Source organism: Rhinichthys klamathensis, unplaced genomic scaffold, assembly GCF_029890125.1.
Source record: "Rhinichthys klamathensis goyatoka isolate OS25496 unplaced genomic scaffold, OSU_Roscu_1.1 h1tg000072l_1, whole genome shotgun sequence".
Taxonomy (NCBI): domain Eukaryota; kingdom Metazoa; phylum Chordata; class Actinopteri; order Cypriniformes; family Leuciscidae; genus Rhinichthys; species Rhinichthys klamathensis.
In genome coordinates, this window is record NW_026606615.1 from 606,366 (window position 1) to 857,500 (window position 251,135).

Here is a 251,135-nt window from a genome sequence, read left to right on the forward strand (position 1 = left end):
GGGGGTTAAGAAGAGACAATTCATTTGCCAAACCTTGGATTATCTGCAGATTACACAAACTGTGCTATTGTTTGATGGGATTGAATGCAGCAATCATGGGTTATTTCTGAAATTGGTGGGCGGTTAAGAACGATCAAATACATGACTTATTAAACCTGGCCGGAATTCAGTATCACGTTGGTCAGACCAAGGAAGGCATGCACAAGTATCCAAATGCATGCGATTCAACTTTCTCCTGGAAAGCCAGGCTGTTCACATATGGAAGCTGGTTTATAGTTCTTCAACCATCTTGTACCACTACTAAATCCAGCTAGCAGCAGGTCATTGCACTTTAGGCTGGTCAAACTGATTTTTTGGAACATGGTAGCCAGCTAATGGCCATATTAAAATACATTTTACAACAGAATTGTTGTTAGATGGTTGTTAAGAAAACTTCATGACTGCTTATGAAGGTATTTGTTTGATTTGAACATCGAATGAAGCATTTAATATCTAATAACATAGCAACAGCATGCTACTCAGAACTTTCCGGATAGGATCACCGACTAAAATAAATACTTCCATTATTTAGTACTTTTTAGACGTAGCTATATAACACACATATTTCACAAAATTACTGAATCTCAACAAAAAATCTTCACAGACATCCTTTAAAACAGTTATTAATACACTAAAATACTGCACTATTCACTAAGTATGAGCAAGTAGGCCTCAACTTGAGTACACACTGGCATAAACGACATACACTACACAACCTAATCTGTAGTAAAACATCTTAAAGATATCTGCGATATCCCAGAAAAAAAAAGGGGGTTTTGAATTTAGTATTTTTTTTTTATGTCTTTACATTGTTTAGAGAATAAGAAACTAATTAAAAACTTTTTTTAAGATATTTTATTCATATGTTATGCTATGTCCATTGTAGTGGACATCAGGACTAAAAAACGTGTAAATAAAAAAACGTGAAATGACATGTATAGGCAAAAACAATGGTATTTTTTTTTTTCATTCACCCATCAAGTTTTAGGCTTCAGGATTTTTTTAACCAAACTTTGTATGAAATATATAATGGGATGGATTGATATAACATTTTACTTTATGCAATATGTGGGTAAATTGGCCATAAATGGGTAGTCCCATTCAATGCATCTAATTTGCATATTAATGTGTTCTTGGGGCCACATGTAATGGAAAAAAGAAGTGTAATAATTGGAGAAATAATTGGCAACATTTTCATAATAATATCTAATAATTATTGATATTTTCATTAGAAACCCCATAACATTTTCCTGAGCTGTTGTGATATGACAAACAAATTGAAAATCATATTTCCATGAGAGTGCTACATTTGATTATTCAGTCATTTTTAAAGAACATGGAGAAGTTGTTGTCATTGTGAAACCTCCAAACATTGGGTATCTCTGAAAAGCCCTGAATGTGCTCTTTACAGGACATCCAGACTTAAAACTGACATGTAGGGTGTTCACTCAAATATAATGTCCACTATAGTGGACAAAAGTCTATTCCTGGGTCCCAGGAGGATATGCCAGATGATTAAAGCAGGGCTACTGCTGTTTTGTCCATCTACAGTCCCATACTTATCCTAAAAGGAGCATACTGTTGCTATAGTAACAACCCCCCGACACACACACACACACACACACACACATACACGCTTCACAAGCATCTATGAACTACTAACTTGTAAGTCTTGCAGTGTGGTCATTAACGTGCTTTTAAGATGATGTTCTTGTATGATTTTAAGACCCCCAAACATCTGATTTCTTTTCAAGACAGCCAAGGCTTATGAGGAAAGGTCAAACACCAAGATGTCGGAGCTTTTCCGGTAGGAGTAAACCTGAGACAGTGAAATCACTATGGAATAAAGCGCCAGCTCAATGACAGATTAGTACAATAATTAAAGCTACAGCAAAGGAGTCTGGAACAAGGCAACTGTGAGATTCATGGCAGGATTTCTCCACAGTCTGAAGTTTAAATTCATGAACACTCGGTCACGGCCCATTTGAAATACATCTGAACAGGTTGCGTTTCATTGCAGCGTGCAGGATTAAAGGGATAGTTCACTCAAAAATCTTATCATTTACTCAACCTCATGTTGTCCCAAACCTGTATGAGTCTTGAACAAGAAGATATTTTGAGGAATGTTGGTAACCAGACAGTTGATGGACCCCATTGACTTCCATAGAAGGAAATAATATAATACCAGTTTTATCATCTCTACACTGGTTCCCCATTAAGTTCCGTATCAATTACAAAGTATAGCTAAGGCCCAAAATGGTTAAGCTCGTGTGAATTTAACTGATCTTCTATTGCCCAATAATCCATCATGCTCTTTAATATCACAAACCTCAGGGCTTCTGGTAGTACAGGATATCTAAGTCCACTAAAGGAGGGAGAGCGTTTTCACATTTGGCTTCTAAACTCTGGAATAGCCTTCCTGATAATGTCCGGGGCTCAGACTCACTCTCCCAGTAAAAATCTAGATTAAAGACACATCTCTTTAGCCAAGCATACACATAATGCATCTCATAACCTTGCACTCCAGTTATATCAGACCAAATGCACATCTTAATAACTTAGCTTAATGTTATGAACAGCAGCTACGCTAATTATTTTCCATTTGCTTTTCTGTTTTATCTCTCGGGATTTTCTCAGCTCCAGTTTGGATCCGTCTTGCGAAGACTTCAGATGACCAACACCCGAATAGATGACTCCAACTCCTGCGAGGACTTCAGATGAAGCTCTGAATACACATGCACCAACATTTTCTATATATCCTAAGCATTTGTTAACAACATGTATGCATTACTTCAATGAGCTCATTGTTTTTGCCTTAAATTAATACATTGTTTAAATACATTGTTAGCTAACTGCGTGATTTGTATATATACATTTCTGAAAACAGATCACTCTCATTTTCTGTAAAGCTGCTTTGAAACGGTATATAATGTGAAAAGCGCTATAGAAATAAATGTGAATTGAAATGAAATGGAAAAAAAATATGGAAATCACTGGGGTCCATCAACTGTCTGGTTACTGACATTCTTCAAAATATCTTCTTTTGTGTTCGACAGACGAAAGAAACTCATACAGGTTTGGAACAACATGAGGGTGAGTAAATGAACATTTTCATTTTCGGATGAACTATCCCTTTAAAATCTCACACACAAACACACACACACACATTAGTAAGAAAAGAAAAAAAAGTTCTCTCTTGTCTGTATACGCACTATAAAAAGTGAGAATGTGCAGCTACTTCCTAATTCCTAAACCGTAAAAATGACTTTCATTGGTGTAACTTGTGTTTTTTTTTTTTTTTTTTTTGAATAAACTGTTAACATCTAAATTAGATGTTACCACATAAAGCGCATTTTAGAATACCTCTCAAAACATTTCTACTGTAGCCTATGCAAAATCGGGTGTGGACATCGAGCGTTCACGAGCACGCACATTTAGACAGTTTCAAGCACTCTTTTAAGAATAAGATATAAAGTACCGCTTACCTTTCTCTGTGCGTGTTCAGCCTGTAGATCAATTCCTTTCGAAATAATTCCCTTAGAAAAGAACGACTTTCTTTCAGCAGAGCACTGGAGTTCCAGGTGTTTAGTTTGTTGCGTGTTCAGCTGGAGCCCAACGATGTCTCTCCGTCCAGAAAATAAAGACAAAATTCCAACACATTCTTTCCAGGCAACTTCAACTGATGTGAAACTCTGGAAGCCAGCGCGCATCCACACATCCGAGGGCGTCTTCGTGGACAGCAGCAGTCCGATGCGATCTCTCAGAGTGACTGACTGAAACTCTTGTCCTGTGATGTTCTCCTATCAGATGTGTGCTCCTCGATGGCTCTCTCAAGAGTGAGGCGGATGGAGAGGTTGCGCGTCAGTGTGGAGATGCGCGCACAGATCTCTGAGTGATGCGCGTCTGGTATCTGAACTGGCTTCTGGAGAGTCTCTGGGTGAAGCTGGTCCAGCTCTGGTCTCGGTAATGAGTGGTTTTATGAGAAGGGACCGGGATCTAAACTGTATAAACTCTCGGCTTTTTCCAATAGTATTTTGGTGGAATCTCCAGCCAATTAAAGCTGCGCAGATGCGAACGGAGGACTCGCCCCGGATCCCGGAGGACCAATTAAATAAGAAAGAGTTGAGGAAAAAAAATCACAATGTCTCTGCCACCCCTCCTCTTTATTCCCCTCTCTCCTCCTCCCGCTTTCTACTCCATCTCCCCTTCCATCAGTTTCTCCGTGTCTGTCGTCACTGATGGTGCGGACACTTTTTGAACTGAAGCGCGCTGCCGCCGGTGACCGATAGGTGGCGTGTTTGAGCTAATTATAATTCCAGAGAGCGCTCACGATCACCCTTGCCCTTATTCATGATGAAAAAACAAATCGTGCGTTAGGTCATGAATCGAAAGTCCAAGTAACACATCTATATTATTTCAAGACATCGCATGGAGTCTTTTGGTTTTGTTTAGATGCTATTCTAACTAATACATGTCTCGGTCATTTATTTGATGGGATAATAGAAGATAAATAAGAAAATTGTTGAATGCATCTTGTACTACGAGGCCTTAATTTAATTTATTTGTTTTGTTTTTTGTGTATGTATTATACATATACATACACATGCATATGGGTGTGCATATGTAGGCCACACACACACACACACACACACACCTTTTATATATATATATATATATATATATATATATATATATAATGTGTGTTTGTGTGTGTGTGTGTGTATTCCTTTCTTTTCTGTTGATTAATGGTATGTGAATGTTTGTGAGTGTTCATGTCATGTTATATCATGTTGTCTTTATGCAATCTAAAAAGCAATAAATATATATTTTTAAAGATGTCTTGGTTGCATTTCATCCCAGTATCAAACGTAAAAATAGAATTATAAATACTATATTTATAAATATATTTTAGATCAAAATTGCCCTTCAAAACATTCACATTTTATAAATTATTTCATGGCATTTTTGTATTTTTTCTTACTTTACTACTATTATGTTTTATTTAAATCATCATAAATTAAAGATGGTAAAATAACATGGCCATAATTCATAAATGCTTTACAATTAAAATTATTTATTTATTTACTTATTTGCAGAATTTCAGGGTCAAACATGCATTATTGTCATGAAAATAGTGTCACAGAGCGACATCATTTACTCTCCCTCATATTATACAAACCTGCATGAGTTTCTTTCTTCTGTTGAACACAAAAGAAGATATTTTGAAGATTGTTGGTATTTCCAATAGTAGGGAAAAAAAAAACCTACCATCTATGGCTAATGACTGCTACAGTCAACTGTCTGGTTACCGAAATTCTTCAAAATATCTTCTTTTGTGTTCAACAGAAGAAAGAAACTCATGCAAGGTTTGTAACAACATGAGGTGACAACATTTAACAATCATTAAACTATGAAACTATGAACATGAACTATTCCTTTAATCCAATAATTTGTTGAATTACGTAAAGCTTAATTATATTGCATGCATTTTTTAGTATGAATCATAGCGTCTGGATGTTTTAAAACAGAGATTTCGAGTAAAAAAGAGTGCTTATATTTCTAATCAACTCACATTTCTGATCTCATGTAATATCAAATGGTGTAACTGTGAGCAGATAAACAGATCCTCCTTAGAATGGAGAATGTGCGCAGCATGAACACACATCATCATCAAACACCGTAACCGTGGAATAAATTGCACCACTGACTGACTGAGCAAACATGTTTTGACAGGTAACCTAAAAATGCTTCAACATTTAAATGAACTTTTACTCCAGTCAAAATATATTACTTAATATGAATGAAACAACCTGACTACATAAAATAACAGCAAAGAAAGTGATTATAGGTTAGTTTTTGCGTGCTGATATGCACTTTATGGCGTGCAATACGCACGCACTCCACACCCCTAATCTACCCATGAGATTTACAGTGCCTATGCACGCAAAAAAACACAACATTTTTGGCGTATAAATGGCACGAGAACTTAAATTCGTGGTATAGATATGTGATCATGCTGGGGAAATCACACCCATCTCTGTGACAGTATAAACAGCAAAAGAGCGACATTAAGTGTGCTTTTATAGCCTATCAGAAACAATCTGCCAGTCAATCATTTGAGTTTGCTGAGCTGTCTTTGAAGGGGTGGGGTTTTCACTATAAAAAGTGATCAGTTAACTTAAAAACATTAAGGAAACCCGTTGCCTTAAAATTATTAAGTAAATAAACCATGCTTAATTGAAAAAATTAAGTAATGTGGAATTGTCAAGTTCACATATCTGAATTTTTTCAATTAAGCATTACGTTTATTTACTTAATAATTTGAAGGCAAAGAGTTTACAAAAAGATTTTAAGTAAGTGACCTCAACACTTTTTGCAGTGGGAAAATATACTGCATTTTCACTTTTTACAGTAAGGGATGCATACGGAACCAATGAGATTCTCAAATCCACAGGGAAGATCTCCTGCCTGAGACAGAGAAAAATTAAACATCAAGTTTGATGCACAGACTAATCTAGAGGCAGAAAATATGCTGAAATTAAAAAATCAGTTCCACGGTGCACTGTAGAAGAAACCGGCAGCCTGTCTAAACCCTCATCCCTGTCCCCGTCTCCGGTTTTGGGAGACAGCCAGGAGCCTTGGCAAGGATTGCGAAGTGAACATCATGGTTTAGTTCATCACAGTAAATGTGTGTGAGAGGCTGGCAGAGTCGGCCTGGCGCGCCCCAGGTGTGTCCTCTCCTGCCCAGGGCTAGCGCATGGCACATGAAAGCAGGACGAGGGCTCTCTGGACCGAGTGGAACACAGAGAAATACACTCTGGCCAAATGAATGTGTGTGAGCCAGGGGAATGCTGTCAGCAAGCATGTGTCAATGTGTGGGAGTATGTCAGCTTTCCCAGATTCCTCATGTGGTTGCCACAATGGAGTACACTTCTCTTATTTCAAATTGAAAATATCCTTAACAGACATTAATTAATTGGATGCTCTCCATATGCTTTGCTGCACCACGAATCCCTCAGCATTCTTGTTTTATACATATTTAATATTTAAAGGGAAAGTTCACGCAAAAAATAAAATTCTGTCATCGTTTATTCACCCTGCATGACTTACTTTCGTCCGTGGGACAGAAAATGAGAAAGCTGCTGTTTTCATAATGAAAATGGATTATAATGGATTATACTGCATGTCCTCCATCTATAAAAGTTGCTGATTTTTCTCCTGAATAGCCATCTGATAAATACAGACCCACATTTTAAAATAGTTCTTTACTTAAATCCTTGCCTTTAGTCATAGCTCTCAAATGCCATTCACACTTTCACTTATGTGTGTGAGATTGAGAGGTGAAGCAATAATGAATAATGAATATGTGTTGGCTTCAGAAGACTCTGAATAAATATTCTGCAAAATGATACTCAAGCAGATACTCGTTTTTGTAATTATTTTAATTTGATTTGAATTGGAATGATTAAAAAAAATCTTAACTTTATTTTTGACATCTGTTGGGGACATTGGACATGAAGAAATATATTTAGAAATATATATTGTCATATATTGGAGAAACAAAACAGCATATAACAGGGTAAAACTGAACATATACAATGAGAAATCCCTATAAAACTATTTCCAACTTAATTATTACATTATTAATTTTGATGTTAATTTAACATTATTTTGTATATAAGTTGCTCCAAAAAAAACAAGTAGGCTATATATAAATATATATATATATATATATATATCAAATAAATAAAGTAAGAAAGAAAGAAAGAAAGAAAGAAAGAAAGTTTCTGTTTTTCATTCAAATAAACGCATCCTTTGTGAGCATAAGACACTTCTTTCAGAAACATTAAAATCGTACCAATTAACAACAAACTTTTGAACGGCAATAAATTAACTATCCCAGAAATTCTACTAAGGATATACAATACAATATGAATGAAAAAGTCAGTTAGGAAAAAAGTTAGGAAAACTGATCAGTGTAATGTTATAGCAGATGCTGCACATAAGCGCTGGAAGCGTGTGCTGGCACTTCAAGCGATAGATGGGCTGATCAGTTGTGAAATTGAGCCTAAATCACAAACCCTACAGCAAGAGCCACTAATGCTGGACTGATCTAATAGCAGGAGCATACACAGAGTCTGCCAGATGTTCACACTTACAGAAAAATCAACAGACTTCTGAAAGTCTAGTTACTCTGCTGCTCACATGGGCCTGAGCGACATACAAAACCAACCACGATATAAATTAAAGCGAGAATAAACCCGAAAAATAAAATCTGTAATATCAAATCAACAGAAAAGCATGGATGCAAAAAAAAAGTGGCAGCTTACTAAAATAAGGCTGTAATAATACTGGTCTGAGGGCAAGTAAATTACTTTAAAGGTGACATATTATGCCCCTTTTGCACAAGATGTAATATAAATCTATGGTGTCCCCAGAATGTGTATGTGAAATTTCAGCTCAATATACCCCCCAGATCATTTATTATAGCTTGTCAAATTTGCCACTTTTTGAATGTGAGGAAAAACGCGCCGTTTTTGTGTGTGTCCCTTTAAATGCAAATGAGCTGCTGCTCCCCGCCTCCGTTCAGAAGAGGCCGATCCTTTACACGAGCTTCGGATACAACAACAAAACACGCGAATCTCACTCATCCAGAATCTCAGAAATAACCGAGTCCAGGAGAGACTCAGGAAGAGTTGCAACTTTTAGACGCACCTGGACGTTTCTGAATGGTTAGTGGATACATTTACTCTGTATGTAGGCTAGTTGATGTAGAGTTACATTGATTCATCTCATCGACTTGCATGTATAGTCATGTTTAACTTTTAGTTAAAAAGTTGACACAGTTCCCTGAGGTCTTTATAAGACAGATGTGACACTTTTTTTGGTCAAATAGTGTTCTGTGCTCGTCTGTGCAGCAACGACAGAACAGTTTGCTGCTTTGCTCGAACTTTTGTCATTGTGTTAGAACTGGTTACACTGTTGTCACTTGCGAAAACCAAATGGCGGTGGAAACGTGCAGATTAAGGGGCGGTAATATTATAATAAGATCCCCTTCCTACCTCAGAAGGTGAGCAAAATCTGATGGGCTTATTTTTGGACATGCTTGCAGAGAAAGCCTTACGAAAACAAAGTCACTTTTCACGTTTTCTGGGTTGGTAGATGCACCGGGGATCCATTTATAGCACTTAAACACGTAAAAGTCAGATTTTCATGATATGTCCCCTTTAAACAAAAGTAAAAAAATTCCTTCAAGATTCCAATGATGTCTTTATCAGATCTGATTGGGTCACATTTCCGGTCAGAGTTCTGGTCATCCTCTCTGGTATGTATGTATCAGACTCCAGCTGAGGCGCGTCAGGCTCCTCCACGGGGGCCATTATTCAGAGGTGTAATTGGCAGAGCGGTGCACAGAGATGCCCTTGGGAGCCAACAATTCATAACCCCCTCAAAGCCAATATCCGATACCAGAAAATACGCTGAGACAAGAGACGGGTGTGTGAGAAGAGAGAGAGAGAGATGGACTGCTTCATCACAGAGAGAAGTAATGGCTGTGTATTGATTGCTCTCAGCCGAGACTCCAATTTCATGTTTAAAACAACACTGATCCTCATTAGGCCGGGGAGGGAGTGCGGAGAGACAAACACTTAGCTATCAGTTCCAAGGACACGCACAAGTGCACAGAGAAAGAGGCGAAACAAGGAGAGGGGAAACACAAGTATAGAGAGGAGCAAATGAGGACAGGAACGGACAGGAGCTTTGCTTCTTAAAGAGGACATGATCTGAGGAAACTCGTTTTCATCTTTTGAGGTGAAGAGTTCAATGAAAACACACTAACATTTTCATAACCCCAAACATCCTTCACAGTAGAATGAAAAGAGCATTTATTGAAACTCATTTGAAATTACGCAAACTTTCTGACACATAGCAGATGAAGACTCTGAACATGACCATCACTCGCATTTACACGGCAACAAAATTCCCTATTGGGAATTCAGAAACTTGTGGAAGTAATTTGGAAGAAAAATAGGATTGCTATCATTATTATTATTATTATAAACAACAGTATAATGAATAGAGTAATGATAAGAATACAACTCAAACAAATGAATGCACCTCTCTGTAAAAAATTATATGATAAAAAAGTTATGACAACATGTTTTTACATTGCTTTAACTCCTCAAAATAAGTAAAGCAATTTTCAACTTTTTTCTTATAAGTTATACAAGATTCAACTCATTTTTCAAGTCAGTTTAATGTCATTTAAGTTGAAACGACTTAAACATAGTTGATTGTACTTAAAAATTTAAGGCAGCAAGTTATTTTTACAGTATATGGTCTATTTTTTTAATGTGTGTGTATATCTATAGAGAGAGTATACTCTAAAATGTAGCTCTTTGGCTGAACATGATTCGATCAAGGACAGTGGTTCCACACGATTGAAACAAGTAAAATCCAATAGAATCAACCATGTACAACTAACTAGAATCCATGGTGTTCATTTAACTTGAATTAATGGTTTTAGTTTAACTTAAATAAATGGTTTTCATTTAAATTCAATTATCCAAATAATCATACAATTAATGCTTCTTGTTTAGTCCTGTGATATACTTAACAACAAACTAAACAGGACTTTTCTTTACACATGTGATGTTGGGTAATGGCAGTCCAGAAGTGATACTGGTTTCATCCAGTTAATCAACACTTCACCACACTGGTAACCCCCAAAACACTCAAACTTTTAAATACCAACATATATGAACATTAAACGTTTACAAGTCTCTCCATTTTCTCATCGTGCTAAAAAATGCAAAGATTAACACTTTATTTCAACATTTATCCCAATTCGGCCCCATTCAAAGCATTATGGAAAGTCCTGTTTGATTGGAATACTTGATTGAAACATCAAATTAAGTCAAAGAGTAACATGAAGCAATCACATTTGAACCAGATACCTGAAACAATGGTTTTAAACCAAAATTAATTGTTTAAATAAAGTGAACAGCATCAAAAAATCTCTTTTTGAATTTTTAAAAAAAAAAAAGGGGGGGGGGGGGGGGGGGATACATAATAAAACCATTATATGCGACTCTCTTAAAAAGATTCAAAACAGCTCATCTAATCTTTTATCAAGCTGAACTAAAATTAGATTTCCATACAGACAGACATCAGGCAGATGAATCATCTGAACACAACCACCCGCTTTCATAGCAACAAGACCTATTGGAAATTCAGAAACTTATGGAATAATTATTATTAAAAATCAGAAAAACTAATGAATTGACTAAAATTGTTAAAAAAAGAAAAAGAAAATTATATATGACTCTTTAAAAAAAATCACAACTGTTCACCTAATTCTTGATCACGCTGTCCTAAAAAAAAAAAAAAAGGAAAAATGGTCACAGAGAGTGACAGAGGGAGGCGGAGGGCGAGTGTGAAAGTCCTCCGCTTTGGAAATCCATAAGTGCTGCAGCAGACACAGACTAATTCCTGTTTTTTCCCTCTCATTAAGAAGTCTTCATTTGGTAGCTGCATGCTCATTGATCCACCAGGCCTTGAAAGAGTCTAAAAACAGAACTCAACAGTGTTACTCAGATACTTAAATACACTAAGATAAGATTAAACACGCACACACACACTTAAAGGTACACTATAAGTGTTTCTATAGGGTCTTAACTTCAACTTCAAAGCCCTGCTCTCCAAAGAAGTGAGCAAATCCAAGCTCAACAAAGCCTTATCATTTATTTTTTATTTTGATCACTCTAATGCTTAGTTGGATACTATTAAGCACGCCTCATGTATTTAAAAGTGAAAGCGCGTTCTGTGTGATCACCCCCTTACACCCGTCACTCAGAAGTAAAAAATAATTTATCAAATTGAGCAGATAAGGTGCGTCCCAATTTGTGTGCTTATGCACTACTATTCTGACGTTTTGTAGTATAAATAGTGAGTACTAGTGTTTTCACACTGAAAATTCCATGAAGAAAAATGGCACTTTAAATATCCGCATGATGCACTTATTAGCTAACCGTAAAGACGAAAGCTGCATCCCAATTCAGAGGCTGCATCCTTTGAAGGCTGACACACAATCACAGCAGAGTGAGGAAGACTGTCCCAATTCCAAGGCATTTAACAATGCTCGGTTTGACCTTCGTGGACTTCGAAGGCGTGGACTTTGTCTGTGTACTTTCGAAGGATCCAGCCTCTGAATTGGGACACAGAAGGGCTATCAGACTCCGACGTAAAGTTTATACACTAAATGGTTGAGATTGAGAACATAGTGCATAAGTACATATGTGCATAGAGCGTTATTTGGGACACAACTACAGTGACACTAATACCAGCGCTTCTCCTCATACCAGCAAATGAAGACAACAGAACAGCATTTAAAGCAACACTAAGTAAGATTTTTTACCTTAAAATAATGTTTCCAAAATCGTTTTGGAAGTAACTCATGCCTCCGCTTTGCGGTCCAATATCTGCTATAACCACGCTATGTAAGATTGCCAGATCGGGTCGCGTTTCTGTAGTTCTAATGAGACATAAGAAAACTACAAATTTGACTTGCTTTACGTCAAGCGTTACAATAGTCATTATTTTGTTTTTCTCCGTTTCTGATGTCGCAATACATCATACTTTCATGAAATCATGCAACATACTCTACCTTGTCTGTGGACATCGTTCATTCCAAAGCCGGTGCTGGATAAACCATGAGCGTGCGTGCGACAGTAGGCTGCGCTAGGCTAAATTATTTACAACAGCGGTAATGGACAATTCCGCTTCCAACCTGTAGGGCGACCGCAGAGGAAAAGTTACTTGGTGTTGCTTTAAAGATCATTTCCGATGATTGACATCACAGAAGGTATTACAGGTATTTTGGTGCTGATGTGTGAATGGTCTCTTAACAGTAAAAAGACAGGAAACCATTGCTTGTGTGAACACCATATTTGTGTATTAACTGGTAAAAGCTTTCTGGTAATTTCACGGTAATTTAGTGGGATAACTTTGTGAAAGGGTCTAATGTAATATAAGATAAAAAAAAGTAGCCACCTGCACAAAATGATCGACTCTGTTTAATATAATATAATATAATATAATACTATAATATAAATTTATATAATATAATATTAATATAATATAATATTTATCTTGCTTTAAGCATGTTTGGATATTGTTGCTGAAAAGTAATATACACATACAAAATTTGATTTTTTTTCCCTCATGCAAAAGCAGAAATGCATCAGTATTTTTCGCCTAATTTAAATGTGAAATGAAACCACTTTCACCTCCACGCACATACACACACAATCTTTCTTTGTGCCTGCTCTTGTCTGCCTCTCATGCATTCTGTGTTCTTGAAGGACCATGTCTCTGTGTGTATCTCTGATAAGAGACGGCCACTCTTCACCATCACTGATTATAGATCCGCCTTCAGAGATACTGTCAGCTATACTGTTCCCACACGACAGCACAGCAGACGCCCTCCCACTAGCCTCTATCTCCCTGATCTGAGAGCAGCTGGCGCTGAAGAAAAACTAACAAGATGATGGCTGAGGTTGAGGTCTTGTGAAGATGCTCAGAGTGGATAGACACACTTGTTTAAAGAGTTGAGTTTTTGAACCTTCAGGCTTCAGATGTCTCGAAAACGGCAGCAAACTTGGATCAGAAATGGGATAATCGCATCTCGCTCTGGCCTTTACGATATGGTTCTCACACTGTGGTTTTACCATATCAGAGCGTTTAACCTCACACATCTCAGAGTGAAGTCGGCCACGAGGTTAACATATACTTTAAAAAACACGATGCACCTGTACTAATTTTAGCAATATGCAAACACAAACATTTGGATACAGAGAGCGTTCAGTCCTAAATCTTCTAATGGGACAAAAACTACTTTTTTAATAAAGATCTTTGGCTAAAGTGTAAACACAGAGCCCTCCGAAAATTTTAAAACACCCTAGGCAAAGTGGGGACACAACTTTTGGGATAATATCAACACAAATCCTTCTTTTATGTTGATTTTGCATTTATAAGGGATGGAACCAATTATGAAAAATGTTATTAAATAAAAAAGATTTATTCATTTAGAAAATCATTAAATCTTTAAACCATCGATGCCAATGAAGAACCTTTACTTTTAAGAAAGTACAATGGGTGTAATTGTCATTTTTGCCTTGATGCCGTACCTAAAAGGAAAGCTGACAAATATTTCAAAATCGCTTTTTTAGCAAATAGTTATTAAAGACTCGGTCTCCTCCACTGACCAATTCATGAGATGTAAATAAACATATTTGTGAGAAGTAAAATGTATTTAAACAGAGATCTTATTACAAAAGGGCTCCGGTATACGCATTACAGCACTGTGCGTGTGCGCAAGGTATTTCTGAATCCGACTGAAAAGATAGATGTAATAAAGTGTTTACATGCTTCGTTTTTTCCTGTTGATCAGATTATTTCAGATCTACACTCCTTTCAATCCCATGTAAATTTTATTCGGATCGAGCTCAGTTGGATTGTTTGAGGCGTTTACATGGAGGCTTTTCAATCTGATTACTAACGGATTATTTAGGTGTATACGTAAACAGCTAACTGCAAGTTACTTTAACGTATTTATGCCAAGAAATTATAAAGATTTATGCTGATATTGTCCAAAACCTCACTTTGTTTCCAAACTGTATTTTACGGTTAAGATTATAGGGTTAAACAATCAGACTTACAATTTTCACTTGGAGGATAATAAAATGGGTGGGGGAAAAAGTACCAGGAGTTTGTTTACACCTGGTTTTAAAATCCATCTCGCAATTCAATCACAAGTTGACAGAGTTAAATACAGGTGTTAACGGGGTCCAAAATCTCATAGACTTTAGACTTTAACACGGCTCCCATCTAGATCTAGGAACCAAAACGCCATAAAGACTTAAATCTGGGCTCTTTTGACTAATAAACCATCGACCAACACAACAAGCACAGCATTCAAGAGGGAAAAAGCACCTGATCTCGTGCACAAAACCCATATCAGAAGCATTCAGGCCGACGTTAAAACCCACAAGAGTAAATTAGGGAGCACAACCTCTGGGAATTGCAATGGTATTGGTTTGGAGAGGGTGACCATACAGTGTTCTGATTAACAAGCCATCAAAGTGTGTAGACAAAGGGATTATTCACATGATCATACGGTCAAACATGGGCCAAACAGTGTTAAGAGCCTGTAAAGAGACTATTAGAGAGAGAGAGAGGGAGAGAGAAGGCAACTTGAGCTTAGCAGTGCATAGCATCCTTTAAATGTCAGACAATAACCTTTTTTCCTCAATAAACTAGAATTAGTGGTTAATTATCCCAGTTTTCAAACAAGAATAAGTGCATATCAGAGACGTGACCGCATCTCTCAGCGGCATATAGGAAACAGTTGAGAAGTAAAGTGGAGAGTAAGTGCACGTCTCAAAATTATGATTGGATAAGCCACAAGAAGCAAATAAATAGCACATAAAATAGAACATTTGACTTGTTTGGGACACATTCTGCTCTGTATTTTCACATTATTCCTTGTTTCTTTGTTGCATAAAGTTCTGCCCATGCAAATAGATATTGGTATACAATAAATTGTACAGCAAAATACAGAACACATCATACCATCCAGTCCTATAATCTGATTTATAGCAATGTTCTAAATTCCAGTTTCACATTTCCACATAATAGGGTGCAAGAAATAGTTATGTCATTCTCTCTGCACAGCGAAGCCAGCCAGATTGCTCGTTATATTTGAATGACGACTGTATAATTGACGACTTTTTATTGATGAATTGGCTGTGCAAAGGTTGTGCAGTTAATGGCATTTAACCGCAGACAGTCAATTAGCCTGCAGATGGTCTTAAAGACCAATCAACAGAGCAGAGCACAATGAACAGCACTCAGATTAGATCCTCATATCTTCCTGCACACAGAATACACTTCTGCGTGTTGTGTATAAGGACAATCTTTCTCGAATCTAAAAGAGAGCATATTAAAGCCTTCTTCAGCACCTCACCCCTCAAGGTTACCAGGGCAGCGAGGGTTACACCTCAAATCTTGTATTGACCTGAAGCTACAAGCATACTGTATGACAGGAATTAATACTTAATGCAAAAAAGATCTTTATAAGGGCTGAAGGAGCTCGGTTGAGGATTGAACAGTTGTCCTCAAGTCCACTTCTGATGCGAGTCAAACACGCACTCAGACTTAAAGATATACAAGTGTTAATCACACAGTCTTCTATGTTAAAATGGAGTGCATGCAGAGTGCAGACAGCTCAGCAGTGGGTTAGATAACAGCCGAGAGCTGTAGGATGCTGCGTTCTGATGTTAGCCATGGATACGGCAGATTGGAGAGCAGATGCATATGCAATGTGCAAAGTCATCAAATAACATATACAATATATATATACAGTAGTCAACATTTGAAGTGGATCAAAAAAGTTCATCAAAGTTGTCCTAAGAAAAGAACGGGTATTATTCAAATGTATAACTTTGATGAAAGGTTTTGATCCACTTCAAATGTCGACAACTGTATATCGTATAGTGCACAATATTTGAAAATGCACTAGGTTTTTATGCATTATAATCTTGCATCAGTGTATAACATATTGGGTTGCCTCATGTCAATCCCATATTCCTCCAAATCAATTCGCCCAAATGTTACATAACATACTTAATATTCATCTACCAAAGGAAGGAAGGAAGGAAGGAAGGAAGGAAGGAAGGAAGGATGGATGGATGGATGGATGGATGGATGGATGGATGGATGGATGGATGGATGGATGGATGGATGGATGGATGGATGGATGGAAGGATGGATGGATGGATGGATGGATGGATGGATGGATGGATGGATGGATGGATGGATGGATGGATGGATGGATGGATGGATGGAAGGATGGAAGGATGGATGGATGGATGGATGGATGGATGGATGGATGGAAGGAAGGAACGAAGGATGGATGGATGGATGGATGGATGGATGGATGGATGGATGGATGGATGGATGGATGGATGATGGATGGATGGATGATGGATGGATGATGGATGATGGATGGATGATGGGTGGGTGGATGGATGGATGGATGGATGGATGGATGGATGGATGGATGGATGGATGGATGGATGGATGGATGGATGGATGCTATTCAGTTCTATCATCACCTGAGCACAGATGCCACTTGATTTGATATTTTTTGTCTAATGCAATAAAATGTAGGCATTTATGTGTCCTAATGCTGAATTGTATATACAGCATTATCTACCTTTTAGTTTGGCGCCATATGTGGACGCTGAAAGTAATAGAAACCACCACAGTATACAGACTACAGATGTAAGAAAGATGACTCACGCAATTAAAACAAAAATCACTCACAAATAAATGGAAACACATTGCGAGCATCCAGCTTCCCGTTTGGCCGAGGCATTTGACAGGTGTTGTCTGAGCATCAGTGTAATGGTGGGAGGCAGAACTCATATCTGAATCTGGAAACGATACATCCCACAGCAGGAGTTTACACATGGCTAGTAGACCACCTCTTCCTGCCACACACTACACACATGCTCACGTCCTCTCTCTCTGTGTGTGTCTCTCCATCTGACAGTGGTGTGAGCGGCACTAATGATAAGATCACTCATGTCCCAGTTAAAATAAAAACAGAGGAAGCATCATTCTGCTATTCTTAGAGAGAAGCCACACTCATGGATCTCTCTGTCTGAGGTATTAGGAGCAAAACTTGGATTTATATCCTAAACAAAAGAACAATGTACAACTGCATAATCATCTCATTTGTTGCGCATAGATGTGACAGACAGAGACAGATAGATAGATAGATAGATAGATAGATAGATAGATAGATAGATAGATAGATAGATAGATAGATAGATAGATAGATAGATAGATAGATATGCATACGCCTGCTAGACAGACAGACAGACAGACAGACAGACAGATAGATAGATAGATAGATAGATAGATAGATAGATAGATAGATAGATAGATAGATAGATAGATATGCATACGCCTGCTAGACAGATAGACAGACAGACAGACAGACAGATAGATAGATAGATAGATAGATAGATAGATAGATAGATAGATAGATAGATAGATAGATAGATAGATAGATAGATAGATAGATAGATAGATAGATAGATAGATAGATAGTAGGGATGGGACGGTATGAAAATTTCATATCACGATTATAGTGACCAAAGTTATCACGATTATCACGGTTTTGTTAAAATGAGATGGAAATGTTCAAAAAGAACTGATGCTCACCCTGAAAACATTTGAAAATCCACAAACAAAAAATACAATTAGCAGTAATATGCACTTTTTTAAGCATCAACATTATATTAACATTAACATGGAGCCCTGAGAGTGAGAGGTATAAGTTTTCCTAGTGCAGGTTTTAATGAACCCGTCATTAAACCCTATCATTAATAATGATAATAACACTTATGGATGTGTGTGACTGAATATTATTATTATTAATAAATAATAAATCACTTTCTCTCTCTCTCACACACACACACGCACGCACGCACACACACTTTAAATGAACAAAATATGTTGGTTGGGTCAGGGTGACTAAACTACTGGCATACTTATATAATGACTGTTGTAAATAGCAACACACTACACAGCGCACATCCATGTCTCGGATCACCGCGGACGCAATCTCTGGTTTCATTCAAATGTGTATGTCTTGCGTCTCAGTTTTGATTATTGAAAATTAAATCAGAGTAATTTAGTATTAATACTACTACAATATTGTTGTAGTGATCACATTTACTTTACGATTGATTTGGACACTGTAACTTGTATAATGGTTTTATAAACCGGTAAGATTTAAAAACATTAAGTTAATCACAATTCAATATTTCATGTCCCTGAAATTATTTCTGTGGTAAAAAATAAAACTGTAATAAGTTTACTATGAATAAATACAATATCCCTTAAATGTCACCCTTAATAGTTTGAATATGTTCGTTCGTCTTGGCTCAAATCCACTTGCTGTAAAACTTTTCTCTTCGCGGAATCTTTGCAATAATTACAAGTGAGATAATGAAATAATTCATCTTCAATACATTTTTTGTCTAATTATTTGCCCAAGTTAGTTGTGGTATTAAGGTAAAAATTAACTCAGTGGGTGGTTGTCACGTAACGTTAGATGACTTAGCAGATTTGACGTGTTTCCCCCTTTTGCAGCGACTTTCCTCTTGCAAGATTTGCAGACAGGGTGCCCATCCTCGATTAAATTGCCCTCGGGACTCTTGTAATAGCCAAAATACGACCATACCTCCGATTTTGTCCTCTTGGATGGCTGAAAAATCTCCCGTGCGCTGTCACTGCCTTCAGCCATGTCTTCTCGCGCAAAAAAACAACATTGCATCTGCGCGCCTGCTCGCGCTTGCGTCAGACTGGATTTACCGCGAGTTTTCAAAATCACGATAATCAAACACGGTTTTTATGATAATTAAATTTTAAACGATAATACTAACCGCCAGGACATTTTATCGTGGTTTATCGTGAAACCGGTAATCGTCTGACTCCCATCCCTAATAGATAGATAGATAGATAGATAGATAGATAGATAGATAGATAGATAGATAGATAGATAGATAGATAGATAGATAGATAGATAGATAGATTTAGGTCACATCTGGTGCTGCAAGCAAGTTTTCAACACTTTTCTCCCAAAGAGAGGAAGTATCATCTGTTCATTATTCCCACCATCCCCCGTCCATTACTTCAGACCTGAACTGGGGTCCTGGGTGGCGTTTATTGAGAAGATCTGGTAGGATTTCACCCAGACTGGAAGTAGAGCTTTGGGAGACAACAAACAGTCCTAGAAAATACTGCTCTTTCTCACATTCAATCAAACAGAACTTTCCCTCAGAGAGAGAGAGAGAGAGAGAGAGAGAGAGAGAGAGAGAGAGAGAGAGAGAGAGAGAGAGAGAGAGAGAGAGAGAGAGAGAGAGAGAGAGAGACAGAAAAGGGCGGTGGGGGTGATTGACTGGTTTTCTCACTGCCATACTCCATCGCAACTCCACTTTGCATGCACACACACAAACACACACTTGTATATATAACAGGTGCATCGCATAATCCCCTAAATATTCCAATAAATCAATGGCCCTTAAGACCCCTGTTTTAAGAATGAAGTTACAAATCTTAGTTATTTCATGACTGTTCAGAAACTAAGTTGCCTGCATTATACTATAGTTATCTCAGTTGTTACATTTGTGCTACAGAGTGCTAGCATTCTGCCTTTTTAAACAGGCCTAGTAGGGCTAGGAAGCCAATAAATATTCTCATTTTAATCTTCCTCTGGACATCACTTTTGATCAATAAGGGTTGATTTTACATACAAAATGCAGGTTTGGTTCCGTCACAGTGGGTAATATAAATCAAATCAAATTATCTGACCCTTGCAGCAAAATAGTGTTGGGACCCCCGAGAGCCCTGACACTGATCAAACGTGCATATCTGGCTTTGAAATCTTCTCAGGTACTCGTCAGAGAAGAATTTCACATACAGCCTCGGTGTGATCCTTCCACACATAATCTGAAAGCATTTCCTGTGATCTGCCATAACACAGAGCCACGAGTCACGCTCCGGCCGCCCCAGCTGTTCACTTTCATTTCTGCCCCTCACTGTCCCGTTCCCTCCCGCATCTCTTCATCTGCTGCAACGCCGCTGACAAGCCTGAAATGAGAACTAAAATCAATTCACATGAAGGTTCAAATGAAAGCTGGATGTGTTACAACCATATTATCTCAGTGCTGCACCCTAAACACTATAGACGACTTCCCAGACACAGATTGAGCCAGTAATCCAATTACTAACATAATGTCCTTCAATGAAGCATATTTTATTTCACAATCATTCCCATTTAAGATGGAACAAAATGGTTGTTTACATAAAAACCCAATCAGCACTTGCGGGAAGTAAATCGGTGTCTCCCAGTTCATCTTTTCATTTTATTTTTGGCAGCGAGACAGGAAATGGTGGGGAGAAGAGGGGGGCCGGGATCTAGGACTGGCTTGAGCCAGACTCAAACTCAAATCACCCACATGAGCACCACAGCTCGACACATCAGTTCAACTCTAAATGTGCAAAAGAATGGCGCAAATAGAGTTGGTGTCAATATCAACAACTCAAATGGCGACATCCAGGGAGATGCACACAGTTAAAACTTAAGTTCAGGTGCTGCCTTAAATTTGTAAGTATAATCAAATTTGGCTGTGCAAGTCATTTCAACTTAAAAAATTTAACTGACTTAAAAAAAATTGTTGAATCTTGTATAACTTATACAAAAAAGTTGAGTTAAAGTACTGTAAAAACATGTTGCAATGACTTATCCCTATCCTATCCAATCCTATCGCTCCTATTTTTCATCACACTCTTTTAAACAAATAAGATGCATCAATAAAGAACACAGAAATGTAATCATCAAACATCCATCTTAACATGCTCGTATACTTACAAATTGCAAGAAAATTAAGTATTGCGAAAGAAGGTGAAAGTCAGAACTAATCTGTAATCTTAGTTTTCAGCAATTATGAATTATGAAAGCTTGTGTCCATGAAAGAGAAGGGAACAATTTATGCATGTGTCAGTGATGCAATGCCACTATGTTATTCAGCATTTTTATGTGTTTGATGGTAATGGAATCCAGGGAAAGGCAGAGAGATTATTCTGTCACTGCACTCTGACACACGAGTAAAGCTTTACTGTCTCACACAAGTACATGTAGACACAGAGGGGTGAGGTGACTGGTGATGGGGCAATGGCAGGAGGGAAGGGGACGTGTCAGGGGGTTCATTTTGGAGATTTCCAAAAGTACTAGGACCGTTGCTCAGAACTAGGACCGTTGCCTTTCACCCTGTACATGCTACGGGAGATATCATTATGCTGTTGATACTCAGCTCTATATTTCTTTCCGCCCTGACGAAACATTCCAATTCACAAAATTAACAGAATGCATAGCCAACGCATTCTCATCTCAAAGCGTCATATACTGAGGCTTTTGCCAAAGCGTCTACATCCGACGCACATGGCACCCTTTAGGGTCAACATAACACGCTTCGGTTATGGGTAGGTTTAGGTCTGGGGTAGTGTTAGGGTTAGACCACTAGGAGGCGCCATATATCTGCGTCTCATATTGACGCTAAAGGGTGCCATGTGCGTTGGATATAGACGCTTTGGCAAAAGCGTCAGTATATGACGCCTTGGGATGAGAACGGGCTGGCATAGCTGATATAAAAAATTGGATGACTATTAATTTCCTACTACTTAATTCTGAAAAAAAAGTTTCTAATTATTGGACAAATAAACTCTGCTCGTAGTAACCTAGAATACGGTCTAACACTTGATGGCAGTTTTGTGAAGTCTTCGTCGTCGGTTAGGAACCAGGGTGTGCTCTTTGATACCAATCTTTCATTTGAAAGCCACGTTTCTAGCATTCTGTAGAACCGCATTTTTCCATCTTAAAAATATATCTAAATTATGACATATGCTTTCGATGACAAATGAGGAACAGTTAGTTCATGCGTTCATGACCTCAAGGCTAGATTATTTTAATGCTCTACTGGGTGGTTGCCCTGCACGCTTAATAAACAAACTCTAGCTATTCAAAACGCAGCAGCTGGCTGCCTATTAAATGTCGTATACATTTTTTAATATTGCTGATTACTTACAAAGCACTAAATGGTTTAGCTCCCCAGTACTTGAGCAAGCTCTTAACACATTGTAGTCCTTCCTGTCTATTGCCATCTCAAAATTCTGGCTAATTGATAATACTTAGAATATCAAAATCAACTGCAGGCGGTAGATCCTTTCCCTATTTAGCAACTAAACTTTGGAATAGACTTACTAGCATTGTTTGAGAAGCAGACACACTCTGTCAGTTTAAATCTAGACTAAAAACATATCTCTTTAATCTGGCATACACACAGAACATTATACATTCCTATTATTCAAATCAGTTAAATTATTATTAGGCTGCATAAATTAGGTCAGCCGGAACCGGGAACTCTTCCTATAACACCCCATGTACTTGTTACATCATAAGAAGAATGGCATCTACGTTAATGTTAGTCTGTCTCATCCTCATCCCGAGGTTACCGTAGGCAGCCGGATCCGGGCCGTATCCAGATCAGATGGAGGACCTGTGCCTAGACACGACCACAAAACATCCTTGAAGTGTCAGCAGAGACCATGTCAACTACTCTCCCCTGTGAAGGCCTCATCGACACAACAGCCATCGACTCTAATCCTCAACAAACCCTTTTCCATACCGGAGTGATGACTCCGACCTTCAACCAGATGGAACTGGATAATATTCTGAATGTTCCAATCCAATCTGACTTCTGACCTGTAATGCTGCCTGAATCATAATCATACACTGTTCGCTCGTTGGCCGGAGGAGAACTGGCCCCCGAATGAGCCTGGTTTCTCACAAGGTTTTTTTCTCAATTCTGTCACCTGATGGAGTTGTGGTTCCTTGCCACTGTCACCTTTGGCTTTTGGCCTTTCTTAGTTGGGGACACTTAATACTCAACAATATTATGGATCTGCCTGCATTGACACCTTTATATGAGAACTGAACTGAGCTGAACGATGACATCACTGTTTTCTCCAGAGCGGCAGTATAGATAAATGAACTAAATTAATGACTTTTTTACAACAAAAATGAACCACCACTAAACTTACTTAAGATGGACTATGACACTATTTTCTTCTAGATCTGCTGTACAGACAAACTTTGTTGCATTATTTTCTATCTTAACTATCTGTATTGTAAAAAGCGCTATATAAATAAATGTGACTTGACTTGATCTCCAGCAGGCATCGTTCCATGGTGCAGCGTCAGAGATTGCATGTGTGAATGTGAACAGAACAGATACACACTCTTTCACAAAGATCAATAATGATTGGAGTTTTGCTGCAGGGTAATGGATGAGACAGACATGAATCTATTTCAGCCACATTTATGCTGACATTTACACTGTGACATAAAATATTTCATCAAGCCACTAACCTTAAGTATTAAACTTCCCCATGTAACTCATCCTGCATTGTTTATGCTGTGGACATGTTCAGGAGAGGTGTGCTGTTATTGTTATTCCATGCAATAAAACTTGCTATTTGTGCTTGGTGGATGATTAAATTGAAAAAAAATCTGTAAGGCAGAAACAGATGGGTTTTTGGACTTGGGACAGTAAAACCCATCCAGAATGCCCTAGCAACCATCCAGAACACCCAAGCAACCAAAAAGCAACACACTACTACTCAGAACACCATAGCATTTGCATAGCAATATCCTGGCAACCGCCCATACAGAAAAGGGACACATTTTTAAATAAAATTACCGTAAATCTGTCAAGGCAATTCTCAGAGAGAGTCTCAAGAGTCCCCATCGGTTGAAATTGCGGTAACGCTTCCTTTTACAGTACAGTACTTACGTGTACTTACAGTGTACTTACCTAGAAAGTACTGGCTAATATAAGGTAAGTACATGGGTTAGGGGTAGGTTCAGGGTTAGTACCTAGTTATTACCCAGTAATTGTAATTACTATAAAACGTACATAGTATGTACATGGGTAACAGGACTGTAAAAGGAAGCGTTACCGAAATTGCGAGTTTTTTTCCCCGGATGGGGCGGTCAGAGTACCAGCAACAGAAATGGCGGTACGCAAGAAAAAGTGAGGGTACACGACAGATTACAATATAGAAGTTCCAGTACTGCGTACCGGCCCACTTCCAGCACAATGTTGAAAATGAATCTGTATGACACTGTTGATATTTGGTGGAATAGATCTGCTACGCTGCTGCTGCAGCCGAGAAAGGTACAGGGATTGCCACTGCCAATACATATAACACGCGGCTGTGAGCAAGACATGCTTCTGCTGCTGTACAAGCATACATGAATCACCCCATAGCAGATCTATACAGGTGGAGCTGGGGAAGGTGGAGGGTTTCTGAAAGCGCGCTGCATCTGCTACAGCAAACAATAGAATTCAAAGAATTTGAATGTTGAGCAACAAGTTCATTGGCTACCAATACAGCTGGAACCAATCAGCTGTGCCCTATAGAGAACAATGTGATTGCAAGCAGATTGAGTTAAGGAATTATGAGACTGCGCAGCTGCGCCATCTAGAGCTTTGTGACATAACTTTGTTTTTAATTAATTAAATAAATAAATAGTTTCCATTTGTACTATAATTTTAAAGGTCATTTAAAATTCAAATAAATTAGTATAGGAAATAAATATTTATCACAGGCCGTTTCATTATGCATGACCATAGCAAAAAAAAGCAATTTTACAGAAGTGGAAATCTGAGTCGGTGCCCGTATTTGAGAGTTGGCTCAGAGACCTAAGTAATGTGTTACCCCTCGAAGAGCTGAGATATAAATTAGCAAATAGACCCAAGACATTTGTAAAAATGTGGAATCCAATAAAATCCTTACTTAATCTTGATTTATAACTTCTTAAGGGCTTCGTGGTCAAGGAAAGGTGTGCGCTCTGTGTGTTTCGACTAGTCTTAGATACTGCCTGTTATCTTAACAAGGAACTGTAGTACTTCCGACAATCAGGTTAATAAAGATGGTTACTACCTTTTGTTTGTTGTTTTAGTTCTTGTTAGTGTTAAATTTAATGGGAACAAGTATTATCCTTAGAGATAGAAGTTAAGTGTCATTTGCAATATTCTCCCATTCATATTTTCTTTTTACCCACTAGCTAACTCATTTTTCTTTGACGGGTATGAACATAGAGGTATGTGGGCTGTTACAGTATGTATGCATATGGTACGAGTATGCAAGTACGTGTGGCCATGCAGGTGTATAAGTATAAATGTGGTTGTGTGGGTATATGGGGTGTGTAATGTATGTAATGCACATAGATGTATAATTATGTAGGTATATATAGATTTCTTTAAATATAGGTGTATATACATGTTTGATATGTATATGTATATATTATTAGTATGCATTATCAAGTAATTTTATTCAGTTATTTTTGTTTATTTTATTTTTCCTCATATGTTTTTATATTCATATATCTACGCAGTCAGTCACACACCCATTTAGTTTCTTGGAGTACAATTTGTATGACTTGTACTTATAACATCTACGAATGAGGGCAGGGGGGAGAATTTGTTTCTGACACTTATTGTAGAACATATTGTGATGGTTATCAATGTTTCCCTGTTTACCTGTGTAAGCTAAATAATGAAAAAAATTAAAAAAATAAAAATTCTAATAAATTATATTAAATTGCAAATATAACCTAAATATAATAATTATTAAATTAAGTTAAGTTAAATTATTACTTGAAATATGTGAAAATATTACTTGAAATATGTATAAAAAAAAATACTTGTTTCTTCTTATTAATAATAATACTTTAAATATAATTTAATACTAAATGTAAAAATTAAAAGAAATTACAAATATAATCTATAATGATCAAATAAATTTAAGATAAGTAAAAAAACTTGAAATATGTAAAAAATATTACTTGAAAATGTAAAAAGTGTTATTTCTTAATACTATAATAATAATAGATTTAATTTGCACTATCATTTAATTTAATTAATATTAAATGTAAATGTAATAGTAAATGTTATTTAAAATAAATAACAATACAAATGTAATATATAGGCTTTCAAATATATAGATTTTGTTTTCATTACAGCCAACCTGCAAACAAATATAAATGTCTAATTTGTCATCATGCCAATAAAACCCACTAAACTGAAAAGTGAATTGACAGAGGGGGGATTAAAGAGAGATGTTAGAGAGTGTTGCTCACAGATATTTAAGCACTGCTGTGTGGTCGTAGGTGGGCACTGAACCACCTCTATCTCTCCACCAATCAGACGTGAGCTGTTGCAGGAGTCCCTCTGGGCCGAAGAGCTCTCTCTCTCTCTCTCTCTCTCTCTCTCTCTCTCTCTCTCTCTCTCTCTCTCTCTCTCTCTCTCTCTCTCTCTCTCTCTCTCTCTCTCTCTCTCTCTCTCTCTCTCTCTCTCTCTCTCTCTCTCTCCATCAGATGACTCTGTTAGTTTTCCTACTGGTTCACTCACAACGGCTGATTGATATTCCAAAGCCGTTCGCTCCGAACGCACCAAACACTAAAGCTCTCCATGACACCGGTGCCCTCCCAGCTCATGAACAACAGAAAGCAGATAGACACCGGAAAAGACCCCCTGTCAGAGAGAGAGAGAGAGAGAGAGAGAGAGAACCCTTCTAAAGAAAACAATCTCCTCCACTTGGTTTGTTTTAAGAGTCCAGGGGGCAGAAAAATCAATAACAGAAGCCACCGAGACACAGAGAGAAGGAGGAAGATGAGAAAAAAGGAGGAGGAGAGGGAGGGGAAGACAGAGGGGGCGAGACAGGAGAAATTAAAATGTTGAAATTCACTGCAAACCCTATTATCATGGACATCATGAGAACAGAAGCAACAGAGCCGTCTGCACACCATTACCAGGCGCCTTGGTCGACAGACGCCCGCTCTCACACGTCACAGAGATACTCCTGCCATTTTAGTTTCATCAGATAACTGAAATAAATAAGAAAAGTACAATTAACATTTAATACTATCCAAGGTTTTAACACAATTAATACTTTTATTTAGCAAGGATGCATTAAAGGGGTGGTTGATTATAATTTCACTTTTTTAACTTTATAGTTAGTGAGTGTGCAATGTTGCTGTTTGAGCATAAACAACATCTGCAAAGTTACAACGCTCAAAGTTCAAAGCAAAGGGAGATATTTGCTTTTAAAGAAATTGCTTTTTAAGGACTACAACAAACAGCTGGTAGGGACTACACGAGCTTCGTCCCGGGTTAGTGACATAAATCCATTTTACCAATCTTTCGTTTGAAAGCCACGTTTAGCATCTGTAAAACCGCCTTCTTCCATCTTAAAAATATATCTAAATTACGACATATGCTTTCAATGACAAATGAGGAACAGTTAGTTCATGCGTTCATGACCTCAAGGCTAGATTATTGTAATGCTCTACTGGTGGTTGCCCTGCACGCTTAATAAACAAACTCTAGCTGTTCAAAATTGCAGCTGGAGTTCTTACTAGAACCAGAATCACTAACCCTAAAATTTACATAAACCCCGCCCCCGAGAACGCGATTACTATCGCTATATAGTATGATACTATACTATAATATAGATTATCATGACAGAATATGCTAATCAATGACTAGAAGATAACTAATAACTACCTAAATTCATCAACTAACCATTCAGAAATGTCCTGTTGCATTCTACGTGTCACTTCCTCTTGAGTCTCTCCATCATTGTCTGACTCCGGTTTGAACATAAAAGGCTAAACGTTTTTGAAATTTTCAGTGCATGTCTAGCCGTTTTAACTTTTATTCATTTTCAGGATATGAATCCTTGATATCAACAATTCAATTTTCACTAGTTAAAATTATAATTATTGATATCAACAATTACATTTTTGATATCAAGAATACAGTTGTTGATATCAACAATTGCATTCTTGATATCAACAATTGCATTCTTGATATCAACAATTGAAATCTTGATATCAAAAATGTAATTGTTGATATCAACAATTGTATTTTCACTAGTGAAATGTCACCATAGGCTGCCATTCAAAATCAATTGTTGATATCAAGAATTACATTTTTGATATCAACAATTAAATTTTTGATATCAACAATTACATTTTTGATATCAACAATTACATTTTTGATATCAACAATTACATTTTTGATATCAACAATTACATTTTTGATATCAAGAATTCAATTGTTGATATCAAGAATTATATTCCTAATATCAAGAATTAGATTGTTACTAGTAAAAATGTGAATTCCTGATATCAACAATTGAAATGCTACTAGTAAAAATGTTTATTCTTGATATCTGAAAATGTATTATTGATATCAATATTATTTCAGATATCTAAAATGGCTTTCTTACTAGTAACAATCACATTCATGATATCAGAAATGAACATTGTCACTAGTGAAAATGTAATTATTGATATCAAAAATGAACATTCTTACTAGTAGCAATTCAATTGTTGATATCAAGAATAGACATTTCAACTAGTAACAATTTAATTATTGATATCAGGAATTCGCATTTTTACTAGTAACAATTGCATTCTTGATATCAAGTGACATTTCACTAGTGAAAATACAATTACAGATATCAAGAATTCAATTGTTGATATCAACAATTACATTTTTGATATCAAGAATTCAATTGTTTATATCAAGAATGCAATTGTTGATATCAAGAATTCAATTGTTGATATCAAGAATGCAATTGTTGATATCAAGAATACATATCCTGGAAATGAATAAAAGTTAAAACGGCTTGCCATAGTCTGTGTGAGGTAAAAGGACAAAAGCCATAGAAGCTCCGCCCTCTCTACCGGGAGCAGCAGCACATTTGCATTTAAAGGGACAGACACCCTTAAAAAGTAACAATTTTAGCATGCTTATATAAAAATATCTGTGGGGTATTTTGAGCTAAAACTTTACATACACACTGGGCATCAAAAGCCTTTTTTACATCTTGTGAAAAGGGCATAATACCACCCCTTTAAATTGATCAAAAGTGACAGTAAAAAAAAGATTTCTATTTCAAATAAATGCTGTTCTTTTGAACTTTCTGTTCATCACCGAATTATGATGTGTCATGATTTCCACAAAAATATTAAGCAGCACAACAGTTTTGCAACACTTATAATAATACAAAATGTTTCTTGAGCAGCAAATCAGCATTAGAATGATTTCTAAAGGATCATGTGACACTGAAGACTGGGGTAATGATGCTGAAAATTCAGCTTTGCATCACAGGAATAAATTACATTTGAAAATATATTCAAATAGAAAACAGTTATTTAAAATTGTAATAATATTTCACAATATTACTGTTTTTACTGTATTTTTAATCAAATCCATGTAGCCTTGGTGAGGATAAGAGACTTCTTTCAGAAAAATTGAAAGAAAATCCCATGGAGTGTTATTGTAGAATATTGTTCAGTAAACTGAAATAAGCCTCTGGCTGTAACTTCAAAACTATAGCTGTGGGCTACTAAATTAATTCATACATTTTTAACCACATGCAAAATGTTTGATATACATTGGATTTGCCAAAATCAAGGTTTTGAATCTTTAAAAGACTTTTGGTTGAAGCTATGTACAGTAGAAACAATAAAACATATTCTGTCAGTCTATGAAATAATCACTTATTACTTTCAGACAGACAGAAATTCGTATTGCAAATTCTTCACACATTTCCAGCACTTTCAGTTTTCTATGCAACCTTTAAAAATTGCTATGGCATATTTTGAAGGAGAGCTTTTCTCTAGCAGTCTGTTATTGTGATCTGATCTATTTCAGACTGACCCAGATGTGGTTGGCCGTTGTGCATTTCGGTCAAGCGTTCTCTTCCTGTTTCTGTTGAAAAGCTGAAAAGTGGATCAAACCAGACTTCTGGCTTGCAAAGCAAGAAGTTAACAATGAGACCATCAGAATATTTAAACTGTTCAATGCAACAATGAATGTAAGAATGGTTTACAGAAACATTTACAGAATAATTGGGCTCATTATATGAAAAAATGGTTTGCTACTGCTTTCCAATTTTATTATTGGGTATTTTTGCCATTACTTATTAACACTGACAAGCAAGAGTGGACAGGAAATGTATGAATTTACATTATTTATGAGATAAATATTGTATATTTTTAAAATATTTTAAATGTGAAGGAAAAACATAACACTAAAATGCATAGAAAAACAAAAAGTTCACAGGAAAAACCATACATTGACTACAACATAATCAGTTATTAATATTTTGTTGGTTCTCTCTTGTTTTTGCGAGTGTTGTTAATTTCTTTGCATGACAGCCTGGTCAAAAATTATGTCCGCACAATTTGCCATGTTTCCTTGCGTTATTATCACAAATAAAACAATTGACTCCAAGCACTGGGCAATATGCTTGCAAAATCTTTAACAAATGTTTAATAATATTTGAATAAAGGATGAAGATGTCTATTATCCTAGACTGGATAATGGCTACTTTTGGCTACTGTATATCAGCGTCATATTCATGTTTTATAACACCCCCTTTTTTACATGCAGTGTTCCCTTTTATTGTCCACTGGACATTCATCATCAACAGGACAGCATGTGCATATGATGTTGACAAAAGGATCACAAAGTCACATTGAATGAATACACCGATTTAAGGGTGTTGATGTGCCAGCCAGACAAACAGCTAAATACCTGTTCAACATATTGACCACGTGTAAGGAGGTTCGCAGAGCTGAAATAAGGAGGATCACAGCGTTTCACTGCATTCAATAAACAGAAATCTGTGTTAATGAAGAGCAAATGTCACTCTTCTTAACTGAGCAAAATTACCATCACACATAGAGCATATTAGCATTATGTATAGCATATGAAATTTTTTAACCAACATCATCTTTAAATAAACCACTTTAATGAGCATTTTGTTACAAAATACGCAAACAACACTTTTTACAGTATCCTTGTTACATATGTTACATGTACTTACCATAGTAATAACTGTAAATTATGCATAATTACATGCAACTAACCCTGAACCAAATCCTAATCCTATAGTAAGTACATCTAGTTGCTTAATATTTCTCAGTACTTAAATATATACACTGTAACAATGACATCACCTTAAAATAAAGTGTAACCAAAAATTGTATGTGAATCAGTATGCATTAAGCAACACTAAATGTTTAAACAGTTGTATACCATGTTTTCAAATTGGCATCTAGTTATCATTTTTGTCTATTTTTGTTAAACCAAGTTTAAAATGCCTTTACTTTAAAATACCTTTGCAAATCAACAGAATTTCCGAAACTTCCCGACTCATTTTTTTTTTCTGGTGAAATAAATACATGAATGAATAAAGCCAAAATATGAAATGTCACAGATGTAATCCACTCTTTTGTCGAGGGGGTCAAAATGACAATTTTCACTTGAGATTTGGAGTCAACTTACAGGGGGGTAAAATGGCTTTAGAAAGTTGGCAGAATCATTATTTTATTTTTACACAGAGATAAAAAAGTAGGTATTAGTAAAATCTGTTAACTTTATCGATATTTGATACATTAAATGCCAACGGTGATTATTCAAAAATGGGAATTTTGCCTGAAGTTTGCATGCCTGAACCTCAAGAAGTATTAAACATCTTTTAATATCCTTTTAGATTCTGGTTCTGAACTTTTCTTTTGGTATCTTTTGGGATTTCAATGTGGTTTCAGTGCTGAAAACCCAAATGTGGTTCACTTTGCATACTTATTTCTTTTAAAGAGGAATATCTGAAGAACAAATAATTGACACAGAATGACCCTGCCATCTGTGGCATATACAATTCTAGCCGTCTACTGCATACTGCACACTATACACTGAATACTGTAGGCTACTGTTATTTCAAAACAGTATTTGACCACAAGATGTAAGCATAATTCAATGCTAAGCATTTTAAAAGGGTCACCGTGACTTTGCCAAGACAGACATGTTCCTGGAGCAACATATTTTGTTATATCAACTCCAGGAACACGTCTTATATAAAGTCTATAGAACTGTTAAACTCATAGATCAAGTGTCAGGAATGGAAAGAAATGCATGCAAAGAGCAGAAGATTAAGAGAGGTCACTGTCGACACTAAAAGCTCAAGATTGATTGTTCATTTAAGACTCGGACTGAACAAAGTGTGCATTAACAAGAGATGTAATTTCAACTGGATTCTCAGATAATGAACGCAAATCACATTAGACACCCCTGCAGTCTTTCTTCTCTCATCCTCCACCAGATATCTGACTAATATAACAGTAAATAAGAACGTCCACTTCTGGCCATCTTAATTAGATTAGAATAAAATCCTCATACACACAGAAACGCACACACACACACACACACACACACACACACACTCACTCCATTAATCCAGTGGTAATTTGCTTTCACTTGCTATCAGCCTGAACAAATCGTTCTGTCTCAGGAAAACATTTGCAAGAAGTGCGAGAGAAACATGAGGCTAATTGGGGGAGAACAGCATTAGGACGCAGCGGGACGCCTGTTACCGGACGCTGTGGATAAATCTGTGGATTACACCCGCATGGCCCGTCAGAGGATCAGGGTTTGAGTGGATTACAACTGGACATCGCAGCCCTCAAATCCACTTCAGCACCACAATATCCCATCAAGATAAAGAGAAAAGAGGGTCTGTGATGGAGATTTAGGGGCAATCTGTGGCCTCATATATATATATATATATATATATATATATATATATATATATATATATATATATATATATATACACACATCATTTTAAAATGGTGTGTGTGTGTGTGCAAGACAAGTATACACTATTTTAAAAGGATGTATTTCTGGACAATGGCACCTCAAACATGTCATAAAACTGCTCTGGTCACGATTAAATGCTTGAACTTTATTAATTATAAGTTATAACTTGATTATTTACTTAAAGGCAAGAAAATGTACTGGAAAGCGCTAAAGTCATTGCTAAGGGATTGACCAATTCGTATGAATTTTACGAGGTGGCTAATTCGTAATTCAGACGACCTCACTCGTACAAATTCGTACGATTTTTGCTAATTCGTACATATTTTATGAGTTACCAAATTCGTATGAATTGTACGAATGACCTACCCCTGACCCCACCCCTAAACCTGCAACCTACCAATCCCGTGGGTTTAGACAAATCGTACGAATTCGTACGAGTGAGGTCGTATGAATTAGTACGAATTAGCCACCTTTTAATAACTCGTACGAATTGGTCGTGAGATTGACAGCTGTTTTACATGAGGTTGTCTTAAAATTTGAAATTAATTTATTTTTTGTTTTAATCATCTTGAAATGATGATCAAACTGACTTTTGTAATTTTATCCAACAGGATTTCAGACAAACCAACTTAACACCACAAAACACCACAGCGACGCCCCTCCAAAATGATGTCACTTCCTGGAGGATGATGTCATTAAGGAAGTGGCTATTGTTGGTCAGTTTTTTCTTTTAATGGCAAAAAAAAAAAAAAAAAACAGTATGGAAAGAAAATGTTTTGTTTTGAACATTTTGATTAAGGAAAGTAAAAATGACGAGACACCTGGAGTTTTACATTTTAAAAGTTAACAATCAGTATGAAGATTATGTATTAAACATTTTCATAAAAAAAAAAAAAAAAAAGGTTTTTAAATGTTAATAATCAGAACAAAAATGGCAATAACTGCTCACAGCAAAGAAGTGAAATTATATAAAATTCCCCCCATATAGTCCTACAATTTATTATGATAGAAAGAAAAACTACTAAGATTTCCATTTATACAAATTTTTATGTTCAATATTTTATTCAACATGCACATGTAAAATACTGTTTTGAAGAAAAAATCCTATTATACTGAGTACAACCCCTTTAATTATTTATTCTATGAATGCTTAGCTGCACAGTATGTATTGTCATTATTTTTTTAATGTTTCAGCACAATAAGCCACATATTTCTCAAAGATCTGTGTTTATGAGGAATAATTTGTCTCCATGTATTTGATGGATCTGCCCATCTGCCTTCAGAGCGGCTGCCAGTGTTGGATCAGTAACACACACACCGGCTGGCAGCACTGCATCTGAAGGTGTTATTTCATTAGAGATTCTCTCTTTGCTGACACAGATCTGCGAGACTGATGTCTGAGAACATTGAACACTCATCGTCCACTTACCTTACATTCATCAAAACACACAACTGACAACTGTTAGCTACTTTCCATGAATAGGGTACATACATACATATTTATATACACAAAGAAATGGCAACATATTGACTTGTTTTTTACAATGTGTGTGTATATACAGTGTGTATATATATATACACACACCCCACAATACACAATCTTGATGTTATTTTTATATAAAAATGAACATTTTGAATGAGAAAATGTATTTAAATAATGTTGCTTTTACCATCATATTATATCAACAGTGACATTGCATGTAATTATATTCAGAGCAAACAGACATTTAATGCATTTAAAAACAGATGCGTTTCATGCTATAGGTGTTTTATTTTCTTGTTAGATAACAGTTCTTTGAATATCTAATGTCTCACAATAAAAAACATCAGTGGACACTGAAATGTACCATATTCATGAAGAGTACACTTTTACATGCCATCATATTTAGCTAATGGCAATAAAATGTTGGCTTTGGTTTCAGACACGGCCATTATCAGTTGAGTTTACAGCTTGACATGAAGCGCCGAGACCACCGTCGGGATCCAGAAGCTTCTCAAGCCCAGGTTGACCTCAAGCACTGACCTCAAACACCAGCAGTTTATGAACGCCCGCCGTCAGACCCATATTCGTGGGGCTCGTGATGCAGGTTTTGTTGAAACTGGGTCACAGGTGTTCATTCCATCCAGGGGAATTCATGAAGCCATTCCTCTAGCCTGCTAATTTCTGTCAGTCCTGTGGTTGCGTTTCCAGCTAACCTATTTGTCTAAGGAATTTACATTTGGCTTATGCTGGTTGACAATTTTTCTTTTTAACCACATTAAAAATATGAGAATTAATGTCGGCTTTGCTCCAATTTAAGCTCTGTTTACTCTCTGGGCCTGCATGACCAAACTCTGTTATTTCATGTTTTAGTATCGCTTGCACATAAAATGTCTTCAGTACTGCACACATACAACTTAACTTATTTAATATGGCTAACATCTTTATTGAAGAAAGTTGGATTGCCCAGTGGCCATGTTCAAAAGTGTGGGGTCAGTATAAGATCTTAAAGAAATTAATACACATTAGATTGCTCAAAATGTACAATGTTACCACTAAAATATGAAGCAGCACTAAGAAATGTTTCTTAATCAGCATATTAGAATGATTTCTGAAGAACTATGTGACACTTGATGCTGAAAATTCAGTTTGATCAAAGGAAAAAATTACATTTTAAAATATATTACAATAGAAAACGATTATTTTACACGAATATTTCACATTACCGTTTTTACTGTATCAGATAAATTCAAACTTGACGAGAATAAAACACTTAATCTTTATAAAATCATACAAATCTTATTGATCCCAAACTTTTGAATGGTAGTATATTACTTTTTCTTATTCAATATATTCTATTTTTTTTACTTAGTAAATATATTACTTCTTTCACTGTTCAGCTGTTTGTAAACGTGTTTTTGCACAAACTCTGTATTTAAATGAGAATCACTCTTGATATAGTAAAAAAGAAAAGCATGCCACACATCCTCTAATCCAGTTTTATTCTTTTTCAGCAAAAGAGGAAAGGGAAAAAAAGGAAAACAAGAAAACAAAAGAAAGGCTACAGAATTTTATCTTATCCATATCTTCGCTTTTTGTATGCTTTTTTAAATGTTAACCTAAAAAGGGCAAAGTAATGCAGCTCTATGCTTAGAGTGAGAGTTAACCAGAAACACAAAGGAGGTTAAATAAGGATTTTTCTTAAGATACACAATATTCATCTCTTATCTTCAGTTGTCCATGTCGACATCAACAGAAAACCAGTCAAAGTAATAATACAAAAAAAAAATCAAATAAAACAAAAGCGCCAGTAAATTGAGACTCCGCCTTCCTCGTTCCCACCAGAGTTGAACACATCCCTCCATAATGCCATGTATGGGAGGGAAAGAAAGAAAGCAAAAAGAGAGAGAAAGTATCAAGAGAATACAGAAAGAAAGGTTAGCTTGAGCAGGCAGGAGAAAGAACAGGAAACTAGTGAGAATGATGGAGGAAAGAGAGAGAAAGCGAGAAACAAGGGCACAAAAAAAAAAAAAAAAAAGCCACCGAGATCTTCAGCTGCTTTTAAAGAGGCAGAGTGTATGATGCAAGGGCTGATGGGAGTTGTACGAGGTTACAGAGTGTGTTTATTCAGACCTGAACGAACTACAGTTCTCAGATGAGCTGTGGGCGGCCCTTTCCCAACTGAACCCAAACCGAAGGGTACCGTTTTGATTGCACCGAACGGTGTAAGTGCATATGTGAGTGTGAGTGTACGCGAGTAAAACAGGCACGGCTCTGACGCGGATCGGACGAGAGAATCGAGTCGAGTCGCGGCAGAGCCGGGCTTTTTTCCCGGGACGGAGTGACTCGTGTGATCCAGGTCACCCCCTGTTCCCTCGGTCAGCGTCTGTCCGTGTGATGGAGAAGAAGTTCCCAGAGGTCTCGATCGATCGATGCGTTTCCCCTGGAGTCGATCGCAGCCTCTGAGACAAGAGCAGTTCTCCAAAGTACAGGCCGCTTGGGAGCCCAAATTGGTCTGACCTACTGACCTGCATATGCACTGGGTGTGGAAGGGGACTGAAAACAGAACGTTAAGGCTGTGCGGGTCGCCTGTGTGTGATGAGCACAAGGCTACTGAGGGGTCAGAGGTCAAGCAGGGGTGAGGGGTCCTCTGAGATGTGTTGGAGGAAAAAAGATGCCACTAACAGGTGAGTGATCGTTGGATGCGTGTATGTGTGTGTGTGTGTGTGTGCGTGCGTGCGTGTGCGTTCAAGAGCACTCCTCTCCGATGCGCTGGCAGGTTCGGCCCACCTTGCGGTCCAGTTTAACCATCTTCAGCACAGCTTCCTCTCGGCCGCGGCCCAGATGGTCAAACATACAGTCGTGTTGCTCCGGCAACCGGTGCAACATGCAGAACACATAACCTGAGAACGAGAGAGAGAGAGAGAGAGAGAGAGAGAGAGAGAGAGAGAGAGAGAGAGAGAGAGAGAGAGAGAGAGAGAGAGAGAGCTCACAATGAGATGAATGTGTTGTATAACCTGCTCAAGGTCGGTTTTAAAAAGCGTTCTAACAGCACGTAACACTAATTTGACGGAGTTTAACAGCATGCTTGAGAGTGTATCTTGCCACACACACACACACACACACACACACATCACAAATGCGTAAGTTTCTGCTTTTTAAAATGAAAGCCCAAAGAGATTAAATTGATCTCAGATCATTTCTAAGTAAAAGGTTTTAGTGGTGCTTGCCCATGCAATACATCACTGGCATGAGGAGTATCGCTGGGGGTTGTTACTAACTAAAAAACAAGAATTTTTTTTTTTTTTTTAAGCCTACGAACAAGTCTCTACGAGGATCCTAAAGCTTGATATTGATTATTTCAATTTACCGTTTAATTGGCATGACAAAAATTGTGCATTGAGATTTGATTGAAGCTCAGCTGTGCTAAAAGGTAAATAATATGAAATAAAATAATAAAAAAAATGTAATAAACAGGGCAGACAAACAAATAAAAAATAAAGTAAAATAAAGCCAAAGATTACGCTCAATTCAGATTTATTGCTCAGAACTGATTTCTTTTTTAGGCTGTTCACATTAAGTTAAATGTGGCCAATATTAGATTTGAGTGTGAACTGGTTGCGGGCCTGAACTGACGATAAAAAGACGGCGCGCAGCACACTGTCATACGGAAGTAAGTTACTGAAGTCAACATTTAAGTGTTCTTTTATAAGGGGATGTGCCACGGCGGGAAGACAGCGAATTTGTGCACAGGCAATAAGGAGGATGCAGATGAGGATAAGAAAGTTTTCCTCGTAACAATGGAAACCGTAACCGCATAACAAATGGGGTGCATTCATATTTGTTTGCAGCTTAGCCAAAGACTTCAGATATAGAAAGACAGTGCACTCATATTACTAAGAATGGGAGAAAGTGCAACGTGCAATATGGCCTTCTAAATAAAAGAGCCAATGGTCGATTGGTAAAGTCATTGCGTCACTGCAGTCAGTGTTCTGAGATTTCACGTTTCACAATATGCGCATTGGTCCAGCCTAAAAATGCAGTTTTATGTCATGATTTAAGCATTTAAAAACAAAATTTTTGAGATAGTTGTCAGATTTCAGTGGTGATTTCAAATATGAAATGTAAGCTTGGTGAACAGCTTTGGAGAATTTGATGTTTCCCCATTCAAAGAGATAGGAGCAGCACTTGCATGACTGAAATACTGAAGCTGCCTGAAGATGGCCGCAGAGTGAAATGACTTAGCAGGGTTCTACGCTAAGGTTTTTCCCAAGGAGCACATGTGCTCCTAAATGAAAAAATGTAGGAGCACACAAAGAAATTTTGGAGCGCAGTGAAAAACAGTAACAAGTAATAAACTATTTATTATATATACACTACGTGTGTGCTCCTTCTCTTTTTGTTCAACTATAGTGTGAAACCGTCGATTTGATGCAGAAGTATAAATCACACTTTACAATCACTTTAGTAAAACAGAACAAGGGAAACGTGTTGCTCTCAGGAGGAGGCTAGGAGCACATTGGCACACCTGTGCAGTGGACATCTGCATCTTTCCACTGCAGAGGCTCTTTCCACAACATGGAGGAGAAACTAGTTTAGAGTGTATTAGTATTTACTAGTATTAGTATCTACTGTAGATTTAGTCGACTAAAATCTTATTGTATTTCGTCGACTAAAACTAACACAATTCAGATGACTAAAATATAATGGGTTTAGTTCAATTGTAATGCATTAATTTAGAATTTCTCTAAAATGTCCAAACCCATATACTCCCAGAGAAAACATCTATTAACCTGTTAATATGAATGATTGTAAAGTTTGAACATGCAATACAGATACAGATTTAACTACTGTGACTTAAAAAAATATCTTAAAATTAAATAAAACCACTTTTCCTAAAGTAGAATAGTCTTCTTTTCAATGAATGTTCAAGTAACGAGCAGTGAATGCTATTATTTTTTTCTTTTGTTGCTTGATGACACAGACCGCATTAGGTTTATTACCCACTGTCACTAAAAGACATCGGATCATGTCCAATGACTTGCGGATCCAATTGCACTGATGCACATCCGACACACTCAAAACTGTTTAAGACATAACCAACATAGTTTACGTGAATACTCTCCAAAATGGACATTACGACATAATGTTGTGTGTATTAGTCCATTCAGACACGAAAGAGAGCTCAGTTCAGTCCTCGCGCGCTGTGTGTGTGCATGGCTGCGCGCTTCGGGTCGGGTGTGTGCGCAGAAAACCGAACCAAATAGAACTTTTTTTTTGCGTCGTCACTCTTATTCAGATCTATGTGTCTGCTCTACTAATTCTCCCAGACATTTACATTTTTTAACGTTTGATGAGATGCAGCGCATGTCAACCCGTGTGCCGCTGTGTAGATCAGCACGTTACAGTACAAATATGCGCATCTACCACAAATGCAGGACATCAGTTCTTACTGGATCGTCACTATCTAACATTTTTGTCTAGTTTTTATTTGTTGATAAAAAATGTCAATAGATTTTCGTCATAGTTTTTGTCATTCAAAACTAGTTTTTATTTAGTTATCGTCTCGATTTCGATTATGGTTGGTAGTTACTCGCACATTGTGCTCGTAAATCTTTTTTCCGGTTCGCACGTATCGATTTTTAGGGGCATATGCGAGCAAAATGGTCGCACTGTAGAGCCCTGCTTAGTAGCTAAAGCAGAGAAAATAACAAAAAAAAAAATTATAATCATATAAAATAATACATATAATAATAATAAAAATAATAATATGAAATCTAAAATTAATAGTGCAAAACAATAAGGTCAAATAAAATACTTTGGTTAGTGGACGGCCGCCAAGGTGTTCTGCCGCATAATTTGAGGTATCATTCATAGCACACATGCAGAGTTCAAATCCATAATCCCAAGCCGAGCGATATCTACGCTAGCAAACAACACTAACTATGCATAGACCAAACGTAGTTTGACTTCTTAGAGAGTGTGATCTGAGATCATTTCCAAGTAAATAAAAACCAGCTCTGCACACAGAGGATCCATTCCGTCTTCAGAGCCTCATTAAGAAGAGTCTCGTTAAGGAGTTTAATATATTCATTAATACACATGGTGTTTTTAATGAGTCAGAGATGATTAAAAGCTTACAATGTTTCAATTACGACAGCCACAGAAGAGCTGCACGGCACTACACACACCAGTGCATCATGTAGCGCTATTCAGGGGCGACGCCGCTGAATATATATTCTAGATGAGTTGTCAGCTTCTGAATTGTTTGACGAAAAAGAAAAACAGGGTTGTTCTCACTGACTGCATGCAACCATAAACCCACAGCATAATGTGCTGCCCGATTCATGAAAGATTCGCTCAAATGAAGCGGTTCATTTTAATGAATCATTCGAGTAGATTAGCAAATCAGTCTGAATCGAACACAGGACTTGAACACTTAGATCGACTGGGATTACTCGCTTGTGCGTTACTGTACATTTTAAAACGCGTCCAAGCAGGTTTCCTAACCCTAGGAAGAAAATGCAGCAGAGTTTTTCAACTGCAGGAGTCCTGCCTGAGAAAAACATTATCCCGGCGGGATAAGGACTCAGATGCGAGCTGTCACAGGAACAGTCAGATCCATAAGTGTATTAGCAGAGCAGTGGGAATTGTCATTAGACTGATGACTTACAATACCATCTTCAGTTTAACAAAAACAAGACAAAAAAATAAGTAGCACAGCCAGGAGGACTGATGTTAGCTGCGCAATTATGTTTAAACGCTCACTTTATTTCCTTACCTACAGTTAGCATCTGAAATTTAAATGACCGAGGGGGGTTAAAGATACTTTAGTTCTGTAGGGATCTAAAAGTTCTCGCTGAAATTGCAAACAGTCAGGTGAGGAATGAACAGGCCCACACAGAATTGGAAAACCCATCATATACGTCGTCAGAACAAGTGACGTGATGTGACAAAACTAGAAAACTCTCGTTATCATAAACAAAGCTGTCGAGACTTGACGCATGCGAATCAGGAAGCGTTATAGTTTTGTCACATCGCCTCGCAGATGACACGGCGGCCATACTAACCACAGCGACAGGACCCCAGCTCCTGTTGTACGAGCTCCAGTTTGGTTTGGCAGCGATGGCACCGCCGACGGTTCTTCTGCTTGGGAACTCGTGGAGAATCTTCAGAACATGAGGCCTCTCCCACACGAACACGCTTCTCCGGGGACGACTCGCTCTCTGAACCTGAGGCTGAACACACAAACAAGAACTTTTAAATTGCAACTGCATCCCCACTGCAGAACTAGCTGGTGCGAGTTAAACAGTGCTATATAACACACTGGAGAGCACAAAGAGCTTCAGTTGGGAAGCAAGTGTTCGACTTACCATGCATCTCATTACTAAACGGGGGGAAAAGGTAGTTGGCATGCTTAATGATGGATTGAAGGTTAAACCATTCAAAACACCATAGTAACAACCTAGCAAGGGCGACATCCTTTAAACCTCAAATCTCTCTTCAGTGTGCATGTAGTTTGAGTGTTTGGGCAGTCTGAAGAAAGATTGGAGGTTTAAGGAATGTAGGCCTTGCTAGGTTAGTGAGTGATTTTCTCTTTCTTTTGTTGTTTGATTAGCATTAATGACAGACTTTAAGAACTAACGCATGGATCTAATATACTGACACGTCCGATTTCCAACTGTTTACATTCACTTAAGACATAACCAACTGTTTATATGAAGGCTGGCATTTTGACAATTTTATTTTGTGATCGCATGCTGTTCAAAGAGGCGGATTTCTCTGTGTCAGTCTGCGTGAGTACAGAGTTCTTTGTTTAGGCTTATTCCACTTAATAAATATTTTAATATCATACACTGTCTCATTCATGTATGTTTCTTTATTGCTCTAACGTGCCACAATAACTTTAGGCAGTCTGCATATATTTACATACTGCAATATAAACTATATACCAAAATCTCTATCAACAGGCACTTTAAATGGTCGCAACGGTTATATCATGGAGCCCCTAAGGAGGGACTTCAGAGTCGGCAGAAAGTTAGCAAGTACTCTAGACAGAACTATGGCTTGACCAAAGCTTGAACTCCATTGATTTAGCTCTCTCTGACCTTGGTTAGTCAGTCTAAACCAGAGCTTCCTGTGCTTTCAGAGCTTTGAAACTCTTCTTTTTTGTGGATAGAGAGGTGGAAATGAATGTGCAAGGTAGGTAACGACGGGTGGGAGAAAATACACATCGATTCAGAAAAAAATTATATTAATAATTGGATATTTAAATTAAGTTTACTAAAAAGATAAACGGAGATAAAGATAAGTTTTGTGCAATATGTAACAACTGATTACCTTCGAGCAGCTGCTTTGAGACTTTCAAACCACATTTGTACGCTGCTGTACATTTACAGCTCAGTTCCAAAGTGGTGTGATGTGCTAGACTATTAAAAGCTGCCAGACACACACAAGCACAAGAGCAGTGGTGAGGTGTACCTGAGTCGCAGGGTCGTTTTGTAGGAGTGGATAGCGTGCCGCGAGCTGTGTCTGTACTGGAGACTTCTGGGAGAGAGAGAGAGAATGATATAAGATTTAGATTTATGCATTTATCCGAAGTGACTTGCATTGCATTTATCGGTTCATGCATTCCCTAGAGATCAAACACATGACCTTGGCGTTGCTATTTAGGAGTGTTCTTCGCTGCAAACCCACCATTTGAGAACCACTAGTATAGATCTCTAAGGATTCAGACTTTCTGGTTGTCTTCAACTCAGATTTCACATTCCCAAAACAAACATTATAAATGTGTCCGTTAATCTTTTTCATCCACAATATTCAGCGGCCTATCATTCTCCATGACTGTGCTGTGGAATATTACAATGATTAAGGCCCACCCGAGACTAAATGCGATGAAATATCATCTAAGTTATTACAGGTAAGGCCGAAATCATTAGTGTGTCCTCACCGTCCTGTGCAGGAAGAGGCGTGGCTTCTGTCGAGGGCTCCTCAGAGCTGGCTGGCTTGGCGGACAGGGTTTGGCTACTGCTGCTGCTCGTCTCATTGCAGAAGACTGCTGATTGGCTATTGCTGGAGCTGGGGGCGGGCTCTGGAGTGCAGTCCTCGTCTGGCTGTTTCTTCTGTATGTCTGATGGAGAGAACAGAGAGAATGAGAGTCTCAAACACAGATTAGACATAATGATTATATAGACCCCGTACTTTAAGTAACTTACCAGCAAAACATTTGGAGCAAAGGTTCATGGTTTTGCTGGACCTGGAGAGAGAAAAGGACAAAGGAGATATTCTCTTAAATATCTGTATAGAGGAAGAGCACATCTCTGTGAAATGACCATCACAACACCAAAATTTCAGTAGTTGAAACCAAAACTAGCGAAATTTCACGATTCTTGATACAGATTTCAATACCACAGCAAAAACAAACATTCTTTATTGAAAACCTAAAAATATCCATTAATAAATTCAATTAAAAAAATGACGGGTTTTTTTGCTAAATTATTCAAGTAAATAAATGGATAAACAAATATAAATTAAAAAGGTTACCACACTTTTATTCAATGCATCTCCTGCGTGACCTTTCCAGGTGTTTATGATTACTGGGTAAAAATGTTTAGGAATTAATTTAATTCAGAAATATTCGCTAATGAATCACTGAGACTTTGTGAACAAGTTCATTTGACTCACTGAAAAGAACTCAAAAAGTATTAGAGCAATCGGCAACGGTTTACACTTGTGTGCGCATGCCCAGTGTGCATGAATGGTCACGTGACGTGTTTTCAGTTGTGTAGTGTGGACAGAGATCTTTTCTAATATGCAGTGGGCACGCCAGTATGGACGAAGACTGTTTTCATTTTAAAACACTGTGTTAAAACAAAAACGCACTAGTGTGGACATAGCCTCAGACACCTCTTCAGTGGAGAGCTCCTCGATGTTCTTTACCTGCAGGCTGAGGGCGGTGACATATCAAACACTTTATTTACACAAACACAACAAACATCCATCGCACTCCCTGCGTGCGACTCAAAACTCCCTCTTAGGATGGCAGAGGTTAGCAATGAAAACAACATCAACAGACCTTCGTCGGCACAATCAAGCGCAATCATAATCAGCAGCCAATCAAGGAGGCGGAAGGAAGCATGCGGAGAGAGCAGGGTATTGTGGGTAGGAATAATGCATATTAAGAAGATGAGCACATTTGAGTGTAGAAGAGCACATCACCACATGAACACCCAGATGGGGTAGCTGGCTGCGTGTGCGAGCAATAAAAAGGTCGGAAAGGTGTTACTGACAGTGCTGACTGAATAACGGATGACGGTTGTCATTGAGATAAGCTGAAACAGTTAAACCTGTTGATCCACAGGACAATGATAGGCCTCCTGAGCACTATGATAGGCTGCTCAACGCTATAGTGCCTGCCTATTATAATTGATCCGCAAATCGGCCTGAAGGGATCACACTGGTGGAAAAGAATCATCTACCGTAGTTGCAGACTAAAAAAAAAATGTACAGCACTAGGGATGAAACGGTTACCTACCAGTTTGATAAACCACGATAAAAATTCCAAACAGTTAGTAGCAGCTGCAGAATAGCAGATATATTACGCTAAGAACAAATACAATAACAGTCATATCCACCACCATTGCCAAACCTTCTGAGATTTGTCATGACTGAAATGCAATTGTATACTAATCAGTTGTTTTATTTTAACCTTTAATATTATAGTAATGTACCAGCGGACTGGATTCCCTGTTGAGTTCAGCAGTTGAGAGATTTTTTTCCCTGAGAAAAATTAACATGTACTCAACTAGAGTTGTTCCGATTCCGATACTAGTATCGGAAATGCCGCCGATACCAATAAAAATGCTGGCATCGGTATCGGCGAGTACTTCTATCCGCGTACCGATCCGATACCATTTTCTCAAACAATAACTAGTTATGCACGCTAGCTTTGCGTAACGCTGCAAATCGGAGCTCAATTCTTCTTCGCTGTTCTAAACAGTGGTTGCTTGTGGCAACACAGGAAGTCGTGCTGTTGCCACACAAGCAACCACTGTTTTGAGCAGCGAAGAAGAAAACGCGCGCGCGCCCTGCAGTATGTCAATATAAATAGTCTCTGAGTATGTCCGCAGTTTTTCAGACTGGACAACCAGCTAGTAAAACGGCGACTTGTCTCATATGCCATACTGCAATTTCGAGGGGTGGAACAAGTAACACAGAGTAACCCCGCAGAACACGATTACACAAAGGCAAGGCCAGAGAAGGATGAGCCGCGCCAGAATCAACAATCTCTGAAAGCTTCATTCAAACGAAGAGAAATGTTTTCAAAAAGACAGCCAACGAGCGATAAATATAACCGACAACATGTAAGTTAAGTTTATTATTCTGGATGACCAGCCGATGTCAAAACTGAAATGCCGTTTATTTAACAAATCTGTTTATGGACCTTAAATTATAAAGAGATAATTTTCTTATAGTATTCATATATCATTTTTTTAGATTCCTAGATTTATTTGTTGCACTTTTTTATACAGCTATATATTGTAAATCTAAAATACCTTTTTTCAGTTTACAGTATTAGATTTGTGGCTGCATTTTAAGTTATTTTTCACTTAAGAAAGATAAATAATATATTGCTGTGAAATGTATGTCAGATAATAAAAATAATCTAGTTCACTCTATGTATTTGTTCATGTTTAATTAAGGGATAAGTCTGAAGCACACCATAAAATAATTCTATCAATTCATACAGTGCTAGTATGAATTGCAGCTGTATAGATACTGTACAGACCCAGGTATCGGATCGGTACTCGGTATCGGCCGATACCCTGAGTCCAGGTATCGGAATGGGTATCGGGAAGGGAAAAAGGGTATCGGAACATCTCTATACTCAACCTGATATATATCCACAGGAATCGATATTGAATTGATATCGGAATCGAATCGCAAGCTTATGAGCAGAAATTTAATCGTGAAATTTATGTCATTGCCCAGCCCTAATAAAGACAGTACCAGTCATTGTAAAAGTTGGCCTATTGAAGACTTCTGAGGATGACAGAAAAGCTGAAGAAGATTGGTCTATTCAGTAGGCTCAAAGTTAAAGGGATACTCCACCGTTTTTTCATATTAAACTATGTTATTCTCTTATCTAAGACGAGTTGATACATACCTCTCTCGTCTCAGTGCGTGCACTGAATCGCTCTGTCGGGCGGAGAACTTTGAGAGCAGTTAGCTTAGCCCCATTCATTGTATATGGGCCATACAGAGATGAAGTTAGAAGCGACCAAACACATCCACGTTTTCTCTATTTAAATATAGTTACACGAGTAGTTACACGACCAAGTATGGTGACACTAAATAAAATGTGGCGCTTTTTATAAGCGGGTAAAATGGATAACTATAATGTATGGCGGAATAGCACTTATTGGGAGCACTTCGACTCGGCGCTGTAATATCTTCACTCGTGAAAAGTCCTCTCCCTGATACTTCGTCAACTCTGCACAAAAAACTACTACTACTGCAGGCGTGCAGGTCACGTTGGTTCTATTGACGGAGAGGGAGAGGGAGAGGACTTTTCACGAGTGAAGATCAGGGCTCCAGACTAACTTTTTTCACCTCCGTCCTGGAACCGTCCTGAAAACCAATTTGAACCGTCCTAAAGTGAATGTCAACCGTCCCAAAATAAAACTGTTGTTTCTGTACTTTGTTATTATGATCTATAGTTATAGTTGTTGGTCGTTTTTTTGTATTCATGCAGAATAAAAATGTTTTTTTTTTTTCTTCTTTTTTTTTCACATATAGGCTACGAAAATTAATAGAAAAATACATACAGCTCAAAACGTTTTTGAGTTGGTTGGATTAAACAATAACACAAATACTGGTGACTAAATATCTCAAAGTGGTAATGTGTCATAGCTGATCATCTGGAAACGTGTTAATAAGAGAAAGGGCTTTAAAAAGTGTAATATGACTTCCCTAGAACACAGAATTTGGGGGAAATTCTGTTTTCATCTCAGTCTTTGTACTGAGATCTTCGTGCCGGAGAAAACATCTATTAACCTGTTAATATGAATGATTTTAAAGTTTGAACATGCAATACAGATACAGATTTAACTGCTTAAAATATCTTAAAATTAAATAAAACCACTTTTCCTAAAATAGAACAGTCTTCTTTTCAATTAATGATATATGCATTCTTTATAACTACTTGCATACATAATTCTTTATTCTTTCAAGCAGCAGACAGTTATTTGTATGAACTAATTATATTAAATATAACATTAAAGCTATTAACGAGCAGTGAATGCTTTTCTCTTTTTCTTTTGTTGCTTGATCAATATTAAGGACACGGACCGCATTAGATTTATTACGCACTGTCACTTTAAGACGTCGGATCATGTCTAATGACATGCGGATACAATTGCACTGATGCACATCCGATTCTCTCACAACTGTTTAAGACATAACCAACATAGTTTACATGAATACTCTCCAAAACGGACATTTAGACATAATGTTGTGTGTATTTGTCCACTCAGACACGAAAGAGAGCTCAATCAGTCCTCGCGCGCTGTATAGGCGTCTATGTGCATGGCTGCACGCTTCGGTCGGGTGTGTGCGCACAGAAAACCGAATAGAGCTATTTTTTGCGTCGTCAATCTTATTCAGATATATATATATCTCTGCTCTGCTCATTCTCCCAGACGTTTACATATTTTAACGTTTTATGAAACATGCAGTGCATGTCAACCCGTGTCCCGCTGGGTAGATCAGCACGTTACCGTACAAATGTGCGCGTCTACACGCAGGACATCGGTTATGACTGGAACGCTTCCCAAATCGTCACTATCTAACATTTTTGTCTAGTTTTTATTCGTTGAATATCTGTTGTTTAACCAGCGCAACATATTTACGATGTCATTAAGCCATTTGATAGATGTACCGCGGAACAAGTCTCTGGGTGAGTAGCCGGTGATAGTAACGTTAGGCTATATAGCATGAGAAGACGCGCTCCGTTGTAGTCAGCACTTGGTCGGTTAATTTTGACATTTTCTAAGTAAGTTAGCCCATAGGCTAGAAATAAATGAACACACATACAAAAATATCTTTCGTCCTGTAGGCGTCCTGGAGAATATTTCTGTTCGTCCTAAACACGTTTTCTATCGTCCCCAGGACGATAGGACGCCGTTAGTCTCGAGCCCTGGTGAAGATATTACAGCGCCGAGTCGAAGTGTTCCCAATAAGTGCTATTCCGCCATACATTATAGTTATCCATTTTACCCGCTTATAAAAAGCGCCACATTTTATTTAGTGTCACCATACTTGGTCGTGTAACTACTTGTGTAACTATATTTAAATAGAGAAAACGTGGATGTGTTTGATCGCTTCTAACTTCATCTCTGTATGGCCCATATACAATGAATGGGGCTAAGCTAACTGCTCTCAAAGTTCTCCGCCCGACAGAGCGATTCAGTGCACGCACTGAGACGAGAGAGGTATGTATCAACTCGTCTTAGATAAGAGAATAACATAGTTTAATATGAAAAAAACGGTGGAGTATCCCTTTAACTAACAAGACATTTTCAAAACCAGTTTTCCTTGTTTTATTTATTAGTTAGAAAAGGTTTAACTCAGTATTGTAACTATTTGCAAAAGCTGAATAATCGATCGAAAAACAATCAACTATTAGTCAATTAATCTGTGAAACAATCGACGACCAGTCGATTAATCGTTCTAATAATCGTTAGATTAATCAATTATCAAAATAATCATTTGTTGCAGCCCTAGATGGAAAAAAATATATACAGCCTTTCCCTGTGCAGCAGATACACTTTTACATATTTTTAGAGAATGCAACGGTGAGTTTATGTTAGGGGTGTAACGATACACAAAATTGACGGTTCGGTTTTCCCACGGTTTTGACGTCTCGGTTCGGTTCGATTCGGTTCGGTTTAGAAAGCTAAAATTGCTTATTTTTTTTCCTTTTCTTTTTTAAACAGTGGTTTAACGAAAAAATTGTCTTTGTCTTTAAATTAATTCAATTACAATTAAACGTTTCACAAGGATTAAAAAGAAATCTGCTAAATCTGTAAACTATATAGGGAGCCGCACATTAACATTAAAGGTTGTAGCCTAGACTTTTAACCTAAATTCAGATGCTATTTATTTTTTAGATATAATAATCAACACACAACACATTGTATGAAAACATGTAAACTGAACATAAGGCAGTTTTTGCATTAACTTGTGTTTTACTCTAATTTGTTATTGAAATATAATACTTTACACAGTTGTCATTTTCATGAAAGATATTTTAAACATACATTAAATAATCAAGATATCATTAACAGGTTAAGTAAAATTAAAAAAAGTAAAAAAGGCTAACATGGTGCATTTATTTAGTGCAAGAGTTCATTTATAGGAACCATTTATAGGAAGTTGTGGACACTGAATCACTTGCCTGTTGAGGTAAATATAATGCTAGTGACAAGCTATGCTGTTTTATTGACGTTTCCGCTGCTGAAACACTGATTGAGCGATTACACGAGTTATGATGCCTTTCAGTAAGTATACTGCATCTTTCAACATACCTTCAGGTGTGCATTCCGTAACTGAGGAAGAGATGATCGCGTTTACCCGCGCGCCGCGTTGCCGTTTGAAATGAGGAGCTTAGTAGGCATAGAGCGATCTGTCACGCCACATCAAAGAGCGCCAAAACGCCATTTATTGTTTGAATTTCGTATCAAATAGACAAATTTGAAAGATTACACCTTGCTTATTATCGAAAGTAACAAAACACGGAGCTTGTTATTTGGTGTTAATGGTGGTTAGCTACAAAACTGAATTCGTTGTGTACTGTACACAAGACATGAGGTCCATTGAGCCGGGCTGGGCGGGGCCGGGGTAGCAGGGGGCGCGTTCGGTACGCAATGAGAGTATCGCGATTCGAATCGTGTGTTCTGTATCGCGGTTTTTCGGTTCGGTTCGAATATCGTTACACCCCTAGTTTATGTGTGTGCATGGTCTTCCTCGGTCACATGATTCAAAGCTAATCAAGCTGGCCTCTCTCTCTGGATTAATCTGACATCTCCTGTTAAATGTCATCCGCAATTACTGCTTATGAAAAGAGGCAACAGCCCAATCAAGACTCCAGCCCACACACACCTCAGCCCACCTTCTGAAGAGACACTGTGTGTGCGACACATTCAACAACCTGAGGAACACAAATCGCATCACACCATTAATCAAGCCATTTTACTAAATAACCACAATAACACTGAATCTAATTTGTAGATGTGATTGATGCAGCGCTTCCTACATAATGAACCCACCTGCCAATAAGTGGATCTAACTTAATTAAAATAAAACTGGTTTCAAAAGCAAGCAGCAAATGTGTATCTTTATAAGATTGTCATTTTCTGCAAACACTCAGCAAAATCTGAGTTTCTTCCAAAAGCAATTCAAACCAATAACTCTGGAGTCATTTGGACTGATTCACTAAAATCACTAACTTTATCGACTTTGTATTATTTTATCGTACCTAGTCTTCTCTCATCACATTCAACAAATAGTGTTTCAAGGGCAAGCATGAATTGGATTGCTCATATTTGGGGTTAGAAACTTAAAACCCCAAATGATAACCGATTAAATTGACTAAAAGCGGTGTTTGTGAAAGACCAATTGAAAACAAGAGTGTTTCTTATCTGTCTGACAAACAATTCCATTTGTATTTATGCAAAACACGTCAGAAACAGAGCTGCTCATCACCAACATGTGAAGTCCTACCTATAATAATAATAAAAATTTAATAGGCTACACACAGAAATAAACAAATCACTATGTGTGTAAAGTCAACATCTACCGCGGATTGGCAGGCAACAGGAATGTTGCAAAAGGTAGGTGATGTTGCAAAAGGTAGGTGATGTTCAAGGTTTCCTACACTATGGTCTGAAATTACTGCACCTACGTTAGGAAATAAAAGCAACATTGAAGTGGTGAAGGTTTTCTTTGGCGTATTCTGTGGGAAACGCAGGGGACGGTGCATCCAAACACAACAGATAATCTCACTATCCACACCTCATTCCCAACCCGCACCAGCACCCAAAAGATAATGTATGCTTGAAATTGAGAAGGCTGACATGCTAACAGGTGTTCAAATGTAAGATGCCAGATGGAAGTATGGAAATCGAATGAAAAATAAAATGCCACAGCTGCCCTTCACACTTCAGCCCCTCTGAACTGCAGCGCCCTCTATCTACACAAACAGAGAAATGTCTTTAGAAACAGACCAAACATCATACAATTAGGACGGTTTATAACGTGCAACAGTAGAAATGTGCCAGCTAGTAGCAATTTAGCTATATCTTTTAAACCACTTATTGTGAATAATCTGATCTTTTGGTTTGCATCCATAAAGCTAAAGAAATCAAGCGATATTACGTTTTTAATTCACTAGATTATCCAAAAATAGGCATAGTTATCTAATATACACATTTTTACATTGCATATACAGCGAAAAAATAACTATACTATGACATAAAATTACATCTTGATAGACTAGAATGTACTAGAGGATACTAGAATTTCTGAAACAAAAGATGAAGTTTTGATCACAAACAAAACATTACCAATCAACGTGGCACAAGCAAGCAACTGCTGCACCTGCATAACTCATAACTATTAACCTTGCTTGTACTCCGTATAGTAGTTAACCACATTTTCAGATAACCAACTGCACTACACACAGGCCGAGTTTACTCGCATGACTTTCCATCAGATACTTCCTAGCCGTTGGTCTAATCTTGACATGTTAGTGAAGATGTAGGTGTGCACAATTTTTCTTGACTGGTTATCAAAACAGAGCAGCGTTTGCCTGTCATTCAACACCAGTTAGGCAGGTTGAGGGAAGAACCACTCACGTTTTGATACTGCTTTTACACATGAAACAGGTTAGCCGAAACCTTTTCCTCGAGTATCGGTTTACTGGGATTTATGTTTTGCCCAATCAAAATAACTACCTTACAAGCATGCATAGTTTAATAATGCATGCTAGGTATAACAAACATATGCTTCACTTCGGATTTTGATAGAAAACAATCATGTGAGACCACTGTCTTTAGTGACATTACAAGCCATCAGTAACTATAATTTGGTCCACATTAATCCATTCAAACTACAATCAGAATCACACAAAAAGAAATTCAGTTTAACACTAAATAATCACAAGAATTCTGTTTATTGTCATTTATATTATGCTCCAATACAACAATAAAGAGTCAAGAATATCAGAATATAGATGGGCTGTGGCTTAAAGCTGTGGGATGTACAGTCTTCAAGAGTCGGTGACATTTTTGAATGAAGTTTATTGCCTTAAAGCCCAGATATGATGTGCTATGTTAACACCCAGTTTCATGTGTAATGTCAGCAACTGTACCACTTGAATAAAGAGTCCAAAATAAACCACGGCTACAATCTATTTATGAGTCTTTCAGCTGCACAAATATGACACATTAAAGGCAGAGAGAGAAATGACTAGAGTGATTATGATGATGAAAAGACCAATTTGTAGATAATTCACCACATGTTTATCCACCACAACACACTCACACAGACATTAAATTACACCCTGACTTCATTCCAGAACAGGGCTCGACAATAAAGACCGCCGGACAGCCCGGAGCCAGCGTACATTTAAATATTAAAACGCAAGATGACGTGAAAGAGAACTCAATTCTGTACTTGCTGTGTGAGTCTAAGGGTGTATTCACACCTGCCTTGTTTGGTTCGATTGAATCGAACTCTAGTTCGTTCCCCCCCTTGGTGCGGACCTTTTGGGCACGTGTGAATACAGCAATCGAACTCGGGTGTGGACCAAACAACCGAACCGAGACCCAGCTGAAGAGGTGGTCTCGGTACGGTTCCAAACGAACTCTGGTACGGTTCGTTTACGGTGTGAACATGAACCGACCCAATTGCAAGAAAGCACTGCGCCTTTGAGTTAACAGGCTTCCGTAGTCGGAGATTTTGGCATAATGGTTTGTGTTATTGTTGTTCAAGTGTGAAAGAGAATTCCATTCCGGCGCGCTGTCTGGCCACACGATACTGTTGCGCGTATTTCTGCGCGTCGTGTGTGCATCATTGGAATGGAATGAATGAAAGAGTGTGTGCATCAGGACATTCACATACAGCGCGTTCTCTTTAGTCTAATCGCGCATAGATGCAAAAAAAAAAGCTTTTCCAGTTCATATAATGTAACGATAGTTACAATACAAGGATGACGCTGCATTAAACTGGACAAACTTAAATCGCAAGCGTTAACATTGACAGCAATTGTTAGCAGTAGCCTATATACAATAAGAATCTCATTATTTGAATGTGTGAACATAGCCCCTCTCTATGAATCAAAACTTTATACCTTATCCGTCTTCTGCGCAGTTTCTTCATATTGCGTTTGTACAGAACAACACAAAATTAGTAAAATAACAAATATTGCAGTACGAAATATCTCCATGCTGAGCCTTTTTTGCACTTCCTGATTTCCCTACTTGAGAATCCTTGTCCAATGAATGGACGACCTTAGCACACGTGTGGTTTTGTTTACACATTTTGGTTCACTTGCAAAAAGAGCAGTGTGAAAGCAAACCGTACCAAAAAAAAAAAAATAATAATAATTTGGTCCGGACCAAAGCAAGTGAACTATCGGACTTTCCTGGTGTGAATACACCCTAAGAGGCGGCTTTCTGAGCGCATGCTTCGGATGTGTGCTACAAGACTAAACAGCATCTATCGCGTCACCAGGACAGTGGATTTGCGTTGGAGTCCATAGGTATGGATGCTGACGCGCATGTTGTCTGTGATTTCAGCAGGTCTCTAACTTTCTATTTCTTAGCTTTGCCCTTCGTCTCCAACCACTGACGTATTGGCAGCGCTCCCTTCGACCTCTACTCCCAGAATCTCTTTGATGAGTCCGGATTTTGTATCCTTGTCATTGATATGATCCCCCTATATCTAGGATCTTTAGGCCTTTGCCTAAAGTGTTTATGAGGCAGCTGGTTCATAAACACTGTTTCGAGGCAACGTGATTTCAGAGTCCAGTCCAAGCTCAGATAATTAACCGTTAGAATCATATTTTTGACACCTGACCACATATCAGTTGTGGCAGAGAAGTGGTCGACATTCATAAGCTCGCTTTTTTACTGTGTTGTACATTTTCGGCATAGCAGTCTCTGGAAATTAGGTTTTGCCCGGCAACTCGCACTACTTGTCAAATTATTTAAGCATTGTCTTGAATGCAGGTTTCTCCACTGTGTTGAATGGAACCATCTCAACTAGATACTGCTTAACAGCGGCTTGTTACCTGTTACTTTCACGGCTGTATTTGACAGATTTTGCAAAGGCTTCAGCTACTCTTAACTGTCGGCTGGTACCGGCCTCAGCTGTCCTTTCTGAGTTTGCTCCGTGACTTGATGCTTGTGGGGGCAGATGCACTTCGATGACAGTCAGCGAGATGAGACCTCAAATTCGATGTATTGCTGCGTGTCACACGGACCATTTGCCGCAAATTGTGCATATTGGCATTTCTAATTTTGCTGGCTCGGCCTTTTCATTCGGTTGAAAGCCGAAATGTTCCCAAACTGGCGACGTTATATTAGGTTTTGGGACGAGAGCGCATGCTATTGTTTTAGCCTTATTCAAAATCAACAAAACACCGGATACAAACAGTTGGCGGGGAAATGACACTCATAACACTCTTGTATTCATGATTTATTTATTTAACATTCAATTCACGGTGATGAATTGTAAAACAAGAAGGCCATAGCCTCGTGGGGAAAAAAATGTGAACACTGCGGTTGCCACGGTTGGCTTGTCAATAGTGCGGTATTACAATATTGCAGTTGTCACGACATCCCTACTTGATACAAACACCCACACAAGGATTTGGCTATCTTAAACCTTTGACAAGTAAGATCACAGCAGAACATGCACTGTTGCAGACAGAAGAAAGCCATTGTCATAGATATGAAACAGCTTCACAAAAAATTCTCAACATCACAGTATCATTATTTCTGTTACAATAATTCAAATGATCACAGAAGCACTGGGATATCATAGTTCGATGATATAACCAACGATATCCACAGTTGTGATCTAAATTGATTAAATCACCTTTCGAAAGTAACTTGACGATTCAAATAAAGATTGTATCAATTACATCTTTACACCATTAGGTGGCGACATAACCGACTGATTAAAAATGTTGTCATTGAATCATTCATTCAAGAGATTTGTTCAAAAATGCAGATTTATCCAGTAATGAAACAAGTGAAGTCTTTATAAGCGAGTCATTGAATCATTCATTCAAATTTGTATTCAAATTTATTGAATTGATCCCGAATCAGGCAGCTTTACTAATAAGTATCAGGAGGCTGTCCACGGTTGAACGGTCAAAAATAGGGATGGGCATTCGATTAAATTTTCTTAGTCGATCGTCGGGAGAATTAACGATCGACTATCGATTAATCATTAATATTTTTTATATATTAAAATTAATTATTTATTTAACTTTTTATAAATTAAAAATGCAATGAAAATACAAAAATACAGCGTGTTTTTCCTCGATGAGATCTTTATTACAAGATAATCAACTTGCGGCAGTTAAACTGGACATTCGGCTAAACTTGAAATATGCGCTGCGGTGCTCTAAAAAGCAACAAAACCTGCAGCTGCGAGTTGGCGTCCTCAAACAGAGACCCGATCGTTTGTTCCAAAATAATAATAAAAAAAATCATGTTAAACAATAACTTAACCAAAAACATAATAATACTCAATGTAACTCAAAACTATCCAAGGTACGAAGTCGAGAAAGAGTGTGAGAGAGATTAGCCTACCTAGCAACAAATTAGGCTACTTAACAAAGCCTCAAAAAAAATATCTATTAACTCACATAAAACTTCTGCACCAGTCTACTGATTTTTGTTGAGAAAGATAAGCATGTTGATGACATGGACTGGGCCTGGGGTCAGACGCGACCGCAACATGGTGACCGTCAAGCCTCGTTTATACTTTTGCCTGGCTCTGCAGCGCGATTCTCCGCAAACGGACGAGGCGTTTATACTCCACGCGCTCGCCTGTAAAACGCCGAATACCGCAATGACGTCATTTTTGCCTCGCGCACCTTTCCTCGTGCTTGTGCGGACGCGTCGAGGTCGAGTGTAAACAAACTCTTCAGTCCAGCCGCCGAAAACACCCGCTCTGAGGGGACTGACGTTGCCGGGATGCACAGGTACCTCTGCGCTAACTTGACCAGCCCGGGAAACAACTTATTCCGTTCACTTTCCACCCGTCTGCAGTGGTGCAATCCAGCGGTTCATTGCTTCAAGGCTCACATTACGCAACGCAACCATATTACATTTACATTTAGTCATTTAGCAGACGCTTTTATCCAAAGCGACTTACAACTGAGGACTAAACCAAGCGAGTCATCGTGAAGAGGCAAAAGCAACGCAAGAAGTGCTCAAAATACAAAGTTCAGACATAGCTCGGAGTAGCATAAGCCAGGCAAGCGAGGATTTAGAGGAAAGGATTTTTTTTTTTTTTTTTTAGTTTTAGTTTTATCGATAACAAATTAACATGATCGACGAAATTCTTAATGATCAATTATCGATCGTCGATTAATAATGCCCATCCCTAGTCAAAAACACACAAAAACGCCAAAATGCCAGTCTTGGCGAGTGCACTCATTCGGTAATGTCATATCTGAACGTAAACAGATGAGAAAGAAAATGCATGAACATTGAATCATTGCATTAGATATTTAAGTGACAGCAGCCTAATTTACCTGCTGCTATACATTTTGGTGTCATAACATTTATTACAATACAAGGTATATGGAAATAATAACTACTTTAATTTATCACTTTTTTGGGGTGGGGCCAGTGAAACCTTTGGCAAGGCAAGTTACAAATTGAAACCACTTAACATTAAGCCCTGGATTTACAGTCTAATTTACACAAAACAACAGATTGAGCCTATTTTATAACAGCTTAGTCAACGAGTAATATGAGAGGGGCTCTATGTGATTAAATCAACTGGTACACGAGCCATGAAACATGTAATTACTGGTGTATCATCAGCATTTGATCCAAACCATCACTTATTATTTTTACTTATCCAACTATTTATCCAACCTTTATTTTTTTTTATGTGTTTGTTTGTTTAATAGCTAACAAATAAAAGATAATCGAAAAATCACCAGTAAGAGGTCTCTCTTGGTCTTGCCCAGATCTTGTGCATTTGTTTGGAGAACAGACAACATGGAGTGTCAGATGACTGCACCTGTGAGCCTGACACATGCTTGAAGAGCCCTGATTGATGTGTCACTCAAGCAAAAGTCTATCTATCGTTATCCTTTGGTTCGGCTATATGAAGACATTTGCTGTGTCTCAATACCTAGGGAGGTGTCTACCTAGACAGAATTTCAAGACATCAGAGGTGTGTACCAAATGATCAACCAGCTGTCTAGGTAGGCTATCCACTAGGTTTTGACATAGGCCTACAGCACACAAATTATGCCCCCAATGATTCCAAAATCTGTTGTAAGCACCTACAATGCCCGCATCTACAAAACAAACCAGGTTTTACAAAGAAAAAAAAAGAAAAAAATGTTGTCTAGGACAGGGGTTTCGATAAAAACAAGATTAACTAACTAAATGTTTAAAACAAATAAATTGATTAAAAATACAAAAATGGATTAAATGTACGGTACTAAATCTAACAGTACAGCATTATTTTAGTGAGTTTCACCATATAAATTGGGACCTTTTACATGAAATATAGAGCTGCCTTTTAAATTTTAGGATGGGAGTCCCTCACACAACGATAATCACATTTAAGGGGCCGTAGCATCTAAAAGATTGCAAACCCCTGGTCTAGGAAAGCCAACACACAATGTTTAGAAATACAGCACAAACACAATGTCCCCTTGTGGTGTCCTAAAAAGCTGTCTAGGTAGGCTGCTTACTATGTTCTGAAATACAGTCCACAAAATTGTGCCACTTATAATGGCCAAAATGTTTTCTAGGTAAGCAGCACACTAGGTTCTGAATACAGCCAAATTAGTAATCATAATGCTGGCTATGTACGTTTTGAAATAGAACAAAAAATGATGTCCCCCTTTAATGACCCAAATATTCTGCAAACGTCTATGTTCACCAGGTTTTGAAATACAACAGCAACATTATACAATCTATAATGTCAAAATATGTTGTCCAGATAAGGTTTTCAAACACAGCCAATGATTGTGATAGAGGACAGTAAGATATAAGTGATCTGTCAGTCCAGCTCACACGGCTCGTTAAAAACCACTGGATCGCCCAAAACTGCTTTTGATTAGCCATACTGTTTATATGTAATACGTGTTTAGTGGAAGTGTATGTTTTATGCGTGTATTTGAGGAGAAACAGCAGCTGTAGATGTGAAAAACAGGAGTGGTTGTTCCCCACCCCCATCCATCGGCCTACAACAATGAACAACAAACACTCCACATTTCATTCACATTTATCGCCTTAATCCACATCAAATTCGCCGCACGGTTACACTCACGTGTAAAATGAATCATCTTACCCCCAAAATCCACAAGGGCAGCGGGGAGGAATACTAGGCGGCTTGCTGCGCTCGCTTCCTGTGTCCCCCATGGCGGCGATGTGAAGGCGGCAGGTTTCTGCAGGAAACACCGGGGATCCAATGGCGGCCTAGTGCTTGTACGGGAATTCCTCGGCTCGACGTTTGATCAAAAACGCTTTACAACGAAATCCCCGAGGTGAAAATGCAGCGTAAGAACTGAAAGATAAGGACACGAGCAGCCGCTACTATAAATTCGAAGTAATTTAGACAAAATTCAAGAAATTAACGGCCGCGTACAGTCCGACGGACCGCACCGGGAGTCGAGGCCGATCAGCTGGCGAGTGGAAGATACCAACTCCTAAATAGGGTTTTGTTAATCATGAGTAAAAATATTTAAACACTCAGATTCCGGTTGTACACACATTTATACAAAATATTGTTGTTAAAAAGTGAAATACATAATACGATGTTTAAATATTGTCGATATATCACTAATATCACGTGTTAATAACGTTTTATGGAAACAATGTTCCCTCAAAAGGACGTGGAACGGTCCAAGCTGTATTCCTTGTTTGTAAAGGGGATTTGAGCTTTAAAGCTGTTTAAGTACAAGACCTGCTGTAGACCCCAGTATAAGATGAGCTGCACATGATGGCCTTGACTACAACACATATTTAGGCAGGACGCAAAAAAAAGTTATTAGAAATATAAAATAACTCTACAAATACATGACATTGAATATCGCGTTGACAACACACTGGCTCGAGGACATAGAGTAGCCTATCATTGGAAAGGGGGATTCCAGTGATCGAATTTTATACACAAAGTAAATTATATTATATATTAGCCTTTTAGGATGTTTAACAAAAATTGCTTTGTGTTGAAAATATTCAGGGTTTACACGATTTATCATGAACTAAAACTAGAAAAGGAAAGTGCATCAATCTGTTGTTGCATGCCTGAATGTCTAAAGCTTTTGAGGTTGTTGTATGTGCTTAACGAACTTGAATACTTTATGAATGGGCCTACTTCAAGATCTAAAGATCCATCATAGATGAATGGATGGATAAATATGGATTCTGTTCACATAGGCTACTTAAAACCATTGTTAAAGAAATTAAAGCCAAATACAAATATAGGCCTACATATGATATGAGCTTGCAAACAACATGAATAACTATTATAACTAGAAAATGACATTTCTTCAAGAAAAACTTTAAATGAAACGAAGTGTATGTTTGAATGGTCTGACAGTTGGAGTTAAAAATCAAGAAGTCCAAACATACATTCAGTCATTGAAAGTCTATATATAATCTCTGGCTGTACAGGAAAATCTAAATCCAATCAATTAGAAAAATAAAGCACGTTGTGACAGAACATGCTAAAGGTCTGCTGATGTAATAGTTTGCTCAGATGTGGACAAAGTACACAACTTCCTTACTTGAGTAAAAGTACAGATACTACCGGTCAAATATTACTCCATTACAATAAAAAGTTGTAAAGACCTATAAGTAAAAGTACAGAAGTACTTGTTTTTAAAAGTACTTAAGTATCAAAAGTAAAAAGTAAATGTCAATGCATTGTTTTATTATTGTTGCATTGTTGTGTAATACATGTACCTTATGCCTCTGAATCTATGCCTGCCTATACCTACCCTCATATCAATATCAAAATTATTTCTAGAACACAGTTCCAGTAGTGGGATTGAATGTGAGATTGAAAAAGTGCACTCAATAACGTGGTTTCGGACACCCAAAGGGCTGTTCCCTCAAATAGTGCCCTAATTAAAGTTTTTTGGCTTTTAGTATGAATATGTTAGCCTTACTGTTATCTATAAACTAGTGTGCTCTAAAACAATGACAAAATTCGCATTTAGAAGACCAAACCCAACGTTGAAAATGAAAATCAGATTGATGTCAGAATCCAACATCAGATTGACATTATTCTCCAATGTTGGACAGACGTTGTAATGTGGTTGAAAATTAAAATCGAGTTGACGTCAGAAACCAACATAATTCGGGTTCTGACATCAACCTGACTTTCATTTCCAACCAAAATCCAACGTCTGTCCGACGTCGGATGTTGACATCAATCCGACATCGGGTTCTTACGTCAATCTGACGTCAAACCGACTTTCATTTCCAACCAAAATGCAACCCCTGCAACCAAAACCATCCACTGACTAACGTTACTGCTTTCTACTTAAGGACCTTGACAGAAATGTAGTGGAGTAAAAAGTATGATATTTGTCTTTCAAAATGTAGTGAAGTTAAAAGTAAAACGTTTCCAGAAAAATTAATACTCAAGGTAAGTACAGATACTCAAAAAGTATACTTAAGTACAGTACTCAAGTAAATGTACTTTGTTGTCCACCTCTGAGTTTGGTGGATGTAATAGAAAGTTGCAGAATGAGTCAGAGTCAAAAGAGATGTCATGTTCACATTGTTTTTATTATAATATTCTAGCAAAGTCAGAGTACATTTTAAAAGCACACTAATATATAGGGGAAACTGGAGCTATAGCGGTCACTTTTTACTACAGTGAATATTTCTCATAGTTAGTTTATTTTTCAAAATAAATTTCTTAATAAGCATATATTCTTGATGAGCACAATTGTAAAAAATTACATCTACATTCATTGCACGTGTTGATATTTTATGACAAAATGGCAGTAAGAACACAATTTGTGAAATGGCAAAAATATAAAAAGTAGCATGTAGTTATATCAAAGAATGTGGCTACAAGAAATTGTAATTAATGATTTCAATAATGAAATTACAACATATAAACGTGTTGGTTTTTTTGTGACAACAATATGCCCCAAATTAGTCAAATCACCTATATAGCGCTTTAATTTATATAGCAAGTTAATTTAGTCTGTACAGCAGCTCGAAAGGAAATAGTGTCATTGTTCAGCTGACGTTAGTTCTGTGTTGATTAATTTCCTTTGTAAAGATCATCAATTCCTAAATTAGTTGATTTAATCTAGTAGTTCTGCAGAAACCAGTGATGTCATCGTCCAACTCAGTTCAGTTCTCATCCAATAGTGTCAGTGCAGTCAGATCAATAATATTGTTGAATATTAAGTTCCCCAACTAAGCAAGCCAAGGGCTAGTGGCAAGAAACCCAAACTCCATCAAGTGACACGAAGAAGAAGAAAAACCTTGGGAGAAACCAGGCTTAGTAAGAGCGTAATTTATGAAACAACACAAATAAAAAGTAACATTAATGTATCTAATCATTGTGGCTAATAGAAATAGTCATTAGTAATTACAATAAAAGGTCCCACTTTATATTGGGTGTCTTTATGTACTAACATTTAAATTACAAATTTCTCGATACAATGCACTTATTATGTGCATACATTTTTACATTGTATTAATATTATTATAATTACCTGCATCTAATTACATCTGTAATTAGTTTCTGTAATTACAGCTATAATTACACTGTTGACCTTTCCCTTCCCTTTTAAACCTACACATACCACCAAACCTGGCCCTAAACTTAAATGTCAGTACATTGTTGTGCTAACCTGACTCCGCCAGATGGATTTGCTCCGCATATCCATCTGGAAACCTTCCGTTGAAGTAGTTTTGGTAAGGGGCGAAAATACTGGTTAGCTGATTGGCCTATGTTGGTGATAGACGGGCCAAATCAACCAATCAGATCAACGAAGCATATGACGTACTAACAGAGCGTATCTTTTCCTCTGAGAAAAGCCTCCAGAGCAGTGTTTTGCTCTTCTTTCAGTGAAGAAATACTCTGTAATTCCGATAAAACTTGCTCGATAGCCACGCTGATGCTAGTTTCATCCGCTGAAGCCGACATGTTCTTTAGACTGAACTGACGCGCTTCTCGTTGCGTCACACCTCAACCCGCCTCAAAGCCAACGCTGATTGGACGTTCGTTTGGTGAACTGCTCCCAAATTTTCTTTAACGGAAAGTATCCAGACTGATCTGCGAGTGAAACCTTGAAAGCTCGCGAGATCAGGATGGTCTCACGAGGCTATTGTTGTGCTGCAAATATACAGGGTCCGACAATTCTGTCTACAATATTTGTAAAGCAAGTGAGTGAATATTTGTTCAAGTGAGTAATACACTGTTTCATGACCTACCAAACATTGGAGTAAGTGATCTTTTCTGTATCAGCATATGCTCTGTGCAACCATGTGCTGAACATGAGCGGAGGGTGGAATGATTCCCTTTCAAAGCAACATCTCCCTCATCACTGGCTAAGTCCAGCCTGAGGCCTCCAGGTCTCCTGAGACACTCCACACAACTTCAAAGACAAATTTCCCCTCATTTCTACACACAGAACTTTAGGAATTAATGAGAAACTGTTTCAAAGATGACAGAACTATAATGTAGCTTGAGTGCTTCAAGAGTGACACAGATTCGCTTTATTCCACAACGTTTCACTCACCCGAGTCGCACATAAACACTGAACAGTCACTCAGGAAAATAACCATCTGATTGATACACATATTCATGAGGGTTTACAAGAGTTCATGTCAACTTTTCAACTTTTTACAGAGTTAGAAATCCCCCTGTACCCTCTGTGTTGTTTCCTGCCTGAAGTAAAACTACAAAGACTACACTCTCAAAGGAGGTTTGATTATTTAATGGGGAAAATCAGGAGGTGCGGTGCAGCGGGACCTTGAAGAAGCATTGATGTGCAAAAAAAGAGAAAGAAGCTCAAGGTGCCTGGAAGAGCGGGAAAACAACTGCGATAATTTTTGCAGTGAATTGATGAACACGGGTGAACTTTCATGTTTTTCAATAACACTGCAATGAGGCCTTTGGGTGAAATATACTCAAATGTCACTTATATATCAAGGTAGGTGCATTCAAAAGCTTCCTTTGAGTGCAATTGAAAGATGATAGTTTCAGAGTGATACACAGTGTCCAATGCCATTCAGTGGACCTACTGCATACTGTATCCACTTGAAGCAAACAGGCATGACTACAGACATAGTGTAGTGTCTACAGACAGATTTCTGCAATCCTGTAAGATCATTACAAATCTCACACTACGACATGGCTTTAATAACTTGGGTACGAGTCCGACAATCTATGTAGACTGTACGATGATGACACCTATTGAATCATAGGCTACGACTCAAGTTAGTATGGAAGAAAAAAGCAAAAATAGAGCAAGATAAATCGCACTTTGGAAATTGTGGTTTTTATGTGCGCTGAAAAAAGACGAGGAAGTGAAAGAGGAGAATATGGACGCGGTCATGGCTAGGGAAAAGAGGCCAACTTGGCATGCCAATTTTGCAAATGAAGCTTGAGGTAAGTAGTAGTTTTAAGTTTTAACGCCATGTCGCGTTGATCAATACGCCATTTCATGTTGCATTTGTATTGGCTAGTCAGTAGATGTAGGTCGTAGCAGCAAACACACTGTGAGATGATCATTGCTAAATTCCTGACACTTTCAGAAAATTATCGCAGACTATCTTTGGTCGCAAGACTGTGACAACGACCGTCTTTGAACCTTCATCACTGTATGACGAGGGACCACCGTTTAGGAGCCACGACCACAGAAATCACCATGACTGGTCATCTTTCGTCTGGGACCGCCCAAATGTGCAGCGGGCACTTTTGGACACAGTGGAAAGTTCCTGGTTCACAAACACACTCTTAAAAATAAAGGTTCCAAAGGGGGTTTCACAGCGATGCCATAAAATAACCATTTTTGGTTCCCCAAAAGAACCTTTCAGTGAACAGTTCTTCTTAGTGTGAAGAACATTTTAATAATCTAAAGAAAATTTTTCCACTATAAAGAACCGTTTGTGGAATGGAAAGATTCTGTGGATTTTTAAGGTTCTCCATGCAACCATTAGGTACTTTTCCACCGTCGGGCCGAACGGTTCCAGTTGTGTTTCCACTTGAGCCTGGTACGGATTACGGAACCGTTCTGGTAGAATCCGTAAAGTGACGTCGCCACTCAGGATTGGTCACTTGTCTGTTGCCTGGCTAGTTTCTCTGAAACTGGTTAAGCACGCTATTTGAGTGAAGTAAACAAAGTAATAATACAATTGAAAGCAAAAGCTGATCATTCTCCATAACGCGGTCGCTATTTACATCTCATATCCTCAGTAAACCGTTGCGTTACCAAGACAACGACTGACTCGTTTGTATTATATTCCAAGAGCGGCCGCTATCAGCACCACAGTGGAAAAAGAAACTGTAACCGTAACAGCTGGCCCGGATCGGCACGGTTACGCAATGAGAACTGTTCGGACCGACGGTGGAAAAACGGCCATTGATTCCAATAAAGAGCCTTTACTTTTTTCAAGTTTTCTCAGTCGCTTTGGTACATTTCTTAGATCACAACTGAAATTCTCAAAACTGCTCGTTCAACCCCCACATCCACATCATCTAGTCAAGTACATTTTCTATACATTTCTATTAGACTTTTTTTTCTGTAAATATGTCCTGAATTGATGAATTGCTCAGGTGAATCTTGAATTTCACTAATGAAGGGAAATTTAAAGGGCTAGATAAATCAATGATCAACCAGTTCTTCAAAATAGCTCAAAGATGCATGTCACGAATCTTCAATTGGAAGGAGCACAACACAGAGTTACAATTTCTTATAATGGAAGAACAACAAGGAAACAAACAGGGTCAACAGCCAGGAAGTAGAGGAGTAAGGATGTGTGGTGGAAGGGTAGGGAGGCAAAAGAGAGGAAGAGGTAGAAAAAGCAAAGGAAGTAGACGTTTCCATAAGGGCCACTATTGTGGACCATGTTCTCAATCATGAGTCATGACTTTACAAAGCCTGAGGCGGGTCGAAAGGTGCAGCCGAATGTTGGGAGAACAACTGGTTCCTCAGTCATCCAAGCATTTCGTAGACAGAACAGCTGTGTATTTCAACAATGTGCACTGTACTGCATAATTACTGTAATGCTTCATATTACACTTGCATTTTACAGAATATAGTAAATATACTTTATACAGATACATACTATACCACACAAACACACATACAACATGTATATAGTGTATAGTCTTGATTTTTTCTTTATATATCGCAATGACATTGTAAAGTAATTTGTTAACAGACCAACACTAAATCCTGTCCTGTCTCTTGCAAATTGCAATCAATATACCATAAACAGTAATGTGTCAATTTGTACTGTTAATATGCCACAGAAAAAGTGCAGTCTTGTGAAATTTCATTGGCATCAAAATCGTAGCCATAGTTTACATCTGAAAATACTGACAGAGTACACTGTTATATTGACAACGTGTCTTAACATTTTGACTATCTTGTTTGGGAACAATGACACAAATGCATCATTTTGCATTGATATAAAAAATACTTACTTTTGAGAGAAGGATTTTGAGCCGTTTACAGGCTTTTGCAGGTAGTCCATAGTGTGGTGCTGTTTGTACGAATTGTTTCGTGAAATGCACTTACTGGTTTGCAAATGCTAAAAACGATACGAGAAAAGTGACTGAGAAACCTGTAAGAGTAAAACTGTTTTTTTTTTTTTTTTTTTTTTAAACAAACATTAGTTTTAGAACGAACGAGATCTAAATAGATAGATAGATAGATAGATAGATAGATAGATAGATAGCATTAGTGACATGACAAAAATTAAAGAAAACAAAGTGCTGATCTAGAAACTAGTGTATCAATACAGCTGCTTGATTCATAAGGGCCAATTTCAGAGGAGAGATGTTTAGGATACAAACAGCCATGGATTTCATGGGAAATCTTTATGTGTGCATGTCTTTCCATAAACGAGTGCTTCTCTTATCCTTTAATTCCTTCCCAAGAAAGAGCGAGGGCTTTATTGACAGTGTGCTAGCAGTGTTTCTGTGTTTTAGGGTTGTGGATAGGATAACAGAAAGCCTCCATCTTATAAGAACATTAATCTGGTTATAACTGGATTGGACTCTTGTTGCAGTAATATAATGTCTACAGTAATGTTATGAAGCTGCGGTGTGTGTGGTTTAGCAATTTGCCCCTCTTACAGTGTTTATAATAGCTTAACTAGAATAAGTGTGCAAATAAGTACTTTTACTACATTAAATAAATCCTGAAAAAAAAAAATTAAGAGTGTAAGTCAACTGAAAATATGCTTAAAGATGAGTTAAAGATGCATATGTATACTGTGCAAAAGTTGGGGCCCAATAAGATTTTTGGTTTTGAAAGTAGTCTCTGTTTAAAAATATAACAATTTAAAACAACTGTTTTCTATTTTAATATATTTTCAAATGTAATTTAATGTGTTGCAAAGCTGAATTTTCAGCATCATTACTCTAGTCTTCAGTGTCACATGATCCTTCAGAAATCATTCTAACATGCTGATTTTAGGGCTGCCCCTTAAAGGGTTAGTTCACCCCAAAAATGAAAATTCGGTCAGTAATTACTCTCCCTCATGTTGTTCCAACCCCGTAAGACTTTCGTTCATCTTCGGAACACAAATTAAGATATTGTTGATTAAATCTGAGAGCTGGATCACTCCTCCATAGGCTTCTTAAGGGATCGAAACTGGCCGGCCCAAAAGTTATGAAAGACATCATTAAAATAGTCAGAGTGACTACAGTGGCTCAACCTTAAGTTTATTATACGACAAGAATACTTTTTTTGCGCAAAAAAACAAACAAAAATAACGACTTTATGCAACAATTCATTTCCTTCTCTGTGGGCCTCGAGATTTCACGAAGTGGAATTGCGCAATGGTTCTGTGTTGCACGTCACACGCAGGCTCACTATTGGCCGACGCTGGTCATGTGTGTGATGCGTGTGACGTACAACCTAGAAGCCTTGCGCAGTTTCACTACGTGAAATCTCGAGGCCCACAGAGAAGGAAATGAATAGTTGAATAAAGTCGTTATTTTTGTTTTTGTTTTTTTGCGCAAAAAAAGTATTCTCGTCGCTTGATAAACTTAAGATTGAGCCACTGTAGTCACTATTTTAGCGATGTCTTTAATAACTTTTGGGCCGGCCAGTTTCGATCCCTTAAGAAGCCTATGGAGGAGTGATCCAGCTCTCAGATTTAATCAAAAATATCTTAATTTGTGTTCCGAAGATGAACGAAAGTCTTACGGGGTTGGAACAACATGAGGGAGAGTAATTACTGACAGAATTTTAATTTTTGGGGTGAACTATCCCTTTAATAGTGAACGAGAAGAGGCTTAGTCGACTAAATTTTGATTAGTCGGGTAGTCGCAGAAAAAAAAATTCACGTAGAAACAGATTGTGCATGACTGGACCATGCAGGCAATATATCGGGTAGTAGAAAATCTTAAGTGTTGGAACATTTCGAGAGGGTAAAGAAAGCCCACAAAAAGGTGATGCACGACCTCAAGAATGACTTATTAAATGTATCGCTTATCGACAAATTTAATGTCAAAACATCTAAGCATTGCCTCATTTTCCATGTGGCATCCTTGCCATCAAATTCATTCAATGAAAATGTGTTAATGTATCAAACCTTCACTGCTTGTCCCCTAAATGACATATATTATGAATTGCTGGCACACTGAGTTGCTCTGCTCCATCGGTGCAAATAAACAGGCTTCAGCCTCCATGGTGTAGTGAACCAGCGAAGCGACCCAGCTACCGTCAGGGCGGCCCGCTTTACCATCCACTGATCAAAGCAGCTCGAAACTGCCAGAAACTACAGAAGGCAAACAAGACTGTTGCAGCAGCCACAGATGCTGGTTTTCTCATTCTGCAAACACCAAGAAGAGGAAAAAGCAAATGGAGATGGACAGAACACGTCCACGTCTGGTCACGTGAATTTGACTGTGGCTGAGTCCGGGTCATCCAGTCTTAGGAGTCTTACTAGAGCTTCTAAAGGGCATGGGAAGAGAAAGAAGAAAGATCAAAGGGAATAGGGAGAAAAAAACTTTGGCAAATGCAATGGAAAGAAATAGAGAGATTTTAAAACAGGAGGAGTGCAGGGATAATAATGAGCTAGATAGCAGTGAGAGCGCGAGACAGAGGTTAGGAAGGTCAAGTCCACTATGTATTCAAGAATAACCATTATGTCTTAGAAAGATCAACACGGTGTACGGATCAGGCTGCTGATGAGTGCAGGACTATACAAAATTACTGATTCTATTGCGCCATCTTGTGGAGAATTAACAATCATTCTAAACCCCAAAAAGTCCTTTAAATTAGTCTACAGACCTGTGAAAATCAAAATGTTTTTTTTCAAGACTGTAGAATGATTAGTTGAGAGAAGACAGAACAATTCAGGGTTGTAAAATAAACTTGTAGTTTCAAAACATTGTTTCCGCCCGGTTTCGAACCGGGGACCTTTCGCGTGTGAGGCGAACGTGATAACCACTACACTACGGAAACTGACATGCTAAACCATCCTGAATGTATAGTTTTTTCTTTGAATAAACACTTTAATTTCTCTTTTTTTTTGGTTCTATTAGTAAAAACTAATTTTTGAGGCTATTCATCTGCAGCTTAAAACTAATAGGAGTCCTTAGCACTTTTCACCATGGACGATTTTGTTCCCATCACTTCTCAAAAGGTTTTCTTCTGTTGAAAAATATAAAAAAGGCTCATGTTATTGTCTCCGATTTGTGAAAACAACATTCAGCAATATTTCTTTCATCAGTCCGAGGCAAGAAATAAAGAATCATTGTCTTTCCTTTATGATAACACTCATCGTCTTTACATTGATACAAACACAGTTTAATAGGCTGTTTGATAGATATAATAAAATTAAAATACACAATTTTTTAAAATTGTAAAATTAGTAACCAACTTTGTGTAGGCTAAGTCTGTAACAAAAATCTGATAAATGTAATAACAATAATTGTTTCCGCCCGGTTTCGAACCGGGGACCTTTCGCGTGTTAGGCGAACGTGATAACCACTACACTACGGAAACCTGCATGTGCCAACCCTGCCATGATGTCATAATGATGTAATCAGAAACCATATCATGTAGTGAAATAACAGGGTGGCTGTCTCATATATCAGTCGTTTTGCATGTGGCAGCGGCATTTAGCACAGTGTCTTACTGTTTATATATATATATATATATATATATATATATATATATATATATATATATATATATATTATATTTAAAGTGTTTAAGAACTTGGCATAACCAGAAAGATAAAAAAACCGAATACTAAATATTTTGATTGATTGTTGTTTTAGCTTATTTTAAAGTTAGTTTAGTCTTATTTTAAATAATTTTAAGTCATCTTAAGGCTCCCTTGGAAGTTTGTTGAGCACCCCTACTGGGCTCCGGCCGCTGGTTGAGAACCACTGCTCTAGAGAGAGTGCAAATAAATGCAAAAAAAAAAAAAAAAAATGCTACATCCAGTTAGAGACTCTTTTAAAGTAACTATTTAAAATACCTTGCACATTAAAAAATGCAACACCGACTGCTGAACTCCAGCAATGTCCATTTCACTCGCCGGCCATTTTTGAAACGCCTCTCTCGGGCATAAGTGTATTTCTTTGAATCGGAAAACATCAAATTCTCCAAATGTATTCGCCAAGCTACATGGCAGTGAAGTGAGGCCGGTAGGTCACATGATAGGGACATGTCGAATGCATAGGTCGAATGTAGTATTGGTGCGTTCAAGTCCTCCTGGGAAGTTTGTACGTACGAGGTGGGAAGTCGTGTTTACGAAAAGTCACTTTCGTCGGAGTAAGATGGCGAAGTACTTTCTCTTAATTAATTACACAAAAATACAGTAAGGTTCTTAAACTCTTGTTCTAGAACATGAAGAACAAAGAAATGTGCATCAGATGTACTTTGTTTTTTAAGGTTTTTAATTAATTTATTAAGCCACTGCCAACTTTAGCGTTACATGTAGCATTGTTATATTATAATGCCATCATATTCTGTGTAAGCAGTTAGCTTAACTGCGCTGTAAATAGAAAAACTTTACAATATCACTGCATAATATTTTGTATTGTGGTATTCCGCCATGTTTCTCAGTGACACGCCCACAACTCAGTAAGATCGGGGCTTAGAGAAAATCCCGAGCTCCCCAATGGTATTTACCATTGTGGTGGTGTTCAACTGCGTTCAACTCGTAAATACGATCTATACGAGATGACTTGAACGCACCATGTAGTATGTTCGGATTACACTCATACTATTTCATACTAACTTAAATAGTACATACTTGAGCGGTCGTGGCGTAATTACTCAAGAGAGTATGCGATTTTAGAGACAGTCCTCCTCGTATTCGAAAAACAAATACAATTTTCGTAAGAAAATATTTGAGAACTTCTTTAAGATTTTTTCCAAGAATTAGAAACATTCTTACGAACTACTTGGAATGTATCTTCAGAAATGTAAACTACTTTCTTAAGAAGATTTTCGGCCCCAGATTTAGGCATTTGAAATAAACAAATATGTTCGTGAAATCAAACAATAAATTGAAGCAATACCTAAAATGATCAGATGATTGTGTCAAAAAACTTACCAGGTAACGTTATTTCGAAATGATAGCAAATGATGACCCGCGAAGCCCGCGCTTGAACTTGTCGACAACGGTTCAGATCAGAGAGAGAGAGAGAGAGCACACAAACCAACTGAACTCGGTCTCATATTTAAGTTACTGATTATGGAATGTGGTTTTCAATCTTCCATACCCGAACTTTGTATGAACTATAGGGTATAATCGGATTTAGCACTCAAAACAGGGCTGGCAATACAGTGAACGTAACGTTAACGTTAGCCTCTTGGATTTTGACGGTTTAATTTGACGCACGATCGACAGTTTATTCGACACAAACCATTTTTATCATGCAATTGAATACGTATATTTAGTGTGGGTTATATTATCTTTTACGTTGTGTAATTTTGTAAGGGTGAGGTTAAATACGACCCGTCCATCTTGGCATCCGTGTCGTTCGTAAATGAGGGACACTTTTAAGTGAAGGATTAGTTGCGCATGCGCTGAAGCAGATCTTTCGTTTACTTAAGCTAGTTATTTTTAAGTGACGGTTTTAAAGAATAAAAGTACAATGCAACAAATATATAATAATATTTTTATAAAAAATATATATATATATAATTAAACATTAAAAAGGCCATTAAAATTTAGTTTATTTAAAACAGCTTATTTGTCTTTATTGAACATTTAAACAAAATATTTGATACACAAAATATTAATAAAAGTTTGCATATGTGTTGTGTTTACTTTATTACACATTATGTATGTGTAATAAAGTAAACCTAAGTTGCTTCATTCCAGTAAATATGCATCATGAAATATTACTAACAACAATATAAAAGTTATTCTTACGTTTACTTTATAAAATAATTAAAGATTTCATAGTAAAACAAACTTAAAGTGGACGCATTTAGAATCATACTAAAAGTACTTTTACTAAAAAGTATAAACTATCAATCAGATGACAGAAGGCATGTAGAAGATTGCGTGCAAACAACTTTTTCAGCAAAGTGTTGATCATGTTGATAATTTAGATATTGTAGGTTTCATAGGGTTAACCTGATCTTTTCAACAGGGTACTGGCATCCTAGTTTTCATTTCAACTGTCTGTCAGTCTCCATCATCCTCCAGCCCTTGGGGAAGTCTCTTGATTGCAGCGAGGAAGTTTGATAGTGTGCGTCTGTTCCTGGTGGCTTAATGAAGGTGGTATTATGGTGTCACTCACCCTTCCATGTCTGATTGAAACTCAGTATTTATTCAATCTCCTCAGAGAAGGAAGCATGTTAATATGTGGTCTGACTAAAGAGTCACTTTCACACTTTCCACCCGTTTCATTGTCTGTTTCTCACTGTATCACCTGACAATAAATCAGCCTCAATTCTAAACGTAGACCTTGCGTTAAAATAAAAATCAACAATTTTCATTTGTGAGCATCCTTTAAGTGTTTTTTATTTGGTGGATCCCAACCCTAGTCTGTACTGATGGGGGTCCCAGATAGCCAGGAATAATAATAAAAAATGCTAAATGCAAATAATAGAATGCAGCTACATAATATAGTTTTTATTTTATCGTATATATAAGTTAGGATAAGTAAAATATGACTCAACCTAGGGACTAAAAATATATATTTTGTTGTTGACGTCAAAGGCTGTGTATCCAATCAAACACTAGAAGTTAGTTGGATGCCAACATAAAAACCATGAGCAACATAAAAACTGTTAAAAGAAAAAGAAAATACAACCCAGACTACATTAGATATAGGATCACTTCCAATTAGAATAAAGCTTGTTTGTGTCAACCACAATATGTTTTGAGTTAAAATTATTGTCAGCATTAAAATAAATAAATAAAAATTCAAGAGACTTGTAGGTCTATGCAGTTCATGGTGATTTTATTCTTTTAGCCACCATAAAATAAAAAAAAATTGACCATTCTTGTTTTTTTATGGAAGTTGCAGTATTTATTATAAATGATTTATCCATGCACATCTTTTTTTTTTTTTTTATGTGCCCTCGTAATCTTTAATCAAAATAACATCTCTTCTCTGATGATGTGTTTACTGGTGAGAGGGCGGTACATACAACCTGTCACTCACATGAGATCGACCAATAGCAAACCACATCCATCCAATCAATTCCCCATGGACAAAATCAAGCGTCACAACAGGAAAGGAAAAACTATCACAACGTCCGTTTCATGGTGATTTTAATTTTTGATTTTAAACAGGATATTTGTTTACTTTTCTACGATAAACAATTTTAAGATATCTAATAAATGAGACAGTATTGCAAAACCCATTAAGTCTGTAATACTTATTATGTTTTTTGTAGGTATCCGAACATAATAAAATAAGTGCATGTGACAGTAATTGTTATACTCACCATCGTGTTATAATCAGCTCAAGTATTTTCTCAATATAAATATAAAGAATTCTTTGTTTAGCAGCACGTAACCTTGAGAACACAACCTGAGCATCTCAAGTGTGTCTTATCAGAAACATCCAGTCTATGCGTGTGGAGACGTGAAGGGTTTTTGGGGCGTCAGGCCCTGTGAACGGGAGCTCTGGGAGCTGGATTCTGGTTTGAGCTGATCTGGTCCAGAACTTCCTTCTTTAACAATCGTATCCACCTGTGCAGGGCACTCAAAGTGAACGCAGTGAAAAACCTAGTGGAGACAGCATGTGAAAAGAGTGCATTAGGGCGGTAGAATTTCATAAAAAATGTGATTATTTTGACAAATACTGCATGTAAATTTGTTTTGCAATATGATGAAAACCTGGCATCATATTATCTCGATGTAAACTTATGAATGCAGCATTAATGTGATGCTGAAAGGAGTCACAGACACACATCCTGTGAGAGTTTGCAGAGATCGCTCACCTCATTAGCGGTGTTGTGAGTTCCCACAATACGAATAAAGGATGCAGGCTGTGTGTCAAACGTCAGATTCTGCCACGACCTGTAAGAATTACATGCAACTTATGTAAACTCTGAGGTGGTTATAGACAACTATAATGCAAGAAAATAATGAGATAATAACAATAAAAAGAAAAACAGCATTCACTGACCTGCATGCCACTTTTGTGTGGTCTATGACTCTCACCCAATGTTGCTGGTTTGTGGAAAGCTCAACGTAATAGCTATAGCTCCTCTCATCACAGTCCCACAACAGCAACCTATACACACACAGATTTCACAGCGTCAGCATGTCTAAACCAAAGACTTCAGTGATTGAAAGTCATATTGAGGGTTAAATACAACTTTACCCTGTTGTTTTGGGTTCAGAAACACAAGATTATTTCAACTCATCGTTTTTTTCATACAGCAAACTAGTTATAGTAAGGCACTTGCAATGCAAGAGAATAAATGGAAGCAATGCACTTCAAAGTATTTTCAAAAAGAATGGGTTAAAGTGCTTACAATAATTCCTCTGTACAAAAATTATTATACAGAATCTAGAAATTGTGCAAAGTAAAATTAAATTAAAAACAGGATCACCCAAACCAAAATTATTGGCATCATTAATCCATGACAATTTAAGAGACATTAGGAAAACAAACATTATAAAAGACACACTTCTTCTGACACGCGTTTTCTGTCAATTCCTGTCAATTTCTTATTGAACCTAGATATGCTATGTAAAAGATTTCGCTTTTTAATTTGTGTTTATGTATATGAAATATGAAATGTCATTTTCTTTTATCCTTACACATATCATGGGTTTACATTTTCTTTCACTACTAGTCTTGTGTTAGCATGTATAACGTTTAAGTCGTTATACATCCTAACGTTCGAAACAGTGTGTATCATATAATATATTACCTTGTCTTGTTTTCTTCTATTTAATTCCACCGTAAGTGTTTTTTTTGTATCCAATGTTATTAGATTTGAGATCTGTGGCCGAGGTTGTTTTTGGCAAATAACTGATTCAATTTGATTTTGTTCATCGCACAATGCTATTGTATGGCTTCAGAAAACTTGAAACACATTGCACGAGTCATAGGGACTACTTTTATGATACTTTAAGGTAATTTTTTGAGAGGAGAGAATCTTTGAGTTTAATTTATCATCATCTAAACATCTTTTATCTATTTTCCACAGAAGAAACCCATCCTAAATCATGACAGAATTATAACCTTTAAAGAGGACCTATTATGCTTTCTTACAGTGTGTAAACTTTCTTTAGTGTGTAAAGTGCTGTTTGAGCATGAAAAAGGTTGCAAAGTTACAAAGCACAAAGTCACTAAACTCCCTGAAACGCCTACATTGTAGTCTTGAGTTTCTTCTGGGAATGAACATGTCACTATATTTCTCATTTAAATCATTTCTGCCCAAGGCATATGCAAAATAAAGGGGCGAAGCCCGGTTGAGTTGCGTTAGAAGTGTATTGAAACTCACGGTTATGGTAAAGGGCGTGACATTTCACAAACAAGTTTGAAGCAGTTGACCAATCAGAGCACATTGCGTTTTTTGCAAAGAGGGGCTTCATAGAAACATGAACTAAACAGAACATTATAGTAAAATATGTGAAAAGTAATGTTAATTTTTTAACATTCATTCAAGCATAAAAAGTAAAAACCTATTCTAGTAGACTCCAAAAACAAAATCAAGATTTGGAAAAAGGCATAATACAGCCTCTTTAGCCTGTAACATAAGATCTCGTACCGCATTGAGCCCAGCATGTATGGCTGAGCGAGCTGGATAACAATGGCTCCAGAGCCCAGCTGGTGACAGGTGTATCCCGAGTCCCAGTCATAGTGGCTGGTGTCCCCGTTCAGCAGGGCGTTTCTGCTGCGACTCACACCCTCTACCACACTAGCACACGCCTGCACGGTCGCCACGTTCTCTGTGGGAACTGCAGGGAGACGCGGGATGAGTTTAAGTAACCGAGCTGATATGCGTGTAACTTCCTGAATAACCACTGAAATTAGGAAAACTACGTTACCTATTAGGCCTCTCTCCAGGGTGAAAGGTCGCTGTGTGTACATGCACTCTAGAGCCACCAGGTGAAACACTTTGTTGACTGTGTTATGTGTCCCCACAATGCGAATAAACCTGAGTTCACAAAAAAAAAAAGTGTCCACAAGCAAACACACAGTCAGATAGCAATATAACATTCTACAACCTTACAATTAATTTCGCTCCTCTGCAGAAGACATTTGTTTGTAGTGGATTTCTTTTAGACCATACATCCCACCCAGGACATCCTAAACTTTTCAGAGATAATAAGCTTTGAGTATAAGCATTGAAACTTTCTCTATTTGCTTTTTTTTGTGTCACAATTGAACAAATCTAAATGGAAATGCCATTTGTATTTGATTGATTTACAACAAGTTACCCCAAAAACATGTTAATATAATAACTTGTACACCACGTATAAGGTTTGTTCAGCATGTAAGCATTATATAATAAACTGTTATAAATTCCTATTCTGTAATACACTGTTCATCACATAAACCTTAACCTACTGTTCAAAAGTTTGAGATTTCTTTTGTTAAATACATTTAAGTGCCCCTATTATGCCTTTTGAATATTACCTATCATGCAGTGTGTAATACAGCTCTTTGTTAATGTGAAAGTCTACAAAGTTTTAAAAATGAAAGTGCAACACAAAGTCATTTGTCTCCTAAAAGAAAGAATCGACTCTGAACTGCCGAAACGAGTCACCAGCAAGTCTCACTTCCTGTTACATGCCCATGTTGTTAAAATGTTACAAATTTGTATAATGCCCACCAATGGTCTTTTCTGGCTGCCCGCGAACAACGTCAACTTTGACCCGCTTGCAAACACTAGTGGTAGCTGAGACGGGAAGAGTTTGGTTCATGATGTGAACTTGTCGAGAAGACACTCTTTTCTGCGCTGCAAATCCACTTTGCATGCACTTCAAAAGGATAAGGACTCGCACTTGATTTATACGATAAAACGGACGCCATCATTGCTGTCCGTATCACTGTGTATCAAGTGCTGAGGAAGACTCATGCTGTAAGAGGTAGACCAATCACAACAGACTGGGCCATCTGACCAATCAAAGCAGAGTAGGCTCACGTAAAAGGAGGTTTAGAGAGACCGAATCTTCAAACAAACCGGTTGCAGTCTCTTTGAGAAATGAGGTGATGTGCAATGTATATTAGAAGAATATTTTCAGGTGTTTTTATTTTATTTTATTTTTTTACCTTGGATGCATGTAAACCTATTGTAGGAAACCTCTAAAACAAAATTAGGAACCTTTAAAATAGCATAATAGGGGCACTTTAATACTTTTAACTTCACTGTGTCCTTGCTGAATAAAAGTAAATTGTTACAGAAGGCGTCAATTTCAAAAACATGTTGTTCTTTTCTATTTCTATTAATCAAATAATACTGAAAGAATTTGTTTCCACAAAAATATTAAGCATCACAACTCTGTGATTATAGGATTTCTGTGATTTTTGATTATAGGAAATGTTTCTTGAGCACCAACTCAGCATATTAGAATGATTTCTGAAGGATCATGTGACACTGAATACTGGAGTAATGGCTGCTGAAAATTCAGCTTCGCATCACATTAATGATTTTTTTTATTTATTTTTAATGTCACTTTTTTGCCTAAACTTAATTTTCATTTCAATCTAGATGTCTTCTGTTGAGTAAGTAGTACAGTAGTAATGTTTATTTCAAAGATAAACAAGGTTTCCCAAATCAAAATTTGAGAAACAGAGTCTAGTTGTTGTGTAATGAGTTCCACCTGCAAACTCGTGCTGGGAAATAGAGATGCTGCCAGGAGCGGCACAGGGACTTGGAGTGATCCACCACACGTACCCAATCCAGCTCATCCATAGACACCTCGACATAGTACGAGTAAGACCTGCAGACATGAGCGAGCCATCAAAATGCTGCAAATGGGCATAATTTAATAAGTTTAGTAAAGATATTGTACATTCAAAATAAGCCACATGAAACAAGGTGTGCCAAGCTTAACATTAATAATCAATGCCAGTGGTTCTTGTGTCTTGTATCCAAAGATATTGTATGTCATATGTGCTATTTTTTTTGGTGCTAATCGGGATCAAATTTCATTCCTTTCATTATGGCCACGTTCACACAGCAGCAGAATACAGTACTATTTTGAGGCCAAAAATGTACTGATGAGTTTTATGAAGTTTATTGTACACTGTGTGCAGAATTATTAGGCAAGTTGTATTTTTGAGGATTAATTTTGTTATTGAACAACTACAGTGCTCTCAGTCAATCCAAAATGTTAATAAACCTCAATCCTGAATATTTAAGGAAGCAAAAGTGAGGTTTTGGCTTTCTTAGGAGAATATCTATGTGTGCACAATTATTGGGCATCTCTTAGTGTGCAGAATTATTATGCAGCAAAATGAAAAATGAAAATTTTCCCATCTCACTTGTTTATTGTAGTCTGTTAAAGTGAGAATGATAAACAAACAACTCAATTTACAAATAAACATCTCTGACATATAAAAAAAAAAAAAAAAATTCAGTGACCAATATAGCCACCCTTCTTTTCAATAACAGTTATTAGCCTTCCATTCATGGAGTCTGTCAGTTTATTGATCTGTTGATGATCAACTTTTTGTGCAGCAGCCCCCACAGCCTCCCATACACTGTTCAGAGAGGTGTACTGTTTTCCTCCACCATAAATCTCCCGTTTAAGAAGGGCCCACAAGTTCTCAATAGGGTTTAAATCAGGTGACGAAGGGGGCCATGTCATAATTCTTTCATCTTTAAGGCCTTTACTGGCTAGCCACGCAGTGGAGTACTTTGATAGGCCGGGAGCCAGGTCCACTCCTCAGGATGTTTTTTGCTACCTTTTTTTCACTATTATTTCCTATTATTTTATACCTTGGGCCATCACAAGTTGATAATGACCACCCCCAACTCGGCCCCGTTTGGTCTCAGGGGCCAAAAAACACCCTTTTTGGGGAAAGATTTTGGCGGAATGATGTAATTGTGAATATTAAGGTACTGCAGCTACATAAATGGTCATATAACCCCCAAATTTTGCATGGTGTATCCTGACACATAGGGTAAACTAGCAGAAAAAGATTCTGGGGATTGCTGCTTTTTTGCTGTCAAATATCACCCTCAACATACCCCAAAAGACAAAAAAATGTCTGTCCGCCTGACAAATTGTCATCACAAGTGACCATTTTCAAGCATTTTATTATACACATCACTGCCCCAAATGTACATGAAAAACTTCCCAAGTTTATAAGCTTCAATTTAAGTCCAAGATGACCTTTCTATCTAGAGGATTGCAGCTGGTATAACCAAAGTTCTCCACTGTACCTCCAATCAGAGAAAATGGAACTTTCAAGAATTACCATTCCATAGGGAATTAAAGGTACAATATGCAGGATTTTTCGCCACCAGGGGTCGCTAACCTCTTACAATAACAAAGGCGTATATTGATGACGTATATTCCGTATTAAGCGAAATTATGGATCCTGTCGTCAAGCTGATGGATCTTTTATGGATGAGTGAATACATTGATGTTTTTAACATGACTGTTGTGTGAAGCAGGGCGCGATTGCTAGACGTATACCAGCGCCACACGCAATGCGAGTCCTGCCGATATAAAGGATAAGGACATTTCATTCTACCGACTACAAGCAAGTGCTGCATTACTACTCACACAGGTCAGTTTATTAAACGAATGAAACTTGAGGTAACGCAGCGCTGTTTCACTTGCTCTAACAGTTACACTATCACACTAAACGGCATTTGAATGTGTTGAATGTTGTTAGTTAGGTTGTTTGTATGAGACTAAGTAAGCTAGATCAACATTAGAATAACATACAGATCAAATTCTAACATTTCATCATGTTGAACTAAATAACATTGATTAGTTTCATGTACATTTGCTCACCTGTCTAATAAAGAACATGCAACACTCGCGTGTCTGTCACGTCAAAGTTAGTCGCGGACATGCAGCTCTCGGCATCTCGAAAGATGTTTGTCTCAAAGTCTGCTTGCCATGGTCCATAATGTTTGAACAAAACAACAGCGTGAGCGTCCTGCTGGGCACCCAGTTGTCAACGTGTGTCGCCATGGTTACTATTGCAGTACGAGGTCAAACCTGGCGGAAACCAGGGCTAACGCGGATATGACGCCATTGACTGGCGACTCCTCACCCCTGCTCACACACCCCGTTTCCTTGGTTAAAATCGCAATTTTCACACGATTTACCTTTAAGCATATTTTTAGCATATGAACAATATTTCTAAAACGAGTTGAGACTTGACTTATGTACTGCTATACTATACGAAGTGAATTGCATGAAAAGTGAGTACTGTTATGCCCCTAGGTGGACGGGTCAGGGTGCAACATACAAAATTCATACAAAATCAATTAACCAAATGTGAGATTTATTAAAGCATAAAATAGAAAACATTTCTTTGGTTCTTAGATCTTTTTGCTGCTTATCCATGCTGTACTTAGACGAATGGTCATGTTAGTGTATTGTATTAGTGTAGAATATAAACTCTCAATCATCATTTTCCTCCTCTTCCTCCTCTTCACCTATATTCGTATGGATTTCATCAGTCAAGTCCTCTTCATTTGTTTCATTTTCTGCCAAGACATCAACAAGGGCTTGGGGGATGACGTCCCCCTCAAACCATAGTGGTTCTAGCTTGCCTGTCTCTGTGTTTATGTGAAATCCATGTCAAATATGATGTTGACAGTTGATGACTTGGCATAATACAGGAGGATCAAGAGTCTTTTTTTGTTTTTTTAAATTTTTTGTTTTTTCAATAACCATGCATAAACGATATTCTCTCAAAAATACAAACATGTACATACATGTTGCTCACATATTATGGTAGCCCTGTTTGTGCTAAATAGAGTGTAATTACACCTTTGCTGAAAAAAAGCACAACTGAAAAAAGCACAAATGTCAGGGCATGTCCAAACATCTCAAGGACCTCAAAAACACCTTAGACCCCAGAGGGTTAAAGGTACAATATCCAGGATTTTTGCAGTAAAATATCCAAAAACCACTAGGCCCATGTTATATATTTTGTTTAGTTGATTAGGCTACTTACAATATCCCAAATTTTCCAACTATTTGTAAATCGTGAGAAAATTGCGATTTTAACCAAGGAAACGGGGTGTGTGAGCAGGGGTGAGGAGTCGCCAGTCAATGGCGTCATATCCGCATTAGCCCTGGTTTCCGCCAGGTTTGAGTTCGTACTGCATTAGTAACCATGGCGACACACGTTATTTAGTTCAACATGATGAAATGTTAGAATATGATCTGTATGTTATTCTAATGTTGATCTAGCTTACTTAGTCTCATACAAACAACCTAACTAACAACATTCAACACACTCAAATGCCGTTTAGTGTGATAGTGTAACTGTTAGAGCAAGTGAAACAGCGCTGCGTTACCTCAAGTTTCATTCGTTTAATAAACTGACCTGTGTGAGTAGTAATGCAGCACTTGCTTGTAGTCGGTAGAATGAAATGTCCTTATCCTTTATATCGGCAGGACTCGCATTGCGTGTGGCGCTGGTATACGTCTAGCAATCGCGCCCTGCTTCACACAACAGTCATGTTAAAAACATCAATGTATTCACTCATCCATAAAAGATCCATCAGCTTGACGACAAGATCCATAATTTCGCTTAATACGGAATATACGTCATCAATATACGCCTTTGTTATTGTAAGAGGTTAGCGACCCCTGGTGGCGAAAAATCCTGCATATTGTACCTTTAATTCCCTATGGAATGGTAATTCTTGAAAGTTCCATTTTCTCTGATTGGAGGTACAGTGGAGAACTTTGGTTATACCAGCTGCAATCCTCTAGATAGAAAGGTCATCTTGGACTTAAATTGAAGCTTATAAACTTGGGAAGTTTTTCATGTACATTTGGGGCAGTGATGTGTATAATAAAATGCTTGAAAATGGTCACTTGTGATGACAATTTGTCAGGCGGACAGACATTTTTTTGTCTTTTGGGGTGTGTTGAGGGTGATATTTGACAGCAAAAAAGCAGCAATCCCCAGAATCTTTTTCTGCTAGTTTACCCTATGTGTCAGGATACACCATGCAAAATTTGGGGGTTATATGACCATTTATGTAGCTGCAGTACCTTAATATTCACAATTACATCATTCCGCCAAAATCTTTCCCCAAAAAGGGTGTTTTTTGGCCCCTGAGACCAAACGGGGCCGAGTTGGGGGTGGTCATTATCAACTTGTGATGGCCCAAGGTATAAAATAATAGGAAATGATAGTGAAAAAAAGGTAGCAAAAAACATCCTGAGGAGTGGACCTGGCTCCCGGCCTATGATGCATGCGATGGAGCATTGTCCTGCATAAAAATCACCGTCTTCTTGAAAGATGCAGACTTTTTCCTGTACCACTGCTTGAAGAAAGTATCTTCTAAAAACTGCCAGTAGGTTTGGGAGTTCATTTTAAGTCCATCTTCAACCCGAAAAGGTCCAACTTGCTCATCTTTAATAATACCAGCCCATACCATTACCCCACCTCCACCTTGCTGTTGTCTGAGTCGAAGTGGAGCTCTGTGCCCATTACTGATCCAGCCACGGGCCCATCCATCTGGTCCGTCAAGCGTCACTCTCATCTCATCAGTCTATAAAACCTTTGAAAAATCTGTCTTCAGATATTTCCTGGCCCAGTCTTGACGTTTCAACTTATGTTTCTTGTTCAGTGGTGGTCGGATTTCAGCCTTCCTTACCTTGGCCATGTCTCTGAGCACTGAACACCTTGTACTTCTGGGCACTCCAGGTAGGTTGCAGTTCTGGAATATGACAGCACTGGAGGATAATGGGTTCCTGGAAGCTTCACGTTTGATTCTTCTCAAATCTTTGGCAGTTCATTTGCGGGGGTTTTTCTCAACACGTTTCTTGCGACTCTGTTGAGCATTTGCTACAAAACGTTTGATGGTTCAGTGATCACGCCCCAATATCTTAGCAATTTCAAGAGTGCTGCATCCCTCTGAAAGACTTATTACAATTTTTGACTTTTCAGAGTCAGTTAAATCTCTTTTTTGGCCCATTTTGCCTGAGGAAAAGAAGCTGCCTAATAATTATGCACACCTTGATATAGGGTGTTGATCTCCTTCCCTCATTACACAAATACATATCACCTGAAATGCTTAAATCCAATAAGGATTCAAGTTTATACAGCTTGGAGTTGGAAAAAATCATTAAAATGAGGATATGGTCAAAATACTCACTTGCCTAATAATTCTGCACACAGTGTACATCACACAAAAGTGTCAGTTTAAATCCAGAAAATCACTGTAAGAGCTGAATAAATAGTATAAGAAGTGCACATTAAAGTCTTATGATCCATAAACTCTCTCTCTCCCTTTCAATATGATCAACATACACAGCGAATTAAACAAACACTCGTTACAACTAACAGAAAACAAATATATACACAGGTTTTCAGGGGTTGCTTAATAAACTGGTAAACTTTATATACGTAAAACGACTCAGATGAACTGTAATAAAGTGCGCGCTCTCCCTTCCATTACTGCCGTGATCAGTAACGTTAGGCCTATTGCTCCGGAGACTGTAAGCTGGAGCACGAACAGTTGGTACAGATCCATCTTCGAGTAACAACAAGAGTACATGAAGACTGATATGTTCATTCTTACATCGTATAACAAAACAGGCCGGGTCTACGCTTAAACTGCAGTGTCCATCAACAGTCGTGGGGGGGCCTTGTGCACTTTCATTTGAAAGCCACATTTCTAGCGTCTGTACAACCGCATTTCTCCATCTTAAAAATATATCTAAAATATGACATATGCTCTCAATAACAAATGCAGAAAAGAAAAGTTAATTCATGCGTTCATGACCTCAAGGCTAGATTATTGTAATGCTCTACTGGGTGGTTGCCCTGCATGCTTAATAAACAAACTCCAGCTGTTCCAAATTGCAGCTGGAGTTCTTACTAGAACCAGGAAATATGGCCATATTAGCCTGGTTCTGTCAACACTGTATTGGCTCCCTATTAAAATTTTCCTATTTAGACCCCAAACTCTGGAACAGCCTTACTAGCCTTGTTCGAGTAGTTTGAGTCTAAAATTTAAATCCGTTAAAGGATTGTCAGGCTGCATAAATTAGGTCAACCGGAACCAGGAACACTTCCCACAACAACAGACGTACTTGTTACATGGTAAGAAAAATGGCATCTACGCTAATATTAGTCTGTCTGTCTCATCCTTATCTCGAGGTTACCGTAGTCAGCCGGATCCGGGTCATGTCCAGATCAGATGGTGGACCTGCACTTGGACACGACCTCAACGCAGCTCTGAATGTCAGCAGAGACCATGTCAACTAGAACAATCCCCTATGAAGACCTCGTCGACATGACAGCCATCGGCACAGATCCTCAGCAAAGCCCACAAGAACCAGACAAGTCCTCCCCACAGACCTATGACCAGCTTCGTCTCCATACCAGAATGATGAATCCAATCTTCAAGCAGAAGGAACTGGATGAAATATTTTGAATGCTACCGATTCACAATCTGACTTCTGACTTGTGATGGAGCATGAATCATAATCGCACCGTGTTTGTTCGTTGGCCAGAGGAGAACTGGCCCCCCGAGTTCTCACAAGGTTTTTTTTTCTCCATTTCTGTCACTTGATGGAGTTTGGGTTGCTTGCCACTGTAGCCTCTGGCTTGCTTAGTTGGGGACACTTAATACTCAGCAGTGTTACTGATTTGACTGCAGTGACACTATTGGATGAAAACTCAACTAAGCTGGAAAATGACATCACTGTTTTCTACTTTTTAGCTGAATTAATTTATTAATTGATGTACTTTACACAGTTACTGAACCAAAATGAATCAACACTGAACTGAATTATGATTGTTTACTATTGTCCTTTTAGAGTTGCTTTATATCAGAATTGAATTCTGTTTGCATCATTGAATCATTATCTTTCTGTTTATCACTGTAAAGCTGCTTTGAAACCATCTGTATTGTATAAAGCGCTATATAAATAAAGGTGACTTTATCACTGTCCCTTTACCACAACTGTCCCTTTAATGTTGCATTACCTGCTGTCCTTGTCCCACAGCAGTAGACGTATGTGGTTGATGATGGAGGATTGACCCAAGCGGACCTGGATGCCAGCAGCTCGTCCCTCTTCTTCTATGGGGTGTCTCGAGAAGCCATGGTCCAGATCATAGTTCTGCGTGTCTCCATCCAGGAGAGCAGACTTCAGCTCACCCTTCACCACCACGGCGCCATGCTTCATAGTGGCAATGTTCTCCTCTGGGACTACAACGAAGCAGAGGACACATTTTAGTCAAACTGAAGCATTATCAACATTTTCCGTACTCTAGGGATTTTTACGTTACATGTAAGTGTTGTAAAAGGTGGACAAATAACTCAAATTTCCAGATATTTACATTTTTAATTATACTTTGCACTAAGAAAAATACATAAAAACAAAAATATAAAAACTGTAAATCTCAAGCATTACCATCGGAAACTGTTAGCTACAGATTAATTAGGCCATATCAAACATTTTATAATGTTAGTCAAAGTTTTTGCACCAAACATGATAGTCATTTAGTAATACATGACCATTTTACACCATTCAAATTAGACAGGCCATGCAGACCATTTTTGTTTCTCTACCATATTTGTCTTAATATGCAATATTTGGGTTTATTTTCTGTCACTTTCCATACTGTTAGTGTTAGTCCTTTGTGAAATCTCTTTAACTAATAAAAGCTTCAATAAAACTTCTGCAAGATGAAAATCATGTTTGATGAAGGCAGTTGGTTTCCAATAATAATAATGTATAAATTATAGATCGTTTTAAAATTAAAATCAAAAAAAAAAAGTTAACTGATTTGTCATGATGTGACCTCTGTTTCCTTTAATAATCTAAAGCAGCTTTTGCACAGTTGGGCCCAACGGTTCTAAGAATGGTAAGGAATGGTTCCAGGTATATTTCCACTTGAGTTTGGTTCGGCACGATAACAATCCGTTATCGACCCAGAATTCTCAGCACGGTTGGCTAACCATATTATACCGTGCTGGCCCCAGCCCCATTATCAGCTCCGTTAATGAAACCATATCCGTACAGGCTGGGTCAGATCGGCACGGGAATTGAGCGGTTAAAGGGATAGTTCACTTTGAAATTAATTTTTGATATGTTTTAGCTTACCTCAAAGGCATCCAAGATGTAGGTGTCTTTGTTTCCGCAGTAGTTTCATATTGATATTTTTAGGTCAAATCGTTCTTGTCTGTCAGTCATATAATGCAGGTCTATGGTCACCACCTCAATGCACAGAGAAGTCCAAATTAAACATGATTTAATGACTCGTAAATGTTAGTACACATTGATGGCCTAAGACAAGAAACGAGGGGTTTGTGTGAGAAAACTAACAGTATTTATATCGTTTTTACCTCTTGTAACCACAGCCACGTCCAAGTGATCTGAGGGCGCAGGCGCTTCGGTCTGCGCAAGCGCCGGCAAGTGGCGGAAGTGATCTCTCGCGCGGTAGCGAAAAAAATTCAACGTTGTCTGTTGATATATCGAAATCGTCTTCCATTGCGATTTCCTGTATATCTAAATATGTTTAGATCTTCACAGTGAGAGGTAACACTTCCGAAATCTCTGTGTAAACAATGAGTGACGTACACGCGCGAGAGATCACTTCCGGCGCTTTCCGGCGCTTGCGCAGACCGAAGCGCCGGCGACCTTAAATCACTTGGACGTGGCTGTGGTTACAAGAGGTAAAAATGATATAAATACTGTTCGTTTTCTCACACAAACCGCTCGTTTCGTGTCTTAGGCCATCAATGTGTACTTACATTTACGAGTCATTAAATCATGTTTAATTTGGACTTCTCTGTGCATGCTCTTTGAGGTGGTGACCATAGACCTGCATTATATGACTGACAGACAAGAACGGTTTGACCTAAAAATATCAAAATTGAAACTACTGCGGAAACAAAGACACCTACATCTTGGATGCCCTTGAAGTAAGCTAAAACATATCAAAAATTAATTTCAAAGTGAATTATCCCTTTAAGCAAGAAGCGAGAACGGTTTGACCCAACGCTGGAAAAGCAGCTTAAGTGTTCATGTATGTAAAGACGGATAAGCAGAGAGAAGTAAACGGACTGAGCATGCCACGGTAGTTGAGGTCCATGTCTCTGCTTTCTGAGCGGGTCTGTATGGCATCTAGCAGGTCATCCGGGCTGAGGAGGCCCGAGGGACGAACCACATTCAGCATTTCAGAAAGGGTCATCAAGGGCAGTCGGACTGATGACATCACTTCCTTTGCCTCTGGACCATCACCGTTGTGGTGACACCAGCGGCAGAGGGCCTGGAAGATCTCCCTTTCACTTGCAGCAAAGGAATCTCTCCTCACAACCGTCAACAGTGCAGACTGCAGAGAGCAAACATAAGAAACAGCCATGTTACATACTAAACTTAATTAAGCATTAAAATTGTCATATCTTCTATCACTCGCCTTTGAAAGGGTGAGAAAGCCGTCTGACTTCAACACTTCGGTGGCGTTGCGGTCCATGTAGGCCATGCAGGCCTCAGCCAGCCCATTCAGACAGTACAGACTAGCCACATCAAACACCAGACAGACGTTTCGCGTGCTCAATAAAGTGCGGAGGAACTCGCATATGGAGCCCTCTAGTGGTTGGAGGCCATAGCGGTGCGCCAGTCCCAGGAAATCTAACAGAGTCTCTTCCCTGGCTTCACTCAGGGTGGCTCTGCCCGTGTACAGATACCGCAATAACATGGAAAAAGCCTCGGCACGTGTTTCTTCCAGCCGAACCTCTGCCTGGGCCTGGGACTCTCTGAGCCCTCCATACAGCAAAGCCCTTTTTTGGAAAGACAAAGAAAAGAAAAAGGATGAAATGAAAGAAGAATTTCACCAAGGTTAGGTTACAAAGCCTATTTTAGAAACGAGAAATGATTTTACAAAATGGGTACTTCTTTGCAACATTGACACTGTTATTGTACTGAGCTGACTCAACACTGAATCTAAATTGAGCTGGATATAATGATACTACTGTCTTCTATAGCGCTGCTCATGGCTGAAATTGAAGTTGTTTCATTGTTACATTTTGTGTAGAAAGCATAAAAACTTGGAGATATCAGCATCAAATTCTTTTGAACAGTTGAACTGTTTGTAAAGTTAAATTAGACAGTGAAATATTAACCCTGTTACCTTTCTGAATTGATAATTATATCCTATCATTGTTAGTTCAGGTCCAGGGATAGTTCACCCAAAAATGAAAATTCTGTCACCATTCACTCAACCTCTTGTTGTTTCAAACCTGTAAGACTTTTGTTAAAAGCCTAAATAAAATCTGTTCAGCGTATAAAGCAATTGTGTCTCTTCAGAAAAATTTGGACTAAACCGCTCAATTCATATGGATTAGTTTTACGATCTCTTTATGACCTTTATAAAGTGTCAATGTGGTAGTTGTGTAGCTGTCAATTTAGCTGACAGAAATATCTCAGATTTCATCAAAAATATCTTAATTTGTGTTCCGAAGATGAACGAAAGTCTTTGGTTTGGAACGTCATGAGGGTGAAAAATGAATGACAGAATTTAAATTTTTGGCTGAATTAACCCTTTAAATAATATTATCAGATAACTTTTGATTTTAATAATTTACTTGTAAATGCTGATATTAACTAAGATTAATACATGCATTAGAAGTATTTTCATTTGTTAACTAATGCTAACAAATTAACCTTATTGTAAACCAAAATGTATTAGTTTAACTTCAGATGACAATGCAATTTATTAACAAATTATTGCATCAGTTTTGTCACATCATTTGTCTGAATGTTTAAAATCTTACAAAAACTTTCTAAATAAAAAAAGGCATGCGTTTCATAGAATGACACTGATTCACTATAGTATAAAATTAATTCTTTTTTTCTATCATAAATCATTTAAATCAAGAAATGCCCCAATAGACAAGCAACATCTCATGAAGAGCAACCTGAAATACTGGCAGCGGGCCGCTAGAATGACTCTGTGTGCAGGAAAGTGCTTCTCCTCCACCACGAAGGTGACATCGCTGTACTCTTCCCCAGGAACTAAAGCGCCGAGCTGCTCTGACAGGAGATGGAGGTGGTCGATCTCAGACGCAGAGCTCACCGGCCGCAGAGGATGACTGTCACTCATGACCACTGCTGGGGAACACCTTCACATCTGAATCATATAACAAACATTTGAATTTGTCAATGAAAACAGTACATGGATGTGTGCATTCATTGGATAATTCCTGCTGAATTATAAAGAAGGCCTTTATTAACCCCCTAGAGCCGTGTGGAGCACTTTTATCATGGATGCACTTTGATGGACTTCAAAAAATATACATCTATTCACTGCTATTATAAAGCTTGGAAGAACCAGGACATTCTTTAATATAACTCAGATTGTATTCGTCTGAAAGAAGAATGTCATATACACCTAGGATGACTCGAGGATGAGTAAATCATGGGCTAATTTTCATTTTTGGGTGAACTATCCCTTTAATACATTCACTTTCTCCCTGTCCTCTGTCACTTTCCATACTGTTCATCTTTTGTCAAATTAAATCTAACGCCCCGGTTTCACAGACAAAGCTTAAGCCTATAGTCCCAGACTAAAATGCATGTTTGACTTGTTTTAACTGAAAGCAACTTGCGCTGACATATCTTAAAATATGTCAGTTCCATTGTTTTGTCTCAAGATGCACATCAGTGATATTTCTTTTTCTAAGGAACATTTATAAAAGCTACTTAAATGTCCTAACTGAACCAATGCCTAATCTAAGCCCTGTCTGTGAAACCAGGCCAAAATGTGTTAGTTGGTTTGTCTTATTTTAAAACACTCTACCATGATACATATAATTACACATATAAATGCATATAAATGTAAAAGATCAAAATGTTAATATATATAGTTGAATAAATAATTCAATTTAAAACAAGTTGACACTCTTGTGGGCTTGAATAATAAAATGGCAAACCTCTGTGAGAGGAAAATTATGTTTACTTTACAATAACATCAATAATGCATAAAAGGTCTGAGGATCATTATTGTATAGTAGTTATGTAGTATAGGATATGAATATCCAGTAAAAAAAAATATGCTTATAATATGTCTCAACACCAACAAATGTTTAATATGTCACTAAATTGCAGTTTCTCGGCGGTTATAAACATAAGCGAACATTCATCGTCATTCGAATTAACAATAAAACGCAAGCATTACTCAAAGATACAATAATACATGCTAGGTTTGTGGTAAAATCAATGAAATATAGCAAGGTTACATTAGAGCAAATGCGACGTTATCGTCTATAAGCTTCTACTCACCAACACCAATACAGATTCGATTTGTCTCCGCCTAAAGCAGACCGAGAAGGCAACAAAGCTCTATTGACTCCAAATATGTACAATGTATATATCAATTAATAAGTAAAATGTGTTAAATACAAATTTGTAACGAGCTACAAATCCATTCGTTCCACAGACAAAACCCTAACCGGATGTTTTTAAGGCGCCCGTACGTTACGCGTTTGTGTCACAGCGCCTCTAGTGGACTGATGATGTATAACGTCTTTCTTCCTCCGGAGCGGTTGAGGGCTCAGAAAGCTAAAAAAAAAAAAAAAAACTCAGAAAATTCGGTCATCACTCACCCTCATGTTGTTCCAAACCTGTATGAATTATTTTTTTCTGCTGAACACAACAGAAGATATTTTTAACCATACAGTTGATTGCAGGCCTTTGCACAATAGAGAGCCTAAGTCCCTCCCCTCCGCTTCCGGCTCATGGGACCAATGGCGAGAGACAACTTTTATTCCGTCTGAACTGTGCCCTGAATTACACATATGATGTTTGTCAATTTAAAAGATAATTCTGAAAGTCAAGAAAGTCGCAGTTTGTCATGAAACAGGAGAGTAACATTTAGTTTTATGTGAAAATCGCTCAATGAACTACATCTCCCGGGAAGCGAAACAACGAGCGAGATCCGCTGCTCGTGTGTGTGCAGTCTGGTACAAAACACTCAGACATGACGGCGTAACGTTACGATTATAACGTAAGACTATAGAAAAAATTACAGACGTTAGCTTCAGTAAAGTTAGCTTCATTCATTGAGAGAAAATGTGCGCCTTTGGGGTTTGTAGTCTTTGTAGTTACGTATTTCCACAGTCTTATACCTCAACAGTTTTACATCAAACTGCGACTTTCTTGACTTTAAACTGTATATTTTAAATTGACAAACATCATATGTGTAATTCAGGGCACAATTCAAACGAGATCAAAATATTTGTTGACTATAATATTTTTTCCGGTCGACCGGAAGGGGAGGGACTTAGGCTCAATGTGGAGAAAAAAAATACTATGGAAGTCAATGGGGCCAATCAACTGTTTTCTAACTTTAAGCTAACTTAAAGGGATAGTTCTCCCAAAAATGAAAATGTTGTCATTACTTACTAACTCTAAGTTGTTCCAAACCTGTATGAATTTCTTTCTTCTGTTGAACACAAAATAAATTATTTTAAAGAATGTTGGAAAACCAGACAGTTGACGGCACCCACTGACTTTCATAGAAGGAAAAAAAACACTAAGGGTGTAATATTATACCAATTGTCTCTTGATTATACTATATAGGGAGTCATCAACTGTCTGGTTACCAACATTCAGGTTTGGAACAACTGGAGGGTGAGCAAATGATGACAATTTTTGGGTGAACTATCCCTTTAAACCAATTTTAAGAAGCTAATGTTCAGCTCAACTTCCCATTGTCCTTCCGTATTTAAATGTAGAAGGCTTTAGGACATAAAAACTGAACAGCTTTAGTGGATAGACACCAATCTAGCCTAAACAAAACTTTATTATTACAGATCCTCTAAAGGATGCATTCCGATTATACCAACTGCATTCTTTAACATAACGCAAATCTAGAAACTGGTTGGATCCTTCCCACGCAAGATTCTTCACTTTGACCAAACCCATTTTACAACCACACACACATAAGAGTTTTTAAGCTTTTGTTGAAAGCCTTGTTGAAGTCACATTTTAATGCTGATCAACTGTTTGAGCAATTGATCTTCTTAAACCCTGTTCATTCAAACCCTGTCCCAGCACGTTCAAACCTGCAAAGTCTGTTTGAGCCACATATACAAATCCTTATAAGGTACATACCAATAACATTACTGTACTTTTTTCAAAATCAACAAAAGAGTGACACAACAAAAATGCGTTCTTTGCTTTATTTTAACAAATAAATGTAGGGTTTTAGGGCTAGGACTGCATCAATTCAACAAAATATTTTATTTTAATAAAGTAGAATGTTAAGCTTAGGACTGCATAATTTCAAAAGGTGTCAAATTGCAATTATGTAGTTACATTCAGCCTAACACACTGCCGCTGTTATACATAAAGATTGTCTGTCTTCACTGAGCACAGAGATATCACTTTTTTTTTTTTATCCCAAACTGTCCTTGAATTTCATAACTAGTGTCTTCTGATCAGGTCACAGCATAACAACAGTCTTTAAGAAGTGATGGACACCATCTTGTTGGGGCTGAGAATCTCAATCCAGTAACCGTCAGGATCCTGAATAAAGGCCAGCCCCTTCATTTTACCTGCAAGACAGACATTTTTAATTCAATTTTATGCAAATAAAAAAAAAGTTATCTGGATATGCCATGCAAACAGAACAATTTGCATATATATACTGCATAAATGCTAAGAGTATGCTATAAAGAACACAGTAAACATACAAATATAAACATCCTAAATTTGTACACGAGACTAACATATTTAGAAATTAAAGTTTAGCTCAGGGGCGTTGCTAGACCCCTTTTACTGGGGCATGTGCCCCAGTATAAATCTGAAGTTTGAGTTTAACAATTTATTTTATTTGTCAGTGTATTTAATAGAAATTATATTAAAGGGTAATAGAAATTATCATGCCACACTCATTTACAGACGACCTACACCAGTTATCATACATAAATTGATCACATAGAAATCAACTCAGTTTTGAGACAGAAAGAAATTAATTTTACCCCCTTGAATTTCTGTTTATAGTGCAAATATATATATATAGCCTATATATATGTGGGCTAATCATTTTATGTTTGTGTGTAGAGTTACTACTAACAATTTTTGGATGAGTTAAAATAGTTTTGAATGTTGAGAATACACATTAACATTTTGTAGTATGGATCATTCATTGCAACATTTATCCTCATTCTCATGTTTAAGAATCTGTTATCTGCTTGACAAATCATTTGTGCTACTGCTGCCCACTAACATGCTTTTAAAGCTATTGTTATCCAATTTGTTGGCCTTCAAACACCTTAAAATGCACATATGTACCGGTAGGTCCGAAAAGAACAAAATTTCCCCTGAATTTCGCCCCTGCCTGCAGCACTGTAGCACAGAAAATACACATTGTTGTGTTCTGTACTACTGTCTTTGATTGTGTGTGATAACAATGACTCTTTCGGATATGAAATTTATATTTAATTGACCTATCGGTAAACCTCCTTAGTTACTGTTGCTATCTCAGACAAACAATGGGGGACCCGTTTATGTCTAGCAACGCCCCTGGTTTAGCTACTTTGTTATTGGTGGAGAAACACTATGTAACTAAAATAACTGTATAGGATCATATGAAAGAACTTACCATCATCTGGCTTTTTTACAAAGGTCACTCCATTCTCTTCAAACAGCTTGCAGGCAGCATAGACATCCGGGACAGCAATTCCAATATGGCCTAAGATACATATATTTTAAATTTATTTTTAGGTTAATGATGTAATTTATCTTCTTTTATCCATGACTACATTTGCCATTGGGCTGTCCAATCGATTAATCGCATCTAACATAAGTTTATGCTTATATAATTTATGTGTGTACATATATATATATATATATATATATATATATATATATATACACTCACCGGCCACTTTATTAGGTACACCTGTCCAACTGCTCGTTAACACTTAATTTCTAAGCAGCCAATCACATGGCGGCAACTCAGTGCATTTAGGCATGTAGACATGGTCAAGACAATCTCCTGCAGTTCAAACCGAGCATCAGTATGGGGAAGAAAGTTGATTTGAGTGACTTTGAACGTGGCATGATTGTTGGTGCCAGAAGGGCTGGTCTGAGTATTTCAGAAACTGCTAATCTACTGGGATTTTCACGCACAACCATCTCTAGGATTTACAGAGAATGGTCCGAAAAAGAAAAAACATCCAGTGAGCGGCAGTTCTGTGGGCGGAAATGCCTTGTTGATGCCAGAGGTCAGAGGAGAATGGCCAGACTGGTTCGAGCTGATAGAAGGGCAACAGTGACTGAAATAACCACTCGTTACAACCAAGGTATGCAGCAAAGCATTTGTGAAGCCACAACACGCACAACCTTGAGGCGGATGGGCTACAACAGCAGAAGACTCCACCGGGTACCACTCATCTCCACTACAAATAGGAAAAAGAGGCTACAATTTGCAAGAGCTCACCAAAATTGAACAGTTGAAGACTGGAAAAATGTTGCCTGGTCTGATGAGTCTCGATTTCTGTTGAGACATTCAGATGTTAGAGTCAGAATTTGGCGTAAACAGAATGAGAACATGGAACCATCATGCCTTGTTACCACTGTGCAGGCTGGTGGTGGTGGTGTAATGGTGTGGGGGATGTTTTCCTGGCACACTTTAGGCCCCTTAGTGCCAATTGGGCATCGTTTAAATGCCACAGCCTACCTGAGCATTGTTTCTGACCATGTCCATCCCTTTATGGCCACCATGTACCCATCCTCTGATGGCTACTTCCACCATGTCACAAAGCTCTAATCATTTCAAATTGGTTTCTTGAACATGACAATGAGTTCACTGTACTAAAATGGCCTCCACAGTCACCAGATCTCAACCCAATAGAGCATCTTTGGGATGTGGTGGAACGGGAGATTCGCATCATGGATGTGCAGCCGACAAATCTGCGGCAACTGTGTGATGCCATCATGTCAATATGGACCAAACTCCCTGAGGAATGCTTCCAGCACCTTGTTGAATCTATGCCACGAAGAATTGAGGCAGTTCTGAAGGCAAAAGGGGGTCCAACCCGTTACTAGCATGGGGTACCTAATAAAGTGGCCGGTGAGTGTATATACTGCTGTGGTCAGAATGAATGGCACCCCTGTTAAATATGATAAAAAATGACTGTAAAAAATAAATCTGCATTGTTTATCCTTTTGAAAAATGAGCAAAAATCTAACCTTTATAACCTATATATATATATATATGTATATATAGTCCAGCCCGACTTCAATCACAGTCAATACAATGACAGGGAGAAATTGTGTTTTGCATGTTATATTCACCAAAGCCTCTTGGGTCTGAGTTCCCGTTGTGGTAAGATATGCTGTCATCGGTCTCTGAACCCCAGTTACTGATAAAAAGAGAAATACAGAATGGCACATGAAAACAGCTTCACACCTTGGACTGCTGATGACAGGCTCTACGGTCGGTAACCTTATGGCACACAGAGGGATAATCACAGAAGCGCGCACCTCGGCCCCGCGAATGGTTTGTCGGATGTGTGTGCTGGCGCAGGTTAAAATCTCGCACTTTCATAGTATGCACATTAACTTAATAAAACTGGCTGTGTGACTATAAGGAATAAGTACCTAAAATTGTACATCCGTATGTTTCAGGGACTCCTCGTTAGCTAATGTCCCGTGCCAGTGATTGTCCCTCCGCGTGGCAAAGGTCACGAACCCTGCTCTACAATGACATTTTTCAGGTATTATGCCACATATTGTAAAGGCCTATTCACACTGCACCGACAGACACAAGCCGCGTTTCCATTACAGATTTGCGCAAAACTTTTGCGATTTTTTCTAAATATCGATAAAAAACTATTGCGAAATGACGGCGTTTCCATTAACCTATGTTATGCGACTAAAACGTCATTTTTTCCTCTCGCGATAAGTCATTCCAAAAATCATGGAAACGGGCGTTGGTAGGTTTATAGTCTATATCACATGTGAAGGAGACGTGGTGTGTTATCCAAGCATTAATGGTAAGGAAAGACCCTAATATACTGTGAACGGCACATGAGGTGTTTCTCCCTCATTTCTGCTCCAAGGTCTTGATTGTGGCATTTCTTTGAGGTTTAGAATCCAGTATTACTGCAATTATTTTTTCTTTTATGAATTTAATAAAGAACTCTTGTCTCGTATTCTGTCCAAACGGTCCGTGTACTTTTGCGTCCATTTGTTTTTCCTTTTTTAACCCGGCTAATTGAAAAACGAAAAATGAACGGTTGTTGTATTTTTAAAGCGCAAAGTTAAACAACAAATTTTGAATTTGAACTGTTGCCTACTACACACCAAATGCTGCGCAAAAAAATAAATATAGACGAATTTTCAGATTTTTGTTTATGACTTTTTGACCCTTTATTAAACATTTAAAATATTCACAAATTAATATGAAAAAAATGGGTTCCAAATTAGAACCCGATGATATTTTTCCCGCAGTGCTGAATAAGAAGAGCCATGTCTCTGGAACCATAGCCTACAGAGATGTGATTTATAGGTGATTATAGGCTAATGATAATAAATGTGTCTGAAAAAATAACGAGGCATTTTAATTGTTTATTAATAAACTAGTGTTAGTGCCGACTGCAAACATATCTTCATCTCCGCTGTAAAGCGGATGCGCCTTTAGAGAAATGCACCTTTCATATGGATTACATAATCAGAAGGTATTTGCTTTCGATTTGAATTTGTTCGTTTAAAAGTGGACATTTCAAACTTTAGCCTACATAGGCTATATTTTGTTTCAGTTCATTTCTGAGACATGTTCCAGTTCACGGAGATCATGAAAGCGCGCCTGATTGTTTTCTTTTATTTTACAAAAGAAGAACGTTTTCTTGTTATTGTGAGTTTACACAAATAAAAGTAGTTGCGGATTATGTATTATTATTTTCTGTATGACCATAAATAATAGAGTATTTTAAGTTGTTTCCACTGTTGACAGGAAAATGCAAGTGTTCGCGCCCGCGCCTCCGTCATGCAGTGCGCGCTCAACACTCCGCACAAACCCTTGGATATGCGTCAAAATCTTGTGTTTATTTGTGATAATCTTAGCCCTGTATTATTATTGTCTAACCTGTATTATGAATGACATTTGACGAATTGCTTTGTTCCTTTTTTGGATAAAAGCGTCTTCTAAATATGTAGCCTAATAAATGTAATATAATAATAATTATTATTATCATTTGCGTTTATAACTATAAATGAGTTCACTTAAGACAGTAATATGTATATTATAAATTGATGAATTGAAAATGACTTTGTGTTATTTCTTTTTTTGTATGAGAAGTCTTTTTTTTGCTATTCTATTATAGCCTACTGAGCTTTTTTCTCACCCCCAAAAAAGGACTTTAAAGATGTACCGGGCTAAATGTCGTTTTTTAGAAAATTCAAGAAATTACAAAGAACTGATATTTACAAATCTGAGAGCGCGGATTAGGATATCGTGGGTAGGCCTACAGTTATTTAATCCGTGGGCACGATTTGTTAAACCGATCGAGGGAACAGTTAAGTTTGTATGTGAATATTTTTTCACCAGTCTAAAAACTAATAAAGAAGAAAGCATGTTTTTTCGTTTTTCATATGAGTTAAAGGAAAAACGAATGGACGCAATAGCCTACACGGACCCCAAACACACGCGCCTTCTCTAAGTCAGGTGACTGTAATTGCGCAAAAACTGTTTCCATTGCAGTTTTGCGAAATATTCCTTTTTCGAATTGCCTGAAAAACCACCTCATGCGAGCGTAAAAACTTTTTTGCGATAAATGGGAGTTTTTGCGAAATTGACGTGTTTCCATTGAGCGTATTTTTAATTCGCAATTTCAATTTGCGCAATTTGAAGGGTAATGGAAACGCGGCTACAGACAGACGGCAACTGAAACCTGGTTTCGGATCAGTGTGTAAGCGAGCGTCCATGTAAACTCTCTTTTTCGCAGATTAAACAATGTTGAATCGGCGTTTGCCCGTCTTGGAATGTCTGACAAGTGACGTACTGTAATCTGGTGACTGTTGGTGCAGTGTGAATTTGCCTTAACAGAACCTGCCTGATATCACGGTAAGGATGGTAACAGGCTTTTCTACTCAATGCAGAAGGTTAGTGGTAAACCTGTATGGACTTTTAAATGGCTGATGCTTAAGGATTTAATCTGAATTTACTGTGTGAACTCTATAGTGGCTCTGCGGGAGAACGTCCAGGCTGTCCTCTCCTTCACATCTGCAGGGACCTCTTTCTTATCCTCATAACCCAGAAAGTAGAGGGTGAATCGCATGGAGGGAAAATCAAACTTCTGTAACAGCCTATAATAAAACATTCGCATTAAAAAATACTTCATTGCAAAGGTCAGCAATTAAAGCCCATTCACATTATTGCAATGCAATTTTAATATGCAATATTGATTATGAGCCAAATCTGAACTAAAATGTAAAACATTTCTACATGCATAACACATTTGGATATTATAAAGTAATGGCCTGGTTTCACAGACCAGGTGTAGATTAAGCCAGGATTAACCCTGGATATTTAAAAAGCTTTTATAAACGTGTCTTAGATAAAAGACAAAACATGTCTTGAGACAAAACAAAGGCACATATTTTAAGATATATCAGTGCAAGTGGCTTTCAGTTAAAACAACTTAAACATGCACAAGACTAGCTTAAGCCTTGTCTATGAAACAAATGAAAACTAAAGTAAATCAGGTCAAGACTGAACTCACATTCACAGAGAAAAAGTTCAGTGCAGAGAGATGCAATCTTTTACACTAGTAAACTCACGTCATTCCCAGGATGCGCGTGTAGAAATCCAGGGATTTAACTGGATCCTTAACCCTCAGCATTGTCTGCTGCATCATGAAGTCCTACAGCAGTGGCATGAATAACTTTTGGTCAGAAGAACATCATTTACAAGATGGATCAGGTGATGAAAATGATCAACAGTGGCAACCAAAAGTCTAAGACCATTTAGGAGGGAAAAACATTTTTATTAGTGGTCTCACATTTGAGTAACACTGTATCAATAATAAAATAAAATCAAATATTATTATTAACCATTTATGTCACGCATTACATTATCAAGCATGGACCCTTTTCACAGATTGTGAAGAGGCGTTTTAACGGTCATCACCATCATAAATCCTGCAAAGTTTTATATATATTTTTTATAAATGTAAATTTATAACACTATACTTTGTATTACACTTCCTTTGCATCAAATTACAAAAGAAAAACCTAGTTAACGCAGCTGTGAGGATGTTTCTAATACAGCGGCTTTGGAAGTGACGATGAATTTGATATCTTTCTCTCTTCCGACTGCCATTATCAATCTCTCTCTGTATATTTTCCCTCTTTTTGAAAGTTTAGAAAACACTATTATTGCGTTTTTCTTTTGCTATTTGAGAAAATGTGAACACAAAAAACATATGTAATGTAGTCTCTCATTCACCGCTATAGAAGTTTACCCAACTATGACGACTTCCGCTTCTGAGAAACCCGTAAATGTGGAAAAAGGGTCGGTTCAAATTATTCAGCAGTGATTTTGGATTTGAAAATAATCAGTTGATGCAGTTTCAGGCTGTGCATGATGCTTTTAGAAATCCATATCTGGTCATTCTGTAATATCTTGCAGCTCAGCTCAAAAACAGAAGGGTAGTTTATCGTTTTGCAAATGCATCAAACATCAGTCTAGGAATCTCTGGTAAATGTTTGCACAGTGGATGTGCTGTTATGAATTATTATTCATCTCTCTGGTATAGGTGTTATTTTATAGCATCTCTTTGGTTAAGATTGTTTATGACATGACTTTTCAAAGAATGGACACAAAGTGTTACAATATAATTCCCTGATATTCCCTAAAGTTTGTGTCCTTATGGTAAAATCTGTCTGCTTGCACTGCTCTGTATGACACTCTAGGGGCCACAGGTCAACACTTAATCTGTGTAAAATGTCAAAGGTCATCATAGTAACTTTAAGTTAATTAAAATAGGCTTGATTCTGAATGTAATGCAGATTGATATGTTACTAACATATCAATCTGCATTCCATACAGATTCAAGTCTATTTTTAAATTGCATTTCCACATTGACTGAGCAATAACGCAGTTACGCGTACAAACTTAATCAAAGTTAGTTGAATAACAAACAAAGAGCCGGATAAATAACTAATTCCTGTTTTCCTGCAGTGGTTTGAGTTATACAGGAGAACAGGGAAATGAGCGAGGAGCTTCGTGTTTGATTGAAAGGTCTCAAGTTCTGGACTCGAAAGCAGCGTCTTACTTTAGTGATGGGGTTTCCGTCTTTACACGCAGCGGCGGCTGCTTCGTTCGTCAGCCCGGTCAGCCCTTGGTCAGTCATTTTTTTTAGGTGTGCTTCGGCTTGATGTTCGGTGATTACAGCTGACAGTCCGGCGGAAAGATCCCACGCAGGGGGCGTGGCCATAGCGTGCAACGTCGACGGTGTGACGTAACTGTGGGAGGAGCCATGAAATAACTGAGATGCTGTAGTTTCCCTTTCCTTCCTGCAGAAGGAGACGCAATTCTCAATAAAAGTGTTTACATAAATGTATTGAAATCATGCATGTGTTGTCAAGACAAATTGAGTGTTCTCTTTCCATCAACTTAATAAATTATAAGTATAGGAGGAAAAATTACAGAAAGAAAATGGTTAATGAACTAAGAGGAACATGCAGAGCTATGAATGAATGTGATGGAGACTGTAGCGTTTACACACATCCTGTAAGATGACACAAGTATACCATCCTGTGTAACTTCTGAGTGAACTTATAGTTACTTTGAGCTCTGTGTGGAAACTAAAAATGTGTATATTCCAGAAATCGGACTCATTGACACAGGTAAAAGGCATACACACTGTATAAGGCCTGTGTGTGTGTGTGTGTGTGTGTGTGTGTGTGTGTGATAGAGAGAGTGATAAGAATACAGATACTATGCTACTCAATGCTTAATTTTAGTATGTAAATACAGCAACACACTTGCTTAACTTTAAAAAGTGCATCTATCTTCCATTTACTCTTGATGAAATTAAACTTCCATTGCAATAAATGGGCTTAAATGGCATTGAATGGCTTAACAAAGATGACGAGGTAGCAATTAAATCAATAAAAATGCAAATGGCAATTATATTAGAACATTTGGAAACTGATGAGTTTATGCGATTATATCACACACAGCGTGACCAATCTTTTAGATTGCCGTCATAACAAGGATTAATACTGTTTAATAACTGATAATTAAAAAAAAGTATATAATGAAAAGGAGATGGAGCTCAGGTAGATTAGGGGGTAGGGCAGCTTTTTATTTTTATTTTGAATTTAACAGTTTAAATCTTAAAATATTATTGCTGACTATTTGTAGCCTACATCGCTCAATGCAAACTATTTACAGCGTGCTTCACAATAAAATCTAAGAATACAATTTTTTGACTGACCGGCACAAAATGGGACTACTTGTAGAGATGAACCTTGTCTTGCAGTGATTATACATTTTGAGTGTTTTGTACATGCACGTTTACACAATCTTATGTGAAAACGCACACTTTTATTTTTCGTGAAATGTGAGATTGAAAGGAGTTTGCAGGCCATATCTAAAAGCAACTTTGTTATTGGGGAAAATAATGTGAGAAAACAGAACAAGATGCAAGTTTTGATTCATAGTGCTGTTAGGGGGGTAACAGTTATAAGACCCAAGACCAGATATGATGAAAGAAGACCAGGAGTCGTGAAGTTCAAGCAAAAAGAAAAAAATTTACTGAAGAATAGTTTGCAGTTTCATCGGTAGAGCGAGCGTCAAAGTCTCACGAGGAGGTCGCAAGCCAACTCATACCTTACACAAAATCATACACCAATTATACCATTCTACAAGGGCATACATTACATCATTGTAAATCTGATTGGATAAGAGAACATAAAAGCCTAAACAATTCCACACATGTGAGCAGATATAGGTGCCAATCGCCATTAGTCAAGATAGTTGTCGTCCGGTGACAAAGGGCGCCTGTAATTAATATATTTGATAATTGATTTTCATAAAGGAAGTATATAAGCATTCAAAAGGATATATGATTATAGATGTATTTGAAGAGACAAGGGATTTTGACCAACCCTTCAGTGCATATGTAGCTATAACTTTATTTTAGAAAATTATTAACATGATTTACTGTGTCTTTAGTATGCAAGCAATTAAGAAAAACTGTAATAAAAAAATAAACCATGCTCTTCATTGGCATCGTGCAGGTACAAAATCTTCAATAAGAAGGGCATAGCTGAAAACAAATAAGAATAAACAGTAGGCTAAATCATAAATTCATGTGACATGCATGAATGTACATCACATCAACTTTTGTCTGAATGCAGTTTACGATGCATATTGAAGGTGTATTTATAAGGGAAAGTCTTTCCACAGTCTGGACAGGAGAAAGGCCTCTCTCCCGTGTGAATCCGCATGTGTTTCTGCAGCGTCGTTCTGCGTGAGAATCCGATTCCACACAAGTGGCAACAGAACTGTTTTCCAGAATGAGAATCGCTGTGGTGGCGATTAAGATTGGTTTGACTGAAGAACGTCTTGTCGCAGTGCGCGCAGGCGAACGGCCTCTCGCCTCTGTGTTTGTATAAATGACTTTGGAGTGCGGTGGAGCAGGTGAACTTCTTCTCACACTGATCGCAACTGAAGCTCTTCACGATCTTTCGTTTTTTACCCGTGTGGATGGTGTTGTGCATTTTAAGCCATTCTGCACACCGAAACCCTCTCCCACAGAGTTCACAGGTGTACGGCGCTTCTCCCGTGTGTATTCGCATGTGACGCGCCAGCTTAAAGCTCCGCTGATACTCCTTGCCACACAGCTTACAGCTGAATTTTTTACCAGGGGTCTCTGATGAACTCTCCCGTTTAGTATTAGACTCGTCCTTTTTGTTCACAGTCTTCATATCGATGCAGTCGGGACACCAAGAGAAACAGCAGCTACTGGAGAAACAGATTGAGAAATAAAACACTCATAATTATCCCTAAGTTGTATATAGGCTATCTCAAAGTTGCTAGAAAGAATATAGTATTGTGTGTGCATGTAGAGTGAGGGAATTGAACTATTCTAAAAAGCATCAGTTGGTTAAAAGGCATTGCAGAAAGCTAGTTCTGAAAACAACTTTACACTTTCTTTGATTTTGCATCTAATCGAATAGCATTTCGAAGAGTAACTTTTTTTTAAAAAGTGTTACAAAAATGGTAACTGTTACACAGCGTCCTTGTTACACGTTGTTACTGTAGTAATGAAAACCTCCTCAGGTTCCAAGTTTGGTAACCACTAGTGCATGTTTACAAAGGAAACGCAAGTAGGGTAAGTGTGTAACGGTCCGTTGCAGCTTTCATAGGCGTAATCCTATGGGGGGACAGGGGGACACGTCCCCCCCAATATTCAACGAAGGGCAATTTGTCCCCCCCAATATTTGATCATATTTGGGGCGCGTTTCCATTACAGATTTGCGCAAAACTTTTGCGATATTTTCTAAATGTCGATAAAAAACTATTGCGAAATGACGGCGTTCCATTAACCGATGTTATGCGACTAAAACGTCTTTTTTTCCTCTCGCGATCAGTCATTCCAAAAATCATGGCAACGGACGTTGGTAGGTTTATAGCCTATATCACAGCCACCGCATAGACATTATTATTATTAATGGAAGGAGACGTGGCGTGTTATCCAAGCGTTAATGGCAGGGAAAGACACGGAGTTCCTGGGTGTTTCTCCCTCATTTCTGCTCCGATGTCTTGATTGTGGCATTTCTTTGAGGTTTAGACACTGATCAATATAGAATGACTTTATTAATGTCATTCAGTGGGTTTAGAGTCCAGTAGACTACTCCTGTAATTATTGTTTATTTTATGAATTCAATAAAGAACTCTGTCTCGTATTATGTCCAAACGGTCAGTGTACTTGCATTCATTTTTCTTATTTAACCCGTAATTGCAAAACGAAAAATGAACGGTTGTTGTATTTTTAAAACGCAAAGGTGAACACCAACATTTTAGTTTGACCTGTAGACCTACACCAAATGCTGCACAAAAAAATAAAAAAATAAAAAAATAATATATATATATATATATATATATATATATGAGAGAGAGAGAGAGAGAGAGAGAGAGAGAGAGAGAGAGAGAGAGAGAGAGAGAGAGAGAGAGAGAGAGAGAGAGAGAGAGAGAGAGAGACGAATTTTCAGATATTTGTTTATGACTTTTTGCCCCTTTATTAAACATTTAAAATATTCACAAATTAATATGGAGAAAAAAATGTAGATTTTACTGGTTTTCTAAGGCCAAATTAGAACCTGGAAATTATATTTTTACCGCAGTGCTGAATGAGAAGAGCCATAACCACAGCCTACAGAAAGGGGATGTATAGTTGAGTTAGGCTATAATAAATGTGTCTGAAAAAATAACGAGGCATTTTAATTGTTTATTAATAAACTATTGTTTTCCTAAATCAGTGTCGGCTAAAAACATATCTCCATCTCCAGATGCACCTTTAGAGAGAAATGCACCTTTCATACGGATTACATAATCAGAAGGTATTAGCTTTCGATTCGAATTTGTTCCTTTTAAAGTGGACATTTAAAGCTTCAGTCTACAAAGGCTAGCCTATCAGTTCTCGCGCTTCAGTTCACGGAGATCATGAAAGCGCGCCTGATTGTTTTAGCCTATTTTATTTTACAAAAGCACATCGTTTTCTTGTTATTGTGAGATTACGCAAATAAAAGTAGTTGCGAATAATGTATTATTATATTCTGTATGACCAGAAATGATAGAGTATTTTAAGTTGTTTCGACTGTTGATAGGAAAATGCAAGTGTTCGCGGCCGCGCCTCCCTGCCATCCAGTGCGCGCTCCACACCCAGTCCGCACACACACTTATGCGTCAAAATCTTGTGTTTATTTGTGATAATCTTAGCCCTATTATTATTGTCCAACCTGTATTATGAATGAAATGTGACGAATTGCTTTGTTCCTTTTTTGGATAAAAGCGTCTTCTACATATAATAAATAAATGTTATAATAATGATGATAATTATTATTATTATTTGCGGACACGGACCCAAAACACACCGCGTATTCTAAGTCAGGTGACTGTAAATGCGCAAAACCCGTTTCCATTGCAGTTTTGCGAAATATTCCTTTTTCAAATTGCCTGAAAAGCCTCCTCATGCAAGCGTAAAAACTTTATTGGGATAAACGGGAGTTTTTGCGAAATGGACGTGTTCAAACACGTCCATTTCGCAAAAACTCCCGTTTATCCCAATAAAGTTTTTACGTAGCCTAATGAAAATGCGCACAATGGAATCCATTGTGCGCATTTTCATTAGGCTACGCAATTTCAATTGGCGCAATTTGAAGAGTAGCCTAATGGAAACGCGGCTTGTATGATTATGCGGGCAGGGCCAGATGTGATTGCAAATAGTCTTTCTTCCCAGCTCCGAAAATATAAAATCCCGGCCGGTCCATTTCCCAAATCCATTCGGACTTCCTTACACTATACATTTAGCAAAACCTATTTCTCCTGAAATCCATGTCATGTTTTCCTATCCCTAGTGCATCGTCAGTGAGTTAGGAAAAACCAAACAGAAAAAGAGTTAGGAGGAGCGCGGAAATTGACAGACATTTGGCACATAGGCTATCTATGAATGGTAAATATCCTGTTATCCTGTAACCGTAATTTAATCAAAATGTTTATAGCCACTATATGTTTATAGAAGAATATAAGAGAGAGAGATCACTGACCGCTTTGTTGTCAATTCAGGCCTGTAATTGATGCCGATGCTGTAATCATTGTGAGTAGGCTATACGTTGGTTTGACGATCAGATGTAATAAAATTCCTTGTTGTGTTATACAATTACAAACATTCGGACTCTGACTTTTATTTTATTTTGATTAAAAAAATGTGTGCATGCGCCAACACAAAAAGTTCCACAGCTGTCCCCCCCAATGTGTGATTGACAATTTCGCCCTTGGCAGCTTTTATAACCTCATATTATTATCATCTAAAAAACAACCTAGAATTGTCGTTCCAAGTTAATACATTTGTCAAACCACGTAACTATTTAAATGCGACCCCCATCTATAAAGACGATTTAAATCTTTCAATATAGTTTCTTTCAGGGCTGGGTATTGACAGACGGCTACTGCAATCTGTCATCCGCAAGACGCTTGAATTTCGTGATAAAAGTGACAAAATATGAAAGCTGACATTTTGTTTCATATCAGTAGCAAAGCTTATTTCGATTATTGGATGATGGCAGGCTTGTTTATAATGTTTGAAGTCTGCTCACGAAACAACGAGAAACTTCATTGACTAAATCGATATTGTCCACCCAGCCCTATTTTCCACTACACACGTATTCAGATTTGAACTTAAATGACTATATTTTAACAAAAGTTTAATCTGAAAATCACTGGGCAATTATCTTAAATCTTAAAATGATCTAAATCATAAAGCACTTACTTGCAATGTTCTTGTTCAAAGGCACATGCTCGGAGTCTGAACCAGAAATGAGCAACTCCAACTTCATTCTCGTCTATGTTCATTCTTCACTTCTCGGTTGGGTAGCAGAACCAAAGACAGTCAGTGCTGCCCCCGCCTGTCGTCAAAAGATGCTGAATGTATTGTAAATTGAGTAAAATGTAACTTTGGGATAAGACATCATTTTATAAATAAACTGTTTTAACAGAGAACAGATTATGATGGAAATTGATCATATTCATTCATAGCAGTGCTTATACAGTAGTAAAAAAGTCTTAGGCACGTTAGTATTTTTACCATAAAAATATCTGTAAATATGTATATCTTTAGCTGTAATGTGTCAGTAGGAAATATCAGTTTACATTTTCAAACATTAATTTTGCCATTAATTGTAATAATACAGTGAGATTTTGTGACGGTGTCAGACTCCTTGTGCATAAAAAGATATCACTGGAGTATTAAAGATATACACTACAGCAAAAGGTATAAATAATTGGCTTAAAAACATTTTTTTGGTGAAAATACAAACATGCCTAAGGCTTTTGCACAGTATTGTATGCATAACTTGTAAGTAAAATACTTTTTTTAAATAACTTGTAAATACAATACTTTATGCAAAAGTAAGCAATGTAGAAAAACTAAAAAGGAAATCATGTGAAGTCAAACTCTTTATTGGCACTGGACAGGTATAATGAGATTCAGTAAGGAAAAAAAATACCAATAAAAGGGATGTGGCTTAAAACAATAGAAAAATAGAATAAATCAAACTCATGTGATGCATGAATGTGCATTACGTCAACTTTTGGCTGAGTGACGTTTACGATGCATATTCATGGTATATTCATGACGGAAAGTCTTTCCACAGTCTGGACAGGAGAAAGGCATCTCTCCCGTGTGAATCCGCATGTGTTTCTGCAGCGAAAAAAGGCGTGAGAATCCACTTCCACATACGGGGCAACAAAATTGTTTGCTGTCAGAATGAGAATCGACCTGGTGGCGTTTAAGATTGGTTTGACTGAAGAACGTCTTGTCGCAGTGCGCGCAGGCGAACGGCCTCTCGCCTCTGTGTTTGTATAAATGACTTTGGAGTGCGGTGGAGCCAGTAAACTTCTTCCCACACTGATCGCAACTAAAGCTCTTCATGCTTTTTCGTTTGTTACCCGTGTGGACGCTGCTGTGCAGTACAAGCCAGTCTTTACGTCGGAAGCCCCTCCCACAGAGTTCACAGGTGTACGGCGCTTCTCCTGTGTGTATTCGCATGTGACGCACCAGGCTTATGCTCTGGCGATACTCCATGCCACACAATATACAGCTGAATTTTTTACCACAAGTTTTTTTGCCATTTGAAAAGTGGGAGATGGACGTTTCAGCTTCTGTTTCAGTATCTGAAGGACTTCCGTCGGGCACCTGAATACTTCTCACTGTATATTTCAGCCGTTGGCAATAGAGCACAGGTGATCCTTCTATTTTGCTCAGCACCAAAGTTTCCATACTCTCCTTAGACGACTCGGCCCTCGAAACTCCAAGAAAATTCTCAGAAGGCTTCATTTCGATGCAGTCAGGACTCCAGCCATCAACTAGGGAAACAGATTGAATAGAGATGTAAACATTCAGATTTATTCTCCAACTGTACTCATTAAACCCAAATTCCCCATAAATGAATTATACAATAACCTCATAAGTTATTTGGACAATTACCCTACACTTCAAATATGAAGGTTGTTGCATTAGAAGAAACGTAGTCTTCAATGAGAATAAAAGGAATTGAGCATATGTGTAAGTATATAAGGAAGTTATTATGCACTAACAAGATAACAACAGGAAAGAGTCAACAGATGGAAGTCAGTGAACCAATGACAGAACTTGTTTTCAAGATGCAAGATTATAAATGTTGTGTCTGTATGTCCAGCAAGGGAGTTTTCGGCTAAAAGAACTACAGACTACTTTAAGTAAACTGAGGAAAGGAAAACTTTGTTGTGCATGAGTCTTCATTTTATATACATTTAATTAACACACACACACACACATATAATGTTAGGTTCACTTACCATATTATATGGGGACAGTCCATAGACATAACCTAACGTTACCTACCTGTCACAGAAAACTTTCTGCATTTTAACATTTTCAAATAACACAATTTCGTATGATTTTTAAAGCTGTTTTCCTCATGGGGACAAACAAATGTTAACGGTAAGACTTTCCTTGCGAGGACATTTGGTCATAAAATAGGGAGAGACCCTAAATGTTTGTCGTTATTTGTCATCTCACCAAATTTAGACTCAGTCAGAAACCTACCGTTAAACAATTTTAAATCTTAATAACAAAGCACTTACTTGCAAACCGGCAATATTTATTTTAGTTCCAATGAATATAAACAATAACATTCTTTGGTCCATTTACAACTTTCTCGAGCATGCTCTCTTCTTCTTTATTGCACGGTTGGACAGCATGACTAGAGTTACACAGCACTGCCCCCTTCTGCTTTCAGGAGGAACATCATATTAATTTGCCAGGGACCTTGGCTTGAAAGGTCCATCTATTTTGTTGCTCTTGCTATTTGTAACTCTTTAGGGTTTACAGCGCCATTGATCACTATATGTTGAAATGAGACAATGAATTATTAGTAAAAGTTAATGTCAGCTCATGTTTGTTCTGTGTAGATTTATTGGCGATGCTGTGACTCGACCTTAAAGGGGAAGATATTGCAGGAGTTGTTAGGAATGTGACCGGCATGTGACCATGCCAAAGGAACAGTCTCAAAAGCGAACCAGATAAGAAGTGATCCCGATAGCTGCTTATGAATGAGAACTTAATGTGTCATGTATATCGTCTTTAAATAACCACATTTGCATAAACTTCACATGTTCGGACTGGAATTACCTGTACTGTTAACCAAGCAGAACCTTTAGAAAATGACATCAACTGATCTGTCATATAGGGCTACATATATTGGTTTTTCTGTGTTCTAAGACGGTTCGAGGCTGGATTCTCATTTTCTACGGCCTTTGGAAGGGTGGAGAACTCTGTCTTCAGTGAGCTTTGTCAACTTGAACTTAAAATTTGACTCCTGGTCTCCATTGAAGATTTTGGTCTCTCTTTATGTGGTCAAACTGTGTTCCCCAACACTAACAGTAGACGACTCTGTGTAAATCCTTTGGTGTTCTTGTTCTGCAAAAACAGAAAAAAAGTGGGAGATTTTTAAGACCATCAGTATAAATATTAATAAAGTCATTGAAAGTAATTAACGTAAATTAAATTGAATGAATATATGCAATAAAATGAGGTTGTGGTGGCTTTATAACGGTCACATAGGCTACTGTTATTACCACGTAATGACGAGCAGAATGTTCATTTGAGTATTTTCCCCACTCATCCTCCTGTATGTGGAGTGGTTGCGTTCATTTCATTAAACATGGCCGGGGAATACGCTAATTCCCTTTTCCATCCCGTGTTTTCTTTTTTCTCTCATGGGCAACTCCCAAACATTCCACTTTACAAAAGTGTCCATCTCAAATTCAACCCCTGTGACTCCCTGAGTAAATTTACTGCTTCCTCACATTCCTGCCGTGATTTACAAAGCAGATGCAGAGAGTTTATCGCGTTGCTCAATAAATATGGTTTTATAAATATATTGAAATTATGTATATGGTCAAGAGAAATAAAGGGTTATCTGCATCAACTAAATAAGGTAAATTATAAGAAGTGTAGGAGGAAAGTGTATTTAGAAGTTACTGAAGGCTAAATTTCAGGATTAAAAATGCAGAAACACAAATGCTTAAATTTAAAAAGAACATTTACTCTCCATTAACTTGATGAAATCAACATAGATAATAAATTATTTGACTTGTAGAGATTAACCTTCTCACACACTGATTATACATTTCGAGTGGTTTATACATTCATGCTTGAATTGCTACATTGCTTTTCTTGAAATGTGATGAGATGAGACTGGAAGGAGTTTACAGACCTTATCTAAAGAATACTTTTTGGGGGGAAATAACATGACAACACAAGACATCAAATGTTGTAAAGCTGCATGTCCTGGAAACATTTTTTGATTCATAGTGCTTACATATAACTTTGTTCAAACATTTTTTTACATGATTTATTATATATAAGCAACTGAGAAAAACTGTAATAAAATGTAAATGCTCTTTATTGGCATTGTGCAGGAAATCATAAATTAAATCATAATTATCATAAATTCATGTGATAGCCTATACATGATTGTGCATCACATCAACTTTTGTCTGAATGCAGTTTACGATGCATATTCAAGGAATATTGATAACGTAAAGTCTTTCCACAGTCTGGACAGGAGAAAGGCCTCTCTCCCGTGTGAATCCGCATGTGTTTCAGCAGCGTCGAGCGGCGTGAGAATCCACTTCCACACAAGTGGCAACAGAACTGTTTTCCAGAATGAGAATCGCTGTGGTGGCGATTAAGATCAGTCTGACTGAAGAACGTCTTGTCGCAGTGCGCGCAGGCGAACGGCCTCTCGCCTCTGTGTTTGTATAAATGACTTTGGAGTGCGGTGGAGCAGGTGAACTTCTTCTCACACTGATCGCAACTGAAGCTCTTCACGCGCTTACGTTTGTTTCCCGTATGGATGGTGAGGTGTAATTTAAGCCAGTCTGAACGACGGAAACCCTTCCCACAGAGTTCACAGGTGTACGGCGCTTCTCCCGTGTGTATTCGCATGTGACGCACCAGGTTTAAGCTCCGCTGATACTCCATGCCACACAATTTACAGCTGAATTTATTACCACAAGTCTTTTTGCGATTCGAGGGGAGGAAGTCGGATGGTTCAGGTTCAGCTTCTGTTTCAGTATCTGAAGGACTTCCGTCGGGCACCTGAATACTTCTCACTGTATATTTCAGCCGTTGGCAATAGAGCACAGGTGATCCTTCTATTTTGCTCAGCACCAAAGTTTCCATACTCTCCTTAGACGACTCGGCCCTCGAAACTCCAAGAAAATTCTCAGAAGGCTTCATTTCGATGCAGTCAGGACTCCAGCCATCAACTAGGGAAACAGATTGAATAGAGATGTAAACATTCAGATTTATTCCTCAACTGGACTCATTAAACCATTCAAAATTCACATAAATTAACAATACAACAACCCCATAAGTTACTTAGGCCACAGTTAAAGGAGCTGTAAGCAGTTCGTCTGAGCATCCCCCTTGAGAGAGCAAAAGGCTCTCCTGAGAATTAACATTTGAACTCCCTCTTGCATACTGTATATAACAGCAACATCCGAGACACAGCACACAGTGCAGTTCACACCTTACTCTTACAGTCTCATCACATCCCCCTGCTCCCCCTCTTCTCCTCCTCACCCAGAACTCACTGAAAACCCATGCAATATTATGTGTGTACAAAAAGTAACTACACCTGTTTGGCCTCATTTTAAGAGTCTCAGTGCGCCTGGTAAAATGGTCTCATTCTCCCAACTAATGAAATGCTAAAAGAAGTTATAAAGTATGAGAAAAGTGATGTGTCCCTTAAAGGTGTTTCCTCCCCCAGATCCTCCATTCAAACTACCTCCTGTATGAAAAACAAGAACCCATTCAAGCTGTGAGCCCCTCTAGAGGGGACCAAAATCTAATTATAATGACAGACAAGACCATTTGGTAAAGAATATTGAATATGCACTGTCACTCCATGGACTGCGCTCCTCTCGGCGCCGGTAAACGCGTCCTACAGCTGAGCGGTCGGCATCACGCGTTCATGTCATAGACTGTAAAAAAAGATGGACGACGCCCCTTCGCTCTCTTCCATTGGTCAGAAGTGAAGCCGCCGGGATCCCGATATGGCGCTGACATCTTGGAACTTAAGTCTGTGCAGTAGCGATCTCGGGACCAGACATGCGCAGTAGTGAGCAGAAAGTAAAGCAGCGAAATAAAGGCCCCGCTCTCACTGTCGCAGAATCAATCACAAGCACACGCTCCTGCACTTTTTTAAAAATTAATTATAGAAGTTTAGATATTAAATTTAAAGCCCCAATCTCCTCAGTCCTCCGAAGATACCGAAAAAAAGTCTGTTGGTGCTTCAGTGACTACTTCGCTCGGAAAACCTGTCAATCATAGCTGTCAATCATGACGTCACCACCACCGGATCAACTAAAAACAAACTCTTGAAATTACATCAGCGTGATAAAAACTACAGTAAATCATAGAAACCGTCTTTGGAAAAAAGATATGTGAAGTGTAATTTAATTGTTTAGTTGGTCTCAGTTGTTCTCATCTTTAGTTGGTCTAATCTTTAGTTGGTGCCGTTGAATAACATGGGGAGGCGGGGTTTATGACCTATCCTAGGACCAGCCACCGGGGGGCGATCGAGATGTTTTGGCTTCACTTTTCAGGGCTTGTGCGGCACGTGGCTTTGGGAGGAGCCCAGAAGGGAGGGGGTGGGAGTTTCTCTGTGGGATACTTTCAAAATCCAGCAGTTTTGAGTTTTCTGCTAGTTTCTCAAACTAACCTGCCTTTAATCAAACATTCGTTAAATTTTTATGATACACAGATATCATTAAAACATACTCTGTTACCTAACGTAACCTCGGTTTTCTCTAGAGAGGGAACGAGTATTGCGTAAGTTTAGCTTACGCCACGGGTAAAGTTCATCTTTGCTCGAGATATTGAAGCCAAAATTATCCTTAATTTTGTATATATTGTCAACGCAGTGCAGCAGCTGCAGACCTAAAGCAGGCTATCTAGCGTGCTCATTGGCTGCCTTGCGGCAACTGCAGCAGCCTACCAGTGAGCCTGGCGTGACGTCACGCCCAATGGTGGCGCTTCGCGCCCACTACGCGTCACAGCCCATGCAAGGGGTTGTGGCTTAGCGTATAAAAGCGGGGCTCAGAGGCTGCTTCCCTGGTTTTCATGATCTGAAGCAAAAATCGCTTGTGGCGCCAGCCGGTTACACAATACTCGTTCCCTCTCTAGAGAGAACCGAGGTTACGTTAGGTAACCGAGTTAGACTGACAGAAGTCTAGCCTGCAAGGCGGGAACTTCCAGACTATAGAATCTCACAAATGTAGACGGGGAGGCCCAGCCCGCCGCCATACAGATGTTGTGAATGGAAATTCCACTGGACCATGCCCATGACGAGGCCATGCCTCTTGTGGAATGAGCCCTTATGCCCAGAGGGCATTGCAGACCTTTTGACGCGTAGGCAGCAGAAATCACGTCCACTATCCATCTGGATAGGAACTGTTTCGAGGCGGCGAGACCTTTGGTGCGCCTGCCAAACGAAGCGAAGAGCTGATCGGAGCGTCTGAAGGGGGTGGAGCGCGTAACATAAGCTCTCAGTGCCCTGACAGGGCAGAGGAGGCTGTCGCTGCTCACGCTGTCGGATGCTGGCAGAGCCGACAGAGAAATGACCTGCGCTCTGAAGGGAGTGCCAATCACCTTCGGGACATAGCCATGTCTCGGTTTGAGGATGACTTTAGAGTCATTCGAACCAAACTCAAGGCACACTGCGCTAACAGATAGCGCGTGTAAGTCCCCCACACGTTTAATTGATGACAGAGCCAAAAGAAAAACGGTTTTGAGCGAGAGGTATTTTAGATTCGTTGAATCTAATGGTTCTAAGGGATGCATCTTTAGGGCCTCTAGGACCACGGAGAGATCCCAAATAGGAACCGAACTCTTAAGAAGCGGATGACCAGTTCGTTCCTTCCTAGCGACCGGCCTTGCTTCGACTCAGCGAAGGCTGCAACGGCCGCCACGTATACTTTGAGCGTGGATGGGGACCTGCCCTTATCCAGCAGCTCTTGAAGGAAACCGAGCACCTGCGAAACCTCACCCTTTCTGGGGTCCAGATTTTTGTCGGTGCACCATTTGGAGAACACAGACCATTTAGACGCATATAGCCGTCTCGTAGAGGGGGCTCTAGATTGCGTGATCGTGTTTATAACTCCTTCTGGCAGGATAACGGGTATCCGTTGATCAACCACACGTGCAGAGACCAGCGCTCTGGGTGGGGATGCCAGATCGAGCCGCGGGCTTGAGAGAGGAGGTCCCTCCTCACCGGAATCGGCCACGGGGCTGTGTGTGACAGCCGTGTTAGTTCCGGGAACCAGGTTTGGTTCTCCCATCGCGGGGCTATGAGGAGCACCGGGCTGTGCGATTCCCTGATTCTCTTGATTACCTGTGGTAACATAGAGATTGGAGGAAAGGCATTTAGCGGGCGGCTGGGCCAGAGTTGGGCCAGCGCATCCTCGTTCTTTGAAAAGAACACTGGGCAATGAGCGTTGTCCTTTGACGCGAATAGGTCGACTTCTGCTCTGCCAAAGAGGCACCATAACAGCTGGACTGTTTGGGGGTGTAAAGACCACTCCCCGGGGAATGATCCCGGGCACGTGCGTCGCTCTCAGCGAGCGCAGGAAGCACTGGGCCCAAACGAGGAGGTGTTCTGCCAGATCGCAGAGGCTCCTGGATCTGACACCGCCCTGGCGGTTCACGTAGGACACAACCGACATGTTGTCCGAGCGGACTAGAACGTGTTGGTTCTGTATGAATGGGAGGAAGCACTTCATCGCGTTCTCGACCGCCAGCATCTCCAGACAGTTTATGTGAAGGCGTTTCTCTTGGTCTGGCCACAGGCCAAAGACCGGTCTGCCCTCGAAAAGGCCACCCCAACCAGAGTTGGAGGCGTCTGTCGAGATAATTTTCCGGTGGGAAATCGCTCCCATTGTCACCCCCTGCTGGTACCAATTGGCCACTAACCAGGGCTACAGAGCTGAAATGCAGCTCTGAGATATCCTGATCCGCTTGTAGCCGCGCGTCCACCCCTGACGGGGTACGCGTGCATTCAACCAGCGTTGTAGCGGGTGCATGTGCAGTAAGCCCAGCTGAAGCACTGCTGCAGCTGAGGCCATACAGCCCAGCATCCTCTGAATTTTTTTCAGGGAGGCGGTTCTGCCCTTCTGGAAAGATGCGGCTAGGTGTCGAACACGGCGCGCGCGCTCTGTCGACAGCTGAGCCTTCATAGCCACGGATTCCAGTTCCATACCTAAAAAGGAGATTGACTGGCTGGGCCGTAATGAGCTCTTGGTCCAGTTGACCGTGAGACCCAATCTTTCCAAGTGACTGAGTAGCATAGTTCTGTGAGATACGAGCTCTATCTCTGACTGTGCTAGAATCAGCCAATCGTCCAAGTAGTTCAGAATTCGCACACCCTGACATCTGAGGGGGGCGAGCGCCGCGTCCATGCACTTCGTAATGTACGGGGTGCCAGGGACAGGCCGAACGGGAGGACGGTGTACTGATATACCCGGCCATCGAAGGCGAATCTCAAGAATGGCCTGTGATGGGGTTTAATCTGTATCTGAAAATACGCGTCTTTCAGATTAAGAGATATAAATCAGTCCCTCGGGCGAATTTGCGCGAGAATCTGCCTGGTTGTAATCATTTTGAACGGTCTCCTCATGAGAGCTTTGTTCAAAAATCTCAGATCTAATATAGGCCTCAGTCCTTCTTTGGTATGAGAAAATAACGGCTGTAAAAGCCTGACTCGCTCAGAGAAGGCGGCACCGGTTCTATGGCTCCTTTGCACAGCAGTTTGGCTATTTCTGCGTGGAGTAGATGTGCTACTTTCGCGTTCACTGTCGACTCGGTCCGAGCGTGAAAACGCGGGGGACGGCGAGAAAACTGTAGTGCATAGCCCTGTCTTATTGTGCTTAGCACCCACTTTGAAACCCCTGGAATGGCTTCCCATGCTTGTGCATGTGTGGCTAGGGCGAGAATTGCCTCCGGGTTCCGGTCGCCGCACACTGTGGGCTTTGGGAACTGAACGGAGACGTGGGCGCGGTGCTTGAACAAAGCGGCTCTCTGACAGCCGCTTGGGCTGGTTCGCACATAACGACCCGATTACTTTGAATGGGGAGCGTTTTACAATGGCTTTCTGAAGCGCGAGCGGGGCTTGAAGCGGAGCGACTGATAGTGAGCGCGAGCTGACAGCAACAGCTGGCTGTTTTAAATGAGACGACCCGGTTACTGTGAACGGGTAGAGTTTTGTGAACATTCTGTGACGCGCGAGCAGCGCCGGAGACAGTGTGTCTGTTAGTAAGAGTGGGCGCTCGTGAGCGGGCACGTGACTTACACTTACAACCTGATTCATACGAGGTTGAAATGCCATGTGACAGAGCGGGCATGAGATGGACGCGAGTTCGCGGGCACGATGTTTACATCTAACACTCGAGCGGCATTTGCCAGCTTTATGAGAGTGAGCTCTGTGGGCATGAAGGACATATGAGTTATAGTGCTTGTGTGTAGGGGTGAACACAGGGGCGTCATGCAAGCCAAAATTCTGGGGGGGCACAATCTGAGACGTTGCAATTGTTTTCTGACGGGTGATATGGATCATGTTAGGAGGGGTCAGGGGGTTTCTCCCCCTGAAATTTTTTTAATTCTGGCTGCGAAACATACTATTTCAATGCAGTTTGGGAGGGACAGAAATACCTTAACGGAGCTAGCAGCAACCCTCCTCTATCTGAGGACTAAGTTAAAGTATATGTGTATCTTATATGTGCATTATAAGATGTTTTGAAGGCCAAAAAAACTCCTAAAGTTGAGCTTTGACTGATAGGCTTTTCATTTTTGTCTGTCAGTAAAGAAAGTAAACATAGGGTCAACTGATAGGTTGATTTATGAATCATTTTCTCAGACGAATTTATTTACTGAAAGCTACTAGGAAAGCTAGGTAGCCTAACTAAGTTTATTAAATTCATTCACAGTACACATTCATTATTGATCTTATGCCTAATACAGGGCCGTAGACAGGGCTTTATAATCACAGAGGTCCTAAATTTGAGGTGGGTAGGGGGTTCAATTTTTTTTATTTCTCTGATATGTGCATTTCAAGACGTTTGAAGGCCAAAAAAAGGATAAGAAATAGCTTTAAAACCATGTCAGTGGGCAGATTATTTGTCAATACCTGCTCTCACTTCGTATCCATCACTCTTTCTTTTTCTCTCAGTCTCCTGATCTTGCCTTCCCCTCCTAAAGCTGAGCTTTTTTAATTTACTTAAGGCTACAAATTGTACTATATTAATTCTCAATATGTACACATTCATTATTAATCTTGTGCCTAACAATGAAAACGTATTTTCCCCACACAATGACAGTAAACTATTAGCCTACATTACGAGTCACGTTACAGGCCTGTTTTCAGTTCAAAATGGCGAAATTAGACAAAAGTATATTCGTGTGCCTGATTATTTTTGTCATTCGTTTAACATTTATGAACTAAAAAAACTGTCAAATATGAAATGTTTAGTTTAGCTACTTACATCTCGCACTTGACTGTACACTGAAGCGTCGAGTCTCACTGCTAAAATTCGCGCTCAGCTTCTGTGAACATAAAGCCCGCCTACTTTGATTTGATTCGTCATCTCAAATATTCTGACATTGACGAGCAGTGACAGACCAATGAGGCTCAGATGAACACGCACGCACACACACACACACACCCCCTGTCCTCTGTTTCTGACGTGCGCTCTGCTCGGCACCGCTGCGGATTGAAGATGAACAACGCGCTAATTCTGATTATAACAAGACTGAAGAAAAATAAAAAATTATCAGGGAGGAAAAATCTGAGGGGGCACGTGCCCCCTCACTTTGAATGGGCATGACGCCACTGGGTGAACACTGGGGCGTGGGCACAATCTCTACACTTAAAACACCAGCGGCGTGAGCCGGATAACCAGCAGTGACTAGCTGTTTCATATATGACGACCCGATTGCTTTCAATGGGGAACGTCGAGTGAGCACTTGTACTGTGCGAGCGGCGCCGGAGGCGGTGTGTCTGTTAGTAAGCGTGAGCGGGCACGTGACTTACATTCATAGCTTGACAGATATGAGAGCCTGGACACGGCGGCTCGCTGACAGCAGCAGCTGGCTGTGTCACGTGAGACGTCCCGATTGCTACGAATGGGGAACGGTTTGTGAAAATATTGTGATGTGCGAGCGGCGCCGAAGGCGGTGTGTCTGTTTGTAAGCGTGAGCAGGCACGCGACTTACGGTCATAGACTGACCCATATGAGAGTGTTTTAGCCATGTGACAGAGCGAGCAGAGGATGGGCGTGAACACAAGGTTGTGGGCACGATACCTGCATCTAACACTCAAGCGGCATTTGCCAGCTTTATGAGAGTGGGCTCTGCGAGCGTGAGAGACACGGGGGGTACAGTGCTTGTGTGTAGGGGTGAACACTGAGACATGGGCACTTTTTCTACACTTGAAACACCAACGGCATGATCCGGATAATCAGACATTACACTCTTCTGAGATTTCTCTGGGCTGCCGTAAAAACGGCGGTTGTGTGCAGGCAAGCGGGTAACATTACCGACTCGTTGGCTGACAAATACTCCACTGCAGTAGCCCTTTCCAGGGGGACTGACATGGCGAGATAGTTTGACGGCGGTCCGGCCGCGGCTTTAAACAGTGCTTTTTGTACGTAAGAAAAACTGTCCGCGAGCTCAGAGAGGAGAGCCGCATAAATTTTATCTGCTGCCAGAGCCGGGATTCAAACACGGGTCTCTAAGGGCGAAAGCTTAGGGTTTCGCCAGTGAGCCACAGGGGAAACGATGTAAGCTTAAGTTAGCGCGAGCAGATAAGAAAGCGTATCACAGCTTTGTGTCAGCGTTAGTTTGCAGGAGTGCATGTTATATAACAGGCTCATAGCTGCAATATTGAGAAATAGGGGTTAGTCTGGCCTCGGTGGGACTAGAACACTCTTCCCTTTTCCGCCGGTGAGATACGCATGCGCCTGGGGCGCGGGGGCGGGATAGCTTTCTCATACGTAGAGAAGCTAGCCGCAATTAGAACAGGTGTTAGCGTCCTCATCCATATCAAGCGCCTCGTCCCCTGAGGCGGTGGCAGCGCGGGCGGGAGCCGGCGGCTGCGCGTCCGGGAGGGGGGGCGGGAAAGGAGAGAGAAATGCTCGAGGGAGTCGTTCCGGCGAGCGTTTGAGTGCCACATCAGGCTCCGGCCGGCAGTCTCTGTGCACGGCGCTTCTTCTTGCGCGGTCCAGCAGATGGCGGAGTGACAGCTTTGCCGTTAAGAGGTCTAGACGAGCCCGCAGGGTCGACATAGATAGTTCCTCACAATGGACGCAGCCTCCCGACGTGCGAGGGCTGCGTGGTCCGGGCCCAGACAGAGAGCGCAAAACACATGGCGGTCTCCAATGCTGAGCGGGACTCGGCAGGAGCCACAGGACGTGCGAGGCATTCTTACAAGAACGCTCGCGCTCATTTAGTAAAGTGTGTGTCGCAGCGGCGAGCACACACACACACAGTAAATACAGTGAAAAGAGCAGTAAAGGATACTGTCGCCGGATAGCGTTGCTGGCACGGAAGGCTGAAGTTGGGGAGAAGTCGACCGGCTTCCTCAGGCGCTTTCCTCTGCGGGCAGTCGCTGGATTCGAGGGCAGCGGCTTCTCTCGGATCCAGCGGTATGAAGAGCTTCGCTGAAGAGATGAAAATCAGGGAAGCAGCCTCTGAGCCCCGCTTTTATACGCTAAGCCACACCCCCTTACGCGGGCTGTGATGCGTAGTGGGCGCGAAGCGCCACCATTGGGCTTGACGTCACACCAGGCTCACTGGTAGGCTGCTGCAGTTGCCGCAAGGCAGCCAATGAGCATGCTAGATAGCCTGCTCTAGGTCTGCAGCTGCTGCACTGCGTTGACAATATATACTAAATTAAGGATAATTTTGGCTTCAATATCTCGAGCAAAGATGAACTTTACCCGTAGCGTAAGCTAAACTTACGCAATACGAGAGAACCTCTCGTAAGAGAACATTTTTTCATTTATGGAGTCAGATGAAATAATTAGAAAATACATATAAGAAATTCAGTGTTTCCCCTACCATTGTTTTAGGGGGGCGACACGCCCCCCCCCCCCTAAAATGCTGACGAAATCCAGTCATTAAAACGGAATTTACTGTATAACGCGGAATTTCACGGAATTTGTAAATCTTTTGAGGAATAAATAGAAAGCAGTTCAGTACACTTGAAATCAAATAGCGATGTAGACTAGTGTGTGTGAATATTAAACCACAAAGACTATTAAAATACGAATCCTGCATGTTCTGTGTTGATGAATGGTGCAGCCGACGCGCAGTTTCATTAACCACACACACACACACACACACACACACTGAAGCACGTGTGACGCTTGCGCTGTTTTTTTGCCTATATGAAGACACAAATGCATGAACTTCCTCTCCAGGCTCTAGATCCACTCTGAAAGTGACTTCGTGAGCATTTAACCGCTTCATTTGAGAAAAACTATCATTATGACAAACACACAGAAACTCAAAACGTCTTCACGGCAACCCGTCAAAATAAAAGTTTGATTTAAATTGACAGAAATATTTTACTGTTGTACAGTAGAATTTAGATATGTCCCAATGTAATATTACTAACACTAATCCAAATAAATTATCAAAACTAAATTTAAGGAATAATCAATTTTTCTTCCATGTTTTAATTTTAACAGTAAAGCTCATTGTACAGCACGTTATTTGACAAAAAGTTTATTTAATTTCATATGATTAAAATTTATGATAAATGATAAAATTTGTGTTTTATGTCTTAATTTTATTACCAGAAAAAACACAACACAGAAATAGTGTGACATTTTTTTTCATAGATTAAAAAAAAAAAATGTTGTATAAGTTTAATGATTCATAAAACATGGTTTCAATTAATTAGACATGCTTTTTGATTACTAAAAAATGTACACCACGTATCCGTAACACGCCCGCTCCGCAACACAAAGCTCCCCAGATGTAGATCTACATTTTGCTTCGTTTCGCTCGGACATTAAATGCCGTGTTCATACACGCGGAATCATTAGGACATTTAACGCGTAAACATACATACACGCAAAAGATGACGTTCGTTTCGGCGTGGACATACACGCGGATAGCTCAAAATGTGTATAGATAACACGCCACTTGACTTGAAAGTGGCGTGTATGTTTACGCAAAGTCATGATGTCATGTTGAAGGAAAGACAGAATGAAATTACTCTTCACAATAGATAATGCTTTACAATGAACTCTGTTATAGAGTGACATATGGCAATTTATCTGATCAATAAAATAAATTACTCACCTGTTGTATAATAAAAAAACGCCATCTTGCGTCGCTTTTACAACATTTCAAATCCCTCAGTTCTCGCCATCTAAAAAAAGCCAAGCCTATGTTGATTCTTGTTTTATTACGATCTCTGTCGCTTTCTCTTTTCGCATTCCAGCAGACTCTCCTCTGTTCTGCGTGTTTTTAAAAAAAAGTTGACTCTCCAAAGGTTTGAGATTTAGCTGCTCCGTGTCAACCTTTCTCTCTCAATTTTTTGTTTGTAATTTCACCAGTTTAACATCATGAAATAATACTGAAGTTGGAACTACCGCTGCTCCTCCACCAAACGTGCCGAATCGTAAAAACTGTGCTAAGGGGAGTCTGAAGGTGCCAAAAATTTGCCAATCACCATCAAGTATATCACTTTTTAGAGTGCTGATGAAAAAATACATTGCAGATGAGGCCTAAGTTACATGATCTTAGTTTTAACTGCTCCAGCTGAAAATGTACCGACTACCGCGAACATATATACCAAGACACCATTTCAACAGAAGCTACAAATTAAAAATGCACGGGCGAGTGACGCATGTACGCAAAAACTTTCCCAAGGTCTAAAATAACACTTATAATTGGCTTAACATAGTGAATCAGTGAAAGACAAAAGCACATTTAGAGACTGACTAATTAAAATTTTGAACAAAAAAATTTGCATAGTGTACTTTTAAAGTTTGAAGTTTGTTGCATTAGAAGAAACGTAGTCTTCAATGAGAATAAGAGGAATGGGCTCTATGCACGAACGCTGCTGACGTATTTCCAGTAGAATCTCAGCCAGTGTCTTTACCTCTGCATAGCGCGTTCTATAGCGAAGTGTACTAGCGGCCAAACTTTCCAAAAAAATTCATTTTCTCAGAAACGAGACAATTTTAGAAACTGATTCACTAGTCGAATTTCGCATGATTTGAGAGATTACTCACCCTCAAAGTTGTCGATGAAGCTCGAAATATATAATTTAATGCCCTTCTCTTTCTTACTCTTATGTGTGACAGCTAACTGCCTCACAATATTGTTAACATCATTGTTAACCGCTGGAAGTTCTTGTTAACAGCGAGTGTAATTTGCCATTATCTCCACCTAATGCAAAAACGGCTTGCGACGCAGCACCGGATGTAACTGGGCGGGCTGAGACAAAACACGGAAGCGATCGTGCATAGAGCCTATTGACCATATGTGTGAGTGTAGAAATAAGTTATTAGGCACTAAGTTAACAACAGAAAAGAGTCAACAGATGGAAGTCAGTGAACCAATGACAGAAGACTTGTTTTCAAGATGCAAGAATATAAATTTTGTTTAGCAAGGGAGTTTTTGGCTAAGAGAACTTCAGACTCATTTAAGTAAACTGAGGAAAGGAAAACTTTGTTGAGCGCGAGACAAAATATTCATAAGATGTTGACTTTTTCCATTCATTCACTAATAATCACCAATTAAAGGAATTAAATTAACAGCTCAAAAAAAGTAAACTTAGTTCTGAAAAATAGCTCTTGCATCATTTACATGAAAATGGCTTGATTTTGTTGAGTGACAAAGAGACAACATGGAATATTAGTAGTTTTAATACAATCACACACAAGACTATTTAAAAACATTAAAAAAATAAAATATAAACTTTTATATATAAACAAGTTTTTACAATTATATATATATATATATATATATATATATATATATATATATATATATATATATATATATATATATAGAGAGAGAGAGAGAGAGAGAGAGTTTTTACAATTATATATATATATATATATATATATATAGAGAGAGAGAGAGAGAGAGAGAGAGAGAGAGAGAGAGAGAGAGAGAGAGAGAGAGAGAGAGATTTTACCCTGAATGTTAAAATGTGTTTGTCAGTTTTGTTTATCACTGTTTATCCACTTACAAAAGTTAGACTCAATCAGAAACCTATTGTTAAATCATTTTATATCTTAACAACAAGGCATTTACTTACAAATCGCCAATATTTATCGTAGTTCCAATGATTGTAACATTCTTTGGTCCTTACAACTTTCTCGAGCATGCTTTCTTCTTCTTTATTGCACGGTTGGACAGCATGAGTAAAGTTACACAGCACTGCCCCCTTCTGCTTTTAGGAGGAACATCACATTCAAAGGCCAGCAGTCATACAGAATGGCTGCAGAGTGTGACCGAGAAGGGAGGGCATCCTTTCTTCTTTATAGTTGACTGACTCCCTCTGTCATCACTGTAAGAAATTGTAGTCTGCCTCGACCCAGATTCCACTCCAAAATATATTTTAGAATGAGCTCATCCCCAAAATGGCTTTATTATCATAAAGATGAAGGAAGTGAAGTTATATTGTTTCTTCACCATTTGAGTTGATCACATCCTGAACAAATGGTAATCAATAGACCATCACTATCAATGGGGTGTCTCAACTTCATTAACATACAGACCACAGCTGGTACAACAAGATTAACTTAATTTACATTAAGAGTGGTAAACTGTAAGAGGATAAAAGGTTTGAGATTTGGATGTTCTGGGTTCATTCTGACGCCGGTGAACCCAAGGCTTTGTGTACCTTGCCACTGCTATAATAAACTTCATTTTTGAGATCTTCGACATCCACATCTTTTTTTCTTACATCATGAACAACATGTCCCATAACTAACACATTGTTGCATCCTACTACTAATGTGTAAAAGGCCCTTTGTCTCAGTCATACATCAGTCACACATTACTTTTTGTCAAGTAACGTATACAAGGTCATACACATACATACACAGATAAGGGTTAATAGTTCTTTGATCCATCAATGTAGCAGAGAATTATGGGACTCCACATGCAATCCTCGTGCATACCTTACTATGAATATAAGAAAATACACATATATAGAACATATCAAATTGCTTCCACAACACTTTCACAAATCTTACCCTGCGCATGCGATTCTTCCTTTATATTACTTAATAGATAAAGATTGTCACCCATGCGTCTTGTTCATCTCGCATCTCATACTTTTCTCTCTCTGGGCAACTTCCGAATATTAGACGTTGAAAGTGTCCATCTCAAATTCAACCCCTGTGACTCCACTGAGGAAATGTACTGCTTCCTCACATTCCTGCCATGATTTACAACCTTTATTTTTACCGGGAAAGACTCGCTGAGATTAAAATCTCTTTTTCGGGAGTGTCCTGGCCAAGATAGGCAGCTAAGTTTACATCAAAGTTACAACACACAAACATAAACAAATATCATTACATAAATAAAAATATAAAAATGCATCTAGTTACAAACATTTACACACAATTAATTTACTCTGATGATTATCTAATAAATATTTAAATTGACCACAAGATACTAAATCTTTTAACTTCATCTCAGTCTGGAGAAGATTCCAATCCGATGCTGCGGCATATTAACACAGTAGATGCCGAAAGTGTGTGCCTCTGTGTTAGTACTGTGAAGGGTTGGTCAAAATCCCTTGTCTCTTCAATATATATCTATATTCATATATCCTTTTGAGTGTTATATATATTACTCTTATAAAAATCAATAATCAAATATATGCATTATAATCATTTCTATATTCATTGTGCTAGTGAAATTATACTCTTAATGCATGTTGATGTAAGTTAACAGCTTCTTTTAGGTGCATTCCAAGCTTGCCCTTTGGACCTGGCACGTAGGCTAGGAGGGCGCTTGTCTCTTTCTCTGGGATCAGTAGAAAAGGTCACGGAGGAATCCTAAAAGTGGTGTGGACATATATGGCCCTTCGCTGGACAGTCGGATGATCAAGCACTACATAATTCTACCTGTCGTCATAAATGTATTTTCTCCAGCATATTTCTCTAGGGAGCAAGTTGCCCATTATCTGCCTTTCTTCCTGAGGAGTGAATGTTTTATCATCATGTTTTGGTTGACTGGATTGATAATTATGAGCTCAGGCTATCTTCAGCCTTGATGTGAGCTGCTATTTGGTGGTGTTCTGTGTGTGTGCGTTTGACACTCTATGTAGATTCTGGACGTTGGGATGAACAACACACAGACGCATAGGCGCCCTTCTCTAACCGACGAGGTCACCACAGACCTAAATCCAGGATCGGACGACGACTATCTTGACAACTATCTTTACTAATGGCGATAGGCACCCATATCTGCTCATATGTGTCAAATTGTTTAGGTTTTTATGTTCTCTTAGCCAATCAGGAGTGACACTGATATAATACATGCCCTTGTAGAATTGGTGTGTGATTTTGTGCAAGGTAGAGTTTGGCTTGCGACCTTGACGCTCGCTCTACTGATGAAACTGCAAACTATTCTTCAGTAAATTTTTATCTATTTGATTGAACCTCACGACTCCTGGTCTTCTTTCATCATATCTGGTCTTGGGTCTTATAACTGTTACCCCCCTATAACAACTGAATGAGAGTTTATGAGTTCAGAGTAATACAAAAATATCATATATGACGGGAGGCAACTTGACAAATGGCTGCATCTGGCAAATCCTCAAAAATAACACCACTTCACATAACCAAGTACCAAGCCTACTGGAATATCAATGTTGAGAATGAATCATTAGGACATTTAATATCGAATATTAGGGGAGAGCAGGGGCGAAAGTACCATATTTCAGAAAAACATAATTTTAAAAGATGATGGTTTAGACAGAGATATATTTTTGCTGTGGTCTGTCACTCACAAGTGTGGTCTATCAATACCAGGTGGTATTTTGTAAAAATGTAGAACAACTTCAGTATAATTTCACTTTGAACTTAGACTGCTGACGGGGTCAAAAGTAACACACAGGTGGGTCAAAAGTAACACAACAATATACAAGCTAGATTTTTTGTGTTACTCTTGTTTTTTTTTTTAGCCTAAATATACCCGAGTATGACCTTGTTAACATGTAACTGCAAACATATTTTAGCCTTTATCTTTGCAAAAAATTGTTAATTTACATTTTTTACATGTTTCATCAAATGTTTCAAAAATAACCCAACAGTACATACTTGAATTGTTTAGAATATTTTTTTTATTGTCAATCCATTTTATAAAATGTTTTTTTCAACATGAAAAATATGAAAATGAAGTTAAATTAGCATAATATAAATTCTCAACATAATGTAACAATAGTCATGTTTCCATCCAGCTGTTTTTATGGATACATTTAAAATGTGTCTGGATAGAAATCCTGCAAATTCATAGGTGGAGGTGTTAAAGCTATAAGGTATGGCTAAAACCTAAATGTGACTAGGGTAAATGGAAACACATTGAGTGAAAAAAAAATGGTGACACAGAAATCAGCTGATTTAAATGTGACTTAAGCTTTAAAAGCCCCCTCATTAACATCTGCCATATTCTGTTGGTATAATATGACATAAACATGTTTTAATAAATGCTGCAACACACAGAAAGTCATCACATTAGAGGAGGAACAAAAGAAAAGTAACGAGTGTTACTTTCGTCCCGACAGGAACTCCTGCTGTCATAGCTTGAAATGCAAATGTAGTCAGGTCTCAGAGAAAATCGCTTTGCTACTTTCGTCCCGGTTCTCCCCTAACCCTCAGTCTACTCCTCAGTCTACTCCTCCATTACCATCTACTGAAGTGGTTCCAGTGAGTGAATGAAACATTCTCCATTTATATCTGAATGAGGTGCTTCGCTACTGGATTTACAGCTCTTTGCTTGAGCAGCCATTGTGTCATTACCAACAATTATCATAACCTTGCACTGTAACATAAAAACATTATACGTTTAAAAAGTGATGACATTTATAAAACTGTTGCAAATATGTATTAAGGTTTTGTTGATGTTGTTGCAGTACTAACGGGACTTTTATTTTGACTCTTGTGAGATAAGATAACATAGTTCACTGTTTCTGTCTTCTTCACACATGTCTAGCATGTTTTCACGGAAATAACCCCTACAGAGGAATAAAATAACTCAGACCAGGACAATGAATGACCGTGAACTTGATCTCACGGAAGCGCAAAAAGCAACAAAGTCAAAATACCCTCCAATCACCAGGAAATATGAGTGTAAGTGAAATTAAATTCACTGTCTATTCCGCATGCGTCATGTAGATCCAGTGACGAACACAAAGAAAAAAAAACGTACTTAATCGTGATTTAAATGTCCTAAAAAATGTCATTTCATACATGAGAGTCACATATAAGTAAATGTATGGACGATACTTGACGGGAACGTTACAGAAATGCACTATTCCGAATGTATGGTTGTGAAGGTTCATGAAAATGAATTAGGTCACGTGACTTGACTCGACAAGAAGATTACGTCATCAAGCACAATTTACGTAATAATTTTCGCAAATTATTTACAATATAATAATATATATCCACTACATACACCCAATTTTAAGATTAGTTATGGTAAAACGTGTATGAAGTAGTGATAGGAAAAAATAAACGCATTTGCTTTGCAGAATGATCTTTTGCTGAAACACTGCGCGCCGGCGACACCTGCAGGCCAAAACGTGTAAACGCAACGAAAACTGAACAAACATGTAGCCTAGCCAATGATGATTTTTTTTTTTTTTTTTTACAAACAAATGTCTTCGTAATAGTTCAATCTATTAAATTTAATCTATAGATAATAAATCATTAAATGTCAAGGGTCTATATAATCTGTGATATACTCCCAAAGTAGTTGTTTTGTGTAGTATTATATAATGTTCTAATACCTCCTCAATCTTAAAGGGATACTCCACCCAAAAATGAAAATTCTGTCATCATTTACTCACCCTCACGTTGTTGCAAACCTGTATGAGTTTCTTTGTTCTGCTGAACACAAAGGAAGATATTTTGAAGAACGATTGGAACCAAACAATTGTTTGGCACCATTGACTTACATAAAAAAAAAATACTATGGAGGTCAATGGTGCCAAAGTTCCAAAAGTTCTTCAAAATATCTTCCTTTGCAAACCCAAAATGATTCTTCTATATGCATGGCATTACTACGAAAACCCAATTTTGGAAGCTTTATTTTTAAGAGTGTAGGTTTTTGGTTTGAGTGTAAATCAAAATCATGTCATCATGAAAGTAATATTGGATTTTCTGTTGCAGATCTTGATCATACTGCAGATGTCCAGTAAGTATTTGCCTGTGTACTGTTACTTTATTCCAAATATAGCTGGAAATCTCAAAGCTCCACTAATAAACATAGAAAAGACAACAATGTGGTCTCACAGGAAAAGTAGATCATTTCCACATCACTATAAATGTGATGGGTTGTTCAACATTGGCTCAGTACTAGAAGTTTGCAGCAAGAACAAGAATGTTTGGTTAACCAGCTAAAGATGAAGGGAAGATTAAGATTAAAAAGAAGCCCACCCTGTAATGTTTATAAAGAAGATTTTATAGTGATATCCCAAATTTGATGCATTTGCTCTAATGTTGTACTGTAGGATTCATTCGTGGGGAGATTCTCTGGAAGAGGCTTTTGAGCAGTGTGCAATGGGAATGTTTGGCTACATGACGGATACAGAAACTGTGGAGCCCACTGACACTGTAGAAGTAGAATCAGAAGGTGGGAAACAATATTCAACCTTTTCTTTTCAGACCACCTGGCATTACAGGATTCTGCTGTATTAAACCCTAAATAAATAACACCAAAAAATGGAAAACTAAACCTGTAGGCTTTAATCTCAAATCTCATTTGAGCTTCTGTAAGTTGAATTTATGCTAAATTTCATTGGTTTTTGTGTGTCATGTGAACGATTGTGACATGGTGAGTTTGAAAAGTACAAAAGAGATTTGAGAGTTACAACAATGGGAATTTTATAAATGAAGAAAGGCTCTGTTTATGGTGGTTTTCACCACCGGTCAAAAGTTTGGAATACTTACGATTTTTTAATGTTTCTGAAAGTCTCTTATGCTCACCAAGGCTGCATTTGTTTGATCAAAAATACAGTAAAACTGTAATATTGTGCAATATTATTACAATTTAAAATAATAAAAATAATATTTTCTATAATTTATTCCTGTGATGCAAAGCTGAATTTTTAGCATCATCATTACTCCAGTCTTCAGTGTCACATGATCCTTCAGGACATTTCAATTTTTGCATTTGGCAGACGCTTTTATCCAGAGCGACTTACATTGCATTCAAGATACACATTTGATCGGTTCTTACATTCCCTAGGATGCGTCAGAAATCATTCTAATGTGCAGATTTACTGCTCAATTATTATCAATTCTCAGTTATAAACAATGAAGCTTATTATTATCAGTGTTGTTAAACAGGTTGTGCTGCTTAATATTTTTGTGGAAGTCGTGATGCTTTTTTTCAGGATTCTTTGATTAATCTAAATGTCAAAAGAACAGCATTTATTCGAAACAGAAATATTTTGTAACATTATCAATGTCTTCACTGTCACTTTAATCAATTTAATGTGCTTTTTCTGAATAAAAGTATTCATGTCTTTTCTTTACAAAAAAAAACTTTCTTGCTGCAAACTTTTGAATGATAGTGTATCACTCTTTATATAAAGCATCTAAAAATGTTAAGCACAACTGTTTTCAACATTGATCATAATCAGAAATGTTTCTTGAGCATCAAATCATCATATCAGAATGATTTCTGAAGGGTCATGTGACACTGTAGACTGGAGTAATGATGCTGAAAATTCAGCTTTGATCACAGGAATAAATTACATTTGAAAATATATTTACATGTAAAACAGTTATTTTAAATTGTAAAAATAGTTTACAATATTACTGTTTTTACTGTATTTTTAATCAAATCAATGTAGCCTTGGTAAGCATAAGAGACTTCTTTTAAAAACATTACAAAATTGAAATTATTTTAAACTTTTGGCCGAGTGAATACATGTGGGAATAAGTGTAGGAGTGAATGAAATGTGGAAGATTCATTTGGATTAGGTCATGAAAAAACAAAGTTCTTCTTTGTTTTGCGTGCGTGCGTGCATGCGTCTATTTATGGTCCCCATGAGGAAATCCGCATATAAATAATATTTTATGAAATGTTTTGAAAATCTAAAAATGCAGAAAGATAGTATGTGTGTGTGTGTGTTCACAAAGTGCATAGAGACAGTTCCTTGTTCGAGTTCTTATCACAGACCCACTGAGCCACAAATGAAAATAGTGCTGGAAAGAATGGGTGCACTTTCCTTTCTTGTTTAATCAGGCTTGCTGTTTTTGGATCAGACTTTAGTAACGTGAACATAACACACGTGTTGTCAGATTGGGCAGATTCCAGGCTAGGTGGGCCAAAAGCAGCTGTTCTTCCTCTTCGTGTCTGTTATTTTACGAAATCGTGTAAACAAAGTATCACAGAAAAATGATGTGTAGTGCAGTGTAGACATCAACATATTTTCCCTAACACAACCCTTGGGAGACTGACCAACTCTCAAAATGCATATTACACCTGTGGTAGGAGATGACGCGAAGGCTCTTGGTAAATATGATTGTAACTCTGAAATCAGAGCACAATTGAATGATTTAAAGGAGAACTCCTGCGCAAAATGAACCTTTGGTCTAATAAAACATTGGTACCTAGTCAACCGTTCTCTGAGATTTAGCGTATAACGCTATGGATCCCTACATGCAATCCCCATAACATAATGAGGGTCCCTACATGCAAAACGAAGCATTGAGAACTTTGTAAGTGTACAGACCGTTTAATAAGAAGATAAAGATAAAGACAGTCCACTTCGTGTATACAGACAGGAGCCATCTTCGGAAAACAGTCTCGACTAATCAAACCACGAACGCCATTCATACAGTTCAGAAGTTCACTGAACCTCATACAGTTCAGCTCACTTAGCACGTCGTTCGTGGTTTGACTAGTCGAGACTGTTTTCCAAAGATGGCTCCTGTCTGTATACACGAAGTGGACTGTCTTCATAAAATATCTTCTTATTAAATGGGCTGTACACTTACAAAGTTCTCAATGCTTTGTTTTGCATGTAGGGACCCTCATTATGTTACTGTGTTCGTGTGGGGCTATTTTGAGCCTTGTTAGTGGTATAAACTAGCGATTTCTTTTTACTTATTATATACCCCCATTACTAGCGTTATACGCTAAACAGTTTTTAGAGATACAACTCTTTACATTCGATTATCATGAAAACAAATCTCAGAGAACGGTTGACTAGGTACCAATGTTTTATTAGACCAAAGGTTCATTTTGTGCCAGAGTTCTCCTTTAATTAAACTCAAAACTGAATATAGGACTATACTACTCCTGACATCTTTTAAACCGTCCAGAATGGACTCTGGTACTCGACTCGTCCTTGACAGCTACTGGACTTGATTTGTTTTGACTGTATAAAAATTGATTTATTTTTATTTTGTCATCATTATCCTGCTTTAAGGAGATAAAATGGCCATTTTCAACCTTGATTTACATGCCAATAAAGTTGTATCATTATTTTGGCAGGTAAAGTTTTGGGCGGGTTTTTCTTAGAATATGTGGGTTTTGAGTTTAGTGAATTTTTTATATTTATGATGATGTGTATCGTATCATGAGGTGCATGGTGACACCCAGCCCTACAGTGAGGTGAAGTGTTTACTGGAATCCAGTTAATAATCCAGCCAGAGTCAGAGGAGAGTTTGTTCTGCAAGTAAACACTCTTTAAAGCTTCAAAGCCAGACCAGACCTCATTCCAGAACTAATATAAATTTAGAAATTAAATTGGATTCTGTCATCATAATTAAACCATGGTTAGTCCACTGCTGAGGAGTAAACAAATTAATTAAATTTGAATTAGTTGAGTCTAGTGGTTCTCAAAGTGTGCAGAGGCAGAAATGAAAACTGATCTATATAGCCATTGCATGACTTCAGATGACCAAAATATTTTATGAGAATGTAGTGCTTAAATAGTGCCTAATTATTCTGTTTGACTTTTATGGAGCAAAACACTGAAAACGAGCTATTTCCGTGATTCAACAGAGAAAAAAAGTACAACATTAAACTGAGATCATATTTTTGAGTTTATTTACTTCAGGTTCAGAACATCTTAGATGTGAGAGCCTTTGAATATTGTCTTATAGGAGGGGGCTTGGAGTCAAAAAGGTTCAAAACTATTCCTTTAAGCAAAAGCAATTGAATAATTGTCATTTTGTTTCTCATTGTACATCAGCCAAAATGTATGTCCAGCCTTGAAAAATTAATATTTTCAGCCTTTATTCAAATATTTTTTAAAAAATTGTTAAATATTTTGTAAGCTTATTGCGTAGTTGTGCTTGGAGTCAGTTATATTATTTGTGATCACGCAAGGAAACATGGCAAATTGTGCAGACATCATTTTTGGCCAGGCTGTGTACAAAGAAATTATGAACGCATACAAAAACAAGAGAGAACCAACAAAGATTATGTTGTAGTCAGTGTTTTTCTGTTTTCTTATTTCTCTCTCTCTCTCTCATAGTAAAATAAAACATGTAGCTGTGTGTAGCTTGTGATTGCTTGGTCTGTTTTGTTTCAGGAGACGACCTGGAGTCACTCCTTTTCCATTTCTTGGATGACTGGCTCTTTAAATTTAGCGCTGACATGTTCTTCGTTCCGAGGGTAACAAGTGCCACACAATGTTTGATTTTCTGTGACGTCAATCTTCCCCGGTTTCCAATCATCTCCCCGCTCTTCCTGTTTTTCAGGAAGTCAAAGTGCTGCACATAGACCGCATGCAGTACAGAATCCGCTCTATTGGGTAAGTTCTGACTCCAGGAATACTGAGAGCCTCCTTCCCAAAAGTCATTCAGGGCTCACAGAGTTATATTAGACAAACATTCAGCAGGACACTTGACGTTTGTGTCTTGAACCGAAGTACCTCATTTCATTCGGGTCGGGTCTACATAGCAGACACAGGAAAATGTGGAAAGATTTAACTCCAAATGATGTAATCCCTACATTCTTTATTGGTTAATTCAGATTTATAGTGAAAGTGAGATTTTCACTGGGAATCTTTCATGGTGACATCTGGATGAAATGATTTCATTAGAGGGTGAGTTTCTGAGAAGATGACTAAACAACACCTGACTCAAATTTCCTGGGAAAAAAGACAGGCAATACACCGGCTATAATACAATGAAATATTTGATATTTATATTCGGTTTACAAAATAAATGATTTTGCAAGAGTACACTGATACTGTGTATTTACAAATGAATAAAATGATTTTTGCCTCTAGATTGGTGTCATTATAGGAGCTTCCTAAACATTTGGTGTAGTCAAGTTAAATTTATTTATATAGCGCTTTTCACAATAAACATTGTTTCAAGGCAGCTTTACAGAAAATCATAATGTTATTGTTTATAATATTTTAATATCTTCGTTCCTTTTAGTCTCATTAACCCTCTGGGGTCCTTCATTTCAGGGTCACACTCAGGGTCTTCGGGACCAAATGGTCCGGAAGGGTTTGATTCATATTTATTAAAAGAAAATCATATATATATTTTTTTACTTGTTTTTTATAAAAAAAATTCTTTTATTTTTTGGTGTTTTTAGAAAATTTTATGATTTATAATTAATATTTATGCAATAATTATGACTCATTTTTTCCCATTGAATATAATATAATTTTTTTATAAATATGTTTTTTTTTTTTTTTTTTTAAAGCTGTATTTCATTTTAGAGTCAAGCCTAGGCCTCATGAAAACAATTTTTGAAATGAGATGGATGCCATCTGCTGGACACACTGAGCATTTTTATCACGCAATAGCACATTTTTACCACTAGTGGATTTACAGCTCTCTGTAGAAAGGGTTCAGAATTCTTGTGAGTTTTGCACATCTTTGACAATTTTTTTCAGGTTGTTGATTTTAAAATATAATAACAGATTCTCAAAGACTATTTTTGTCTTGTTTTTTGTTTGTTTGTTTGGTTTAAATGGCAATTTGAAGTGCCAGTTTTACTTTATAATACAGATTATTATAAATATATAATACAGTGTGTGTGTGTGTGTCTGTTTTGTACTCTTGATGTTTTAGAGATTCACCCCTTCACTGTTGAGTCCTTTTTTCTGCATCCTGGCTGATTTGTAGATTGTATGCAAAAAAAAAAAACTCTGACAATTTCCCATTCATTTCCTATGGGGGTCATTTTTGACCAAAGAGCAGAAGTGTGACGACCACTTAGCATGCTTGGATCATGACCTCAATATTTTTTGTTTGTTCACATACCTAATACCATAAAAGTCACCTAGTTTCGTAACATTCCGATGAAGCTGTGATTTTTAAAAATTCAAAACATATTTATGTAATCTGAATTTTTATTAGTGTGTTTGTGTATAAAAGTGTGTGTGTGTGTGTGTGTGTGTGTGTGTGTGGATGTGTCTGTTTTGCACTCTTGATGTTTTATAGATTCACCCCTTCACTGTTGTGTGCTTTTTTTCTGGATCGTGGCTGATTTGTTGATTGTACGCACAAAACAACTCTGTATTGTCACATTTTTGTCAATTTCCCATTCATTTCCTATGGCGGGTCCATTTGGACCCGAAGACCCTGAGTGTGACCATTTTTTTTACAACCACTTAGACTATTCAAATCCTGTCCCCAATTTTTTTGGGTGTTCATATACCAAGTACCAACAAAGTCACCAAATTTCGGACCATTCCGATGAAGCTATGATTTTACACATTTTTTTATTTAAATTCTTCGGGTCCATTTGGTCCGAAGAACCCCAGAGGGTTAAGCAGTCAGGATCAAGCAGTTGAGATTTGATTCAGTAGTGGCCAAAAGTGACGTCTGGCCTAAGAAAATTCACATTTTCATCTATTCGAATATTATTAAAAATGTGTTAAAGATTTTGTGAGCATATTGCTAGTTGTGCTTGAAGTCAGTCGTTTTATTTGTGATAATGCAATAAAATTGAGCGGAGATAATTTTGGGCCTGGCGGTCATACAAAGAAATTATGAACACATGCAAAAACAAGAGAGAACCAAATAAACTATTAATAACTGATTATGTTGTAGTCCGTGTATGTTTTTCACATGAGTTTTTTTGCATAGTAAAATTATTAAAAAAAAATTGTCAAATCATTTTGTCAGATGAATACCTTAACCAAGTGTTTTGTTCTTCACTCTTATTTAAAATATTTAAAAAATATACATAAAATATTTTCCTCATATTTTGATGGTTTAATTGAACTTGTAGGGTCAACTCTAGACATCACTTTTAGCCACTACTGTATATTGCTTTTTCGTGAGTATACTGTATTTATGTGGGTAAACTTGGACATACTTATATATCCAACTTTATATAAAGAAAAATGGTGTTGTACCCTATTGGATAAAATCCTGCAACCAGTTATTATTAATGCTTTACATATTCCAGAGAATGCAGCCAAAATACAGGCTCTACCTGAGAAATGGCTCAAATGAAATTACTGTCTTCACATCCAAGTTTAAAATTTATCGGGCCCACTCCTAAAAGCTTTTAGTTGCTTCGTTGGGGTTCCCTTTCACACGACCTATATATATGACCATTGTTTCTTCTGAAATTGTGTGTAAATGATATAATGATGACGTGTGGAATAAACGAAACTTTCAGTTCTGTTTTGACAAGCCTGTGTGGTTCGTCACAGGCCTTTCATTGTGTCTCAGCCATACACGTCCACTGCTTGATTTCCTCTTGCCCTGAATAAGGCCCCACATTCCTGTATCCAGCTTTCCCAACAGTGATTTTCACTCTCTGTATTCGGAATTGGGGATTCCAGAGTCTGCTTTCTGAGAGCTATATATGTGAATGAAATTAAAATAACTTGTATTTTTTCTCCCTTTGTAATTTGTAGATGGGGTGAAGAATTCAGCATAAATAAGCACCCACAGGTACTTTCCTATAAAAACACACTTGTGCTCTAAACCACGTCTTTTTAAACAGTAGCTTATGTTGTTGCATACAGCACGGAAGCTGGAACTATGCTGGAATTTCATAATTATCCTTTAAGCTTTTAATTAATTAAGCTTGCGCCTTCCTGCAAGCTACAAAATAGAATTTCAAAATGGCCAAAGAAACATTAAAATGATCACAAAATCACTTGATTGTGCAGAAAGCATGCATAAAACCTAACCACTCTTCTAGCTGATCTCAACCACGATGCATGATTGGATATTTCTTTGGTTGTTTGCATTTCTACAACACTGAACCAGATAAAGCTCATACGAGTCTTTCTAACTACATAATACTGTTGTTCCAGGTGTTCTACATTATTTAACCTGTGAAAGTGTTTGTGAACATGTTCTACATTTATTCATTCGAGCAATCCTTTTATATTGACTAAATCGAGCAAGTCTTAAAAAACACCGGTGAATGACCACTGTCTGGGTTACTCAAGCATACATTCAAATGTCCTATGGTGCATAAATTACACATTTAAACATCGCATCAGATTCCAAAGATTTTAAAGCTTTTATTTTCTTGTTTCGCAGGGTACAGAAGTGAAAGCAATCACCTACTCTGCTATGCAGGTACATGATACAGAAAAGCCAGATATCTTCGTCATCATCGATATTTAAATGTACAACTGATTCAAAACCTCTTTTTAACTGATATGATTTGAAGAGATTGCCTTAGTTGGAATGGACATGTGAGAGGTGTCGTTTCTGTAAACTGTGGATTACATCGCTGAAATACTATATATTTTTGACTGATTTTCATGATTAATAATGATATTTAAAAAATCCTTTTATTTTGTGAAAACACAAACATGACCCAAAATAAATACTGTCATTTAAAATGACTTAAACATCAAGGCTAAGGCTAATCAAGCGTATTTTTGTACTAAATTTTAAAAAATAAAATACATCTCATCAATCTCATTATATTCTGTTCATTTTAATGTTATGGTGAAAGTAAACCTCTCCAGTGATGTGTGTGTGTGAAACCCTTTGACATCAGCAGCTACAATGACTTTAAGTGATTTGCCATCAATATACAGAAACAAACTTTTGTACAGTCAATGTTTTTAAATATATCAGTCTTAAAGCTGAAGTGTGTCATAACTCATGCAATGGGTTGAGCTAGTGTTCAGGCATTGCTAGATATTGTAATTGCATTACTTAGGGACACCTTTTTCCATTAACGGCCATTTTAAAAGTAGCCATGAATTCACAGAATTCTTTTTTAGAATATTCTTGATTCTTTTTATGAAAGCTAAAAAGCCTGAAATGACCCCTTTTTCAGGTTGTACTTCAAAGTCACTAGTGAAGGATTTGGGAGTGCAAGCTAAACTAATGGATTCCAACTGCAACAAAAATCACACACTTCAACTTTAATGGTTTCTTGTTCTTCTCTTCCAAATATGGTTAACTTTAAATTGAAGAATAAAAGCTATTCATAGGAATGACGAGTCCAGTAACAAAGTCATCTCTGCTTGGCACGGCAGTATAACCATAACAGAAGGCCTGTTGAACACAGGAGGAGAGTACACAATATAGACAGAGCCACGACGGATGTTCCGGAGTTCATGTTCTCATCTGAAATAAAAGAAAGGCAAGAGGAACAAATGACTCCACGGTATTCATTTCCAACTCCTTACAGTCAACATAAAATTGAGCAATTTTACTTCTATAATGACGTTTCAAACAGAATATTCAGTCATATTTAACATTGTAAGTGAAAATATTTTTTTCCTTTGAAATATTGTGCACTGATGAATCAAATTAAAAAAATTCAATTCCATGTCGAGTTTAACCTCTTCCGCTACGTCATTATATTTACACATTATATTTACCCATATATGGTATCATTTGAAATCTTATATTTACACAGAATATAATGACATTTGTTGTATGTATGGAACACAAAGAAGTAATATGAAGCTTAAAGGGGAAATGAAGCAGTCAATCAAGTTTACATGATTTACAAGATGGATTTCCACTATAATCAACAATTATATAAGAAACATCACGTTTACATTTGACATGTTTCTTATATAATTGTTGATTATAGTGGAAATCCATCTTGTAAATCATGTAAACTTGATTGACTGCTTCATTTCCCTTTTAAATATACAATCGTCAGAAAAAAAACTCCTCCCCCTAATAGCATGAATATGTATTTTTTTATGTATTTCACAAAACCGAAAAGTCATATATCAAAAGAAAGCTCTCATTCTCAGGAATGTGACTGTGTAGTTTGTTTTATTGTTTAAACGTCATAGTTAAAATTATCTTCAAAAGAACCGCCCAGTAAAATATGATTACTGTGAAATAACAAAGACACACGTCTCATTTCTACTTCGATTACAGTCGTTCCAAGCTAAAAATCAGTCACAAACTCTACATCATCTTTTATCTTAAGATGTTTTCTTTCAAATTAGCCCATTTGTACTTTTCTGAGAGCTCTTATTGGTAAATAATCCACTGTTATGTCACAGATGTCCATAACACAAAACGCGCTGAACGGAGAAACACACGATCCACATCATCATCAAAAACGTGCAATATTTTTCAGGATTCTTGGATGAATAGAAAGTTCAAAGAGCAACATTTTAAAAAAATTGTTACAATGTAAAAGTTTTAACAGGTACTTTATCAATTTAATGCATCCTTGTAGAAAAAATTATTATATCCCAACTTTCATATCCCTGCCAATTTCTAATATTTCAGTAAGTTTTGCATAATAAAACAGTTTCAATGGAAGAAGTGAAATTATCTACGTCAAAACATGGCAAATCCTCAAGCTTTGTGCAACTCCTCCCTCGCACTGACCGAATGTCTATGGGATGACTGAATAAGTCTGGCATTGCAAAAGTCTGCATACACAATCAGCTGCACATCTGCTCTAAACTGACAAACAGCCTTTTGTGTCTCGATCACTTGCAATTTGACCTAGTAGACACTGTGACTTTTATTCTTACAATGACTGGTGGTTTGGGAACTAGGTTATTTTTAAAAAAAAAACACCCGATACAACAAATGTTTTTATAGGGTGATACTTATTCAATATTGTCCCAGGGGAAAAAGAATGTGCAATGGAAATATAAACCTATTCAATCAGACAATGAAGGAATGATTCTCAGTCCAATCTCAATCTACTCTCCAGAACTCACTCACACACACACACAAATTGTGTTTTCGTGTTTTATGGGGATTTTCCAAAGATATAATTATTTTTATATTGGACAAACTGTATATGCTGTTCCCTAACACTAACTACCCCTAAACCTACTCATCACAGAACATTTTAAGCATTTTTTATATTTTAAAAAAACATCACTTAGCTGCTTTCCTCATGAGGACCAAAAAACGCCCACATTTTTACCCCATAATGGAGGGTTTACCGGGACCACACACACAACAAAGGGCCTATTTACTCCTGGTCACATCATGCATTTTCTGTGATTGGATCAGATCATGAAATGCCTGTGTAAATAGGTGTAAATGCCCTCTGAAACGCTTTCGAGGTTTAAATACAATCCCTCAAGCACTTCAGGAGGTGGTAACTTGGCACATTCCAAACGAAACTGGACATAAAAACTGGGCCAGCTGTCACACATCATCCTAAATGGTACATAAAAGTACCTTAAAGGTATTAGTATTTTAAGTGTACATTAAGTGTACATAATAGTACTTTAAGTGTACATTAGTGAAGCTACATGTGTAATTTTCCCTAATTCTCCCAAAATGGTCAAAGAATATAAACATGTGAGAGCGTGTTATACTGGCAGACAGTGCATCTAGGCCTATTACAACACACATCGCCACAGATATGTCTTTCCTCAGCAAGCACGCAGACACACCTTTGGTGTCAGATCCTGAAAGCTCAACATTAAAAGTGGTGAGTGCTATATTCTCTCCCCAGTGATGACACAGCTCTCTCTCCCATTGCATTTTTGATTTTGAAATAAGCTGATGACAAATAAATTGCAGCGCATATCGGTTGCTTTTGGTGACAAGAACTCTGTTGAATTTGCATAGCCTATAGTGTAAGAAAAAACAACTAAAAGCCAAGTATACTTAGAATACTTAATTATACTTTTAAGTATATCTCGATCAAAAGATTGAGTACAAGAATAGGCCAAATATAATTAGAGCTTTCTGTCAGTATAAGTCAAGTACTTAAGTGCAATTTTAAGTATATTTCTGAGAAGTACATACATTTAGAGTGTAAATATCCTTTCTTATTTTTAGTTTAACATAAGTATACAATAATAGCACACTTGAATAAACTTTTGAATAAACAAATGCTGGTGGAGGAAAAGTTTTTTTAAAAAATATGCTTCCCACTGTCCGCATCCAAACCCCTGGTGTGTTCCCACCCATTACTTTCAGACAGATTCCTCTGGCGTCGACAGTTATTCCTGTTGAATGTGGTTCCCCCTCTTATGTGGTATTAGGCCAATATGCTGACATTATCCTGGATACCAGAGCAGCTGATACAACACTTTCTGCCCTGGTCACAGATGTGCCAACCAGGGGCGGATCTAGGAAAATATTTATGGGGTGGCAAGAGGGGGGCAGGAATTTTTGAGGGGTGGCAACATGGCAGACGTATATATACTGAATTTAATCACAGTTAACACAGTTTGATGAGAAATCGTATGTGTAACACACTACAAAAGGGCATTATTTGTATCTGTTTTGTGTGTGTGTGTGGGGGGGGGTTGGGGGTTGAACTATACTCAGTTGAACTATACTCCACAGTGATGAATCCTAAAACAAGCTATAAGGTGCATACCGGTTTTTCCCATGGAAATCTGTGGTGAGTGCAGAGTGCACCTCTGTCCCTCTAGGGGGGTTCGGGGGCATGCTCCCCCGTAAGAAAATTTTGTGCTTTTTAATGTTAAATTCATCAATCTGGTGCACTTTGAGAGTTCAAAATAAAGAGCTCCAACCCATATTCAGTGTGCAAATTGAACAAAAAAAAAACTCAAAACTCTTTTTAGTTGTGATATAGTGTCTGTCTACATTACACTACTATATAATAATAGTTATAATATTAAATAAAATACCCTGTGAACATTCACACGTTTGCTTTATCATAGGCTAAAATTTATCTCCATAAATATTAAATAATATTTTCTTAATTCTGCGCATGTATTTTTACTTACTTACATCAATTGCTCGATCAATATTATTATCACATATTTTACATTTATATTTTTAACTGTACACAAACAACTTAATATAGCTAAGTTTGTGTATATTTTACACGTAGTAAAATACTGTAGGCTACTGCTTATAAACACCAGACAGATAATGATATATGAAACAGATGTTCTTTACTCATCTCACTTGCACAAAATAAATGCAGTAATATAAAGCATAGAAACGCACAGGTGAAATACACTGAAAATGATATATGCATTTAAAAATTTGGTCGGGTTGAAAACTTATCTCTCTGGTAATGGAACTCGGTCGCTGTTGTCTCTTGCTCTCGCTGTCTCCCGCTCTCGCGGTCAGATCACCGGAAGTATTTGCCCACACAATAAAGTACGAACGTCAACGGTCGTCATATTATGCACGGAGCGAATTCACTGCAGTCGGACATTGGAGATTCGCGTTCGTAAATTGTCAAATTGGCCATAACTTTTAATTCGTTGCCGCCAACTGGGGTGGCAGCAGGGGTGGCAAGGCTTTCTTTTAGGGTGGCATTTGCCACCCTATGCCACCCCGGTAGATCCGCCCCTGGTGCCAACAATTTGTCCTCTTTTGAACTCTGATACTATGAAGGTAATAAGATGCCATAAAGAATCACATGCGCAGGGTAAGATTTGTGAAATTGTACATAAGATTGCAAGCGTAAATTAAATTTTGCATGCGCAAGAGAAGAATTGTTAAGATGTAAATCGCCTTTCAAGTGTAAGAAAAAAATATTTGCAGCATTAACTGTTATTGTAATAAGTGTAATTTGTGTATTTTGAAGTTGCAGCTTCATGCTGACGCAAAATAAATATGATCTGTATTCTTCTGACTTTCCGGGCTTACACTTTTGGCACGGTTTTTGCGCACAAATGCGGCCAAAAGCATTTCAAGCCTGTGAACAGCAATTTGCAAGCGAAAAAACAACAGAGGCAGGAACTGCAAAACAGATGAATTGCGTAAAATTAAACTTTGTGTAAAAAGATAAACTGTTGCAAATGTCTAAATGGCTTCTTGTGTGCATGGGACAAAAAAGTTCCCGAAATAACCCGATTTGTACAGGCGCGTCTTTCTTTTAGCTGCGCTTCCAGTTTTGGCACGATTCTCTCACTCACTGAGATATGAAAGCGGGAAGAGGAGGGCGGGTCCACCTTCATCATGTAGCCAATCAAATGAGCTTCTCACTGACTCTCAATTTACTCTTATCTGATTGGTTCAATAAACACGCCAGTCACCGGAACACATCTTTATCTTCATTTGGCTCAGAAACGCTCTCATTGCCGAAATGGTACTTTTAATGCACACATAGCCTACATGTTAAATAAATAAATGAACAAATGAATAAAAAATAAATATATAAATAAATCATGATTGCTTAATAAGCTGTGCACCATTAGGCTGACTAAGGCTGACTGACATTCATACTGAATTTCGAGCTGGTGTTAATGTTATTGGATTGAAAATGGATGTTATATAATCTGTCACACCACTGAGCTGATGTTAAACTTTACAATCAAAACACTTAATACCCATTCTTTATGTAATAATACCATTCTGATGCAGTGTTTTTCACATCATGTCTCTGTTCATGGTATTTAACACTCAATTATGTATTTTGAAATATTGTCTTGGTCGCACTGTCAATATTGATTCTGATTACTTCCGTGTGACTTGAAGGGTTGGTCAAAATCCCTTGCCTCTTCAAATACTATAATCATATATCCTTTTGAATGGTTATATACTTCCTTTATAAAAATCAATAATCAAATATATTCATTATCACATAATAATTTTTATATTCTTTGTGCTTGTGAAATTATATTTTCTTAAATGCATGTGATGTAAGTAACCAGTTTCTTTTAGGTGCATTCCAATCTTACTTTGAGATTGCACGTAGTACACGCAGGACACGAAGGCCACGTAACCCACAAGGCCGTTTGTCTCTTTCTCTGGTATCAGTAGAGGGTCCTAAAGGCAGCGTGGGCACATATGATTCTTCGCTGGACATATGGTCAAGCTATATTGAGCGTTACTATCAAACTTTAATTGTTGTATTTAAATGTATTCTTTCCAGTATATTTCCTTCCTTGGGAGTAAATGCCAGTGATCTGTTTTTCTCCCAAATGAGTGAATGTTTTAGCATTATGTTTTGGTATACTTAACTGATAATAAGGAGCTCAGACTCTCTTCAGCCTTGATGGGAGCTGTTATTTGCTAGTGTCTGTTATTTGTGTGTGTGTGCGTATGACATTCTATGTAGGTTCTGGACGTTCGGACCAGACACCCCGGCGCCCTTCTCTAACCTGCGAGGCCACCACAGACCTAAATCTAATGAGTGGACGACAACTATCTTTACTAATGGCGATAGGCACCCCTATCTCCTCACATGTGTTAAATTGTTTAGGCTCTTAATGTTTCTTAGCCAATGAGAATCATTCAACCTGTAAGCAATGACGTAGCTTAGACCTTGGAAATGGTATAACTGCTGTGATCTTTGTAACTGTAAGGGGGGCGGCCTACAAACTCCTGTGTGAGTCTTGAAGCTGACTTCTGCTGATGAAACTGCAAACTATCTTCAGTAAAACTTTTCTTTAATTTTTTATAATTCTGACTCCGGGTCTTCATTCTTCATATCTGGTTCTGGGTCTTTGACTGTATACCCCTTACAGACTGATCAAGCTATTCTGTGTAGCTACTATGAATAACAAAATGCTTTCTCTGTGTTCAGATTTGACTGTAATGAAAAACTGATACTAAATCAACATGAACACAACTTGGACAAAAAGTAACTAATTATGTCTGAATAAAAACCCAGCAACCAGGGAATACACGGCATAGATATGTTTATATATAGGGCTATACAGCCATCTAGTGGTTACGATGGCATTGCAGGTGATAAATGGTGCATAAATAGAGATGCTCTTAAAGGGATACTCCACTTTTTTTGGGAAATAGGCTCATTTTACAACTCCCCCAGAGTTAAACTGTTTGAGTTCTGGCGGTACCACTTTTAGCATAGCTTAGCATACATCATTGGAATGGACAAGACCATTAGCATTTCTCAAAAATAAATGACCAAAGTGTTTAGATATTTTTCCTATTTAAAACTTGACTCTTCTGTAGTTACATCGTGCACTAAGACTGACGGAAAATGTAAAGTTGTGATTTTCTAGGCTGATATGGCTAGGAACTATACTCTCATTCCTGCGTAATAATCAAGAAACTTCACTGCCGTACCATGAGTGCAGCAGGCGCAGGCACTTAGTCCCGGTCACGTTGGAAGTTACCGAGCTGGGGACTATTTTCAGGCGCTGCGTCATATCATTACGCCTGCTGCTCTCATGGTACAGCAGTAAAGTTTCTTGATTATTACGCAGGAATGAGAGTATAGTTCCTAGCCATATCAGCCTAGAAAATCGCAACTTCACATTTTCCGTCGGTCTTAGTGCACGATGTAACTACAGAAGAGTCAAGTTTTAAATAGGAAGAATATCGAAACACTTTGGTCATTTATTTTTGAGAAATGCTAATGGTCTTGTCCACTTCAATGATGTATGCTAAAAGTGGTACCGCCAGAACCGGAGATCGGCTGGATGGATTCAAAAACGGTAAAACTCAACAGTTTAACTCTGGGGGAGTTGTAAAATGAGCCTATTTCCAAAAAAAGCGGAGCAGCCCTTTAAAATACATGTTAAAGGGAAAAAATATTATTGTAACTCATTCTAGTAAAATAATAATTCTGGAATTCCCCCCTGATCAGTAGGTGAAATTATGCATGCAGTACAGTGCAGATATTAGCACCATCAAGACTACAAACTGATATGGCCTGATGAGCAGGGTACATGCACTGAATACACAGAAATTTTCTTTCTTAAAGAACAAGTTCGGTATTTTACACTTAAAGCCCTGTTTCAAGATCGTTTCTGATGAAATAGAACGGTTAAGATTAAAATTTGTACACATGCTGCTGTCCCGAGAATTTTCGGTTTCTGTGGTCACCCCCACAGAAATGGCTATTCTTTATGGCATCATATAACCTTCATAGTATAGCCTACCATGTTTGTAATTTCCCCATTGTATAACCATAAAGTATGACTGAAGTCGAAACCATCGCTGCCTTTTCCTGTGGACATGTCAAATCTGCTCATGTAATTACAGCTGTTGGAAAAACTGTGCCAAAATTCATTAAAATAATTCATACTAAGTAGCTATACTTCAAATGCATAAACATATTTAATGACATATCACTTAAGACTTACTGATATACAATTATGATTAAACTATCAAATTATGATTATTCCTAAAGTGTGTTTTTTTATATCACTATTACTAAGAATAGTATGATCACTGTATAACATCAGTCTTTAAATGCAATATATTAAAAGTTAACCTAAAGTATACTTGCAATAGTTCGACTTTAGCCCAATCAAATATACTAAAGTATATCTTTAGTTGAACTTCAGCACTATTCGCGGATAAGTTAAGTGCATTAATAGTTCCAATTTAGCCGACTTTAAGTAGGCCTATACCAGTTTAGTATACTAAAAGTACAATTGCAGGGTATTTATATTAAGCACATAAATATGTAAATGTATTTTTAGTATACTTAGCAAGAATAATTTTTTCACTATCTCAAGTGTTTATATTTAATTATAAATGATAGTGCCTCAGAACACAGCCTGCATCACAGCCTGACACCAGCTAAATTCACCCAGAGCCACAGAAATCTCGTTTCATAAGAACCTCATAGTTGAAGCAGATGTATGCTAAGAAAACACGTTACTTGGTGTTTGTCAAACCAAACTTTCAAATGCTTTCAATAATATGACCCACCCAGACCACATTCATTTATTTCGTCGGGAAAACCACATCTGCCTGAAGTGTCATGGGGGTTTCTGAATTAAATGAGATTTCATTGTTTGGTGAACTATCCCTTTAATGACTCAACTATGTCAAAACCAGAGAAGTCCAATGGGAATATTTTGAACTAGGTCTACTGCCATTTAACCAGCTTCTTCTTGGCAAACCACAGCAATGATTTTTACTCCACATGAATCGTGCTTATATGTGTTGGAATCAAGTTGCAAAAATATTTTACACACTATGAAGATAACTGCGCAGACCGATTGGCATCTGACTTGAAGCAGTGCGTGGTGATTAGGAATTTGTGCCGACATCACGTCACTTTATTCTTGTAGGTGTTGTTTTAGGCAGAAAATAAAGTATTGAATGAAAAGTGTTTCTGTAGCTTCATGAAAACGTCAGAAACGTCTGTATTTGACAAAAAATTGCATGTAGTCCATTTCATCTGTGATGAAGTGCAAACATTGCGTGCGAGCATCACTACTGGAAGCAGTCAAAGTAATTAAAGGAGAACTCCGGCGCAAAATGAACCTTTGGTCTAATTACACATTGTTACCTAGTCAACCGTTATCTGAGATTTGTTTTCATGATTGTCGAATGTAAATATTTTTTATCTCTAAAAACAGTTTAGCCCCTAAAGCTAGTATAACGCTAGTATATTGGGCATAGTGTAATGACAAATAAAAATCGCTTGTTAATACCACTAACAAGGCTCAAAATAGCCCCACACTAACACAGTAGCATAATGAGGTTCCCTACCTTCAAACCGAAGCATTGAGAACTTTGTCAGTGTCCAGACAGTTTAATAAGAAGATATTTTAAACATACAGTCAACTTTGCGTATACAGGCAGAAGCCATCTTAGAAATACAATCTTTACCAGTCGATCTACGAACGGCGATCCAAGTGCGCTGGTGAGATGTGAACGAGCTATAAGTTGTGATAAGGTGAGCGCGAACAGCAAGCTTGGATCGGCGTTCGTAGATCGATTGGTAAAGACTGTATTTCTAAGATGGCTTCTGCCTGTATACGCGAAGTTGACTGTATGTTTAAAATATCTTCTTATTAAACTGTCTGGACACTGACAAAGTTCTCAATGCTTCGGTTTGAAGGTAGGGAACCTCATTATGCTACCGTGTTAGTGTGGGGCTATTTTGAGCCTTGTTAGTGGTATTAACAAGCGATTTTTATTTGTCATTACACTATGCCCAATATACTAGCTTTAGGGGCTAAACTGTTTTTAGAGATAAAACTATTTACATTCGATAATCATGAAAACAAATCTCAGATAACGGTTGACTAGGTAACAATGTGTAATTAGACCAAAGGTTCATTTTGCGCCGGAGTTCTCCTTTAAGATCAGACGGAGCACCAAACACACCTGTAGCCAATCAGCAGAAGGGGGCGGGTCCACTCGTGATGGGGGAGGAGAGAGAGAGAGTGAGCAAGCCAGACATTTGTAGTGTTTCCCATACATTCATTAATTTGTGGCGGCCCGCCACAATAGCAACGCTGACCGCCACGGATTGATTTTCAAATTTTTAACTATTTAATATGGGTAAATAGTATTTTATTGTAGAGCTGCGCGCAGCTAGCTTGCTCCCTCCCTCTCTCTCACTCTCACACACACAAACTGACAACGGAGGCGCGCGCGCGAATATCCCCTCCTCCTCCTCGAGCATGATCTGCATCAAAACATGAGCATGCGTAGGAGGATGGTGCTTATTCCCCAGCGAAGAAGATTCCAGAAATCAATCCGGACCCGGAGTTGAAAGGTTAGTATACGCACAACATAACTCTGAGAAGTTAGTCTATGTTAAACGCTGTCGCGTTTCCATTACAGATTTTTTCTAAATATCGATAAAAAAACTATTGCGAAATGACGGCGGGACTAAAACGTCCTTTTTTTCCTCTCGCGATCAGTCATTCCAAAAATCATGGCAACGGACGTTGGTAGGTTAATTTCACAGCCACCGCACTAGACATTATTATCATTAGCCTATTAATGTAAAGAGACGTAGGCCGCGTGTTATCCAAGCATTAATGACAAGGAAAGACCCTTATACTGTGAGCGGCACATATGAGGTGTTTTCTCACTCATTTCTGCTCCGAGCTCTTGATTGTGGCATTTCTTTAAGGTTTAGAATCCAGTATTCCTGTAATTATTTTGTCTTTTATGAATTTAATAAAGAACTCTGTCTCGTATTCTGTCCAAACACACTGCGCTTTCTAAGTCAGGTGACTGTAAATGCGCAAAAACTGTTTCCATTGCAGTTTTGCAAAAAAAAAAAAAATCCGAATTGCCTGAAAAACCACCTCACGCGAGCGTAAAACCTTTTTTGTGATAAATGGGAGTTTTTGCGAAATTCAATCAAATTATACATTTTATTTATTTTAGTGCATTTTGTGGGAATTTTTTGTTGTTGTTGCTTTGTCCTTAGGTGAAAACAGACCTCCGAAACCAGCTTCAAGGAGATCACCTGGCTGCCTGCTTGAGGATCTCCATCAATGGACCCTGTCCTGAGGCCTTCCCATATGATAGGGCATTGGAATATTTTTTCAGAAAGTCCCGTAAAATTAAATGTGCAAACAAAGGGTGCAAAATTTGCAACAAGAAGTCTGTGGAGCAGTCATAGAAAGATACGTGTCAATAAAAATATAGGATATATTTAACCCTTTTGTTGTGCCTTAATTAACCCCCCTACCACCCCCCACACCAACCCACCCCGACCCACCCGAAAAAAACCAACCCGCCCCACCCGACACCCCACCACCGCAAATAGAATCAAATTCTGTGGGAAACACTGATGACTGTAGAAAGAGGTGGCTGAGATCTTACCAGAGGAAAAGGTCAGAGGAATCTAATTGGAAAAAGAAGGGTTACAATCAGGCAAGAGCTTTAGGAATCGCGTTAATATTGCAGAAGCTTCCGGTGCTGGAGAGAGGTTAGAGAGCGGGAACCGGGAAGGCCTGAAAAGGTTGCGTTGTTTCTGCTCCACCTGAGTAACATTGCTTTGCTGTGTTTTACAGAACCAAGATATTGGTGGTTGAAACACAGCTAATACTTGTGAATCACCATACTTTGCACGAGCTGTCTGATTTAACATTGATAATAATTAGAAACGTTTCTTGAGCAAATCAGCATAATGATTTTTGAAGGGTCATGTGACACTGAAGACTGGAGTAATGATGCTGAAAATTCAGCTTTACATCACAGGAATAAATTACATTTGAAAATATATTCAAATAGAAAACAGTTGTTTTAAATTGTAATAATATTCCACATTTGTACCGACCCCAAACGTTTGTAAAAATCCATCAAATCATCATATTTTTGCAACATCGGTTTGGAACACAATAAAATGTATCAAATGATTGAGCAAATGTAAACAAGTATCCCATAGAGACATGCAATAAAAATATTTTTTCCCCCTTAAAATACTTACCATAGCTGAGGATAACATGCCTCTGTAGCTCCTGATGCGCAGCAGGGTTTATTAGAGTAAACGTGACATTGAACGCTGATTTCTGGCTTACGTAGCTGCTCTTTAAGTAGTACAGCCCTCCATCTGATGCAGACGAGACCTCCTGGTGGTTAGTGAGATTCTGACCCCCCGACCCCTGCCACAGGATCTCTGGCCTCGGGTAGCTCTCCATCTCATACTGGACCGTCACATCGGAGGATTTGAGATGGATGCTTAACCTCGGTTCGGAAAAGAAAGCTTGAAGACACAAAACACATACAATGATTCACCAAATCAAATACATTCACTCAAATCTCTCACATCTAACTATAAGAAGTCAAAATCTATTTGACTTGATATATGCATTAGTACAGAATACAGAATTTCAACGCGAATTGTAATATTACAAAGTGGGATGGTCATGCAATAGTTCACACTAAAAAAGAAACTCCTGTCATTATTTACTCACCCTCATCAGTTACACTTTTGTGTTGCACCTTAAACATTGCAACGTAAATCAGAACTATTGCTTTAATTTGAATGGTGACTACTAGTGTTTGGCAGAGTTATTATAGTTAAAGGTACACTATGTAACTTTTTTTTGTTCAAAATTAAGTCAATACATAGGGGAGCGCGGGGCACAACCTACGCGGGGTTAAATGTAACACGGACCTTTTACATAGTTAGTCAGGATCAAGCCCGTTGTGTTTCCGCTCTTTTTCTCTCGCTGCCAGAAGACGGTCTCCCGCGAATTTGTGGAAAGTTTTGATAAGATTTCATGAAGATACTGGACAAAGAGTGTTTTGACACCATGCAAGTAAATTTTTTCATCATAGGTTTTTTTTGGTTTCTGAGTTGGGTGTGTACGTCACCAAATCTAACTTTATATTGCCTTAATCACTGTCTTGTTGGCTAAAACATAGCACTGTTTTGAAACATGTCAGCAACTCCTAGGCTTAAAATATGTTTTACACAGCGGGGTTAGTTGTACCACAGTGTTACAACTAAGCCGCCAAGTGTACAATTATAATCAAATGAAAACAGGGAGCCACACAACTTTTCCTGTTTGAGTATATATTTATATATTTAACTTTGTTGGACTTTCACAAGCAATATTGGATTTTTTATTATTATTTTTTTGTTTACTATGCATTGATCACTTGTTTCTTTATTATAAATATAGCCTGGTTTTAATGCAATAACCCCTTTAAAATTTTATTTTAAGCTCGTTTTTATTATTATTACTGTTATTCTTATCAATAATAATAATTGTACATGCAGCTGCCACACACAAATGTAATTCAATTGTAATTACAATATTTGATGATTTTATTTATTTATTGCTTGCAAAACTGTGCAGCCCTTTCATATCTCTATCCATGATATTGATCCATAATAGAAGGATGATTGGATGAGGGATGGATGTATGGATATCTATCTATAGAGATGCACAAACAATATCAAACTATACAGATTAGAGGATGACACGGGAGTGGATTTTCACTCCTGTCCCGTCCCACTCCCATAGAAAGTAATCTTGTACCGTCCCACTCCCAGACCAAAGTTTAAAAAATAATCCCATCCCATCCCGCTCCTGGTAAATTGACTCCCACTCCCATCCCGCTCCTGTTTAAACTGACTCCCGCTCCTGTACCGCTCCCATTTATTTTTTTTCTTCAATTAGTGCTTAGTTAATACATAGAATTTGATTTAATCTGCTCTCCATCCTGTTTTAGACCAGCTGCTGAGCCCCTGTTTCTAGATTTTCTCCAGAAAATGGAAGACGGCAAATAAAAGAAAAACAGTACATAGTTCACACCATGTCTACAATAGTTTAATAAACCCAAACAGCACATAAAGCTGGATTTTACTCATTTATTGTTGAGTAAACAATATATTTATAGTTTACATTTATAGTTTATTTTAATTACATGTTAACGATTTTCATAAATTATGCTCTTGCATAATGAGTCCATCTTAGTTATATGTTGCTGTGTAGGAACAAAAGTGCATCTACATTGTCTGGATTGAGTAGACATGTCATTACTTCTGACTTTGCGCTGTAAATAATTTTTTGCCACATCGACTTCTCCGCGGCTGTTAGCTCCCTCCATCACTGCTCTTTGAATTCCGGCGGTAAGCCGTGACAAAAAGCACTGATGGCTTCTGGGACGGCTGGGTCGAGTAGTTATTTTTTAATTGCGTTACATTGTAGGCGTATTAAAAGGAAACTACAAAATGGTGCATTTACTTTTTTCTTTTTTTTTGACGTCTTTGCTATTGGTTGATTCCCGCTCCCGTCTGCTCCCGTTAACCATTTATCCTGTACCGTCCAAATCCCGTGATTAATAGCAAAGATGACTCCCATCCTGCAGGAATCCCACGGGAATCCCGGGACCCGTGGGATTCCCGAAAAAATGTCAGCCTCTAATACAGATAAAATAGTACTGAATTATGTGTGTTACACACAAGTGTTACAACTAACCCCTCTGTCTGTTACAATTAACCCCGCATATAGGGTAGGTTGTAACATTTGCACTTCTGTCACTTTCAGTGCAACAGTACGAAAATGGAAGGTCCTAGAAAAAAACGTTAAGTGTTCATTTGTAGCAGAGATGTGTATGTTGCTTGTGTAAAAAAAAGATGAATCTAACTTAATAATATTTTTAATAATTGAGCCAAAACCAAAATGTGTTAGGTTGTACCCCGCTCTCCCCTAATCCATCCTTGTTCCAAAATGTGTTTTTGTCTTACCCTGATTCACTATGGTAAGCTTATTATAGGTTTATCCCCCAGTTTCACAGACAAGGCTTGAGCCTATTCCCAGAGTAAAATGCATGTTTGAGCTGTTTTAACTGAAACCAGCTTGTACTGGCATAATTTAAAATATGTCAGTGCCAGTGTTTTGTCTTAAGATGCACATCAGTAATGTTTTTTTCTAAGCTACTTAAATGTCCTAATTGAACTAAGGCCTAATCCTGGCTTAATCAAAGCCTAAATGGTTTTTGTGGGAAATTGCGTACATACTGTATGTCACTCAACTGTGTGTGTTTTGTCCAACGCATTCTCATCCTTTGGCGTCATATAGGTGACGCCTGACAAAACGTCGAAATACTACGCACATGGCACCCTTTAGCGTGAATATAACACGCGAAGTGATGGGTAGGTTTAGGTGTGGGGTAGGGTCTGCGTCTCATATTCACGCTAAAGGATGCCAGTCAACTTTATGACGCCTTGGGTTCGCGTGTTATATTCACGCTAAAGGGTGCCATGTGCGTAGTATTTCGACGTTTTGTCATATAGCGTCACCTATATGACGCCAAAGGATGAGAACGGGCTGGTTTTGTCATATCTGTAATTAGAGAAAAGTTGCTCCAGCTACTTTGACGCTTGTTTAGTGTGGGAGTGGCAGAGGTTAGTAGTCACAACGAGCGAGAAAGGTCGACATGGAACAGCTAAATCTCAAACCTCCTGATAAACACACATTTATCAAATTAAAAAATGATAAACAAAAACACAGAACAGAGGAGAGTCTGCTGGCAAAAAGAGAAAGCGACAGATCTCGTAATAAAACAAGAATCAACATTGGCTTGGCTTTTCGGAGATGGCGAGAACTGAGGGATTTGAAATGTTGTAAAAGCGACGCAGAGATTTGCCATATGTCGCTCTCTAACAGAGTTCATTGTAAAGCATTATCTATTGTGAAGAGTCATTTCATTATGGTTGTTGTAGCGCTGTGCTGGAATTAATTTTCAAGGAAGTACTGTGTCTATTACTGGGTAAAGTAACGTCTTCAGCTAGTCAGCTTGAGATCCTTTCCATCTAAGCACAACCAAAACTATTTTTTACTTAATTTAACTTGAAGTACTAAAGTAATCAAAACTTAGATAGAATTAATAAAACTATAGACGTATTTGAAAAAAGCTAATACATATTACAAAAATGCACAACAAAATCACCTAACTTAAAATAAAAACAAGTTGAAAATATTAATAAAATCTATAACAGTATATTAAATAAACTAAAATAACGCTGGCATTTACCTGCGTAGACCAGCTGTAGCTCTCCTTTGCCAGTTCCCTTGCCGTTGCTCACTGTGCACAGGTATTTCCCTGCATCTTTCAGTCCAAAATTTGCTATACTCAGAGATGCATTTCCTTTAGCAAGTTCATCGTGGTTTAACTGTGTTCGATTGACATAATCTGAGCTTTGTCGATCGAGCTGGTCCTTCTCGTAGTAGAAGCTGTGAACCACTCGATCATCTTCTACCCGTTGCCAGTTGATCACCAGATTAGAGAGATTTAAGTCTGGCTCGAATTCACAGGAAAAAGAAGCCGTTGCTCCACGGGCCACGACCACAGGACCGGGTGGGACTCTGACAGAAAAGGAGTCTAGGAATGAGAAAGATTATATTTAGAGATGATGTTTGAGGAAGCACAACTTACTATATTTAATGCAAAGACATTCAATGCCCTTGTATTTACACTTATCATACAGACACAGACACCCATTTCAATTTGATGACGTTAATACGCTGCTAAGCTTTCCAGTTAAAAGATCTAAAATTCGGGATAAATTTACTTGAGATGCAACACTGCATAAGACTTAAGGACTTTTCATAGATGCATTTTTAATATGATGGCCGATACTTAATACACATAGATAAAATCGATGAAAACATGTCTTTAAATCTTAAGCAACAAGTAGGCCTAAATGATCTCATATTTAAGGATTTGTATGCTGTAAGAAAAAAAAACTAGGAAAAGTATAAAAACAAATTTCTGCCAGAACATTATCTGTTTAGTTAACAGACATTTCCTTTAACTCTAAAACACAATGCAATGCGTCCATTAAAATACGGGTAAAACATCTGTGAAAAATCAATATGGAAAATTCCTTCATATTTACTGTAACAGTTCGTTGTTGTGGGAGGAAGGAAGCGGAAACCGGCGAACATTTACAACTTTAATAATAAAATAAACAAATACAAAACAAAAGTCCCTCACGGACGACTGCTGTCACATCATACAACAAACAAAACCCAACATAAGTCCAGGCCTGGTCCTCTCTCACTCTTCACTGTCGTCGTTCCTCCTTTCTTCCGCTCCTCCGTGAGAGATACGAGACCGGTGCGTCTCGCAGGTGTTGCTCATCATCAATTACGCCACCGGCCTCGCGCCGTTCTCCCGCGGCCCTCGACCTCGTCCTGCTCGCCACATTAACACAGCACATTGATATTGAATATGATATTTTGCAGTGGATGCAATACTCTAATCAGCATAAGTCAGGTCACCTTTATTTCTGTAGCAATTTATACAATACAGATTGTTTTCAAGCAGCTATACAGTGCAAACAGGAAAATAATGATTCAATGATGCAAACAAACAGATCAATTCTGCTGCAAAGCAACTTAAAAAGATAATAGTGTCATTATTCAGCTGAAGTCAGTTCAGTGTGGATTCAGTTTCGTTCAATAACTCTGTAAAGATCATCAAATATGAAATGAGTTCAAATCAGTTAAAACTGTCGTAATGCCTTTTGTGAATCCTTTTCCCATCATACATTCAATAATTTTGACAAACAGGTCTCTTATCAAATGAATCCTTCCAGTTGAGAGTACATATGGTTTTGGTTTGGTTTAGAATGTCAATACAAAGATTACTGCGTTTTATGTAAGTCGAGTAGTTGTTGAATCCATGACTGTCTGGCCTATTGTATTTGGACCTTGCTACTTTTGCAATGACCAATATAGGTCAACATAAAACCTCTCTGAGGTGTTTCCACAAAGGCAAGGCAAATTATTGATATAAGCAAAACAAAAGGATTTAACGGAAAAAAAAATCCATGATTTTTGCAGTTGATTGTGATGAATGCATTGGGATTTTTAAAGGGGTCATATAATGGTACATGCACTTTTACAAGTTGATTGTACTGAAATGTGTGTTGGCAGTGCCTGTACACAACCATCATATAATGATAAAAATCCATCCAGTGTTTTTGTTTTAATCTCCTTATATGTTTTCCCCTGCCTCAAATTGAGCCGTTCGTTTTTGTGACGACAATAAAACGGACGCCCCTCCCGCGATTGTTGATTGACGCCAGTGATTCAACACAGACCCGCCCTCGCTCGTCCTGTCAATCATAGTCCGCGCGGATCGGCGCGGTCATTGTTGATATGCTGGAGCACTGTCTATGAGCAGAATGGCATCTCAGCGATTGGTGTTCTGTTCTTGGGTGTAATAACAAACACAGCAGTCATTTTAATGTTCCTAAATCCGAACCGCTGAAGACGCAGTGGCTGAGTTTGTTTTCGAAGGGAATATTCCCCACGAGCAACGTCAATGCTCTCATGTTTGCGCGAATCATTTCTCAGTGGACTGCTTTATAAACGAGGATCAGTATAAAGCTGGTTTTGCTGAGAAGCTGCACCTGAATAAAGGATCGGAACCTATTCGTCTTCCTGCTGAACCTTCAGAAGAACTAAAGTGAGTGTAACGTTTTATTAATCTTTATATTAATATTTATATAATCTTTGCAAATCGCCAGCTGCACGCTTCACGATGAATGCGTCGGTTTACACTCAGGGTACATTACAGCATGTTTTCTATGTACAACGTTCTCAATATAATTCATAATCCCACGTTTATAATGAACAACGCGTGGTTATTGTGTTATTGTGTTACAAACGGTGTATGCGCAGAACAGAGGGGTGGAGTGAGCAAAGCTCATTATCATTTAAAGTCATATGCACTGAAACGGCGTGCTGAAAACAGAGCTGTTTTTGACCAGGTAAAATAAGTGTTTTCTTACAATACTAATGAGAATTTTTAATTAAAGTATATTACAAACTTTTAATTTAGACCCTAAAGAATCATATTAGCTTGTACAAAAATGGCATTATATGACCACTTTAAAAAAAAATATTTCTAGGCAAATATATATTTTAAAGCTAACCATAACTACAAAATAACTTATCTAAATCCTAGATTTAAAAAAAGAATTTTTTTTTTTTATTATTCATTCCAATGGCCTTTCCAGGAATGAAAAAAAAAAAATCACCATAAAAATAAATTCCTAGATGTTTTCCATGACCATGGGAACACTGGCTCTTTGATAAGAGTGAAATACACAGTGTCTTGAGAGTTTTAGTTTTAGTGTGTTTTAGTCACACAATAAAGCACACATAAAAAAAGATACATCGGACCAAATGCAAATATATTGTCTTCCGATCTCCTGTCAGCTATAAAAAAAGAAGCAGGTGTCAAACTCAAACATAAAAATTCAAAAATAAACGTGTAAAAATAAAAAACAAAATCCCTTTCCTGATACAGTGTGGTACAAAGACAATGGTGTGCTTTTCTCTAGAAAAATGACATCTACTTCACTGAAAAGGACAGGGCTCGGCTCATGTTACAGTGAGAAACAACTGCCCGGTGGCGACAGCACCAAAGTCTCAACTCCAAAACAACTCTATTATACAACACCCTTTAATGGAAAAGTCCCTTTATGTAATACACATGACACACTCGGCAAAGAGACCATTGCTGTTAAATAACCTGTTCGCCTGGGGAAGAAGCTGTGCTTGGACACTTGGCCACTGGATAGCAGTGGGCAAAACAATCCAGTAGAGAGATGGGTACCGTCCTTCACAATTCTGGTTGCTCTCTTAAAGTACCGAACTTTGTTTATGTCCTCCATAGATAAGATTGCAGTCTGGCACAATGATGTTCTGGGCGGACTTTATCTCCCTCTGTAGGGTCCTCTTGTCAGTGGCAGAACAGCTGCCAAACCAGACTGTGATGTTATTGGTCAAGATGTTCTCCACAACACATCTGTAAAAGTTAATCATGATGATCTTACTCATGCCATCTTTTTAAGCATTCTCCAGAAGTGTAGACATTGTTGGCCTTCACCGGGGGAAGTGGTGTTCTGGTTCCTGGAGAAATCATTAGTAATGTTAACCCCGAGGAACTCGAAGCTTCCAACTATTTCCACCGCTGCTCCGTTGATAAGCAGTGGGTGGTAGATCGCAGGAGATATCCTGAAGTCTACAACCACTTATTTCATCTTGCTGACATTAGGGGAAATATTGTGGTATGTGCACCACAGCTCAAGGTCTCTCACCTCCTCTCTGTACACTGTCTCTTTGTTATGTGAGATTAGGCCCACCATTGTTGTATTGTCAGCGGACTTGTTGATATGATTGTTCCGACGCTGAGCAATACTGTCATTGGTGAGTAGTGTGAACAGTAATGTGCCGAGAACACAGCCCTGAGGGACTCAGAGTGAGAGAGTGTGATGTATTTTCGTGGATTCTTTCTACCCGAGTTCTGTTAGTCAGGAAGTCCAGAACCCATTTGCAAACCGTGGCGTTAAATCAGAGTGTGTAGAGTTTACTAATGAGTGTCTGTGGCAGAATAGCATTTAATGCTGAACTGAAATCGATGAAAAGCATTCTGACACATGTTCTTGTGTTCCAGATGTGAGCAAGATGGATGACATGTAAGGCATCAGCAGTACAGCAATCTTGTAATTACAGTACTTGATATTATTAATAGTAGCCTGTCCTCGGGAGTTGTACCCAACTCTTTTAAACATGCAGCAGTGGAACTAGTAATCAAGAAACCCAATCTGGATTCATCAGTCTTTGCTAATTTTAGACCTATCTCGAAACGTCCGTTTCTGTCTAAACTGGAGAAGGTTGTATTTTGTTTGTTGTTTGTTTGACTTTATTGTCTGTTCAGATTTACTGGACAGAAATTCATCTTTGACACTGGTATCAAGACATAAAACAAATGATTGAACACTCATACATGAATAAAACAAATTAATACACCATATACATGTTCACACACCTATAGTGCCCGCCTCAATTGAGAATTTGATTTAAAACAGTCACCGCCAATGGAACAAATGATCTTTTGTAAATGTTCTTTTTGGCAAACGGGTCTACGTAGTCTCCGCCCCGAAGGAAGGACCTCAAAGCAGGAGTAGAGGGGGTGAGTCTGATCTGAATATACTGCTAGCGCCCTTTTCTCCATGAAATATGAAAACAGCTCTTCAGTGTACTCTGCTTTTGGCCGATAATTTTATTCGCATCATTAATTACTCCCGTTAATTTGTTCTTCTGTCTCATTGTTAAATTTCCGTACCATGATACAATATTATAAGTTAAAACACTTTCGATCATAGATCTATAAACAATAGTTAAGATCCTCCTATCAATGCCAACATTTCTAAGCTTTCTAAGTAGACTTAAACGCTGTCTAGTTTTCTTATGTGTATGGTCCACATTCTCCTGAAACGAAAGCTTGTCATCAATGACTGTACCTAGATATTTAATACCTTTTATAATAACTTGTTCATATGGGGGGCCAGCTATACCTTTCCTGTTTTGATTCCCACAGCATAGTTCCTTTGTCTTCTCTATGTTCAACCGTAGATGACTGTTGTCAAACCATTGTACAAGACTTTCAATACACTCAAAATAGGTAGAACAATTCTTATCTGTTTGGCAAGAGATTAAAACCAAATCATCTGCGCATTTGATCAGGGTGAGATCATCCTCATTACACCGAAGCTCGTTAATATAGACAGAGAAAAGCAGAGGGGATAATAATACACAGCCCTGTGGTAACCCTGTATTTAAAACTATAGAATCAGATAAAATTCCATTAACACATTCTCGTTGGGGCCTATTACTTTCTCAATTCATAAAATTAACCGGCTACTTACACCTAAATCTCGCAGCCTTTCATTCAAGATTTGTGGCTGTACAGTATTGAATGCTGATGTAAAATCCATAAAAAGCATTCTGACATGAGCATTTGTTTTATCTAAATGATGCTAAGCCTTATGAAGTAAGGTCAAGGAGGCATCAACTGTGCTCCGATTCAGCATGTAAGCAAATTGTAATGGGTCTACAGACCGTTAATTTGTGCTAAAAGTTCCTTGCTCAATATACGCTCCATGCACTGGCACAGCACAGATGTAAGGGCAATTGGGGGAAGGTTTTTAGGAGCTCTGGCATTAGGAGTTTTAGGTACTGGGATAACAATAGTGTTTTTCCATACCACTGGCACAAAACCAGCATCTAAAAAGGCAAGGCAATTTTATTTATATAGCACATTTCAGCAAGAGAGCAATCCAAGGTGCTTTACAAAAAACATAAAATATAAAAACAACATTTAAACAGATTCAAAACAAAAATAAAAGTTACAATACCATACAAGGAATAAGAAATATTAAAAAAATAGGTCTTCAACCTCGATTTAAAAGAACTAAGAGTGGTTGCGGACTTACAGTTATCAGGGAGTTTGTTCCAAATATATGGAGCATAATAACTGAATGCTGCTTCCCCCTTTTTAGTTCTAGTTCTGGGGACAGCGAGCAGACCTGTCCCAGATGACCTGAGAGGTCTAGATGTTTCATAGCTTACAAGCATAGCCATTTAGTGATTTGTAGACCAGCAGAAGTACTTTAAAATCAATTCTTTGTGACACAGGAAGCCAGTGCAAAGATCTTAAAACCGGAGTAATGTGATCCGTCCTCCTGGTTCTTGTTAGGACCCGAGCAGCGGCATTTTGAATGAGCTGCAACTGTCTGATAGACTTTTTCAAGAGGCCTATAAAAACACTGTTACAATAGTCCAGTCTACTAAAAATAAATGCATGGACAAGTTTTTCCAAATCCTGTTGGCACATAAGTCCTTTAACCCGTGATATATTTTTAAGATGGTAGTAAGCAGACTTTGTTACAGCCTTAATATGATGGTTACAATTTAGGTCTGGGTCCATAATTACACCCAGATTTCTGGCTTTATCAGTTGTATTGAGCATTGTTGTTTTTTCAAGATAAGTGCTGACTTTTAGACGTTCATCTTTTGCTCCAAAAACAACCACCTCAGTTTTATCCTCATTTAATAAAAAAAAAATTCTGGCACATCCAATAATTAATTTGTTCAATGCACCTAGCCAGATCTTGTATTGGCCTATAATCCCCGGGTGACAAGGTTATGTAGAGTTGTGTATCGTCCGCATAGCTATGGTAGCTAATATTGTTGTCTTCCATAAGTTTAGCTAGGGGAAGCATGTAGATATTGAACAGTAGCGGTCCCAGGATGGAACCTTGGGGAACTCCACATATCATACTTCTATGCTCAGACACAAAATTACCTATGGACGCATAGTAGTTTCTGTTCTTTAAGTAGGATTCAAACCACTTTAGTACTGAGCCGGAAAGGCCTAATCAGTTTTCCAAACGGTTTAATAGTATGTCGTGATCGACCGTATCAAAAGCGGCACTGAGATCTAACAATACTAGAACTGTGGGTTTACCACTATCTGTGTTTAGGTGAATATCATTAAAAACCTTAACAAGAGCTGAGCTGGAAGTCATCTAAGATATTGTTAAGGGACAAAAAAAGGTTTAGTTGTTGAAAAAACACTTTTTCAATTATTTTACTTAAAAATGGAAGATTTGATATCGGCCGATAGTTCTCCATTAGTGACATATCTAAATTGTTCTTTTTTAAGAGTGGCTTAATTACTGCAGTTTTTAGGGCCTGTGGGAAGATACCTGCCTGAAGAGACATATTTACAATCTGTAGAAGGTCAGAAACCAAACCGTTTGAGACATTTTTAAAAAGGTCTGTCGGCAGGATGTCAAGGCAACAGGAGGAGGTTTTCAGATGTTGTATAATAACCTCTAAGTTATTTTGGTTAACTGTTTGAAATTCTGTCATATCAGAGTTGATTTCGCCAGGGTAGTTAGATAGAGCATACTCTACATTAGATAAGGAGGCACTCACTGATTTTCTGATCATCCGGTGAGTTAATTGGTGTGGGGTTTTTTTGGCCGTTAAAACGGTGAGTAGGAGCGCGTTGTCGAAAATTCGTGTTTTCCCTGGATGTCGGCAAGGTGGTGACGTTTAGTCTGGGATTCCCTTTATTCGTTTTTTTTTTTTTTGTTTAGTGGAAACCTGCGTAAGGGAATTAACCATGTGTAATCTGATGTTGTGGGGTGATGGAATCGTTGGTGCAAGTTTGTTTCTGTCTGCAGAATAGTCACGGGACAAGGAAGGTAAGTGTTGACCTTTTTTTGCGCAAAATGTATATGTTGAGCTAACTCTCTTGTAGGTATAGCACGTTTTCCTCTTTGGGATTCGTGTGCATATGAATATAGTGCGGGGTGAAAGTGGTTGGAGCGGTTGTCTCGGGAGCACGTCCATGGTTGTGGCGATGTTGCCAGCTTGCTGGTCGCTTGGCCAAACTACTGGGTTTTGGTGCATAAGTACCCACCGCAAGTAACTCCTGAAGACTATAGGGTTGAGTTATGTAGATCGTGTTAGGCAGTTTAGAGGGGACGCTCAATTTATGAGGTTACTTTGTAGTCTGTGTTGCGCACTAGTTAGGTCAATACTATACATTCTTTTGTTTACCGGGGACTGATTGCTGTTTGTGCATTGGTCAGGTGGCGTTAATCATGACAGAAGTAGACGATTTCATCGCTTTTCCTTCGGAGGAATTTTTGGATCAGTGTTTTAGGGATCAGTTGTTAAAGATAGCTGATCATTATAAAATCAGCGTAGGAGACAGGAGGTTAAAGGAAAATGTTAGATCTATTATAAGGGCACATTTGTATGATATGGGTGTTTTAATGCCTGTACAAAAATTACAGTACTACTAATTTGGTTTTGGATGGTTTTTCTCAGGATTCGTCTCCTCGTGTAGCTTTAAATTTTGAACAGCAAAAAGAAATGTTGATATTACGGATGAAGTTAGAGAAGGAGAAGGATTTAGAGTTGGAAAAGATGCGGCAGCAAGCAGAAGTTGATAAAGCATTAGCACTAGAACAATTGAGGCAGCAAATAGAAAGGGCAAAGTTAGATTTAGAAAGACTGAGGTTAATTAAAGTAAGTAAATTAGGTGACTTCTCAAGGAATGAAGAGTTGGCTCGGGGCAGCGATAATTCACGTGATATTTTGAATAGTTTGCGCTTGGTGCCTATATTTAGTAAGAAGGACGTTGACGTATTCTTCACTTTGAGTGTGACGGCCCAGGGGCCTCTGCCAGGGTTTTTCTGTGTGTGTCTCTGGCTGCGTCCCAATTCACCTACTTATACTACACCCTAAAAGTATGTACTCTTTTTGTGAAGAAAAAGTACATACTTTTGAGTGTGTAACAAAAGAGTAGGCAAGCTTTGGGACATACTACTTCGTCATCTTTAACGGACAGCTCTGTCGCGTGCATCCTTTCACCGTAAACTGCCCTGTCAATCATCCTGCCTCCATAAACTGCCCTGTCAATCATCTTGTCACAGTTAAAATCCTCCATTCAATCTAATTGAATTTCTTACTGTTTCTGAGAGAAATGTTGTAGCACGTTCATCTGCCAGACATGGGTCTTTCATGCGGAGACTCTCCTCATGTGTTTGCAATTTGAATTTAATGATGCATTTAAAAGTTAATGGCTAAACGTATCTTTACAAAAGTTCACAATGCTGTAGCTGATGTAATATAATGTAGCCAACATTGAATAAATACATTTTCGTCAGGTTAGATACTGATAATTAATCACTCAAAGTCTCAAACCCATTTATCTAAACCTCTCTACATAACCACCGGACTCACGCGTCCTTCATGTCCGTAGTTATTTTTAACACTTTTCACTCGTGTTTGTAGTTCTAATCGAATCCTCGTCCAGCACGCGATGGGTTGTGGGCAATATCAGCCGTTAGAGTGCGCATCGATCTGCACTTCGGATTCTGACCGGATATAGTAGACCATCCGGGTCTCTTTGGAACACTAATTTTAACATACTACGATTTGGGACGTACTAATTCTATTTTCGAATACTATTTAGGACGGATAGTATGCGAATTGGGACGCAGCATCTGTCTGTGTTTTGTTGCAGGGTGAATTTCCTGGTGGAGTGGAGCTGAGCATAGACAGTATAAGAAATGGACAGAGCCATCTCATTGGAACTCAGTTGAGACAGTTGAAGCCCATTTTTAGCGATTTTTGAGCACTTCCGTTCCTGACGCGCAGACTCAAACCGACTCAAACTAAGCTTGATGACGTGAGCAACCTGTCTGACAGACGTTAATCTTCTAGTAGCTGTGCGTGAAAACTGCCAACGTTAATCTTGCAGAGACGGGGAACTTGAGCAAAGAGTTCTTTGGCGTGAGTGAGCAGGAGTAAGTATTCCGTTGCTTTTATGGACTCATTATCTATGGGCTTCTCCCTTGACGGGACGTCCCCCCGATTGCCTGCGAGCTTCTCCTCCTGTCTGTACGGTCATTTCTGTACAGCGCGACAGAGAGTCGAGTGGTTATGACGCAATCGTTAGCCTAGTTTTACAATATCTGTTTCTACGGGGCCATAATGTAACATAGAAGGGAATGGAGCTCTGTATACATTGTCGTGTTTCTTTAGAAATAAATAATGGACAAATGGAGTCTTTAAACGCCTCAGATGTAAAGTTATTCGCTGTCAAAGTGACGCCAAAATGAATGGGAGTCAATGGAAATGCTAACGCAAGTGAAGTTCTGCTACAACATGGCGGCACCCGGTCGGCTTCAACTTCCGGTCGATGGATTACCCCCTTGGAGCTGAGGCCATCAGGCAGATCAGAGGCAGCTGGCCACTGTCTCTAGATTGCATCAAACCCGCCCCTTCCTGATTGTTGCGGGCTGGACTGCTTGTTCATTTGCTGGTCCCCAGCACAGCGTTTCCTTTTGTTTTTGCTGTGTTTTGTTTGTTTAAATTAACCTGGCATTATGTTTATCCAGGCACATTCGTTAAGCTTTAAAAATAATTTGTTATATTGGTTAAACTAAATTACTTTTGTTAATAAACATCCTTTCCTGGTAATCCCTTAAGCGTGGTTTCCTCTTTTTGTTGTGGCCTTTGAGCGAGGCCATTAACAATCCTCTAAAAAGTATAATATATATATATATTATCCTCTAAAATATAATATTATCTTTTTTTACCTGTACTATATAATACTTCCTGGAATGTATGTGAGGGTTTGTTATCTCAAGGACTTGATTGCAACCTCTAGTTTAAACAGACAAATAACAAACTTCAGGAATGATTTCCTGATTAGCTGATTGCCTAAAAATACACATCCAGACCATACAGACTTTATCAAAGGATTTGCTGACTTTCTAGTTAGTGCTTCAGATAAAGTCCTAATTGTTGGTGATTTTAATATACATGTTGATAATGAAAAAGATGCATTGGGATTGGCCTTTAAAGATATTCTTAACTCTATTAGAGTTAGACAACACGTGTCAGGACCTACTCGTTGTCGTAATCATAATATTATCACACGAAAAATCAATGTTAATGCCGTTGAAATTCTGCAGCAGAGCGATGACATCTCAGATCATTATCTAGTCTTGTGTAAACTTAATTTAGCCAAGGCTGCAAAGCCGACTCTGTGTTACAAATATGTTAGACCTATCAATTTTGCCACTAAAGATTGCTTTATTAATAATCTTCCTGATCAGTTTCATCATCTCAGCATCCCAGATAGCTTAGAAGAACTCGATATTGCGACAGAAACTTTTAACTCTCTCTTTTCCAGTACTTTAGACACAGTTGCTCCGTTGCTCTTAAAGAAGATTAAAGAAAATAGTCCAACACCATGGTACAACGAGCACACCCGGGCCCTTAAGAGAGCAGCCAGAAAAATGAAGCGCAACTGGAAGAAAACAAAAACTAGAAGGATTTCGCATTTCATGGAAGGAGAGCTCGATTACTTACAGAGAGGCCTTAATAGCTGCTAGATCTGCTTATTTATCAACCCTATTAGAAGAAAATAAACAAAACCTGAGGTATTTATTTGAAACAGTGGCTAAACTAACGAAAAATAAAGCTTCAAACCCAGAAGTTTCCAAGCAGCACAGCAGTAATGACTCTATGAACATCTTCACTTATAAGATTGATAATATCAGGGAGAAAATTATAACTATGCAACCGTCTACTACAGCATCGCATCAGGGAGTGCATTGTAGTCTCCCTAAGGAAAAATTAGATTCATTCATTACTATAGGAGAGGACTTTTTTTTTTAACTCGTTAAATCATCTAAATCAACAACGTACACTCACCGGCCACTTTATTAGGTACACCTGTCCAACTGCTCGTTAACACTTAATTTCTAAGCAGCCAATCACATGGCGGCAACTCAGTGCATTTAGGCATGTAGACATGGTCAAGACAATCTCCTGCAGTTCAAACCGAGCATCAGTATGGGGAAGAAAGTTGATTTGAGTGACTTTGAACGTGGCATGATTGTTGGTGCCAGAAGGGCTGGTCTGAGTATTTCAGAAACTGCTAATCTACTGGGATTTTCACGCACAACCATCTCTAGGGTTTACAGAGAATGGTCCGAAAAAGAAAAAACATCCAGTGAGCGGCAGTTCTGTGGGCGGAAATGCCTTGTTGATGCCAGAGGTCAGAGGAGAATGGCCAGACTGGTTCGAGCTGATAGAAGGGCAACAGTGACTGAAATAACCACTCGTTACAACCGAGGTATGCAGCAAAGCATTTGTGAAGCCACAACACGCACAACCTTGAGGCGGATGGGCTACAACAGCAGAAGACTCCACCGGGTACCACTCATCTCCACTACAAATAGGAAAAAGAGGCTACAATTTGCAAGAGCTCACCAAAATTGAACAGTTGAAGACTGGAAAAATGTTGCCTGGTCTGATGAGTCTCGATTTCTGTTGAGACATTCAGATGTTAGAGTCAGAATTTGGCGTAAACAGAATGAGAACATGGAACCATCATGCCTTGTTACCACTGTGCAGGCTGGTGGTGGTGGTGTAATGGTGTGGGGGATGTTTTCCTGGCACACTTTAGGCCCCTTAGTGCCAATTGGGCATCGTTTAAATGCCACGGCCTACCTGAGCATTGTTTCTGACCATGTCCATCCCTTTATGGCCACCATGTACCCATCCTCTGATGGCTACTTCCACCATGTCACAAAGCTCTAATCATTTCAAATTGGTTTCTTGAACATGACAATGAGTTCACTGTACTAAAATGGCCTCCACAGTCACCAGATCTCAACCCAATAGAGCATCTTTGGGATGTGGTGGAACGGGAGATTCGCATCATGGATGTGCAGCCGACAAATCTGCGGCAACTGTGTGATGCCATCATGTCAATATGGACCAAACTCCCTGAGGAATGCTTCCAGCACCTTGTTGAATCTATGCCACGAAGAATTGAGGCAGTTCTGAAGGCAAAAGGGGGTCCAACCTGTTACTAGCATGGGGTACCTAATAAAGTGGCCGGTGAGTGTATATTAGACCCTATACCGACTAAGCTAATAAAAGAGATGCTTCCAGAGGTCAAAGATCCTCTTCTTAATATCATTAACTCATCTTTGTCATTAGAATACGTACCAAAAAGTTTTAAGCTGGCTATGATTAAACCGCCTGTTAAAAAACCACAACTTGATCCTACAGAATTAGTCAGATCTCGAATCTACCTTTTCTGTCAAAGATACTAGAAAAGGCAGTATCTTCACAACTATGTTCCTTTTTAGAAAGAAATGGTATCATAGTACTGAGACAGTTCTCATTAGAGTCACAAATGATTTGCTCTTATCATCCGATCGTGGTTGTACAGTATCTCTCTATTAGTGTTCCTCGATCTTAGTGCTGCATTTGATACCATCGACCACAACATTCTTTTAAATAGACCAGAAAATTAAGTTGGCATTAGTGGAATTGCATTAGCATGGTTTAAATCATACTTATCTGACCATTATCAGATTGTAGCCGTAAATGAAGAGATGTCTTATCGATCACAAGTTCAGTATGGAGTAGCACAAGGCTCAGTACTACTACTAGGACCGTTGCTGTTCACTCTGTACATGCTACCCTTAGGAAAAATCATTAGGAAGCATGGCATTAATTTTCACTGTTATGCTGATGATACGCAGCTCTATATTTCTTCACGCCCTGACGAAACTTATCAATTCACAAAATTAACAGAATGCATAGCTGATATAAAAAATTGGATGACTAGTAATTTCCTACTACTTAATTCTGAAAAAACAGAGATTCTAATTATTGGACAAAAAAGATCCTTTTCCTATTTAGCACCAAAACTTTGGAACAGTCTTCCTACCATTGTCCGGGAAGCAGACACACTCTGTCAGTTCAAAGCTAGACTAAAAAAACATCTCTTTGACCTAGCATACTCATAACACATTATAGACTTCTATAATTCAAAATTAGGCTGCATAGATTAGGTCAGCCGGAACCGGGAACACATCCCATAAATCCTGATGTACTTGTTACATCATAAGAAGAATGGCATCTACGCTAATATTATTCTCTTTGTTTATCCCGAGGTTTACCGCAGTCCGCCGGAGCCAGGCCGTATCCAGATCTGAGGAAGGACCTGCGTCTGGACGCGACAACAACGCAGTCCTGAAGTGTCAACTAGTCCCTCCCCTGCGAAGGCCTCCTTCCCTTCCCTTTACCTCTGTACAGATAATCGTTGTCGGGATAATTCCGGTTCACGTGGCTACGCCGAAGCGATACAATTCTGTATTATAAATTTGAAGGCCAGACAAGTAGTTTGTTGAGGGTTGGTTTTTTAGGGAAGAACTATGCCTGCGCACATATATTCAAACGCGCATACCTATAGAATGAACTCTTAATACGCATGTGCACGCTTTCAGCTTTCTCACAGGCTCGCGTTTTTAAAGTTTGCGTAGAGAGAACTAAAGAGTTTTCTGTTAAAACGGTGTCGTGTTAGCGGCCCCTAAGTTAATAATGATGGTTGCGACGGAAGTGAATCAATCAAAACTAACTTTAACTGGAAAATAACTTTATTCTAGAGCTGCCATAAAGCCAAAACAATTGTTACTTAAATTTTCTATTATCACTGTAAAGCCGCTTTGGAACAATCTACATTGTTAAAAGCGCTATATAAATGAAGATGACTCGACTTGACTTGACAAAGAATATGCTGTTGTCCAGGTAGCATCAGGACATATTCAGCATTCACATTAGCATTTACAAACATGATGTGGCCATATTGTCTCTTGACAGGCACATTCACAAGTTGTAAACCACCAGATATAGGACCCTGTTTAAAGTGATTCCTGTAAATGCCTCAGAAGTCACGGTCAATAAAACAGCATAGCTGTGCAACTCCCCGCTGCGGTGTAGATGTTGGCCTGGCACTGAGTTTCTGTTAGTTTACATACAGCACTTTTCTAAGCTTTTAACCACTTTTTAGTTTTTTTTTTTGCTGATATAGTAGGCTACATTTACTGGAAAAATTACTACTAAGTGCCAAGGTGTTCAGAATGGGGAGTTTCTATTTGAGTGCTTCCTGTCCCAAAAGAATCTGACCTCTAGAATATTCTAGTTTTACACTCTTAAAAAAAAGTGTTTTTACAGCTGTGCTTTTTTCATTTCCCAAAGAATCTTTCAGTGAACAATTCTTAAATAAACAATTTTTTCTTAGTGCGAAGAACATTTTAATAATCTAAAGAAATACAATACAATACAAGAAATGCAATACAAAAAAAATAAAAATTAATACTAATCATGACAATCTAAGTAAGTGATTTTAAAAAGATGGGATTTTAGCAACCTCTTGAAACTGTCTAATGTGGGAGCACTTCTTTCAGTAATGCATTCCATTACCTGGGTGTAGTGACAAAGAAAGCTCTCTCCCTGATAGGTTTTAATTTACAGGGAGGCTGCTGAAAAGCGGAGGAGTTGCTCCCGTTCGCCGTGGGCTGGAGCCTGTTGCCGGGGGATGGGGGATGGGGGATTGGGGATGGGGATGGGTTATTGGGGATGGGGATGGGGGATTGGGGATTGGGGATGGGGATGGGGATGGAACGGGGGACTCGCTGACGGCTGCCCTCGACTGGAGGAGCCATCGCCGTCCGTAAGGAGGCGGAGGAGCGTCGAGCCGTCCCCCAACGGATGTCGAGTACCATCGCATGGCACCGCGAGTGAGTCTAAGGACCGAGCGGTCAGCGTGTCAACGTTTGAAATTGTCATTTTAAAATACCAATGTCACTCTGAAATCTGAGTCAATTTCTGAACATTTAATCTTATGACAGGTTTGTTTACATCCATACGCCCTGCAGTAAATATTTCAGAGTAAATATTCCCCCCCCCCCCCCCCCCCCTTGAACAAGAAGCCTTGTTTACTGGTCTGCAATCTTCAAAGCCCTCCTCTGTGTTGTGTTCTGTTGCCACACCAGCACAGCAAGGCTTTGTTCATTTTGACCCCTATAACTAGAGATCTTATTAGAGATCCTTCTAAAGGCTACCAGACGCAGCTGAGTTTGCAATTTCATTAGTTTGCTGACGTTTGAGTATAAATGTTAAATAAAATACTGTTTTAAATAATCTGTTTTTAAAAGATCATAAGATAAATAATTAAAGGGATAGTTCACCCAAAATAAAAATCATACCATCATTTAATTACACTAATGTTGTTCCAAACTTGTATGAATTTATTTTTTCTGCAGAACACAAAATTAGATATATTAAAGAAAGATGCGGCCAAAAAAACAACATTAGAATTAAGCTAATTTGTGGATGAAAACACTGAAACATTATCAAAAAATTGTCCCATAGAAAAAAAGTCATAGTTTGGGAAAAGGTCATACAGTCATGCCATAACTGCAATTGCAATGTCAATGTCTAATTGTTTCATTTATACATTATGTGCTGGTATTGCCTGTAAGTAATTACTTCACGACAGCTAAAACAGCACTAAACTATGATTACATTATAAGTTGCTACAGTGTGTTCATAATGTAATACATTTCTCATAACCTATTACATTATGTGAGAAATCATTATTGGAAAATAATTTTACATTGAGCTCAAGATTGTTTGTGCCAAAATGATTACATTATAAGCATTTTTATTACATTAATAATGTAATACCTATCACTTTATGTGCAGTTATTATATTATGCTTTGTTATTAGTTGCTACAAACGTCACATCATGAACCAACAGGAAAAAGGGTCTTATTGCATCCGCTTTGTCGGAGAAAGTGTTAATGGCAGTAGCTACGATGGCAATACTGACTATGGATATGGTTGGCATTTTATGCAAATTAAATTTCTAAATGTTAGTGAGAAGAAGAAAAAAACATCGGTTAATTAAAAATAAAAACTGCTCCTGATGAACAGATCTGAACATCATCTGCATGCAAATCCTTCCCAGTTTATACACGACATACCCTACCAGTTATGTAATTTATTGGTAATTTGGCTTTTTGGTAATTTCATGATTTACTAATTGACAACAATAGCTGCGACTTTGCATGCTCGTAATTTCATTTGCGCGCGCAGTAGCATATGCTGGCTTTCCTGAGGCGAGGCTAATTTTACGAAAATAACGTTAGAATAATGACATAGCCTGACAACACCTCACCAGATACGAAAGACAACGCATTTTTCTAAGGGACACATTTTACAGCATAGACAGAACGTGTAAACAGCTTGCACGCACGTCTTTTGTTTTTTTCCTTTGACTGCACACTCCGCGACCCACCAGTTCAGAAACACTGAAGTGGCGGAGTGGTATACGTTAGTGAATTCAGGTAAATTGGAACACTTTTCCCCATTCCTACCACAAACATAATAAATAGCATAAACAAAAAGACCAGTTTGTAAATAAATATAATACTAATTCAATATAATATTTAAATTATTGCATCTCAGCGATTTAAAGTAAACATAGGCTATAATAAGGAGACACGGAGGCAGCTTCACGCAAGACAAAGTCAATGGAGACGGTTGGATTGTGTCCTCCCCGTGCGCGGACTTGGTTTTCAGATTATGACGCGTGTCACTGTCTCTACGGCAGCGGAGAATGCAAGTGACGTCACGACACGTGCAGCAAGTGTGCAGCCACACACGGCTGATCTCAACAACCAATCACATCGCAAAGAAATCGTCTTTGCGTCACTAACATTCTAAATTCCTCGTCATGACGTCACAAGCAGAACTTCTGTATAAAAGCAGGTGTATACTGTCAGAGTACTCAGACAGTGTGCGATTTCGGACGCATCTCAACTCTCTGAGCATGAGTGAGTACTAGGTTTCAGCAGAGTTTGAATTTGAACTTCCTTCGCGACCGTTAAAAAAGTGCGTTATAGCCATAGTATGAATGTGTGTAAGTTAGTATAAATGTAATTCGGACGTTCTACATCCATCATGTTGTAGCTACATGTCATGTGACCTACCAGCTTCAGTTGTGTCGCTTCACCATTAATCCTCTCCCGTGGCCTCTGGATGTAAAGTGTCCATGGAATGTGCTCTTCAGAATCTCGCTGGAAGAAGTAAGTTAGGTCATCCGGGGACTTTTCGCCTACTGTTTTTCGAATACTATGTGTTCGGACATACTACTCTGTTTTTACTGTTTTTCGCATACTATATAGTAGACCTAGGGAAGTATTCGATTTCCGTCTTTTTCAACTACACACTGGGAGTTGAAAAAATAATTTTTTAAAGGAGATTTAAAGGAAGAAAGGCACCCGCACAGGTCTAATGGCAGTGGTTTTCAGTCCTGGTCCTGGGGAACCACCATTATCTGACACACAGTTCAGATCATGGAGCTCTTTCTTAACCAGCTGGGACCAGGATTGAAAACCTGGTCAATTGGACGCCTCCACTCACCACAGTGCCCGATGAAGCACCCGTTCTGAGAGACTGCTTCATATTTGCACTGCATTGAAGACCAATTGAAGACCGAGAAGAGTTTGCTGAGAGGGTGATGGAGGGTCTCTGTGTTGTGCTTTCTCACGGGATAGCTGTTTTGGACGGTGCTGGGTGGTGTGGGAGGTGTCACTCCACACCATATCTATGGGAATGACCCACGGCGTCAGGTGGTGTGGCGCCCTCACTCCCTCAGCGCCTTTGACCAGGTGAAGCACTCTTACTACAGCGAGACGCTGCTTTATATCTCTCACAGTCACAGTAATGAAGATCAATAGTGAAGGCTTCGCTAGGTGGGTGTCGGATGGGGTCCACTTCAGCTTCTCGTGGTTGCCAACGCGAGTCCGGGAAGGAGGCAGGACAAGCCCTTCCCTGGCTGTAGTGAGTTGGACGCGGGACTAGAGACCTCTGGGGACCTAGCAGCTAATGGGTGGAGCTGAAATGAGTTAGGTTTAGCGGGTTTGAGTGTGGCTGGACATTCAAGATCCACCCAAAACGTCCAGAGAGTGGGAGCTCCACCCATTGGCTCGGCAGTGAACACCACTCTGTGACAGGAGTGAAAAGGTGTGTTTGAATGGAAGTGGCGCTGCGCAGATCGGTCAGTGTGTGACATTAAGGTACCGTGAGAGCGATTCGAAAGCATTCGGAGCTGTTTGCTCTCTGTTCTCGAGGTAGGCTACTTTGACGTCTGCGCAGCGCAGCGCCACTTCAAGCCAGACACATTTGTTATAATTTATTGATAAATCATTAATGCCATTAATTAATAATGACACCACCACAAAAAATTCCGTTAAGATATATTTATCTATTTATTTTGTTGCTGAATGTAACTATGGCAACGTCGTCTGCCACAACGGCAGCCTGTCACGTCCTGTGTGAAAGCGCATCTATAACACTTCACCGCACCGGCGAGAAGAATTAGGGTAGGCCTATTTTTTACAGTCTATGGGTAGGCCTACACGACGATGTTTATTTTAGTACAACACCACCAATACCACACTGCTAAAGAATAGTGCAAAACCCAGTAATCCTTGAGGATATTACTTGTGACAATAATATGGATGTGAGAACAACTTTATTAACGATCTCTTAAATATTTTCTAATTTCAATAAACATTTTAATTTAGTTTCGTGAACATTTTTATTAAACATGGACATTTATGTTCACGAAAAAAGCTTATTATGCTTTTGTAGGCTCATTTTGTAAATATAAGCAACGGGTCTACTCTGCACACCGCTAAGCGAAATGGGGTCTCGCGCACTCAACGCGCACTACCGCCCACTCCGCGATGACGTCATTTTTACCGCGCGCGCCTTCGCGCTCGTGCTTAAGGGCTCTTACATAGTCAACGCATCGGTACGCATACGCGTGCGCAAGGCTACACATCGCTACGCTTCGGCCGCCATTATGCGTCGATGCGTAGCCAAATGTGTCATCCTAGTTTTTGATACGTGACGCGCCGATGCACGCAATACTATGCGTTGTCGGTGGGGACGACATTGCAAGTAATGTACATAAAAAGGTATATTATTATGTTTACAGAAGAAGAAGATTTGAATACAATGGCGGGCGAAGAGGAAAAGTTATGCGAGCTTGTTCGTATACATACTTTGCCATTTTGATCTGAATATCACGTGACCCGACTCTAGACTCTACTACCCCCTGTTGCGCGATCGGTGTATTGCATTTCACGCATCGCTGGTGACGCTTGCGTCTGCTTGCGTACTATGAAAAGGAGCGTGTAGCTCGCGTCGCTCGCGTTGCTTGCTCGCGTTGACTATGTAACGGCCCTAAAGATATAATGTTTGGCCATCGGGGCCTCGGGGGTTGTCATCTTTGCTCGCTCCTTTGAATGCATCTTTAAAAAAACGGCTCTATATTTAACGAAGCATATAGGCTACAAAATACCTAAACCGGAAGCAATGCAACCCGTTTAACAGAATAAACAAAAAGTTTGTTGCGCATAACCCCCACTGGCCTCTGGTTAAACTGCAGTCAAAAGCATACAAACACCTTTAAGACAAAAAGTGTTTATATGGTGAATTATTACCTGTGACTATTACCTGATTTCTAGGCCTCAGGTGCTCCTTATTTAGGTGCACCTTGTGTTATCTTCCCGGGCAGAAGTGACCGGACACCTAAAAATGAAACTTTCTTCCATCCCAGTAAAACCAATGCAATTTATTTTTGTTCTATAATATTTTTTCTTTTTAATTTTGTATTTTGAGAGAATTTGAAGTTACTTATTAATATTTATGCAATATTTATGGTAAATTTTTGCCATTGAAAATAATACAATTTTTTTTCTTTCTAATTTTTAAAAAATATTTCTTCAATTATTGCAGTATTTCAGATTAATATAGAGACTAGGCCTTCTAAATCCATTTTTTAAAAATCAGATTAGCGCCATCTGTTAATTAAAAAAATTAAAGAAAATTAAATATAACGCGTCATTGCATGGCGTTACCACTAGATGCCTGTATCGCTCTCTATGGAGAGGCTTGCGAATTCTCTAGTTGTTTTTGGACCAAATTACTTACTTTTTAGATGTGATTTGAATGTATTTTTTTATTTTATTCTCAAATAAAACTTTTTGCCAAGGTTTATAAAATAAATTAAAATAAGTTTGATGTGAAGTGTACACGTTTTTGCATTATTACTACAGTCAAACCTGAATACAGAGAAAGCATTTTGTTACAGGTAACATTACAATTCAATAAAAAGAATTACAAAAATAAACAGTAATGCTTTATCAAAGATTATTATTATTTATATACACTCACCGGCCACTTTATTAGGTACCCCATGCTAGTAACGGGTTGGACCCCCTTTTGCCTTCAGAACTGCCTCAATTCTTCGTGGCATAGATTCAACAAGGTGCTGGAAGCATTCCTCAGGGAGTTTGGTCCATATTGACATGATGGCATCACACAGTTGCCGCAGATTTGTCGGCTGCACATCCATGATGCGAATCTCCCGTTCCACCACATCCCAAAGATGCTCTATTGGGTTGAGATCTGGTGACTGTGGAGGCCATTTTAGTACAGTGAACTCATTGTCATGTTCAAGAAACCAATTTGAAATGATTAGAGCTTTGTGACATGGTGGAAGTAGCCATCAGAGGATGGGTACATGGTGGCCCTAAAGGGATGGACATGGTCAGAAACAATGCTCAGGTAGGCCGTGGCATTTAAACGATGCCCAATTGGCACTAAGGGGCCTAAAGTGTGCCAGGAAAACATCCCCCACACCATTACACCACCACCACCAGCCTGCACAGTGGTAACAAGGCATGATGGTTCCATGTTCTCATTCTGTTTACGCCAAATTCTGACTCTAACATCTGAATGTCTCAACAGAAATCGAGACTCATCAGACCAGGCAACATTTTTCCAGTCTTCAACTGTTCAATTTTGGTGAGCTCTTGAAAATTGTAGCCTCTTTTTCCTATTTGTAGTGGAGATGAGTGGAACCCGGTGGAGTCTTCTGCTGTTGTAGCCCATCCGCCTCAAGGTTGTGCGTGTTGTGGCTTCACAAATGCTTTGCTGCATACCTCGGTTGTAACGAGTGGTTATTTCAGTCACTGTTGCCCTTCTATCAGCTCGAACCAGTCTGGCCATTCTCCTCTGACCTCTGGCATCAACAAGGCATTTCCGCCCACAGAACTGCCGCTCACTGGATGTTTTTTCTTTTTCGGACCATTCTCTGTAAACCCTAGAGATGGTTGTGCGTGAAAATCCCAGTAGATTAGCAGTTTCTGAAATACTCAGACCAGCCCTTCTGGCACCAACAATCATGCCACGTTCAAAGTCACTCAAATCAACTTTCTTCCCCATACTGATGCTCGGTTTGAACTGCAGGAGATTGTCTTGACCATGTCTACATGCCTAAATGCACTGAGTTGCCGCCATGTGATTGGCTGCTTAGAAATTAAGTGTTAACGAGCAGTTGGACAGGTGTACCTAATAAAGTGGCAAATCATTTGTCTGTCCACATTAGACGCGACTGCGACATGCATAAAACTCAATCAAAACCCACAACCAATCAGAACAGTGTGTGGGCGGAGTCTCGCGGCAAGTGCTCAGCACCGGAGAGTAATCTTGACGGCAATCGCAAGAAAATAGATAAGTAGGCTACATAATCAAATTCACAAATATTACACCATTTAAACATTATTCAAATACATAGGCTACTGAGTTACTAAAACAATCTTTGTCAAATAATACACTTATTCAATCTTCAGCTGGCTGGCAGGAGCCGCCACTGGCATGTCACGTGACCCACGTGTCAGTGGCTGGCTGGCAGAGCCAGTCTGATTCTGGCATGTCACGTGACCTGTCAGTGGCTGGCTAGTTGTCTGGCAGTCTGCCTTTGCCAAGTTTCAGAAACCATTGTTTTTTGGCAGTTTTTGTGTTCCTCCCTTTCTAGCTCATTTATTATGCAACTGTTGATATGATTATGTTCTTTATTATGATTGATGTTTTGGGGACTGTTATCCCAATTAAACCAGTCAAATGGCCGTGATCAGACTGGCAGCTTACTGACGCTTCGCTGGACGCTCATGGAGTCGGCCGTGGCTGATCTGCATGAGCGTCCAGCAAAGCTTCAGTAGGTGCCAGTCTGATCATAACAGTCCCCAAAATGAATAGATGCATGAGATTATATTCTTAATGAGAAAACAACTTATTTCCTTGCAGCGAGAGTGTCAGGCAACGCGTTATACTCGCAGATCAGCCGTGGCTGACTCCATGATTGTCGAGCAAAACGTCAGTAAGCTGCCAGTCTGATCACGGCCATTTGACTGGTTTAATTGGGAACAAGGTGCCTTTACCGTGCCTTGTTGCTTTTAGCTACAGCTACAAAGCTAGGAGCACTACAGTAAATGATATTCAAAGTCACATTACACGCTTTTAACAATGTAAAACTTGCGGTTGTCAAGTTTACCAGCGCAGACATGACATCAGCATGAAAGGGCTAAGGGAAAACCCACAAAAGAAGGTAACAAAAAACGACACTGCAGGCAGTCTCTAAAGAAACGCAGATGCTGCCATCACGCATTACTCAAACATACAGCATGTGCAAGTTGCATCTACATGCAATGTAGAATAGAATGAGTTGTGGTTAAAAAGAGCAATATAAATAACGTCTCCGGTTACTATCGTAACCTCGGTTCCCTGAGAGGCGGGAACGAGACATTACGTCATACTGACGTATATGGGAACTCCTCCCTTCTCCATTTTCACTGAAATCTTATAGGATAACGCCAGCTGGAGACAGCTGGCCAATTGACGCAAAACATGCAAATGCTGACCGGTCCGCGGGCAGTATTGCAATAGCATGGGCAATTACGTCAGAATCAAGACTGAACGCTAGCACAGCTGATCAAACGGCGAGCACGGCGGATGACGTAATGTCTCGTTTCCGCCTCTCAGGGAACCGAGGTTACGATAGTAACCGGAGACGTTCCCTTTCAAGGCGGTCACTTCGACATTACGTCATATTGACGTATATGGGAACTGTATAGAATCCCGCCGTGAGCGCAGTGAAGATAAGCCCTGAACGGGGTCAAGCTACACTCCCACAGGAACAACAGTTCTAAGCCAGCAGCGCCGCTAGGAGCACTCAAAACTGATAGGCGAAACTAGACCAACGTCTGCTCTGGCTTACCAAGTTGCGCATCCACTGCAATGAGGCGAAGGCTGCACTGGACAGGGCAGCAGAATACCATAAGCACTCGAGCACAAGAGCTAACACAGTGTCGACGGCATAGCGGTGACAGCTGCATAACCTTAAGCCACACACAGAGTTAACAGTACGTTGGAACTACTGCGTAATGTGGAAACAGCTATGTAACCTTATAGTCATAACACAGAGTTAGCAGCAATGGTAACTCTGCAATACAGACTACTGCACAGCTGGTGGTAACAGTTTCATGAGTACATTGATAAAACTCACCGAACCCACGACGCTAAGGTGGTGCATCAAACTTGGAACCCTGGCGAATGTGTTCTGAGAAGACAGCCAGCATACCTAAATCCCGTAGGCATTAAGCAACCATATAAGCATCGAATTCAGAGAGAAGACTCTGTATAAAACAGCACGTCCCTAGTACCATCCACCAAGCACACAACAGCTGGTAGACTGCTGCCAAGTGATCCACGTACATCCACAAATCCCTTACAGGGCCAACATCACTCTGAGCATCGGCATCATGCGAGGCTGAAACTCAGCAGATAAGGCGGCAGGGATCAACCTGTGCTCTGAACGGTGTAAGCGACTTCGGAACGTAGCTTGGTATCGGACTGGGAGTGACGCTGCAGTCATCAGGTCCGAGACAATGCGACAACATTCACTAGAATGAGCGTAAGTCTCCAAGTGCTTCGCTGGGGCGAGAGCCGGTGGTAAGGCCATCTTAGGGAGAGCTCCGTTTCTCAGCACTTGTCAGTGTGAAGTGTCTTGCTCAACTAAGGACCCAGCAGCGGACACACAAGAAGGTTCCACAGCTTGGGGCTGGGGTGCCACCTTGTAGAACATAGCCGATGTTCTATAGCCAATGTACAGAAGTGCAAATCAACACATAACTGAATGTACATAAACACAGTGCCAGTGGCCGTAGCGACGACAACTGTGAATATACGCAGTTAGAAAATAGCCCCATAATAGCATAGCACCTCAGTAAGCAAACAACAGTCATAACTGTAGCTACAACTGTGAATATATGAGTTTGCACAGAATAACCAGTTGCCCTGATAGGAACGGGGCAATATAACAGCGTAGCACATGCACGTACAGCATTTTACAGAAACTTAAGATGCATAGTTAGATTAGGATGGCTAGCAGCACTGAAGGAAACAGGGTAGCATTACTAGCATAACACATCCGTTTACGTACATACATCCAGAACTGTGAATATGCACGGTTAGATAGGATAGCTAGTTTTGCACTGAAGGAAACAGGGCAACAAAATAGCAAAAACACGTCCTTGTACGTGCCGTGTAGTCGCCATAGCGACAGAACTGAATATGCAGTTAGATAGGATAGCTGGATGTTGCACTGAAGGATAGAGGGCAACATAACAGCATTACCCATCAGTGTGCACATATCAAACATCTGAGTGTATAATGCGGTGCAAGTCGATGAAGCGACCGAGACTGCATGAATATGCACAGTTCACATAATGGTCAGTTACGTTAGCAACATAACTGCATTATCGCTTCAGTGTGGACACAGATGCAGCGCAAGTCGCCGTAGCGACACACTGTGACTATGCACAGTTAGATAGGATAGCTAGGTGCACTGAAGGATACAGGGCAACGCGATAGCATAGTCACATTAGTGTGTACAAAAACACAGCGTCAGAGGCATCGCGACATCGACTGTGAATACATAGTAAGTCAGAATAGCCGGTTGCACTGATGATACAGGGCAATATTTAGCGGCGTAAACATAGCACATCAGTGCGTAGCGTGTACACAGCGTCAGTTGCACCGCACAACAACTGTGTACGTAATCAGAATAGCCATTTGCACTAAAGAGATACAGGGCAATGTACAACGGCATAAGCATAACACATTCAGTGTGTAAACTGTACATAGACACGGCGTCAGTTGCATACAAGACAACTGTGAATATGCACTGCGTAGTGATCAGAATAGCCATTTGCACTGAAAGAAACAGGGCAATATATAATGGCATAAATCATCCACATAACAGTGAGTTGTATGTACGTAACACAGTGTCAGTTGCATCGCACCACACTGTGAATACGTAGTAATCAGAATAGTTATTTGCACTGAAGGATACAGGGCAAAATACAAAGGCAAAATTCATAACACATAGTGTGTAGTGTGTACATAAACACAGCGTCAGTTGCATCGCACAACAACTGTGAATACGTACTGCATAGTAATCAGAATAGCCATTTGCACTGAAAATTACAGGGCAACATATAATGGCATAAATCCCCACACATAACGCTGTGTAGTGTGTACGTAACACAGCGTCAGTTGCATCGCACAACAACTGTGAATACGTAGCAATCAGAATAGCCATTTGCACTGAAGGATACAGGGCAACAACGGCAAAATTCATAACGCAGTGTACGGTGTGTACGTAACACAGCGTCAGTTGCATCGCAAGACTGTGAATACGTAGTAATCGGAATAGCCATTTGCACTGAAGGATAAGGAACAGGGCAATATATAATGGCGTAAATCATACACATAATAGTGCGTAGTGTGTACTTAACACAGCGTCCGTTGCAACGCAACAACTGTGAATACGTAGTAATCAGAATAGCCAGTTGCACTGATGGGTACAGGGCAATATCGTGGCATAAGCATAACACACACATATCAGTGTACATAACACAGCGTCAGTGGCATCGCACAACTGTGAATCAGAACAGCCAGTTGCACTGAAGGATACAGGGCAATTTATAGCGGCATGAATCATGAACACATATCAGTGTGTAGAGTGCACGTAAACACAGCGTCATTTCATCGCACAACAACTGTGAATACGTGGTAATCAGAATAGCCATTTGCACTGAAGAAACAGGGCAGCATATAACGGCGCAAATCTTAGCACATATCAGTGTGCAGTGTGAACAAACACAGCGTCAGTGGCGTAGCGACAACAACTGTGATTACGTGGTTAAATCAGAATGGCCAGTTGCACTGAGGGATACAGGGCAAAATATAAGGGCATAACAGTTAAATCATAGCACATATCAGTGTGCAGTGTGTACTAGTGTTGTCAAAATATTCGGTACTTCGGTACCAAGTCGGTACTAAAAAAAATTAAACGTCACGGTACCAAGTCCCGGTGGTACCGAGTACCCAGTCAAACCCGGTTCTGGATGCGCATGCATGCACGAAGGGCGTGAAGTTGCGTCCGCTTCATGAAAGCGCTGAGACATGGCGACCGGCGGCGCTGCTGATGTGGTGTCTGTCTGTGTATATTAAACTGCAAAACGACTATTTAAATATGAACCCTTCACGTTCTGCTTGTCTCTGTGTGGATGAACGGCGCAGACGCGCGGTTTCATTAAACGTTACCTCACACACACACTGAAGCATGATCGAGTGACGCTCGCGCTGTTTTCAGTCTCTGCTGCCTTACGATATGATGACATGATTCATGATTCCATTCATCTCCGAAAGTCACTTCATGAGCATTTTACCGTTTCATTTGAGAAAAACTGTCGTCATATCATACACGCACAGAAACTCAAAGGTCTTCACGGCAACCCGTCAAAATAAAAGTTTGGTTTAACTTAAAGAAATTGACAGAAATAATTATATTAGGCTACTGTACAATAGATTTAACTACGTCTCCATTAATTCAAGATACTACTACTACTAATAATAATGTGTGCATAGAAGGTTGCTTATTTTTCACTTGACTTTTTTTATAAGCAATATTTCTCAATATCATCAATATTTTCGTTTAAACAGCATGTAGCCTTCAATCCTTTCATAAATTTACCCTCATAAATAATAAAGTCATTGAATTGAATTGAATTTAATATATATATATATATATATTTCAAATAGTTAAATAAATTATATAAAAAAAAATAGTTCAAACTGATTTTGCTGTGGTACCGAAATTGGTACCGAGAACCGTAACATTTTAATGGTATCGGTACCGACTACTGGAATTTTGGTACCGTGACATCCCTAGTGTGTACATAAACACAGCGTCAGTGGCGTAGCGACAACAACTGTGATTACGTGGTTAATAGAATAGCCAGTTGCACTGAGGGATACAGGGCAATATATAAGGATATAACAGTTAAACCATAGCACATATCAGTGTGCAGTGTGTACATAAACACAGCGTCAGTGGCGTAGCGACAACAACTGTGATTACGTGGTTAATAGAATAGCCAGTTGCACTGAGGGATACAGGGCAATATATAAGGGCATAACAGTTAAATCATAGCACAAATCAGTGTGCAGTGTGTACATAAACACAGCGTCAGTGGCGTAGCGACAACAACTGTGATTACGTGGTTAAATCAGAATAGCCAGTTGCACTGAGGGATACAGGGCAATATATAAGGATATAACAGTTAAACCATAGCACATATCAGTGTGCAGTGTGTACATAAACACAGCGTCAGTGGCATAGCGACAACAACTGTGGATACGTGGTAATCAGAATAGCCATTCGCACTGAAAGAAACAGGGCAATATATGACGGCACAAATCATAGCACATATCAGTGTGTAGTCTGAACATAAACACAGCGTCAGTGGCGTAGCGACAACAACTGTGGATACGTGGTTAAATCAGAATGGCCAGTTGCACTGAAGGATACAGGGCAGCCTGACGACATAAGCTGTAAGCTGTGCACCTCCATTACCAGAGCGGGGCGTCCTGACGCGGCGCTCTCCGTGGCCTGTGTCGCCACATTCCCGGTCCCGCCCTCTGCCAACGGTGAAGATCCGGTTCGTTACGGGTTCGAACCGTTTTGGCGGCTGTAGCCGAATTAGGCGGGACGAGGTGCCGACGAAGAGAGACATCGAGGAAGGCTGGACGTATAGAGATCAAAAGTTTCGGTTTAATGTCTGGCCGCGGCGCGACTAGATTTTATCTGCTGTGAGAGCTGGGATCGAACACGGGTCTCCCGTGCGACGGCTTTGGGGTTCGCCACTGAGCCACAGGGGGAAACAACCACTTTCGCGCCTTTAGACACAGAGCCATCGCCTTGCCTCGTCTCTCTGGATGCGTCTTCGCATGACCTACCATAGGACGTCGTGAAGACGGAATCTTTCTTGCAGTAGCCTGGCTGTTAGATACCGGGCTAAGTAAAAATAATAAAAGTATCCTTCCGACGAAGCCTATCGCGTCGAGTCCGTCTAGCGAGCCCGCGAAAAGGACCGGAGAGGCGACGGGCAGGTTAAAAATGTATCTGCTGCGAGAGCCGGGATCGAACACGGGTCTCTCGCGCGAAGGCTTCAGGTTCCGCCACAGGGGAGAACGACTGTCAACTCTTCTTTGGGCGTTAGACGGCCCACCAGCAGCCGCTGGCGGCAGTGGGCCTCATCCCTGCTGATGCCCGGAGTTTATGAGGGCGCGCACTGGTAGACCAGCACGTATGCCAGTCGTCCGTGAGTGCGGCCTCGGTAGATCCTTGTTTGGGTAGAGCGAGTCAATACCGCACATTTCTGGCATGTAGCAGCCATCGGATGCGGGGAGGAAACATGGTGAGTAACCTCTATTGCAACTTCTACGATGACTTCAGATAAGACTTCTAGCGTGAAGAAAGAGATTCTGACGTAATTGTCGCGCCCATGCTATTTTATACTGCCCGCGGACCGGTCAGCATTTGCATGTTTTGCGTCAATTGGCCAGCTGTCTCCAGCTGGCGTTATCCTATAAGATTTCAGTGAAAATGGAGAAGGGAGGAGTTCCCATATACGTCAGTATGACGTAATGTCGAAGTGACCGCCTTGAAAGGGAACTAACAACAGTTTAGCCTTGGTGAGAAGTGCAAATGCAGGGTGACCCTGAGCACATCGTCTGTGAACGCTTATCAGTCTATTCCACACATACAGGAAAAGTCTCTTCTCTTGTTATAAGACAATTCTGATAACATTTGAGTCTGCATTAAAAATGACCAGAAAAAAAAAAAGTATCAGGACTGTTTGTGCCATTGTTCACTACGGTGAATGTGATTTCACCAAGTACAACATGTTCCTGGATCTTTATTTTTCCTGGAACAACTTAAGATTTGAGTGACAAGTTTACAGTTGATGTCAAGTTTATGTTTACAAGGACTCGGTGCTTCTACATCACTGTTATTCACCTACCTTGATTTAGGTATAAGTTACGGGTAGGGGGGTAGGGATAGGGTTAATGTTTTCAGACAGGAACATGTCTTACGTGGCAAAATCACAGCACTTTAAAAATGCAGGGTTGTTTTAACCTAAATTTGGGTCAAATATGGACAAACCCAACTGTTGGGTTAAAAATTGTATTAAAAGATTTAACCCAACGGCTGGGTTTGTCCATATTTTACCCATATTTGGGTTGAAACAACCCAGCACAGCACCGTGAACCACCGTTGATGTTTGTACCAGACTGATCCTCAGTCATCTTCTAAGCCACAATTCTGAACTGTGAGGTCTTATTCTCAGCTGAAATATACATTAAAATAAACAATTACTTTCATTTACAGGCAGTTTAAAAGATTCACTCAAAAGTTGTGTAATTATTGTAATGGAAAAATGTGATTTTCATTGATTTTTAATAGCCATGTTAGAAAAGCTTGTATTTGAACAGGTATATAAATGTTTGTATACGTGCAGAGTAAGACAGGATGGGATAGCTGAAAAGGGACCTTCTGACCTCAGAGGTCAGGATACATCTAAATTTGTTGGTCCCAGTGTCAGAAGTAGTGATGAATAGGAACATGCGCAAAAGTGTGCCCAAGTTAGTGGAAAACTACTAGGAAAAGCAACAGCTGAAGGAGACCTTGGTAAAGAATATAAAAGGTGTCGCACAGCTCCTCCTCTGCCGGCAGGCTCTGAATGTCTCTATGACTTCTCTTACAAAATAAATTACTTTAAAAGACAATTTGACTCAGTGTCTCTTACGCAGTGATGATGTTCAAGAAATTTTTGCCACAACATTATTCACTCACCCTCATGTCAAAATGCTGAAAGAACTTTCTTTCTTCCCCCAATGCATTAATCATTTCAGCGTCTCCCATTTAAAACAAAAACAGTAGCAGGGACAGATTGCTTGTTTTCATAGACACACGTTTATTTGTCAAAAGCACGCTCTGTGCAGACAGATATCTGCCACATGGCAAATGCATTCAGAAAATTCTGCATACAAAACAAGGAATTCTACTGGATGTTAATAACTAGGTGCGGAAACATTCACTCCCTCTTGAGAACCTAAACACACAAGTTGCACCATAGGCATTACATATTTAAAACAGTAATATCCTATACTAAACCTAATCTAATATTGACAAACTATATAATTTGAAAGCTTACAATCTGTAGTTTTCATATTTGGTTCAGATTACAGAATAGCCGTAATCTATCAATTTGCAACAAGAATATTTTCATACTCCTAAGGCGTGTTAAAACCTTTATGTTGAAATAGTGCTGAACATAAAAATCATGACAGAATGGTCAAAGAAAAGAAAAATTATAGATTCACCACTTGTGATGTGGCAGCGAGCTATAACCCACATGCGTGTAGCTATAAAAACACGTTTTGAAGGTTTTCTGTCCGTATTCCAGCTGCATATGCGGTCAGCATCACACTGTTTAGTGTTTAGTGTGGCTGTTTATGGAAACTTTGAACTCTTTGAACTTAGTTAGGCTAGACATGCTCATTTGGAATGAAAAGAATAGCTAGGATTAAAAAACGCAGGCAAATATCACATTTCCACTAGGTTTAGTTTGACTCTCATGGAAATGCAAACTTCTAAAGAATAAAAACTAAGTTTTTAACCCGTATGTGATTGTTTAGGTTTCTAGCTCTCCGGTAGCCTATATTATAAACTATAGTTTAAAACATCGCCTATCAGCATGGACAGTAAGTTCATGTAAGCAGAAGCACGGAGTTACAAAACGCAGATCAAATCATTGTACCAACCTGCACAACGCAGAACGATCCAAAACAAGAGAAAACACGGCAGCATTCCTGATGATGATTACTTTAATCCAGTCAATCGTGTAAACAGGTCTGGTTTAATGGTGATGGAACGACAGCAAAAAAAGTAATTTTTCTTTTCAAAGAGAGGGAAACAAACGCAGCGACGTTGCAGGAACGCACTTTGAAGAGTCTGAATCCTACGGACCCCCTGGGACGTGGTGGTGGAAAAAAAATTAAGGTGGGAGAATTTTTTTTTTTTTTTATCTTTTGCGTTCCCTCGCAAAACTTTTACATTCCCCCAAGAAACTTTGCGTTCGTTCCCTCGCAAAACTTTTGCGTTCCCTGGCAAAGATATTTGCGTTCCCTCGCAAAGATATTTGTGAGGGACAAAACCTGTTGTGAGCTCGGACATACACTTCCTCCTGTTTAATGTCCCGCTGCAGGGGCGGATCTACAGGGGGGCAAGGGGGGGCAGGTGCCCCCCCTCTCTAGAGCCTTGCCCCCCCTGCTGCCCCCCTAACTTTGATGATCCAAAAACTGTACTTGTAAAAACAACCTGCCACTATGTCCACAAGCTTCTCAAAACAGTGAACTAAACAATACATTTACCAAAAGTGAACAATTTAATTTTTAATTTTAAATATATTATTAGCCCCTCCCCCCTGCGTCACTGATTCAAACGTGCAGAGCGGCGTTGGCGGCTCACACACACACACAGCGAGTCTGCTGCGGTGAGGTGGCCCTGCAACCCGACTGGAGAGAGTGAGCTTCCCCAGAGCCTCTGAAGGTGAAGTGAGTTTCCCCAGGTGTAGTTTAAACACACACGTTTAACTTAAAGTTACATTTGTAATGAATGTATTGTATACTAAAGACGATTCAGCATCAGCAAAAACAGCGCGTCTATTACGTTAGCCAAAATCAGCGGTCAATTCGCTCCCTCGTGATTTGTAAGAGCACTCTTCCCTTTGATTAGCCTAATTTTGATTTTAGTAAAGACAAGAACAGCTTAAGGCGAGACACAAAAACATCGGGGTTTTTTTCACTGGTTAATTTGAAGATTTTGGGCTATTTGTCTTCAATAACATGTCTTCTTTCAGACTTGTGGTGAAATTTTTTTTCCAAAAAAACACATTTAGGACTTTATTTTACTACACTTTGTCTATTTGCGTCAGTATTCTCCTAAATTCAACAGAAGTTGTCGTTCTAAATCAACATGTTGCTCCGCGATCGCTGCATGTCAATGTCATCACATACATCTCTGTTGGAAAGCTCTCTCTCTCCTGTACATTGTTGTCGTATCCAAATATGGTCATTTCCTTTTAATCAGCAACCAATCGTGAAAGTACAATGGGCATTTAACTCTAAAACCGAAATCTCATTGGCTGATGTCAATTTCTGACAACGTGATTCGTTCAGATGCATCACGTGACGTGCTCTGACATTTAGATATGCGTTTTTTACTGTTTTTCTGTTCAGTTGAAGGCCATAAATGCTGTGATTTAGGTGGTTTGTATTGTTGTTGCTAATGATTTGGTAAGATATTGTGTCTGTAAATAGTTGTTTCCACTAAAAAAAGTATGAATTTTTACATTACAAATCTTTAAATGCTGTTTTCTCAAAATTAGTTTTTTGTCATTCTCCAGTACAAATATCTCAGCCTGTGTAGCACCTATGTACACCAAACTTTCCAGTTATACACTTAGCAGTATTCTGAAGATATTTTCAGAGGGATTTGTTAATAAATCATTCCTAAAAACCTTTGTAGTGTGTAAGGGCATGATTAAACAATAACGTTAATCATTTAATAATGATTAAAAGTGTTTTTGTGTTTGTTTTGTTAAAGCAATTCACATATAGGGATTCCCATGTACCGTCTACCCCTGCCACCCTGCCAAGACCTCTTGCCACCCCTTTGCCCCCCCATATAAAATTTTCTAGATCCGCCACTGTCCCGCTGGCAGTGCTTCAGAGCTTGTTTGAACTTGGACTCAAATATAAAGAAATGCGGTCAGTGTTTAACTCAAGGAGTTCAGTAAAGTTGGCAATATATTCAAATAGGCTATTCGAACTTCCCGGGTCAATATTCTTTGAGCTAAACATTGTTAAAACACAAAGGACACCTATTTACAGTCAATCACAGTAACCTAGACAACGAGCTACAACCCAATTCTCCTCAAAACGAGGCTAAATGGATCTTTATGTGCAGGCGGCTGAGAGACAAGTCAAGAGACCATCTGCAAAGTGCAATATAACCCAAAAAACGACTACAGCATCAACTCGTATTCAAAAATAGTCATTAACTTCAATGTTACAAACTGTAGTGCCACCCAATTCAGCTTACACATCAATGGTGACCCACTGGTCATACTACACTGCTTTTGCACATTTTATATTATGACAACTATTCAATAACTTCACTGTAACACCAAATTGAGTTCACACATCACTGCTCTAATATTGGTTATACAAGTTACATTTACAGTTATGCATTTGGAAGACACTTTTATCCAAAGGTACACATTTACATTCTTATCAGTTCTTGCTTTTCCCTGGGAATCGAACCCATGACCTTGGCATTGCAAGCACCAACGCTCTAATGTTTGAGCTACAGGAAAGCTATGGCAAGTAATACGCTGATTTCACACAGCCGCCATTTTGAAATGGCTCTGGTCGGAAGTGTCGCCTTTAATCATAGGAGTCGCGAATGCGATGGCGTTTTGTTGTGTTTAATGTAGAAATTAGTTATTCTAAAAATGTATGTACATTTCTTTCATACTTTAGACTATATACAGTGAAATTCATTCATAAATAAAATAATTTTTTATAGGCCTATATAATTCAGAATGTAAAAAAAGAAGCAGGAACGAACTATATACATATCCATCCTATATTGGATATTAACATCCAATAGTGTAAATCGCGGCAGCAGCTTCAGGTTGGTAGTCCAAGGCATTGTTGTCTATCTGTACTTCCGGGGTTCTTCCCACCGGAGCCTCGCTTTCGATTTTTAAAATGGCGGCTGCGTGAAATCAGCGTACAGCACATAAAAAATAAGTAGGCCTAGGCCTATTATTTACACAAATTATATTGGTACTGTGCGCAGCTAACATAATAGTTACAACCTTTTGCATATAGCTTTTGCATTATATTTGCTTCCTGAATTTTGATGGCATTACACTGTATAACAGTGTGAAGTTATTTGATTTTATTTCATAATAAAAAATCATAACAATTATGCTTTTTTTATCAAACTACGTATTGTAGTAGGCTATAATCAGCAGGAGAGCGGTGATGTGTGAACTGAATTTGGTGACTGTAGCTACAGTGTGTCATAGTGAAGCTATAGAATGTTTAATAATATAAAATGTGCAGAAGGGTTTGGGGATTTGCACTTTGCAGACGGCCCCTTATTTGGACTTGTCTCAATCGGCTGTTGTTTAGAGATAAATTTATATTATAAAGCTCGTTTTGAGGAGAATTGGGTTGTAGCTCGTTGTCTAGGACAGGTTAACTGTGATTGTAAATAGGTGTCGTTTGTGTTTTAACAACGTTTAGCTCAAGAAGATTGATCCGGGAACTGCCAACTTCACTGAACTCCTTGAGTTGAGCACTGACCGCATTTCTTTATATTTGAGTCCAAGTTCAAACACTATGAAACGCTCCATTAACGTACGGAGCTCTGAAGCACTGCCAGCGGGACATTAAACAGGAAGTATATGTCCGAGCTCACAACAGGTTTTGCGTGGGAACGCAAATATCTTTGCGAGGGAACGCTATGTGGGGAGGCTGCAGACTTGGAGCCGGCAGATATAGGCCCTACGCCCCGGCAGTTTTACGACCCTGTTGTTCCTGATGCGTCAAGTAGAGGGATATACTCCGAAATAACATCATTAAATCAACGCTTACACATTAATAACCCGTCCATAGACTTGACAATTTTGTGTTTTTTGTTAATTTAAATATAAACGTTACAGTGTAGATCTGCACGGATTAAATTATCTCAGTTGGGCTTCACTCTCTTGAATTGAAAAATTAAAAATACACAGTTGGATCAACTATGTGTTATGACAAGTGATGCTATGACCTACTGCAGTTATAGGCCTATCCACCATAGGTTTTTATACACAGGAGACTGAGTGAAATATGTTTTTGATGAAACATAAAAAAATGAAACATTAAAAAAGTTAAAAAGGACATCCATGGTGAATTTAAACTTGTCCCTGTGTGTGTGTGTGTGTGTGTGTGTGTGTGTGTGTGTATTTCCTTAAGTAGCTAAAGCAAACACAGCTTTATGAGATCCAAGTTAAAGAGAAGTTGGTAAAGACAGAGTAGGCTATAGCCTAAAACCCACATTAAGTGCAAGCTATTTTAAGAAAAAAAATTATATTAAGATATAAATTAGATAATTTGATCATCTCATTTATAAGAAACAACTCAAACCAGAATCTACATTCAAACCATATGGTGAAAGTTTTTGATGTGTTTTAACGTATTTGAGTGAGTGTGCAGTTTAACTCTTTAGAGAGAGAGAGATTTACATACCTAAATGTGTCTTTTGTGTGTTCACACCATAGACTGTAAAAAAAGATACACATATTTCCATTATCTACTACTGTAATGTTGCTCTATAAACCATGTGGAGTATGTTTTAATGCAAGGAGTAAACAGAGTCTTACCAGAAGAGGCCAAGCTAAAGACAGGCAACAAAAGAGTAGAGAAGACTAGGGGCATCTAAACCTACACGTGGTTAGCTAAGTTTAAGCCAGATAGAACAAAAACCTGTCAAAATACATTCTGATATAGAAATGAATTGATACCTACACTAGATCTGGAGCTAATCGTTTATAAATAATAAATGTTGGATCATTGCTAAACAACAATAACTTTAGCAGATTATTTAACATACAAATGACAGAATCTATTTTTGTCAGATTTTCATTCTAACGATGTTAATCATGATTATACGGTATTATTACTTTGTCTTCTGGGCAAGTTTCATCTTCATAAAGACAGAACCATTCAATGTAATCCTGATTTTAGAATATTCTCCTCTGATATAAAGTCCCTTTTTTCTTCCTTTAAGAAAATGTCAAAACCTTTAAACTCAAAGGTTTCTAAAACAAATAATATCCTTGAGTCTGTTGTAAAGAAGCTTACATTTTTTATATTGACAAAATGTAATATTGTATTGATTTGTGTAGGCCTACCCTAATTCAATCTCTTTTGATGTCCGTTTACCCCCCCTTGTTTTTTTTTTTGTTAAACAGATAATTTAATCAGTTCAGATCTACACTGTAACGTTTATATTTAAATTAACAAAAAACACAAAATTGTCAAGTCTATGGACGGGTTATTAATGTGTAAGCGTTGATTTAATTATGTTATTTTGCTATATATGACTCTACTGGACGCATCAGGAACAACAGGGTCTTAAAACTGCCGGGGCGTAAAACTGCCAGGGGCGTATATCTGCCGGCTCCAAGTCTGCAGCCTCCCCCTACTCAGGGAACGCAAATATCTTTGCGAGGGAACACAAAAGTTTTGCGAGGGAACGCAACGTTTCTCGGGGGAACGCAAAAGATTTGAAATAAAAATGTTCTCCCATCCTACATTTTTTCCACCACCACGTCCCTTTAGGGGCTCCGTAGAATCCAGCTTCTCACGCAATCCGTTAGTGGTTTGTACACCTGAGATATATAGCGCCTCCAAATGGGCAAACAATGGAATTTTCCCTTTAACTGTAGGCTACTGAAACATTCTACAGTAAAAATGTCTGAAATTATGCATAATTATAAACATTTATTTTGTATTGCACTTTTCATACATGGAATGCAACTCAAAGTGCTTCACAAGTATAAAAACAAAAAGCCTAAGAATAACATTTCACACAATATCAATATAAAATATTCGAAAACAACTAAGAGAATCAGAAAGTAAAATAAAATAATAAAACAGATTGATAAACAACTTAAAAAAGATATTTATTAACCTGCCCTTTTCAAATATTTGTCATTGCCTGCAGGCATGGACTAAGTCCATGGACTTATGCATAAGTCCATGGACTTATGCAATCTGAACAAGTTTCTAAGGCCACATAGGCATAAACCATATTTCACCTTCATGTGTGTGTGCATGTTAAAACACTGTGGTATCAAACGTTCACACATGTTCTAATTTGTTTTTATTAGGGGCGTTTCTAGGATTTTCATTTTAGAGTGGCTCAGCCCCCAAAGAGGGTATAATTTTTAAAAAAGTAACACTTTAGTTTAGAATCTAATGCTCACTATTAACTAGTTTTATTAACATGCATATGGCAGGGTTTTATAATCATTGGTCCCGAATGTGAGGTAGGCAAGTTAGGGTGGTTCGGGGATTTTTGATTTCTCTGATCTACATATGTGCATTTTAAGATGTTTTGAAGACCAAAAAAATTGGAAAACAACAGCTTTAAAACCATGTCAATGAGCAATGTCTGTCAGTGGAGAAAGTAAACATGATGATGAATAACTTTCTTAAACACGTTCATTTAATGAAAGCTACTAGGAAAGTTAGGTAACTAACTTTATTAAATGAATTCACAATATGTAGGCTACACATTCATTATTGATCTTATGGCAAATACAGGGCCGTAGACAGGGCTTTATAATCAAAGAGGTCCTAAATTTGAGGTTGTTAAGGGGTTCAGATTTTTTATTTCTCTTATATGTGCATTTCAAGATGTTTGAAGGCCAAAAAAAGGGATAAGAAATAGCTTTAAAACCATGTCAGTGGGCAGTAGACTATTTGTCAATACCTGCGCTCTCATCTCCATCACTTTTTCTTTTTGTCTCAGTTTCTTTATCCTGCCCTGTCTCTTCCCCTCCTAAAGCTGAGCTTTTTTTTAATTTACTGAAGGCTACAAATAGTATTATATTAATTCTTAATATGTACACATTCATTATTAATATTGTGCCTAATAGTTGGGTCAGCTATAGCAGTTCCGTGACCGTGGAGAGCGAAGGTTTGTTTCTCACTGGATTTGTCATCTATAAAGGGTAAAGAAAAAAATTAGCCGGGGTGCCCCTCACAAAAATGTGGGGAAATTTTGTGAGCGCCCTATATCCAAAATGGCTGCCGTCAGCCAAGCTGGAAATTAACTTTTTAATGGTTTTGCCCACAGTGCTGCATAATACATGGTTTCTGATACTATTTGGGTCAAGAAATTCATAAATGATGTAGATTTTTGATTTGACCTATTTTTGACCTTCCAATTCAATTTTTGGCTCTTTAAATGTAATTTTTTCAAAATCGTCATATAGAGCCTTAATATTAGGCTAAAATAAAAGCTCTGCTCATACTGAGTTCAGTTATGGACAGTAAAATTACAACGTACACATAGGTCATCAGATGTCTGGGGTGGAACCAATGAAAAGCAGGGAGACAGAGGAGATTATTTAGCTCGGAGTTGTTTTTATAAAAAAAAAAAATTAATGACATGACATTACATTAGGCTGACGCATTTTTAACCAAAGCGACTTACAACATGGTAAACAGTTTAAAGATTTTTAAAACAATTCTCCCAACAATTCTAGAACAATTTAACAATTATTGAATTACACTTAATTATTTCCCTGTTAAATAACAGGAAATTACTGGCAGCAGGGTTACCATTATTTTCCTGTTATTTTAACAGTTTATTCCTGTTAATGTTTTTTTACAGTGCCCCGTAATGTTTTTCAACAGGAATTTACTGTAAATCACAGAAAAAACAGGAAACAACTGGCAGCAGTGTTACCATTATTTTCCTGTTAAATCACCATTTATTTTATTTCCATTAAATATTGTTAATTATTTTTAGCATATAGTAACGTGTACCACTGATTGTTATAGACATATTCTAGCTTGAGTTAATACAAGAATAGGCATAATCCATCAGATAACACTTAAGTGAAAGAAAACGAATAGTTCTGAGTTGAAATTAACTTTTTTTATTGTAATACAAACACTGAAAGGTAAATACTTACAAATGTAGGCACACATGGATCAGACCAATTACAGAAATATACAGTATATCATGTTCATTGCTGACATCTGTGGTCGCTGGACGGAAAATAACAACTGTCTATCTTAAACTAGCAAAGACACTTGCGTTTGGCTTTGCGCTGTGTCGGTGCAAGATAAGGCCCTAAACCTCAACTGAAAATTCAGCTAAAAAACTCAAACCAAGGATATACACAGTGACTCCTGAGTCTGGTCACATAAAATTTTTACACATAGGCTCAGATTAATCACAAACAAATCTCATTTTCTCATGTCCATGGCTTAAAAAGTAGCAAATACATTTTTAAACTGAAATACATTGTTCATTATAACAAAATACTGAACCTCAACACTTAGTGTTACATAAACCACTAAAATTCAACATGTATGAATACATTCAAACCAACACTTGGAACTCTTCATCAATAAAGAGCAATACAACAATAAAAACTCTGTCACTGCTTAGACCACTAACCATTTTCTCAAAGCACACAATGAGGATCCTTTGCAAAGTCTTGAGTCTGTATAGATAGATAGAGAGATAGATAGACAGATGATAGATAGAGAGAGAGAGAGAGAGAGAGAGAGAGAGAGAGAGAGAGAGAGAGAGAGAGAGAGAGAGAGAGAGAGAGAGAGAGAGAGAGAGAGAGAGAGAGAGAGAGAGAGAGAGAGAGAGAGAGAGAGAGAGAGAGAGAGAGAGAGAGAGAGAGAGAGAGAGAGAGAGAGAGAGAGAGAGAGAGAGAGAGAGAGAGAGAGAGAGAGAGAGAGAGAGATGAGTTCCATAATTTCAAATGTTTAATCCAAAATTTCATCACATGGCTTGACCTAACAAAAGCTAATTTTAGAAACGGAGCACAAAACGGACAGAATAAAAAAATAATAGAAAGGGTGATGAGTACAATTCATTGAAAGAACAAAAAAAGAATGGCAAGAGCATGGAAGAGGAGTTCACCTGGACCTGTTTTTAATTGTGCTTTATAAACTACCTTACCTGTGTTTTTAATGCTACATTCACATAAACCTAAAAAAAAGAGGGCGGAAAACTACAGTAGAGTAGCCGCTACCAATAGAAGCTAGTCATCAGCTATCTAGCTAGGGTAGGCCTATTGGAGCTGAAACTAGCATTGTTGCAAACCCGAATCATGTAAGTAGATAGCTACCAACTTAGCTAACACTAATTATCAATAACTTCTGCACACAACATTTTCTCTTTGCTGTCATACATTCATAATGATACAATTATATTTGGACTAGTGAATAATGTTGAGTATATATGAACTCACCTCAAACAAAGTGTCTTAATGCAGCAAGGAATTTTTCCAGTGCCATGAAACCATGGAAACAAAATATTAGAGAGAGCGTTCGCACATCACTTGAATGTGGGGCTGACTAATTGGGAGTGAGGTATGCTTTGTTGAATTACTGCAGAAGACAACTCGAGATATTTTATGCCATTGAGAAGTATTTAAAAAATGACATTTAAAGAGCCAAAAATTGGTGGCCATCTTGAATTTGAAAGTCAAAAACAGGTCACATCAATACATTTACATTTATGAATTTCTTGACCTAAATAGTATCAGAAACCATGTATTATGCAGCACTGTGGGCAAAACCATTAAAAAGTTAATTTCCAGCTTGGCTGACGACAGCCATTTTGAATATAGGGCGCTCACAAAGTTTTCCCACATTTTTGTGAGGGGCACCCCGGCTAAGTTTTTTCTTTAACCTTTATAGATGACAAATCCAGTGAGAAACAAACCTTCACTCTCCACGGTCACGGAACTGCTATAAATGACCCAACTATAATATGAAACAGCTAAGCTAATGTTTCTTGTCCCCTCACAATAACAGTAAACTAATTACATAGTCCTATTTTCGGTTCAAAATGGCAAAATTACACAAGTTTATTAGTTTGATTAGCCCCCCTAAAAAGGGCCTATGGCCAAATGTACGTTAGACAAATAAAACTTAGCTATACTTTACTAAAAAATATTGTATACTATAACGTATTTTGAAAGGATGCTTTAAATGCATTGTTACAATGATCATTTCCAGCAGTTAAAATATATTTTTAATACAGTGCAAATACACCCTATTACTTCAAGTATTTTTCTAAAATATATTTTGAAAAATATATTAAAGTACAATTAAGTGTTAAAAGTAGAACTGTGAAAATAAGTAAAACATGATGCTAATATACTTTTAATATATTTAAAGATAGTACAATTTTTGTTAGTATGTTTGCAATATACTATTGAAAAAGGGAATATTTAAATACAAAAGTAATTTCTTTCACTATAGAGTCCACTGACAAATATGCAGGTGATCTGTTTTTCCAGGAATCTCACTCAATTTTACCAAATCAGGTATAGCTGCGCCATCCACTCGGGTAAATAAAACATCCGGAGGAATTTTAAATATTTACCTGAGTCGAGAGCACAGCTGCTCCTAGTAACAACCAATAATACCATGGCAACTATACACAGCAACAACTGTTGTCATTTTGATTGCTCATCTGTAGCAATAAGTGGTCAAACACTAAAAAGACGAGGAAAAAGCAGTCAGTTTACCACAACACTAACCAATTTTCCAATGGCTTGTTATCCCCCTAAATGAATCACCTTAAACATTTTGTAACTAACTCAGTCAACTAATTTAAAATCAAATACATTAGACTAACAGTTTTAGCTTTAATTTTTAAAATAACCCCCAACACTTAGCTTAAACTCACTGAAATGCAAGTGACAACTGGGAGACATTAAATTAACTTTAGCAAGACAAACATTCTGAAAACAAGTTACACAACTTCAATAAAACCGTATAAAATCATTTATTGGGATACAAAAATGCATGTATAAAAAGAGTAACAAGACAACTTAAAATACATTAAAAATGACTCGTTCACCAAACATTACACAAGATTGTATATATCAAAAAAAAAGTACAGTAAAATTCCTCTTCTGTACAAAATGGCACCGAAAGCCTGTAACAAACAGAGAAACAGATTGTACACAAAGTGAGTCTCACTGGAACACAACCTTTAAGATGTTTTGCAGACTTGGACTTTCCCCACTTAAAGGCCATGGATATGTACTGACATGCATGCCAATTGGCTACATAGAAAAATCTGTCTAAAAGTTTTCCAAGATGGTCTTTGGTGCTACACGTACAACAAAGACATTCATAATACAATACATAAGTCCCACAGAAACACATCTACTCTAGAGAACCAATAGTTTGTCCAATGAATTTGAACTTTTCCATGACAATTCCAGTCAAAAGAAAACATGAAAGAACTTGCTATATGGAATAGGAAACTGGATGTAACATGTCAAGCTTTAGAGACGCAGCTGCAGTTCAAGACTTTACATAACACAAGTGACAGAAGTATAACTAGAAAGTAGCATACTATAGAAATGTCCTTGTCAGACTCTTTAAAACTAAAATAGAAGGCCAGAATGTTTATCAGGATTCAGATCATTAGCAAACAAACCAATTTAATCTCAGTACCAAGATCACCAAAGGTGACAAATCTCAAAGGAATTTATTTAGGGAAATTCAGGTTCAAAACCTCTGAAGAATCCATTTGATTGTGCCAATGAATGGAGTCATGTACAATCACAAATCAGTCCCACTTTATATTAGGTTTCTTTACAATGTTCTTATGGCAAAATAAATTAAAATAAAATATGGTTAGGTACAATGTACTTGGTGTTCATGTTGTATTGAAACACTTTTGCTGCTAGTGATGTGGGATATGGGGTAAGGTTAGGAACAAGTTTGGTGGTATGGTTTGAGAGGTTTAAGGGAATGATCAACAGTGTAAACACAGACGCAGTTACAGCAGGGTTATTGTTAACAAAAGGTATGCTTACACAACATACCAAAAACAGACAAGTTTGTCCTTTGCAGATCCATGTGACTGGAGATCAACAACGTTCTTGTCTGTATGTGAAGATTTGTCATGTAAACACCCCTTAAACTCGTATAAATATTTGCTAATTGTTAAATATATATATATATATTTGTTGACAAACTGAAATTAAGCTACTTTAGTAATAAACTGAAATGCAAGTTAAGCACTAAAATTAACTGGAAATAATTTATTTTTAATATAAGCACTAGGGATGAGTCGCGATCTTCGAATAGTCGAATAGTCGAACTGCGTTCGAAATTCGATCATAAAATTGCTTATTCGAATATCGTTATATTTTTGCGCAATTCCAATGTGACATAATTGACGGCGCGCCTACTGTCCTAGATCGCGCAGCAGGGTATTTTCCTGTCAGGGACACAAGGTGCCACTAACATGAATGAAACCCCCTCCTGCAAGTTCTAGGATACCATGTTTTATACATAGTGTAAAAAAAAAACAGAAGAGCATTGTCGTGACCGTTAACCCTTTAAGCGCCAAAGTCTCAAAATTGCGACAAGACGCCATACTTAATAAAACAGGCTGTAGATCCTAATATGGTGTAATATCTAGTTTGTATTCCCTACCACTAGATGGCAGACATGTAATACTTCTATTCAAGATAAAAATGACATCATGTTCCTATTCAAAGTGTTGGAGGAAACAGCAGAGCAAGTAAGCGATCGTGTCTTTGATGCGGAAGCAGTTCAGTTCAGAGCGTCTGAGTAAATTGTGAGATTTGTGAGAGAAAATCGTCAAATGGCTAATAAAAACTTGTACCGTGACGTCCGTGAGGATGTGTTGCAAATGTTATTCGCCGATTCTGACTCTGAAGGGGAATATTTGCCTTTTGTAAATGACGATCGGCCGTCTAATGATTGCGCCTCTCCCGGTACATCTTTGACACGCAATGGTGCCGCCGCGCAAGGCGAGAGTGTTCACGAAGCACAAACAGATCATTTTGACCATTTGCCCAACGGGGATGGGGGTGGCAGGGGTGGACGTGGTCTTTTCCTGAATATTACTGATGAACTGATAAATTAGGCTACTGCTCACATGTGTTTTACTACTAAAGTATTGTAATAGTCATAATTTTTCAATTCACACTCGACACGGAGTCGTAGCAGGAAGATTTAAGAACATCAAGAGCGTTGGATGAAGTGGCCGTGGACCTACAGTTTAGTCTAGTGAAAGCAAATCTGCAAATGCATCATTTTTTTGCCAGCGATGAAGATCTAGTTGAACGTATGATGTCTGTGAATGAATGATTCCACAGGACGATACATTCTAGTTCATTTCATTCAGGTAATACATTTTACAACCAAACAGATTATTACTCGACGATAGCACTACAAGTATGATCATATTATCCGTTTTTTGGACATATACATTCATTTATAGGCTACATTAAATAAGCTACCATTGTCCACAGTTTATGAAATGAACACCCGCCATCCCGTGGTAATGTGTGTGTGTATTGCGCAGTGGCATCACACGAATAGTTTTGATTGAAACTAATTAGTTTAAAAAGTAGGCTTTTGCAGTAACAAGGCAGGTTTGCATAAAATCATTATGAGATTTTTTTATTTTATTTTATCTAACGAGCATCTGGTTTGGCCATGCAAAAACGGACTGTCGTGCTTATTGTTTTTTTCTTCTATGTTAACTACCGGTATGTTAAAAAAAAAAATGACGAAAACATGTTGTTTGTTTGAATAATAATCAGTTTGTTTGATGACAAATCGCTAAAGATGAAATTGGCCTGAAATTGAAATTTTCGAACGATAATCGACTTTTGCTCCTCGATTTTCGAATGTCATTTTTGGCAGGAATTCCCATCCCTAATAAGCACTATATGATCTTTTTTTTTTTCAATTAGCAAATGGTATGGGGTGTTTACACAACAAATGTTTCAATTTGACTGACAGCACATAAAATAACCACAAAAAAAAGCCAATTCAAAACATTAAAAAAAAACACAGAAATTAGTTAGATGTAATTAGATGCAGATATGTTTAAAATATCAGTGTAAAACAGGTACACAATAAGTGCACTTTAACTACAATGTACTATTAATCATTTGCTAAAGACCCAATATAAAGTGGAGCCACCAGATCCAATTACAGTGGTTTTATAAATTGTTTTTTTTGTGCACAATTTAGAAAGGATATTTCTTGTATTTGCACATTTAAACTACTTGCTGAGAACTCATTAAATATTTACACACTTCACCTGTAGCAGCTGCCTAGTAGACCCAGTCTGGAGAGAAGCTCTCGCCATCAGTCACTGAGCAACACAAGAGAAGAGTTAATACACAAGACCTCACAAAACGACTCCCAAAAAGACAAGTCCAGCTCTACACAAATATCTAATGCTTGTAAAATTTGAGGTCTTTTTTTGTCTATTTTGTACAGCTACAAGAAAACTTTTAATAACAGTGTAATTTTGACAAAACTAGAATCTATTTGTTTTTAAAACAAGAGTTGCATATAAAATAACACTAAGCTTGTTTTGAGAAAGTTGAATGTTTTATGATGTGTTATCCAGGTTTAGGAATATTGACTTTTGACTTTGTAAACAACGCAATTTGAATTTGCAATGATTGTGTACAAATGAGTGAATGAACAGTTGTGCTAAGAGAGAAGTTTAGGGTTGATATTACCTTTTTGAAGCTTGCATTACACTTTACGCCATCTTTCCCAATTTTGTCGTTTAAGCCGGCGAAAGTCAGGTAAGACTGAACATTTGAATCATCTTCACAGTCAAAACTTTGACCCTGGGCTACGAAAGCCTTTGTGTTGAGTGATCTGGTTGGACAATACATCTCATGCCGTTTCTTTTGCTTTTTTGTTGTTTTGCACGCAAAGTTACCATATGAGCACCAAACATCTAAATCGTTTTGTGCATGTATACTTTACCTTTTAAAAAGGGGAATCTATCTGTGCTTTTAGAGGTGACTCTGCAGGTCTTACCTCAAGATCCTTTTCAATAGAAGACAAACATGTAGAGTCTGTGACATCAGAGGGATTTAGTGACTGATGCGAGGTTGCAACAGGGTTATCGCTTTTAAAACAGGTATAAACACATTAAAATTCCAGGATTTCCTTATTGTGTATAAATCATTGTTAATGTTGAATAGATTGACTATTATCTGTTAAAGAGGTCATATCAATCCACTTGTTTTTGCACCAAAAACAGGCAGACACGTCATCGTAGTTTGTCCCAGTAGGCTTACCGAATAGGCGTTGTGGATCGAGTTAAATTCAATTACTTGAAAGTTTGGAGTTCTGATTGTTTTCATAGTACAACGGCCATCAAAAGCATGAACCGATTTAAAAGATATGACCCCTTTAAATTATTCAGAAATAAAAAAACAACTCAGATTAGCTTGTTGGAGGACCAAGGTAACAGATTTTTGGAAATATTGGTCTTTAATGTTATTCTGATGTCAATTGTTCCTGTACAAGACATAAGGTGCAGCTTTTTACCGATCTACTTGATACAAATAACTCCACGCTAATTGCAGGCTATTTATCAACGGTTTATACACAATATATTTTGAACATCAAAACAAGTTTTCTATCTAAATATTGTGATGTTATAAAATGCATGCAGAATTTTGACAGTTTGCAACAGTTGACAGTTTTATATAGGATGACTATTACAACTTTAATAAGTCAAAAACAAACGTTTTGTAGGCTGTAAAAGAAAACTATGCTTTATTGACAAACTGATAGGGACACATTTTGGACATATTTAGTTCCCTAGTTAGGCAATGCACACAACTTTGCTAATATTACGGAAACTGCAAAACTAAAAACACCAAAAAAAAAAAACAAGTCTAATATTTGGATATTGTACTTACAAAGGTTTGAGAGGGCTGTACTTTTACCTGTCTAGAAGTAAACTTGAACCTTTGGGATATTTGTTTTGCTCATTTAACAAAAGGAATCAGCAGATGCGAATTTTGAATGTTTTCACGAGACTTTCAAACAATAAATAGCCTCAAACCAAATGGAATTTGTTCATTTGAAAACTAAGTAACATGTTGGTTTGTACAGGAACTAATGTTTTTTTTTGAGCATCCCTCAATTTTTTTGTTATGCCTTACAAAAAGCGCGTTTGGAATAAATCTAAGTGATATTAACAGGCAATTTTCTCTTTCTTTTTTTTTAGCAAGTCACTTTACACATGGACATCAGCTAATTATCTAGCATTCAGGTATCCATTTTTCAGAGAAGAAACACTTAACCATTAAAAGAAAAGAAATTAAAAAAACAAAAACAAGTAAAACAAATGCAAAGAGAATATAAGCACAGCATATAATCGCAAATCTAAAACGTGTCATGTTGAACTTATAAATGGTCATCGTCCTACGTAAAGAGTAGATTCATATTAAAAAGGGAGTGTTAACCAAAACAGGATACAAAAACAACTAGAATTACTTTAGGTGGGTTACAAGAGGTTTACGAAGGGGAGGCGGATGCCCAAACAACTGCAGTGACGGAAAGCTCTCAGTATCTGCCATACGGGTGTTCCCGAAATGACTTGCCCTGCCGGGCAGCCGGTGCCTTTCCCCCAGCACCACCCCAAGCGGCGCCTTCCCAGTCATCTTCTGCTAAACACACAAATAAACATTAAACATGGATATTCACTCAAGGATAAGTGCATCATATGTACTTTTCCTTGCATTAGGCACTTGGCTGTTGTAGTCTAAGCATGCTAAACATCTAACATAAGAGCTGTTGTACAATATAACCATTCTATACATTGCACAATCGAGAACATGTCTTACTGTAAGACTCGTAAGTCTCCTGTGCCTCACCGTGACCGTAGTCATAATACTCTGTGTCTCTGTGGAAGAAAAAAAGGAACAGATTAAACAAAAGCCATTTTTTTTTTACAGAGTCTTAATCTTAAATCATGGTAGGACTTGGGACTTCGGCTGGCCATAAAGTTACAGCATTACATTGAGTCAATTCGACTTTCTCAGAAATATTTTAACTTGAAACTGAATGAAACTTTGGAAATTAATCAAAAAGGAAGAATCTCAAATCTAAAGAAACAGATGGTGAGGGAAATGGCACTCACGGCTGTGGTGCAGGTTGACTGTAGTAGCTCTCATATCCTTCATAGGCAGCCTCTGGATATGGTTCTTCATAGGCCTGAGAAAGCATAGGAGACAATGGAGATGTCAAACATTTAAAGACTTGCAAAGCCTTTTAAGTTACAAATTACTGGCTCGATCCAACAGAATGGTTAGTTGTGACTGCATATCCTTCATTTGATGATACGTACTTATTCATTCAAACTAGTATTAAAATAACTTTCTATTTGAATACATTTTAAAATGTAATTTGTTCCCATGTTGGTAAAGCTGAATTTTCAGCATCATTACTTCAGTCTCGAGTGTCAGATGATCCTTCAGAAATCATTCTAATATGCTGATTTGATGCTTACTAAAAATTAATGTTGAAAATATGGCTCGAACAAAAATATTTAACAGAATAATGTTAAAAAGTACCGCATTTATTTAAAATAGAAAAATTAACTTTCAGCAAGGATACATTTATATTACAAGACATATATTATGTTCCAATAACTACATACTGGCCCCAAACTTTGGCAGCGAATATAAAACAGGAGCAACTGCTGGTGTTGTGGATATACTCACATATTCCCCGTAAGCTTCAGGTTTGGCCGAGTGCTGTTGGTGGGAGAGAGCAGATGCTGGTGTCATCCTCTGAGTCGGGGCTGGTGGTCTTGATCGAGAGGCACCTCCTCCTCTGGTTGGTGTGGAGGGTGGAGGACCACCCCGTCCCACGGGGGCTCCTCGTGATGAAGCTCCGCGCCCTGGACCTCCTCTTGGAGCTCCTCCACGTGGCGCTCCACGGGGGGGCATACCGCGACCCCTACGAGAAAATGTATTACATATACACTCCAAACACTTAAGACTGTTCAGATCAATAAAAACAATGACTCTGTATCAAAAATGTAGCCTCTGTTTGCTACATATATCGGTTAGTGGTTCTCACCTAGGGGGTGGTGGGCCACCACGACCTCTACCAGGAGGACCGAGACCTCTGCCGTGGCCAGACATATCCTGGGAGCCATTCAAAAACCCTGGATCCATGAAAGCATCCGGATGCATCTCATCAAGACCATCCACCTGACACAAGAAAAAAGGATTAATCAGACTGATCAATTAACAATTAAATTAAGAAAAAAAAAAAAAAAAAAAAAACAGATTTAAACAGCAATGCTTAAAGCCTAAACTTAACTACCAAATCAGCTAGATCAGTGATTGCAGTAAATGCAGTATACTGTTGCTAAACTGCAGGGTGTGCTTAAGAGTAAAACAGCATTAAGCCGCAAGAAATACACTATTCTCCAAGCGGCTTTCTGTGCGTGCACTCCCGGGTGGAGTGGAACACGGAGAAGCAAAGTATACGTTGGGTTCAAATAAACTAAATGTCCAAATGCCGGCTTGGAGAGCATTTACTTAAACAATCAGTTATGTCTGAAATGAACAAACAGTTGGGAAATAAGTTGCATGTGTAACAGTATATTGGATCCGTGCAGTGGTTCTTAAAGTGACAGCAGTCCAATAAACCTGCTGCCGTCTGTTTCAATGTTCATAAAACACCAAATCACTCACTGCTCTTTAGTAGACTTAGTAGGATTAATCTATATTTCATTTACAGTGAAGACTGTGCAGTGGTTTTACTTTATTGATAGACTTTTCCCCCACTGGAATGCTATATTTAAGCTCCAAGCGGTTCCTAATCACCTTTAAGAGAGGGAATTAAATGCTGCACGTAGCTTGCCAATAAATAAATTGTCAATTAATGCTCTCATCTCTTAATTTATTCTTAAAATGCCTTATACCCCAGTAGGTCTATTTGAAGCCCTCCATTTATCATGTCGTATTATTTATTTTGGTGATCGGTATCGGACAACACAACTTCCAGTGACCGGCTCATGCATAGATTATGAAAAATAAGGATGTAAAAGCATCATTTGGCTTGCATTCACACTTACAGGCATTAGGAACTTCTTGACCTCATCCATGGCATGTGCCATACGCAGGTAACAATCGGGAATGGGAGCAAAAACCTCGATGTGCACGTGCAGCTCCATGGCCAAGTGTGCATACTTCGGATCACCACCCTTCCTCAGCTCCTCTTCCTGAAAGGTTTCACAATTTAAGCTTTAGTAACCGGGTCATTTAACAGTTAACTCATTAGCAGCGCAAAGCCTTCATTACCTTGTTCTTATCCCTCATGGATCCTTTGCCGAGCACTGAGATCTTTGCTCCGGTGTCTTCCTGCAGACGTTTAATGGTGCTGCCCTGCGGCCCCAGAATCTTCCCCACGAAATTAAACTGACAGGAGAAATGAGAAAATATTAGTTAAATGTTCAACAAGTCCTTGCATAGTGGAGAACTCTGACAGCGCATGACTTACCCGAGGGTACTGCTTGACAGGAATGAGCACTCGCTCTTTCACCCTCACGTTCTTGGCAGTGAACAGATCCAGGTATGTCTCAGACTCTTTTTTAGGCTCACCCTTCTGAACCCTCTCAATCTCTGCAAAAGAAAACACAATCAGCTCACTGCAAAATGAAAAATGGACCAATTTTGCATTGCCACATCAATCCTAGAAGTTGTAAACATTCTTCAAATTCAACTAAAAAACGAATTGAGAACTGTTGTTGTATAAACTGATTTAAATGTGTAATTACTAACTGGTTGCAGTTTTCATAATAAAGTTAAAATACCATAACTTAAATTTTACCCACAGAGCTCAGGACTAAATTAGAGCATGGTTTTTCAAAAGTACAAGAACTTTGCTTGTTAAAGAAACCAAATTAAGCAGAAACTCCTCATCTCTGGCCCTCAAGATCCACTTTCCTGCAGAGTTTCGCTCCAAGCCTAATCAAACACCTGAACAAGCTAATCAAGGTCTCCAGGATTACTAGTAAGTTACAGGCGGATGTTGATCAGAGCTGAACTCAACAGGAAAGAGGATCTTGAGGACAGAGTTGAGAACCTCAGTTTTATACCATCAAAGTCACTGCTGAAGCTGCAGTGTTGTCATGTGGTACCAGTTCCTGTCAGGCCGGATCAAATCACAATGGTTTGTGATAATGGAAAACCTCATTTAATTGAATGATATAAAGGACGACATTGATTTCTATGCCCGTTGATCCTTGTGGTTAATGGATTTAAATAAATGCAGGCCCTCAAATCAGGATTTTGCTTTCTTGAATGAACCATAACCTGTTTTCTATGTAATGTGTGAAAGACAAACATAAACTTGTATGGTATCCAACATGTTGCAAACAAAAAACATTTAATGCAAATTCTATTTTTTGCTTTGAAAGATAAAATATACAAAAAACAATGAGGGGTTACATGAAAGTTGAATAAAAAAAGGGTCACCTTACATTCTCTAAAAGCTTATACTAACTTATATATTACAACAAGAGTCTTGCATGCAATAGAATCTTTAGAAATCCATAAAGATTAAATATCAATAAAAAGGTACACTTAATACTATTAAATTGAGCAAGTTTATAATTTACTGGGTAGCAATTATCTATAATTTAATAGACTTCAGAAACTGTATTAGAAATTGCTTAAGCCAGAAATTCCCATTCTATTTCACTAAACTTATTACAAAAACTCGCACAAGTAGAGAAATCTGAGAATTAAAGATTACGATTTATGCTACGGAAAAGACATTTGTTCAACAAATAGGATGAGTTGTCAAATATAGGAGGTTGAGTTTCAGCCATCTTTCCTAAGTGCATAAATTACCGCGAGGGCGGGAAAACCTGTAGATCACATGATCACAGAAACTGCAAACGAGAACGACAATCAATTCCCAATAACAAAAGTCCAGCCCTGCATTTCTATTCGAGAAGCAGTTTCACTCCGAAATGCACAATATAGATGAAAATATGACTTAATAGTCTAATGTATAAAAGATAAGGGTTAAAAAATGCACAAACCACATTTCTCTTTGTCTGCAATCTTGGGGTTCCTCAGAGGAATTATGGGATTGCCCTTCTTCACAAAGGAAAGCACGTGATGCTGCCTTAATTTGATTCATTGAAAACTACCTTTTCAACTTCATTGAACATCGTTCTCTACAAATTGGCCTAAATGCACTTTTATATTAAGTGCACATTTAAAAAGATTTATTTTCCTGTTTAACCTTTGAACCAGAAACGGTTCTCTTTGATGAAATCCCTGGTGGCCGAATCACGAATAAATAAATTTCAACGTTGTTCAAATAAGACCCAACTTAATTCTCAATGTGGAACAGGATTAAACTAAAATAATCATTGTTTGCCAGATAAAAACGCAAACAGTTAAATATTAAGTGCAATAAACAGGCGAAGTTAATCTCAATAATGATATATGAGGAAAAACCTATCAGGAGCCATGCGTGCAGGTAGGCAGAAATACAGTTATTTCCCAAATTCCCAACATTAAACGCAATATAACGCAACAAAAATCCCTCACCATACAGCATTGCGTTGAAAAACACGATGCGGCCTACCGGAGCAAATCCCCGCCTCAGGCCTACAAACACGCATTTCGCCGACGCACGTGAAACTCTCTCCGGTTAGTATAGATTAACTAACCACTCTCCAAACATCTCGAGCTCAATATTAAGCATTTTAGAGAAGTTTTGCGTGAATGGTTTTATTGTGAATAGATACGCACTGACCTGCACTCAGGAGTTTCATCGCGTGCGTGAACGAGGAGTCCAGGCTGTCTTTCTCCGCCAGTAACTCCGGCAGATATTTACTGTCCCCGCTGCTGCTCTTCCTCTTGTTATTAGCATCCATGTTGATCACGGTTTTCGCGGAGAAATCAGGCGAAGTCAGAGCTGATGGAGCAAGCGCGTGCTGAAGCTTATCTACTCTCTGAACAAAGGAAGCGACAGCTAATGGCGCGGGTGGAAGTGACATCAGGAGGCGAAATCTGCTTCCGTTTTAGAGCCAGGGGGAGGGGCAACTACCGATAGCAAACGACTGTGATTGGACGGTCCCGATCAGCGCTGAGAAAAGTATCAGGTGTCACGGGTAGAAATTAGTTTAGGCCCATCGTGAGCCTAACTTTATTATAATTAAAACGTGATTATGGCTTATAAGAGGTGTAAAACATCATATCATCCCCACAGCTTTCGACTTTGTTTTTACAATGTTTAATTTGGCCTTTTCACTTATGACATCTCTTTCCATAAGGAATATTATTTGATTAATTTGTTACTTCTGTTCACAAAATTTAGTATACAAGTACGGTGGTCATAATAAACCACTATTTCTAATTTTGAAATGAGTTCCAACACCCAAAGACAATTTATAATCTGAAAAACAAGAAAGCTGTTAAATGTATTTTGTAACCATTTCAATGTTTCCATCTAAGTTTTTTATTTATTTATTTGTATTTTGTCTTTATATACATGGCTCTAAAAGAAAAGATGTAAAAAACAACAACTGGCTGTGTGTTTCTGAGTTTAAACTAAGATCAAGCACTTGCAAAGGTTATATTTGTAAAAAAATTGTAATTACTTGCCTACTTAGAATTTGTGAAAAGGAAAACATAAAATAAAATTATAAAACGTAAAAAAAGGTTAAATATAGTTTTATTGTATGATCTCATATTTGTTTTAATTTTGTAATTTTTGTAAAGTTGTAATTTTGTTACACTACTGTTTTGCTATTTGCAATGGTTACTATTTAACTTTTCATGTGATTTTTGAGGAATTGTATTAAAACCAGTTACCTGCAAACATTAATAATTACTAATTATAATGATTGTAAGTCATATGGAATGGACACAACAAATAAAAACAAACACATTCAGAAATCTATTGTCTCTATGTGTGTGTGTGTGTGTGTGTGTTTTCCATAAAATTGAGATTTCAATGATATTTTGACCACTAAATTAGGAAATGTCCCCATTCTCCATTTCAGAAATCTGGTCACCATAACCTAATCTGGATGATGACCTTAAAATAAAATAAAAATTAGATAATCTAATTTAAAGATGTGCAGAAAATAAAAATGACTTGGGGCTACAATTCAGAATAATAATTGAGTATTTAAGTAAAGTGAGCAAGTGACCCGTAATAACCACATTAAGTCCTAAATATTTTATAATCAGTTTAATTCTGTAAAGACAATTCAGAAAAGACTGGGTGAAAAAAAAAATGTTTTATACTCTTGGTGATGTTTATAGATTGACATTACAAGTGCAAAGATGAGTAGGTGTAGAATGGAGGTTGATGTTGATGGGGTAGATTGTTTTTAACATGTAAATGTGAAGACATTAGACAAAAGAATATTGATTAGGTCATATTGTTGTGTTTCACACAGGGTAAGAATGTGAATGCGAGCAGGGCGAAGACAAAGAAACATAAATGGTGCCGTTTGCAGCATGTCTGGCATATAGGACAATGGATGAATGGGTGCTTGGGAATGGGAGGAGTCTGCTTTATCTCCTGAATATAGTCTTAGGAAATGAGAGAGATTCATACTAGATCATGGTTGAATTTATTCTCATTGTGCTTCAAAGCCTATATGTTTTACTGACTTTGTTTCCAAAGGTTACATTAGTAAAAAGTTGCAATTACTGTATACAGTATATTCAGTTTATTAAATGAAAATATAATTACAATTAGAAAATGTAAAAATAAAATAAAAAACATTTTGTTAAATTTTTTCAAGACTTTCAAGACATTTTACATTTGCATCTCAAGTAAATGTGTCTTAAAGATGTTTAGATATCTGTATTGAAAAACAGGACAAAATACTCAAGAAGGATATATATATAGCAATACATTTAATGCCATGACTTTATGAATTTAAGACTTTCTGCCTTTTTTAATTGTTTTAAAACCAGCTAGAGTCAGTTTGACCGGAGAACCTCATCACTATCACACACACAAAAAGGTTAAGCCTTTAAGATTGACACATTTCAATTGTATAGTAAAATTCCATCAAATTGATTTAAATAATCCTTACATATTCATTCTATGAATTGAGAATGAATAACGAGTTTAAATGAGTAAAAAAAAAAAAGCCACAAAAACATCAGTGTACTAATTATAAATTATAATATTTTATGAACCCACAATAATTAAAAGACAAAAGTATATTGTCCTTATTTTAAATTCATGTGATATTTCAATGATATTCTGAATGATGTCAGCTTTCTAATAAATAGCTATAATTGCCCATTTTATACACATGATTTTATTAAATTAATCTATTTTTATGATTCATGTCATATTGGAAGTATTGATCTTGATGGTCCTTAAAACTGGATTAAAAAAAGGTGGTGTCACTATAGACTGTGTCAAAGGGTGTCACCCATTACATGTTCAACAGTTTTGAAAAGAGTATGTAAACGTGCGAATTGGCCTGATACATAGAGTTTCAGTGGAAATCTATTCACGTAATTTGAAAGATGTCATCATTGAATGCATTTTGTGCCAAAGCAATGATAATAATCCATAGTTAAGCCCACACATACTGTAAAGTCCATGGGTCAGAAAGTAAACGTCCTGCCATATATTTATTCCACCCATGAACTCAGCCAGCTGATTTCACAAATTAGTTCTCTCTCCTGTGCTAATTAGCAAATCCAGGTGATTGGAACAATACTGAGGAGGACTTCACACCTCTGCATATACTGATGTTGTGCTCACTGTGTGAAGAGTTTAGAAAAAGTAACCCAAGTATTGTGAAATGTGTCATTGCAAAAAATGTCTGAAGCACTACAGACCGAACCACACCAGTTACATCACTAAACACCAGGGAATCATGGCACTTTTTTTTATTTAGAGTCCACATCTTAAATGTACATCATAATTATTACAGCACATTGAATGATTTCATTTCATTTTTGTTCTCTTGAAAAGCTCTGGAAAACCTTTCCAAGTCCAACTCAAGCTTATTTAAGAATCTTTACATAAAGCAAGAAACAAACTGCAAGAAGCGCAGCAGAACTTCAAGTACCTGTGAGCGATACTATACATGGATTTAATCGTAGCATTGATAATTAAATAATCAGTGTTTGATTTTGTTCATACATTTAGCAAAGACAAGCATTAAAATGCAACAGACTGTTGTTCTCACCCTGATCAACGCAAGCGTTCGGTCAGCGGTTTAAAAGATTGGTAGTTAACAGCACAGTGATGTAGTAAGGGAGCGACGCTTTGGCTCAGAGTACACTTCTTATAAATAATGATGCATGACAGTTCTGAGAACATGCGTCACAACACACACACACACACAGTTTAGTTTCATTTATATTGACTTGACCAAGCTTGAAGGTGAAGTGAGTAAATTCTGCACGACTAAACAGTATTGCAAAAAATCACTAGATTTGAACACTTTCAGAAGTTGGACTGTGCAAAACTTGATGCTAAGGCATTGTTGGCGGGTGCCAAGGTGTTTCTATGAGGTTGTTAAACAGCTCTAAGTGTCTTTTTCCATGTTGCTAAGATGTATACTGGTCTAAAATGTAAAGAGCCCATGCACATCTCTATTATTGTATGGTCTATAATTCGACTCCATTCTTCAAAAGCAAATCTAGCTGATTTTTTGTGGCTGTTTTATTATCTGGAAGGTGAAAATTGCAATTTGATCACTCTAAATTGATCTAAAATCTAATTGATCACTAAGAAAAGTAAAACATAATTTCCTCAACAAGTTGCACAATTTCACATTCTAACACAGACTTTGGTGCGCATTACATGCTGTTTAACAGACAGGTAGCGCCATATTTCATTTTTTGACAGGAATGAAAACGATGCTGTGATGGATAGAATTACAGTGCGCTCAATGGATTGTACTGTTGTTTAACATACCGATTGTTCAGCTGACGAAAAGTCAGACTAAGAAAAGTTATATACTTAGTCTGATCTGCTCATCACTGTTAGAATGATTGAGATGGCCAATCAAATCAAAGGCGGCAGGGTTTACTGTTCACTGAAGACGAGTGAGAAATCAAACACAATGCTTTTAGCTTTAATGGTGAGAGTGTATGGTAAGATGTAAGTAGCTAATCATATAATATTTGACAATTGTTTCACGACAGAAATGTTAAACGACCCACAGTAATATCCAGTGAAGCAAACTTCGGAACTTTATCAAGTTTTGCCGTTTCGAAATAAAACATGGTATCATGTACGTTATTCATGCATAACTGAAAGTGACGAGACCAGAAACATTTAGCGTTTTCAACATTAGCGATACGAATACGATTGCATGTGTGCATATTTAAAAATAAAACATAATTTGCTAATAGGTTTATTTGATTAGTTCACACCTACAAATATTTCTTTATTCCTTTAAATCTCTTTTAATCATTTAATTAATTTAAATAAAAAGACCACAAAAAAAAAAGGTCCCCCCGCAAAGTACAAGGCATGGTTACGGCCTTGTTTAAATTTCGGTGGCTTACACAAAACGATCTCGGTTTCGTTTGGTACCGAAGTGAGACAGAAATTACACACTTTTCCTATTTAAAAATGAACTTCGAGATCTAACTATGCAGGCATGCGATTTAATAAGAACTAGCACAGAATCACTCACGGATATAAATACTCAACTGACCTGATTATTTCCTTATTAGGTATTTCAAGACCAAAAAAGAGGTAAATGAGGAATTCAGCTATTTCACTCCCCATTACGTGCTGACTTGCGGTAATCATCCATCACGACTAAAAAAACATTATCCACATCTACCTTTACTAGGAAAAATGTTTAATTGTGAGGTATTTCTCACTGCAAGTGAAAATCATTTAGCTAAATGTCATTTCATGGGCGTGAAGGAAAGTTTCTTACGTAAAACCTCATAAACTCATTTCTTTATTTACAGAAGCCTTTTACGATGGTGATGAAAAGCATCCATCAATGTCAATATCAATAATCCCCATCTGGAAAGTTATTTCACCATCTGGAATAAATTTCATTTGAATACACAAGAGAAAAGGCGCAGTGACTTTTGAGAACAGTGAAGGCACCAGGACACGCCATCCGTCTAGTGCAACCCAAGAGTGACAGGCGATTGGAACTAAAGTAACGCAATTATGTTTATCAAGCACGCATCGTCCCACAGAAAGAAGAATCGGGGGCATGTCTTATCTATATTGATAGGCATCATCTCCACTCAAGAGTTCAGAACACGTTTGGTCTTTAGTGAAGGAAACGGATGCTCATCTTTTGTTCGACGTCCACTTTTTCCAACACCTGAGGAACAAAAAGAGGCATTTTAAAAGAAATAGTTCACCCAAAAACAAAATTTGGCATTATTTAAAATCCCCTCCATGTCATTCCGATCCTGTATTGCTTTCTATCTCCCGTGAAACACAAAATAAAACTCTGGGGTGAACTATCCCTGTGGGTGGGGCACACATAGTTTGAATTCTAATCCCTTTTCCAGGAATTACCTTGGTGAACTCATTGAATGAGATACACATGTCTCCATTAGTGTCCGCCTCCTGGATGGTTCTGTCTGCAATGCTTCCAAGTTGCTCATCAGAAATATTCACTCCAACCATCATTCTCAGCACCTGGGGGGAAAAAAGTTTCAGTCTTATTTGGTTTTTACATTGTTATGCAGTGTACTCTAGAGGCTGAAAAGCAGACTGCAATTCTTTATGCATTCACTTTTTTTTCAAATGGCTTATTTCGTGATGAATATAATTTGATGTGATCTCCTGAGGTTTAAAAAAAGACCATCTACTGAAACTAAGCTGCAAAAAAAGGTTCATACTGAAACCCTTGGATTTCTAATGTCAGAAACCGGAATAATTAAAATACAATACATTTCCATGCCTGTTCAGTGTTGGCCCACCAGTTACATTAAAACAATACAAGTAGGATGGATACTATTTATATTATGGTTCCCACACCTTGGTTAACTTCAAATTCAAGGACCTTTAAGGACTTTCCAGGTCCAATACCCTCAAATTCAAGGACTTAATGTGGGGACAATATAGTGTAGATCAAATCCATTATATATTTTCATATATATATATATATATATATATATATATATATTCACATATCCAAATATCTTGAAACTTGCATTTTCCAGGCATCACGTTTCAGTGGTTTCAGCCTATTTTTGCAATGTTTCACGGTGTATCTGTGAAACGGTGAGGTACCATCGTAGTAGTTTCGTGCGCGCGTGAACGTCATGGCAACGTACACAAAGTACCTCACGCGGGAAGCACTTAACGTAATGTGTAAATGCGAGTAACTGGCGTAAATCAAGCAAGCTAGTATTCAAGTGTCTCGAAGTGTTGGCGAAATAACACATTAGCGGACCGGAAAAGCTCTTGCACAAAATAAATTCAAGCACTTTCAAGGACCTGTATCTATTTTCAAATCAACTTTCCAGGGCCTTGAATTTTGTTTTTCAGATTCACAAACTTTCAATGATTTCAAGGACCCGTGGGAACCCTGATTATATTATTATATATATTTTTTACAATAACTGTTTATTTGTAGCTTTGTGCATCCACTGATCAGCAAACATGAACAGAAGCTCAGAAGGCGTGAGCACTCATTGGTTCTTGCTGACGCTCAAATGTGATGCGTAACACAAGAACGAACCTCATTGGTTCTCACACGTCAAGAGAACATGCTTGCGCTTCAGTTTACCAAAGCTGATGAGCGAGTTGATTAATGTCTATACGTGAATAAAGGCCAAATTCAATCTGTTCATCATATTAAGTGATCGTGTCTCTTCAGAAAAATTTGGAATAAACCTCAATTCATATGGATTAGTTTTACGATCTCTTTATGAACTTTCAAAGTGAAGTCAAAGTTTCAGTTGCGTAGCTGTCAATGGAGGGACAGAAAGCTCTCAGATTTCATCAAAAACATCTTCATTTGTGTTTCGAAGATGAATGAAAGTCATACAGGTTTAGAGTAATGAGGGTAGTCAATGACAGAATTTTCATTTTTGGGTGAACTATCTCTTAAATGTGTAGTGACAGATTGCTGTAGCGCCTCAGTTCAAGCGGCACGTGAACCGATCACCTCTTCCTACTAGTTATAGCACCAAATAAACATAAATGAACATAAGAAGGTATGTAGTTTCAACTGCGGAAAAAAGTCAATGCACGCCATTTTTCAAGTTCAAGTCCACCAACGTTAATAAACTAACTTTCCTGTCTGGTTTGTTTGTCGGACAAAATGGCGGATTCGGCGTTAAGATTGTCTGTCAATCAATCAAACTCCCGGCGAAGGGTGAATTCTAATGGTCTGAGAGTGGAAAAAGTTATGATAAACTATGCAACCAAATAAACTAAAATATAGTGAAGGTTTAAAAAATAAAATGATTTAAATAAATGAATGAATAAATAAATATTCCCTTGTGGAAGATTACACATGCTAATGATAATTAAGCATTTTGTAGCTAAATTAACATTAAAGTGTTCATTGATTACACTAAGTTTTATGCATTTATGCAAAATATAACAGTAGACAAATAACAAACATTTATATCGGTTTTCTTTTTCATCTTTGATAGTAAAACAAATATTTCCCAGAAGTCCCCTAAATTGCTCCTGCAGTGGTGGAGGAAGTACTGAATCTCAGTACTTAAGTAAAAGTACAAAAAACCAGAGACATATTTACTTTAGTAAAAGTAGAAGTACCACAATGACAACCCTACTTAAGTAAAAAGTAAAAAGTACGAAAAAGTGTAAAAGTGTACGTGTAAAGGGAATACTGCTGGTATAAAGCACCTTATTTGTTTAAAGTTTTTGCAAACCACATCACTACTAAACCTACCTTTCTTTTACTGTCTATGAAACCTACCAATGCGTTTCCTATGCATGTAAAAACTAATTTCCGCGTATAAATTGCACGATAAACACACTGCGTGTTATAGAGACGCATTTAGTGTGACCGGGTTGATTTATCTATGGCAACCAAACTTCACTGGTGAGACAGAAACGTGCGATGAACGGACGGTCAGGATGACGTTTTGGCAGGGGAAAAACTGATCAGAAAATGTAACGAAAATGTAACAGAACGTTGTAGAAATGTAGTGGAGTAGAAAGTATAATAATTGCTGCAAAATGTAACGAAGTAAAAGTAAAAAGTATGCACTATTGATTCTACTTAAGTAAAGTACAGATACGTGTAAAATTTACTTAAGTAAAGTAACAAAGTATTTGTACTTCGTTACATTCCACCACTGTGCTCCTGAATGACCTTTTGAAATCCAGCTGGAATGACTAAGAGTTTTCCCTGTCTAACAGAGTGTCTCCCACGAATACGAATAGCTGGTTTCAGGTGGCAAGGGCATGTGAGTCAGAGCTTCATTGTTCAGACGGTACAGAACGTTCTTTTGTGTCGAGTGCAGAGGCTTTCTGTTGTCCGTCATCAAGCACGATTCTCTTACCTGTAGCAGCTCGTCTCTAGAAATCTTGTCATCTCTGTCGAGGTCGTATAACCGGAAAGCGACTGTGGAGAAATAAGAGAAAATCGAATTATTATGAAAAGCTTTAAACCGCAACACTATGGTCATGAACACACTGCAAGAGCTGGTGGCAGAGAATGTCTTTCCTGAGCTGAAATAAAGAGTAGCTGTGAACTAAAGCAGGTTTCACAGAATCATTAAAAACAGTAATTAGGTTTAAGAACAGGATCAGTTCAAGGCAAGCCCTTCGTTTTCTTTCGGGAAATGACATTTTGCCTGTTTATAAAAGCTTTGAAGAAACTGATTGTTCAGGTCTGAATTTGTATTTTCTAAAACTAATTTTAATGTGTCTTTTATTCAAGTTTTATATTAAGTATCTAAAAGGGCATTAGATGATCATTCCTTATGTTGTGACTTTTTAAACCTTACAGCAAAAATAGCGTTGGAGATGTTGTTCCATTTATTTTTGTGAATCAGTTAAAACTGGCCATTTCAATGAATTTATTCTGCTATTTGTGTACAGTATTTCACTCAAAGCATTTACAAATGTTCATGGAGGCCCTGCAAAATTATAAACATGGAGGCAAAATTATATATACACTACCGTTCTGAAGTTTGGAGTCGGTAAGATTTTTATCTCATGCTCACCAAGACTGCATTTATTTGATAAAAAAATACAGTAAAATTGGTAAATATTGTGAAATATTATTACAATTTTAAATAAGGGTTTTCTATTTTAGTATATTTTAAAATGTAATTTTATTCCTGTGATGCAAAGCTGAATTTTCAGCATCATTACTCCAGTCTTTAGTGTCACAAAAGATTTGCTGGTCAAGAAACTTTTCTGATTATTATAAACTTTTCTAATTATTATCACATAGTTGTGCTGCTTAATATTTTTGTGGAAACCCTGATACTTTATTTTCAGGAATATTTGATGAATAAACAGTTCAATAGAACAACATTTATTTAAAATATATATTTTTTTGTAACATAATCTTTAAAATTATATAGGGACCTCCAATAGTGAGCTATAAAAATGCTCCCAGGATTAAAGACATTAGCCTTTACAAGAAATGACTTGCCTGCTATGAAACAGACAACGTAGTTGGACGGAGAAATACAAGGAATGTTTAAGTGTAGACGTTGCAATCACTGTGATAATGTAATTCAATCCAAATAATTTGTAGATGTTTGCATGAAGAAAATGTATCCAATTAGATCATTTATTAATTTTAAAAGTACATATGTGATCTATAGGCTTCAATGTCCTTGTAATTGTTTTTATGTGGGCCAGACTAAGCGTAGACTGTACTAGTCTATATATATATATATATATATATATATATACTATATAGTGGGTGAAAAACAGTATGTGAGCAGAGTAGTATATCCAAATTCAAAGCATTCATAAAACACCCAAAAAGTCCCCGGATGACCTACTACTCCTGCTGAGATTCTGAAGTGTGCATTCGATGGACACTTTAGTATCCCATGAGGCCACGGGAAAAGATTTGTTAATGGAAGTGAACTGACGCTGGTATGTCACATGACAGTGACAACAGTGGATATAGTACGTCCGAATTTCATTCATTCTACACTCATTCATACTATATAGAAAGTACATTTTTAATGGTCGCAAAGTTAGTTTCAAACCAAATGTATTACCTACTATTAGGGCTGGGCAAGTTAACGCGTTATTATCGCGTTAACGCATTTATTAATTAATGGCGACAATTTTTTTATCGCACGTTAACGCAGTTTTTTTATTTTTTTATTTTGAAAGTCCGTTGCACACTGGCTCTGAATAGGACATAGGCCTACAGTCAAACCATGATCACAGGAGGGGTGGGATGTTGGTCAGCCAGCAAATAACCCACCCAAACAAGCAGTGGAGAGGCTTTGGCAGGTTCTCTCAGGGGAACAGAAAGGGAGACAGCGCTCCGCGAGTGAATGACAGGCGCTCTATGGATAGTAACCATGGCAACGGCTTCTGTGCGCTACGCAGCTGTAGTCTTTTTAACTTAAATTAAAATTATACATAACTTTACCTGATGTGCCTGCATGCGTGTAGTTTAGCGGGGATGCTCTGCAATGTGAATTCCCTTCTGTTGATGTCCTGATAACTATTTAAATATTGGAAACTCACAAACAGCGAGCCGAGGATCAGTCTCTCTTCCAATGATTTGTACTGCGCGTCGTGTACAAAAAGTTATAGACAATCAAAGTCCTTTTAGACAATTCAACTTCGGCAACGGGCGGGCGCGGGCGCGTGCGTGAGGCGAGCATGACCGCAACAGTTTCACAGAACGCATCCGCTTGTCGCTGCACCTGTGCTCGACCAATTCCCCTCACTCTAAAAGGCTGATTTATACTTCTGTTAAGGCCAATTTATACTTCTGCGTCGGGTGCGCGCAGTAGGTACGGCGTAGCATACGCACAGACGCGTACCATACGCCGTACCCTTCGCCGTAACCTGACGCGCACCTCCTCAAAAATGTAACTACACGTCGCGACGACGCGGACCGCAAGATCTGTGATTGGTCGGCTTGGGAGCATCGCGTTTCCTCCTATGTATTTCCGGCGTGTTCTTCTGCACCGGCCGCCATTTTTAAATTCTAAGTACAGCGAAACTGTTAAAAAAAACAAAAACACTCGACGCAGAAGTATAAATTGGCCTTTACGCGTTGGTTGGTTTTACTTCTGCGTCGTTGTCCGCGTTGACGCGCAATTACACATGCAGAGGGAGCATGTGAAACCCGTGGAGCGGTTCTAGCAATCACAGCGCTTGCGGTACGCGTAGAATTGACGCGTTGTTAAATTTTTGGAGAGGTGCACGTCAGGGTACGACGTAAGCTCGACGCAGAAGTATAAATTGGGCTTTACCTCTGTTTAATGCAATCTTAGTGTACGTGGGAAACCATGGCATGACCAAACTGCTACTATCAGAGAAGTAACGTTGGTCGACTTAAATCTCATGACCTCTGACTATACATAGACTGTTTCTGCTGCTAAAAGACACCTGTTGATACCTGTTAAGAAAAAACCCAAGAAAACTGGACTCGTTTTAACAAGCTAGATAAAAGGTAATGCCCTGGCAGTGGCAAATAGCTTTGTTTTAATATTTGATTTGATTACATTAATGTTTAAGTTGAGATTTACAATAAATATTTTATTGCTGTGTAAAGGGAATACTGCTGGTATAAAGCACCTTATTTGTTTAAAGTTTTTGCAAACCACATGTTGTTACACTTTTGTGTATATAGCAGTACATTTAAATCAAAAGTGAGTAATACACTACTTTGGAATTCAATATTAAAGTTTGCGCGTAACAATGCGATTAATCGCGATTAATCGCAAGAAAATCATGCGATTAATCGCGATTAAAATTTTTAATCGTTGCCCAGCACTACCTACTATATAATATGTGATTTCAGACGCAGCAAGTGAATGGATTAGAAAGGGTGATAGATTACAAAGACTTTTACAAAGGATTGTAAAAGTTTGGATTTTTCTGAATTATATTTAACTCCATTCTTCTATAAATTACTATTATTATTTTTTCTCTCTCTTTTCTTAATTGATGCATGTCATTATACTTTGTACTGGTTAACAATATGATAGGTCCCTCTGCAATGGTTTTTTTTTTCTTTTTTTTTTCAACTATTTTTATAACTATTTTTAATGTTCTATTGTGATTAGCCATGATGTAAATAAAGGTCATTTAACTTTTTTTTGTACCGGAAGAAGTGCCTTGGACTCTTTTCTATGGTGTATGTTTGAAACCCAACCAAAGAGCACCTTCTGGGATTACTTCACAAGGTCCTTCCAGCAAATAGCTTTCCAAGATGCTTTCTCTGATCGATATGAGAGATGTTTGGGTTGAACTTACAGAGGAGTTTGTTGGTCCTGCTGTTGAGCGGCTCTCCAGGTGTCAGGACTTTGTTCTTCTCATTGTCCTCCACAGGACGGAAGTGAGCCAGAGTCCTCATGAAGCCTCTAAAGTTCACCTGATCCTCACTGAGACACATGAGAGAGAGAGAGAAATACACAACTTTAAAACAACTGCAACTGATATCTGAATCTCTATAGGCCCAGACGTCGCTCCAGACAAAATCCCTGATGCTATAAAAACTGTTGTCCTAATTTAGACTCGTGCTTTACAATGTTTTTTACAGACATAACCACAAGAAAGTTTCTTCATGCTTCAAGAAATTTGAGTCCACAGTAAGAAGCAAACACTCGAAACCAAATAAACCATGAAGAAACCAACAACCCATGTGACACCACCCACATGCTGTGTGTTTTGAGAGAGTAATGACACAGTTTGAAGCTGTTACTAAACATGTTGTATCATACAGTAACATAATCTCAGCCACAAACTCACACAAACAAACACTGATAAACTTATATGGAAACTATATCCTCTGAGAAATCTAGACGAATGTGATGAAACTGGTCAAGAATTTCCCCCAAAGCCAAACAAGAGAAAAAAATGATATATTAACTTTCATTTCTTTAAAGTATCCATAAAAACGTTGGTTTCCACAAAAATATTAAGTAGAATACTGAAGACTGGAGTGATAATGCTGAAAATTCAGCTTTGTATCACAGGAATAAATTACATTTCAAAATATATTCAAATAGAAAACAGTTATTTTAAATTGTAATAATATAGTATTAAAGTCTTTACTTTATTTGTGATCAAATAAATGCAGCCTTGCTGAACATAAGACTTCTTTCAAAAACATTAAAAAGTCTTACTTACCCCAAATCTTTGGACAGATTATAATTATAATTAAATTCAATGTCAAATTGCAACAACAAAAAAACAACAACTTATTTTACTTTAAGTGAAATATGGACACCCTTTTCTCACTTTAATATTACCCATTTTATCTTTCTTTTCCACTTACTTATGTTTTGTTGTTTTCTTTAACTTATATACATTGTTGTTCTTTGTACAAGCAGAAAAAAATACAGTACACTATACTAGTTCAATAACAGATCTAATATTTCAAATGTCTTCTGAGATGTTACTCACCCCTCTGGGAAGAAGGCATTAATTATCCGATCACCGAGAGGATTTATGGCCAACTCAGGAATCCTCTGGAAGTCTTCTCGGCTGAGATGGGGAGAGAGAGAGAGATAGAGAGAGAGAGAGAGGATGAGGTGTTATTCAGTGCCAGAGGTGTAAAGAGAACCTGAAATCCATACTTGATTAAAAGTACAGATACCTTACAGTGAAAAATTACAAGTTACAGGTCACCAATTTCAGTACAACTTGAGTACTGTGCTTGAATAAGATCATGTTCTTACTTTTTCTCGCTAGTAATTTCTCGCTCAAAATGACATCAGAAGTGGAAAAAGTTGGTCACAAAAAACAAAAAAACATTACATTTACACAAAATCTGACCACCAACTGCAACTTTCAGACGACATCTTTATATTTGAGCTAAACCAAAGAGTATAGGACAGTTACTGGACAACAGCACAGATAACAGTTTTTTGAGGTAGTTTTTTCTTGCATTAGTGAGTATTTCCATTTTATGCAACTTTACACATTTACTACTATTATTAGTTACCAACTCCACTAGGTCTGAAATATATTTTGTACGTTTTAATACCGTAGATCATGCTACAAACATGATGATCTTGTACAACATGATGCATTGCTGTGTCCGTTATCCTATAACAACTTTAATTGCCACTTTGGACAGTGGCTGTGTTTTTTGGTTTACATAGTCTTGCTTTAACGGTCATTAATATAAGATAGTACTGCAAAAAAACTGTTTACTGTAAAGCTATTCTATTGCTGTTATATATTTATTGTCCAACATTTACATTTTAGTACAATTACATTTATTTGCTGAATTCATTTATTTCATTGATAACTTATTTTTGTATGCAACGTTATGTGTACCTCCTGGGAAACGGTCTATCGTTTTTATAACTTTATGAACTGATATCACTTTATTCTTACCTGTCACACTTAATGTGGAGAGTAGGCCTAATATAATTAATTAAATCCTTGAACTTCCCTGTCTCAAGTTATGTGGGCATGGGAAAAAGCCTGGTTAAGTAGCAACTTCTTTTTAACTGCTATAACGTTAACTGTTGTGAGTTAAAATAATCACCTAATTATTTCAACCTAAAAATGACCTCTGCACTGGCCTAAATATATGTATAATATATGACTGCCGAGTCGCTTTCACCCCAAAATGGCGGACGCGTAGGGCTGCTGCTGGGCGCTGGTGTTGCAATGGAACGTTCTATTGGCTTTCACTTCTTGTCAATATACGTTCTTTGGCTAAACTGTCACAGAATGGAACGCACAGGATTGTGGGATATCAAAAGAAGCAAAGGATAGATTTATGATGCCTTCAAAAATCAATTTAGCTGAAGGTATATCAGGAGACAGGAAGTGAAGCTATAATTGGATTTGGACTTGCCTTGATGCCAACTTGGAATTCAGTTGTCCCTTCGGAGGACAGGCAGCATTATTTAGCTTTCGGATGTAGCAAAGTAATTGCATTACTCATTGCAAAAATATTGGAGTGAATTACATATATTTAAATACATTAACCAATTTCATTTATTCAAATACTTCACACCACTGTTGTGTGTAAATACGTTTCGAATGAGTTTCAGGTTTTACAGATGTGCCTCTATGGAAACGAGTCGGTGTAACATTACTGTATTAAGAAAAAGTTTTCCAGTAATAACATGAGAAACCATCCTTTTTTTAATCATTAAATGACTGTTCTTGTGAAAACGTCCTTACCTGAATTCACAACCAAACAAATTTGCTATAGCAATGACTGTTTTCAAGCATTTCTTTCCTGGTGAAAAGTAAATCTGCTGAAACATTTGATATGGCTTGATCTTTTCAGGCTTGTTTCTTTGAGCCAATGAGTATTATTCGGCATGCACACGTCTCTGTGCTCTTGAGTTGACATTGGACAAAGTAATGTGTATAAAGCTGTGCTTCTCAGGACAACCCAACCCTGATTCTGTGAAAATGGGACTTGTTAAAAGGATACTTTGACGACTATCCTTTTATTGTTCATCTAGTAAAGGCTGATACGAGTAATTATAACGTGATTACTGTGCAGACAGCATAATTCGATACGTAATCCTATTACAATGATGTAAAAAAAGAGTTTAGTAACAGATTATTTCGGGGAGTAACAGATTATTTCGGGGAGTAACCTTCTCGGGCATAAGGAAAGTGGCAGTGCCGGTGACCTCCACACACACACAGGACACACACCTTGCCGCCCGGATTTCAGAGGCTATTTATTGTTCAAACACAAGAGACCATGTCTATAATCTCAGTCTGACGGATGTTTGGGGTGACAACAAATACAGCAGGTCATCAACACTGTTACGTGCAGCATTCGGGATTTTTTTTATACTAACCATATCGCTGAGGATGTTTGTTGAAGAAACCATCATTTTAAACCACAGAGGATGTTGTCATTAAAAACAAACAATTATAACAAGAACACAACCTGTGACTTCAGCATATTTGGTCAACAGAATGAGTTTCGTTTCATAAGTCATGTCACAAAAATCATTCAAATCTTTCACAAAAGTGTCCGTTTTCAAAGTTGAATTTGGCTTATTATACAACACTGTTCAAAAAGGTTGGGGCTTTTTGAAAGAAGTCTCTTATGCTCAGCAAGACTGCATTTATTTGATCAAAAATACAGTAAAAACAGTAATATTGTGAAATATTATTACAATTTGGAATAACTGTTCTCTATTTGAATATATTTTAAAATGTAATTTATTCCTGTGAAACAAAGCTGAATTTTACTCCAGTCTTCAGTGTCACATGATCCTTCAGAAATCTTTCTAATATGCTGATTTGCTGCTCAAGAAACATTTATCATTATCAATGTTGAAAGCAATTTTTTAGGACTCTTTGGTGGATGGAAAGTAAAAAAAAACACACATTATAAATGCCTTTACTGACAATTCTATACAATTTATCCTTAGAATCCTTACTGAATAAAAGTACGCATTTCTTTCAAAAAAGAAAAATCTTACTGACCCCAAACGTTTGAACGGTAGTGTACTTTGGTTTATTTATTTATTTATTTTTTACAGTTTATTTAATCTGACTATGATTTTTGACACTTTACACTTTAACCTTCTGGTGGTGGTCAAAACTGACTGAATTTTATTTTTTATTTCAATGAAATGAATGTACTATATTTTAGTTCGATACTGTTTTTATTTAATATTTTGTATTTTTAGGGGATTTTATGGTACTAAATTCAATTTATGGAATAGTTCATCAAAAGTGAAAAAAAGAGTTTATATTATTATGAAAAATGCAATAATTTTTTTTAATTTTATATAAAATATAGATTTTCCAAAACATATTTTACTCAAAAACTGTGAGAAAATTTAAGCCATAAATCTAAACAAGCTGTGTTCCAAATTTGAGGTTGATTTCTCAAATAATTTGCTTTTCAGTAAGATTTTGTTTGTGCGCACTACCAAACATTTCCACTAGATAAAATTCGCTTCCCATTCGTTTCCAATGCGGTCCTTTTTGACCGCGAACAGTATAAGTGTGACTATTTTTTTCCGGACCATTTAATTTTTTAAAAATCATATCCATGATTTATTTATTTTTTGGTTTACATAGCAGGTTCCCGAACCTTCACCAAGTTTTGTACCATTCCGATGAAGTAAAAAATAAAACTAAAACATAAATATTTCCAGTCAAAAACGACCGAACAGCACTAGAGGGTTCATTAGAAACGGTTCATTTTTAAGTAATGTTTATTTGTCAAATGCACAACAATAAAACATACTGCAATACTTGTGGACAATTTGTGCTATAAATGTACTATTACTGCTATATTTACCAGAACACAACCAGCACCACTATGCACAGCATGCGTTAAATATTCTTCATACTTTCATTGATAATAATCATGGTGTGTACAGAGGCCACTCCAGTTCTAAGGACACACGTAGGACATTATGGAAACGACAACGGCAATGTCACACAAGGAAATGCTTTCTTCATTACTGTCCTTGAGCTCCCTCTTTTACAAGGAATATGTACAGTAAATGTCCTATTTTTAACAATGTAATAGGAAAAACCCTTTACTCATAGTCAAAACTCAAACACTGAGCTAGACATTCCTTAACATATTAACTTACAGAGCCTGAGGCTGGAGTGAATGTTAAATTAAAAGCGAGTGTGCAGATATAACAGAGCTGCTTGTGTAATACCTGCATCCTCATTGGACAAAGGTGTTGTAACATCACAGGGTTAAAGTTCATTATTACTCAACTCATGTAACTCATGTGTCTCGTACCTGAGCGCTCCGTTCTCTCCTTTATCGAGACTGTGAAAGCGGCTGTAGAGGCGAGTGATCTGACTGTGCGAGACTGTAACACACACACAAATGAAGTCTGGTTAAGGACAGGGGACATTCAGGTCACAGATGTGATCATCAGATTGACAGTGCTGGTTTAAGGCTTATCTGAATGACCTAACATACTACAGATTTATCAAGATATAATGAGCAAGTTATAAACAACTTGAGATCAATCTAGACAGGATTACAGGGTTTCTGTAGGTTTTATGAAGGTAAATTTAAGACCTAAGATGTTCTGCTCTGATTTAAGACCTTTTTAAGGCCTTTATTTGTATAAAAATAAAGAATTTTAAGACCCACAGAAACCCTGATATCCATGAAAATGTCAAAATATCCAATATCTTGCAAATAAATAAAAGACATTTATTTGCAGGATAAATAGATATTTTGTAATTTGCATATATTTTGATTAAATACACACTGAAGTGAACTTTGCTTGTACATTTGTTCAACTACATTGCTTTTTAAGTCATCAAACCCATTAAAAAAATATAAAAAAGGGACCATAATTCATAAATCAAAACGGTTTTGATTCTAGCTCTACACACTGTTCATTATCTAAACCAACTTCATGAGGTTTATATATATACCGGACTCTTATTGGATGTGTTTCCTTCACTTCAAAATGAATACATTTAGCAAAAAATAAATAAAGCAGCTTTGGAACGGTATATTCCTGGAAATCCCTACACAAATAGGCTAAACTGTTGTTTATCTTTTTTTTTTTAACACAGTAAAGCCCATTTCCGACCACATTAGTGGAACATCTGCCACAACAATTCAGTCTTTGATCAACACACAGCTTAGAGTAAATAAAGTAAGTGAATACAGAACAATCCTACGTGATAAATTAAATCCCACCGGATACAGCGGCACATGTTAAAACTCAACCTTATAAAGAGAACCAGTGTGAAATCCTGGATTCTTCCCTGTAGGCTCTGACACCAGAGGAAGAGAGTGGAAAAAACGACAACAACAAGTAGGAGGGCACTTTGTGTGGCTTTACAGGAATGTAGTGAAATCTGGGCTTACAAACACATAAAATAGGTCACATTCACACAAATCTGGGCATTAGAAACTATGAAATATTAACAGCCATTCAAAACATTTAAAAAGCCTGCAGCCCCTTTGAGTTAGGTTTGCGTGGTCTGTAAAATAAAGACTAACATATAAACCCATATAGCTCCAGTAAGGTATAAACCGTATCCTCAGACTATTTCTAGATCTTGTGGGGGTGTACGTCTCTCCCTGTGGTTCATCCGTGCCGAAGGCCAAAGCACTGAGACGGCAGAGATCAGAAAATGCTGCTTTTCCTGGCCCTCACTGCCTCACACCAACGATCACATAACATTTGGTAAACCTCTAATTACAGCTGGACAGGTGTAAACAGTGTCATTAAAAAATAAATATTTGCATCAGTGCAATGCAGATTACCAAAGCCTGATCCAGATATAACTTCATCCAGATGTCGGCAGAATAGGGCTGTGTTTCCCCAAAGCATCATAAGCCTAAGGTGATTGTAGAACAATTGCCACCAGTGGTCTCAACGATCAACTTAGGCTTACAATGCTTTCGGAAAACGCAGCCCTGATCTGTTCATTCCAGACAGTTGATGGACCCCATTGACTTTCATAGTAGGAAAAAAAATATTATGGAAGTCAATGGGGTCCATCAACTGCCTGGTTACTGACATTCTTCAAAATATCTTCTTTTGTGTTCAGCAGAAGAATTAAAATCTCAAACAGGTTTGAAACAACTTGAGGGTGAGTAAATGTAAATTTAAGTGAACGATCCCTTTAAGCATTTGCCTATTTAAATCCAAACAGCAACTTTTTTTTTCTTTTTTTTTGTCAGGCAGTGTACTGATACAAACACACCAGCAGCTTCTGAAAATGAGAGATATTCATCTGTTGCCCCTCAAGACACACACACACCCCACTCATATCATGAAACAGACAGGCACACACACACACACGCGATCATCTGCCCCATAGAGGAGCAGGGGTCCCCTAGACAGTTTATTTCAGTGGTTCTCAAACCTGCTCGTGAGACCTCTACTAATAGGTTGAGTTGAATTAGGTTTGTTATACAGGTAGTTGAAGCATAGCATGTTGTGAGCTTCTATTTTGTTAAAAAATATAATATTAGGTAGGCTATTCCTATAGACTTTCTAGTTGTATCATAGTATAGTTAGTTAGTATAGCATAGTTCTATCATATAATAGTTATGTATCATTTAGCAGCACACTGCAGGTCTAAAAGGTATAGCTAAATGTCACACCACAGGAAATGCATACTTCCTAAAAGTATGTCAAGTCAACTAACATTACCCATTTAAGACAGATAGCACTGTATTACATCAACGCGTGTGTCATCATCATCAGAACTCTAAAACCAAGTCTATATAAGCAAAACACACTATTAACCCACACAAAACTAATACTCACATCCAGTTTCTTTCTTGATTTCTTCAATGTCCTCTTCTCTGAGTAGAGATGAAGCTCTGGAGCCCATGACTGCTGTTTCTCCTGAAGATCAGCTCGAGCTAACACGTGAAAATCACTCGTTATCTCTAAACACAGGGCTCTAGAAGGCTGTCAGATGAGCAGTCAGCCTCCGCAACTGTCTATCCGGAGAAATGACCCGCTTGCCTCTGGATTACAACAGGACTAGGCGCGATACAAACCAAATCCAGATGAAAAAAGGAAGAGTTTTAAGAGGCTAAGCTAAAGGCAGGTCGGAGTGGATCTCGTGACGTCAGCAAATGCCGATTCGGTGTTTGTGTGCGCTGCAGAAATAACGCGTTTTGATTGGTCTGTGCGGTTGTCTGTCAATGGGCGGGATTTAAAGGGCCAGGCGTGTGCAAAATAATTCCTAGAAATATAATAAAGCGGGTAGAGTGACAATGAAACGGGGATGCCATGTCAGAAAATACAACATGCACAGCATGAGAACAGCACAAAAGAACCTTTAGAGTTATAAAGAAACCCGTTCAAAAGACAAAACCATATTATAAAGACTAAAACAGTCTAAACCGATTGTTTGTTTCTTTATAATAGTCTTCATTGTGGCTTAAAATAAATTTGCTTTTGTTGTAAAAAGAAATTAAATAAAGTATTATTATTATTTAAAACTCTAGCCTATTAAATGGCATCAGAAATGCCATAGTCAAGCTCAGACAAGTAAACTATAAATTATAGCTTGAGAGAAGAGAATGAAAGAACATGATGGAAACCAAGAGTTAAAGTTCATTGCTCTGGAAAAGGCTTGGCAGTTGCCTTACAAGAAGGTTTGTTCATTACACTGTTTTTATGCTTTATTGTTACAAATATACAAATTTAGTTACACTTTATTTTAATTTGTCCCTCTTGTGTAATTATACATTTAAGTACTGAGTTATAGTAATAAACTGTCCTTATTAGGGTTAGGGTTTGGTTTAGGGTTAGTTGCATGTAATTAGGCCTGCCTAATTTATAGTTATTACTATAGTAAATAAATGTAGCATGTGACAAGGACACATTAAATAAAGTGTTACCACAAATGTTATACCTGCTGTCACATACAAAATATAAATATAACTCACATACAGAGTTTTATAAAGCTCTCATATTATGTTTGCAATTATATTATGTTCCCACAATTGTTTGCAATTAAGAAAGGCCACATGTTGTTGTATAAACCGGAAATACTAAGCTGGAAAAAAATAGATATAAATCAGAAGCAACCTTTTTATTGTTATTATTATTCCTTTACATTTATTTATTCATTCAGCCCTGTCCTGAACAAAGAGCTTTAACATAACATACTGCAATATCAAACATAAGACAAACTACATTAAAACAAATCACACCAAACCTACAAATAAAAAAACAATGAAAACATTTCATTTAACATTTAAAAAAATCAGTCTACTGATATACAAATACAAAAATCATTTAAACGGCTGTACAGAACATTTTGAAGGATACTTCACCTTCCCCTTGTTTGAGCAATACTTTAACATAGATAACTCCCAGTCAATGTGATGATCTGTCAGGGCCAATATGGTGTTGTTTTCCCAACAAAAAATGATGTCACTTCCACGAGGATGATGTCAGTAGCTGAGCTTTAGGTAAGAGAATAACAGAGAGTCTAATATAAGTGTGAAACATTTCAAAATTATAAAATGAAGAAACATCTGGAATATTTCATAATAGCAAGAATAGCAAAATCCACTCAACCCAAAGTAGTTAAATTATATATTCACCCTCATAATCCTCATAGTCCATGTAAACTCACGTGGACTGAGCACGCAGCATCCATCATTATAAAGGCTCATCAATGCCTTTATTTCTTCAGGCGTCTGAATAAAGCCAGGATGCTCTTCACCTCAGCTCTTTCACAGGAGTGCAGTGGAGTCTGTTACAGGGAGGGTGAACTGCGTCCTGGCACGGCTGTTGCTCCACACTGGAAAGGAAAGCCTCACAAAGGGTTGTTAACACATGCAGCTCAGAAAATAATCCACCTGCAAGAAGAGAAAGAGCATCATGATCGATCACAGTCACTTTTCTCTTCTCTGCCCTCCGGCAAACGGCTCAGGACTATTCAAACATGCACTACAAGATTCAGAACGAGTTTCTACCCCAAGACTGTTCAACACACACACACACACACACTAATGTTTGTGTTAGGTAAGAATACTGGACACTCATAATGTCAAAAATGTCACTTTTGTCACCTTATTCTCTTATGTCACTTATTGTCTTATTTATTTTGTCACTGATTATCTTATTGCTTACCACTTATTTTGTCATTTCTGTATATATGTATTTTTTGTTTGTTTATATATCAGTGAGGTTTATTGTATTATGTCTATATAATCTGAGTAGCATTCAAATATGTTTTTCATTGTACATAAATTTGGCTTAGAAATAAGGAATGATTCGTAATGCTTTGTTTGTTTGCACTTGATAAATCAGATAGCTATATAACTGTCTAATAGTCTAAAAACCATAAATACTAAGCTGGAATCAATTAGATATAACTCACAAACCACTTTTATTATTCTTATTATTAATAATATTTTGAATTTATTGATCTATTCATTCAGTGCTTTCCGACACATGTCCAAAGCAATCAGCTTTAAGATCATAATATATATGTTTGTATAGCGCTTTCACAATACATATAGTTTCAAAGCAGCTTTACAGAAAATGCATGTCTGACTACATTACAATTTAGAGTGATCTGTTAGTGACTGTGTCCAAGTTAGGTATTTCAGAAATGTACTGCTAGCTCTATTATTAGGCTATATAATTCGAGGACAAAGGTGAAATAACCGTAGCACAAATAACTTGTAGCACGATAGAGTTATTATTATTATTACTAAATATTTGAGAATAAATGGGTTTAGAATTATAAATACTTTCATACAGCTGAGCTGGATAAATATTGATGCTGGCTGGGAGAAAATCAGGTGAGACAGTGGTCACGTGGTACTTGTTACGTTACACAGAGATGGTGGGTTGGACGGACCAACCACAGTCATGTGTGATTAGGCTACTGAAAAATGATTAGATAATAAAGTCATTTATAGAGATTTCTGGTTTCAGAGATTTCAATTTGTATGTAAATAACAATAACATATTTAAACGATTATACTTTTTTAGAATACAAATCTTCTGGCAAAATAGCGCCTACTGGAGGAATAACAGCGTTGTGCGTTTGCGTGACAGTGCTGCCATCTACTGCATGAAGAGAGAAGTTCATTTCTGCTTCATTAAGAGTTCATTAAAAACATTCATTACTGCGTCCAGCAATACAAATAATGCAAACATCGATCGATCTATTCGTTGAGATATCAATATAATCGATATTTAACAACAGCAACAATTTAACACTTGACCTGTTAATACTAACACTTACGCTATTATAACACTACACTATTATATTTTTACTATTCTTTTTATTTATAAAAAAGAAACACCTTGCTACATGTAGTCTAACTGGGTTAGCGTTGGAGCAGCACTTGCATATTTGGCCTATTGTTGATTTGATTGCTTCTATTGTTCTCCTCATTTGTAAGTTGCTTTGGATAATGATTACATGATTAAATGTAAATAAAATAATAATACATTTAGCAACATTTAGTTTAATACTACATAAATATCAATTTGGGTAAATAGCTACATATAAAAACCTAAATATGACAAATGCTCAACCTTTAGAAATGTTGTAAAGATTTTTTTTAGCCTGACATTTATGTAGGCCTATATGATATGAACTTCTATAACTCCCCTATATAAACCAGAAATACTAAGCTGGAATAAATTAGATATAAATCAGAAAGAACTTTTATTCATTATTATTTTACATTTATTTATTCATTCAGCACTTTCAAACTACACATGTAGACCAAAGTGCTGAATAATCAGCTTTAAGGTATAACATACTGCAACAACATAAAACATTAGACAAACTACATTAAAACACTTCACACCAAACCTATTAAATAAATTAAAATTAAATTAAATTTATTACTATTTTCATTTTTGAGGTTTGTGTGATGTGTTTATGATGGCAGCTCTATTATTATTATTGTATAATTTGAGGACACAGGTGAAATAATCGAACATTTAGCACAAAAGAGTCATTATTATTATTATTATAACTACTACATATTTTAGACTAAATGGGCAGAGATCATGAGTTCAGGGGTTTGCCGGACACTCGTCTGTCTCATAAAGCTGTGTAAACTGACGCTGGTTACTGGAGATTTAAGAGCTTCTGATCTTTTTCTGTGTGAGGGATCAATTCTAATGCATGTTCAGGTAGCCGTTCATATCACAATCCTAATATGTACCAATTTTGAGGACCATAACCACGTGGTGCACAATGTAGCCTATCTTATAACACCCTTAAAAATGGTTCTTTATTGGCTTCTAAGGTTCCATGAAGAACTTTAACACCCATGGAATCTTTGCATTGCATTACACAAAAGGTTCTTTATCGTGGAAAACTGTAGATTATTAAATTGTTCTTCACACTAAAAAAAAAGGTTATTTTCATATGCAAACCCTCTTTTGGAATATTTATTTTTAAAAATGTATATTTATTGGTTTGTGAAATAACACTTTTCATAGGTTACATTAGTTGACTACATCAGTTACCATGAACTAACGATAAACAATACTTCTACAGCATGTTTTAATCTTAATTAATGTTAATTTATTGATGCTTTATTGAAATTAAATATTTAAAATAAAAAAAATGTATCTGTTAACATTATAGTTAATGAGAACTAACACGAACAATGAACACATTTTTATTAACCAAAATTAAAGGGATAGTTCATCATTTACTCACCCTTGAGTTGTTGCTATGGAAGTTTTTTCCTATCATAATTAAAATTAAAATTAAAAATGCTTAAAAAATCAAAGTCTCAAAACAACTGCTCAAATGATGAATCAAATGGTCAAATTATTAAATAATAAATCAAACTCTCAAAACGGCTGCACAAATGATAAATCATATGCTCAAATGCAATTTAATTTCCTCATTCCTGCAAGCATGAACTGTTGCAAACACACAAAAGAAGATATTTTGAAGAATGTTGGTAAACAATCAGTTGATGGACCCCATTGACTTATGGAAGTCAATGGGGCCCATCAACTGTTTGGTTACCCACAAAAACTATATTTTTTGTGTTCAGCAGAAGAAGAAAAATCATACAGGTTTGGAACAACTTGAGGGTGAGTAAATTATGACAACGTTAATTTTTGGGTGAACTATCCCTTTAACAAAGGCTAATGTAAAAAAAAAAAATATCGGCTGATGGCTAGTTCACGTTAACTGGTGCATTACTGCATTAGCCTAACTAAATGACCTTTTTGTAAAGTCTTACCAAGCAGGAATACAAAAAGCACAGGGAGGGTTTAGTTTGGATTATTCCAAATAGGCCTAATGAACTCGTATTGGGACAGGTGGCTTTCCATTCCTTAAAATAAACAGATTTTAGGCTCAATAAAAGAGCAAATGTCTGCTCCTGCCAAGAAATATTCTGAGTTGAGTGGTTGCATGACTTGTAATACAAAGCTTACCGTATTCAACCCTCGGCTGGAGCCTGAGTTCCCCCGGCAGACAGACACACACTCGCACGCAGCTCACGCGGGACAGCCCGCCAGGACACGCGGGTGTTGTTCTTGGACGTCTGGAGGGCAAGAGCGTTTCTCCAGCCCTGTAAATTCACAGATGCTCTAATGGGTTCCAGCAACTTTATCTGTGCGAGATCTTCCCTTCCAACCGAGAGCCCGTGGAGTGACGTGAAGCCTGCAGTGGGCTCAGGAAAGCGGATATCTTCTGTGTGTGAGTGTATTATGGCACTTTTACAGAACAGGAGTTGTGTGTGTGAACAGAGATATTTGCAAAATGATACTTTCTCCTCACAAACAGTCAGTCAATATGGATGGAAACACTCTTCTGGAGTTCTGAAGAGCTCTGTTGAAGCACAGGCAAGTACAGCTCGCTGCATCCTGCGGTGGATATCCAACCCGGCCCACATCCAAGTGTGACGTCAGAAGCCACGCCCATCCAAGTGTGACGTCAGAAGCCACGCCCATCCAAGTGTGACGTCGGAAGCCTCGCCCATGTCCAAATATGGCACGTGACTCGATTTAAAGATGAGGTTATTTATTTGTATAGAAGTGTGACGCTATTATTGGTGCAGTTAAATTGTGACGCTTTGGCAGGCTTGGAATGGTCTAAATCACAATCACTCCCTTAACAGTGAGCATTGCTCACTGGTTTTGTAAGTTAATGACATGGTAGTACAAGTAAACAATGTACCTTAAAACGATATTTTTGTATTTCTCTTGTATTTCTGTTACACAAATGGTAATAAATAATCATGGTTTTGCTATTATAAACGTATAAGGGAGCATCTATACTTAAACTAAAACGAGTTTTTGTCACTTTCTTAATTATATGGGATCCAAACTGCACTTATAGTTACCCCTCCTAAATAAAAAAAATAAATGTAAACTTTTTTTACATTTCTTTCTATGTGGTTATAGAAATATTGCATTTTTACAACCAAATTAAGAATTCACTTATTAGTTAATGCCTGTTATAGCAAATGACTTTGAAATCAAATAATAAAACAGCAGAATGGAATTTATGTAAACCGTAAAGAACCAATATGGTGAAACTCGAAAAATTTGAATATCGTGCAAAAGTTAATTTATTTCAGTAATTCAACTAAAAGGTGATACTAATATATAATATAGACTCATTACATGCAAAGTGAGATATTTCAAGCCTTTATGTGTTATAAATTTGATGATTATGGCTTACAGCTATGTTGAATTACTGAAATAAATTAACTTTTGCACAATATTCTAATACATAAAAAACAGTTATCTCTCGCTTCACCTTCTGTACAGGTTTTATGAGTTTAACATATCAAAATATCATCATAGTTCAAAATATCTTGGTCACAAATTAATTTTTTATTTAATATTTTGTGTTAATACATCAAGTTAATACATCACATGGGTCTAAAATGACCCATCTATGCAAGTGTGATAACTTTTCGTTAAAATAACCAATGTCACAGTTGTTCAGAGCAACACATTCACTATACTACTTAAAATCAATAGTATATTCCTGCACAATCGGAGGCTGCAGCTTTAGGACCCCGGGTACAGGACCCTAGTTTTTTAGTTTGTACATACATAGTTCGAAAGACATTTAATCTCAGGAGTATTTTTATAAAATGTGTTTTTTTTTATTCAAAATGTATCAGAGGCATTTTGAAAAAATTTAATTTACACAAAACAAATAAAAAATGTACATCAATCCTTAAACAACTGAAAAAGTTGAGTGAGTCTTAGTTTCTTGAATTATACTGTATATTGTTAAACCTCCTTAAGTTTAACTAATTTGCTCATTATCAGGTAAAATAACGATGGAATCAGCATATGCAGTCACTAAATGATATGGCCAGATATCAGAAGGCAAAACTCGAGAATGATTCAAGCATGAATTTATTTATATATACACATGTATTTATTTATATTATATGAAAGAACAAAATTATTTGAGCTAGAACAAAAGCACCAAAAAGATCCCCTTTTCCACCAGTTGCTGCAAGAATGGCTTCAACTCTGAGAGAGAGAGAGAGAGAGAGAGAGAGAGAGAGAGAGAGAGAGAGAGAGAGAGAGAGAGAGAGAGAGAGAGAGAGAGAGCGAGAGAGAGAGAGAGAGAGAGAGAGAGAGAGAGAGAGAGAGAGAGAGAGAGAGAGAGAGAGAGAGAGAGAGAGAGAGAGAGAGAGAGAGAGAGAGAGAGAGAGAGAGAGAGAAATATATATTTCAGTTGAACATGTTAAACAAATGTCTATTTCTGATTTAACACTTAACACTTATGAAATGTTGGAGTTGTAGAGAGAGAAAGTCAAATAGAATATTCATGTTACTGACGTCTAATTCCAAACTCCAAATGTGTAAATGTAAGAGCAACACCTATCAATTAAATGGTCTCAATTGTTTGTCAATTTGTCGGTTAAAATCTTCCACTTCACTGAAATAGTTTTCAGAGAACAGTCACTGTTGTGTTAACAGAAATATCAGTAACAAAAGGGTGCACTCGGCATGGTGCAAAAATAATTAATAATCTACTCTGACCTGCAATGGATGAATAGAAAATGAGAATTTCTCTTTAGTCATAAAACTGCAGCAGGGACATTCGAACCACCCATCCAGGCAGAATTGATCTGCATCAGGCTTGAACTGAAAATGTGTATGATGCTGTAAAACATGACAATGACAATAATTATGTGATCTTTCTACATCTAGAATAGATAGATAATTTGGCACATACACAGAGTTATCAAGTAAGATGTAGTGAAATGATTCGGTTGCTCAACCAAGTTACTTTGTAAGTGAGAAGTTAGGGTTGTAGTGATCAGACCAAAACGTTTTAACCTAGCTATCGTTAAGTTGTTAATTCCAATTCAGACAAACCTTTGGCCCGACAGTTAACAGTACGCTAACTTGATTAGGATACAAACCAAAGTTTATTTTTACTTACCGACATGGCAAACAATCACTTGCTTTCAAAATTGTAGTACTCCTGAAAAGAAGTATAATATAGTTAGGAAAGACTGCTGATGTGATGGCTGGCTTGCTGTCACTGTATTTACTATGAATCAATAATAAAACTTATTCATATTACAACAGTTTATCATCACATTACATTATCTAAACATGTATAACTTCTTTGCATATAAGCAATGACAGAACAACTTCAAACTTTTTCAATATGGAGTATTTACAACTGACAGAGTGACAATCAAATCTCATATTCTTTACAAGCAGAATAAGATTTACAGGATGTAACGTCACACATAAGCACTGAAATAATATATTTTTCATATTTACCCTTAATCCAAATAACAACATGACATTGGTGATATAATAATGCAGTTAGTTGGTATAGTATAATAGTAATAGTATACAAAACAAAATTCTCAGTTGAGAATCTAACGGAGTTACTGATACGAAATTCACTCAGCCAAATGTAACACACAACTCAGTTGAGACATTACAGGGGAGTTAAATGACCAAATATGTAAGTTGAAGATAATTCATAGCTCTAAAACAACATCATCAAACCTTATTGATTCGAATTACATCGATAGTTTGACAATGCTAGTCAAGTGATCAGCCGCACCGCACTGACCTCATTACAAACTATTATTAAAGTGATAAGAGCTGCTTTCAACAGGTAACATCTCATTCTCATACAACTCATCCGTATTATGTTGAACAGTGTTTATACTAAAACCACAAGTGTGTTTTGTGCATTTTGTTTCGCAGTTACCTTCGTCTTCTAGTCTTCTCTTCTCGATGCTTCTTCCTGTTTTTAAATGTTAATGAGAATGGGTCCAATTTGGGCATGGGCGTGGCTTCTGACGTCACACTTGGATGTGGTTGGGTTGGATGTCCACCGCAGGATGCAGCGAGAGGCTACTCAGCACAGGTGAAGCAAGAGAGACGCTGTCATTTCCAGTTAAGTCAAATGCTTCAATATATTGACATTCAGTTCAGAATTTAAAGATAATTCTTGTCCTGTGTTTCACGTCATTTCTAACCACACACTGGTATTTTATTCAGTGAAATACAAGAGAAACATTTAATGTGGAGTGTTACCAGTAGCCTACTAAGTTTCAAAAGGCCCCTAAGCACCATAAAATATAATAAAAGTCCATATTACTCTAGCTCTTCCAAGTAAAAGTTGATGTTCACATAAGATTTCCCCTCTCATAGCTTTCGAATCTCAGTTATGGACACATGTTCAAATACATTTCATATCAGTGATGTCAAATTAGGCACAAATAAAGTCTACATTTTTAATTAAACACAAGCATGAATGACGTTTGAGATTTTTTTATTGTACTTTTTTGTTCTTTTTCGAGCTTGGCAGCACAACTTTGCACTTTATGGGAAAGGACAGCAAAAGATGTACATGTAGATACTGAAGTATTTCACATAGGCCTATTTTTCATTTGAAATGTGAGTGTGTGTGTGTGTGTGAATCACATATAGGCCTAATTCACTTGGATTTTAAATTGTGTTGAGCCTGTCTATTTACCTTTTTAGCCGACTGCCTCTCTGTTATAATAAGCAATAAAAATGTAACTGCTTTATTGCAGTGGCTCATGAAAATAAAACTGAGTATTAAAAAAAAAAATACATAGGCCTATCCAAATGTTAAATAACACATTAATGGCAATTAAGAGCCCAAACAGTCTTCAAATATTGAATGTTCAATATTACAGCTTTCAAATCTTAAGCCAAATCTTAATCAATAATTAATCAACAGTAAAACACTACTGTAACTCATTAAATTGATTGAAAATATTATTTACTATGGTCACTAGAGGACGCCAATGTCACAGAGATCAATTACATAAACGCTTTAGAGTTTAAGTCGTGTGTGTGTGTGTGTGTGTGTGTGTGTGTGTGTGTGTGTGTGTGTGTGTATGTGGGCTAAAGTCTAAAGACAGCTGATACATGCACATTTATGTATTCAAAAATATATCAGAAATACCAAAATGTAACGGCAGCTGATGTGCTGTTAAAAAACGGGTGGGTAATACCATAATCATTAATTATTGCAGGAAAAGTGTGTGTGCTCACCAGCAGGTTCTCTGATGGCATCGGCTGAAGGAAATAGTTCTTTGAAGTGGAAAAGCTGTTTTCTATTCTTCTCTCTGTCTTTAGTTTATATCTTTTATGCCCTTCCAAACACAAAAACTCAATTTAATGAGAATCTCCACTGAGAACTGAGAATGCTCAATGTGATTCATACAATAAAAGAAATCAAGATAAACAAGGAAATGCAATGCATTTGTTCATCTGGGGTCTCTGAGATGCCAAACATTATTAACCCAAACCCTTTTAGCGCTCGAAAAAGAGCAGGGGCGGAAATCAACAGTGGCTTGGAGCAAAAATGCCACCAAAATTAGCAAAAATGTTGGCAAAAACAAAGATATGGATATGGTGCAAAAATGTCTCTACATAAGTTCTTGTTTGTAATAAGGAATATACCACACGAGCAATGCTGTTTTCCCAAATATCAGCACGTTCACAAATGATTTTATACAACAGTTCAATAAACAATAAGTTAATAGTATGGTAACTTGTATTTTAGACACAAAATTGTGAATATGATCTAACCCTGATGCTTTAATGGGTAAGGGACCCTTTTCACTGGCTGGTGATAGCCTACGTTTTACAGCATCGGGAATCCTGCAAAGTTCTTTATATTCATTAAAAAAAAATGTACGTATGTAGACTACTATATTACCTTTGCATCAAATGACAAAAAAGCCAACGCTGCTGTGAAGGTGTTTCTCAGCAGCTTTGGGAGTGATATGCAGATCTGAGTTCAAGAAACATCAGCCATAAGTAAAGCACACTAGACCCTTGATCTTCCCTCAGCATCTCTCTGTCTGGGTTTCTCTGTGGGGTTTAAGGGCTTTAGTCTAATAGCTCCATTAGCTCAAGCCAGTGGCATTAACAGCGCTGACTGCTTTAACCATCAATAACACACACACACACACGCTTTTTTTTCTTTCTTTCTTTCTTTCTTTCTTTCTTTCTTTCTTTCTTTCTTTCTTTCTTTCTTTCTTTCTTTCTTTCTTTCTTTCTTTCTTTCTTTCTTTCTTTCTTTCTTTCTTCCTTCCTTTCTTTCTTTCTTTCTTTCTTTCTTGTCAGAAAACAAAAAATGGAAATGGAGGTTGAAAATTGGGATAAAAAGCAAAATTATGACAGTTTTAGTAAACAAAAGTCAGTAAAATAAAAAGTAGACCACAGAGACATAATTAAAATAATTTAAAAAAAAATCACCCTCAAAGCTAGATTTAACACTCACTGGTACACACACATGCTGTAAAATATCCATCTGTGGTGAACAAGTTAACATGCCATTTAACAACTCTGTGTCTGTGACTATTGTGTCTGTCTGGAGCGCTAGAGATTCACTCAAATGTGATTTCAAGAGTCTGTGATGCTGCCTTAAAGTCAACATGAAATCAAAATATTTTTTTAATGGAATATTGCCATATTTCTTATAAATGATTTATCTGTTCACATCATTATTTATTTTAAAGGTGTCCTCAAAATCTTTAATCATAATAACAGCTCTTCTCTAATGATGTTTCTACTGGCGTGAGGGCGGGGCAACCTGTCACTCACATGAGATCGACCAATAGCAAATCACGACCATCCAATCAAACCATCCAAGTCCCACTAGAATCAAGTTCTTTTTCGAGAAGTACTCCGGTATATGTCACAACAGGGAAGAAAAGACAATATCGCAACCTCTCGTTTCATACCGACTTTAAAATCTGCCACCTAAAGGCACATGGCAAAAATTATGCCTTAAAATCCATAACAGTGAAAACGATTTTCCTGAAAACTATCTGTTTTATAATGCATCTATAATGCATTTGATATAATTATCAAAATACACATAAAACATAAGCAAGCAGTGCAGAGAGGTTACAAAATTTGTGGCGCTTTAATCATGTTTTTATTCGTGACCAATGTCTGTTTTTAGAGTGTTTTATTCATGTCCAGAATTTCACTCCGTTTTCAAAAGCAGTTTGGCTAATGAGGCCTGATATGAAACAACAGACTACGCTATGGCCCATTACAGCACACACACGCACACTGCAAATGAGACGGGATGCCAGGAAGGCTGAAGCTAGTCTTGGGTTTTCCTGTAGGAGAGTCTCGGATGAAAGCAAAGCACTGTGGAGGATCTGCAGCAGAGACGATCAAAGAATAGACATACACACACACACACGCGCGGTCAGTTTGGTGAGGTAATCTGGAGCATTAACACATTTGAAACGTTCCCTGTGATCCACCTCCGCTCTGTCATCTCTGAGGAAAACCCCCTCATCAACATGACTCTTTCTTTCCAGGCCTAAAAAAAGAGTGTGAGCTTTGTTTCTCCTCTCATTCCTTGTGTTTTATCTCAGTAATTATGTCTAAATGTGAATTCCTCCTGACGGATGGAGCTATTGAGAAGAGATGGCTCTGTTTCAGCCTCAGGGGAGCAGATGTGAAGGTGTTCGATTTCTGAAAACGTTAAACGTATATTTGAACACACTGATGTTTGGTTGTTTGTAAATGTGAAGTCTGATAAAATCAGAATCTTTAATATAGCAATCATTTTCCAATATGATTAAATGGAGATCTGAGGGACAAAGATCCCCGTCACATGCATCTCCTCTAGAGCTTTATCTCAGCAATGCCAAGTCTACAATCAAAGTAACACATTTCTCATTAAATTCTTGCAAAGAACGAATTAAGAGTTATGCAACCCACAATCATTTTACAGCTCAGTTGTCTCAACTGCATTTATTTGTATTTCTCGAAAAGAAATAGTCCAATAGAAATAGTCCTGGTTCCCCTTGACAAAACCCAATATTGGCTTTTGGATTCATGCAGAAAATCAGCTCTGAGATCAACAAAAGTTTATGATTCTGACACGTTTGATCATCACGATAATCCTCACAAATGAAAAACTTTTATGAAATTAAAAGTCTTAATAAAATCACCTAAAGTATAAAGCTAATCGGCTATTAACGAACTACATCATCAAGGTCACATGAGTTCAATGTCATCATCATTAAACTTCCGACAGCTCTTTCCGCCTTTATTTTAAAAGAAAAGAGTTTGATTATAAACACAATGAGGCTGTAAAAGCAACTAGTGAGTAAATTAGTTTTCCTGTTTGGTGTGATGGCATTCAATGTGCCCGACAACCTTGGTAGTCTAATTTAGACATTTATTAATAGGCCTAACCGCTGTTTTCATGACAAGTAAAGTCTTTAAAGAATCACCAGGGGGTTTATACTGTAAGGCGGTTGGCTATACAACAGTATACTGATTTATAAACCTTATTTCAAAAACCCATGAAAAAATATGCTCTGGTTTACCTTCCAGTCTCTGAATCACGAGTCCCAGAACTGAAGTGTGATCATCGGACCCCAGCGAGACCAGTGAGTTTGTCTTGATCATCACCAGACTCAGACTGTATGTCATTGCTGACCTATTTTACTGTTATAATTATCATAATTGCTCTCCCTCTCTGACACACTCACACACAGTCTGCTGTTGTGCTCACTGTAACTCTACACCATTTCAAAGACAGCCTGAGGAACATGATTAAAGATGCTGCTTTATTAGACACAGATTAAAGTTAAATCACAATGGGCCCGGTTTACTCTATCTATCCATCTATCTATCTATCTATCTATCTATCTATCTATCTATCTATCTATCTATCTATCTATCTATCTATCTATCTATCTATCTATCTATCTATCTATCTATCTGTCTGTCTGTCTGTCTGTCTGTCTGTCCGTCCGTCCGTCCGTCCGTCCGTCCGTCCGTCCGTCCGTCCGTCCGTCCGTCCGTCCGTCCGTCCGTCCGTCCGTCCGTCCGTCCGTCCGTCCGTCCGTCCGTCCGTCCGTCCGTCCGTCTATCTATCTATCTATCTATCTATCTATCTATCTATCTATCTGTCTGGTCTATCTATCTATCTATCCATCTATCCGTCTGTCTGTCTGTCTATCTATCTATCTATCTATCTATCTGTCTGGTCTATCTATCTATCTATCTTTCTATCCATCTATCCGTCTGTCTGTCTATCTATCTATCTATCTATCTATCTATCTATCTATCTATCTATCTATCTATCTATCTATCTATCTATCTATCTATCTATCTATCTATCTATCTATCTATCTATCCGTCTATCCGTCTATCCATCTATCCATCTATCCTTCTATCCATCTATCCATCTATCCATCTATCCATCTATCCATCTATCTATCTATCTATCCGTCTATCCGTCTATCCGTCTGTCCGTCCGTCTATCTATCTATCTATCTATCTATCTATCTATCTATCTATCTATCTATCTATCTATCTATCTATCTATCTATCTATCTATCTATCTATCTGTCTATCTGTCTGTCTGTCTGTCTGTCTGTCTATCTGTCTGTCTACCTGTCTATCTATCTATCTATCCATCTATCCATCTATCCACCTGTCTGTCTATCTATCTATCTATCTATCTATCTATCTATCTATCTATCTATCTATCTATCTATCTATCTATCTATCTATCTATCTATCTATCTATCTATCTATCTATCTATCTATCTATCTATCTATCTATCTATCTGTCTGGTCTATCTGTCTGGTCTATCTATCTATCTATCCATCTATCCGTCTGTCTGTCTGTCTGTCTGTCTGTCTGTCTGTCTATCTATCTATCTATCTGTCTGGTCTATCTGTCTGGTCTATCTATCTATCTATCTATCTATCTATCTATCTATCTATCTATCTATCTATCTATCTATCTATCTATCTATCCATCTATCCGTCTGTCTATCTATCTATCTATCTATCTATCTATCTATCTATCTATCTATCTATCTATCTATCTATCTATCTATCTATCTATCTATCTATCTATCTATCTATCTATCTATCTATCTATCTATCTATCTATCTATCTATCTATCTATCTATCTATCTATCTATCCTTCTATCCATCTATCCATCTATCCACCTGTCTGTCTGTCTATCTATCTATCTATCTATCTATCTATCTATCTATCTATCTATCTATCTATCTATCTATCTATCTATCTATCTATCTATCTATCTATCCTTCTATCCATCCATCCGTCCGTCCGCCCGCCCGCCTTCCTGTCTGTCTGTCTGTCTGTCTGTCTGTCTATCTATCTATCTATCTATCTATCTATCTATCTATCTATCTATCTATCTATCTATCTATCTATCTATCTATCTATCTATCTATCTATCTATCTATCTATCTATCTATCTATCTATCTATCTATCTATCTATCTATCTAGTTTTATCTAGATTAGTTTTACGATCTCTTTATGAACTTTTTGAAGCGTCAAAGTGATAGTTGCGTAGCTGTCAATGGAGGGACAGAAAGCTCTCAGATTTCAGCAAAAACATCTTCAAGTCTAACGGGTTTGGAGCGACATGAGGGTGAGTAATTACTGACAGAAGTTTCATGGGTGAACTAACCTTTAAAATAAAGTTTCAAGAGAAATACCAAATCACAGATTCTTGATTTTATTGCATTTTTACAAAATGTCCCAACTTTTGGTAGAATCGGGGTTGTATCTATGTGTTTAATCTTGTTGCTTTTAGAAGGAAACCAATGAAAATGTCATAAGAAGCGGATCAGAAGATCATTTCCCAGATCTTCAGGAGGAGTGCTGTTCCCGTGGTCTGTGTCTATAGGGAGATGAGGCGGTGTGAGAGGGTTTACCCCCCCATCTCTGTTTCTCCCAAATTCAGCTAATGAGCCAAGATCCCTTATAAGATACGGTCTCAAGCCCTTCGTGCACCTCCTCCTGATTTCCCGGGTTCTGCAGGAAACAATATCTATTCTTGCTGGAGTTTGATCGCATGTCATTTTTATGTGAGAAAACCAGCCTGTTGCAACAGTTCTCATGATGCATTATGGGAACTGGGCCTCTTTTTAGCTTTTAGCCCTGAAGGTGGACATTAATGTATGTATGATTGTGCATTTAAGGATTGATTTTCCAGGTTGGTTCCTCTGAGCAACGTTGTATTTCTCAAAGGTTGCTCTTTGATATCTCAGAAAACTTAATGGAGATTTTAGTTACATTTTATAGACACAAATATGTCAATAGTTGATGTACAGTAATAATTTAGAGCTGTAAAATGAATGTGGATTTCAGCTCGGATAATTTAGTTTTGGAAGCATTTGAGGTTATTGAGATATTGTTATTGAGTTTTGATAAAAGACGTTGGTATCTGAGCATAGTTTGAGACAATAATGATGTGTGAGATCACCAGAAACATCTGACAAGCAGAAGGAGACTAAAGCAAAACTTTCTAGTTGATCTCATTGTCTAGAAGCAACAGGTAAGCTATAGTAAAAACATTCATTTGTGAATTTTCTCTCATATGATGCTGTGCTGCAGTTCACATATTGAAGGTGAGTGATGATGAGATTTGAATCGATCATTATTCTCCATTCAATCTTTTAAGAAGAAGTCCTTTTGGTTTCTCTCTCCGCTTGTGAGTGGGAATGTGAAAACAGTCATTATTTTCTGGTCCCTGTGGTCTCTGTTTCACGGTCTCTGTGTGGGAATCGTGATTTTGGACTCAGATTCTCTTTCCCATCCCTGTCTGTTTTTCTCCGGTCCAGTTAAAAAATAGTCCTGCGCTCACGGGCTCCCGAAGCAAACCGGTTCCAGCCCGCTTGTTCCCTCTTCTCACGGAGGCTGGGAAAAGAGAGGTCAGAACAGTTCTAATGGGTTTCGTATGGACACAGGTACCAAAGGGCTCCCCCGTGACCCAGGAAGTGGTTTCCATGAGAAACCAAAGCCGCTTCTGACAGTCCCCTCTTTTTCCAAAATATATCAGCTCTTGTTTGTCTTTGTCCCACTTTTCCACTTCTTCTTTTATTTGTTTTAAACTAAGCCGCCTTCTCACAGCCACAGTTCATAAAGTTGTTTTTCAGAAGATTTTTTTTTTGTTTTTTGTTTTTGAGAGTCCCTTATACTCACCAAGGCTGCATTTATTTGATAAAAATACAGTAAAAACAGCAATATTGTGAAATATTATCACAATTTAAAATAACGGTTTTCTATTGTAATATATTTTAAAATGTAATTTATTCCTGTGATCAAAAGCTGAATTTTCAGCATCATTACTCCAGTCTTCAGTGTCACATGATCCTTCAGAAATCATTCTAATATGACATGATGCTCAAGAAATATTTCTTATTATTATCAATTATATTATCAAACAGATTATTTGAAATAGAAATCTTTTGTAACATACATTTCTTTACTGATCATCATCCTTGCTGAATAAATGGAAGAAAAAAAATCTTAATGACCCCAAACAAAGGTGACACACAGTTTAACCCACAGCAATAATTTCTTAAGCTTTTATTAAAATGTCATGATGAAACCATGTTGTGTTTCCATCTTATACTTCAGATATTTATCAGAGAAATAGGCTTATCCGGTGTATTCTCTGCTGTGTGCGCTCTGACCGTGGACCAGGCTTGCAGAAGATGAGAGATTTTCAGATAACCACATGTGTTTATAAAGACAGAGTGAGAAACTTTCTTGCACATAAGGTTTTCTTATTTTCCCCTTGAGCTTTAGTTCATTAAAAGCTTGACGTTGGTCTCTGCTCTATGGGAGAGTGACTGTAAAATGGGGTTCAATAGGGAAATAGAATTTGTGATTCTAATTGTAGTGTTTATTTAAATCCAAAATATAAGACCCCAAAAAATAAACAAATGAAAACGCTAAAAACTCACTGTTCCCTTTCGAAGGGAACTCAACAATACGTCATCGACGTTATGGGGAACGCCTCAGGCGTGACAGGTGTCTGAAATCAAGTATCAACTCACAGCAATCATGTTGACCGGCGACAGCCCGTGCATCATCAGCTCGAATGATGAGCGCGCAACCTGCATGGATGTATAAAAAGGGTGCCTTGAAACCGTGACAACATCTTTTCGTCTTCAGGGACTGTTTGTCTGTTTTGAGTAATCAAACAATGAAGCGTGCAGAGAAAAGGAAAAATACTTTCCGCAAGTGTGCCGACCCGTGTCCCAGATATTTGACACCGGAGGATTCACACGATCTGTGCGTTTTTCTGCCTGGGAGAAGAGCACGCGCGGGGAGTTCTCGAGGGAGCTTCCTGCGCAAACTGTGAGCGTTTTTCTCTGAAAACGTTCCGTTCTCGTCTGTCCCACTTCTCAAGTGAAGTGGGCGCGGCATCTGAACCCCGCGGTTTCGGTCCCGCTCGGGCTGCTCAGCGGCGCGTGAGCTTGTGGGGCTCTCAGATGGAGCTGGCAGATCAGCTGGAGAAGGGCGTTTACCTCGCGGATGATCTGCCAGCTGACGAGGATGAGTTACAGGTCGATGTAGAGGAGGTTCTTTCTCTTTCTGATGGATCTGTGACTGGTTCTCTTCGGGCCGGGCAGGAGTCGGCTACCGATGATATCAGTCTGGTTAGGACTGAAATATATATATAAAAAAAAAAAAAAAAAATTCCGACCCTGCCATCCAAGCCGCTTAAGATTACATCAGGCGGCTATGGTGGCCACGGAGAGGCATCTGTAGCTCAACCAGGCTGACATCGGGAAGAGAGAAAAGAAGCCTTTCTCCTCGATTAGCCGGTTTCGCCTTCTGAGCTTTTCGGACCTTCCGTTGAGACGGTGGTCGAGAAGTTCAGGGAGGCGAGGGCGCGCTCTGCGGCGTTTAAGAGCTCATGCCGCGGAGGTCCTCGGCCCAGCCCAGGCAGCCGGGAGGGCCTGGTCCGTCGTGGTCTGAGGATCACAGACAGACTCAGAAGGCCAGTGTCGCTTCCCGTGCACCCCCTCCTCCTAGCTGGGGGAGCAGTGCGCCCAGGAGGTATAACTCCCGCAGGAGGCAGGATCTCAGGGAGGTGATCCAGAGTAAACGTTCTCGGACTGAACGTTAGACATCACCTCCCTGGATCTTGTCTCCTAACCATTGTGAAACAGTGGAACTCAGGTTTCTGAGTTCCTGAGTCCTGGTGTGCTTCATTCTGCACGCTGCAGGTTTTTATGTTGAGTGAAAATGTTTTTTCTGCGCAAATAACGTTTTCTCTTCTTTTTCAGAACTCGTCTCCTGTACAGAGCCGGGGACATGTTTGGCAAGCAAAGGTAATGTATTGTAAGGTGAGCTGAGCTCCCACATGTGGTCGCCAGGTAACAGGCCTCACCAGGCCTTCCAGGCTATGAGCTTCCATATGTCAGGTCACAGGCCTTATCCAGCCTTCCTGAATATGAGCTCCCACATACTGTGGTCGCCAGGTTACAGGCCTCACCGGCCTTCCTGGTTATGAGCTCCCACATACTGTGGTCGCCAGGTTACAGGCCTCACCGGCCTTCCTGGTTATGAGCTCCCACATACTGGGTTTCAGGTTATAGGCCTTACTAGGCCTTCCTGAATATGAGCTCCCACACACGGTCGTCGCCAGGTTACAGGCCTCGCCAGGCCTTCCTGGTTATGAGCTCCCACATGCTGTGGTCGCCAGGTTACAGGCCTCACCGGCCTTCCTGATATGAGCTCCCACATACTGTGGTCGCCAGGTTACAGGCCTCACCGGCCTTCCTGATATGAGCTCCCACATACTGTGGTCGCCAGGTTACAGGCCTCACCCAGCCTTCCTGGTTATGAGCTCTCACCTTCTGTGCTCGCCAGGTTACAGGCCTCACCCGGCCTTCCTGGTTATGAGCTCCCACATGCTGTGGTCGTCAGGTTACAGGCCTCATCCGGCCTTCCTGATATGAGCTCCCACATACTGTGGTCGTCAGGTTACAGGCCTCATCAGGCCTTCCTGATATGAGCTCCCACATACTGTGGTCGCCAGGTTACAGGCCACACCCGGCCTTCCTGATAAGAGCTCCACATACTGTGGTAGGCAGGTTACAGGCCTTACTAGGCCTTCCTGAATATGAGCTCCCACACACGGTGGTCGCCAGGTTACAGGCCTCGCCAGGCCTTCCTGGTTATGAGCTCCCACATGCTGTGGTCGCCAGGTTACAGGCCTCACCGGCCTTCCTGATATGAGCTCCCACATGCTGTGGTCGCCAGATTACAGGCCTCATCGGCCTTCCTGATATGAGCTCCCACATACTGTGGTCGCCAGGTTACAGGCCTCACCCGGCCTTCCTGGTTATGAGCTCCCACACACGGTGGTCGCCAGGTTACAGGCCTCGCCAGGCCTTCCTGGTTATGAGCTCCCAAACACTGGGTATCAGGTTATAGGCCTTACCAGCCTTCCTGATAAGAGCTCCCACATATTGTGGTAGCCAGGTTACAGGCCTCACCGGCCTTCCTGGTTATGAGCTCCCAAACACTGGGTATCAGGTTATAGGCCTTACCAGCCTTCCTGATAAGAGCTCCCACATATTGTGGTAGCCAGGTTACAGGCCTCACCGACCTTCCTGATATGAGCTCTCACCTTCTGTGCTCGCCAGGTTACAGGCCTCACCGGCCTTCCTGGTTATGAGCTCCCACACGCTGTGGTCGCCAGGTTACAGGCCTTGCCAGGCCTTCTTGGTTATGAGCTCCCACATACTGTGGTCATCAGGTTACAGGCCTTACTAGGCCTTCCTGAATATGAGCTCCCACATACCGTGGTCGTCAGGTTACAGGCCTCACCAGGCCTTCCTGGTCATGAGCTCCCACATACTGTGGTCGCCAGGTTACAGGCCTCACCGGCCTTCCTGATATGAGCTCCTACATACTGTGGTCGCCAGGTTACAGGCCTCACCGGCCTTCCTGATATGAGCTCTCACCTTCTGTGTTCGCCAGGTTACAGGCCTCACCGGCCTTCCTGGT

The 251,135-nt window shown here is 38.2% G+C and overlaps 11 protein-coding genes and 2 non-coding genes across 21 annotated transcripts in view; 1 reads left to right on the forward strand and 12 right to left on the reverse strand.

Annotated features, from left to right (window-relative positions):
* Positions 1-4,261, reverse strand: part of LOC130085056 (MAM domain-containing glycosylphosphatidylinositol anchor protein 1) — a 245,484-nt gene extending 241,223 nt beyond the window's left edge. The window contains exon 1 of the mRNA XM_056250613.1: positions 3,525-4,261. The gene's annotated coding sequence lies outside the window, so the exon portion shown is untranslated. The remainder of the gene's footprint in view (positions 1-3,524) is intronic.
* A 32,911-nt stretch (positions 4,262-37,172) lies between these two features.
* zfand3 (zinc finger, AN1-type domain 3) lies at positions 37,173-59,861 on the reverse strand. Of its 2 annotated transcripts, none has more exons than XM_056250608.1 (6): positions 59,488-59,861; positions 44,106-44,146; positions 43,841-44,020; positions 43,372-43,437; positions 41,961-42,128; positions 37,173-37,793 (listed from the first exon to the last, which is right to left on the reverse strand). In XM_056250608.1, exons 2-6 carry the CDS (start codon positions 44,131-44,133, stop codon positions 37,639-37,641), a joined length of 597 nt encoding a protein of 198 aa, XP_056106583.1. In that variant the 5' UTR covers positions 44,134-44,146; positions 59,488-59,861; the 3' UTR covers positions 37,173-37,638. The 2 variants fall into 2 exon arrangements, with proteins under 2 accessions (XP_056106583.1, XP_056106582.1); XM_056250607.1 differs by having other exon boundaries at positions 37,174-37,793; positions 59,509-59,860.
* Positions 59,862-69,768: 9,907 nt separating this feature from the next.
* trnav-cac (transfer RNA valine (anticodon CAC)) lies at positions 69,769-69,841 on the reverse strand. Its single transcript has one exon. It is a non-coding gene; the product is annotated as a tRNA-Val (tRNA).
* A 470-nt stretch (positions 69,842-70,311) lies between these two features.
* Positions 70,312-70,384, reverse strand: trnav-aac (transfer RNA valine (anticodon AAC)). The gene has a single exon. It is a non-coding gene; the product is annotated as a tRNA-Val (tRNA).
* A 3,725-nt stretch (positions 70,385-74,109) lies between these two features.
* On the reverse strand, positions 74,110-91,461 carry btbd9 (BTB (POZ) domain containing 9). The gene is made up of 11 exons (XM_056250595.1): positions 91,269-91,461; positions 89,906-90,117; positions 88,405-88,768; positions 88,053-88,320; positions 85,969-86,191; positions 78,645-78,764; positions 76,866-76,975; positions 76,586-76,775; positions 74,989-75,096; positions 74,801-74,879; positions 74,110-74,585 (listed from the first exon to the last, which is right to left on the reverse strand). Exons 2-11 carry the CDS (start codon positions 90,088-90,090, stop codon positions 74,427-74,429), a joined length of 1,806 nt encoding a protein of 601 aa, XP_056106570.1. The 5' UTR covers positions 90,091-90,117; positions 91,269-91,461; the 3' UTR covers positions 74,110-74,426.
* Positions 91,462-93,311: 1,850 nt separating this feature from the next.
* Positions 93,312-101,449, reverse strand: glo1 (glyoxalase 1). The gene is made up of 6 exons (XM_056250609.1): positions 101,273-101,449; positions 99,777-99,859; positions 99,162-99,302; positions 96,291-96,358; positions 94,594-94,683; positions 93,312-93,544 (listed from the first exon to the last, which is right to left on the reverse strand). The coding sequence occupies exons 1-6, from the start codon at positions 101,432-101,434 to the stop codon at positions 93,453-93,455; spliced, it is 636 nt and encodes a 211-aa protein (XP_056106584.1). The 5' UTR covers positions 101,435-101,449; the 3' UTR covers positions 93,312-93,452.
* Positions 101,450-103,329: 1,880 nt separating this feature from the next.
* LOC130085052 (oocyte zinc finger protein XlCOF15-like) lies at positions 103,330-107,543 on the reverse strand. Its single transcript, XM_056250610.1, has 2 exons — positions 107,498-107,543; positions 103,330-103,968 (listed from the first exon to the last, which is right to left on the reverse strand). Exon 2 carries the CDS (start codon positions 103,932-103,934, stop codon positions 103,344-103,346), a length of 591 nt encoding a protein of 196 aa, XP_056106585.1. The 5' UTR covers positions 103,935-103,968; positions 107,498-107,543; the 3' UTR covers positions 103,330-103,343.
* A 627-nt stretch (positions 107,544-108,170) lies between these two features.
* LOC130085049 (gastrula zinc finger protein XlCGF8.2DB-like) lies at positions 108,171-110,026 on the reverse strand. Of its 3 annotated transcripts, none has more exons than XM_056250604.1 (2): positions 109,852-110,026; positions 108,171-109,092 (listed from the first exon to the last, which is right to left on the reverse strand). In XM_056250604.1, exon 2 carries the CDS (start codon positions 109,061-109,063, stop codon positions 108,311-108,313), a length of 753 nt encoding a protein of 250 aa, XP_056106579.1. In that variant the 5' UTR covers positions 109,064-109,092; positions 109,852-110,026; the 3' UTR covers positions 108,171-108,310. The 3 variants fall into 3 exon arrangements, with proteins under 3 accessions (XP_056106579.1, XP_056106580.1, XP_056106581.1); XM_056250605.1 differs by lacking the exon at positions 109,852-110,026 and adding an exon at positions 109,564-109,620; XM_056250606.1 differs by lacking the exon at positions 109,852-110,026 and adding an exon at positions 109,190-109,516.
* A 1,643-nt stretch (positions 110,027-111,669) lies between these two features.
* LOC130085048 (oocyte zinc finger protein XlCOF15-like) lies at positions 111,670-124,737 on the reverse strand. Its single transcript, XM_056250603.1, has 2 exons — positions 124,611-124,737; positions 111,670-112,542 (listed from the first exon to the last, which is right to left on the reverse strand). The coding sequence occupies exon 2, from the start codon at positions 112,511-112,513 to the stop codon at positions 111,758-111,760; it is 756 nt and encodes a 251-aa protein (XP_056106578.1). The 5' UTR covers positions 112,514-112,542; positions 124,611-124,737; the 3' UTR covers positions 111,670-111,757.
* Positions 124,738-128,483: 3,746 nt separating this feature from the next.
* On the forward strand, positions 128,484-138,586 carry zbtb8os (zinc finger and BTB domain containing 8 opposite strand). Its single transcript, XM_056250612.1, has 7 exons — positions 128,484-128,658; positions 129,703-129,727; positions 130,044-130,165; positions 134,085-134,167; positions 134,254-134,306; positions 137,388-137,424; positions 138,025-138,586. Exons 1-7 carry the CDS (start codon positions 128,577-128,579, stop codon positions 138,109-138,111), a joined length of 489 nt encoding a protein of 162 aa, XP_056106587.1. The 5' UTR covers positions 128,484-128,576; the 3' UTR covers positions 138,112-138,586.
* A 342-nt stretch (positions 138,587-138,928) lies between these two features.
* On the reverse strand, positions 138,929-187,498 carry LOC130085047 (V-set domain-containing T-cell activation inhibitor 1). Its single transcript, XM_056250601.1, has 4 exons — positions 187,363-187,498; positions 155,050-155,397; positions 150,989-151,264; positions 138,929-139,071 (listed from the first exon to the last, which is right to left on the reverse strand). Exons 1-4 carry the CDS (start codon positions 187,406-187,408, stop codon positions 138,959-138,961), a joined length of 783 nt encoding a protein of 260 aa, XP_056106576.1. The 5' UTR covers positions 187,409-187,498; the 3' UTR covers positions 138,929-138,958.
* Positions 187,499-198,197: 10,699 nt separating this feature from the next.
* khdrbs1a (KH domain containing, RNA binding, signal transduction associated 1a) lies at positions 198,198-209,285 on the reverse strand. 6 transcript variants are annotated; one of them, XR_008807096.1, is made up of 11 exons: positions 209,035-209,285; positions 206,761-206,882; positions 206,562-206,678; positions 206,336-206,482; positions 205,330-205,463; positions 204,969-205,206; positions 204,386-204,459; positions 204,090-204,148; positions 203,740-203,912; positions 201,527-201,580; positions 198,198-198,364 (listed from the first exon to the last, which is right to left on the reverse strand). XR_008807096.1 is itself a non-coding variant. In XM_056250598.1 (9 exons), the coding sequence occupies exons 1-9, from the start codon at positions 209,276-209,278 to the stop codon at positions 203,809-203,811; spliced, it is 1,233 nt and encodes a 410-aa protein (XP_056106573.1). In that variant the 5' UTR covers positions 209,279-209,285; the 3' UTR covers positions 202,985-203,808. The 6 variants fall into 6 exon arrangements, 5 of the variants coding, with proteins under 5 accessions (XP_056106573.1, XP_056106575.1, XP_056106574.1 ...); XM_056250598.1 differs by lacking the exons at positions 198,198-198,364; positions 201,527-201,580 and having other exon boundaries at positions 202,985-203,912; positions 204,969-205,207; positions 205,337-205,463; XM_056250600.1 differs by lacking the exons at positions 198,198-198,364; positions 201,527-201,580 and having other exon boundaries at positions 202,985-203,909; positions 204,120-204,148.
* A 4,921-nt stretch (positions 209,286-214,206) lies between these two features.
* chp1 (calcineurin-like EF-hand protein 1) lies at positions 214,207-229,930 on the reverse strand. The gene is made up of 7 exons (XM_056250611.1): positions 229,614-229,930; positions 227,105-227,177; positions 222,805-222,885; positions 221,653-221,780; positions 217,743-217,804; positions 214,771-214,893; positions 214,207-214,570 (listed from the first exon to the last, which is right to left on the reverse strand). Exons 1-7 carry the CDS (start codon positions 229,678-229,680, stop codon positions 214,517-214,519), a joined length of 588 nt encoding a protein of 195 aa, XP_056106586.1. The 5' UTR covers positions 229,681-229,930; the 3' UTR covers positions 214,207-214,516.
* Positions 229,931-251,135: the final 21,205 nt, after the last annotated feature.

Excerpts from the sequence above, each read along its gene's own strand:
- zfand3 (XM_056250607.1), bottom strand. The coding sequence starts at position 59,579 with ATGGGGGACACAGGAAGCGAGCGCAGCAAGCCGCCTAGTATTCCTCCC. Across the intron at positions 44,147-59,508 it reads TGCCCTTGTGGATTTTGGGG|GTCCAGCAAAACCATGAACC; the intron begins GTAAGATGATTC and ends TTCTCTCTCCAG. Across the intron at positions 42,129-43,371 it reads AAAACGACCCTGCGACTCAG|CCTCAGGTTCAGAGAGCGAG; the intron begins GTACACCTCACC and ends TTGTGTGTTCAG.
- zbtb8os (XM_056250612.1), top strand. The coding sequence starts at position 128,577 with ATGAATGACCGTGAACTTGATCTCACGGAAGCGCAAAAAGCAACAAAG. Across the intron at positions 128,659-129,702 it reads AATCACCAGGAAATATGAGT|ATCTTGATCATACTGCAGAT; the intron begins GTAAGTGAAATT and ends TTTCTGTTGCAG. Across the intron at positions 137,425-138,024 it reads GCATAAATAAGCACCCACAG|GGTACAGAAGTGAAAGCAAT; the intron begins GTACTTTCCTAT and ends CTTGTTTCGCAG.
- LOC130085049 (XM_056250604.1), bottom strand. The coding sequence starts at position 109,063 with ATGAAGCCTTCTGAGAATTTTCTTGGAGTTTCGAGGGCCGAGTCGTCT.
- btbd9 (XM_056250595.1), bottom strand. The coding sequence starts at position 90,090 with ATGAGTGACAGTCATCCTCTGCGGCCGGTGAGCTCTGCGTCTGAGATC. Across the intron at positions 86,192-88,052 it reads CAACTACCGTGGCATGCTCA|TCCCAGAGGAGAACATTGCC; the intron begins GTCCGTTTACTT and ends GCTTCGTTGTAG. Across the intron at positions 74,880-74,988 it reads CACACAAAAGTGGCATGCAG|GTCGTGGCAGAATCTGACGT; the intron begins GTCAGTGAATGC and ends TAATTCTTACAG.
- khdrbs1a (XM_056250596.1), bottom strand. The coding sequence starts at position 209,278 with ATGTCACTTCCACCCGCGCCATTAGCTGTCGCTTCCTTTGTTCAGAGA. Across the intron at positions 206,679-206,760 it reads CTGTCAAGCAGTACCCTCGG|TTTAATTTCGTGGGGAAGAT; the intron begins GTAAGTCATGCG and ends TTCTCCTGTCAG. Across the intron at positions 205,207-205,329 it reads GGTGGCCCACCACCCCCTAG|GGGTCGCGGTATGCCCCCCC; the intron begins GTGAGAACCACT and ends ATTTTCTCGTAG.
- glo1 (XM_056250609.1), bottom strand. The coding sequence starts at position 101,434 with ATGGCCACGCCCCCTGCGTGGGATCTTTCCGCCGGACTGTCAGCTGTA. Across the intron at positions 96,359-99,161 it reads GCCACTATAGAGTTCACACA|TAACTGGGGTTCAGAGACCG; the intron begins GTAAATTCAGAT and ends TCTTTTTATCAG. Across the intron at positions 93,545-94,593 it reads TGTAAAAAAGCCAGATGATG|GTAAAATGAAGGGGCTGGCC; the intron begins GTAAGTTCTTTC and ends TCTGTCTTGCAG.
- chp1 (XM_056250611.1), bottom strand. The coding sequence starts at position 229,680 with ATGGGCTCCAGAGCTTCATCTCTACTCAGAGAAGAGGACATTGAAGAA. Across the intron at positions 227,178-229,613 it reads AATCAAGAAAGAAACTGGAT|TCTCGCACAGTCAGATCACT; the intron begins GTGAGTATTAGT and ends TGTGTGTTACAG. Across the intron at positions 214,571-214,770 it reads CATTCAATGAGTTCACCAAG|GTGTTGGAAAAAGTGGACGT; the intron begins GTAATTCCTGGA and ends TTTGTTCCTCAG.
- LOC130085048 (XM_056250603.1), bottom strand. The coding sequence starts at position 112,513 with ATGAAGCCTTCTGAGAATTTTCTTGGAGTTTCGAGGGCCGAGTCGTCT.
- LOC130085052 (XM_056250610.1), bottom strand. The coding sequence starts at position 103,934 with ATGAAGACTGTGAACAAAAAGGACGAGTCTAATACTAAACGGGAGAGT.
- LOC130085047 (XM_056250601.1), bottom strand. The coding sequence starts at position 187,408 with ATGCTGCCGTGTTTTCTCTTGTTTTGGATCGTTCTGCGTTGTGCAG. Across the intron at positions 155,398-187,362 it reads GATCGTTCTGCGTTGTGCAG|ACTCCTTTTCTGTCAGAGTC; the intron begins GTTGGTACAATG and ends TCTCATTCCTAG. Across the intron at positions 139,072-150,988 it reads GCATGTTATCCTCAGCTATG|ATGAGAACATGAACTCCGGA; the intron begins GTAAGTATTTTA and ends CTTTTATTTCAG.